At 45.1% G+C, this 226,531-nt stretch overlaps 3 protein-coding genes and 1 pseudogene across 4 annotated transcripts; 1 reads left to right on the top strand and 3 right to left on the bottom strand.

Moving 5' to 3' along the window:
* Nucleotides 1–8,613: 8,613 nt before the first annotated feature.
* On the bottom strand, nt 8,614–45,829 carry EARS2 (glutamyl-tRNA synthetase 2, mitochondrial). Its single transcript, XM_030212127.1, has 9 exons — nt 45,703–45,829; nt 42,976–43,131; nt 34,295–34,484; nt 31,105–31,577; nt 27,945–28,053; nt 22,382–22,535; nt 17,122–17,252; nt 16,905–17,037; nt 8,614–9,550 (listed from the first exon to the last, which is right to left on the bottom strand). Exons 1-9 carry the CDS (start codon nt 45,773–45,775, stop codon nt 9,467–9,469), a joined length of 1,503 nt encoding a protein of 500 aa, XP_030067987.1. The 5' UTR covers nt 45,776–45,829; the 3' UTR covers nt 8,614–9,466.
* On the bottom strand, nt 30,177–30,293 carry LOC115477010 (annotated as a pseudogene).
* Nucleotides 45,830–46,199: 370 nt separating the features above from the next.
* Nucleotides 46,200–138,114, top strand: COG7 (component of oligomeric golgi complex 7). Of its 2 annotated transcripts, XR_003943024.1 has the most exons (19): nt 46,200–46,450; nt 58,806–58,954; nt 66,498–66,614; nt 70,520–70,688; nt 70,899–70,981; nt 72,024–72,146; nt 76,539–76,737; nt 77,454–77,581; nt 77,687–77,841; nt 78,095–78,211; nt 78,469–78,534; nt 86,100–86,286; nt 100,740–100,880; nt 103,448–103,531; nt 113,753–113,867; nt 114,992–115,135; nt 116,584–117,159; nt 123,007–123,012; nt 138,104–138,114. XR_003943024.1 is itself a non-coding variant. In XM_030211087.1 (17 exons), the coding sequence occupies exons 1-17, from the start codon at nt 46,285–46,287 to the stop codon at nt 116,748–116,750; spliced, it is 2,310 nt and encodes a 769-aa protein (XP_030066947.1). In that variant the 5' UTR covers nt 46,200–46,284; the 3' UTR covers nt 116,751–118,795. The 2 variants fall into 2 exon arrangements, 1 of the variants encoding a protein (XP_030066947.1); XM_030211087.1 differs by lacking the exons at nt 123,007–123,012; nt 138,104–138,114 and having other exon boundaries at nt 116,584–118,795.
* A 14,160-nt stretch (nt 138,115–152,274) lies between these two features.
* On the bottom strand, nt 152,275–206,389 carry SCNN1B (sodium channel epithelial 1 beta subunit). Its single transcript, XM_030212902.1, is given in 14 exon segments — nt 152,275–154,020; nt 157,514–157,589; nt 160,894–160,955; nt 169,340–169,397; nt 173,439–173,514; nt 174,211–174,328; nt 176,026–176,133; nt 180,485–180,648; nt 181,509–181,612; nt 185,848–186,038; nt 190,451–190,542; nt 190,545–190,759; nt 190,870–191,191; nt 206,315–206,389. Coding segments are annotated over 13 exon segments (1,929 nt in total). The 5' UTR covers nt 191,187–191,191; nt 206,315–206,389; the 3' UTR covers nt 152,275–153,672.
* Nucleotides 206,390–226,531: the final 20,142 nt, after the last annotated feature.

The raw sequence follows: 226,531 nt of genomic DNA, 5'->3' as shown, positions 1-226,531 counted from the left end.
TAGTTTAGCCACAGAATAATTGCAGCAAATGTCTGCCAAGCCTACAGAATGAGAAGACTCAAACACTTAATTTTACATTTAAATCTTTTTATTACAGTATAAAAATAAACAGTTCAGTTATAAAGCAAAAATTGAACACACACACAAAAAAAACATTGTATTATCCTGAGCAAACTCATTCAGGTTCAATGTGCCTTGCATTTGAAAATACAGCAAGAGCTGTGAGACATAATAATAGAATTCAGTTGTAGCATGGGAGCATTTAAAAGTCTGTCCTTTAATGATGCCGCATCAGTGCACAATAGTGCTAGGCAGACTTATACGGTCTGTGCCCTGAAAAGGACAGGTACAAATCATGGTAAGGTATACACAAAAAGTAGCACATATGAGTTTATCTTGTTGGGCAGACTGGATGGACCGTGCAGGTCTTTTGCTGCCATCATCTACTATGTTACTTCAAAACTTTGTAAACAAACCAACTTCTACAGAGACTCAGGGCCAGATGCATTAAACTTAACGAGCCAGCAACGTGGTTTTTAAACTGGTTATAGCCACTTTAGAACACAAGTAGTAAACCGGGACATGCACAAAAGGGTTCACCAAACCATTTTCCTGTCAGTAGCAGCTAACGAAAACGGCATGCAAATGAGCTAATAACTATTATAATGTGAATGCGATGCACTACCGTTTCCAACCCCATGCACCGTGGAAAATCTAACGGGAAGTCTGCACCTCTCATTGGGGCTGCTGTGAGTGGGACCCATGCAGAGGACACCCATCGCAAAAGTAAGAAGAAAAAAACATCCAGGTGCTCATCAGGGACATCCTTTCAAGTGCCTAACACTTAGACATCCTTCACGCAAAAAAAAAGGAAGGATATCCCTGCGGAACACTTGTACATGTTTTTTTCTTCAGATTTTCTTATGACTACGGTGCCTGAACTGAAATGACCACCGTTGGAGAGAATCGGGGATCGGGACGTGCGAGGACGCCCAAATCAAAACTATTTGGACGTCCCTTTCGATTATGCCCCTCCAGATCTCTCTCAGCCAATCATAGCTGACACGTAGGGAGATCAATCAAAGGGAGCATATAGTCAGGCCAGATAACTGGGAAAGCAAAGGCACATAATTTGAAGGCAACCCTGGCTTTGATGGGAAGCCAATTTAGGGATCCTTTTACAAAGGCACGCTAGCAGTTTTAGGGCACATTAATCAACACACTCAAAACTCTAGTGAGGCCCACAGAAATATATGAGCAGATGCTAAAAACGCTAGCACGCCTTTGAAAAAGGACCTCATAATAAAGGAGTGGTGATGCCTTATTAAATCATCAGACGTTACATACAAGTCTTGCGACAGTTGTTTTGGGCAGAATGTAGTTCCTTTATGACCCTGTCCTTACATCCTGCATACACTGCATTACAATAATCAAATTGGGATAGTACTAGGATTTGGGCTACGTTTCTGAAAATTTCTTGATAGGGAGATGAGACCTGTGAATTTCATGTGATATGCTGTTAACTTGAAATCTTTGAACCATTGAAGGACTCTGCCACATACTGCTATGTTGTCAAGTATTCTCACTGACATATCAAAGGCACTGGACATGTATATTCATTTATTCATTCTTGTATCCCACTATTATCCAAAAACAAGTTTTGGTTCAGTGAGGCTTACAATTTACAGTTATGTGATGTTACAGTGGTTTATTACATTTACAAAGTGGTTTGGAACATCAACAGAGAAGGGTAGAGAGTGGGATTCCCCAGGGGTCTGTGCTGGGACTGCTGATTTTTAACATATTTATGAATGATCTATAGATGGGAATAACTAGTGAGGATAATTAAATTTGCTGACAACACAAAGTTATTAAAAGTTGTTAAATCGCAAGAGGATTGTGAAAAATTACAAGAGGACCTCAAAAGACAGAGACTGGGCGTCTAAATGGCAGATGACATTTAATGTGAGCAAGTGCAAAGTGATGCATGTGGGAAAGAGGAACCCAAATTATAGTTATGTAATGCAAGGTTCTACATTAGGAGTCACCGACTGGGAAAGGGATCTAGGCATCATCGTTGATGATACTTTGAAACCCTCTGCTCAGTGTGCAGCAGCGGCGGCAGCTAAGAAAGCAAATAGAATGTTTATTAACAAAGGAATGGAAAATAGAAATGAGGACTTCCATATCATCAAGCTGATCAATCCATAGACTGGTGGTGGGTTGTGTCCATCTACCAGCAGGTGGAGATAGAGAGCAAACTTTTGCCTCCCTATATGTGGTCATGTGCTGCCGGAAACTCCTCAGTATGTTCTCTATCTCAGCAGGTGGTGGTCACACATCAGCAGCAGCTCTGGCTAGGCCTCCAAGCCTAATTTTTAGGTTTTGTTGAGTGCCTGGGGTTGAGGGCTCTTTTGAGCAAGTGCAAACCTGGTGGTGCCAGGTCCCTCCTTTTCTCCCCCCTCCCGCTGGCTCCGTTCAAATTTTTTTTTTTTTTTTTTAACGGCCTTAAAGGCGTTTATTTCGACGTTTATTTAAGCGTCTATTGCAGCTACTCACTGAGACACCAGGTCGTTACGACTCGGAGCGGACAGCAGGTAATTTTACCTTTTTATAGCGGGCGGGGGTTCCCCGATTCTTCTCCTCGTGGCACATGGCGTCGGAGGGCGAGGGCGCAAAGGGTCGCTCCCCGGGTCGCTCGAGCGCTTCTAGAGGGGATGCGGGGGTCTTCAAGCCGGATTCGCCCTTGGTGGGTGACAGTTTCGCGACCGATGCATGTCCCGGTCCTTCCTCCGGCGTGGCGGTTTTTCCCGCCATAAACGCCCATCCCCCGCTCCTCGCCTCCGCCATCTTGGCCGGCCACGCGGCTCGGACGGCTTCTTCTTGGGCCGCCCTTGAGGTTGGAGACATTAATGCCATGAACGCCCTTAATTTGGGCGACGGCACAGAAGCGGCTAAAGTTAAGAGCCGTTCTTCCCGCGCGGCTCCTTCGCGGAGTTTCGCGCCGGACGCCATTTTGGATGCGCAGCATGTCTCTCCCCCGCTGTTGCGAGCGCCGGTTGAGAGAGCGCCTAGGGCTGTTGCCCAGGCTGCGGAAGTGCACAGTCTGGGGGGTTTCTCCCCCGAGTTTGTTTTGCTGCTGCATCGGGCCTTCCTCATGCACAACGCTGCCCCCGCTCCCTCCTCTGGTAAAGAGGTTGAGGTTCCCAGAGGTAAACGCCCTCGGGTTGATTCCCAGGCCTTGGATGAATTTGTCTCCTCCGATGTAGATGAGGGCAGCGTGTCTGAGGTCTCCCAACGGTCCTTTGCGGATTCCTTGGAGGAGACGGATCCCCGCTCGGATGGAGCGGATGACCCCTCTGCAGCGCGGCTTTTTCGCCCGGAGGATTTGCCCAACCTGTTGTTACAGGCCATGGACACTTTGAAGATATCCTCTCCGGAGGACGTCTTTCCCTCAGCCCCTGTTGGCTCTGCCATTATGCTGGGGACGAAGCGCCCGCCTAGAACCTTCCACGTGCATGATGCCATGCACACCTTAATTTCGGCTCAATGGGATGTCCCAGAAGCGAGCCTTAAAGTGGCTAGGGCTATGTCCCGCCTCTATCCTTTGGCTGTGAGTGAACGTGAGGCCTATCTGTGGCCTACCGTGGATTCTTTAATCACTGCGGTGACTAAGAAAACGGCATTGCCGGTGGAAGGTGGCACGGCCCTAAAGGACGCCCAAGACAGGAGATTGGAGGCGGCCTTAAGGTTGTCCTTTGAGGCGGCTGCTTTAAGTTTGCAGGCCTCAGTTTGCGGCTCCTATGTGGCCAGGGCGTGCCTGACTATGGTGCAGCGGGCTTCCCCCTCGGATCATTCCTTGAGGGATGATTGGCCAGCCCTGGAATCGGGCCTAGCCTATTTGGCAGACTTGCTGTATGATGTCTTGAGAGCCTCAGCTAAAGGCATGGCTCAGACTGTCTCTGCGCGGCGGTGGCTTTGGCTGAAACATTGGTCTGCTGACCACGCCTCAAAATCCCGCCTGGCTAGATTGCCTTTTAAAGGCAAGCTGCTCTTTGGGGTCGAGCTGGACAAAATCGTGACTGATCTCGGCACGTCTAAGGGCAAGAAGTTACCGGAGGTCAGGGCTCGGGCTAGTGCTCGTCCCGGTACCTCCAGAGGACGGTTTCAGGAAGCCCGTCGGTACCGCCCGGGCAGGTCGGGTGCTTCTGCCCCCTCTTCCTTTAAGAGGAATTTCTCCCCCAAGCAGCATTCCTTTCGCAGAGACCGCCGTCCCGGAGGTGCTCCCTCCGGTCCTCCCCCAGGGTCTCGTACCCAATGACGGGGTATTGGTCCACGCCCCAGTGCAGATTGGAGGACGGCTGTCCTCGTTTCTGGGCGAGTGGACCACAATAACTTCAGACGCTTGGGTGCTGGAAGTCATCAGAGACGGCTACAAGCTAGAGTTCTGCCGACCCTTAAGAGACGGGTTTGTACTCTCTCCCTGCAAGTCTCCGGTCAAAGCTGTGGCAGTGCAGCAGACTTTGGACAATCTGATCCGCCTGGGTGCGGTCGTTCCGGTGCCAGAAAGTCAGCTTGGCAAGGGGCGTTACTCCATTTACTTTGTGGTACCAAAGAAAGGAGGTTCTGTCCGGCCTATCCTCGACCTCAAAGGGGTCAATCGGGCCTTGAAAGTGCGGCACTTTCGCATGGAGACTCTCCGCTCTGTTATAGCGGCAGTGAAGGCAGGGGAGTACCTGGCATCCTTGGACATCAAGGAAGCGTACCTGCATATTCCCATCTGGCCTCCTCATCAACGCTTTCTGCGTTTTGCAGTCCTGGGCCGACACTTCCAGTTCAGAGCCCTCCCGTTCGGGTTGGCTACTGCTCCGCGGACCTTTTCCAAGGTAATGGTGGTCATAGCGGCCTTCCTGCGAAAGGAAGGAGTACAAGTCCATCCTTATCTGGACGACTGGTTGATCCGAGCCCCCTCTTATGCAGAGTGCGGCAAAGCTGTGGACCGGGTAGTTGCTCTTTTGAGCTCCCTGGGATGGATCATCAACTGGGAGAAGAGCCAGCTGCGCCCGACTCAGTCCCTGGAGTATCTGGGAGTTCGATTCGACACCCAAGTGGGCAGAGTGTTCCTGCCAGACAATCGGATTGTCAAGCTTCAGGCTCAGGTGGACCAGTTCCTAGTAGCCTCTCCTCTTCGGGCTTGGGACTATGTGCAGCTGTTGGGCTCTATGACGGCCACGATGGAAGTAGTGCCCTGGGCCAGGGCTCATATGAGACCACTACAACACTCTCTGCTGCAGCGCTGGACTCCGATGTCGGAGGATTATGCGGTGCGTCTTCCCTTGGATCCAGCAGTGCGCAAGGCGCTGAGCTGGTGGATGCAGACAGACAAGTTGTCTGTGGGAATGCCTCTGGTGTCCCCAGAGTGGATTGTCGTCACGACGGACGCCTCGTTATCGGGCTGGGGAGCCCACTGCTTGGGAAGGACAGCGCAGGGGCTCTGGTCTCCTGCAGAGGCAAAGTGGTCTATCAACCTCCTGGAACTCAGAGCCATTCGGTTGGCGCTTTTGGAGTTCATCCCGGTACTGGTGTTGAAGCCTGTACGGGTCCTGTCGGACAATGCCACGGCTGTGGCCTATGTCAACCGCCAGGGAGGTACCAAGAGCGCCCCTCTAGCCAAGGAAGCTATGAGTCTATGCCAGTGGGCGGAAGCGAACCTGGAACAGCTGTCAGCGGCCCACATTGCCGGAGTCATGAATGTCAAGGCGGACTTTCTCAGTCGCCATACCTTGGAGCCCGGAGAGTGGCAGCTATCTGCTCAGGCGTTCTTGGACATCACGAAGCGCTGGGGCCAGCCGAGCCTAGATCTGATGGCGTCATCGGCCAATTGCCAAGTGCCGCGCTTCTTCAGCAGAGGACGGGACCCTCGATCCCTGGGAGTAGATGCTCTTCTCCAACAATGGCCGACACAAGAGCTTCTCTATGCGTTCCCGCCCTGGCCCATGTTGGGCAGGGTACTAGACCGGGTGGCAAAGCATCCCGGCAGGATAATCCTGGTGGGTCCGGATTGGCCCAGGCGTCCCTGGTATGCGGACTTGATCAGGCTCTCAGTCGACGATCCTCTGCGGCTGCCAGTGGAGCAGGGCCTGTTACATCAGGGTCCCGTGGTGATGGAGGATCCCTCCCCCTTTGGTCTTACGGCCTGGCTATTGAGCGGCAGCGTCTGAGGAAGAAGGGCTTCTCAGACAAGGTCATCGCCACTATGCTGAGAGCGAGGAAACGCTCTACTTCTACTGCTTACGCCAGGGTTTGGCGTATCTTTGCAGCGTGGTGTGAAGCAGGCTCTCTTTCTCCTTTCACTGCTCCAATTTCTTCAGTGTTGGCGTTCCTGCAAGAAGGTCTGGACAAAGGCCTGTCGCTCAGTTCCCTTAAGGTCCAGGTAGCGGCTCTGGCTTGCTTCAGGGGCCGCCTGAAGGGTGCTTCCCTGGCTTCGCAGCCAGATGTGGTGCGCTTTCTCAAGGGGGTTAACCACCTGCGCCCTCCTCTGCACTCAGTGGTGCCTGCGTGGAATCTCAACCTGGTGCTAAGAGCATTGCAGAAGCCGCCGTTTGAACCCTTGTCAAGGGCATCTCTGAAAGACCTGACGTTGAAAGCAGTCTTTTTGGTGGCTATCACTTCAGCCAGAAAAGTTTCCGACCTCCAGGCGCTCTCATGTCGAGAGCCTTTTCTACAGTTCACTGAGGCAGGAGTGACTATTCGCACAGTGCCTTCCTTCCTGCCCAAGATTGTTTCTCGCTTCCATGTGAATCAGCAGCTATGTCTCCCTTCCTTTCGTAGGGAGGACTACCCAGAGGAGTACTCTGCTCTTAAATATCTGGATGTGAGACGAGTCATCATCAGATACTTGGAAGTGACCAATGATTTCCGGAAATCGGATCATCTGTTTGTCCTGTATACAGGTCCTCGTAGGGGTCTGCAGGCTGCTAAGCCTACAGTGGCAAGATGGGTCAAGGAAGCCATTGCAGCGGCTTATGTGGCCGCGGGGAAGGTGCCGCCTATCCAGCTGAAGGCTCACTCTACAAGAGCTCAGGCGGCCTCGATGGCAGAGGCCGGTTCCGTCTCCTTGGAAGAGATATGCAAGGCGGCAACTTGGGCTTCGGCCCATACATTCTCCAAGCATTACCGCTTGACTGTGGCTGCTCGGGCGGAGGCCCGGTTTGGAGCTTCAGTGTTGCGGTCAGGGATTTCTATGTCCCGCCCTGGGTGAGTACTGCTTCGGTACATCCCACCAGTCTATGGATTGATCAGCTTGATGATATGGAAGGTAAAATTATGTATAATCATACCTGATAATTTTCTTTCCATTAATCATAGCTGATCAATCCATAGCCCCTCCCAGATATCTGTATTGTTTTTATTCTGGTTGCATTTCAGGTTCAAGTTTAGTCTTCAGTTACTTCAGAAAGACTTCGTGTTCAAGTTTTTTCACTTGGATTCTTCAAGAGTTAAGACGAGTTTGTGTTACAGTGAGCTGCTGCATTCCTCTCCCCTCCGTTTTACGGGGCTGGATTGAGACTTAAAATTCTGCCGGCACTCCCTCCCGCTTCGTGCGGCTGTAGGGCAGTTTTGTACCCCTCCCGCTTCGGCGGTGTTAGGGTCAGTCAGCTCCTCCCGCGGTTGCGGTTGCAGGATAAGCCAGATCCCCCCGCATCGGCGGGTGTGGTGTCCCTCCCCCGCTCCGCGGGGATGAGCTGGACGGATTCCCCTCCCCCACTTGTGTGGGGATGAGCTGGGTTAATTCCCCTCCCCCGTTTCGGCGGTGGTGAGCTGGGCAGAGTGTCCCTTCGTGGGTGTAATTCTCGAAGTGCTGAGTCCTGCGGATGGAGCTTTGATATCGACATACTGAGGAGTTTCCGGGAGCACATGACCACATATAGGGAGGCAAAAGTTTGCTCTCTATCTCCACCTGCTGGTAGATGGACACAACCCACCACCAGTCTATGGATTGATCAGCTATGATTAATGGAAAGAAAATTATCAGGTATGATTATACATAATTTTACCGTTATAATGCCTTTGTATCGCTCCATGGTGCGACCGCACCTCGAATATTGTTTTCAATTCTGGTTACCGCATCTCAAAAAAGTTATAGTGGAATTATAAAAGGTACAGAGAAGGGCGATGAAAATGATAAAGGGGATGGGACGACTTCCCTATGAGGAAAGGCTAAAGCGGTTGGGGCTCTTCAGCTTGGAGAAAAGGCGGCTAAGGGGAGATATGATAGAGGTCTATAAAATAATGAGTGGAGTGGAACGGGTAGACGTGAACCGCTTGTTTATTCTTTCCAAAAATACCAGGACTAGGGGGCATGCAATGAAGCTAAAAAGTAGTAAATTTAAAACGAATCGGAGAAAATTTTTCTTCACCCAACGTGTAATTAAACTCTGGAATTCATTGCCAGAGAATGTAGAAAAAGCAGGTTAGCAGGGTTTAAAAAGGGTTTGGATGGCTTCCTAAAGGAAAAGTCTATAGACCATTATTAAAATGGACTTGGGGAAAATCCACTGCTTATAGCAGCATAAAATGTACTGTTTTGGGTTCTTGCCAGGTACTTGTGACTAGATTGGCCAGTATTGGAAGCAGGATACTGGCCTAGATGGACCATTGGTCTGACTCAGTATGGTTGTTCTTACGTTAATGAAAATTTAAATTCCAACTTTCTAAAAGCCCAGCCAGTGATATAAGGTCCAAGTTGAAAAGCATCAGTGAGAGAAGAGATCCTTGAAGTACACCCCTCGTAAGATTAGAAATATTCTCCCCCATTGTAAGCACCACAATGACATTAGAAATACTCTCCCCATTTGTAAGCAGTAGATTCGGTACCTTGTGTGGATGTAGGACACTCAGACACTGAACAAGCTGCAGCAGAGCTTAAGGTTTTATTAGCTTATAAAAAGAGCAAACATAGCTGACTGCTGTCAAATGCTTATGTGGATGTACCTTTCATAAATAAAACAGCAAGTTGCTTATGGGAAGCTACGTGGACCACTGTCCCAGAATGCGCAAAGCAATCTTATCTGTTCTTGTGGCTTGGAAATAAAAGCACTTCAGTACCACAGCTGGTGTGAAGTATTACGACTGCTTCAAGTCTTCTCAGCCTTTTCCTAGGGTGTTAAAGTGCCTCTTCCCTCCGTATTGCCTTTAAAAGGCAGGAACAATTCTAAACAAAAGCACAGAGCAGTAGCTACGACTCCAGCCTCCTTCATGGGCAGACTAGATGGACCATGCTGGTTTTTATCTGCTATATGTTGACAATCCAGGCAGCCACAGGAGGAAAGGACATACATTGGAGCACATTAACAAAATGATAAACAAGGAACTGTAACTTATAACATTTAGGTTATATCCACAAGGGTATTAACTGGGACTAGAAGGAGCAGCAGGACAGTTTCCCCCACGCACCACATCCTTCCTAGCTAGAGAGAGCTCTCTGGATCCGCCGACATGATTCCTCAGGACCCAGTAACACCATCATCTCAGCAACACTGGGGCCATTCTGTAAACAGAAGAAAAGAAAAAAAAAACCCCCAACTTATTTCACAAACAGGAAGGGTGACTAAGAGTTAATAACCCTATAAACAGCAGAGAACAAGACCTCCTCCCCCTGGAAGGCTGTGTTGCCTCTTTTCTTGTTAAGTGCAAAGAACAGCTACAGAGCTAAAAATGTTTAGACTGAGACATAGGGAGATTAGAAAGCAATGTTAAAAATTATATACAATGGAAACAACTTGTGTTGTACTAGTAACTTTTAATATTGCTTTGCAAATATTTTTAGGAAGAAGAAAAAACACCATTGCTGCCATTTTGTTACACTTTCCCAGAGGTCGATACTAATAACTTCTGAAAGGGGTGAGTATCAAAACTGACAGGAAGGAATGCTCTCTGAAGAGGGCAAGAACCTGGGTGTCACCCTCCCCCCCCCCCCCCCCCCAGGTCAGGGAAGGTGGTCCAGGTGGTATCAGACACCACAGCAGTGAGTTACGTCAACAAGCAAAGGGACAATGAGAGTGCAGTGCTGGTCCTTGAAGCCAGCTAGATTTGCAGTTGGGCTGCTGCAGCCTGCCTTCGGTGATTTTGGTGGTGCAGAAGGCAGACAGAGAATATGCAGATGGACTTCCTCAGCTGGAATGTCCTGGACGTGTGGGAGGGGGAATTGAGCTCCTCCGTCTTCCAGCTCTTGGTGGAGAGCACTGGGGCCTTAGCAGCTTTGATTCGATGGTGACATGCATTAGAGAATAGAGTAATGTCTAATGATGAGGGCTTAGTACTCGTGCCCGAACGTGCTGTGATGTAAAACAAGAGATGTACCGAAGTAATCTTTGCTTGGCAAAACAGTATAATGTTATCATACAGGTAGAAACTAATTTTGGCTGAATTTCTTTTCCTTCCAGATGTGAGAGGTGAAGTCTTGACCTCTCTTCGTTACTTCTTGTTTGAGTTTTTTATACTATGCGTTTGCAACACATCGTTTTTATATATTTATTGCCAAAACGTCTGTAGCTGTAACAAGCAGCACGTTCGCAACACATCGTTTTTATATATTTATTGCCAAAACGTCTGTAGCTGTAACAAGCAGCACGTTCGCAACAGAGATAACACACGGTGGCATGTTACTCTTCACTATTATGTCTATGCACTAATGAACCGTGTAAGTATTACTCTAGGCTGTGCTTATGATAATAACAGTATTGTAACCTACTTACTTAAGCCAAGTTCAAATTTCCTCAAGAATAAAAGATATTAAATCGCTGAAGGAGAAATTAGACCTTACCTGCTAATTTGCTTTCCTTTAATCCCTCCGGACCGGCCCAGGATTGGACTGATGGGTTGTGCACGCCTACCAGCAGGTGGAGACTGAGAAAAAAACTCTGACTCTAGCGAGCCAATAGGAGCCCTGGTCATGTGACCCTAGCCTCAGTATTTTCATAACAAAGCAGAAAGAACAAACAGTCTGTGCCTCAAGGAATTCAAGCAGCCAGAGAGCACTAGTAAGTACGTGCTCTTATTATAATGGCTCACCGAGTACCCTAACCAGAGCATCGGTATGGCCAGATTATCCTGGCTCACCACGTACTCTAACCAGAGCAGCGGTATGGCCTTATCACAATGGCTCACCGAAAACCCTAACAAGAGAATCGGTATGGCCTTATCACAGTGGCTCACCGAATACCCTAACCAGAGCATCGGTATGGCCCAATCATTGTGGCTCACCACGTACTCTAACCAGAGCAGCGGTATGGCCTGCATAGAAAATGCATCATCTTTTTTTTTTTTTTTTTTTTTTTTTAACTTGCAAACAAAACAGCTCTGCAACCAACAATTGAACATAGAAACTTAGACAGAAATATAGAACACGGGAGGGGCCTGGGCCGGTCCGGAGGGATTAAAGGAAAGCAAATTAGCAGGTAAGGTCTAATTTCTCCTTCCTTAGCATCCCTCCGGACCGGCCCAGGATTGGACTGATGGGACGTAACAAAGCAGTAGTCCTACGGGAGGGACCCCAGCAGACCCGCTGAAATCACTCGCGACGCAAAAATCGCCTCCTGCCGACACTGCACATCAAGCCTGTAATGCTTAGAAAACGAATGGAGAGAGGACCAAGTTGCTGCCTTACAAATCTCCGCTGGTGGAACCAATGAACACTCGGCCCAGGACGCCGCTTGCCCTCTAGTTGAATGAGCTTTAACAGAGTTCGGGACAGCTTTACCTGCCAAAAGGTAGGCTGACCCTATCATCTCCTTGATCCACCTAGATAATGTGGGCTTAGAAGCCGCCAGCCCCTTACGGTGACCGGCCAACAGTAGAAAAAGACGGTCCGTGCGTCGAAAATCTTCCGTAACTGCGAGATACCGCTTAAGCACTCTTTTAACATCCAGAGTATGTAACTGTCGCTGTTCCTGCGTCCCTGAGGCCGATCCCAAAACAGGAAGAAACACTGACTGGGACAGATGAAAACGGGATACCACTTTAGGCAAAAAGGAGGGAACCGGATGAATAACCACACGCTCCTTGGAAAACTGCAGAAAAGGAGATCTGCATGAAAAAGCTTGCAACTCTGAGACTCTCCGAGCCGATGCAATAGCCACCAAAAACACTGTCTTAAGCGTTAGATCCTTCAAAGAACATGCTTGCAAAGGTTCAAAAGGTGGTTTCGTGAGAGTCGAAAGAACCAGATTAAGATCCCAAGATGGAAAGACTGATCTTACCGGAGGACGAAGAAGGCTGACTCCCTTTAAAAAACGAGCCACTTCGGGAAGACAGGAGAAAGATTTACCTCGAATCCGACCTCTAAAGCAGGAAAGAGCTGCCGCTTGCACCTTAAGAGAAGAAAGAGACAGCCCTTTATCCAACCCTCGCTGTAGAAAATCCAACATCTGAGGCACAGATGCTCGAAACGGAAGGATGTCAGCCTCTGCACACCAGGCCTCAAAAATTCTCCAAGTACGAATATAGTTTAGCGAAGTGGAACGTCGACGAGACCTAAGCATGGTGGAAATCACCGGTCCTGAAAAACCCCGTTTAGCTAAACGGGCTCGTTCAAGAGCCAAGCCGTAAGACAAAATCGACCCGGATCTGGATGTGGAACTGGCCCTTGAACCAGCAAAGTCCTGTGAACTGGGAGCCGAAGAGGAGGCGCCACCAATAGCCGCTGTAGATCCGCGTACCAAGGACGCCGCGGCCAATCCGGTGCTACCAAAACTACCGGTCTTCCGTGATCTTCGATCATCTGTAGGAGACGGCCTATTAGCGGCCACGGAGGGAACGCGTAAAGAAGGTCGGAGGGCCACTGTTGCAAGAGAGCGTCTACCCCTGCCGCTCTTACATCCTTTCGACGACTGAAGAAACGAGGGACTTTCGTGTTGAGATTGGATGCAAACAGATCTAGAACTGGAGTGCCCCAGCGCTCCACTATCAACCGAAACGCCTGATCGCTGAGCGACCACTCCCCGGGATCGAGAGTGTGGCGACTGAGAAAGTCGGCTTGAACGTTTTCCACTCCGGCCACATGCGATGCTGAAATGGCCGAGAGGTGAATCTCCGCCCAGGCGAGGAGACTCTCCGCCTCCCGACACAATAGACGACATTTCGTTCCCCCCTGACGGTTGACATAGGCCACTGCCGAGGCATTGTCCGACAGAACTCTGACCGCTTTGCCTATTAGTAGAGGCCTGAAGTGCTGCAGGGCCAACCGGATCGCTCTGGTCTCCAACAAATTGATTGATTGAACTGCTTCCAGTTGAGACCAAAGACCCTGGGCCCACTGCCCCAGGCAATGCGCTCCCCAGCCTCGGAGACTGGCATCTGTTGTTAACGGTATCCAGCGAGGAGATTCCAAAGGCATGCCTACTGTGAGATTCTTCATCCGCAGCCACCAAAACAGCGAGCTGCGCTCTCTGTTGCGGAGAGGCAGACGCTTCCATAGTGACTCCCTCTGAGCGGACCAACGCGATAGAAGAGACCACTGAAGAGGCCTCATATGGAGTCTGGCCCAGGGTACTACTTCTATGGTGGCTGCCATGGATCCGAGAATCTGAAGATAATCTCGAGCACACGGACGCTGCTGTTGAAGAAAGGCCCGAATCTGAGACTGCAGTTTTTGAATCCTGGCCTGCGGTAGAAACACTCGGCCTTGTGTCGTGTCGAACGTGACGCCCAAATACTCCAGAGATTGAGAAGGAACCAACCGACTCTTTGACACATTTACTACCCAACCTAGAGACTGCAAGAACTGCATCACTCGTTCTGTGACACGACAACTCTCGTGATAAGACTTTGCTCTGATTAACCAGTCGTCTAGATATGGATGAACCAGAATCCCTTCCTTCCTGAGGGCCGCAGCCACCACGACCATAACTTTGGTGAAAGTGCGGGGAGCCGTCGCCAAACCGAAGGGCAGAGCACGAAACTGGTAATGCTGCCCTAGAATTGCAAAGCGCAAGAACTTGTGGTGAGCCGGACGAATGGGAATATGCAAATAAGCCTCTGTGAGATCCAAGGCTGTCAAATACTCTCCCTGGTGCACTGCGACTATGACTGATCGCAGGGTCTCCATCCGAAAACTTGTGACTCTGAGAGCGCGATTGACCGGCTTGAGGTCCAAGATAGGGCGAAAAGAGTCTTCCTTCTTGGGAACTACAAAATAAATGGAATACCGGCCTTGCCTGTACTCGGAAGGAGGGACTGGACAGATAGCGTGAAGATCTAACAGCCTCTGTAGAGTCTCCCGAACCGCCCTCACCTTGAGAGGAGAACGACAGGGAGACTCCAGAAAGGCGTCTGCAATAGGCCTTGCGAACTCTAAGGCATAACCGTCTCGTATAACTTCCAAGACCCACTGATCTGAAGTTATGTGGGCCCACCTCTGATAGAACTGAGAAAGACGAGCTCCGACAGGCACCAGAGGAGAGGCCCTCGCCCCTTCATTGGGAAGGACGGGTCTGTGATCTAAAACCTGGAGAGGAGAAACTCGCTCCTCTGCGAGTACCCCGAAAGGACTGTGTCCTATTGTAGAACCGAGATTTATGAGGTTGAAAACCCCGACCAGTCTGAAATCTACGGAAACCTCTACCTGGACCTCTACCAGAGAAGGAACCTCGACCGGACAGGCGGGGTCTATCTTGCGGCAATCGAGGAACTTTAGCATCTCCTAAGGAATTAACCAACTTATCCAATTCTTCCCCAAACAAAAAGGACCCCTTAAATGGAAACTTGCTCAATTTGGATTTGGAGGCCGCATCCGCCGACCAAACTTTCAACCACAGCGACCGGCGAGCAGCGACTCCCAACGCCAAAGACTTAGAAGATGCTCGCAACAAATCATATAAGGCATCCGCCAGAAACGCCGCTCCCGTTTCAATCCTAGCCACCTCTAGATCAATAGCTTGAAGATCATCCGAAGTCCTGTCCAGAACTCTCTCTGCCCACCTAAAACAGGCCCTAGCCACTAAGGACCCACAAATGGCAGCCTGTACTGCCAAGGAAGAAACATCAAAACTATTCTTGAGCAGAGAATCCAGGCGTCTGTCCTGAACATCCCTAAGAGCTGTTCCGCCATCTACGGGGACTGTATTCCGCTTATTCACCGCCGACACCACGGCATCCACGACCGGCACCTTAAGCAAAGACTTATCCACTTCAGGGACCGGATAGAGACGAGACATAGATCTGGACTGCCGGAAAACCGCATCTGGGGACTCCCATTGCGCTTTAATAACATCCCAAATATCCTGGTGCATAGGAAAAGTCTTGGTAGCAGACCTAGAGCCTTTAATCAAGAAATCGACCTTACGGACTGCCGAAGCTGGCTGTAAATCTTCAAAGTTCAAAGTAGAAGACACCATAGAAATTAGCTCCTGCAAATCATCCTTATGGAAAACTCTGGCTACAGCAGGATCTTCTCCCTGAGCAAAAGAAGTAGCCTCAGGATCTGGAGAAGAAGATTCCTCCCAGATATGTTCCGCCAGATCTTCCTCTTCTTCTAAGAAGGGCATTTCCTGCTCATGAACTGACTCCAAATGCTCCCGCCAATCTCCCTCCCTAGATCTCTTAGAGGGAGGGGGAGCAGCCATACTCAAAGGCCCTAGCTCAGCTGAAGAATCCCCTTTCTGCAGCAAAAAAGCTTGATACATCTGGAGCACAAACTCAGGAGGAAACCCCCCTGCCTGAGTAGGCCCAGCCTGCATCAGTGCTCCTGCAGAAAAAACATCCAACGGAGGTACCGAAAGCCCTGCAGGCTGCGAGGGAGAAGGAGAGGGCGAATTCAAAATGGCCGCCGTTCGCGCCAAAACCGGCGTTCCGGAGTCCGGGGGCGCGCCTGACCCTTCTGCAACCACGGGATCAGAGCGCGCCGGTGAAGAGACCGAACCAGCTGACTGAACCGCTGCCGGCAAAACCGGACCCGACGCTCCCGCTAGCGCTGTACAATACTTACAAGCGCCTGAAGATGAAACCCCCCGACGCTGACAAACGGAGCAGCGCTTAAGTTTTTCCGACATCGCTGACGCGCGCGTGCCCGCGCGTGCGCGCGCGTACCCAATTCGCGCCGAAACTATACTTTTTTTTTTTTTTCCTAAACAGCGCTTCAATTAACAACACAATTCCCCCGAAAACAAATAGAAAAGGGAGCCAGGCCAGGCAAAGAAAAAACTGTGCTCTTTATGGTTCTCTGCTGTGGAAACGCTAATCAGCCACACCACACACACTTGACAGTAACAGAGCTGCCTGCTCGTTTAATCAAAGGGGACTGAAGAGATCTGTGGCAGAGAAACCAATTTAGCCTCTTTTTACTTCTGGCTGCCTCTCCCCAAAGGTAAAATGCCCTTGCTAATCAAAGGGCTACCCTTCCCTTTGAAATTGAATTAGATAATAAGGGAGGAGGGGAGGAACAAGGGGGGAGGGACCCGGGACACCCGAGTTTTCACCCCTGAGGCTGAAAGTCAACCAAACTGAAAAGAACACCTAACAAGCCTCAAAGAATTCCTGTGGCACAGAATAAAGGCAGACTAAAGCCAACAATAAAGAAAAAGCTGAAAGACAATATAGAGAGACTAATGGGCTCACTCCTACCTGCTGGGAGACTGAGAAATACTGAGGCTAGGGTCACATGACCAGGGCTCCTATTGGCTCGCTAGAGTCAGAGTTTTTTTCTCAGTCTCCACCTGCTGGTAGGCGTGCACAACCCATCAGTCCAATCCTGGGCCGGTCCGGAGGGATGCTAAGGAATAAGGCAATTTCAAGTAAAAAAAAAAAGAAAACTAGAGAATTTGGTAGAGAGATATCAGATTAGAAAAACTGCTGCCTCTGTCTATGAAGAGAGGCAGTACCCAGTGTGAAACTGTGCTCAATGTTACCTGCAGGCCACTCAATGCAAGACGCAAAACCTTCATGATGCCGCTGTATTTGGTTTCCTTCACCTGATCTTGCAAAGCTCTGAGTTCCTTATTTAATGCGTCCACGGTTAGCACAGACTCTGGTCGGAGCAACCTGTATAAGAAATCACGAGGGCAACATCATTACTGCTGCAACACACTGTGTGCAAAAGCCAGGTCATCGCCAAGTGGCACTTACCCCAATACCAGCGATCCGATAGCTTCGAACTCCACAGAGATGGCCCGCAACTGCTCCAGCGCCACCGAGGGTCTCACCCACAAGAAAGAATAGGATGGAGACACCAAATCCTTCAAAAAGCTTATGTGACCCTGAAAAACAAAGTCAACTTACAACAAGTTCTGAAAGTGAGATTTAAAACAGATTTCCCAACAACCAGCAATGTTTTCCCATGTGCTTCTAAGTCAGGAACTGAAAAGTGGATACAGGATAGAACAATGCCACATCACAGAGCGAGACTGCCACGTGGCTCTGAAAATCCACATCACAGAGCGAGACTGCCACGTGGCTCTGTAAATCCACACCACAGAGCGAGACTGCCACCTAGCTGTGCAAATCCACACCACAGAGCGAGACTGCCACCATGCTCTGCAAATGCACACCACAGAGCGAGACTGCCACCTGGCTCTGCAAATCCACACCACAGAGCGAGACTGCCACCTGGTTCTGAAAATCCACACCACAGAGCGAGACTGCCACCTGACTCTGAAAATCCACACCACAGAGCGAGAGTGCCACCTGGCTCTGAAAATCCACATCACAGAGCAAGACTGCCACCTAGCTGTGCAAATCCACACCACAGAGCGAGACTGCCACCATGCTCTGCAAATGCACACCACAGAGCGAGACTGCCACCTAGCTGTGCAAATCCACACCACAGAGCGAGACTGCCACCATGCTCTGCAAATGCACACCACAGAGCGAGACTGCCACCTGGCTCTGCAAATCCACACCACAGAGCGAGACTGCCACCTGGCTCTGCAAATCCACACCACAGAGCGAGACTGCCACCTGGTTCTGAAAATCCACACCACAGAGCGAGACTGCCACCTGACTCTGAAAATCCACACCACAGAGCGAGAGTGCCACCTGGCTCTGAAAATCCACATCACAGAGCGAGAGTGGCACCTGGCTCTGCAATGCAAACAAGTTGTACTAACTCATAGTCAATTGCTGGATCTCATCAACAGTGATGCTTTTTATATGAATACTAGCCGTTGAGCCCATTAAAACAGGCTATTGGGTCACCGCTGCCGGTAACCCCCCCCCCCCCCCCCGAGTTGCCGCCAATGCCGGCCCATCTCTTCGCTATTCAACTTACATCTCTGGAGCAGGCAGATCAGCTGAGCTCCCGTCGGCCTTCCTTCTCTGCCTGTGTCCCGCCCTCGTGTTACGTAAGGTTGGCGAGGGCGGAACACAGGCAGGGAAGGAAGGCCAACGGCAGCTCAGCTGATCTGCCTGCTCTGGAGATGTAAGTTGAATAGCGAAGAGATGGGCTGGGTGGAGGGGTGGTGGCGGCGACCTCGGGGGGGGGAGGAGGGGGAGCGGTGGCGACCTCGGCGGTTCCCTCCCCTTCGCGCAGTTTCCCTCTCTGTCCTGCCCCCCCCGTCATCACGTCTTGACGCGGGGGCGGGACAGAGAGGGAAGTCTACTGCGCATTTGCGAGTGAGTACGGTCACTCGCCGTTTATATGTTTGATAGGCAGCTGTACAATAGCAGCTGCATTGCGATTCTGTGATTTTACCACCTGCGACACAACGTAGTTGTCTTCAAAAGCTTGTACACACCCATGCGGCAAACCTGACACCACTGTGTTCTTTCATCTGCATGTGAACATAGGCCAGATGTTTCCAGTGCCATCATATGGTCTCTCTTTAACCACCTCGACACTGTTTTAAAAACTGTCCATCTCATACAAGCTATTCAAAGATAACCATTTTAGGAATACAGGAATTGTTTTTACAGACATGGCCAATCCACAGAAGTCAAGCTGTTCCTAGCATTACCTCGGTGCTTGTCATACTACATGTGAGAAATAAAGGAGTGGTATAGAATAAAAGTGATCTAGCTTCTAGACGTGGCATAAATGAACCACCAAACAGCAGACTGGCAGCTCTGCCATCATACACACACCATGCTCACTGCTTTCAAAATCAATGTTCATTGAGTTAGATAAGAGGATGCCAAGAAAGAAACAGAGAAAATGAAATGAAGGCAGATAAAGACCAGCCTGCCCATTCACATCTGTAAGTGTTACAATCCCCTTCTCCCTGAGAGGAAAAGCACCGAAAGGATGCACAAAACAGTCAAACAGCTACTGAATTTCTCACAGAGCGTGCAACAACAGTGCACTATCATCTATGCAAAGAAGCTCACGGACAGTTGTGTGTACACCAATGCTCCCTCTAAGGAGCGGCCTCGTGCAAGCAAATTGTTTGCCGTGTAAGCGACAAGTTTTAAAAACTGATAATTTCTGAGCGCCAGTATTAGCGATGCATTTCGGTATATAGCACAAAAAAACATCACACATGATTATTTACTGCACATTTAATGTAACAGAAGTGATGTAACACTTGTTTTTAATTAAAAAGTTTATTTCTACTCATAAAATATTCAAACAGATTTTACTTTGCTCTGTTGGAACCGATGCTGCCAAGGAGGAGTGATGACAGCTTTAAAAGTTAACAACACTACTACTTATTTCTATAACACTACTAGACGTACGCAGCGCTGTACACTTGAACATGAAGAGACAGTTCCTGCTCGACAGAGCTTACAATCTAATTAGGACAAACAGGACAAACAAGAGATAAGGGAATATTAAAGTGAGGATGATAAAATAAGGGTTCTGAACAAGTGAATAAGGGTTAGGAGTTAAAAGCAGCATCAAAAAGGTGGGCTTTTAGCTTAGATTTGAAGACGGCCAGAGATGGAGCTTGACGTACCGGCTCAGGAAGTCTATTCTAGGCATATGGTGCAGCAAGATAAAAGGAACGGAGTCTGGAGTTAGCGGTGGAGGAGAATGGTGCAGATAAGAGAGATTTACCCAGTGAACAGAGTTCCCGGGGAGGAACGTAGGGAGAGATGAGAGTGGAGAGGTACTGAGGAGCTGCACTTAAAGGTTAATAAGAGGAGTTTGAACTGTATGCGGAAACAGATAGGAAGCCAGTGAAGTGACTTGAGGAGAGGGCAAATATGAGCATTACGACACTGGCGGAATATTAGTCGTGCAGCAGAATTTTGAACAGATTGAAGAGGAGAGAGATGGCTAAGTGGGAGACCTGTGAGAAGCAAGTTCCAGTAGTCTAAGCGAGAGGTGATAAGAGCGTGGATGAGGGTTCTGGTAGTGTGCTCAAAAAGGAAAGGGTGAATTTTGGTGATTATAGAGAAAGAAACGACAGGTTGTATCAGTCTGCTGAATATGTGCAGAGAAGGAGAGGGAGGAGTTGAAGATGACCCCAAGGTTACGAGCTGATGAGACACCACTGCTGAAAGAATGAAACAGGATGTTCCACATAGTGCAAGCTAACACTGTTCATGAAATTATGCAATACAGGATGCACACATCCATAGACAAATGCCTTAAAAACAAAGATTATTCATTTAATTTCTTTAATAGTTATTTATCAATCACATTCCTGACAACCAATAATAAGGCCTACCCAAAGTGGTATATATATAATGTCATTAAAACCACAGGAAAACCCCCCACAAACACCAGACTACGACATAAGGCTTCATAGTCACATCAACCATCCTCAGACCCACCACATCCAAACACTACCCTCCAAGAAACACCCCCCCCTCCCCAACTCTCCATCCCCACCTATTTTTACGGACCAACAAGTGTAGGTTATTGCCAGTCTTCTATCCATTGGTGATTTTCGTTTCTTCTCTCTAACAAACTCTGGTAGGCTGTTCTACAACAAAAGGCCTCGTTCAAATAGAAGCTTCCGTAACTATAGGAATGTAAAGCAATGATGCCTGGGAAGGCTGCGACATTCGAGCAGGCACATACTGGGTCCAGTGCTTGCCTGGAAGAAGACATGCGCGTACCCAGAAGCTGGCAGTGGTCGATACCTTAGGAGATGCAGATGCGGACCGCAGTCCCGAGGAACGTCATGGGATCCGACAGGAAGGTTTGTCCAGGTGTTCTGACTTTCGAGGTGCATGGGGGGGGGGGGGGGGGGGAAGGAAAACATGAAGGACCAAGACATTTGTGAGTAACTGTGTAAACGAAGTGAGCAACGCTCCTATTATGTATGAGCGATTGCTCACCTTAGAAGGAACACTGGTGTACACTAGGTTCACAGACTGTCGGTGTGTACCTTTGGTTTCGCTTGCAGATGACTAAGGTGGAAGATGACAGGTGGCAGTTTTTAAAGTCAAAAGCAATACCATGAAAAAGTAAACGTCAAAAAGAAGTGGAGCCAGGACACAAACCTGCTTGGTTCCATTGGAGACAAGGAAGCTGTGGCGAAACGGGGTTTTCAAGCCTGTGAATTGTACTATTTTCATGCAGTGTATTTCTCTTGTTTGGCCAGCAGGTGATGTTTCTTCTGTGTTCAAGGCTGTTTCAGAGAAGACCATTTCTTTTTAGCTCAAGCCCTGAGGAAAAAAGTATCATGTCCTTCTATCGGCCAGATTCCTTCAAAAGTTAATGTTCTAGGCTCTGATTGGCCCTGGAACTCTTTTTAAAAATCAGCATATTGGCCACCCTCCTGCATGCCATCCTGTCCAGATGATTTATTACTCTTTTAATTTGTCAATCTAGCTCAGTATATATTCTTGGTCCACTGAGATCTTTTAGTTCCTCCGTGTCATCACCCTTGAAAACCATTTCTGGTACAGGTAGAAATCTTACATCTTCTTCCATGAAGACCAAAGCAAGGAATTAATTCAAATCTCTCCGCTATGGTGGTGTTCTCCCCGAGTGCTCTTTTGCTCCTTCATGATCTAATGGTCCCACAGATTCCTTCACAGGATTCCTTGCAAGTTGTACTAGCATGCAAATGATAGATTCTGTACATAAACTCTCCAGACCATACAAGTCATTTCTTCAGATACCATCCAACACTGTGACTGAAGATCAGAGCATACCTCTCACAGAATGGAAAATAAATCAGTATGCATTTTCAGTCATAAGAACATAAGAATAGCTATACTGGGTCAGACCAATGGTCCATCTAGCCTAGTATCCTGCTTCTAGCAGTGGCCAATCTACATCACGAGTACCTGGCAGAAACCCATGCAACCAATCCCATGGCAAGCAGTGGCTCCCCCCATGTCTATCTTAATAACAGACTATGGACTTGTCCTCCAGGAACTTGTCCAAACCTTTTTTCTTTAACCCAGATACGCTAACCGCTGTTACCATATCCTCCAGCAACAAGCTCCAGAGCTCAACTATTCTTTGAGTGAAAATGAGCAAGCCCCTTACCTTACGCAACATGAGGACTTTCTCGATATACCCCGTCTCCAGAACCTCATGTTGCAGCAGCTGGTTTCCATGAACATTCTCCACCTCTGACCGAAGCTCTCTCACAAGCTGGGGCTGCAAACTCTCCGACTCAATGTGGCGGTTCAGGTGACACCTGCATGATGAAAGTAGACACCCTTGGCAATACAGTCAAAGCTGTCTATCTTAAGGGATCCAAGGGTTAGGACTGGGACAGACAACAGATGATTGCAATATATGGAATTCACAGTAAGCAGAGAAGAGTCAGCCCTTTAAAAATTTTATTTTGGATTTAGGAGCCAGCAGCTAAGAGATCTCTCAACCTCCCAGTTGTCCCCACCAAGGTTCAAGAACAAGGTGAAGGAAAAGATGACGTGTTGTTCAGATGTTAGCCCTTAAGTTTTGGGGTTCCCCCTCCAAGGTCAGCTTCAGCTCTTTTCAGATCTGATTTTACTGAGGCTGGCTTCCTGTTTTGTATCTATGAGAGCTTACTAAATCAGGCGACTGCTCTTTCTCCAACCCCAATCTCACTCTCTTTCTCAATACCCCACCCAAACCCATTCTTATTTCCACCAGTTTCCTCATAATTCTCATTCCATAGTGTATGGGTCACCTATTCATTCACCCCCAACAAGCCAGTTCCCCACCCTTGACTTCACTAGTTGTCCCCTTCTCTCAACCTTCCAGTTGGAGCAGTGGGCTGAGAACCAGGAAAGCCAGGGTTTAAATCCCGCTGCTGCTCATTTTTATCTAGGGCAAGTCACTTAACCCTCCATCACCCCAAGTACAAATTAAGATTGTAAACCCTAGTGCATGTGAATGTAACACACCTTGAAATACTAATGAAAAAATCATGACATAATTTTAATCCCCCCCCCGCCACCTCCTCTCACTCATGTCAGTCAGCCACCCTTTCGTTTCAGCTCGCTTGGCAGCCACTGTAGCCACTGAACATCTGCCATGCTGGTTCTGCAGTGTCAAAGGGGTTCTGCAGGAGTTCAGGCACCACAAGGCTCAGACTCACCGAGAGCCATGCACAGCTTTTGCTAGGTGCAGTGATAGCCAAGGACAATTCCAGGTGCCGTAGTGAAATATTCAGGCACCCTGGCAACTGGGATATGAAGTGTGATTAGTGGCATATCTCCAAAACTGGTCCTGTGGCCTGATCCTGTTCAGAAACTTTGTTAGGGAAAGATCAGACAGGAAAATGTCTTTTTGTGGTGATGCACCATCTGTAAGATAATGGACATGCATGAAGAAACAGATGGAATGAGAATTTAATTTTCTTACGTACCTCTAATACAAATGTATAACAAGTGTCTTACAAACATAAAATCCAAGTATATAAGTATGGTGACATTACTACTACTACTACTATTTAGCATTTCTATAGCGCTACAAGGCATACGCAGCGCTGCACAAACATAGAAGAAAGACAGTCCCTGCTCTAAGAGCTTACAGTCTAATAGACAAAAAATAAATAAAGTAAGCAAATCAAATCAATTAATGTGAACGGGAAGGAAGAGAGGAGGGTAGGTGGAGGCGAGTGGTTACGAGTCAAAAGCAATGTTAAAGAGGTGGGCTTTCAGTCTAGATTTAAAGGTGGCCAAGGATGGGGCAAGACGTAGGGGCTCAGGAAGTTTATTCCAGGCGTAGGGTGCAGCGAGACAGAAGGCGCGAAGTCTGGAGTTGGCAGTAGTGGAGAAGGGAACAGATAAGAAGGATTTATCCATGGAGCGGAGTGCACAGGAAGGGGTGTAGGGAAGGACGAGTGTGGAGAGATACTGGGGAGCAGCAGAGTGAATACATTTATAGGTTAGTAGAAGAAGTTTGAACAGGATGCGAAAACGGATAGGGAGCCAGTGAAGGGTCTTGAGGAGAGGGGTAGTATGAGTAAAGCGACCCTGGCGGAAGATGAGACGGGCAGCAGAGTTTTGAACCGACTGGAGAGGGGAGAGGTGACTAAGTGGGAGGCCAGCAAGAAGCAGATTGCAGTAGTCTAAACGAGAGGTGACAAGGGTATGGATGAGGGTTTTGGTAGAGTGCTCGGAAAGAAAGGGGCGGATTTTACGGATGTTGTAAAGAAAGAAACGACAGGTCTTGGCGGTCTGCTGGATATGAGCAGAGAAGGAGAGAGAAGAGTCAAAGATGACCCCAAGGTTTCGAGCTGAGGAGACAGGGAGAATGAGAGAGCCATCAACAGAAATAGAAAACGGGGGGAGCGGGGAGGTGGGTTTGGGGGGGAAAATGAGAAGCTCGATTTTGGTCATATTTAATTTCAGGTGGCGTTGAGACATCCAGGCAGCAATGTCAGACAAGCACGCTGAAACTTTGGTTTGGATGCAAGGTGAGATATCAGGGGTAGAAAGGTAGATTTGGGAGTCATCAGCATAGAGATGGTAGGAAAAGCCATGGGATGAGATTAATGAACCAAGGGAAGAAGTGTAGATAGAAAAGAGGAGGGGACCAAGAACAGAACCCTGAGGTATGCCGACAGGCAGAGGGATAGAAGTAGAAGAGGATCCACCAGAGTGAACACTAAAGGTGCGGAGGGAGAGGTAGGAAGAGAACCAGGAAAGGACAGAGCCCTGGAATCCAAGTGAGGACAGGGTATCGAGAAGTATGCTGTGATCGACAGTGTGAAAAGCAGCAGAAAGATCAAGAAGAATGAGGATGGAATATTGACCTCTGGATTTAGCCAGTAATAGGTCATTGGAGACTTTAGTAAGCGCAGTTTCGGTTGAGTGGAGAGGGCGAAAACCAGATTGTAGTGGGTCAAGAATAGCATGTGAGGAGAGAAAATCAAGGCAGCGGCGGTGAACAGCACGCTCAAGTAATTTGGAGAGAAAAGGAAGGAGGGAGATGGGTTGGTAATTAGAGGGACAAGTAGGGTCAAGTGAAGGCTTCTTAAGGAGAGGTGTGACCACAGCATGTTTAAAGGCAGCAGGGACAGTTGCAGTGGAAAGTGAGAGGTTGAGAATGTGACAGATAAAAGGAATAAGAGTAGGAGAGATGGCATTAAGAAGGTGGGTGGGAATGGGATCAGAGGAACAGGTGGTACATTTTGAGGAAGAAAGGAGAAGTGTAGTTTCCTCAATAGTAACTTCAGGAAAGGAGGAAAGGGAATGAGGGGAAGGAGAGAGAGGGGAACGGACTAGTGGAGGGAGAGCTGGTGAGGTAGAGAAAGCAAGGTTTATCTTTTGAACCTTGTTGTGAAAGAATTCAGCAAGGGTCTGAGGAGATTCTTGGCAGCTAAGTTTCAATGCAAAAAAAAAAACCAAACAAACAAGCAAACGCAGAATGAGGAGTGGCCTAGTGGTTAGGGTGGTGGACTTTGGTCCTGAGGAACTGAGGAACTGAGTTGGATTCCCACTTCAGGCACAGGCAGCTCCTTGTGACTCTGGGCAAGTCACTTAACACTCCATTGCCCCATGTAAGCCGCATTGAGCCTGCCATGAGTGGGAAAGCGCAGGGTACAAATGTAACAAAAATAAAATAGATACTATTGGAGATTCTACATGGAATGTTGCTACTATTGGAGATTCTACATGGAATGTTGCTACTATTGGAGATTCTACATGGAATGTTGCTATTCCACTAGCAACATTCCATGTAGAAGTCGGCCCTTGCAGATCACCAATGTGGCCGCGCAGGCTTCTGTTTCTGTGAGTCTGACGTCCTGCACGTACGAAGCAGAAGCCTGCGCGGCCACACTGGTGATCTGCAAGGGCTGACTTCTACATGGAATGTTGCTAGTGGAATAGCAACATTCCATGTAGAATCTCAAATAGTAGCAACAGTGGAGGAGTGGCCTAGTGGTTAGGGTGGTGGACTTTGGTCCTGGGGAACTGAGGAACCCGAGTTCGATTCCCACTTCAGGCACAGGCAGCTCCTTGTGACTCTGGGCAAGTCACTTAACCCTCCATTGCCCCATTGTAACCCGCATTGAGCCTGCCATAAGTGGGAAAGTGCAGGGTACAAATGTAACAAAAATAAATGATGCAGTTTGGGCACAGAAGCCTGAGATAGTTGTACACCTTGAGGGGAGAGCTCCTGATGTCACAACAACACACACCCTGAGTTGATCATATGCATCACAGTGTATGACAAGAGTGGTTAATATGAAATGAGAGAATTTATACTGGGAACACAGGTGGCCAGATTACAGCAGAATTGACCTGCAAATGGGTCAGTCTCACAGGCTGCACATTCTGTTAAGACAGACAAAGATGTTGAAATGTTAGCAGAAATTAAGGAAGACGACAAATTTGATTTCAGTTACCAGACAATCAAGGAAAAAGCTACATCAAAATCTGAAAATCAGTTTTCTGGATTTCAGTTACCCCAATATCGACCGGATGTCAGGAAATGGGCAATTTGGCAAACTAAAGCAAATCACCTGGACTGGATGGTATACTCCCCAGAGTAGATGGAAATAAAAAATAAAATTGCACAGCTCACTTATACCTATTGGAAACTCAGTGGTTCTCAGTCTCCACCTGCTGGTAGGAGTGCATAACCCACCTGTGACCATCTAGAGCAGGCTTGTCCAATGTACGGCTCTCGGGCCAGAACCAAGCCCACCAAGTACCTTTTATCTGGCCCTTAGAAGCTTGGCAATTCTTGTGATACTTACAGTGGGATTCCTGCTTCCCCACCATTACTTGACTCTCTCTAAGCAGGAGTTGTGCAGTGCCAGAAGTTCAGGTTGAACTCACATGTTTCAAGTCTTGCAAGACTTGAAACCGCAATGTGGCTCAAGCTTGCAGACAGCCATGGTCGGAAATCAGGAATCTTGCTGTTTCTTCTTCAACCAAAGCCAAGTGAGGGAAAAAACTGGGTGACAGCTGGCATGGGGGTGAGAGACTGAGTGAAGGCTGGGGGTTGCATGAACGAGAGAGACTTGAAGAAGGCTGGGGTGGTTGCATGAGTGAGAGACTGGGTGAAAGCTAGGGATGATGCACATACCACTACTTGACGAAACATGCAGCAAAATACAACAATGCGTGTTTTGGCCCTCTACATGTTACAAAATATAAAATGTGGCCCCCAACAGAAAAAGGTTAGACAAGCCTGATCTAGAAGGATGACACGGAATATCCAGAGAAAAATCTGGGAAAAGCCTCTAATCAATACTTCTCAGGCACAGAAAAGAAGATACACAGAAAAGAAACCTATATATTAGAGAAGAGACTAATGGGCTCGCTTCCTACCTGCTGGGAGACTGAGAAAATACTGAGGCTAAGGTCACATGACCAGTGCTCTTATTGGCTCTCTAGAGTCAGAGTTTTTTTCTCAGTCTCCACCTGCTGATAGGCGAGCACAACTCATCAGTCCAATCCTGGGCCGGTCCGGAGGGATGCTAAGGAATATCCTTTTAGAGATGTGGTGTCCTCAACAAAGGATCTACAATGATCTTTATAACACACTGTCACCAGCTTTTCCCTGTCAGTAATCTGTCTCCTTTTCCTTGCACACACTCCCCTGGATCTGCCTTTGGCAGCCTTGCGGCTCCCAGACATGATCAAATTCACATCCCTCTCACCTGTTAAATTCTGGCAGTTTCTGTAGATCTAACAGAGCCGAGTGTGTAGTTACTCTGTTGATATCAAACTCTGCCACAATCTCTTCCAGCACTCTGCCCATCTGATTTTCTAGAAAAGATCCAAATATTACTTCCTCAGAAGGGGACAGGGTCAAAGCCAGCTTTCTACAGCTCCCAGCACTGGAGCCAGAGATGCACTGCATGAAGACATTTGTAACGAGAGAGAACATTATCAGTCACATCTGAAGAAGGATCTATGTGACCTCAAGCACTCATTCTCACCTTCTTGCTGGTCCTTAAAAGACTTAATTTTTTGGTACAGGGTCCAGAAAATTAGAACAAATTACCACAATATTTGCGAGAACAAATGATGCTTCAACAATTTAAAACATATTTAAAAAAAAAACACAACAAAAAACTTTCCTTTCTCAAAATGCCTATGGGTAAGACCCCCCCCCCCCCTCCTAAGGGTGAGTCCTAGACAGCAGCAACTCCCCCTCCATTTTTTGTGCTCCCCCAGTTTTCCTATTAATATTGTGCTCCCCAGTATCTCTCCACACTCGTCCTTCCCTACACCCCTTCCCGTGCACTCCGCTCCATGGATAAATCCTTCTTATCTGTTCCCTTCTCCACTACTGCCAACTCCAGACTTCGCGCCTTCTGTCTCGCTGCACCCTACGCCTGGAATAAACTTCCTGAGCCCCTATGTCTTGCCCCATCCTTGGCCACCTTTAAATCTAGACTGAAGCCCACCTCTTTAACATTGCTTTTGACTCATAACCACTTGTACCACCTGCCTCCACCTACCCTCCTCTCCTCCTTCCTGTACACAATAATTGATTTGATTACTTTATTTTTTTGTCTATTAGATTGTAAGCTCTTTGAGCAGGGACTGTCTTTCTTCTATGTTTGTGCAGCGCTGCGTACGCCTTGTAGCGCTATAGAAATGCTAAATAGTAGTAGTAGTAGTAGCTCCACCCCTCCTCTCCTCCTATGTCACTCTACACACCCCTTCTCTTTCCTTCTAGTATGTAAGCCACCTAGATGTACTTGTAATTGGTGGGGAAGGAAACCCCCAAAATCAAAGCAGCCACTCCAGTTCCCCTTGTCTTAAAAACATACAAATGGAAAATAATATTTTTCTGAAGGCAAAAGTTATTAACATCCAGATCAACAGTGGAATGAGGAAAAGTCTTGGAATAGAAATGTAACAGTGGCAGAGGGTAAAAAGCTTACAGAGGTCTTCATCAGAAGATTTCTAACAATCCTGCACTATGAAGTATTTCAGGCAGCAAGATAGGACCCGTCTCCCCTCTAATCACCAAAACCCAGCTTCCTTTTTACCCATCTCACCAAAACTCATTATCCCCTATCTTTATTTATTAAGATTTATTTACCACCTTTTTGAAGGAATTCACTCAAGGTGGTGTACAGTAAGAATAAACCAAGCATAAGCAACAGACAATTACAGCAGTAAAAATATTCAAATAATACAAAGTGTGGCATAGTATACTACTTACAATGTCAATATAATACGTAATAGAACATTTTAATAGAGAGCGTAGGGTATAAGCAAAGATGGAACTTACAGATAGGTAAGAGAGTAAAAGGAGTTAGAAAATAAGGTGACTAATTTAAAGAAAGTTGCACATGAGATCAGAGGTCTTGCAACCTCCAGTCCAACAGGGAAAATGTGGGATACAAATGCAATAAATACATACATAAATATTGCGTATGGGAATAGTAGCAGTAGAAGTAAGGGCCCGCATGCAATCCTGTGTCATGCCATATAATATTTGAAAGACAAAAACACATAATTTAAAAATAATCTTGGCTTTAATGGGCAGCCAGTGCAGCTTGCATAATAACTGAGTTGCTCTATCAAAACGCGATACCCTGAGGACAAGCCTAGCTGCTGTATTTTGGGCCATTTGCAGCCATTTTAGGACACCCTCCTTACATCCAGCATAGATGGAATTGCAGTAATTGAACTGAGTTAAAACCATCTAAACTAGCGATGTCAGGCGAAAAATATAATCCGATTCTCCTCAGGTTCCAAAGAGATCTAAAGGATTTTTTTCACTACTGAGGAAACATGAGGCTTGAATGTAAGGAGACTGTCAATTAATACACCCAGTACCCTAAGCGTAGTGTCTACGGGGTATGACACGGTGTCAATGGTAAAATTATTATACACGGTACAGTCGAAGAAATTTAGCAGAGAGGCTGGAAGCTCCGCAAGAATAACATTTGCATTATCAAAGCAAGGGAAAACGGCAACCTGTGTGGCAATCAGAAAGTCACCCACAAGATATAAACTATAGAAATGATCCCTGAAAGTATAGTCTTAGAAGAAGTTGACAATATCATTGCTTATAAAACTTCCAAGTATCTCACACCTCTGACCTTAGCAGGGCCCAATGTCATTGAAGTTAACTATAGCTAATGCATACGGTAGGCCCCAGGTTTCTAGAGACTGATTATCTCTTAGCTAATAGAGACTGGTGCATAGATCACAATATTGTTGCATATAGATGGCAATTCACATCAAAAAGTCTAGGAACCTGACAAAGGGTTGTAAACAGCAGGGCCGACCTGCAGCTTGGAGTAGTGTAGGTATCCTGTCTATCCACCCAACATGCCTGCTGGCCATTAAGCTTCACTTCCTATTTCCTGCTTTTCAAATAAAATCAAAACCAGTGTAGTAAATTCTCAACCCTGACTGCTGTAACCTATTCACCAATATTTGTTGGCCAATACACTCAAAAAGGCTAAAGAAACACTGACACGTATCAACAGAAAGGCCACATCAAGACAAATCTCTCTCCGTAACCAGGAATCTAGAACCCGGCCTCCACTTCTGCTTCTCCCTTGACCTCTTCCCACTGCCAAATCTTAACCCCCCTCCTCTCCGCCCTCCACCAGATATGTTTTACCCTATCAAAGTCTTCCCAATCTCCATCTCTACCCCCCCACCCTCCCCAGAGCCTGGAACTCCACACGTCCTATCCTGACAAAACCTCCATATACTGTTACTTATCTTGTTCAAACTAGAACCTGGCCTCCTCTCCTCCTCCAAAAGAGCCTGAGCCCACATCTATCTTACTCTGCCAAATAACAATTCACTACTCTCCCCCCCTCCAGCATCTTTTCTCATTACCTTTGAATCCTGAGCCACAGTTTGTAATTATATCCAGCAAAGCCTCAGGTAGGTAACCTCTCTCAGCAAAATGTTCGAGAAAGATATCTCCCTGCCGCTTGGAGAGTTTGCTGCCATCCTTGTTGAGAAGTAAAGGGAGGTGTGCAAACTGAGGTGGGGTCCAGTCGAGAGCCTTGTAGAGCAGAAGGTGTTTGGATGTGGAGCTCAGCCACTCTGCGCCACGAAGCACATGGCTCACACGCATCTTGTGATCATCAACAACGCAGGCCAGGTGGTAGGTAGGGAAACCGTCGCTCTTCATTATTACAGGGTCACCCTCCACACTTGCTACCTCGTGCCGATGGCAGCCGTATATCAAATCCTGAAAAGGCTCCACACCCTGTTCCAACTGGAAGCGGATCACGAACGGCGACTTCTGTACCAGCTTCTCTTCCGTCTGCTGCGGCGTCAAATGTCGGCACCTGTTGTCGTACCTTTGAATAGCAGGGAAGAAGTCGTATCACACCTCAATGTAAGATTCAGCAATAAGAAAGCAGCAAAGGGGAAGAAGCTTCTTTGATTTTGTCCAAACCAAACCTTCATGGAAAATACTAATGATCTGTGCTGGTAATGCTAGATATGATAAGTGAAACAAAAAATGTTTTAATAGGAAGAAGGAACCTATGTTCTGGCAGATTCAGTTCAACATTTCCAGGTAACTTTTGAACTGGTCCAACAGAAGGGTAGCACCAAGGAATGCAGCACTAAAAAAATGTTACTGAGAACTCGGCCAAATCTCATCTTCTTTTAAATGGCTGAGCGTTGGGGAAGTGTCTTAAGAACTGTTACACAGACCAAAGGTCCATCTACCCAGCAGTGGCCAATCCAAGTACCTGGCAGGATCCCAAAAGTAGTACCATGCCATGATGTTTACCCCGAGGGATAAGCAATGGTTTTCCCCGTGTCTAAATAATTAATGGTTTATGGATGTTTCTTCCAGGAATTTGTCCAAATCTTTTTGAATCCAGCTACTCTAACAGTTGTCACCACGTTTTCAAAAGAGAAAAACATCTGAAAAACAGCACAAAACCCCAAGTTGCGATTTTCAAAACTCAAGATTTGACAAGGATTTCTCCACAGTTTGCCTAAATCGCAGGGGATAGGCCAAAATTTGGATATTTTCCCAGGATAATAGAACAAGATAAAAACACATAGGGCAAATGTTAGGAAGGTGCCATAAGTCATCAGATGACCAGTGAAGAGATTAAGGCATTATCCCCTTAATCACCCAGTAGTCAGTGAACCCCTCTCCCCCCACCCCAAAGATGCGACAGTGACAGTACATACCAGGCTCTGTGACAGCTTCCGAAACTTGGTCCTAGGAGTAGCCAGGTCCAAACCCAACAAAATACCACCTGTACCTATAGATAGAAGACACCTGCAGACCTGAGGACTTTTGCAGTACGGTACAGGGTGTTGGGGGAGGGGTAGGATTTGTACCTGGGTCCCTTTATGAAAACTGACCACTGCCCCTCTGCTCTGCTGCAATGTCTGTGTGGTCAGTTTACTACATCCCAATGGCTTCTTTTTGTGCATTTTTCTCTTAAGAAAGGGAAATGAGACTTGATATACCGCCTTTCTGAGGTTTTTGCAACTACATTCAAAGCGGTTTACATATATTCAGGTACTTATTTTGTACCAGGGGTGATGGAGGGTTAAGTGACTTGCCCAGGGTCACAAGGAGCAGCAGTGGGACTTGAACTCAGTTTCCCAGGATCAAAGTCCGCTACACTAACCACTAGGCTACTCCTCCACTCCAAGACTTTTTTTTTCTTTAATGGTACCTAAAGAAATACGTACTAAGCACAGAAACGTCAGGACCTTAGCCATTTTTGAAAGAAAAAGAAAACGATGTTTTTCCAGTATGAAAATTGCTATGTTCAGGATGAAAATTTTAAACGTTTTCACCACGTCTACAATTGGACCTAGACACCATATTGAAAAGCCCGTCTATGTAACTCTACGCTGTGTTCCCCAATCTTTGTACTTTTTGGAACAGTAAAACAATCAATTCACGTTTACCATTCCATTCCACTCAGGATTTCATAGAAATTCATCTTATCTCCCTCAGCCGTCTGTCCCTCCAAGCTGAACAGATTCAATCTCTCTAGTCTTTCCTCATATGAAAGTCGGGCAAGACCTAGGTGTCATTATAGACAATACGCTGAAATATTCTGTCCAGTGTGCTGTGGCAGCCAAAAAAGTAAACAGGATGCTAGGAATTATTAGGAGACGGATGCAAAATAAGACCAAAAATATTATAATGCGCTGTATTGCCCCATGAGTATTGTGTTCAATTCTGGTCGCCATATCACAAAAAAAATATAGTGGAATTAAAAAAAGGTTCAAAGAAGAGCGACCAAAATGATTGAGGGGATGAAACCCATATGAGGAAAGGCTATTAAGGTTGGAAAAGAGATGGCTAAGGGGGGATATGATTGAGGTCTACAAAATCCTGAGTGCTGTGGAGCGGGTGGAGGTGAATCAATTTTTCACTTATTCAAAATGTACAAAGACCAGGGCACACTGCATGGAAATACTTTTAAATCAAATCAAATTAGGTCTTATGTACCACTAAAATCCTTTTTTCAGGGTTTAGTGCGGTTTACATCAATAGTTTACATGAGTTAGAGCATTGATTGCCTTGACTACATTAGAGCAACACAAGACAGAGCGAGGCTAGGAGCAGTCAGGGGAAATATTTTTTCACTCAAAAGAATTGTTAAACTCTGGAACTTGTTGCTGGAGTTTACAGTAACGGCAGTTAGCATATCTGGGTTTGGACAAGTTCCTGGAGGAAAAGTTCATAGTCTGCTATTGAGACAGACATGGGGAAGCAACTGCTGGCCCCCCAGGATTGGTAGCATGGAATTTTGCCACTCTTTGGGTTTCTGCTAGGTACTTATGACATGGATTGGCCAGTGCTGGAAGCAGGATACTGGGATAGATGGACCGTTGGTCTGACCCAGTATGACTATTCTTATGTTCTCATGTATTCCATCCCCTTAATCATTTCGGTTGCCCTTCTTTGTCCTCATTAGAAAGGTCTGAGTTGTGTATTCTTGGGGAATGGTGGGAATGGTGGCAATGGGGAGAGGGAAGTCTTTTCTGATGAATTACTGGCAGTAAGGAGATGTCTGACCCTTCTCACCGTGGGGTTTGCTTGTTGCAAAGCGCCTCCTTTCTCAGTAGTTCCAGTCGCTGGGGGGTACAGAAGCAGCGGTAAGCAGCCCCACTTTTCAGAAGCTTCTCTGTAGCTCTGTGGTATAGATCAAGGCGCTGGGACTGCTGATAGGGTCCTACTGGACCACCACGACGTGGACTTTCATCTGGTTCAATACCTGCAGCGGAAGCAAATCACAAAGCATCAGTGCGGACTATAGGGATCATTTTTAAAATGTATTTCTTATTAACATTTGAACAAAACACAATGGAATGAACAACAGACATAAGATGATATAGCACCTTTACGTACAAAAACTTCATGTAAATGCAACTCGATACCGTAGTTCAACGATGAACTGAAAAAACTAAAAACACAATCCAGGAAACTCGAAAGAGCATGGAAAAAAAAATAAAAGATGAAAACACACTCAACATATAGAAATATAAACACTCAAGAAAATATAAATACGCAATAAAACAGTCAAAAAGATCATACTATAAAACCAAAATAGGGACAGACTACAAAGAAACGAAGAAATTATATCAACTCGTGAACAAACTCCTAGACACCAACCTGGTCACTTCATCGAATACAGACTTTCCGTCTGCAGAAAAACTTGCCACTTATTTCAAGGAAAAAATTTTAAATCTACGCAACATGCTACCTCACGATAACCCAGACATAGAAAATTTCCTCAACGAACTGGACCCAACTGCTGGAGAATACCCGGCGGAACCGAACCTGGTCAAACTTCACCCTCCTTATCATCGATGCAGTGGCACAGGCAATCAGTAAGTTCTCCAACACTCATTGCAAACTAGACACCTGCCCTAGCTACCTAATGAAATCCGCCCCTGACTGCTTCATCGCAGACCTCACATCCCACCTAAACTACATGCTTCAACAAGGCCTCTTCCTAAAGTAAAATGGCAACATTTTACTCACCCCGATATCAAAGGACACCACGAAAAAAGCAAATGAAATCACAAACTACCACCCAGTAGAATCCATCCCGCTGTCAGTCAAACTGATGGAAAGCATGGTAACCAAACAACTCACAGACTACGTACACAAATTCTCAATATTACATGAATCTCAGTCAGGATTTCGCCCACTACACAGCACAGAAACAGTCCTACTCACTCTCCTAGCCTAGTTCAAACAGGAAATAGCAACAGGCAAAACCATCCTCCTCCTCCAGGTCAATATGTCTAGTGCGTTCAACATGGTAAATCACAATATACTATTAAGATTATTAGATAAGCTCGGGATTGGTGGTAACATACTTAGCTGGATCAAAGGCTTCCTAACCACAAGAACATATCAAGTAAAATCAAACTCAACCATATCATCACCGTGGAAGGCAGACTGTGGAGTCACCGCTATCACCAATTCTCTTTAACCTAATGATGACCCCACTAGCCAAGTTCTTATCCAACCAAGGCCTAAACCCTTTCATATATGCAGACGACGTCACAATATACATTCTTTACAAATCTAATCTGACAGAAATCACCAATGAAATCACAAACAGCTTGAACATCATGGACTCCTGGGCAAATGCTTTTCAACTAAAACTCAACAAAGAAAAAACACACTGCCTTGTTGTCTCATCCCAACACAACTCGGATTACCCCACAATTATCAACACCCCAGATCACACCCTCCCTATCACAGACAGCCTGAAGGTCCTCGGCGTCATAATAGACTGCAACCTAACACTAGAGAAACAAGTGACATCCACAACCAAGAAAATGTTTTACTCAATGTGGAAAACAATCCATGACCTCCTAAACTTCAGGAAATCACTAAAAACCAACCTCTTCAAAAAGGCCTATCCCACCAATCCAACGTAAATCCACACACCCAACACAGCACAACCAATGATCGTACTGGACGATTTACAATCTTCATTCCCTTCAATCCTAATTCACACCTACCTTATTTGACCACAATATAACGTTTTATTTGTTATCAACCGAATTGGCAAACGCTTCTACGGTACTATGTAAGCCACATTGAGCCTGCAAATAGGTGGGAAAATGTGGGGTACAAATGTAATAAAAAAATAAAAAAAAAAGAAACTCAAATGAGTGAAACAATTCTTCCCAAAGGACACATTTCGCAACCTGATACAATCAATGTTACTAAGTCACATAGATTACTGCAATGGAATCTATGCTGGATGTAAAGAACAAACATTAAAGAAACTTCAGACCGCTCAGAACACGGCAGCCAGACTCATCTTCGGAAAAACCCGATTTGTTAGCGCAAAACCCCTCCGCGAAAAACTACATTGTCTCCCAATCAAAGAACGCATTACTTTCAAAATCTGCACAATGGTTCACAAAATCATCTACAGTGAAGCCCCGGGATACATGACAGACTTGATTGACCTACCAACTAGAAATACTTCATCACGAACTTACCTAAACCTGCACTACCCAAGCTGCAAAGGACTCATATACAAATCAACTTACGCATCCAGTTTTTCCTACATAAGTATGCAACTGTGGAACGTACTCCCAAAAGCCGTGAAACCCACGTACGGCCACCTACACTTCCAGAGAACACTAAAAACTTATTTGTTCAAAAAGGCATACCCTACCAACCCAACATAAATGCCTGACCGCTACAACACACCAAAACCAAAATACGGTATGGACACAACACAACTCTTCCGTGTATGACACCCTATGTGGTTATCCCACATGAACTTTACCTTATCTCAAGTGGCAATACCACATAACTTTATCTTATCCCTACATCACTCTGTATTTGTCTACCCTGGAGTCTGCAAACGCATCCCCGGCACTATGTAAGCCACATTGAGCCTGCAAATAGGTGGGGAAATGTGGGCTATAAATGTAACAAAAATAAATAAATCTAACACAGAAGCTAACTTTGCTATGTGTAAAAGTGAAATAAAATTACATAAATCAAAATAGAATATGAGACAAACACCTCAGCTAACTTTAACAGTACTAATAGAATTATTATAGCAAACCACAACTGGCCCCCACGTCTTATCAAACTTAGGTAACCATCCTCTTCTGCCGTAATAAATGGGGATCATTTTATAACAGAGCACCTAGAAAAATTTCCAAAAATGCACTCATGTATTTACTTACAAAACTTAATATCCTGTATGTTTCAAATGTTCACGTAAGTGGCTTATAGTAAACGAACACAAAGGAGAGCCAAGAAATTCACGAACACAAGCAAAGCAAAAACAAAACAAATCAGATATTAGAAGTCCAAGCACAATGGTGTACAGCTTCTTTATTGCCTGTAAAGTACTGCAATTGTATGGTCGAAGGACTCAATGTGGCAGTCTTTCTGCTAGCATGCCTTCGTCAGGAGCCTTCATAATAAAAAAAACATACTTATGAATAACAATACATACAGACAAATATCACAGAATACACAAAATATATAAATCCGGGGGGCGTGTCAAGATGGCGCCGTGAGCGGTTGTGTCTGAAGCAGTCTCCTGCCTTCCTTGCTGAAATAATATATATTCCTCGATTTGAATTAGATATGCCGCACACAAAACGTAAAGGGACGGTCCGGGGAGTTCCCCTACCTTCCGGGACATCCACTCCGGCGAGGATAGGTTTGGAGCGCTTCTTTCCCGCGGTTTCCCGAGTCAGCGGAGCGGAGTCCTTAGCGGGGGGAGCCGGTGAAGCGGTTCTCCCGCTGGACATAGAAACATCTTTATCCCCGCTATGCTCTACAACTCCTCCTTGCCCAGCAACGCTTGCCAGTCGAACGGGGTTTCCTCTTGTGCCCGGAAAGGGTGAGTTCGAGGAGCCCATAGGGGAGCTTGACTTGACGGGGAGATCTGAAGCTGCTGGAGAGACGGAGGTGAATCTAAGTCGGATCTGGCAGAAGCTATTAGAAATTGAAAGAACCCTGAAACAATCCTCTGATGAGGTAAAAACTCTTAATTTATCGATACAGGAAGTGAAGAACTCTATGGAAGTGGTTAATAAAGATGTTTCAAAGAAAATTGAGGCCTTACAGGCAGATTCCAAGCAAATGGAAGAATTTAAAGTGGCAGTGATTAAAGATAGTATTGAGACTAGAAGAAAAATAGAGCAAATGGAAAACTACAATAGGAGATTAAATCTCCGACTACTAAATTTTCCTAGAATGATGGGAGTCTCTCCAAACGATATGTTTTGCAGATTTTTGAAAGAAAATCTGAATTTTCCCCAAGAAACATTTCCTCCTTTGAATAAAATTTATTATATTTCAAGAACAATGAATAAAGTAGTAGGAGAAGACTCAGTGGATTTACAAAATGTCACAGCCATTTTGGAACAATCAACTATAAGTGCGAGTGAAAGAGGAACGTTGATAGTTTCCTTTGTTTTTCAACAGGACTTAAACGCAGTAATGAGACTTTACTTTAAAACAACTAACCGCATGTTTATAGGCCAGAAAATCTGGCTTTATCCTGACGTGACAAAAATCACTCAGGAAAAAAGGAAAAAGTTTTTGTTAATGAGATCAAAAATATTAGAAATGGGTGGTTCCTTCCTTCTTGTGTACCCTTGTAAATGTGTTTTCAGGATAAATTAAACCAAATATGTATATTATATGCCAGATCAGCTTCAGAACTTCTTAGACAATAAACAAGCTTAGAGTTAAAAAGATAAGAAGAAAGGGAATAACGATGTCATTATTTTCTTGTTTAAATTTGAAAATGGGTAAAATACTTCACTAATTCCTACCCCCCATTATTATATTGTGGTCTAAGGAAGCCAATAGTATATAAATATTTGAACAAAATTTTTCTTTTTTCCTAAGTTTGTAAGTTTATTACAATGGTGGCTGTATTACACTTTGCAGTTTGTATTTTCTGTGTAAGTATATATAAAAATAATAAAAATTATAAATCATAAAATATATAAATCCTCCTGTGCTTCATGAGGAAGACCTTCTCCCATGCTCTGTCAAAAGATACTCCAGCGCCTGTGATGGATTTAGTCTGCTCCTCTTCTCAAAATTGATCACCCAAACCCTACCGCAGAGGATGAACAATTTTGTCGCCGCCACGCTGTTGCCAAGATATGGGTGAATGCTGATTCCCTGCCAACGAAGAAAGGACGCCACCATCACAACCTTGGTAAACACTCTTGGAACTGTAGGACAAGTCCTGAAGTGGAAATGACGACCCAATACAGCAAAACGTAGAAACCTTTGATGCAGCGGCCATATGCATATATGCAAGTACACCTCCTTGAGGTCGAGGGCAGTGAGAAATTCTCCCACTTGAACTGAGGCTATTACTGCTCTTAGTGTCTCCACTGAAAGCGGGACACTCGGAGGCACAATTTGGACCTTTGAGATCTAAGACCGGATGAAAGGTGCCTTCAAAAGTACATAAGTATTGACATACTGGGACAGACTGAAGGTTCATCAAGCCCAACATCCTGTTTCCAACAGTGGCCAATCCAGGTCACAAGTACCTGGCAAGATCCCAAAACGGTACAATACATTTTATGCTGCTTATCCTGGAAATAAACAGTGGATTTTCCCCAAGTCACAAGGAGCTGCAGTGGGAATTGAACCCAGTTCCCGAGGATCAAAATCCGCTGCACTAACCCCTAGGCTGAATACGGGATGTCTGACCATATTGCCGACAACCAGACTGGTACTGTCTGCCGTCTTGAAAATGAGATTGAGAGCCCTCTGGCGACACACAACCAGAGGCTTTCAGCTTATCCTCCAGCAACCACTGTCACTTAGTTTCCCCCAGTTCTTTCACCTTTCGTGGAGATCTCCAAAAGGGCAGTTTAACTAGCTGTGACTGATGCTGCATCTGCTGCCCAGTGCTGCAACCAGAGTCCCTGACATGCTGTGACACCCAAAAACATACTGCGGGCTGTAACATGTCATAAATAGTACATGCCAAGTAGAGCAACCCCGCTTCCAGCTGGGTGTTATGGCAGCCATCTTGTATTGCAAACTGCCGATGCCACTTCAGGCATGCTCTTGCCATGAACAAGTTGCACACTGTCACTTGCAGGTGCAAAGAGGCCACTTCAAAGGTCTTTTAGGGCAATGCCCTCCTCCACCGGCAAGGCGGTCTTCTTAGTCACCGCAGTAACAAGGGAGTCAACCCTGGGAACCTGCAATTTATCTTTCTCCTCTGGAACTAATGGGTAGAGATGAGCCGTGGCTCTTTCCACTCAGCCCGGTGTCCGGCGAGACCCATTCTGTGGTAATCAGGTCCTGAATGTCTGGATGTATTGGGGAGGCCTTAGAAGGACCTATAACGCCCCCTCATGATCGAAGATGGAACTCTAGACGCCAAAACAGAAGGCTCCTCAATGGGAAACATTGCCAGTGCCTCAGAAATAAGAGTACTGAGCTCCCTCTTTATGAAACAATTTCAGTACTTTCAGATCATTTCTCTTCTCTAACGGCTCCTTCAACAATAGCTCCTCTGAATACACCAAGGCCACATTACATAAGGAGAGAGAAACAGAGAGAACCTCATCTGCCCACTTCTGGAGGTCTAAACGAGATCTCTTAGGAGTCAGAGGGGCGAGAAACTGAAGCACGTTGCAGCAACTCAGACTGTCTCTGCATCAGCAAATAGGCTGGTGTAAGATCAATTTATCAATTTTTGGAGAAAATAAAGATCCCAATGCAGCTGAATGCTCTGTCAGGCTCTGAGGCTGTAAAATGGTGGCTGTGCTCAGTGCGTGATCAGCCACAGGCGGCTCCCGACTGCCAGCTGGCTCCAACAAAATGGTGCCCGTTCCTGCGCTCTCCTGCATCAAACTGTCAGACAGCCAGAAGACCCCGGCCTACTTGGATGCTGGCTGAACCCGAAGATGTGCTGCTGCCGACCGTTTCCTCCGTGTTCTGCGGAATTCCTGCCTTGCATGTACTGCAACATCCTGACGTCAACTGTCAGGTCCCACAGTGGGAATGCCAATAACTACTGTCAAGACTCTTGAGGCTTATTAACTTAGTCTCAATATCCTGGAGTATAACCTTGGCACACCAGAACACACCTGAAGTCTCTATTATTTTTCTGAAGTCTCTTTTATTGAATAAATCACAGATAATTAACTCACAGTCAGATGTTCAGAAGTGCTGCCCCAGGACACAGAGACTCCGTAATTCTGAGAGCTGTTTCAGTGGTTGGAGGTGAGAAATAGTTGAGCAGATAGAAGTATCTCAGAGCTTGGTGACTGGAATGTGCGATATCTCATCAAGGAGGAGATATTTTCAAGGTAAAAAACCAAGTTAATTCCAGGGAGTTGGAAGCAGGACAAGTGCTGGTCTGAAGCAAGATGGTGAATGTCTCATGGCCAGAGGGACAGGCAGGTCAAGAAGGCTCACAAGCCCAGGGAGGAGGAGGCAAAGGCTAATCGGGACAGAGCCTGCCATAAGGTGACAAGGGAGGTCCAAGAGGATGGCCCTCGATTGGAGGGAAAGGTCATACCTGGCTGACCTCTCAGGACAGAGATAGTAAGAATGACCAGGAAATGATAGCAGGTAGACAAAGGAGCCAAGCTTGGCTGAGAAAGAGAGGAGGTTTAGGCAGCAGTGCAACCAATGGTAACAGTTCTTCTACAGCCAGGCAAGTGTGGCTCCATTTACCTGCAAACTACATTACACACAATTAATTGCTCACGTATCTTTGCAGTGAGAACTGCAGCCATGAAAGTCCTTAGAAATGAGAATGACAGTAAAGGCATTAAACACATTTTAGGATCACTGGCACTGGGAAGAGTTGAGATTCAGAACTTTTAAAATCACAGAGACACCGATCTATTACCACATCCTCCGCTACAGCAGGCAACTGCCAGCACGTCAGAGGCTTCAGCTGCTACAGATGCAGCAGCTCAGCTGCTGATGGGGGTGAATTGAGGAGATCATATTTCCTCTACCTTGGCTGAGCTGCATTAGTTGCCTATTGAGAAGAGAATCTGATTTAGAGTTTTACATGGGATAGAACCAGATTAGTTTTTTTTTTTTGTTAAAGAAATTTAAATCCTATGTGCTCTGTCAGTCTCTCTCAATATTCTTACAAACTGGAACAACCAAACCAGAAAACAGCTTGGATTAGTAGAATTAGGGTGGATATTAAGCTTTAAGGTTGCTAGACAGTAGAGTCATCTACCAGGGGAGATCTGGTCAGCAAATTCTCTCTTTTAATATAGTTTAATGCTACACCTCGTGTATTTTAAGATGGATTATCTGGTACAAGGAGGGTCTCAGAGGAAATTGCTGGAATACATTTGACATAGGGGATGGTATTTGCAGTTCAAGTTAATAATGTTTGTGTGATAAGCATGGATGCCTGAAAGTTCATTGGTTGTGCGTTTGGTTTTAGTATGGGATGTGATTTTCTTGTTTTGCTGAGGGGAAAGGAAAGGATAGTTGGGAACGTAGGATTTTATTTGTTTGTTTTAGGATTGTATATTTTTAAAACTGTAAGCCATTTTGATCTTTTTTTGAAGGAAGACACTACATTAAAAAATTTAAACTGTTCCAAATCTTCAGAATCATTGGGTGAAATGAACACAGTGACAAAGGAGAACTCGGGCCTTTCAACAGAAAAGACACAGATGCTGCTTCGTGAAGTGGTCCCTACTCTGTTTTTACACATTAATGATGAACGTTTCCCAATTACTTACCAGCCCATTCCAACATGTCCTCTAAGCTCTCACCAGCCCCCGGCACAACACGGCTCTGGTCTGTGTCTTCCAGTCTCAGGATAAAACTCCCTTTGTGCTGCCTGGCAAAAATGTAATTATACAATGCAGTGCGGAGGCCTCCCAAATGCAAAAAACCTGAAGAGAAAAGAAGAAAACATCACAAAGGTTACGAGAAGCAGAACAGGGATTCAATGAGTAGAACAGCACAAGAGAGGGGAGGACGGCATATTCTCCCAGTACAGCTGCAGCATGAAAAGCAATCACAAGAGTTCAGGCAATCCTAGACAAGGTTACTGTTAGAAATGGGATGATCCCAGATGCACATCCTTGCTCGAGTATTTATGATTATACATACCAATGAAAATAAACTGTTCACCTTCGTATGCTGTTCAAGATCTCTGAAAAGTGAGTTTATTTAAACTTGAAAATAATTGAGTATTTAAACTTAAACGTGAAAGCTTGGCTCTTCAACCAGGCCTTTAATAAGAATTTTTAAATTACTGCTGGCACCAATATAAGATACCTAACCATAGCATGCTCGATGAGACACATTAGGGATTGGCTAACAGGACATGGGGAGTTTTCAAACACACAAGTAGAACAGGCCCTCTCACCTACAGTACATTTGGGATGGTGGCTGCACGCGTCAGGCAGAGGAGTCAAACTCAAATTAGGACATAATCCATTCGTCCTGTCAGCAAGAGCAACGTGGAAGTGGCTGTGCAAAAGACATTGGTTTAGATGGACTGCAACACCCTTCTTGCCACTGTTTAATAACCCAGATTTTCCAGAAGGCACAACTTCAGTGATGTTTGCTAGATGGCGGAAGAAAGGAATTCAGTATTTGTACCAACTGCTGACCGATGAAGGTAAAGTGCGGCCATTCCGGGAATTACAAGCAGAATTTAACTTGCCAGGGACAGATCAGTTTGCGCATCTGCAGATACAACATTACCTAACCGAGCTGGGCTGGACCAACTTGAGCGAGGATGTACAGGACATTTTAAACACAGCACTGACATTGGGGGCTCAAAACAAAGTGCCCCTGCGATTTCATCACAGGTATCTCCAGGATTCCACGGAGGACATTGATTACAGAGGCAGAGCACAGAAATGGGCGATTGACCTGAAGGCAGAAGTCTCAGAAGAGATGTTGCAGAACTTTTTAACCTTGGCATTGCGCACCTCTGTATATTCTAGACACTGGGAGATACAATACAAATTTGCATTACGACTTCACATCCCACCAGCTAGGGCGTTCAAGGCAGGGTATGGTGGCACAGGCACATGCCCTCATTGTGCCCAGGCGCTAGCAGGACTGGGGCATATGTTCTGGTCTTGCCCTCAAGTAGTGCGATTTTGGTCCCAGATTTTAACGGCCATCAAACAATACTGGAGATGCAATACAATACAGAGGCAGCCATTACTGCTTTTTGGAAAACACTGCTACACGGGGCTTGTCCCTCCAGGACTCAACTCCTTCCTGCACAGGGCGGTGTTGATCGGCAAGAAGACAATTCTGCTAAACTGGAGAGAGAACGAGGGCCCTACGTTTGGGGCTTGGAGGGCAAATATGATTGAACTGCTAAAACTAGAACGTTGTGGAATTACAGATATCTCCTCTGTGGAGGGTAAAAAGCTGGAAACCACCTGGGCGAAATTTTGGGATACCTTACAACCAGCTGCAAAAAGTAAAATTTTAAATTGAGAGACTGTGTGGGTAGATGAGAGACCTTGAATACCTGTAGACTGATAGTAGACTATTGAAGGGGGGGGGGGGAGGGGGAGTTGGGGGGGGGAGTTTAAGGGGGGGGGGAGGATGGGAAGGGATAGAGGAGAGCGATAGGTAGACATGTTGTAGTGCATCGTTGTAATAGTGTTGATTTAGGTGTTAATCTTTCAAAGATCAATGCATACCTGTACACTGTTTATTGAAATATGTACAATAAAAATGATTGAAACATAAATTACTGCTGGCACTTAGGAAGGCGAGGGGCTGCCGGAGGACAGGTCATGCTTGCACTCGAAAAGAGGAGAGAGAGGGAGGCGCGGGGGTCTGGAACTCGGAGGGGAGGGGGGTCCTGGAGCTCAGAAGGGAGGGAGTGGAGGGGGGGGGCCTGGAATTCGGAGGGGGGGGTGAAGGGGGGGGGGGCTGGAACTCTGAAACAGAGGGAGGGAGGGAGGGAAGGGGTCGTGGCACCTTGCTAGCGCCCGTTTCATTTCTGTCGGAAACGGCCCTCTTTTCCTAGCAATATATATACTTTGGAAGAAAAATGGGAGAGAAAATATGGAGACATTTAAATACCTGGGCAGAATAAATGCCCAGGAGGCGAGTCTGTTTCATTTGCTTATTTCCGATCTGAGGAAGAAGGGCAACCTTCGAAAGCTAATCAAGAAATGTATTAAGTTATGTCCAATAAAAAAGGTATCATCTTATTTTCTTTTCCATGTTTTATTTTGTTTGATTTCTATTGATAACCTTTCAATTGAAGGGGGCATAAGATGAAGGTGGAAGGGACCAGGCTAAGAAGTTGAGGAAATACTTCTGCACAGAAAAGGTGGTGCATTTTGGATTTTGTTGACATCTTTTTCAGAAGTAGCTTCAGTAGAGTTCTTGGCCTGGACCAGTACAGAGGATTTGTAAGGAAAGGACATCGCAGTTTAGATCCACTGTGACCCCCCCCCCCGGTCGGGTTCCCGCAGTACCTGTTGGACTCGGAGCAAAGCGGACTCGAACTTCAGGCGCCGAACAAAAATGACGGACCCGGAGCCTCTGCATGATCGCCACCTGCCTCCCGTATGGCTCCGCGCGCGCTGTCCCGGACCAGGGACCTATGACGCCGACCAATCCGCTTCTTCGCGTCTCTTAGCCCCACCTCCCGGAAGAAACACTCGTTAAAAGGGGCAGTGCCGCTTTTACTACCTTTTATTTATTTATTTATTTTTTTCAGGGACGTGTCGTGACTTTACACCGATCATATTTGTTTTTCTTCTGAGAAGTGGGGTCACCATAAGGCACTGGAACAGCTTTTGAGTTTTTACATATGGGAATTTGTAGTCATCTTTTTGCCTGTTGTTTTGGGTGAAGGAAAATGGCGGCAAGCTCCGCCTACTGGCTTCAACCCCAGTCTAATGCCGCCGCTTATCCAATCCAACTTCCTTGAGCTCCCGGAAGCGGAAAGAGTTGCGGGTGATGACGTGTTCTGTTTACAGTTGGTCCGACTCCTGGGTTCTTATTGTGCAGGACGGTCCGTGGCTTGATGTAAGGCCCGGGCGGGTCGGAGCCTGATGGATTTCTCTAAGTTCCTGGACGATGACTTCGATGTCAAGAGTTGGGTGAACGGCGCTTTTCCAATGCTTCAGAAGGAAACTCCGGGGAAAGTGGACGGATACGCGGCTACTCTAGTGATGAAGCTGCAGCTTTTCATTCAGGAGGTGAATAATGCTGTGGAGGGTAAGTGAAGGCCCTGGGGCAGGTCTTGTCTCTTCACCTCAGGGTCCCAGGGGTCTCTTAGACTAGAGCAGAGATTGCTCCCTCCAGTTCTTGGCCTTTGATGTCGGGGTCCCTGGGGTCTCCCCATTTCTCAGGACTCTTAGACTAGAGCAGAGATTGCTTTCTCCAGTTCTTGGCCTTTGATGTCGGGGTCCCTGGGGTCTCCCCATTTCTCAGGACTCTTAGACTAGAGCAGAGATTGCTCCCTCCAGTTCTTGGCCTTTCGTGTCGGGGTCCCTGGGGTCTCCCCATTTCTCAGGACTCTTAGACTACAGCAGAGATTGCTTCCTCCAGTTCTTGGCCTTTCGTGTCGGGGTCCCTGGGGTCTCCCCATTTCTCAGGACTCTTAGACTAGAGCAGAGATTGCTTTCTCCAGTTCTTGGCCTTTGATGTCGGGGTCCCTGGGGTCTCCCCATTTCTCAGGACTCTTAGACTAGAGCAGAGATTGCTCCCTCCAGTTCTTGGCCTTTCGTGTCGGGGTCCCTGGGGTCTCCCCATTTCTCAGGACTCTTAGACTACAGCAGAGATTGCTTCCTCCAGTTCTTGGCCTTTCGTGTCGGGGTCCCTGGGGTCTCCCCATTTCTCAGGACTCTTAGACTAGAGCAGAGATTGCTTCCTCCAGTTCTTGGCCTTTGATGTCGGGGTCCCTGGGGTCTCCCCATTTCTCAGGACTCTTAGACTAGAGCAGAGATTGCTTTCTCCAGTTCTTGGCCTTTAATGTCGGGGTCCCTGGGGTCTCCCCATTTCTCAGGACTCTTAGACTAGAGCAGAGATTGCTCCCTCCAGTTCTTGGCCTTTGATGTCGGGGTCCCTGGGGTCTCCCCATTTCTCAGGACTCTTAGACTAGAGCAGAGATTGCTCCCTCCAGTTCTTGGCCTTTGATGTCGGGGTCCCTGGGGTCTCCCCATTTCTCAGGACTCTTAGACTAGAGCAGAGATTGCTCCCTCCAGTTCTTGGCCTTTCGTGTCGGGGTCCCTGGGGTCTCCCCATTTCTCAGGACTCTTAGACTACAGCAGAGATTGCTTCCTCCAGTTCTTGGCCTTTCGTGTCGGGGTCCCTGGGGTCTCCCCATTTCTCAGGACTCTTAGACTACAGCAGAGATTGCTCCCTCCAGTTCTTGGCCTTTGATGTCGGGGTCCCTGGGGTCTCCCCATTTCTCAGGACTCTTAGACTAGAGCAGAGATTGCTTTCTCCAGTTCTTGGCCTTTGATGTCGGGGTCCCTGGGGTCTCCCCATTTCTCAGGACTCTTAGACTAGAGCAGAGATTGCTTTCTCCAGTTCTTGGCCTTTAATGTCGGGGTCCCTGGGGTCTCCCCATTTCTCAGGACTCTTAGACTAGAGCAGAGATTGCTTCCTCCAGTTCTTGGCCTTTGATGTCGGGGTCCCTGGGGTCTCCCCATTTCTCAGGACTCTTAGACTAGAGCAGAGATTGCTTCCTCCAGTTCTTGGCCTTTGATGTCGGGGTCCCTGGGGTCTCCCCATTTCTCAGGACTCTTAGACTACAGCAGAGATTGCTCCCTCCAGTTCTTGGCCTTTCGTGTCGGGGTCCCTGGGGTCTCCCCATTTCTCAGGACTCTTAGACTAGAGCAGAGATTGCTTCCTCCAGTTCTTGGCCTTTCGTGTCGGGGTCCCTGGGGTCTCCCCATTTCTCAGGACTCTTAGACTAGAGCAGAGATTGCTCCCTCCAGTTCTTGGCCTTTCGTGTCGGGGTCCCTGGGGTCTCCCCATTTCTCAGGACTCTTAGACTAGAGGACAGATTGCTCCCTCCAGTTCTTGGCCTTTGATGTCGGGGTCCCTGGGGTCTCCCCATTTCTCAGGACTCTTAGACTAGAGCAGAGATTGCTTCCTCCAGTTCTTGGCCTTTCGTGTCGGGGTCCCTGGGGTCTCCCCATTTCTCAGGACTCTTAGACTAGAGCAGAGATTGCTCCCTCCAGTTCTTGGCCTTTGATGTCGGGGTCCCTGGGGTCTCCCCATTTCTCAGGACTCTTAGACTAGAGCAGAGATTGCTCCCTCCAGTTCTTGGCCTTTCGTGTCGGGGTCCCTGGGGTCTCCCCATTTCTCAGGACTCTTAGACTAGAGCAGAGATTGCTTCCTCCAGTTCTTGGCCTTTCGTGTCGGGGTCCCTGGGGTCTCCCCATTTCTCAGGACTCTTAGACTAGAGCAGAGATTGCTTCCTCCAGTTCTTGGCCTTTCGTGTCGGGGTCCCTGGGGTCTCCCCATTTCTCAGGACTCTTAGACTAGAGGACAGATTGCTCCCTCCAGTTCTTGGCCTTTGATGTCGGGGTCCCTGGGGTCTCCCCATTTCTCAGGACTCTTAGACTAGAGCAGAGATTGCTTCCTCCAGTTCTTGGCCTTTCGTGTCGGGGTCCCTGGGGTCTCCCCATTTCTCAGGACTCTTAGACTAGAGCAGAGATTGCTCCCTCCAGTTCTTGGCCTTTCGTGTCGGGGTCCCTGGGGTCTCCCCATTTCTCAGGACTCTTAGACTAGAGCAGAGATTGCTCCCTCCAGTTCTTGGCCTTTCGTGTCGGGGTCCCTGGGGTCTCCCCATTTCTCAGGACTCTTAGACTAGAGCAGAGATTGCTCCCTCCAGTTCTTGGCCTTTCGTGTCGGGGTCCCTGGGGTCTCCCCATTTCTCAGGACTCTTAGACTAGAGCAGAGATTGCTCCCTCCAGTTCTTGGCCTATTTCTGTAGGACTCTTAGCCTCCTCAAAGTCAGGTCGCACCATGGAGCCATACAGACGCATTATAATGTTTTGGCTCTTATTTTGCATCCCTTTCCTAATAGTTAGTACATAAGTAATGCCACACTGGGAAAAGACCAAGGGTCCATCGAGCCCAGCATCCTATCCACGACAGCGGCCAATCCAGGCCAAAGGCACCTGGCAAGCTTCCCAAACGTACAAACATTCTATACATGTTATTCCTGGAATTGTGGATTTTTCCCAAGTCCATTTAGTAGCGGTTTATGGACTTGTCCTTTAGGAAACCGTCTAACCCCTTTTTAAACTCTGCTAAGCTAACCACCTTCACCACGTTCTCCAGCAACAAATTCCAGAGTTTAATTATGCGTTGTGTGAAGAAAATTTTTCTCCGATTTCTTTTAAATTTACTACACTGTAGTTTCATCGCATGCCCCCTAGTCCTAGTATTTTTGGAAAGCATGAACAGACACTTCACATCCACCTGTTCCACTCCACTCATTATTTTATATACCTCTATCATGTCTCCCCAGTGTATTTTCCTGAGTTTCTTTGCTACGTTGTACATAGCCAACCTACTCCTCCCTCCTCTAGCTTGAGCATACTGTCTTCTTATGCTGTGGTAAACCACTTGTTCTGGGCATATTGTCAGCTGCCTATTTCCTGCCTGTGTTCTGCATTAATTGATCATAATTCAATTGGCTACTGCCACCTACTGAAAAGCCCCTAGCCTCCTTAGTCTTTCTTCATAGGGAAGTCGTCCCATCCCCGCTATCATTTTAGTCGGCCTTCGCTGCACCTTTTCCAGTTCTTCTATATGTTTCTTGAGATGAGATGCGGCGACCAGAATTGAACACAGTACTCAAGATGTGGTCGCACCATGGAGCGATACAATGGCAACTAGATTTAATGTTCTTAATAACTTCCCCTCAGAGGGCTGAGGGGAGACATGATAGAGGTATATAAAATAACGAGTGGAGTGGAACAGGTGGATGTGAAGCGTCTGTTCACGCTTTCCAAAAATACTAGGACTAGAGGGCATGCGATGAAACTACAGTGTAGTAAATTTAAAACAAATCGGAGTAGAGAGGTGTGGTAGCCGTGTTAGTCTACTCTTAAAGGTTATCAATAGAAATCAAACAAAATAAAACATGGAAAAGAAAATAAGATGATACCTTTTTTATTGGACATAACTTAAAACATTTCTTGATTAGCTTTCGAAGGTTGCCCTTCTTCGTCAGATTTCCGATCTGACGAAGAAGGACAACCTTCGAAAGCTAATCAAGAAATGTATTAACTTTTGTCCAATAAAAAAGGTATCACCATATTTTCTTTTCCATGTTTGATTTCTATTGATAAACAAATCGGAGAAATTGTTTCTTCACCCAACGCATAATTAAACTCTGGAATTTGTTGCCAGAGGACGTTGTGAAGGCGGTTAGCTTGACAGAGTTTAAAAAGGGGTTAGACGGTTTCCTAAAGGACAAGTCCATAAACCACTACTAAATGGACTTGGGAAAAATCAACAATTCCAGGAATAACATATATAGAATGTTTGTACATTTGGGAAGCTTGCCAGGTGCCCTTGGCCTGGATTGGCCGCTGGGACAGGATGCTGGGCTCGTGGACCCTTGGTCTTTTCCCAGTGTGGCATTACTTATGTACTTATATGTACTATACTAGCCGTTGAGCCCGTTAAAACGGGCTAGTATGGGGTTTTGGCAAGGCCCCCTCCCCTCGGCGCTGCCCCCCCCCCCCCCTGGAGTCACCGCCACCACCCCTGCACCCGGCCCGGGCCCTCTCTTCGGTATTGAACTTACATCGGTGAAACGCAGGCAGCACGCAGATCAGCTGAGCTCCCGTCGGCCTTCCTTCTCTGCCTGTGTCCCGCCCTCGTGTGACGTAACGTCAGCGAGGGCGGGACACAGGCAGGGAAGAAAGGGCAAAGGGAGCTCAGCTGTTCTGCGTGCTGCATTTCGCTGATGTAAGTTCAATACCGAAGAGAGGGCTCGAGCCGGGTGGAGGGGGGGCGGCGGCGGTGACCTCGGGGGGGGGGGGGAGCAGTAGCGACGTCGGCAACTTCGTGCAGTTTCCCTCTCTGTCCCACCCCCATCATCACGTATTGACGTGGGGGCGGGACAGAGAGGGAAGTCACTCGCCATTTATATGTTTGATACTACACAACCCACCCCACAAAAAGTAACCCCAAAACAGCAATCATTTGGAGTTGAGGTTTAATTGCTTCTTTTTGAAGTTCAAGATGTGTTACAAACAGGTACAGAACTTATTTCCCTACAGTCTAGGTTATATGTGAGACAGTGGAGAGTAAAGTGACTTTCTGATGGTTACAAGAACAATCAGTAGTAGAAGCAGGATTTGAACCCCGACTTCCCAAATTTTCAGCCTGCTCCTCATATCTAACAACCCAATTTCAAACCTTGAAAATAGGTAGACCCAAAATACTATCTATCCAAGAAAAGTTTGAAAACCCACCTTCTCACACATACAGAATGATCACCTACTGTACCCCAGATTTAGAAGATCACACAAGGCCCAAATTTATTACTCAAATGGAATGTGGCAAAAATCATGGAAAATGTTCTCTAAATGTATAGAAAGTTCACTTGCAAGTCTGGGCCTCTTTGTCAGCATGTCTGCAGTGTAGCACTGCAGTTCTAGTGTTTAACAGGCTTTGAGGCACCTTTGGGTGATGTTACAGGGGCAGAGCTCACTGATCCTTGCATGTAGAAAGTGTAGCATGCAATGAAATTAATAAAAAGGCTTTTTGGACTAAGCAAGAACAAATGAATATTTCAGTTCCATAAAGAGAAGGAAGACATTTTTGATACAGTGACCATATGCTTCTTAACATAGTAAATGACGGCAGATAAAGACCTGAACGGTCCATCCAGTCTGCCCAACAAGACAAACTCATTTTACATGGTATGTGATACTTTATATGTATGCCTGAGTTTGATTTGTCCCTGCCTTTCTCAGGGCTCAGACCGTAAAAGTCTGCCCAGCACTGTTCCTGTACTAAATGTTCTGAAGGTAACGTTGAAGCCCATTTAAAATTTACACTCAAGCCCGTCCATATCTATTCAGTCACGATCAGGGTGTAGACCGTAGAAGTCTGCGCAGCACTGGTTTTGCTTCCCAGTTACCGGCATTGCCACCCAATCTCCACTAAGATTCTGTGGACCATTTCTTCTAAAAACAGGATTCCTTTGTGTTTATCCCACGCATGTTTGAATTCCATTACTGTTTTCATCTCCACCACCGCCCACAGCAGGGCATTCCATGTATCCACCACCCTCTCCGTGAAAAAATACTTCCTGACATTACTCCTGAGTCTGCCCCCATTCAACCTCAATTCATGTCCTCTAGTTCTACCACCTTCCTGTCTCCGGAAAAGTTTTTTTTGCGGATTAATACCTTTCCATATCATCAAGCTGATCAATCCATAGACTGGTGGGTTGTGTCCATCTACCAGCAGGTGGAGATAGAGAGCAAACTTTTGCCTCCCTATATGTGGTCATGTGCTGCCGGAAACTCCCCAGTATGTTCTCTATCTCAGCAGGTGGTGGTCACACACAGCAGCAGCTCTGGCTAGGCCTCCAAGCCTAATTCTTAGGTTTTGTTGAGTGCCTGGGGTTGAGGGCTCTTTTGAGCAAGTGCAAACCTGGTGGTGCCAGGTCCCTCCTTTTCTCCCCCCTCCCGCTGGCTCCGTTAAAAAAAAAAAAAAAATTTTGAACGTCCTTAAAGGCGTTTATTTCGATGTTTATTTAAACGTTCATTGCAGCTACTCACTGGGACACCAGGTCGTTACAGCTCGGAGCGGAAAGCAGGTAATTTTTACCTTTTTATAGCGGGCAGGGGGTTCCCCGATTTATCTCCACGTGGCATATGGCGTCGGAGGGCGAGGGCGTAAAGAGTCGCTCCCCGGATCGCTTGGGCGCTTCTAGAGGGGATGCGGGGGTCTTAAAGTCTGATTCGCCCTTGTTGGGTGACAGTTTTGTGACCGATGAGTGTCCCGGTCCTTCCTCCGGTGTGGCGGTTTTTCCCGCCATAAACGCCCATCCCCCGCTCCTCGCCTCCGCCATCTTGGCCGGCCACGCGGCTCGGACGGCTTCTTCTTGGGCCGCCCTTGAGGTAGGAGACATTAATGCCATGAACGCCCTTAATTTGGGCGACGGCACAAAGGCGGCTAAAATTAAGCGCCGTTTTTCCCGCGCGGCTCCTTCGCGGAGTGTCGCGCCGGACGCCATCTTGGATGCGCAGCATGTCTCTCCCCCGCTCTTGCAAGCGCCGGTTGAGGGTGCGTCTAGGGCTGTTGCCCAGGCTGCGGAAGTGCACAGTCTGGGGGGTTTCTCCCCCGAGTTTATTTTGCTGCTGCATCAGGCCTTCCTTATGCAGAACGCTGCCCCTGCTCCCTCGTCAGGTAAAGAGGTTGAGGCCCCCGGAGGTAAACGCCCTCGGGTTGATTCCCAGGCCTTGGAGGACTTTGTCTCCTCCGATGTAGATGAGGGCAGCGTATCTGAGTTCTCCCAACGGTCCTTTGCGGATTCCTTGGAGGAGACGGATCCCCGCTCGGATGGAGCGGATGACCCCTCTGCAGCGCGACTTTTTAGCTCAGAGGATTTGCCCAACCTGTTTGTGCAGGCCATGGGCATTTTGAAGATTTCCTCTCCGGAGGACGTCTCTCCCTCAGCCCCTGTTGGCTCTGCCATTATGCTGGGGACGAAACGCCCGCCTAGAACCTTCCACGTGCATGATGCCATGCACACCTTTATTTCGGCTCAATGGGATGTCCCGGAAGCGAGCCTTAAAGTGGCTAGGGCTATGTCCCGCCTCTATCCTTTGCCTGTAAGTGAACGTGAGGCCTTTCTGTGGCCTACCGTGGATTCTTTAATCACTGCGGTGACTAAGAAAACGGCGTTGCCGGTGGAAGGTGGCACGGCCCTAAAGGACGCCCAAGACAGAAGATTGGAGGCGGCCTTAAGGTCGTCCTTTGAGGCGGCTGCTTTAAGTTTGCAGGCCTCAGTTTGCGGCTCCTATGTGGCCAGGGCGTGCCTGACTATGGTGCAGCGGGCTTTCCCCTCGGATCATTCCTTGAGGGCTGATTGGCCGGCCCTGGAATCGGGCTTAGCCTATTTGGCAGACTTGCTGTATGATGTCTTGAGAGCCTCAGCTAAAGGCATGGCTCAGACAATCTCTGTGCGGCGGTGGCTTTGGCTGAAGCATTGGTCTGCTGACCACGCCTCTAAATCCCGCCTGGATAGATTGCCTTTTAAAGGCAAGCTGCTCTTTGGGGTCGAGCTGGACAAAATCGTGACCGATCTCGGCACGTCTAAGGGCAAGAAGTTACCAGAGGTCAGGGCTCGGGCTAGTACTCGCCCTGGTACCTCCAGAGGACGGTTTCAGGAAGCCCGTCAGTACCGCCCGGGCAGGTCGGGCTCCTCTGCCCCCTCTCCCTTCAAGAGGAACTTCTCCCCCAAGCAGCATTCCTTTCGCAGAGACCGCCGTCCCGGAGGTGCTCCCTCCGGTTCTCCCCCAGGGTCTCGTACCCAATGACGGGGCCTTGGTCCACGCCTCAGTGCAGATTGGAGGACGGCTGTCCTCGTTTATGGGCGAGTGGACCACAATAACTTCAGACGCTTGGGTGCTGGAAGTCATCAGAGACGGCTACAAGCTAGAGTTCTGCCGACCCTTAAAAGACGGGTTTGTACTCTCTCCCTGCAAGTCTCCGGTCAAGCTGTGGCAGTGCAGCAGACCTTGGACAATCTGATCCGCCTGGGGGCGGTCGTTCCGGTGCCAGAAAATCAGCTTGGCAAGGGACGTTACTCCATTTACTTTGTGATACCAAAGAAAGGAGGTTCTGTACGGCCTATCCTCGACCTCAAAGGGGTCAATTGGGCCTTGAAAGTTCGGCACTTTCGCATGGAGACCCTCCGCTCTGTTATAGCGGCAGTGAAGGCAGGAGAGTTCCTGGCATCCTTGGACATCAAGGAAGCGTACTTGCATATTCCCATCTGGCCTCCTCATCAACGCTTTCTGCGTTTTGCAGTACTGGGCCGACACTTCCAGTTCAGAGCCCTCCCGTTCGGGTTGGCTACTGCTCCGCGGACCTTCTCCAAAGTAATGGTGGTCATCGCGGCCTTCCTGAGGAAGGAAGGAGTTCAAGTCCATCCTTATCTGGACGACTGGTTGATCCAAGCCCCCTCTTATGCAGAGTGCGGCAAAGCTGTGAACCGGGTGGTTGCTCTTTTGAGCTCCCTGGGGTGGATCATCAACTGGGAGTAAAGCCAGCTGCGCCCGACTCAGTCCCTGGAGTATCTGGGAGTTCGATTCGACACCCAAGTGGGCAGAGTGTTCCTGCCAGACAATCGGATTGTCAAGCTTCAGGCTCAGGTGGACTAGTTCCTAGTAGCCTCTCCTATTCGGGCTTGGGACTACGTGCAGCTGTTGGGCTCTATGACGGCCACGATGGAAGTAGTGCCCTGGGCCAGGGCTCATATGAGACCACTACAACAATCTCTGCTGCTGCGCTGGACTCCGATGTCAGAGGATTATGCTGTGCGCCTTCCCTTGGACCCAGCAGTGCACAAGGCGCTGAGCTGGTGGACGCAGACAGACAAGTTGTCTGCAGGAATGCCTCTGGTGACCCCGGAGTGGATTGTCGTCACGACAGACGCCTCTTTGATGGGCTGGGGAGCCCACTGCTTGGGAAGGACAGCGCAGGGGCTCTGGTCTCCTGCAGAGGCAAGTGGTCTATCAACCTCCTGGAACTCAGAGCCATTCGGTTGGTGTTGTTGGAGTTCATCCCGGTACTGGTGTTGAAGCCAGTACGGGTCCTGTCGGACAATGCCACGGCTGTGGCCTATGTCAACCGCCAGGGAGGTACCAAGAGCGCCCCTCTAGCCAAGGAGGCTATGAATCTATGCCAGTGGGCGGAAGCGAACATGGAGCAGCTTTCAGCGGCCCACATTGCCGGAGTCATGAATGTCAAGGCGGACTTTCTCAGTCGCCATACCTTGGAGCCCGGAGAGTGGCAGCTATCTGCTCAGGCGTTCTTGGACATCACGAAGCGCTGGGGCCAGCCGAGCCTAGATCTGATGGCGTCATCGGCCAATTGCCAAGTGCCAAGTGCCGCGCTTTTTCAGCAGAGGACGGGACCCTCGATCCCTGGGAGTAGATGCTCTTCTCCAACAGTGGCCGACACAAGAGCTTCTCTATGTGTTCCCGCCCTGGCCCATGTTGGGCAGGGTGCTAGACCGGGTGGCAAAGCATCCCGGCAGGGTAATCCTGGTGGGTCCGGATTGGCCCAGACGTCCCTGGTATGCGGACTTGATCAGGCTCTCAGTCGGCGATCCTCTGCGGCTGCCAGTGGAGCAGGGCCTGTTGCATCAGGGTCCCGTGGTGATGGAGGATCCCTCCCCCTTTGGTCTTACGGCCTGGCTATTGAGCGGCAGCGTCTGAGAAAGAAGGGCTTCTCAGACAAGGTCATCGCCACTATGCTGAGAGCGAGGAAGCGCTCTACTTCTACTGCTTACGCCAGGGTTTGGCGTATCTTTGCAGCGTGGTGTGAAGCAGGCTCACTTTCTCCCTTCACTGCTCCAATTTCTTCAGTGTTGGCGTTCCTGCAAGAAGGTCTGGACAAAGGCCTGTCGCTCAGTTCCCTGAAAGTTCAGGTAGCGGCTCTGGCTTGCTTCAGGGGCCGCCTGAAGGGTGCTTCCCTGGCTTCGCAGCCAGATGTGGTGCGCTTTCTCAAGTGAGTTAATCACCTGCGCCCTCCTCTGCACTCAGTGGTGCCTGCGTGCAATCTCAACCTGGTGCTAAGAGCATTGCAGAAGCCGCCTTTTGAACCCTTGTCGAGGGCATCTCTGAAAGACCTGACGTTGAAAGCAGTCTTTTTGGTGGCTATCACTTCAGGCAGAAGAGTTTCCGAGCTCCAGGCACTCTCATGTCGAGAGCTTTTTCTGCAGTTCACTGAGGCAGGAGTGACTATTCGCACAGTGCCTTCCTTCCTGCCCAAGACTGTTTTTCGCTTCCATGTGATTCAGCAGCTCTGTCTCCCTTCCTTTCGTAGGGAGGTCTACCCAGAGGAATACTCTGCTCTCAGTTTCTGGATGTGAGACGAGTCATCATCAGATACTTGGAAGTGACCAATGATTTCCGGAAATCGGATCATCTGTTTGTCCTGTTTACAGGTCCTCGTAAGGGTCTGCAGGCTTCTAAGCCTACAGTGGCAAGATGGGCAAGGAAGCCATTGCAGCGGCTTAGGGTCCGTCTCCTTGGAAGAGATTTGCAAGGAGGCAACTTGGGCTTCGGCCCATACCTTTGCCAGGCATTACCGCTTGACTGTGGCTGCTCGGGCGGAGGCCCGGTTTGGAGCTTCAGTGTTGCGGTCAGGGATTTCTATGTCCCGCCCTGGGTGAGTACTGCTTCGGTACATCCCACCAGTCTATGGATTGATCAGCTTGATGATATGGAAGGTAAAATTATGTATCATACCTGATAATTTTCTTTCCATTAATCATAGCTGATCAATCCATAGCCCCTCCCAGATATCTGTACTGTTTATATTCTGGTTGAATTTTAGGTTCAAGTTTAGCCTTCAGTTACTTCAGGAGGACTTCGTGTTCAAGTTCTTCTTTCACTTGGATTCTTCAAGAGTTGAGACGAGTTTGTGTTACAGTGAGCTGCTTCATTCCTCTCCCCTCCGTTTTACGGGGCTGGATTGAGATTTAAATTCTGCCGGCACTCCCTCCCGCTTCGTGCGGCTGTAGGGCAGCTTTGTACCCCTCCCGCTTCGGCGGTGTTAGGGTCAGTCAGCTCCTCCCGCGGTTGCGGTTGCAGGATAAGCCAGATTCCCCCGCATCGGCGGGTGTGGTGTCCCTCCCCCGCTCCGCGGGGATGAGCTGGACGGATTCCCCTCCCCCACTTGTGTGGGGATGAGCTGGGTTAATTCCCCTCCCCCGTTTCGGCGGTGGTGAGCTGGGCAGAGTGTCCCTTCGTGGGTGTAATTCTCTAAGTGCTGAGTCCTGCGGATGGAGCTTTGATATCGACATACTGAGGAGTTTCCGGCAGCACATGACCACATATAGGGAGGCAAAAGTTTGCTCTCTATCTCCACCTGCTGGTAGATGGACACAACCCACCAGTCTATGGATTGATCAGCTATGATTAATGGAAAGAAAATTATCAGGTATGATACATAATTTTACCTTCAAATAGTTGAACATCTGTATCATGTCACCCCTGTTTCTCCTTTCCTTCAAGGTATACATGTTCAGGTCAGCAAGTCTCTCCTCGTACAGTTTGCATCGCAAATCTCATACCATTTTCGTAGCGTTTCTTTGCACTGCTTCCAGTCTTTTTAAATCTTTAGCAAGATACGGCCTCCAAAACTGAACACAATACTCCACGTGGCAATGACTTGTAGAGGGGCATCAACACCTCCTTTCTTCTGCTTGTTATACCTCTCTCTATGCAGCCTAGCATCCTTGGGACATTAACTTATTTATGCTTTCTTTCTGTACGATAAGGGTAAAACAAATTCCTTAGGTTGGGGTTAGCTGCAGAATAAGTAGTAGCTCAGCCTGTTTTTCTTGCAGAAACAAGTCACCAGGCGCTGCAGAACATGCCTCGGGTCCTGCGTGATATCGAAGCCCTGAAGCAGGAAGCATCTTTTCTCAAAGAGCAAATGATACTTGTGAAGGAAGACATTAAAAAGTTTGAGCAAGACACAGCTCAGTCTATGCAGGTATTCCTTTGATAATTTAATGCGATTAATCACAGTCTTATGCTTGATAATACAGAAATCTGTAAAATATGTGTTACATTATAGTTGTTGCTAAAGTCAGAAATACTTACGTGTTTGGTTGATCTGATTAGAATTTCTTGCTTATAATGGCAGATTCTCTGTTAGAGGGGCAGCCTTCTATACCAGTTTTTCTTGAGAAATCCATCTTTTTTACAGATTAACTGGCTGTGCTGCAGCTCTGTCTGTACATTTTAGACTTAGCAGCTCTGTCTCTGAATCTCCCCCACAAATTCAAACTTAGTGGGTGTGACCTGATTCTCTGTTAGAGGGGCAGCCTTCTATACCAGTTTTTCTTGAGAAATCCATCTTTTTTACAGATTAACTGGCTGTGCTGCAGCTCTGTCTGTACATTTTAGACTTAGCAGCTCTGTCTCTGAATCTCCCCCACAAATTCAAACTTAGTGGGTGTGACCTGATTCTCTGTTAGAGGGGCAGCCTTCTATACCAGTTTTTCTTGAGAAATCCATCTTTTTTACAGATTAACTGGCTGTGCTGCAGCTCTGTCTGTACATTTTAGACTTAGATCCCTCCCACCCACCCCTAGGGTGATAGTTCTTATATACCCTCCCAAGCAACCTAATCTGCCTGCAGATAACTGCTCTGTCTCTGTGTTCAGGCTCTTCACCTCCTTTCCTCCCACATTTTTCAAACATAGTGGGTGTGACTTGTTCTTACTGGGCAGTGCCTACCTGCCTGCTGCCTACCATTCCAATTTTAAGCCTCTAATCCAGCTCTGCCGTTCTATCTATCGCTTAACACCTCAGTCACTACATATATACCCATAACACCTCAGTTACTACTTATGGCCCCTTTACACATTCTCTTCCTTGCCCTGTCCCTTCCTAATCTTTTTCCCCTCCCCCTACCGCTGTCTACCACTGGAACTCACTGCCCACCCATGTCCTCTCCCATCTTGATCACTACTGCAATACCCTACTCACCCCCGTCCCTCACCACCTCACCATCTCTCCTGTCCCCCTCCTCCTTCCTAGCTCTCAACCTTCAACACTTCCTTCCTGCCATTAACCCATCCCCATTCCTCCTAAGCGCATCCCGTCTTCGTCGCCTTCGTCGCCCTACCTCCCCCACCCTCCTCCGCACTCTCTTGCTCCTCCTCCTGCTATCCGCAGGAGACATCAATCCCAATCCAGGTCCCCCACACCTGTCTTCGTCCTATCCATGCAAACGTTTCCGGGATGTCTCCAATCTCATATCTATTCCCCTCCTCCCCCCCTCTTCCCTCCCCTTCTCATGTGCACTGTGGAATGCCCACTCGGTCTGCAACAAACTTCCCTTCACCCACGATCTCTTCATCTCTCATTCCCTTCACCTGCTTGCCCTAACTGAAACCTGGCTCTCCCCTGACGACTCTGCCTCAGTTGCGGCTCTATGCCATGGAGGCTATCTCTTCTCCCATACTCCCCGCCTAGTTGGCCGTGGAGGAGGCGTCGGGTTACTACTCTCGCCCTCCTGTAGCTTCCAACCCCTCCTCCTACCACAGTCTCACTGCTTCTCATCCTTTGAAGTCCACTCCATCCGTCTATTCTACCCGTTGCCACTCAGAGTGGCAGTCATTTACCGCCCCCCTGATAAATCCCTCCCTTCCTTCCTCACCGACTTCGATGCCTGGCTTTCTGTTTTTCTTGAACCCTCATCTCCATCCCTCATTCTCGGAGACTTCAACATACACGTTGATGACCTGTCCAACTCTCACGCTTCTCAGTTCCTCACTCTAACATCCTCCTTCAACCTCCAGCTTTGTTCCACCACCCCTACTCACCGTGATGGCCATTGCCTTGACCTCGTCCTCTCCTCTTCCGGCTCACCCTCCAATTTCCACACCTCAGCTCTTCCTGTCTCTGATCATCACCTGATCACCTTCACACTTCTTCACCCTCCCCCTCAGCCCCGCCCAACATTAACCACTACTTCCAGGAATCTCCAGATTATTGACCCTCCCACCTTATCATCTAGTATTTCTAATCTCCTCCCCTCCATCATGTCCTCCGAGTCTGTTGACGAGGCTGTCTCCGCTTACAATGCCACTCTCTCCTCTGCTCTGGACACCCTTGCACCATCCACCTCCCGTCCCACAAGGCGTACTAATCCCCAGCCCTGGCTGACCCCTTGCATCCGTTACCTTCGCTCCTGCGCCCGATCTGCTGAACGCCTCTGGAGGAAATCTCGCACCCATTCAGATTTCCTTCACTACAAATTCATGCTATCCTCCTTCCAGTCCTCACTATTCCTTGCCAAACAGGACTATTACACCCAATTGACTAATTCTCTCAGCTCTAACCCTCGTCGTCTCTTCGCCACCCTTAACTCCCTCCTCAAAGTGCCCTCCGCTCCCACCCCCCCGTCACTCTCTCCTCAATCACTGGCTGACTACTTCCGCGACAAGGTGCAAAAGATCAACCTTGAGTTCACTACCAAGCCACCTCCTCCTCTTCACCTTTCAACCCTCTCCCTCAACCAACCAACCCAGACCTCCTTCTCCTCCTTTCCTGATATCTCCGAGGAGGAAACCGCCCGCCTTCTTTCCTCCTCAAAATGCACCACTTGTTCCTCTGATCCCATCCCCACCAACTTACTTAACACCATCTCTCCTACTATCACCCCCTCCATCTGTCATATCCTCAACCTCTCTCTCTCCACTGCAACTGTCCCCGACACCTTCAAGCATGCTGTAGTCACGCCACTCCTCAAAAAACCATCACTAGACCCTACCTGTCCCTCCAACTACCGCCCCATCTCCCTCCTACCCTTCCTCTCCAAGACACTTGAGCGCGCAGTCCACAGCCGCTGCCTTGATTTTCTCTCCTCTCATGCCATCCTTGATCCGCTTCAATCCGGTTTTCGCCCTCTTCACTCGACAGAAACAGCACTTTCTAAAGTCTGTAATGACCTGTTCCTTGCCAAATCCAGAGGCCACTACTCTATCCTCATCCTCCTGGATCTATCCGCCGCTTTTGACACTGTCAATCATGACTTACTTCTTGCCACACTGTCCTCATTTGGGTTCCAGGGCTCTGTCCTCTCCTGGTTCTCCTCCTATCTCTCCCACCGCACCTTCAAAGTTCACTCTCATGGATCTTCCTCCACCCCCATCCCCTTATCTGTTGGTGTTCCCCAGGGATCGGTCCTTGGACCCCTTCTCTTCTCAATCTACACCTCTTCCCTGGGCTCCCTGATCTCATCTCATGGTTTCCAGTATCATCTCTATGCTGATGACACCCAACTGTATCTCTCCACACCAGACATCACCGCGGAGACCCAGGCAAAGGTATCGGCCTGCTTATCCGACATTGCTGCCTGGATGTCCAACCGCCACCTGAAACTGAACATGTCCAAGACCGAGCTTATCGTCTTTCCACCAAAACCCACTTCTCCTCTTCCTCCACTTTCTATCTCAGTTGATAACACCCTCATCCTCCCCGTCTCATCTGCCCGCAACCTCGGAGTCATCTTTGACTCCTCTCTTTCCTTCTCTGCGCATATCCAGCAGATAGCCAAGACCTGTCGCTTCTTCCTCTTTAACATCAGCAAAATTCGCCCTTTCCTCTCTGAACACACCACCCGAACTCTCGTCCACGCTCTCATTACCTCTCGCCTGGACTACTGCAACTTACTCCTCACCGGCCTCCCACTTAGCCATCTATCCCCCCTTCAGTCTGTTCAGAACTCTGCTGCACGTCTCATATTCCGCCAGAACCGATATACTCATGTCACCCCTCTCCTCGGGTCACTTCACTGGCTTCCGATCAGATACCGCATTCAATTCAAGCTTCTCCTTCTTACCTACAAATGCACTCAGTCTGCTGCCCCTCACTACCTCTCTACCCTCATCTCCCCTTACGTTCCCGCCCGTAACCTCCGTTCACAGGATAAATCCCTCCTCTCAGTACCCTTCTCCACCACCGCCAACTCCAGGCTCCGCTCATTCTGCCTCGCCTCACCCTATGCTTGGAACAACCTTCCTGAACCCTTACGCCAAGCCCCCTCCCTGCCCGTCTTCAAGTCTTTGCTTAAAGCCCACCTCTTCAATGCTGCGTTCGGCACCTAACCCTTACCGTTCAGTGAATCCAGACTGCCCCAATTTGACTGCCCCTATCGGACCGACCGTTCACTTGTCTATTAGATTGTAAGCTCTTTGAGCAGGGACTGTCTCTCTTTGTTAAATTGTACAGCGCTGCGTAACCCTAGTAGCGCTCTAGAAATGTTAAGTAGTAGTAGTAGTAGTAATTACGGCTTATGGTGCTTTTCAATATTGTGGACGTGACCTTTGGGTTTTGTTTTTATCAGGGGCTGTTCATGACATGAACTTTTAGTGCATGAGCAGATTTTCTGTTTTCTTAGTGTCAGCAGTAGACGAATCCAGAGACTTGTGGTTTGTGGAGATAGAGATCGCTGAACTGCAGTGTCTTATAGGACAGGATGCTCCTTGGCCAGTCAGTATTCTCTATCTCCAGCAGGAGGTTGGATGGTCTCTCAGAGGCTCCTGGCCTCATCTGTTATCTGCTCCTATTCTGGGTTTCCCGGTTTAGTAGAGCTGTGAGGTATGTGGCTGAGCAGTGCTGACTTTAGAGGGTACACCTAGTCACCTCAGGTCCCTGCCCCACCCTTCTGTCCTCTTCTGCCCTGCTCTTTTCTCCTTCCATCATGCCATGTGTTGGGGCCTTCTAATTCAGACCTCCAACTGGCTTCAAGAGTGTTACTGGTACCCTAGTATCAGGGCTGTATTGGGAGAGGATGGCGTTCTCTCTGGCTGCTCTGGGACACAAACGGGGCCTACTGTCTGTGCCTAGGGGTGAGTCTCTTTTTCCTTTCTTGCCTTTGCTGGGTGCTTCCTGTGGTTTTAGTCCATTTTGTGGCATGACTGTGTGAAGGTGTGCTTGCTGCTTCTGCAGTTGGGCAGGAGGTGTTGCGACGGTCCTTTTTCTAGTGGGAGATGTAGGCGCCCAGCGGTCTCCCGAGGCAGCAGCAGTACGGGCCTTGCTGGTCGTTTCCACATGCAGAACTTGCGTCTGTTGGTGCTAGCATGGCTTCGGCAGACATTTTGTTAGTGTGCGAGCCATGTTTTCCCACCCCTCTCTCTCTCTCTGTGCTGGGTTTCCCCATGCAGCTCTGGGACCTTTTTGCGAGGGGAGGGGGCTCATCTGCAACGGGGGTTTCTCCTATGTCTTAAGCAACGGAGTTCTGTTTCGCGTAAAAACAAAAATACCAGTGAGACAGCACAGTCCATTAAGGCACAGATGCGACTTCATGTCGGGTTTCTGCTGCTTCCTGGCTCCCAGAAGGGATAGGGGAGGTCTGGTTCAGTTGAGTGAACTTTGAGCCTCTTTTGTCTCTTCATTCTACAGGGGCCTGTGTGGTAGTTTGGGTCTGCACAGCTGCAGGGGACCTGGGGACAGGTTTTCTCGTTATGAGGCTGCCAACTGCTTTTGCCATGGGGCATGATGTTATTTCAAGGTAGTTGCCTCGGTGCTTTTCTCTTGCCCCTTCTCAGCAGCAGTTTGGGTTTTTCTAGGATTAGGGCACACAGCATTTTCGCAGCTCAGGAGGTCCATGTTTTCCATGTTGTGCCCTTTCTTCTGTTCCCTTCCATGCGTGGACACAGCGGTGTTGGCCCAAGGTGGGCTTCATTGGTGTCGGCAGTCCTCGGGTACTTCAGGGGAGTTAGACCTTTTTTCTTTTGGTCCCTGTTTCTTTGGGGGAGCTTGGAGTCCCCTTACCTTTTTGGCTGGTACAGTTAAAAAAAAAAAAAGCTCACAAAGAGGACAGCACACTTTGGATGCTCCACTTTCTTCTGTCGTGAAACTTTCTGTTGTCCCTAGAACGCTATTTCTGGTATCTATAGGTTGCAAGATGTTTAGTATGGAGTCCAACTTTTAGCTGTATGGTTCTGGACGCAGTTTTCCATCTGCACTGGGGCACTATGTCCCTCTGTCCATGGTATACATACCCTGGCAGTATAGGGCTTTTGCATGGAGGAGTTGCCTGTTCCTTGATTCAGTAAACTGGGGAGCTGAGTTTTTGTTTTCTGCTGCAGCTCAGTGTGGATCTGGGCCAGTCTCTTAACCCTCCATTGCCCTGGATGCACATCAGTACCTGTATAACTTAGGTACATCACTGTGATTATAGCTAGAGCATGGTGATTCTGGAGGGTGGCTTGCCTTTCTCTGCAGTTCCAGACTGGTTGTGGAAGATTCTTCTATGTGGGGTTGCTCATCTCTGTCCTGGGGTCATGATGTCTTCCCTTTCCTTTCTGGATGGCCTTGGCTTGCCATCAGTGGGGCACTGTGGTACTGTCAGCCACATTTTCTGCCAGCCAGCTATACTGCACAGACTCACCAACCGCTTATTGTCACTTTCAGCCAGCTGATAGCGCTAACTTGGAACCCACTTCAGCTGTCCATTGCCTAGGTCTCCTTTAGCAAGCTTCCTCTTCAGGGATAACTTTGGTTCACAGTGGGTCTAGAGAGGTTATTTAAAGACCTCTGGTCTTCCAGCCTCTGAGGTGGCAAGAGAACAAGACTTGTTCCTGATGGCTCTTTTTTTCAGTTTCATCTTGGCTGTTATAAGGCCAAGTGTGACAGGCCAGGCACATCCAAATTGTTCCTTCAAGAGCTGTAACAAATGACTGAGCTACTGGGGCAAATTTAAGGTTTCACATAGGTTGGCCTATTAGAAACATGAAGGCAGATATTGGCTATCAAGTCTGCCCATGCATACCACTCACTCTCCCTTCTTCTCCCTTAGAGATCCTATGTACTTGTCCCAAGCTTTCTTGACTTCAGATACAGCTTTTGTCTCCACTACCTCCACCAGGAGGCCGTTCCACAATTTCACTACCCTTTCCGTGAAGAAGTATTTCCTCAGGTTACTTGTCTGTCCCCTTTCACCTTCATCCTGTGCCCCCCTCATTTCATAGCTTCCTTTCAATCGAAAAAGACTCGCTTCCTGTCTCTATCGTATTGTTAAAAATGTTTACCCTGCTTACAAAAGATCACATATAAAGAACATACAAATATGAAAACACACTCTTAAAATTGTCTGCTCCCATTGGCGTTAATGCATGGTTTCCCTGCTACTTTAAAAAATTAATCTCCTAATGTAAAAAAAAACCTTAAAAAATAAATGAGTTTCCTAGTAAAATAACACATTTATAGTTAAAGTGAAAAAGAAGATTTGGAATTGCTGTTAATAAGTGGGATGAGTCCTGTCTGGATCACACCACTTTTGAGCTCAGCATCCTACTGTGGTCAACTTAAATTGCTACCCATCAGATCCAAAAGATCAGATGAGAACATGTGTTATTTCCCTTAACTAATTAGTTCCTGCCTTTACTGCAGTATTCCTCCTGATTGGTTGGTTCCTGCCTTTCCTCTGCAGTGTTGCTCCTGATTGGTCGGTTGGCTCCTACTTTTTCTCTGCTCATCTCTCTCCCTGTTTTTCCTGAACAAAGTCTGTTCTTTTGCAGGTTCTTGTGGAGATGGATCAAGTGAAATCCCGGATGCAGATAGCTGCAGACTCACTTCAGGAAGCTGATAAGTGGAGCACACTCAGCGCAGACATTGAGGAAACCTTCAAAACACAAGTGAGTTTAAACCTAGATACGTAAGGCGAATCAAGGTGGAATTATTGTGTTACTGTGTTCTTTGCACTAGGCATGCAAATTTCTCATGCATATTTATTGGAGGCCTCTTGAGAACCTGACTGGTTGGGTCTGTCCAAGGACTGGGTTGAGAATCCCTGCTCTTATAAATCTGGGGTAACCCCTTCTAGCCTCTTGGCCCAAATTTGGAGTCTGTGCTTAAGCGGACTGGGACTCTTATGGTGACCTTTGCATCTGAAAGGGAGAAATTGTTAATATTGAGATCTTTTTTTAAATTGAAGACTAAGGCGTTCTGTATGCAGTCCATTCAATTTTGCCCAGATGTGACTAGGGTCACACAGGAACGTAGGAAACTTTTTTTGTAATTGAAGTCCAGATTTATTGCCCTGGGAGCTTCTTTTTTTTTTTTCTGTTTTCCTTGTAGATGCTTGATTCATCTCAAGAATAATAAATATATTTATTGTGATCCTACCCACATTGAGCCTGCAAACAGGTGGGAAAATGTGGGATACAAATGCAATAAAATAAATTACCTACCAACAAAGTACAATCCTCTAGCAAAATACATCGGCCCTTAAAAATTTCCACTCCCAAATGCTCCTGTACTCTGCAAACTGCCCCACCCACAAAAACGACCCCCAAAACTTTTCCAAAACCCTGCAATCTCACCCTTTTACCACTATGCTGCAAAGTACCACCATCTCTGAAATCTACCCCTTACAACTGCCCCACCACCCCACTGACATTTAGAGCTTGTTAATGCTGGAGAAATTTGAATTGGAACAGGTGACAATTAAGATTTAGGGAATAAATAGGAATTTAGCTTGAATATTAGCATGGATTTGCTTGATTTTTCTTTTCGTTTTGGCCCTCTTGGTCTGTCTTCCTTTTTTTTTCGGTATTCTTTGATGTAATACTTTGCTTGATACATATGGATATATAACAATTATGGAAATGCAAATAAAAAAAAGAAAAAGTTAGTGCTTCAGTTCAGGAAACAACTGGCATACCATACACAGGAATAATCTTTTTAATGTTATTCCTGAAGGTATGATTATCCAGTTTGGTACTGTAAGTTGTTCGTTTACTCTTATGTTGTGATGGACTACTGTATTGATTTTATAGTTTAATTATGGTTTTATGTATGTTTATTTGTACACTGCGTAGGATTGATGATAGTATGGTTTATAAATAAATGAATATTCATTTCATCACATCTGCATATTTGTGTGTCCTGCATATGCGTAGCATGTATTTTGTCTGGGGGGGGGGGCTCCTGGGTCTAGTGCTGCAGTTGGAGAGGTATTTGTTGTTGTTTTTTTTTTTTGGGGGGGGGGGGTCAGGGCAGTTGAAAGGTCCAGTTTTTAGATGGGGACAGTTTGCAGTGTTTTGGGAAGGGACATTTTGGTGTGAGGGCTAGGGCAGTTGTGTGGGGGTAGTTTTTAGGGGTGAGTATGATTAGAGGAGGTGTTTTTTTTTTTTTTTTCTTTTTTGGGATGTGGAGCAGTTTGAGGATAATTTTGGGGAGTGGAGCAGTTAGTAGGATCACAGTCCAGTAATGAGAGGCTTCTTTTCATGGTCGGGGCAATTTGTGAGGTAGTAATACAGCTGAGGGTAATTTCAAGGGTGAGGCAGTTCTGCAGGGTACTTTTGGGTGATGTCACCTGCGTCGCGCGGTGCGACTCAATGTGGCTTACAGAGTTGGCTATGACATAATCATTCCATGATTTCAGTTACAATTAGTAATGTTCAAAGATTAGGTAAGGGAAGAGAGAAGGAAGGTGTTAGGCAGGGTAGAAGATGGATTGTAATAACTGTGTGGATTGGTGAGGTAGTTTTGTAAGGCTATGGGTTCTCTTTGTAGGCCTTGTGGAAGAGATGTATCTTCAGAGATTTGCGGAAGTTAGTTATTTCGTCAATAGCGTTCAGGGCTGTAGGTAATGCATTCCACAACTGCGTGCTCATGTAAGAGAAGGTGGTGGCGTGTATCAGCTTGTATTTTAGTCCTTTCCAGCTGGGGAAGTGCAGATTGAGAAATTGGCGGGATGATATTATGGCGTTTCTGGGAGGCAAATCCACAAGGTTTAACATGTAGATTGGGGCGTCTGCGTGAATGATTTTGTGTACTATCGTGCAGATCTTGAACGCAATGCGTTCCTTGAGAGGGAGCCAGTGAAGTTTCTCTCTTAGGGGTTTTGCACTTTCATATTTAGTTTTTCCAAATATGAGTCTGGCGGCGGTATTCTGGGCTGTTTGGAGTTTTTTGATAGTCTGTTCTTTGCAGCCAGTGTACAGTGCGTTACAGTAGTCCAGATGACTTATTACCATTGACTGTACCAGGGTACGGAAGATATATCTCGGGAAGAAAGGTTTTACTCTTTTGAGTTTCCACATGGAGTGGAACATCTTTTTCGTTGTGTTTTTCACGTGAGTATCGAGTGTGAGGTTTCAGTCGATGGTAACTATTTGTTTTTTTGTTTTTTTTGTTACATTTGTACCCCGCGCTTTCCCACTCATGACAGGCTCAATGTGGCTTACATGGGGCAGTGGTGGGTTAAGTGACTTGCCCAGAGTCACAAGGAGCTGCCTGTGCCTGAAGTGGGAATTGAACTCAGTTCCCCAGGACCAAAGTCTACCACCCTAACCACTAGGCCACTCCTCCACTCCAAGAATTTTTAGATTTTGTGTGACGGGGAGAGAACAGTATGGTGTGGTTATTGTGGAGTAGTTGTTTTTGTTGTGTTGTGAGGTGAAGACAAGACATTGAGTTTTCTCTGCGTTGAGTTTTAGCTGGAATGCATCTGCCCAAGAGTGCATGATTTGGAGGCTTTGGTTGATCTCGTTGGTGATTTCGTTTAGATCATGTTTGAATGGGATGTAAATCTTGACGTCGTCTGCATATATGTAGGGATTAAGGTTTTGATTGGCTAGAAGTTTGGCTAAAGGTATCATCATTAGGTTGAAGAGAGTTGGTGATAGGGGGGATCCTTGGGGAACTCTACATTCAGGTGTCCATGGGGGTGATATGTCCGCATTCGTTGTTACTTGGTAAGATCTTGTGGTCAGGAATCCTTTGAACCATTTGAGAACTGTACCTCCTACTCCAAAGTATTCTAGTATATGTAATAGTATTCCATGATTAACCTTGTCAAAGGCGCTGGACATGTCGAATTGTAGGAGGAGTATGTTGTTACCAGTTGCAATTGCTTGTTTGAATGAGTTCATTGCAGATACTAATACCGTTTCGGTGCTGTGATTTGACCGAAATCCTGATTGAGACTCATGCAGAATTGAGTGTTTAGGTAATCAGAGAGTTGTTTCGTCACTATGCCCCCCATGAGTTTGGTTATGAGTGGAATAGTTGCTACTGGGCGATAGTTGGTTAGGTAAGTTTATGGGGGGGTGTTGGGGTGGGATCAGTTTGAGTAGGGGGTATGTTTTCGGAATGAGGGTAGTTTGGGGGTTTGGAAGAGTAGAGGATGTGCAGAGGCAGTGTGAAAGGAGGAATTCCCTAACTGCTATCTTTTACTGTAACTTTCTATGCTGCAGAAGTTGTAATTTCTCTCATAGAAATGCATTGGGGTTTTTTTTTTTTTGGGGGGGGGGGGCTTGTTTCTGTGGAAACCTCATTCTTATTTGGCTGATTTTTGAACTTGTGTCTTCTTTTTACTGGCTTTAGCCAAATGTAAAGTTCATCCCAGTCTAAGTTATTTTGCCCCTGGACAGACAGATATTCTCAATCCCTTTTTATATAATTCTTTACAAATTCCAAGCCCTTAATTAACTGGAAATAAATACCTTGGACTAAAGGCCTAATTCTTATATGTATAAAGGAGGACAGCGGTGCCTTTCTCATGCTGCTGTGTGGATTTTCCTGTCTTTTGCAGAATGTTGCTGTGATATCTGCGAAGCTAATGAGTATGCAGAGCAGCTTGGCTATGTTGGTTGATACTCCAGACTACACCGAGAAATGTGTGCACCTAGAAGCTTTGAAGAACAGGTTGGAGGCCCTGGCCAGTCCGCAGATTGTAGCCACCTTCAACACACAGTCTGTGGGTGAGGCTTGTTGATATGATACCGAGATGAGCGACTCTCTTGTACGTGTTGGTGCTATGAAATCTTGACTTGTGGCACATTGATGTCTCGCAGCAGTGAAGTTTGGGTAGTGACCACAAGGTGGCAGGCTTGAGTTGCAGAGCTCCTCTACTAGTCCTTGGTATCCTTGTGCTGTTCCAGGCTATTTCATGTAATGTGTTTGTGTTTCAGATCAGGCCAAAGTGTTTGTGAAAGTGTTCACAGAAATGGAGCGTGTGCCACAGCTGCTGGCCTACTATTACAAATGTCACAAGGTATTTCTTCCTACACTCAGGGGCTTCTTTAGTGGACAGTTTCACCCCTTCCATGTTAACTAGTCAAAAGGCTGGATTACGTCTTCATTTAGTGACATGTAGCTGAGTGAAGAAACCTTTCAGCATTAAAACCTGAAACAGAGACCTCAGACTCTGTGGCATGAAAAGTTTGTTTTAAGGTTTGTCCACTAACCAGATCTCATCTGCAGCCCGTTTGTGATTTCTCTTCTGTATCTTCTTTTGCATTCTCTTTCATGTCCCTTTCTGAGTGTCTGTACCATCTGTGCATGTCTGTCTGTCTCTGGCCCCTTTCAGTACGTGTGTCCATTATAGATGTATGTGTACATGCGTGTATGATTCTTTGTGTGCATATGCTAGGTTGATATCCTGTATTTTGTGTGTGCTTGAGTGTCTTTGGTACCCTGTATTTGTTTTGTGTGTTCTGCATTTGTGTTTTTGAATCTTGTATTTGCATCTCTAGCACTGTATTTGTGTGTGCATTCTCTGGTTCTCTCTGTGTGTAAGCATCTTGTATTTGCATATTTGGCTGTGTGTGTGTGTGCATGCATGCCTGTCTCACATCCTCTATCTGCGTGTATGTGCCCTCATCTTGCATTTTATCTACATGTTGCACCTATGGTCTAGCAGCAAGTGTTTTTCTTTTTCTAGGTTGTGAATGATCTCGTGTGCTTTTGTTCAGTTGTTGCTGTCATGACTGAAATCATTATCTTATCTCATCTCATAATGTGAAATGTTTGCAACACCTGCTTGATAGAATGATGTATCTCTTGTGGAAGAAAAGTCCTGCTCCTCAGGTGTTTACTTACTTCTTATAACTTAGTCAGTCAGTCAGTGTAGGGTTCTTGGAAATCGGAGCAGGAAGGAAACCGTTTTAATTTTGTGACACATTTCATGCTCTGCTCACATTCCTGCAATGAAGGTATTGCGTGAACTGAAGGAAAAAGCCAAGAACTTCTTAGTGACTGATCTTGCTGCTCTATTATGATCCCTTATTTTCCTTCTCATTTGGTTCTGTTTGCAGGTGCAGCTGGTCAGTGTGTGGCAGGAGCTGTGTCAAAGTGACTTGACGTTAGATCGACAGTTGACCGAATTCTACGACACTTTGCTTGGTTCTTGGCATTTGCAGCTCCAGTGGACGACACAGGTACATGTCTTTAATGCAGGAAGAATTAACTCTCAGCTAACGCCAGTAAACGCCTTTGAACAATGGAATCCAACTTTCAGCATGTCATTCAGAAAACTGCATTGGATAAGCAAAGTGATGGTGCTCTGTGTCTGTTTCCAATGAAGGTTATTTTTCAGTGGCTTCCTTTAAAAGTAGCAACTCTTTATCTGATTTCATACTTGGTCCGGTGACTCATCAACCTGAAAGTAACGAAGATAACCATCACCCTGTAAAAGGAATTTGAACAATTGTTCTGGTTTTTATTGCCAAAAAATTACTCTGAGAACAAGAACTCAGATATGTTTTTCTTTTCGCGTAATGATTAATTGTAAATTGCTGTGGCAAGGTTTGGGTGATTTATCTTCCACCGCTATAAAATTTAGTGGTGAGAACCAGGAGAGACAGTAAAAGGGAAAAGGAGGAGGGGGGCCAAGGGAACCTGGGGGGAGAGAGATGATGGTAGGGAGACAGCATGAGGAATGTGATAAGTGAAGAGAAAGAGTTAGGGGAGCTGAAAAGTTTGGTTTTGAGTTTTACTTTTCTTTTCTATTTTGGTACAGTATCTTTTGCCTGAGGCTTTAAAAAGTGTAGCATTCCATAGTGTCCCTCCAGACTGGCACAGATGGGTTATGCACTCTGACCAGCAGATGGATCGGAGGCTGAGAACCACAGACTTCTTGGAATACCTATAACGTCCTGCCAGGTGACCTCTCCTCCTCCAGGGCGGCACAGAAGCTGCTAGAAGGGAGGTGGGATGTCTCTACTACTACTACTGCTATTTAGCATTTCTATAGCGCTGCAAGGCGTATGCAGCACTTCACAAACATAGAAGAAAGACAGTCCCTGCTCAAAGAGCTTACAATCTAATAGACAAAAAAAAAAAAAAAAGCAAATCAAATCAATTAATGTGTACAGGAAGGAGGAGAGGAGGGTAGGTGGAGGCAAGTGGTTACGAGTCAAAAGCAATGTTAAATAGGTGGGCTTTCAGTCTAGATTTAAAGGTGGCCAAGGATGGGGCAAGACATAGGGGCTCAGGAAGTTTATTCCAGGCGTAGGGTGCAGCGAGACAGAAGGCGCGAAGTCTGCAGTTGGCAGTAGTGGAGAAGGGAACAGATAAGAAGGATTTATCCATGGAGCGGAGTGCACGGGAAGGGGTGTAGGGAAAGACGAGTGTGGAGAGATACTGGGGAGCAGCAGAGTGAGTACATTTATAGGTTAGTAGAAGAAGTTTGAACAGGATGCGAAAACGGATAGGGAGCCAGTGAAGAGTCTTGAGGAGAGGGGTAGTATGAGTAAAGCGACCCTGGCGGAAGACGAGACGGGCAGCAGAGTTTTGAACCGACTGGAGAGGGGAGAGGTGACTAAGTGGGAGGCCAGCAAGAAGCAGATTGCAGTAGTCTAAACGAGAGGTGACAAGGGTGTGGATGAGGATTTTGGTAGAGTGCTCGAAAAGAAAGGGGCGGATTTTACGGATGTTGTAAAGAAAGAAACGACAGGTCTTGGCAATCTGCTGGATATGAGCAGAGAAGGAGAGAGAAGAGTCAAAGATGACCCCAAGGTTTCGAGCTGAGGAGACAGGGAGAATAGTAACATACATAGTAGATGACGGCAGAAAAAGACCTGCACGGTCCATCCTGTCTGCCCAACAAGATAACTCATATTTGCTGCTTTTTGTGTATACCCTACTTTGATTTCTACCTGTGCTCTTCAGGGCACAGACCGTATAAGTCTGCCCAGCACTATCCCCGCCTCCCAACCACCGGCTCTGGCACAGACCGTACAAGTCTGTCCAGCACTATCCCCACCTCCCAACCACCGGCTCTGGCACAGACCGTATTAAGTCTGCCCAGCACTATCCTCACCTCCCAACCACCAGTCCCGCTTCCCACCACCGGCTCTGGCACAGACCGTATAAGTCTGCCCAGCACTATCCTCACCTCCCAACCACCAGTCCCGCTTCCCACCACCGGCTCTGGCACAGACCGTATAAGTCTGCCCAGCACTATCCCCGCCTCCCAACCACCAGCCCCGCCTCCCGATCTTGACTAAGCTCCTGAGGATCCATTCCTTCAGCACAGGATTCCTTTATGCTTATCCCACGCATGTTTGAATTCTGTTACCGTTTTCATTTCCACCACCTCCCGCGGGAGGGCATTCCAAGCATCCACCGCTCTCTCCGTGAAAAAATACTTCCTGACATTTTTCTTGAGTCTGCCCCCCTTCAATCTCATTTCATGTCCTCTCGTTCTACCATCTTCCCATCTCCGGAAAAGAACGTAAGCACTGCCACACTAGGTTAGACCAAAGGTCCATCAAGCTCAGTATTCTGTTTCCAGCAGTGGCCAATACAGGCCATAAGTACCTGGCAAGATTCCAAAACAGATGTTATGCTGCTTATCCCAGAAATAAGCATTTTCCCCAAGTCTACTGTAGTAATGGCTTATGGACTTTTCTTTTAGGAACTTAGCCAAATCCTTTTTAAACCCTATGCTAACTGCATATGGTAACAGGAGGATCCACAGATTCAGACACGCTGGAAGCAGAGGATGGGAAGGTCATGCTGATGGAGAAAAACTCGCTACAACCCATCATTCCAGAAGGGAGGTTTGTAAGGGATAGGGGACACTACTTCAGTATCCGAAGATGGTATTTTGGAGTGGGGGTGTTGCTTGGAAGAACCAGTGGCGTAGCCAAGGGTGGGCCCGGGTGGGCCCGGGTGGGCCCAGGCCCGCCCCGCCCAATAGCAGCACACCTATGAAGTGGCTGGCAGGGATCCCCAAGCCCTACCACCCAAAAATTCCCATGAGAGAGCCATCAACAGAAATAGAAAAAGGGGGGAGTGGGGAGGTGGGTTTGAGTCCCTGTAGGTCTCCTCTATATACCTCTTTGCCTCAGCTCCTCTAAATTTGCTGCTCTAACAACTAGAGGTTAGACTTGTTCTTTGTACCAAGTGCACACATTTGACATCACCAACTGGGAGATAATCGTGCATGTGACATTCAGTGTAAAAGACCCAATAGTACTCATCTCGCAGCTGGACTGCTGTCTGCATATTAGTATTGATCAATTATTTAGTTATTTAAAGTTGCTAAGGGCATAAAGATACCTAAAGTATTATAAAAGTCCTTAAGATTGTTTGATACTTTGCTGGTCACCATTTCTTTTGGAAACCTGATGTTTCAGGCTTAATGTACTTGTACGGAGAATCGACTGTAGTGTACACATCATTAAAGTGACTTGACTTGACTTGACATAGCACACAAACGATTCAGCTGCATCCCATCAAGTCAGAACTGAACTTTTCTAACTTGGTCCATTTCAACAGGAAGTCAAACTGATGGCCATGCCAGGGAAAGGAAGATTGATCAGAGACTGAAACTGTCTGGGGATCAACACTCTCCCAAATCTCTTTGAAGTTGGGATTAAGATGAATGGACATGAAACACACTGGTTGAGATGGATTTTCAGCCTCATCCAAGTGTAACGTTTCTAATAATTCCTAGCATCCTGTTTGCTTTTTTGGCCACCGCCGCACATTGAGCAGAAGATTTCAGCGTACTTTCTACAATGACGCCTAAATCTTTTTCTTGAGTGCCGACTCCTAAGGTGGACCCTAGCATCACTTAGCATTTGTCCACATTAAATTCCATCAGTCCTTTGGATGCCCGGTCTTCAAGTTTCCTGAGGTCTTCCTATGATCTTTCACAACCTGCATGTGTTTTTTAAACTTTGAATAGTTTTGTGCCATCTGCAGATTTAATCACTTCTGATTTCTATATTATTTATAAATATGTTAAATAGCACTGGTCCCAGTACAGATCATACATAAGTACATAAGGTACCCCAGGATACCTACAATGAATATTCATGAGAGACATTTGCATGCACTTCCTCCACTGCATGCAAATCTCTCATGAATATTGATTGAGGGTATCCTGAAAATCTGACAGGTTTGGGAGCCACCGGGCTATATGGTAATTCTGCCTTGAACTTAGTGGTAACCCTTTGTAGGATTTCACACTAGTGTGACTATTTTCATTCTGATGACAGAGAAATTCAAATTACATACCTGTAGTGGAAGTTCTCCATAGAATCAGGTGAAATCAGATATGCAATCCCACTTGCCTGCCAGAGAGTTGAAACATAAGCTGTGTATAAAACCGAAGAACTGTGACAGAACACATGCTCGAAGGTCTTTCTCAGCTTTGACGTACCAAGGTCCATTTCACTGTCATCAGACGAGCAAACTCCCCACTAGTGTGTTTTAGTCATCCTGCTTTCAACAGGGAATCCTCGTTACAGGGAAGCGACTTCACCTTTTCTTGCTTTTGATGGGAAATTTTTGTTTTGTTGCGTTATTTCCTTTTGTAGGTTTTTAAGAACCCACATGAAGTAGTGACAGTTCTGTTGATCCAGACACTTGCTGCCATGGTACCATCTGTCTTGGTGTGCCTGACCAGCAGCGTGGAGAAAGCCAGCCAAGAGAGCAAGCTGAATACATTACTAGATTTGTACCAGACCACCATGCATTTTGCAAAGGGATTGGAAGCTGCAATCCTTCCTCACTTAAGTAAGACTTTTTTTTATTTAAAAGCTTTCTAAGACCCCCAAAGCAATGTACAAAATTTTAAAATAGTAGCAACAGACACTATCGGACTAACAGATTTAAAACAGCGTGAAACATACTCCAGACTTAATAGAAATTAGAGGGTAAACCCAAATATTGCTCAGTTTTCTGACTCTCTACAATAAAGGGAAGAGCCAGGTTTTTGCTTTATTTTTGGAAACTGAGGTAATTTTGCTGAAGCCTAATGTGTACTAGAGGTTGTTTTTCATTTCTCACTGTTCTCAGATTATGTCTCAGTTTCTTTCCCCTCCTACACAAATGAGATGCTTCAGTACCCCATTGCAGAAAATGGGTAAGGACCTATTAAAGGCCAAATTGATCAGTGCGACTCGGTGAGGATGCACAAGCTTCACTATGTTGCTGGCCTTCCCCAGATATAGTGACATCTTGAGGAACAACATGAGATGAGAAGGGATTGTAAAGCTGAGCAGGAAATGTGGATGAGCTGTATTGACAAAAGATATGGGCTTTGTTGAGGAGTTTCATTTCTTGGGCAATCTCTTGACCTCTAAATCCTGACCCCTCCTCCTCCCCCAATCAGACCACGGTTCTTCATGCTCTAAATCTGCTTTTCAGGCTTTGTCTGCATTTATTTAGTGCTTTGCTTGGCAATTGGGATACGTGCTCAGGGTATACGTGCTCGATGTCTGTATCTGCAGGAGAGTATAACCTGGTGAAAGTGACGGAACTGGTGGAAGCCGTGTACGGTCCGTATAAACCATACCAGCTGCAGTACGGTGAACTGGAGGAGTCGCATCTGCTGATCCACATTAGTGCAGTGCCTTTGGTAAGTTCTGACTTCAGCTGGTGTCAGCTTGAAGAGGTGGATACTTTCCTTGATGTTGAGGGGTCTTGGCAGCATTGGGCTATGATGACTTCTTCTATTTTTCAGGAACATGGGGAAGTGTTAGACTGTGTTCAAGAGCTGAGCCAATCAGTTGGCAAGCTCTTTAGTTTATGTTCGGGAGCTATGGAGCGATGCATTAAACTGACAGAGGGCCTCGGAGCATGTGGTCTTTTGAAGGCGCTTACATCAGTCTTCACAAAGTGAGTACATGTGTAGACACAGCAGCTAGACCAGGACAATTGTCTCTCATTAGCTTTTGTATATGTAAATCCATAGACTGGACCTTTTGTATGCTCAGCTTTTGTTTCTATTCGCTGTATATGTGTGTGATGTGTACCATGTTTTCATGCATGTATTCAGTATGGAGGTTTATTTGTATGGTATGTACAGTTTATGTACTGTCTCATTTGGAGACTTTTTTTTTTTAGCTGTTTTGTTTCTCTGCATTTGAAGGTATGTGGCAGATTTCACTAACACTCTGCAGTCAATACGGAGAAAGTGCAGTCTGGACAGCATCTTACCAGATTCCCACTTCCAGGAGGACTGGCAGGCCTTTCAGAGCTCCGTCAGGTAACTGGAACGAGCATGTGTCCTTTGTGCAAACCAGCCTGACTTGTTCAGCCCAACACTGCAGCAAAGATTATTCTTTTCAAGCCAGTTTTATTGAAAGAGACTTAAGTGGAGCAGTTGGAGAGGATAGTGTTAGTGTGTGAAACATTCAGTTTATGTTCCGTGAGGAGGTATGGACAGATACACACAATAAGTTTCTGATTTCCTCTGAGGTACCTGTACTCCTGCAGAAATGACACTGACCTGTTATTTTTCAGGATAATTGCTACATGTGGGGAGCTGCTACACCAGTTTGGAGACCTTGAACAGCAGCTTGGAAATAGGTAATATCAGTGTTAAAATGAAAGCATTTTCTTGATTATTTATTTATTTATTTATTTATTTCTAGCATTTGTATCCCACATTTTCCCACCTATTTGCAGGCTCAATGTGGCTTACATTTTCCATAATGGCGATCACCAATTCCGGAAGAGAAATACATATTTAAGTTGAAGGAGACAGAGAGGATTAGGTATACAGTTATAAAAAGTGCATTTTCATAATCAGAAATAAAAGGTGTTGGATTAACTTCAGTCGTGATAGATTAACTTGGACAATCAACAATGTTAAACTCCAATCTTGTCAATTAGTATGGACAATCGGGAAGTACAGAATTATGTTTAGTGAAGGCTCGGTGTAAAAATTTGATTAACTGGTATTTAGGATGGATTATTGTAGTATATTTTGTTGAATAGGTTAGTTTTTCAATAATTTACGGAAATTATTTATGTCGTGTGTTGTTTTTATTGATTTAGGTAGTTCATTCCATATTTTTTCCATAATGCCTTCTGTTATATTACTATCATGTATTCTATTACCATGCAACCCAAAATCCATCTGTAATACCAAATATCTATTCTCTTCTTACTTCCACTATCCTTGATGTATTGTAAGCCACTTTGAGCCTGCAAAGAGGTGGGAAAATGTGGGATACAAATGCAAGAAATAAATAAAATAAATACATTTGTGTACGTATATAGTGGAGGAGTGGCCTAGTGGTTAGGGTGGTGGACTTTGGTCCTGGGGAACTGAGGGACTGAGTTCGATTCCCACTTCAGTCACAGGCAGCTCCTTGTGACTCTGGGCAAGTCACTTAACCCTCCATTGCCCCATGTAAGCCGCATTGAGCCTGCCATGAGTGGGAAAGCGCGGGGTACAAATGTAACAAAAATAAATATAGGAGAAACTGGATGCATATGTTAATTTATATTTCACTCCTTTGCAGTTGGGGTAGTGAAGGTTCAGGAACATTCGTGATGATTTAGTAGAGTTCCTGTTTGGTAGGTCTATAAGGTCTGACATATAACCTGGAACTTCACCGTGTATGATCTTATGAACCAGAGTGCAGACCTTGAACGTAATGCGCTTTCTTAGTGGAAGCCAGTGTAGTTTTTCTCTTAAGGGTCTGGCGTTTTCATATTTCGTTTTGCCAAATTTGAGTCTGGCTGCCGTGTTTTGTGCAGTTTGGAGTTTCTTTATAATTTGTTCTTTGCAACCGGCATAAATTGCATTGCAGTAATCTAGTTGGCTTAATACAATTGATTGTATCAGTCTGCAGAATATTTCCCTTGGGGAGAAAAGGTATTATTCTTTTGAGTTTCCACATTTTCTTTGTTACGTTTTTCGCATGGTTTTCTAGTGTAAGATTTCGGTCAATTGTGACTCCTAGGATTTTCAGACGTTAAGGGTAAAATTTGGGGTACTTATAATGGTGGGTTTGTACTTGTTGTGTTGTGATGAGAGGATGAGACATTGAGGCATATTTTCAAAGCACTTAGCCTTCCAAAGTTCCATAGAAACCTATGGAACTTTGGAAGGCTAAGTGCTTTGAAAATATGCCTCATTGTGTTTTATCTGGATTAAGTCTCAGTTGGAAAGCATCAGCCATGAGTTCATAATTTGGAAGCTGTAATTAATTTCTTTAGTGATTTCTGTCCGGTCATGTTTAAACGGAATATAAATTGTGACATCATCTGCATAAATAAAAGGATTGAGACCTTGGTTGGATAACGTTTTGGCTAAAGGTGTCATCATTAAGTTGAAGAGGGTCGGTGAGAGCGGTGATCCTTGAGGTACTCCGCATTCTGGTCTCCAAGGCGGTGATATAATCAAATTTGATATCACTTGGTATGTTCTTGCTGTTAGGAAGCCCTTGATCCAGTTAAGTACGTTTCCTTCAATTCCGAAATATTCTAAGATATTTAGTAGTATTTTATGGTTTACCATGTCGAACACACTGGACATGTCGAATTGCAATGGAAGTTATGGGCAGGCTTGTGCTGAAGTGTCTGTGGGGGCTTGGGGAAAAGAGATTCCAGCATGGTCATCTTCACAGATGGTCATCTTAGGATGCAAGAGCAACCTTAACCTTGAAAAGGAAAGAACCCCGAAAGTGCCCTTTATTTGCTGGCAGAATAATACTACAGATTTCAGAAAACCCAACCAAGAAAAAGTCCAGTAGGAGTACAGAATAAAAAGTTATAGGATACAGAGAGCAGTTAAAAGGAACTTTTTATTGAATATAAGGAGACAGGAATAACTAGATCAATGTAGTTTAACAAACAGCTAATAATGACAAAGCTAAGCACAAAAACTGGCACCAGGAGGGTGAAGGGGGCAGGAAGGGTCGTTAGACTGACTGAAGCTGAAGGAGGATTACAGCAGCAGCACACAGAAATTCAGTGGACCCTTGCAGATAAAGGAGAGAGATTGGTCGGTACCATTATGCTAAATGCTCTGTACGCAAAGAGGCTGCCAAAAACTGGAATAAAGAGGAATATTGCCAAAGAAAAACTACAGAGAACAACCAATACTAATTTAAGATCCCTAATTTTAAAGATTAAAAAAAAATAGTGTGTAAGACAGGGATTCCAAAACTAGGGCTTGTGATGGGTGTCACGCACTCTGGGCCCAATGCTCAAAAGCAAACTCAGGTGCTAGAGACCATTACCACTGTACAAGTACCCACATATACCTGCACAGGATGTTCAGAGGTCCAGAGCACGGGAACAAACGAGCACGCACATAAATAGTGCAGGTAACATGCTAATATAGTTAAGATCGTGTTAATGAGGTCATTTTGTATTCCTCGCCAATGCTTAGAAAAGAGCACCCAAAACAAAAGTGCCTAACCGCTGTAAAAAAAATAACGCCATGTTGGAAGAGAGGATTTCTCATGATTCTTTCTGCAAAATCTGCCGCTTTTGATTTGCTTTTGGAAGCAGAAGGAAGCTTGTGCAAACTCTAAAGGGCTGGTTGTGAAATGAATATGCACAGCAGACCCAAAAGTGAAAAGCCCACATTGGTGTTCGTTTCCTACATTTAAATATAAGCGTCAAAGCAAAAAAAAATTTAAAACTCTTATATAAAAGGCCACAGAAAACAGATGCCAAGGTGGGTTTGATGTTTTGGTTTTGCCAGATGAATACGCACAGGAGCAGAGCTTACCGTGGAACTCCTCTGCGCATGAGGATCTTGGGGACCAGAAGCTTTTGGTGGGGGATGAGGCCTGGCAGAAGGAGCTTTCACAAAAGGCTCTTTGTTCAGCAGGACTATATATACTTTTTTAGAAAAGGCTCCTCATTCAACAGGCCTGTTTGTAAAATAAGCTGGAATTTGTGAATGTCGTAATTTGGACATTTTCATTTCCAACTTACATTCCCTAGATAAATTGGTGCTTCATATCTAATTGTCAAATTTTGACCAACTAGATTTGCAACAGTTTAGCTGAAAACCTAGTTGTCTGAGTTCAGTGAAATATTTGGCTAAAGATAATTTGACTAGAAATAACCTGTTACTTGTCCTGTTACTGAAGAGGGGTTAATGGTTTATTTGCAAGCATGTTTCTTGGGATGTGGAAATCCAGTGTCACGGTGCCTGTATGTTCATTCACATTTCAAGAGAATTTTTATTAAAGGGAAAAGAGTGGTTATTATTAAATTTCTTTATTAAATTTTAAAGTTTACAAGATAGACACTTATAAATCGGTAACCCAGCAGTAAAATTACAGAGATTGCATTATTCCTGATATACAAAAGAAAATATTCCCAACTTCACTTGATTTGCATTCTCAAGAAATATTTTAAAACAATAAGAAAATATAATTTGCTTTCTTAGACCACAATCGTAAGTGGGGGAAGGAGAAAACTATTTAAGGAGAAATAAGGCATTGTTACAAATGTAAATGGCCTGGCTCAAAAAGCCCCTATTTATTATACTATTACTTAATACACCACAAACTCTATCTGGTCAATTTCTTGCTATCTATAAATGCTTTAAGCTGGTCTGGCTCAAAAAAGATGTATTTATTTCCCAGATATTTAATACAGCATTTGCATGGATAAGATAACATAAATGTAGCGCCCATTGTTTTAATCTCCTCTCTATAAACTAGAAAAGCTTTCCTACGATCTTGTGTAGACCTTATCACATCTGGAAAAATCCAGATTTTTTGTCCGCAAAAAGTTCTATTTGAATTCTTAAAATAGAGTCTAAGTAGCGCCTTCGCATCTTGCTCGAAGACGAATGATACCAAAAGCGTCCTTCGGGTAGGCACTTCTGATAAAGACTCTTCCAGGAAGGCTGATATGTCTTGCAAATTCAATTCAGGAGGCTGATTATTTACTGTTGGATTCACCTTGGGTTGTTTGGATTCAGGCAAATAATAAATGTTATTAATCGGTGGAATGGCAGATTGAGGATAAGCAAGAACTTCTAAAAGGTATTTTTTTAGGAAATCAATCGGAGCAATTCCACTTGTAACAGGAAAATTCAATATCCGTAGGTTTAAACGTCTATTATAATTCTCAAGGTGTTCCAACTTTAAAGAAACCTTCAACTTATCTTTTACCAAGGTGTCTATTACTACATTAAGGGAGGAGATTGTAGCTTTCTGAGTAGATAGTTCAACTTTTACATTTTCGAGGTTTAACGATAAAGAATCAAATTTTTTTACCAACAAAGCTGTATCCTGGGATGTTTTTGTCACCGCAACCGTTAATTGTTGTATAGCTGACCAGATAGATTGTAGAGTCACCGCCTGGGGAGTTACTAACTCCCTGTTCTTATCATCTGCTTCCCGCGGCAAAACGCCACTGTCTGAAGGCCTCTGGTCTCCGACTTCCGGTTCCATCGTACCTTCCACGCCTGGCTGAAGAATGGCAGGACAAGGCGGTGGATTAAGCTCCGGTGGGGATAATGATGTCTCGATCCCTAGTGGAGACGTCGCTCCTTCGACTAGTCCAAACACGGGATCCCTCTCACCGGTGGAAAAGAGTGGTTATATTTGGAGGATTGATTATTGGGGATGGGCAAGTGGTTTCAAACAAATGTCATTTGTGGATAAGAGTTCATGCTTGCACGTAATATCAGGAACGTGTACAGTCTTTTAAGAAAAGATCATTCTTTCTATGGAAGCCCAAATCTCTTCCCTTGCACAGAAATAGTTTTTTTCTGATGAGGAAACTTTGCTGCATCCGAAACTACTTTGAGAAAGATCAATTGAAACTCCTGGTACAGGCAACTGTTACTTTCACAATTGGGTTACTCTAGTCCTGGTTATTTGGGCTGTATTAAGGGTTTAACTGAAACAGCTACAGACTGTACAGAACACAGCAGTAGTTTAAATATGACAGAATTTCTTTATTTTATGTTAAACTTCATTGGTTGCCCATTCAGGCTATTTTTTTTTTAAATTAGATATTACATGGACTGACGCCAAAGTATTTATTCGCCCTTTTCCAATTTGCTGTCTCCTTAAGAGACGGAAGGCTAAAGTGTTCAACTGTTTGTTTCTTTCCTTCACCAAGAGGAAGGAAAAGACTAAAAATAGTTGAAATGACACTGGTATTTCAAGCCGCCAGTCGTTGGAAAGAGTTTGTCAGGACATTTCAGTTATCTTTTGCTTGTCATTTAGGAACAATGTTAAGACTTTACCCTTTCAGAAATTTGTACTACAAAAAGATTTTTTAACCAGAATTTTAGCATTAATTGTCATATTCTTATCTGTCCTCTCAGAGAATTGTTCTGGCTCTACTGTTTTCCACTTTGAACCGCAAGATGTAAGACCAGATGTTAACAAAAAAAAGCGAGCATTAAACAAAAAGTCTGGGTGCCGCATCCCTATTGATTATTGCATTGCCTTTACAATTGTCATGATCACCACATTGGAGTGTTGTTAATTCTACAAGTAGGAGAAGATTCTTATGGAGAACTGGATTACAAAATGAATAAACCCCTTTGAATATGGACCCTGCATATTTTTAACCAGGCAGGAGAGTCTCCTTCTGAGCTGGTTGGCTGCCGATTTATTCAACAGCACTTAATCGTGTAGTGTCGCTGAATGTCTGCTCTAACTGACCGTGTGCAAACACAGTAGGCTGGGGGTGGAGTTTGGGTGAAGTTACTATTTAGCTTGTTCGTGGCGTTATTTAGATCATTAACCAGCAAAGTAAGCAGATAGGACAGCAAAAAGGCTGCTGAGTTAACTGGGCACCTGGTGCCCTTTTAACTTCCAGGTTGCCACATAGTCTGGATATCCAATACTGGAAGCTGGATGTGCTCCGGCATTGGATAACCAGGGCTAATTCAGCCTGCAGCTGTGAGCAGCTTACAAGCCACGTTGCAGGCTGAGTGTCAGGAGTGCAAATTCTTATGGAGATCTTACAAGCGTCCATGGTCTTTGACTGGCATCTGGTTCATAAATGGGTGGAATGGATGGGTTGGTTTGATCTTTTTCCCTTGTCCTGTTCTTCTTGTCTGCCTTAGTATGTTAAGTTAATTGCTGTAACATAGTAATTTAGTAGATGACGGCAGAAAAAGACCTGCACGGTCCATCCAGTCTGCCCAACAAGATAACTCATATGTGCTACTTTTTGTGCATACCTTACCTTGATTTGTACCTGTCCTTTTCAGGGCACAGACCATGTAAGTCTGCCCAGCACTATCCCCGCCTCCCAACCACCAGCCCCGCCTCCCACCACCGGCTCTGGCACTGACCGTGTAAGTCTGCCCAGCACTATCCCTGCCTCCCACCACTGGCTCTGGCACAGACCGTATAAGTCTGCCCAGCACTATCCCTGCCTCCCAACCTCCAGTCCCGCCTCCCACCACCGGCTCTGGCACAGACCGTATAAGTCTGCCCAGCACTATCCCTGCCTCCCACCACTGGCTCTGGCACAGACCGTATAAGTCTGCCCAGCACTATCCCTGCCTCCCAACCTCCAGTCCCGCCTCCCACCACTGGCTCTTGCACAGACCGTATAAGTCTGCCCAGCACTATCCCTGCCTCCCACCACTGGCTCTGGCACAGACCGTATAAGTCTGCCCAGCACTATCCCTGCCTCCCAACCTCCAGTCCCGCCTCCCACCACTGGCTCTGGCACAGACCGTATAAGTCTGCCCAGCACCATCCCCGCCTCTCAACCTCCAGTCCCGCCTCCCACCACCGGCTCTGGCACAGACCGTATAAGTCTGCCCAGCACTATCCCTGCCTCCCACCACTGGCTCTGGCACAGACCGTATAAGTCTGCCCAGCACTATCCCTGCCTCCCACCACTGGCTCTGGCACAGACCGTATAAGTCTGCCCAGCACCATCCCCGCCTCCCGCCACCAGCTCTGCCACCCAATCTCGGCTAAGCTCCTTAGGATCCATTCCTTCTGTGAATAGTGGAGGCAGAACTAGAGATCTCCATTATGGATAATTGTAGTTCAGTGTTGTATAACTACTGTATGCGTTATTTGACTCTTCATGGGCATTATAGCAGAAACTTAAAAATTCTTACTATATGAAGGCAAGCACTTTGATGCTGCGGACTTTATTCACGGTTGGTATGATGTGTTTCTGTGAAGGATTTTGGCCACAGCTGGGAAGTACCTGTCAGATTCTTACAGCCCTCGAAGTTTGTCTGGTGTTCAAGAAACGAGTGTCCTGGATAAGAAGAATGTGGCCAAGAACCCTTGGCAGGAATATAATTACCTTCTGAAGGAGAACCCAGTGGAAAATGCCAGCCTGATGGAAATCCTTTATACTTTAAAGGTAAGCAGTGAGATCACTCAGACATGACATTGAGCGCAACACCTTGTTTTGAAGACTCCTGAATATCAGGACTCATTTTTATAGTTAACATTTCTTGATGAAGAAAGTGAAAAATAACCATTACTGGCCATCAAACATTGTGTTATATCTCCCCCCTCCATCGCCTGTCACCTCCTGTGCTGTGTCTGGAAGACTCTGCAATCTGAACTTAAAGTGATGGTTTTTGCCTTCCTGATCTTTGTCATCAACCAGTGCAGAGTCAGTGCTCCCTGAACCATGGTGCTGCCTTTACTTGCCATCTTTCTCAGATGAAGTAGTAACATTTCCTGCTGTTTCTCAAGATCTTTCTACTCCAGTTCCCTGAAACCTGATTTGGAACATCACTGACCTGTATCGAGCACTCTCACTTTTCCATGGGGGAGTGGTTTATCTATTGTAATTCAAAAGAGTTTCCAGTAAACAGATCTGTTTGCCATCCTTCTCCTAGCCAAAGTACACACTTGGCACTTTCTTATTTGTGTGTTTTCAGATTACAGTCTTTTGGGTGTTGGTATATAAAAATCATCATCAACACAAGCGTTCTCATTAATGGCAAATGTTTTTCGAGAATGATCAAGCCAGTATGTCCTCAAGCATTGCTAAATGCCTGAAAACAGTATACAGAGTACTTGTGCTGCCAGCCACGGTTGGTCAAGCAGTGTGTGCCATTGGGTTATGTCCGTACTGACAGTGGCAGTAAAATGAGAGAAGACGAAACTATCAGTTTGGAGCTGTCTGCTGAGGAACTTTTCAGGTTAGATCTCAGAGCAGTAAAACCCTAGGACCCAGGCTTTTGACACACCCTTTTCTTTTCTTTTACAGGAGGTTTCATCCTCCTACATTGCTCTGCATCTGAAATATTTTGTGTCCCAATGGTATTTGGCAGTGGGGCATTAACTCGTGTACTCTATTTTCTGTAGCATCTCTGTCTCAGTCTCAACCATGTTGAGTAATGGTGAAATTATATGGAAATACTTTCAAAACAAACAAGAGAAAATATTTTTTCACTCAACGAATAATTAAGCTTTGGAACTTGTTACTGGAGGATGTGTTAACAGCAGTTAGCGTTTCTGGGTTTAAAGAAAAGTTTGGACAAGTTTCTGGAGGAATTGTCCATAGTCTGCTATTGAGATACTGCTAAGACTAAATTGCTCTATATGTCGAAATGATAAAATTTCCAACATATGATTTATAAGAATATTTCATGAATTATATTTCTCTAGTTTGGCCAGCAGGTGGTGCATGTTTATGTTTCAAGCTGTCACAGAAAAAGTGACTGTTCTTTCTTTAGTTTAGCACAGAGAGGAAGTACCTGCAGTCAGTGTTGCCAGGTGGGCGGTTTTACCGCCCAATTGGGGGCGGTTTTCCGCGACCCGCCGCGGGAAATTTTTGCCCGCGGCGGGTTGCGGTTTTTTTGGGCGGCTTTTTGGGTTTCTGTGCGGTTTTTCGGGCGGCTTTTTGCCTTTTTCGGCCGCGGGGGGCGGGGTTAGTGACGTTTTGGGCGGGCCGATGACGTGGGAGGCGGGGCCGATGACGTGGGAGGCGGGGCCGATGATGGGGGAGGCGGGGCCGATGACGGGGGAGGCGGGGCCGGTGACGGGGGAGGCGGGGCCGGCGGGGGCGGGGCCGGTGACGGCGGGGGTGATGACGCGGGGGTGGGGGTGTCAGGGGCGGGGTTTGTGTTTGGGCGGGTTTTGGGCTGGATTGGGCTAGAAAAAAATTTTCCACCTGGCAACCCTGCCTGCAGTATACTTTTAAAATGTGCAGCTCTGGACTGTGGCCCAGGAGTTCAAATCCAGTCTGGAAATACTACTACTACTTATCATTTCTATAGCGCTACTAGACGTACGCAGCGCTGTACACTTGAACATGAAGAGACAGTCCTGGATTTTTCTCCAGTCTCAGCCATGGAGAGGAGAGAGAAAGATCTGTTCACTGAGACCCTGTGAGCAGCTATATTTCCTGTACACCCCATTCACTATCCAGGTAGTGACTAAATGTTTTTAGATAGTTTTAATATTGATCCATATTCAGTTACCTGTTACTGTGTGCTGTTTTTGTTCCATCTGTTTTTATAGTTCAATGTTAATATTTTTATGACAATAAACATTTTTTTTTTTTTAGTTTATTGACTCTGCTTGTCTGGACTGACTAAGAATCCTGGTGGTTTGTGTGTTGGGTCTGTGGGTGCTTTCAAGGAACTATGGGACCCCTGAGAGTATGGTCCCTGTGACCTAGAAATCACCGGGGAATACCTTGAGAGTGGGAGACTCACCAGAAGCTAGTGGGACTCAGTCGGTGGGGTGGAGGGGTGCTAGTGTACAGCACAAGCGGCAGGTGGACCTGAGCTGTGCTGGGGATAGACCCTCTGAGTGGTTACAGGGTTAGCCCAGACTAGATTGTTGGTCCAACAGAAATCCACCAAGGCAGAGAACTCTGAAATCTCACAGGATATAGTAACAGAAGTTGGAAATTGACCACGGATTCCAGAAACAAGAAGGGCAGCCTTGATACTTAAAGATTTATTGATAAAAGACGCGACATAGTACTGTGTTTCGGCCTATGGCTTGTTTCAGTATAAAAATACAAAGGAAAGATCAACAAATGATACAGGGGGGACCAAGAGTCACCTTGTGGTGTCAGAGATGGTGCTGCTCATGTTTTTTTCTGGCACTCTCCGCCACTCATGTGGCAGGAGTGGACAGTGTGCAGTAGGATTTTCTCAGCAGAACTGTTGTGGATCCTGGAGAATGGAGCGTAGGACAAAGCACCTTCAACCTTGTAGTGAGTTGATGGTGTCTACATGTCATGGATATGATAGTCACCTTTCAGAATCCCAAAGTTCCGTGGTTTTTCAGCCAGCAGCGGAATTGCTGGTCAGAAGGGATAGATGCATTCCTGCAGGTTTGACCTTGTTCTGACCTACTGTATGGATTTCTGTCTTGGCCTCTCTGCAGTGGATCAAGTTTCATGGAGGCCCAGTGGTGTTGGGACCAGATTGACCATGGCAGCCATGGTATGGAGATTTAATGCAGGTCAAGATAGATGGCCCGCTCCATCTGACGCAAGGCCCGATTCTACACTGGTCTTCTCCTCTACTCCAGCAAGTGCCTCCAATGCACCCAGTTAGCTGAAATCAAACATCTCTTTCCATATCATCAAGCTGATCAATCCATAGACTGGTGGGTTGTGTCCATCTACCAGCAGGTGGAGATAGAGAGCAAACTTTTGCCTCCCTATATGTGGTCATGTGCTGCCGGAAACTCCTCAGTATGTTCTCTATCTCAGCAGGTGGTGGTCACACACAGCAGCAGCTCTGGCTAGGCCTCCAAGCCTAATTTTTAGGTTTTGTTGAGGCCTGGGGTTGAGGGCTCTTTTGAGCAAGTGCAAACCTGGTGGTGCCAGGTCCCTCCTTTTCTCCCCCCTCCCGCTGGCTCCGTTAAAAAAAAAAAAAAAAAAATTTTAAACGTCTTTAAAGGCGTTTAATTCGACGTTTCTTTAAACGTTCATTGCAGCTACTCACTGGGACACCAGTTCGTTACAGCTCGGAGCGGCAAGCAGGTAATTTTACCTTTTTATAGCGGGCAGGGGGTTCCCCGATTCTTCTCCTCGTGGCATATGGCGTCGGAGGGCGAGGGACGCAAAGGGTCGCTCCCCGGATCGCTGGAGCGCTTCTAGAGGGGATGCGGGGGTTTTACAACCTGATTCGCCCTTGATGGGTGACAGTTTAGTGACCGATGAATGTCCCGGTCGTTCCTCCGGTGTGGCGGTTTTTTCCCGCCATAAACGCCCATCCCCCGCTCCTCGCCTCCGCCATCTTGGCCGGCCACGCGGCTCGGACGGCTTCTTCGTGGGCCGCCCTTGAGGTTGGAGACATTAATGCCATGAACGCCCTTAATTTGGGCGACGGCACAAGCGGCTAAAGTTAAGCGCCGTTCTTCCCGCGCGGCTCCTTCGCGGAGTTTCGCGCCGGACGCCATTTTTGATGCGCAGCATGTCTCTCCCCCGCTATTGCGAGCGCCGGTTGAGAGTGCGTCTAGGGCTGTTGCCCAGGCTGCGGAAGTGCACAGTCTGGGGGGTTTCTCCCCCGAGTTTGTTTTGCTGCTGCATCAGGCTTTCCTCATGCAAACCGCTGCCCCTGCTCCCTCTTCTGATAAAGAGGTTGAGGTTCCCAGAGGTAAAGCCCTCGGGTTGATTTCCAGGCCTTGGAGGACTTTGTCTCCTCCGATGTAGATGAGGGCAGCGTGTCTGAGGTCTCCCAATGGTCCTTTGCGGATTCCTTGGAGGAGATAGATCCCCGCTCGGATGGAGCGGATGACCCCTCTGCAGCGCGGCTTTTTAGCCCAGAGGATTTGCCCAACCTGTTTTTACAGGCCATGGACACTTTGAAGATTTCCTCTCCGGAGGACGTCTCTCCCTCAGCCCCTGTTGGCTCTGCCATTATGCTGGGGACGAAGCGCCCGCCTAGATCCTTCCACGTGCATGATGCCATGCACACCTTAATTGCGGCTCAATGGGATGTCCCGGAAACGAGCCTTAAAGTGGCTAGGGCTATGTCCCGCCTCTATCCTTTGGCTGTGAGTGAACGTGAGGCCTATCTGTGGCCTACCGTGGATTCTTTAATCACTGCGGTGACTAAGAAAACGGCGTTGCCGGTGGAAGGTGGCACGGCCCTAAAGGACGCCCAAGGCAGAAGATTGGAGGCGGCCTTAAGGTCGTCCTTTGAGGCAGCTGCTTTAAGTTTGCAGGCCTCAGTTTGCGGCTCCTATGTGGCCAGGGCGTGCCTGCCTATGGTGCAGCGGGCTTCCCCCTCGGATCTTTCCTTGAGGGCTGATGGGCCGGCCCTGGAATCGGGCTTAGCCTATTTGGCAGACTTGCTGTATGTTGTCTTGAGAGCCTCAGCTAAAGGCATGGCTCAGACAGTCTCTGCGCGGCGGTGGCTTTGGCTGAAACATTGGTCTGCTGACCACGCCTCTAAATCCCGCCTGGCTAGATTGCCTTTTAAAGGCAACCTGCTCTTTGGGGTCGAGCTGGACAAAATCGTGACCGATCTCGGCACGTCTAAGGGCAAGAAATTACCAGAGGTCAGGGCTCGGGCTAGTACTCGTCCCGGTACCTCCAGAGGACGGTTGCATGGAAGCCCGTCGGTACCGCCCGGGCAAGTCGGGTTCCTCTGCCCCCTCTTCCTTCAAGAGGAATTTCTCCCCCAAGCAGCATTCCTTTCGCAGAGACCGCCGTCCTGGAGGTGCTCCCTCCGGTCCTCCCCCAGGGTCTCGTACCCAATGACGGGGCCTTGGTCCACGCCCCAGTGCAGATTGGAGGACGGCTGTCCTCGTTTCTGGGCGAGTGGACCACTATAACTTCAGACGCGTGGGTGCTGGAAGTCATCAGAGACGGCTACAAGCTAGAGTTCTGCCAACCCTTAAGAGACGGGTTTGTACTCTCTCCCTGCAAGTCTCCGGTCAAGCTGTGGCAGTGCAGCAGACCTTGGACAACCTGATCCGCCTGGGTGCGGTCGTTCCGGTGCCAAAAAATCAGATTGGCAAGGGACGTTACTCCATTTACTTTGTGGTTCCAAAGAAAGGAGGTTCTGTCCGGCCTATCCTCGACCTCAAAGGGGTCAATCGGGCCTGGAAAGTGAGGCACTTTCGCATGGAGACTCTCCGCTCTGTTATAGCGGCAGTGAAGGCAGGAGAGTTCTTGGCTTCCTTGGCCATCAAGGAAGCGTACCTGCATATTCCCATCTGGCCTCCTCTCCAACGCTTTCTGCGTTTTACAGTCCTGAGACGACACTTCCAGTTCAGAGCCCTCCCTTTCGGGTTGGCTACTGCTCCGCGGACCTTTTCCAAAGTAATGGGGGTCATAGCGGCCTTCCTGCTAAAGGAAGGAGTACAAGTCCATCCTTATCTGGACGACTGGTTGATCCGAGCCCCCTCTTATGCAGAGTGCGGCAAAGCTATGGACCGGGTAGTTGCTCTTGTGAGCTCCCTGGGATGGATCATCAACTGGAAGAAGAGCCAGCTGCGCCCGACTCAGTCCCTGGAGTATCTGGGAGTTCGATTCGACACCCAAGTGGGCAGAGTGTTCCTGCCAGACAATCGGATTGTCAAGCTTCAGGCTCAGGTGGACTAGTTCCTAGTAGCCTCTCCTATTCGGGCTTGGGACTACGTGCAGCTGTTGGGCTCTATGACGGCCACGATGGAAGTAGTGCCCTGGGCCAGGGCTCATATGAGACCACTACAGCTATCTCTGCTGCTGCGCTGGACTCCGATGTCGGAGGATTATGCTGTGCGCCTTCCCGTGGACCCAGCAGTGCGCAAGGCGCTGAGCTGGTGGACGCAGACAGACAAGTTGTCTGCAGGATTGCCTCTGGTGACCCCGGAGTGGATTGTCGTCACGACAGACGCCTCTTTGATGGGCTGGGGAGCCCACTGCTTGGGAAGGACAGCGCAGGGGCTCTAGTCTCCTGCAGAGGCAAGTGGTCTATCAACCTCCTGGAACTCAGAGCCATTCGGTTGGTGTTATTGGAGTTCATCCCGGTACTGGTGTTGTAGCCTGTACGGGTCCTGTCGGACAATGCCACGGCTGTGGCCTATATCAACCGCCAGGGAGGTACCAAGGGCGCCCCTCTAGCCAAGGAGGCTATGAGTCTTTGCCAGTGGGCGGAAGCGAACCTGGAGCAGCTTTCAGCGGCCCACATTGCCGGAGTCATGAATGTCAAGGCGGACTTTCTCAGTCGCCATACCTTGGAGCCCGGAGAGTGGCAACTATCTGCTCAGGCGTTCTTGGACATCACGAAGCGCTGGGGCCAGCCGAGCCTAGATCTGATGGCGTCATCGGCCAATTGCCAAGTGCCGCGCTTTTTCAGCAGAGGACGGGACCCTCGATCCCTGGGAGTAGATGCTCTTCTCCAACAGTGGCCGACACAAGAGCTCCTCTATGTGTTCCCGCCCTGGCCCATGTTGGGCAGGGTGCTAGACCGGGTGGCAAAGCATCCCGGCAGGGTAATCCTGGTGGGTCCGGATTGGCCCAGACGTCCCTGGTATGCGGACTTGATCAGGCTCTCAGTCGACGATCCTCTGCGGCTGTCAGTGGAGCAGGGCCTGTTACATCAGGGTCCCGTGGTGATGGAGGATCCCTCTCCCTTTGGTCTTACGGCCTGGCTATTGAGCGGCAGCGTCTGAGGAAGAAGGGCTTCTCAGACAAGGTCATCGCCACTATGCTGAGAGCGAGGAAGCGCTCTACTTCTACTGCTTACGCCAGGGTTTGGCGTATCTTTGCAGCATGGTGTGAAGCAGGCTCACTTTCTCCCTTCACTGCTCCAATTTCTTCAGTGTTGGCGTTCCTGCAAGACGGTCTGGAGAAAGGCCTGTCGCTCAGTTCCCTTAAAGTCCAGGTAGCGGCTCTGGCTTGCTTCAGGGGCCGCTTGAAGGGTGCTTCCCTGGCTTCGCAGCCAGATGTGGTGCGCTTTCTCAAGGGAGTTAATCATCTGCGCCCTCCTCGGCACTCAGTGGTGCCTGCGTGGAATCTCAACCTGGTGCTAAGAGCATTGCAGAAGCCGCCTTTTGAACCCTTGTCGAGGGCATCTCTGAAAGACCTGACGTTGAAAGCAGTCTTTTTGGTGGCTATCACTTCAGCCAGAAGAGTTTCCGAGCTCCAGGCGCTCTCATGTCGAGAGCCTTTTCTGCAGTTCACTGAGGCAGGAGTGACTATTCGCACAGTGCCTTTCTTCCTGCCCAAGATTGTTTCTCGCTTCCATGTGAATCAGCAGCTCTGTCTCCCTTCCTTTCGTAGGGAGGACTACCCAGAGGAGTACTCTGCTCTTAAATATCTGGATGTGAGACGAGTCATCTTCAGATACTTGGAAGTGACCAATGATTTCCGGAAATCGGATCATCTGTTTGTCCTGTTTGCAGGTCCTCGTAAGGGTCTGCAGGCTGCTAAGCCTACAGTGGCAAGATGGGTCAAGAAAGCCATTGCAGCGGCTTATGTGGCCGCGGGGAAGGTGCCGCCTATCCAGCTGAAGGCTCACTCCACAAGAGCTCAGGCGGCCTCGATGGCAGAGGCCGGTTCCGTCTCCTTGGAAGAGATATGCAAGGCGGCAACTTGGGCTTCGGCCCATACATTCTCCAAGCATTACCGCTTGACTGTGGCTGCTCGGGCGGAGGCCCGGTTTGGAGCTTCAGTGTTGCGGTCAGGGATTTCTATGTCCCGCCCTGGGTGAGTACTGCTTCGGTACATCCCACCAGTCTATGGATTGATCAGCTTGATGATATGGAAGGTAAAATTATGTATAATCATACCTGATAATTTTCTTTCCATTAATCATAGCTGATCAATCCATAGCCCCTCCCAGATATCTGTACTGTTTTTATTCTGGTTGCATTTCAGGTTCAAGTTCAGTCTTCAGTTACTTCAGAAAGACTTCGTGTTCAAGTTTTTTCACTTGGATTCTTCAAGAGTTAAGACGAGTTTGTGTTACAGTGAGCTGCTGCATTCCTCTCCCCTCCGTTTTACGGGGCTGGATTGAGACTTAAAATTCTGCCGGCACTCCCTCCCGCTTCGTGCGGCTGTAGGGCAGTTTTGTACCCCTCCCGCTTCGGCGGTGTTAGGGTCAGTCAGCTCCTCCCGCGGTTGCGGTTGCAGGATAAGCCAGATCCCCCCGCATCGGCGGGTGTGGTGTCCCTCCCCCGCTCCGCGGGGATGAGCTGGACGGATTCCCCTCCCCCACTTGTGTGGGGATGAGCTGGGTTAATTCCCCTCCCCCGTTTCGGCGGTGGTGAGCTGGGCAGAGTGTCCCTTCGTGGGTGTAATTCTCTAAGTGCTGAGTCCTGCGGATGGAGCTTTGATATCGACATACTGAGGAGTTTCCGGCAGCACATGACCACATATAGGGAGGCAAAAGTTTGCTCTCTATCTCCACCTGCTGGTAGATGGACACAACCCACCAGTCTATGGATTGATCAGCTATGATTAATGGAAAGAAAATTATCAGGTATGATTATACATAATTTTACCATTTGTTTCATCATTTTGATCATGTTACCCCTACCTCCTTTGCCTAGAACATTTGCCTTGGTTTTTTTTATTTTATTTTTATTAACATTTCTATTTTTAACACGGCATTACATCACTTGTACGGAAAAGATTGGCTGCTTTAAAGATGTACATTTAAGTAACAAAAAAAGAAAAAAGAAGAATTTTTCTTTTGTTAACCATTCTCAAGTCCACAATTTGAGTCCAAGATTCCTTATCAAACATGAGCTAATTCCTTATTATTTTACAAGAGCTGATAATGGTTGAATAAATCAATCCCCAATATTTCTTTTACATGTTGTAAAAGCTGCAAGCTGAGAAGGTTCATAGTAAACACATTTATCTGATTGGTATTTGATCACGCATTTACAAGGATATCTTAGGAAAAAAGTAGCTCCTATCTGAAGCACTTCAGTTTTCATTTGAAGGAATTGTTGCTGTCTTTTCTGGGTATCTCTTGATACATCCGGAAATATCTGGGACATAAATAAACCCAGTTCCCCAGGTCTTTAACCCACTGCACTAACCATTAGGCTATTCCTCCACTCCATCAAGATGAATGGCAGTGTGCTGCTGCGGCTAGGAAAGCGAATAGAATGTTGGGTATTATTAGGAAGGGTATGGAAAACAGGTTTGAGGATGTTATAATGCCGTTGTATCGCTCCATGGTGCGACCGCACCTTGAGTATTGTGTTCAATTCTGGTCGCCGCATCTCAAGAAAGATATAGTAGAATTGGAAAAGGTGCAGCGAAGGTTGACTAAAATGATAGCGGGGATGGGACGACTTCCCTATGAAGAAAGACTAAGGAGGCTAGGGCTATTCAGCTTGGAGAAAAGACGGCTGAGGGGAGACATGATAGAGGTATATAAAATAATGAGTGGAGTGGAACAGGTGGATGTGAAGCGTCTGTTCACACTTTCCAAAAATACTAGGACTAGGGGGCAAGCGATGAAACTACAGTGTAGTAAATTTAAAACAAATCAGAGAAAATGTTTCTTCACCCAACGCGTAATTAAACTCTGGAATTCGTTGCCGGAGAACGTGGTGAAGGCAGTTAGCTTAGCAGAGTTTAAAAAGGGGTTGGACGGTTTCCTAAAGGACAAGTCCATAAACCGCTACTAAACGGACTTGGAAAAATCCAAAATCCCAGGAATAACATGTATAGAATGTTTGTACGTTTGGGAAGCTTGCCAGGTGCCCTTGGCCTGGATTGGCCGCTGTCGTGGACAAGATGCTGGGCTCGATGGACCCTTGGTCTTTTCCCAGTATGGCATTACTTATGTACTTAATGGAGAGGAGGCAGTGAGCTCTGGAATTCATTGCAAAGCATGTGGTAAAAGCAGGTAATATAGCTGGATTTTAAAAAGTGTTTGGACAAGTTCCTGGAGGAAAAGTCCAGAAACCATCACTGAAGTGGACTTGGGGAAATTCCTCGGGTTAAGGAACATGGAAACTTCCATTTACATATGAGCATGGAGTAGATATAGCACCATTCTTGGAAGAGGGTGTTTGTGAACAACTTGAAAATTTGAAGGCGAACAAAGCCATGGGACCGAACGGGATCCATCCCAGGATATTGAGGGAGCACAGAGAGGTTCTGGCGGGTCCTCTTAAAGGTTTCTTTAATAAATCCTTGGCGATGGGAGAGGTTCCAAGGGATTGAAGAACAGATGTGGTCCCTCTTCACAAAAGTGGTGACAGAAGAAGCTGGAAACTAGAGGCTGGTAAACCTCACTTTGTTTATTGGATAAGTAATGGAAATGATGCTGAAGAAAATAGTGAATTTTCCTGGAATCCAATACGTTACAAGATCCAAGACAGCACGGTTTTACCAAAGGTAAATTGTGCCAACATAGTAACATAGTAGATGATGGCAGAAAAAGACCTGCACGGTCCATCTAGTCTGCCCAACAAGATAAACTCACATGTGCTACTTCTTATGTATACCTTACCTTCATTTGTATCTGCCATTTTCAGGATACAGACCGTAGAAGTCTTGCCCAGAACTAGCCCCATTTTCAGGACACAGACCGTAGAAGTCTTGCCCAGAACTAGTCCCACCACCCAAACACCAGCCCCGCCTCCCAATCTCGGCTAAGCTTCTGAGGATCCATTCCTTCTGCACAGGATTCCTTTATGTTTATCCCACGCATGCTTGAATTCCGCTACCGTTTTCATCTCCACCACCTCCCGCGGGAGGGCATTCCAAGTATCTACCACTCTCTCCGTGAAAAAATACTTCCTGACATTTTTCTTGAGTCTGCCCCCCTTCACTGCCAAACAAATCTGATTGAATTCTTTGACTGGGTGACCAGAGAATTGGATCGAGGACGTACACGAGATGTAACCTTCTTAGATTTCAGCAAAGCCTTTGACACAGTTCCTCGTAGGAAGCTCTTGAATAAACTTGACAGGCTGAAGTAAGGATCCAAAGTGGTGAACTGGATTAGGATCTGGTTGACAGATAGATGTCATAGGGTGGTGGTTAATGGAGGGAAAGGTGAGTAGTGGAGTGCCTCAAGGATCAGTACTGGGGCCAATTCTGTTCAATATCTTTGTGAGTGACATTGCTGAAGGGTTAGAAGGTAAGGGGTGCCTTTTTGCGGATGATACCGAGATTTGTAATAAAGTGGATACCCCTGGAGGGAGTGGAAAACATGAAAAAGGATCTGCAAAAGTTAGAAGAATATTCTAATGTTTGGCAATTAAAATTGAATGTAAAGAAGTGCAGAGTGGTGCACTTAGGAGAAATCCAAGGGAGCCATATGTGCTAGGAGGTGAGAGGCTGATAGATAGGGAGAGGGACCTTAGGATGATAGGATCTGAAGGCAATGAAACAGTGTGACATGGTGGTGGCCATAGCCAGAAGAATGCTAGGCTGCATAGAGAGAGATGTAACCAGCAGAAGAAAAGAGGTGTTATGCCTCTGTACTAGTCATTGTTGAGGCCCCACTTGGAGTATTGTGTTCAGATTTGGAGGCTGTATCTTGTTAAGGATGTAGAAAGACTTGAAGTGGTCCAGAGGAAGGCGACAAAAATGGTATGGGGCTTGCACCAAAAGACATTTGAGAAGATTGTAAGCTCTTTTGAGCAGGGTCTGTCCTTCTTTGTTAAACTGTACAGCGCTGCATAACCCTAGTAGCGCTCTAGAAATGTTAAGTAGTAGTAGACGAGGCTAGAAGACCTCTAGGTATACCCTAGAGGAGAGGAGGGACAGTGGTCAAAGCTTCATTTTTCGGTATCACATACGTGCTGTCAGTTTTTATTTTCCTCTTGCAGTAATTCATTCTCGTTTACTGGCCCTAGTAATTAATCACCTAGACTACTGCAACTCACTGTATGCCGAACTTCCACTTCAATCCTTAAAGAGACTTCAACTAGTGCAATCTACCACAGTTCGCCTTCTTCACTGTGCCAAACCTTTCGATCATTTAACTCCCTTGCTTTATCAAGAACATTGGTTACCTCTGTCGGTGCAGATCCAGTTTAGGATTCTAGTACTGTTGTTCAAATCACACCTCCCCATAACTGCGGACTTTCTCTCCTGTCTCTTGATACCTACACCCCTCCCGTGCACTGCATTCTACCAACGCTGGATTATTACAACTGCCCCCCCTCTCTTATCCGACTATAAGTACATAAGTAATGCCACACTGGGAAAAGACCAAAGGTCCATCGAGCCCAGCATCCTGTCCACGACAGCGGCCAATCCAGGCCAAGGGCACCTGGTGAGCTTTGCAAACGTACAAACATTCTATACATGTTATTCCTGGAATTGTGGACTATAATCAACCCGAACCTCTGTGATTAGCTATATTGGTCCAAAACTTTGGAACACAGTACCTTCTCTCCTTTGCTCAGAACCTTCCTACCGTGCTTTTAAATTTGCTTTGAAGACTCGCCTTTTCACTCTTGTTTACTCTCCCTGAACTGTGTTCCCTCTTGTAGCTTTTCCTTTGTATACTTCTTTGAAGCCATCTCCATGACGTATGGCAATGTATCAAGCCTTTGTAAATAAATAAATAAATAAATAAATATGATAGATGGTTAAATACTTGAAAGGTATTAATATATAAACAAATATTTCCAGACAAGAGAAAACTTTTAATACGAGGATATGAATTGTGGTTGCGGGTGGTAGACTTAGGAGTAATGTCAGGAAATTCTTTTTCACGGAGAGGGTGGTTGATGTCTGCAGTACTCTCCCAAGGGAGGTAGTGGAGAAAAATTACCATGATAGAATTCAGAAAGGCATGGGATGAATACAGAGGATCTCTAATTAGAAAATGAATGGTATTAAAAAAAAATGGCTGCTTGTGTTTTAGATGGTACACAGACTCTGGCTGTGAAGAACTAAGGCTGGTACCGGGCAAGATTGTCCCATATATGACAATCTGGTTTAGAATGAGTTAGAGAGGGCTTCAACATAAGAATAGCCATACAGGGTCAGACCAGTGGTCTATCTAGCCCAGTATCCTGCTTCCAGCAGTGTTCAATTCAGGTCACAAGTACCTGGCAGAATCCCAAATAGTAGCAACATTCCATGCTACCAATTCCAGGACAAGCAGTGGCTTCTCCCGTGTCCAGTAATTTGGAACATGAGGACAGTGCTGGGCAGACTTTTACAGTCTGTGGGCTTCGACAGCAACTTTGGTAGTTGGAAACTAAGGACAAGGCCAGATGGACTTCAATAGTCTGTCCCAGAAATACCAAAGAAATAGTGGAGGAGTAGCCTAATGGTTAGTGCCGTGGGCTTTGATCCTGGCAACCTGGGTTCAATTCCCACTGCAACTCCTTGTGAGTGACCTTGTGCAAGTCACTTAACCCTCCATTGCCCCAGGTACAAAATCTTAGATTGTGAGCCCTCTAGGGACAGAGAAGAAACCTGCATATAATATGTACATTGCTGTGAACGTGTAGTAGCACTATGGAAATGATTATTGGTAGTATTTTATATTGCATTCATTGTTGGTTTAAGTGTGACTGTTGGGCAGACTCGATGGACCGTTCAGGTCTTTATCTGCCGTCATTTACTATGTTACTTTTTTGGGATCCTGTCAGGTACTTGTGTCCTGGATTGGCCTCTGTTGGGAACGGGATACTAGGCTCGATGGACCTTTGCTCTGACTAAGTAGGTCAGCTGTTGTATATTTATGGGAAACATCGAAGACCTGTTCAAATGTTTCATTGCATCATTCTCTTGCTTTTAGAATTTAAAAGCTTTTGTTTCAGTGTTGCTGAGCTGTAAAAGAAGTTTTTGTTGTGTGTAAAGGGTCGAAAGGTGGCTCCATTTGTTTCTTTTTCTATCTTGGTTGGCGCTCTTGTGCAGCAAATTTCTGATGAGTCCCTTGTCTTTTTTTTTTTTTTCCATGTTAGGAGAAAGGCACAAGTGGTAACAGCCTGTTGGCTACATCCCGCTCTGCACTTACACGCCTGAACCAGACAGCTCATCACTTGGCATTTGACTCTGTTTTCCTGCGTATCAAGCAGCAGCTACTGCAGGTCTCCAAAATGGAGGTACGTTGTAATTGTTAAATTTCTGTCCAAAATAATCTTTGTCTGTCTATGAAGTCTCACTAGATGTTTTCTAACCGTGGTCTAGTTCTCGGGGTACACCCATGAAATGAGTTTTCAGGATATCCACAATGAATATGCATGAGAGAGATTTGCATGCACTGACTTCTTGGTATGAAAATTTGTCTCGTGTGCATTCTTTGTGGATATCTTGAAAACCCGACAGGCCGGGTGTGTCTGGGGGACTGGGCTGAGAACTAGTGGTCTAGTGCTTTCCTCACCTCTTCTAACAGTTCTTTCAGCTGATTCCCCCCCCCCCCCCCCACCCTTCAGTTTTACTAACATCCTATTCCACCTTCATGGTGTTAAACACCTCTGACTGTGACTGCTACAGGTAAGTGGCTGTTTACTGAGTCTGAGCATTGGCCACTCACCTCTTCTAACAGTTCTTTCAGCTGATTCCCCCCCCCCCCCACCCTTCAGTTTTACTAACATCCTATCCCACCTTCATGGTGTTAAACACCTCTGACCGTGACTGCTACAGGTAAGTGGCTCTTTACTGAGTCTGAGCACTGGCCACTCACCTCTTCTAACAGTTCTTTCAGCTGATTCCTCCCCCCCCCCCCCCACCCTTCAGTTTTACTAATATCCTATCCCACCTTCATGGTGTTAAACACCTCTGACTGTGACTGCTACAGGTAAGTGGCTGTTTACTGAGTCTGAGCATTGGCCACTCACCTCTTCTAACAGTTCTTTCAGCTGATTCCCCCCCCCCCCCACCCTTCAGTTTTACTAACATCCTATCCCACCTTCATGGTGTTAAACACCTCTGACCGTGACTGCTACAGGTAAGTGGCTCTTTACTGAGTCTGAGCACTGGCCACTCACCTCTTCTAACAGTTCTTTCAGCTGATTCCCCCCCCCCCCCACCCTTCAGTTTTACTAACATCCTATCCCACCTTCATGGTGTTAAACACCTCTGACCGTGACTGCTACAGGTAAGTGGCTCTTTACTGAGTCTGAGCACTGGCCACTCACCTCTTCTAACAGTTCTTTCAGCTGATTTCCCCCCCCCCCCCCCCCCCACCACCCACCCTTCAGTTTTACTAACATCCTATCCCACCTTCATGGTGTTAAACACCTCTGACCGTGACTGCTACAGGTAAGTGGCTCTTTACTGAGTCTGAGCACTGGCCACTCACCTCTTCTAACAGTTCTTTCAGCTGATTCCCCCCCCCCCCACCCTTCAGTTTTACTAATATCCTATTCCACCTTCATGGTGTTAAACACCTCTGACCGTGACTGCTACAGGTAAGTGGCTCTTTACTGAGTCTGAGCACTGGCCACTCACCTCTTCTAACAGTTCTTTCAGCTGATTCCCCCCCCCCCCACCCTTCAGTTTTACTAATATCCTATTCCACCTTCATGGTGTTAAACACCTCTGACCGTGACTGCTACAGGTAAGTGGCTCTTTACTGAGTCTGAGCACTGGCCACTCACCTCTTCTAACAGTTCTTTCAGCTGATTTCCCCCCCCCCCCCCCCCACCACCCACCCTTCAGTTTTACTAACATCCTATCCCACCTTCATGGTGTTAAACACCTCTGACCGTGACTGCTACAGGTAAGTGGCTCTTTACTGAGTCTGAGCACTGGCCACTCACCTCTTCTAACAGTTCTTTCAGCTGATTTCCCCCCCCCCCCCCCCACCCTTCAGTTTTACTAACATCCTATCCCACCTTCATGGTGTTAAACACCTCTGACCGTGACTGCTACAGGTAAGTGGCTGTTTACTGTGTCTGAGCATTGGCCACTCACCTCTTCTAACAGTTCTTTCAGCTGATTCCTCCCCCCCCCCCCCCCCCCCACCCTTCAGTTTTACTAACATCCTATCCCACCTTCATGGTGTTAAACACCTCTGACCATGACTGCTACAGGTAAGTGGCTCTTTACTGAGTCTGAGCACTGGCCACTCACCTCTTCTAACAGTTCTTTCAGCTGATTCCTCCCCCCCCCCCCACCACCCACCCTTCAGTTTTACTAACATCCTATCCCACCTTCATGGTGTTAAACACCTCTGACCGTGACTGCTACAGGTAAGTGGCTCTTTACTGAGTCTGAGCACTGGCCACTCACCTCTTCTAACAGTTCTTTCAGCTGATTCCTCCCCCCCCCCCCCACCCTTCAGTTTTACTAACATCCTATCCCACCTTCATGGTGTTAAACACCTCTGACCATGACTGCTACAGGTAAGTGGCTCTTTACTGAGTCTGAGCACTGGCCTGCCTCCCAGTGGCTGTAATGAGGTTGGAAGTCCATCTCCTGCTTATGCCTCTTTGCTGCATGCTAGACTCTTCCTCAGTACATTCGGTGTAGGGATAGTCTTGCTGCATGACTGCGTCAGGAGCGACCTGCGACCAAGCAGGGAAGACGATGGATGGGGAGGGATTTTTTTTTTTTTTGTATCCTGTGTGGCTGCACTGCTCAGGCAGCCCTCGACTGCACGCAGGTTTGTCAGGTGCTAATTTTTTACCGTGGGTGAGGTGCTCACTTTGGTGCTGTTTCTCCATAGATCTGGAGCTTGACGGGGATGGGTGAGACGCTGACTGGAGATCTGCCTACCTTCAGTCTGACTCCGCTCGAATACATCAGTAATGTAAGAGAATTTTTTTTTTTTTAATTTATTGGGTACTTACTATACCACCTTAACTGACCAAGCAGGACAAAGCGGTTTACAGACTAAAAATAACACATAGAAAGGAACTAGAAATTTCAAATAGTAAAGGCAAATATTCAGACCAAGAGAGGATAGATTTCTTTTTGGGCTGTGTAAGTGTGAGGAGGTGTTGCTGATTTTGAATGTTAGCTTGAAGTATAAGGGGAAGAGGAGTTCAGAGGTTGCATGCTGTTATTGAGTAATCTGGGAGTGAGAGACTGGTTCCCTTCACCAGTTCTGCCCATTGTGACCCTTCATCAGAGGGCTGCTCAACATATCAAATGTTTAAAGCACTACCCAAGTGCTGAATTTTCCCAGTGGACAAACAGTATATATAGCCCTCATGAATTGGAGGGGTGGGGGGGGGTATCATTTGGAGAGCCTGGGCCTAGCTTCTGCAGTGTGCTGCCCCTTAATATTGTATGGAAGGGCAATGATTTGAGATTTTGGAAGGTTATTTGAGAATTACTGTTTACTTCTGTCTTTGCTTGATGGTTTTTATCTTTTTTTTTTTTTTTTAAGACACTTTAATCACTTTTCTTTGTTTTTTAGAGCAGAGGGAAAAAGAACGGGAAAAATACTTTACTTGCGTTCTATTTTTATGTTTATGTTCTGTTTTTTTTTGGATATTTGTTTAACTTCAATTTTGTTTTACTCCAGTTTGAGCCTTTAAAGGGGCAGCCACCAAATTTGATAGATAAGGAAAAAGTGTAAACAAAGCTGGCACAGCAAACATGGATATGTGGGTCCTCGTGCAATGATATCATCACATGGGTCCACCTCACTTCTTTTATCTTCCTTGGAGTCCGGTGGTCACATTTTTCCAGGCGTTTGTGAGAGTATATTTTTGTTACAGCTAAGCTATGTTTTTCATATTGGGACCATTTCATTTTCACCTCCTTGACCTCTTAGAAAAACCTTAGATAGTTATTTGTTTTATTTATGACATTTATATCCCGCATTAGCCCGAGTAGAACTCTGGTTCAGTGTGGCTTACATAAAAATTATGTGACACCCTTACAACATAAGCCCATCAGCTGAAAAGAGGAATATGTGCAACCAGTGCCAGTCCCTGTCTACTCCAAATAATGCCAACACCCCATATAATCACATGAGCCCTTCCAAAAGCCTGAGAAAGCAAATGGGTCTTAGGCGCTACTCTGAAATGAGACCTGAATAACTTGTTTCTAGATAAAGTGTTCCAGAGAGCAAGGGGGGGGGGGGGGGGGGGGCGACATAACAGAAGATGGAGTGTTTGGTGGTGTGTAATTGAATTGGATCAGGAGAAGGTAAATATAGCTGATTCACATACTGGGAATGGGAATGAAAATTGTGAATGATAAGAAAAAAAGTTTGAAAGAGATTGGAACTCCAGAATGCATCATGTTATGATCCAAAAGAGAGGGAACGAAGTACAAACTAAAGTCCAAACAAAAAAAACAGCACCACGGGCCTTTAAAAATGGAACACAGTTCTTTAATGAATGAGCCTTGACAAAAAGACCCGACACGGGCCGTGTTTCGGTGACTAGCACCTGCGTCAGGGGTCTACATAGAATACAAAACACAGAAATAATATATTTTTAAAATTTTTTTTAACATATAATGAATAAAACCAAAGATTAATATTTAGACTCATCAAGCATACATATATAAGCCTATATAAACACCTAAAGCATTTAATATTTTAACATTGCATTTAATATTTTAACATTCTCATATATTATGTTTATAATATTATCAGTGTAATGTTTGAAATTTATTGTACATTTTTAAATGTTTTAAAAAAATTTATTTTTGACCTTTCTGTTAGTTTAAGCTTTTATGAATATGAAATTTAGTTATAGCCAGTATTATATAATATGACCTTTTTATAAAATATATTATAAATAATTAAAATAAGCGTTTTAAACATATAATATTAATATATGAAAAATTTTTTGTCCAAAAGTAAGGAATAATATATTGTAGAGGAATATATTCGAGTTATTCCCCAAGTTTTCCACGTCATCACTGTGGTGAGTTACCATTTTTGTTTTGATTAATTATCCATTTATTTTCAAATTACTATATAATAATATATGAGAATGTTAAAATATTAAATGCTTTAGGTGTTTATATAGGCTTATATATGTATGCTTGATGAGTCTAAATATTAATCTTTGGTTTTATTCATTATATGTTAAAAAAATTTTAAAAAATATATTATTTCTGTGTTTTGTATTCTATGTAGACCCCTGACGCAGGTGCTAGTCACCGAAACACGGCCCGTGTCGGGTCTTTTTGTCAAGGCTCATTCATTAAAGAACTGTGTTCCATTTTTAAAGGCCCGTGGTGCTGTTTTTTTTGTTATGATCCAAAAGAAGAACATTGAATTGAACTCTGAAGGAGAACCAAAAGCTAATGAAGAAAGATTAACAGAAGTGTGACATGGTCATATCGAGAGGCCTTGAAAAGTAGTTTGACAACAGTGTTCTGGAAAAGCTGCAGGCGATACACGATGACGCCTTGATATCACAGTATGATGCACTGCAGTAATCACTTTGATTAAGGAATAATTGCAGAGACCAGTGTCTTCAGGTCCTTCAAGTCAAATAAGATCTGACTGTATGAATTTTGGACAAAAAAATACTGCCTTGCAATTGTAATATAAGAACAAAAGAATAGCCGTACTGGGTCAGACCAATGAGCCATCTAGCCAGTATCATGCTTCCAACAGTGGCCAATCCAATTGATTTTTTTTGTTAACTTCCATGGAAAAAATATGCTATTTCTAAGCTCCACCTGTTTTTTGTTTTTTTGGAGGGGGGGGGGGGAATAGGGTTTTTGTGGATGCAGATTTTGTTTACGGTTAATTCATAGCTGCCATACTGTGTCGGACCAAAGATACATGAGGGTCATATATGTAACATGTCACATATGTGAGCATTGTCCATCAGGTGTGTCCCAATTGAAAAAAGGTTCAGAGCCGCTGGTCTACAGGCTGGATGTGTTTTATTTATTTATTTGCTGCATTTGTATCCCTCATTTTCCCACCTTTTTGCAGGCTCAATGTGGCTTACATTATGCCGTAATGGCGATCGCCTATACCGGAATGAGAAATACAGAGTATTATTGCATTTCAAGTACAGCAAATATAAATTAGAAATGAATAGATATACAATTCATTTCAGGTATTTGAGAAGAGGATAATGTAAACATTCAATAATGACAGTGAGATTAAAGTAAACAAATACAAAAAAGAGTACAATGTTGACTTGTTCTGGTAAAGTTGTTTCACAACACAACTAACAAAGCATTTAATAGCTCCTGTGTTTTCTGGTTGTTAATTCGGTGCAGGACAGATGTAGGAGAGTGCCAGCTTGAAAACCTTTGCTGAGTTGGCTGAGAAGTTTGGCCTTCTCAGAGGTGAACTTAGTGCTTCCAGCTACGGCTGTACCAAATATTCATATCGGATTCAGCCAAATAGCGGTTTAAATTCAAGTACGCACACCGAGTATAGTCTGCGTTTATTTGTTTAGCTTGTGTCTTTTATTGGTAGGTCAAGGTGTGTTATATTCAGGTACAGTAGTATTCTGTGAGTATTGCGTGCAATTCTGTTCACCACATCTCAATAAAAAAAGGTAGATATAGCAGAACTGGAAAAGGTACAGAGAAGGGCGACCAAAATGATTAAGGGGACGGAACAACTCTCCTATGAGGAAAGGCTGAAGAGGTTAGGGCTCTTGGAGACGAGACGGCTGAGGGGAGGTATGATTGAGGTCTACAAAATCCTGAACGGAGTGGAACTGTTAAAGGTAAATTAATTGTTTTACTCTTTCAAAATGTGTAAAGACCAGGGGACACTCCATGAAGTTAATAGTAGCACATTTAAAACAAATAGGAGAAAATATTTTTTCACTCAATATATAGTTAAGCTCTGGAGCTTGTTTGCGGAGGATGTGGTGGCTGGTTTTAAAAAAGGTTTGGACAAATTCCTGGAGGTGAAGTCATAAAGCCTTATTAAGATAGACCTGGGGAAAGCTTGGTTGTCTCCAGGATCGGTAGCCTGGACTCTTGCTACTTCTGGGGACTGTACAAGGATTTGCCCACTGGTGGAAACAGGATACTTTACTGGGCTAGATGGACCTTTGGTCTAACTTATTTGACAACTCTTATGTTCTTACCACCTGTTTATTGAAAGGTTTGATGATTGACGATGTGGAGCATGAGTGGAATGAGCCAATAATATTTGACAGTTGCTCCTAGTCTGAGTCCCTTTCTTGCCTGTTTTTATAACAGTTTTTACTTGATTTCTGTTGATTGCAAGTACAGGCACTGAACCTTTGTTTCTAAGTTTTTGGCTGCTGGTGTTGGCATTGAGGTAAAGGAATAGCCTAGTGTTCAGAGCAGCAGGTTGAGAACTGGGGAAGTCAAGGTTCAAATCCCAGTAACACTGTTATGACCTCGGGGAAGTTGCTTAAGTCTCCATTGTGTTTGGTACAAATTTAGGTTGTAGCTGTCGGTGGGGGGGGGGGGGGGGGGTGTCAAGAAAATACCTTATGTAACTGAATTAATCTCTTATTGAGTTACTAGTGAAAAGCTCTGAGCTAAATTTAAAAAAAATGGTGGAAATATTACTTTGCTCCCTGTTTTTAGGCATAGATTAAAACTGAGATTGTACCAATTCACTCTGCAGCTATGCTTGCTAAGTATTTGTTGGATTTTGTTCTTTAGGTCAAAAAGAGGTTAATAATTCAACTGTCGCCTGTGGTAGGTCAAACCGCAGAGCAACACTAGAAGATCTGGCCTCTGACAGAAACGATAGTAACATAGTAAATGTTGGCAGATAAAGACCCAGACGGTCCATTCTGTTTGCCCACCAACATGGCCAGAGTTGAATCTGGTGCTTTGCCAGGTTCCACTTCACGATTAAATGCTAGTATACTTAATCTTTCCATTATGTAGCTTTCCACTATTCTAGAACCAGTGGGATAGTTCTGTCCATCAACCAACAGGTGGAGATACTGAGCTGAGACATATGTCTCTTGCCATCCCTCTGTCTCCTCCTGACTTCTAGCTTTCTCTTCTGTCTCTGCTAGTAGAAGAGTAGAGCGAGGCTAAGGTGAATGTTGCTGGAGCCTTTCCAGCAGACTCTGCCCATTTTCATTGCAGTCATGGCCTTTCTGTCCGCTGGCGAGGCTTGAGGTCCCTTCTAGCAGTTGCTGCTGCTCTTCCCAGCTACTGCTGCTGCTGTACATCTTTTTTGTATACCTCTGCTGGCAGGGTCAGGTCCCACTGGCAGCTGCTGCATCTCTTTCCCATAGCACGACTTTCTTGAAATTTCTTAAAATTCTCTGCTGGCAGGAAATGGAGTCCTCACCTGGGAGTTCTCTTTATTTGAACACATCAGTTTGCGCAAATGCAAACATACCTATGCATCCAGACAGTCAGGTGGCCCTCCAGAATTGATGCTATCACTTCTGTGAAACACACTTTAAAAAAAAAATAAGGCAGTGTGCTGGTTGTGTTTGTCCATTGTGGAAAAATAAGGGAGATAAGGTTAGTGGAACTCGGGGTCACTCAGAACTTGATATTCCATACAAGTCACCTCTTAACCCAGGGACTCTGTTTTGGTGGCTGATCCTATCAGATTTCTCCAGGGGCTTGTCTGTACAGATTATGCAACTCCAGATTGTCCAACCCAGGCTGGAGAGCTCACGTAGAGGGCTTTACACCCAAGCCCTATGGGCCTATTCTGGAGATCTTGCTCAGATAAAATTCCTGGAGCTAAGGGCAGACTGGAATGTTCTAAAGGCTTTTTGGAAATTGGTTATAAAGATGAGATTTGATATACCGCCTTTCTCTGGTTACAATCAAAGCAGTTTACTGCCCAGAGTCAGGAAGATCTGGAGTGGGAATGGAACCCATTTCCGCTGGTTCTCAGGCCACTGCACTAACCATTAAGCTACTCCATTCATCCTAATCCAGACAAACAGTCCAGATACTATGTTCTGTGTGAACAAGCAGGCTGGAAATAGAAAGCCAGCAAAGTGTGTTGTCTGATTTTACGCAGATTATTGTGGTTGAATTACAAAAGATTATTTACGTCATTAAATATTATTACATGTTGTTTTGATGTTTGGCCAAAACGTTTGGTGAAGTGTTGTTGCTGAGCCTTTGATTCCTTGGTTGCTTATTATTGTTCAAGCATCACTAACACAAGGTAAACTGACTGTTTTTTAGGAGAGTGGTAGTAACTCACATTTAAAAAAAAAAATCAGGTCTTGATGAAGAATGTTTAAAGCAGGGGTTCTCTAACTGATCCAGTATGACCACATTTTATCACTTTAAAATTTGTGACCCCTGATGATGATGATGAAGAAAACTAAGTAGAAAATATCTTCTCCCCCCCCCCCCCACCCTTCCCCCATGTATTCAAAACATGAAGTCAGCAATCTCAGTCTGCACAGGACTCTGTCTCATTGTATACGCATAGATCCCAGTACTCTAGTCTTAGAGGAAGGGGTCGGAGCCTGTGAACGTTCACTGACTGTCATTACTGGGTATTGTTCCCAGCAGTGGTCCAAAGAAGGGGTGCAGTCCTGTTACTGTGATACAAGCAAAGCACAGCGAAGGCGACACCAAAAAATCAGGAGCTAGATGATTCGTTCAGCTATTCGTTCAGCCAGTGTTAAAGTCTTACAGTTGTGCGATGATGACGACGACTCCAGTGTAAACTCTAACAACTTTCTTTTGCTTATTCTGCCTGTGGCAGTTAACCAATGAGATTTCAAATTTATCGCTCCTTTGTCATGTGCCAATAGGCTTCCATATTCCGTGCGTACGCTTATACGGAGTCTTTCCTGCAGAGGAGCGGTCTTAAACCATGGATATAAGCGAATCTTGCACTTATCAGTGGTGCGCTAAACTGAAGTTTGTCCCCATAGAAATTGATGGTGCCAAAAAACGGGACTGAAGTACGGCATGCAGTTAAAAGAGCATGCGCTTATCCGACGTGCACTTAAATGGAGTACACTGTATTGACACATTGTTGTGTTTTTCTATTCGTGTTGCCTCTGGTATATGGAAACAGAGAAACTGACAGCAGATAATCATCTACTGTCTTCCTCACCCTTAGACTTCTAATATGCTTGTCTCACACTTTCTTGAATTCAGATTCAGTCTTTGTCTCCACCACCTTCACCAGGAGGCCATTTCACGAATTCACCACTCTTTCCATGAAGAAATAAGAACATAAGAATAGCCATACTGGTCCATCTAATCCAGTATGCTGCTTCCAACAGTGGCCAATTCAGGTCACAAGTACCTGGCAGAAACCCAAATAGTGGCAACATTCCATGTCACCAATCCCAGGACAAGCAGTGGCTTCCCCATGTTTTTCTCAATAGCAGACTCGACTTTTCCTCCAGGAATTTGTCCATACCTTTTATAAAACCAGATAGGCTAACCACTGTTACTATATCCTCTGGCAAAGAGTTCTAGAGATTAACTATTCATTGAGTCTTTGTACTTTTTGAAAGAGTAAAAAATTGATTCACTTCTACTTGTTCTACACCACTTAGGATTTTGTAGACCTCAGTCATATCTCCCCTCATCTGTCTCTTTTCCAAGCTGAAGAGCCTTAACTTATTTAGCTTTTCCTTATATGAGAAGAGTTCCATCTCCTTTATCATTTCAGTCTCTCTTCTTTGAACCATTTCTAATTCTGCTATATCTTTTTTGAGATACAGCGACCAGAACTGAACACAGTACTCAAGGTGAGGCCACACCATGGAGAAATACAGAGGCATTATAGTATTCTCTGTCTTACTTACCATCCCTTTCCTAATAATTCCTAGCATCCTGTTTGCTTTTTTCGCTGCCACCTCACACTTGGCAGAAGATTTCAGCGTATTGTCTACAATGACACCTATATCCTATTCTTGAGTTCTAAGGTGGACCCTACTAGCATCAGGTAACTATGATTTGGATTAGTCTTCCCAATGTGCATCACTTTGCATTTGTCCACATTAAATTTCATCTGCCATTTAGATGCCCAGTTTTCCAGTTTCCTAAGGTCTTCCTGCAAGTTTTCACAATCTGCATGTGTTTTAATAATCTTGAATAGTTTTGTGTCATCTGCAAGTTTAATCACCTCGCTCGTCGTCCCAATTTCCAGATCATTCATAAATATGTTAAATAGCATCGGTCCCAGTACAGATCACTGTGGCCCTCCACTTAACCCTACCCTCTGCTTTCTGTCCAATAACCAATTCATTATAATAGAACATTTCCTCCTATCCCATGACTTTAATTTTCTCAGGAGTCTCTGGTTGTTCCTGAGTCTGTCCCCTTTCACCTTTATCCTGTGCCCCTTCATTCCAAAGCTTCCTTTCAGTTAAGAGACTTGCTTCTTGTGCATTTGTCATGGAGATATTTAAATGTCTGTGTTGGATCTCCCCTCTCCTGCCTTTCTTCCAGAGTATACATATTGAGACCTTTAAGTCTGTCCCTAAAAGCTGTATGCTTAAGATACTGATCATTTTAGTATTCGCCCTCTGGACCGACTCCATCCTGTATATATCCCTGTGTAGCTAAGCATCCTTCTAGCTTTGCCATCTCTTTTTCTACCTCTTTTTTTTCTTTTTTACCACCATCAGATCATCACATACGATCACACCCAAGTCCTGGTTTTCTTTCATGCACAGAAATACTTAATACCCTAAACCAGTGGGTTTCTGCCAAGTACTTGTGTCCTGCCTTAGCCACTGTTTGGAAACAGGATACTGGGCTAGATGGACCATTGGTCTGACCCAGTACGGCTACTCTTATGTTCTTAGTGTTTCCCAGGTCAGTCCTGGAGTTACCCCCTTGTCAGTCATGTTTTCAGGATATCCACAATGAATATGCATGACCTTGATTTGCATACACTGGCTCCATTATATACAAATCTTTCATGCATATTCATTGTGGATATCCTGAAAGCCTGACTGACAAGGGGGTACTCCAGGATTGACTTGAGAAGCACTACCTTAAATTGTACCGCTTCCCCAGGTAACCTAAATGCATGTTTAATTCTGGACCATTATTCAAGCTTTGCTAGACCCTCCTCATTTAATTTAGTCAAACACTTAGTTATATGTTTTGAAAAAAGCCTTTAATAAAAATATGGGGAAAAAATAATAACAAACAGAAAAGGTGTCTATCCTATTGCAAACCTTACCAGAGAGCCCTTCAGCAATATTGCTTACACAAATGTTAGAGAACCAGTCCGAGAACCACTGGTAACATCCTTTTCTTAGAGTGAGCTCTTGTTTGTCTGTTTTGCCACATCCTGTGTGGTGCCTGGAAGAAACCTTTATGGAGTCAGATCCTTAGTCTTTACAACTGACCAGCCAGGTATAAAAGTAAATAAATACTAAACCATTTTGACTATTGATTTTAAATGTTTGTTAAGTCTTCATTTTCATGCTTTGATTGCCACTTTGAAGAACTGACGGTAAAACAGTGAAGAACAGTGTTTCCTGTTGGTGTGTTGAAGTCTGACGTTGCAGGATTTTGGCAAGACCAGAAGTGAGGGGACATGTCTTTTGTTGGGGTGCAGGATATATCTGTGATGGGTGCCGGGGTGGGAGATGTACTTGAGACAAGGCATGAGGCTATGTTTGTCAGGAGAGCAGCATCTCTAAACCTAGGCTTAGAGAGGGGTTTGAGGTATATTGAGCTTTTTCCAGTAAAGTGTATTGTAAAGTTGTGGGGGCATCTCAGAAATTGGTTGGGGACATGTGTAATGTGAGATGATTTGCACAGAGACTGTGGGATAAAGGGGGTCTCTCTGAGACATATGTGAAGGGTTGGCGTCTGAGATGGTTTGCAGTGAGGGGCATGTCTCTGGGAGAATGTCTTGATTTTAGATTAGATTTGATTTAGTTGCCTTTCCAAATTCAGTCTCAAGGCAGGTTACATGTAAGTGCATGAAGTAATTTCTTGTGCATGCCCAAGATCAGAAAGGTCATTGAACCGTCTCTGGTTTTCATCTTGCTGCCATAACCACTGAGCTGCTCCTCCAATCCACTGTCTGTCATGGGGATCTCTGAGGAGGGAAGCAGCGGGTGGTGGAGGGAGTTTCCTGTCTTCCTTGGACAGTGGCATGTTGCTGATATTGTGTGTTCTGTTGCAGATTGGGCAGTACATCATGTCTCTTCCTCTTCACCTGGAACCGTTTGTTACACAAGAGGACTCAAATTTAGAGCTGGCTTTACATGCAGGAAAGCTTCCTTACCCTCCTGAGCAAGGTGAGAGGTCATCCAATTACTGAGAGGAGATGGCACACAGAGCTTTGGGAGAGAGGGGTGGCAGGAAGGTGACAGAGAAGGGATGGAGACTGTATGAAGGGTGGAGTGCAGGGCTTGGATGGGCAGTGCTGGGAAGGATCAGTAAGGTTGGAGGAGGTACAGTTCCAGTTCGAGGGGGAGAGGACACATTGCACAGCTGGTCACTTTACGTTGGTGCTGACTTTACTTGTGCAATTCTTTTTCATTACCATTCTTGCTGTCTCTCTTTACTTACTTTCACAAATATTAACTAACTAGTGGAACCATGCCCGTTTCCTCAACGATGAAACGGGCCCTAGGAAGGCTGTCATGTAAGCTTTTTTTTTTCTCTCTCCCCTGCCCTCCCCTCCATGTCCAGCAATTCTTCCCTCCATGTCCAGCGATTCTCCTGTTCCCTGCCCTCCCATCCGTGTCCCGCGATTCTGTCCTCTACTGTCCTCCCATCCCATCCGATCCATGTCCATAAATTCTCCTCTGCCCTGCCCTCCCCTCCCCTTCCTCCCTCCCTCCCCTCGATGTCCCGCGATTCTCTCCTCCCCTCGATTTGAACCTGAACGTTTTCTGGCTGGCTGGTGCTGGCTTCCGTTCTGTTCGTAACATCCCTTCTGACTACAGCTCGCCTCCAGCGTTCCCTTCCCTCTCAGTTCCGCCCTCTGACGTCATTACGTCTTGACGCGAGGGCGGGACAGTGAGGGGGAATGGAACGCTGGAGGCTGGCTGACGTCAGGAGATGTTACGAACCCAGGCAGCCAGCCAGACATGGGAACGTTGGAGGTGCAAATTATTATATAGGATGGGCCAGTGCCCAGCAGCTATAATGTGTGTGATGAGGAGGTTCTGTAAAGTGGGGTGGAAGGGAAGAAGGTGTCAGTTCTCAGGTGCAGAACGGTGCAATGTTTCCAGGAGAAGTTCGAATGTTCAATAATTTAGTTTAATCAAAATTTGAAATCAGGTACTTCTGTTCCTCTATTAATTTGCAGCCCCCGCACACCCCTTTCAGTCAATACTTACATCTTTTTCATGTGATGTGTATAATCCCACTCTGTGCTGCACACACCCTTCTGTTGTGTTGGAACATCTTGCAGGTGATGAATTACCAGAACTGGATAACATGGCTGATTATTGGTTGGGTTCCATTGCTAGAGCGACCATGCAGACATACTGTGAAGTTATCCTGCAGATACCAGAGCTTTCACTGCACTCAACTAAGCAGCTCATTACCGATATAGGTGGGTTGCTCATTCTCCACTCTTACTTATAAATAACAAGTAGTGAGCACTATATTGCAACTATTTCTCTCTTGTATTCTTACAATAATTAGCTTGCTTTTAGGGTTATGTGTTGCTATAAGAGTTCTAAGATCAAACCCTTGGTGAACCATTCATTTCTGTGGTTTTCTAGGCTCTCACGCTTAAGGCCATGCCTGTTGTAATCTATTAGTGTTCTAGGCTCTCACGCTTAAGGCCATGCCTGTTGTAATCTATTAGTGTTCTAGGCTCTCACGCTTAAGGCCATGCCTGTTGTAATCTATTAGTGTTCTAGGCTCTCACGCTTAAGGCCATGCCTGTTGTAATCTATTAGTGTTCTAGGCTGTCACGCTTAAGGCCAAGCCTGTTGTAATCTAATAGTGTTCTAGGCTTTGCATTTCTGTGTTGCTTTAGGCTCTCGTATTCAAGGCCATGGCTAATCTGCTACTAACTGTTGCCTTCTTGTGTTGTCACTCTACTGGGGCTCGCATTATGGTAGCCACCTCCTTTTATTGCTCTAGATTCGTGTTCTCCAAGCTCTTCTAAACTGGGACACTTGGGACACCCTCCAGCTTGTGAAGGGAAATTCTATAGTCTGGGTGCCTGTATTTATTCACCCCCTGGACATGTAAATATGTAGAGCACGAGCACCTATACACTTTTCAAGCAGGGCTCCTCACCGCTGTTGTACAACTTGCATATCATGTAAATGCAAGGGGGGGGGGGCTCCCACTCTTTGTGTCACTTACAAATATGGTAAGTTCTGTGAGTCCCTGCTGCAGTTAAGTGGCTGCAGTTATGTGTAACCTTGCATTTCAATGTTAGATGCACTGATCCCGAGTTTTGCTAAACTTTTATAACAGAATCTGGGCACCCAAGTGCTGTCCTACAAAAGGCTCCCACTTCACATCTTCAGGGCACCTAAGTGGAAAGTCTCAGCTGTGGAATTGCCCCTTAGTCACATCCTGAGAGCCTCGCCCTGCCGTTCATTTTCTGCACTTGTATTTATTAGCCTTCTGATGTATTTTAGTGAATCCTAGTCCTGAATTGCTCTGTCTCTGGAACAGGGAACAGGATCAGCCTGTGTCTTGGTTGGAGATGGCAGAGGTAAGGGTCCCCTGAAGCAGCCCTTGGTGAAGCATGGCCATGTTGGGCATCTGTTTTTAAACAACCTGAAGCAAGCGTAGTGAATAAACAGAATTTTCTCCTTTTTCATCAGCCTACTGTTGTTTTCTTCCACCATGGCAGAAATAAAACCAGTGATTTCTAGATCATGAGGACACAGTTTCCACAAGCCTGGTACAGCTGCTGCCCAGCATTAGACACTGATCCTATCAGATTTTTACTGGAATTTCTTAGCTTTGATAAGAATGTGACAGTATAATATTATTATATTTACTAATTTGAATGAATATTTTTAAATCTTATAGATTATCTAATAAATGTAATGGACGCGTTGGGACTTCAGCCCTTGAGGATGCTTCAAAACATTGTAAATCTTCTAAAAGTGAAGCCAGAAGAGTTCAGACAGACGGCCAAAACCTTTCCCCGGAGGCTGACGAGCAGCATCGCAGCCATGAGAAACATTGACTACTAATTCTAAGGTATCCCAGCACCACTGTGTTCATCAGAAACTTGAATATTAATCCCAGCACAATTGGGACTGGCTTCTGCTGGTCCATGGCGAGTCCTCATAGCACCTTGGCCCCAGCCCTCCTGATGAGCAGAACCTGGGTCCACTACACTGCCACCGACCTACCAGGCTGGCCGTCTTGAGTCTTACATGCCTAGATCCCAGCCCCACTGCAGTCATGAGACATTTCGACCAGTAAGCCAGAATTAAAAACCGTACAACCCCTGATGTCCAAATATGAAGGAGAGACCACTGCGACCCCCCTCCCCAACACACACACACCTCCTGCTGCTGCCTCCTCACCTCATGGTTCTCTCAGTATGTTTTCTAATTCTGTTTTCCTTCATTTGATTGAAAAACAAATCTCTTTAACGTACCAGTGTGAATATTTAGTAGTAAAATGTTGGCCTCTAGAACTTTATTGATGGTCCTGTGAAAGCTTTGAGGGTAACTGTAACAAACCACATAAATCTGCGTAGTGTTAAATACATAAGCGAGACCATTTTTCCAAGCAACTTTATGGATTTAGTTTGAAAATTACCCCAGCAAAACTGCCTGCATACAGTGACATGGGTTTTGTGTATGGATAGTTTCACCATAAAATTAGGTACATACTTTTTTCAAATTGGAGCATGAGTGTAAATTAACACTAGGGCCAGACCTCTCCTCTCAGAGCCTCATTCCCAAATGTGAGTAAAATTGCATGAGTACCGGGGTTATGGGCTCATTTTGGGAGAGAAGATTTAGCAAAGGACATTTTTGTGGGTAAAGCACTGCTTTATGTGCAGAAATGCCTTTTACAATTAGCCTCTCATCACCATCCTGTGAGAATAATTTAGAGAGGCAGACTGTTGTCTTTTGCATCCTTCTCCAAGTGTCGGCTATTACAGCAGTGCTTCCCAAACTGTGGCTTGTGACCCCAAAAACAGAAGTATAAATCGGCTTGCTTAGGCTCGGTGCATCTAAATCAGTTGGGGGCGTGGTGATCCTTCTTCACATGTGAAGGTCACATTGTGAATACAGCACCAACAGTTGAGGCCATGCATCCTTAGAAAGCGTGCAGCGCACGGCTCACGGAATTCTTTCTGACCCCTCTGCATGTGCATCTCTATCGTTTGTTTTGCTGTATTTATTGATGTCTGTTTCTCTTTCTGTTTTCTGTGTGTTTTTCTGTGGGGGCTGCAACGTCTGTGCGTGTTCATATGTACGCATGTGTGATGCATATTTGTATGTGTCTGCATGCTTATATGCATGTCTCTGGGTGGGTGCACTGGGGTGTGTGTATTTATAGCTGTGTGTCTGGCTGTGAGAGGAGGTAAGGGAATGGATGTTTGAAAGCTGTGATTCCCAAATTGCTGTACTGTGAATAAGTGTTTCTATGCTGCAGCTGTTGGAACTGCTTTTCCCATTTGGGAAGTAGTTTCATTTCTCTTCCAGCTTATACCACATGCAGAAGCTCCCCCCACTCCAAAATGCTGGATGCCACAGGCAAAAAAGTCCAGATATTCAGCAGCAGTATCTGGATAGAGCCAGCAGCTCACCACTCTATCTGGACAGTGGTGACATTCAGCTGCCACTGGACCTCTCTTTCAGTAGCGTTAAAACATAACACAAGAATTGCCATACTGGGTGAGGTGAAAGATCCATTTCTCGCAGGATCCCAGAAAGTATAAAGAGTTCATGATATTTACCACAGGGATAAGCAGTTTCTTTCCCAGGTCTGTCTTAATAGCAGTGTATAGACTTTTCTTCCCGGAATTTGTACAGACCTTTTTTTTTAATTCAGAGTTTTACTTATTCACTCCATTCTTGATTTTCTAGACCTTCACTTATCTCCCGTTAGCTGTCTTTTCAAAATGAAGAGCCCCAACCTCCCTATCCTTTCCTCATATAACATTTGTTCTATCTCTTAAATCATTTTGCCTGCCCTGGTCTGTTCCTTTCCTAATTCCATGTTATCTTTTTTGAGATGTGGTGACCAGAATTACACTACACAAGGTGCAGTTGCATCATGGAGCAACACAGAAGTATCATGATTTTTTTTGTTTGTTTTATTCTCTCTTCCTTTCCTAATAATTCCTAACATTTTGTTTGCTTTTTTGGCCACCATTGCACACTGAGCAGAAGATTTCAGTGGGTTGTCTATGATGACACCTAAACACTTTTCCTGGGTGGTGACTCCTAATCTGGAACCCATCATCATGTAGATGGAAAATAACTCCCCACCTTGCTCCATGAAATGGTCATTTATTTCATCTAGGAACTTTACCTCTCTACCGTGTTCTGATAACATTATTAAAATGCTGCCAATTTGGCTGCCCTCATTTCCACTAATATTTCATCTTCTGTCTGTTCATTGTGGCCAGTTGGATGGTAATATACCCTAACACCATTCTCTTTCTCTTCACACAAAGAATTTCTGTTCATAAAGATTCCATATTGCAATTTGTTTCCAACACAGTATTTTTCTGTTTGGCTCTGTCCTCTTTTAACATATAGTGCCACCCCTTCTCCAATTTGTTCCACTCTATTATTGTGATATAATTTGTATTCTGGTATCAACAGTGTCCCATTAGTTATCTTCCTTTCATCAAATCAATTCAGATGCCTATTATATTTACCTCTTCATTTAGTGCTTTGTGCTCTAATTCTCCCATCTTGTGTTTTAGTCTTAAGAACAATAAGAATAGCCACACTGGGTCAGACCAATGGTCCATCTAGCCCAGTATCCTGCTTCCAACTGTGACCAATCCAGGTCCCAAATACCTGGCAGAAACGCAAATAGTTACAACATTCCATTCTACCGATCCCAGGGCAAGCAGTGACTTCACCCACGTCTATCTCAATAGCAGACTATGGACTTTTCCTCCAGGAACTTGTCCAAACCATTTTTAAACCCAGATATGCTGACCGCTGTTATCACATCCTCTGGCAGCAAGTTGCAGAGCTTAACTGTTCTTTGAATGAAAAAATATTTCCTCCGTATTTCCATGTAATTTCATTGAGTGGCCCCTAGTCTTCTAGCCTTTGTATACAGACATTTCAAAATTGTGTTTTTGTTTATTTATTTATTATTAGGATTTATTTACTGCCTTTTTGAAGGAATTCACTCAAGGCGGTGTACAGTAAGAATAGATCAAACATGAGCAGGAGGCAATTAGAGCAGTAAAAATATTCAAACAACAAGTATGGCATGGTATACTACTTGCAATGACTACACAATACATAATAGAACATTATAATTGGTAGTGAGGGGTAAGGCAAAGTTGTAACATATAGATGAGTAAGAAAGTAGGAAGAATTAGAAAGTAAGGTCATTGATTTGAAGAAAGTTGCACATGAGGTCAGAGAGATGGTTAAATATCATCTCAGCTAGGGTAGGAATGGATAAACATGTCCCGCTGCAGTATGTGCAGCCCGAGTCAATCCTTGTGTGTGTGAGTGATACTAACAAGTTAGTTACTTCTTCCGTTAAAGGCTTGGTTGAAGAGCCAAGCTTTCACCTGCTTCCTGAAGCAGAGGTAGTCTTGTGTTAAGTGGAGCCTTTCAGGCTACTCTGGAGAAGGCTCACTTGTGGGTATCACATCATGTAATGTCTTTTGGAGAGGGTGTAGTTAGTGAAAATCCTTGGGAGGATTTGTATCTACAAACTGCTTTGCAGTTGACAGGGATAATTTGCAATCTTTACTCTGTCTGCTCTTCCTGTAAAAGTACCTGGCTTATTTTTCTCTTTGTTGTAACTTGTTAAGATGCCTTTACTTCACTCTTTTGATGGTGTCCTGTAAAGATATCCCACTCTGAGCCATGCGCTTCTAAGCGACTGTTCGCTTTCTCCCAATTTCTAGTCTAAAAGCTGTTCTGTTCTCCTTTTTAAACATCCATGCCAGCAGTCTGTTTTTCCCCCAGTTAAGATGAAACCTGTGTTTAAGAATAGGATCCTCCCTCTTCTGAATAATGCTTAGTTCCTAAATAAATGTTGAAAGATTTCAAATGTTTACCTAAGAGCTTAAATTTGACTTCCTGAATCTTCCTTTCACATTTTCCCTTGTCTTTGGTATCCACATGTACCAAGACATGTCCTTAGTCCTGTCTACAATCTTATCTCAGTGATGCATGAGGTCCATCACCTTTGCATCAAGCAAGCAAGTGACCAAGCATTCCTCATGCCCACTAGCCACCCAGCTGTAATTACTCTCCTAACCTCTCCCTCCTAGGTAGAAGCCCTTGGAGAACCATCTTTGGTATGAGAGGATATTGCATCTCCTGGAGGGCTTGTCCTTGCAAAAGGATCTTTCTGCTTCACCAAGGTGATGCTCTTACAGGTCACCTGTCTTCCAAGGCAACACAGAGGTTGCCAGACCTAGAAGTAAGACTATTATGTCCCTGAAGCTCTCCTCTACATACCTCTCTGTCTACCTCAGCTTCTTCAAGTCTGCTTGTCAAGCTTCCAGAGATCAGACTCATTCTCTGAGATCCTGGAGCTCTTTGTACCAAGTGCACATATACTACATCACCAGCTGGTAATCATACTTTTGTGGCACTTGATTTAAAAGACTGGGTAGCGTCCATCTCGCTGCTGAACTGCTGTCTCCGTCTTTATATTGGTGAGTTGTTGAATTATTAAGGCCTAAACTGACATAAAGGGGCTTGAGATTATTTTGTATATTTTATGCTTTTATCTTTTGTTTGATTCTCAATGAACTGTAAATATTGTATTGAACATGATCATTGTGAATCACTTGCTGACAAAAAATACCCTGTGTAACAAATTTCCCTTGTCCTCTTAATTGCGATCATTTTTATTCTTTTACTCTTTTTTTTTTTTTTTTTTTTTTTTTTCCCTTTCATGGTAATTTTTTAAACTTTTTATAATGAAAATGTAAACCGCTTTGGTTGGGCCTCAGAAAGGCAATCTATCATGTCTGCAATAAACATGATTGCCTCTAAATTAAGGAATGCCTGGGGGGTGTGAGAGTTGGGGAAGGTGGGTGAGAAAGAAGACTAATCTGAGGCAAAAGAACTGAAGACCATCTAATTCCCGCCCGTAACCTCCGTTCACAGGATAAATCCCTCCTCTCAGTACCCTTCTCCACCACCGCCAACTCCAGGCTCCGCTCATTCTGCCTCGCCTCACCCTATGCTTGGAACAACCTTCCTGAGCCCTTACGCCAAGCCCCCTCCCTGCCCGTCTTCAAGTCTTTGCTTAAAGCCCACCTCTTCAATGCTGCGTTCGGCACCTAACCCTTACCGTTCAGTGAATCCAGACTGCCCCAATTTGACTGCCCCTATCGGACCGACCGTTCACTTGTCTATTAGATTGTAAGCTCTTTGAGCAGGGACTGTCTCTCTTTGTTAAATTGTACAGCGCTGCGTAACCCTAGTAGCGCTCTAGAAATGTTAAGTAGTAGTAGTAGTAATTGATCCCATTACATAATGTTTAATGTTTTAAGACTGTAACAACTAAGGATAAACTAAAACAAAAAAAATATTAAACTCTTTAAACAAACTAATAACAAGATTTTTGCTTTTTTTTTTTTTTAATTTTTATTAAATTAGAACAGATTTTACCAGTACCCACACAAATTCTCTTCTTTCGTAAGGTTTAAGTCACCAAATTTACTCAGAGGCTTCCTTTACTTTTAGCGCTTAGAAGCGCTGCTACCTGGATGCTTTGAAGTGTCAGGCCCCAGAGCTCACCACTTCCCTTTCAGTGACCAGAGCTGCCTTTCGTTATTTCTGCTTCTTTTCCATTGACTGGATCCTATCCACAGGCCTCTCCTGTTAGTTACACTAGAATTGGGCAGGACAGGCTCGCTCACTCAGGACTTCTATATCAGATTTAATACTCATCTATTCTCAAGGGGATAGAGATGCCTATTGATTTCGGAGTTACTACTACTACTACTTAACATTTCTAGAGCGCTACTAGGGTTACACAGTGCTGTACAAATTAATGAATAAGGACGGTCCCTGCTCAGAAGAGCTTCCAATCTAAAGGACGAAATGTCAAGTTGGGGTAGTTGAGATTTCCTGAGAAGAGGTGTAGTGATTAGATGCCGAAGGCGACATTGAAGAGGTGGGCTTTGAGCAATGATTTGAAGATGGGTAGGGAGGGGGCCCGGCGTATGGGCTCAGGGAGTTTGTTCCAAGCATGGGGTGAGGCGAGGCAGAAAGGGCGAAGCCTAGAGTTGGCAGTGGTGGAGAAGGGTACTGAAAGGAGGGATTTGTCTTGAGAGCGGAGGTTACGGGTAGGGACGTAAGGGGAGATGAGGGTAGAGAGGTAAGGAGGGGCTGCAGATCGAGTGCATTTGTAGGTGAGTAGGAGAAGCTTGAACTGTATGCGGTATCTGATCGGAAGCCAGTGAAGTGACTTGAGGAGAGGGGTGATATGAGTATATCGGTTAAGGCGGAAGATAAGACGTGCGGCAGAGTTCTGAATGGACTGAAGGGGGGATAGATGGCTAAGTGGGAGGCCGGTGAGGAGTAGGTTGCAGTAGTCAAGGCGAGAGGTAATGAGAGAGTGGATGAGAGTTTGGGTGGTGTGCTCGGAGAGGAAGGGGCAAATTTTACTAATGTTATAGAGGAAGAAGCGACAGGTCTTGGCTATCTGCTGGATATGCACAGAGAAGGAGAGGGAGGAGTTGAAGATGACACCGAGGTTGCGGGCAGATGAGACGGGGACGATGAGGGTGTTATCAACTGAGATAGAGAGTGAAGGGAGAGGAGAAGTGGGTTTGGGTGGGAAACAATAAGTTCAGTCTTGGCCATGTTCAGTTTCAGGTGGCAGTTGGACATCCAGGCAGCAATGTCGGATAAGCAGGCCGATACCTTGGCCTGGGTTTCCGCAGTGATTTCTGGTGTGGAGAGATAAAGCTGGGTGTCGTCAGCATAAAGATGATAGTGGAAACCATGAGAAGAGATCAGGGAGCCTAAGGAAGAGGTGTAGATTGAAAAAAGAAGGGGCCCAAGGACAGATCCCTGAGGAACTGCAACAGAGAACGGGATAGGGGAGGAGGACGAACCATGAGAGTGTACTCTGAAGGTACGATGGGAGAGATAAGAGGAGAACAAGGAGAGGACAGAGCCCTGGAACCCAAAGGAGGACAGTGTGTCAAGAAGTAGGTTGTGATTGACAGTGTCAAAAGCGGCGGATAGGTCGAGGAGGTTGAGGATGGAGTAGTGACCTTTGGATTTGGCGAGGAACAGGTCATTGCAGACCTTAGTGCCGTTTCTGTCGAGTGTAGGGGGCGAAAGCCGGATTGAAGCGGATCAAGGATGGCATGAGTGTAGAGGAAATCAATGCAGCGGCTGTGAATGGCGTGTTCAAGTATTTTGGAGAGGAAGGGTAGGAGGGAAATGGGGCGGTAGTTGGAGGGACAGGTAGGGTCAAGTGATGTTTTTTTGAGGAGTGGTGTGACCACAGCATGCTTGAAGGTGTCCGGGACTGTTGCAGTGGAGAGAGAGAGGTTGAGGATATGACAGATGGTGGGGGTGATAGTAGGAGTGATGGTGTTAAGTAAGTTGGTGGGGATGGGGTCTGAGGAACAGGTGGTGGATTTCGAGGAGGAGAGGAGATGGGCGGTTTCCTCCTCGGTGATAGCAGGAAAAGAGGAGAAGTAGGCCTGGGTAGGTTGGTTGAGAGAATGGGTTATAGGATGAAGAGGAGGAGAAGGTTTGGTGGTGAATTGGAGTTCCTTTCTAGGTTTCCTGAGTTAATTCGTATTGTACGCCACCTTACTTTGTTAACTGAAAGGTGACATATGAAAAACTAAGTAAACATAAACATCAGTTTATATTGTCCCTAGACAATATAAATATACAATGCACTGAAATAATCAAGTCTTACGGGGCTTTCTTGAACATAGATAATCCTCCATCAATCCATCTCCCTGGTTAATATGTTTCACGGCTTAGAAAACCTCATTTTCCTGGGAGAAGACCATAAACCACAGGATGGCTTGTAGATTGGCTTCTGGGTGTTCAGAGTACTTTTATAATAGCCTGGCCAACTTGTGCAGCAGGTACGTACATAAGATGCACCAGTTTTCTAAAAGAAAATAAGTGCCATGTGCATATGTCACTTTTGAAAATAACCCCGTGGAAAGTACCTGCACGAATTTACACCTGTTGCCCCAATGTCTTATTCGAAGGACATCTCATCATTACAGAACAGTGGTGCGCAACCCACATCGGCAAGAAAGCTATGAGATAATTAAATTCAAAAACTCAGTGAATGAAGGGGAAGCAAGCCTGGGTGTTGAATTAAATGTTCATCTTTTAAGAAACAAGGTTGATAATAGCAAGATCTTGGGTGTGCTAGGGAAGATGTGGAGTGGGAGAAATGGGTGAGAAGTTAGGCATGTGGATAACTTACACATTTCTCAACCCTTGTCTGGAGGCTGTTGATCAATGGCTTTTATTTATTTATTTAGATTTTGCTCACACCTTTTCCAGTAGTAGCTCAAGGTGAGTTACATTCAGGTACTCTGGATATTTGTCTGTCCCAGGAGGGCTCACAATCTAAGTTTGTACCTGAGGCAATGGAGGGTCAAGTGACTTTGCCCATGATCACAAGGAGCAGCAGTGGGATTTTAACTGGACACCTCTGGATTGCAAGACCGGTGCTCTAACCACTAGGCCACTCCTCCACCCCAAAGAATCTTGTTACTCTTTGGGGTTCTACATGGAATGTTGCTACACTTTGAAATTCTGAATTGGAATCTTGTTATTCTTTAGAATTCTAGAATCTTTATTTATTTAGATTTTGCTCCCACCTTTTCAGTAGTAGCTCAAGGTGAGTTACATTCAGGTACACTGGATATTTCTCTGTCCCAGGAGGGCTCACAATCTAAGTTTGTACCTGAGGCAATGGAGGGTTAAGTGACTTGCCCAAGATCACAAGGAGCAGCAGTGGGATTTTAACTGGACACCTCTGGATTGCAAGACCGGTGCTCTAACCACTAGGCCACTCCTCCACCCCAAAGAATCTTGTTACTCTTTGGGGTTCTACATGGAATGTTGCTACACTTTGAAATTCTGAATTGGAATCTTGTTATTCTTTAGAATTCTAGAATCTTTATTTATTTAGATTTTGCTCCCACCTTTTCAGTAGTAGCTCAAGGTGAGTTACATTCAGGTACTCTGGATATTTCTCTCACAATCTAAGTTTGTACCTGAGGCAATGGAGGGTTAAGTGACTTCCCCATGATCACAAGGGGCAGCAGTGGGATTTGAACCGGCCTCCTCTGGATTACAAGACCAGTGCTGTAACCACTAGGCCACTCCTCGTCTTCAGTTTTAGTTTTGTTTATTTATTTAATTATTCACTTACAGATTTTGACCATCTCAGATTACTCCTAGAGCTTTGGTTTTGACAGTTTCACTGAAAATGAAAGTTCAAGAAAAGTTCAGTTTAGTTTTTCACTTTAAATGATATAAAATAGGTTATTTTTGTTTTTTGCTTCAGAGGAATACGTTCCTTCCCCTGGGCAGCTTCTGATCCTGTGTTTTCTGAGTACCCTTCCTCTGTAATAAGGAGGAATTATTGCTTGTTTCATCTTTGTTCCTTTTTTTTTGGTTTCTAAGGATGTGGCCTTGCTTTTTCTTTTTTTACCGCTTGCTAGAGAAGGCAGTGCTTATATCTTCAAGCATCATTAACAACCAGTAATCAGCATGAGCGTGAGCCGGGAGCAAAGAGGAGGTTAGGGGTAGCTCCTTCCGCTTGATTCAGGGATTGTGAGGTTGATTGCGCTGCTGGGATGGGCAACCAACTGACAAGTGAAATGAAAATATTTCCTAAGAACAGAGGTAGAGAGGAATCGCACAGACACTTTAAGGAGGAGCTGGCATGGTGTGAAGTACTTTATTGTTTGTGTATTAGATCAGCAGTGGATTAAAGTAAAAGAAGCTGCAGTAAATGGCTTTATAATCTTTGTTTTATTTATTTATAACTTTCATAAACCACCTTCCTAAAACACTAGGCACACCCGAAGCAGTGTACAAATTTAGAAACATAAAACCACTAATGACATTCAAATAGCACAATCAGCCACCCACTGAAATATCAAATACATCTGTGCTTGGAAATTAAATAAAGGAAAGAGGAAAAGGAGAGTTAATAATATGGGTCAGACTAAAAACCAATCAAACCCAATATCCTGTCTTCAACAGGGGCCAAGCTGAGTCACTTGGAAGTACTCGTTGGCTCTTAATGGGAAGCTCATTCCCAGAAGAGTTGGGACTAATAATTACCTATCCAACCCTTTTTAAAACCTAGCTATACTATTTACATTGATTAAATCCTCCTCCAACTGTGATCTGCAACACAGTGGACATGTCAAGACAATAGGAGAAGCAATTTAGGAGAAGCTCAAGGAGTACTTAGTTGTTTAGCAGCTAAGTATAAACATTAGACAATACACGCAGACTTGGAGATAAGTTAAATATTGTTCCTTATCTACTCCAGACCATTCCCGATGAGTGGATACTATGCTGTCCTACTAGTAGAGGGTGACTACAGATTAGTGACCTTATTAAATAGCTGTGCAATCCCTACCTCCTCAATTTTTCTCAGTCTCCCAGCAGAGGTAGGTGGTTCAGTGCAACCCTCCTTGTTTGTTTTTGTGGGTGCGACTGTTTGCTTGGCCTCATTTATTTAAAAAGAAAAGAGGAACAGTGGTGGTTTTAATCCTCAAGAAACAGCAAAAAAACCCCCAAAAACCCAGAACAAAAAGAAAAGGGAAAGTCAAGAGGAGCAGACCTTGGTCCCTGCACTCGGATGAGAGAGGTTCTGGGAGGTATTCTATTTACTTTGTGGCGCCCAAGAAAAGAGGGGTCCTTTCGTCTGATTGTGGATTTCAAGCTGGTGAATCAAGCATTATGTATTCTGCCGTTTTAGATGAAGACTTTCCAATCTGTTCTCACAGCGGTGCAGAAAGGAGAGTTTCTCACATCCTTGGTCCTGTTGGAGGTGTATTTGTACATTCTGACCCTTCCAGATCACCAGTGATTTCTTTGTTTTTCTGTTCTCGGGGGCCATTACCAGTTCAGGGCCCTGCCCTTTGGATCTTCTCCAAAGTGATGGGGGGGTCATGGTGGCCTTCCTCTGGCAGGAAGGCAATCTGGATCACCCTTACCTGAATGACTGGTTTGATTAGTGGAGGAGAGTCGGGCAACAACATCCATGGTGGTCATCTACTTCAGCACCTCAGTTGGGTTGTCAATTTGAGTAAGAGTTCTCTTTCTCTCCTAGTCAATCCCTGGAGTTCTTGGGTGTATGCTTCTACACTCCAGGTCGGGAAGGTTTTGTTTTTTGTTTTTTTCTCCCCGGATCTATGGATTCTGAAGATCTAGTCTGAAGTCTTAACGCCTCCTCGACAGCCAGTCTCTCTTGGCCTGGGAGATCCTTCAGGTGGTTGGATCCATGGCAGCCATCATAGAGATTTTCTTGTGGGTGAGGGCCACATGAGACCTCTGCAGGCGGTTCTGTTGGTGAGATGGACACCTCAGTCAGATCCTCTTGTTTCATTTTTCTGTGGAACCTAGTGCAGTGCAGTCTCCAGTGGTGACTGGATTGGCACCATCTGAGCTGGGTATGCCTCCAGACCCTTCGGAATGTATTCTGGTAATGCTAGCCTGTTGGGCTGGGTGCCCATTATCAGGGTCGAGTAACGCAGGGGTGCTGGTCGGCAGAGGAGTCTCGATGGTCCGTCAACTGGCTGAAGACAGGCAATCTGGCTGGTTCTGCTGGAGTTTCAGGAGCTTCCTGTTCCAGCCGGGGCAGAGGGAGCTGCAGCGAAGTTAGCGAAGTCAGCTGACAGGCGTGCGCCGCAGCACCCCCCCCCCCCCCCCAGCGGTGTGCACCCGGGGGGGGGGGTCATTTTGCCAGGGGGGGGGCGCATCGGCGCTCTGCCCCGGGTGTCATGCCGGCTAGGATCGCCACTGCCTCGGTGTGCATCTAAAACACACGCCGATGCCAGCACAAGGCCCCCTTTTGCCTCAGCTTGGTAAAAAGGACCCATAGAGAGTACTGTGTACAGTTCTAGAGGTCACACCTTCAAAAAGATATCAACAGGATGGAGTTGCTCCAGAGGGCAGCTACTAAAATCGTCAGTGGTCTTGGTGATAAAGTGTATGGGAACAGATTTAAAGATCTGAATATATTGGAGGAGTGGCCTAGCGGTTAGCGCACCAGTCTTGTAATCCAGAGGTGGCCGGGTCAAATCCCACTGCTGCTCCTTGTGATCTTGGGCAAGTCACTTAACCCTCCATCGCCTCAGGTACAAACTTAGATTGTGAACCCTCCTGGGTCAGAGAAATATCCAGAGTACCTGAATGTAACTCACCTTGAGCTACTAATGAAAAAGGTGTCAGCAAAATCTAAATAAATAATAAATAGAGTCTGGTAGAAAGGTGGGAAAGAGGAGATATAATAGAGAAATGTAACTACCTTTCTGGCATGTCTCTTTCAATTGAAAGGAAGCTCTGGAGCAAGGGGACATAGGATGAAGGTGAAAGTGGGTAGGCTCATAAGTAGCCTGAGGACATACTTCTTCATGGAAAGGGTGGTGAATTTGTGGAACGGCCTCCCAGTGGAAGTGGTGAAGATGAAAACAGAATCTGAATTCAAGAGAGCTTGGGACAAGTACACAGGATCTCTAAGGGAGTGGTAGGGAGAGTCTTGGCATGGATGGGCAGACTGGATAGAACATATGGCCTTTATTTTCTATATGTCTTTATTTCTATATTTGTTCAATAGAGTAATTAGTGGATTGTGATTGGAGATCTGGAGAGTTTTCTTTTTTTTAATTATAATGTGCTTTGAATGAGGATTCTCCTTTGAAAGGAGGAATATGCGAATCAACATTCGGCTGTTGGCAGTGAGCATTTTGTTCACCACTGATGGCGTTATTCCTTGGGACCTCTGTGGGCTTCGACTTTGAATAGCCGGTTATTTTTAAGCTGGTTAAGTCAATATTGAGCACTGAAGCGGCCATGGCTCAGTCACATTTGTGTGCTAAACCTGGAGGTTAAGGGCTGAATATGAGTCCTTAAATACTCAAGTGCTGACTCCATCCCCGGAACTCCCTTCTCATAGCCAGCTTTGTGTTTGGTGCTAACCGCAACATTCAACAGGTCTTACCTGGTGAAGTGATGGCAAAAATTTAGCCCGACCAAGCGATTTAACTGCTCAGCGGTCGGCTCAATTGCTTTTATTTATGCTTTCTTGTGTCCCACTGTTATCCAAAAACAAGTTTCAGGTCAAAGTGGCTTACAAATTACATTCTGGTTTACAGTTGCGGTATTGGTTTACATTTTACAGTTTGGTTGAGACTTATGGTGATGCTTACTGTCACAGTTTACCTTTTGATCGTGGCTGATAAGGATAGTTTATGAGTAGTAATTGGACTGGACAGCGATAGCTAGTTTATATGTTGTTGAATTTTTTTTTTTAAGAGGTAGGTTTTCAGTTCTTTTCTGAATTGAAGATATTTTGTGATGCTTGCGATCTTTGATATCGAGTTCCACCCGTTAGAGCCCAGGTAGTTAAATCTATCCATGTAGATAGATTTGTATGTTGTGTTTCTACAGTTGGGTAGGTGAAGAAGTAGCTAACTTCTGGTTTCAAGGCTTGCGTTTCTTGGGGCTAGTTTACCAAGTCAATCATGTATGCTGGAGACAACCCAAATAATATTTTGAACATCAGACCCATAATTGTAAACTTAACATTTCTTGATGTAATGATGAAAGGCTTTGAAGTAGAAATGGCTGTGCTTTTAGACTGACATATGCCTCCGTTGTTCTACTCGTTGCTGGATGCAGCTCTTGCTGTTGGTGGAGGCTCCTTAGCCTGGCACAGGTATCAAGGTACCAGCAGCAAGGTGTGTTTCAGAAACACATGGCAGTGTTCTCTGTCCTAATCGAACTGTGGTTAAATATTAACAGGCTGAATTTTGGTACATTGCAAGGGAATAATAAAGCAAACATTGGGAAACATGACATTTATTTGTAGAGTACCTTTTGGTGACACAGTTAAAACATTCTTGTTGAACTTTATTAGCTTGTTAAATGTACTAATAAAACCAGCAATTCTAACAAGAAGCTTGATGTACCATGTTCTGCAGAGGCACAGATGGGATGGACAGTGGTAAACTTCACCTTTGCTTCTTTCTTTAAAGGTGTATGGAAAGATGTTGGTGTATTTCTGCAATTTGCTGTCTGTGGCCCTAAAACGTTTCTTTAGCAGTCTAAGGGATCCTTTGTGTAGCACACATTTATTACAGCTTAAAAGGGCTTCCTGCAGGATCTGCTGAGGCGTCCTGCAGTAAAATCTCAAGGTTCATGCAAACCACACTCTAGCAACAGATCCAGAATTTTTCTAGTAGGGGGTGAAGAGTGCACGTGACAGCATGAATCAGGTAATGCGGCCATATTATCATGTACTAACTGATTAGCATGGGATTAACATATGAGCCCTGGTAAAGGCTCATGCACTAATTTTTAATGACTGCCTGGCCCTTAATTGAGAGAGTGGAAAATTGACCATGTGCTGGCTGCGGTAAAAATGGCCTTAGCATGTGGGAAACCTACCCCCCCATAAGGGTGTGGTAAGGTCATTTTTAACCACAACTTAATGAAAAGACCCCTGAGTGTCTTTAAAGCATTAATTCAGGCAGCAGTGGGCAATTATCACTATTATAAAACCAGAACAAAGTATTGAACATTGTTCAAGATAAGGTTAATAAACTGCAGATGTGCCTCTGAGTTTCACTATGGAAATTGCAGTAGGAGCTGCAGGCAGAATTCAGGTCCAGTTACAGATCTTTGCAAAGATGTGAATGTTGGAGATGGGGTAAGATGTCTTAGTACTGAAGTTGAAAGGGGAGCTGCTACTGGCACACTGAGAAGATACTGTATTTTTCCCCAGACACTGGACTGCTAGAGCAGTTCTCAGACAGATCCATATATACCCAACAGAGTTGATCCAGTCCTAAGTTTCTTCCAGTGCTTACATGAACTTGTAGTCTGGCTTTTCCTAGAAAAAGCAATTGAGAAATCAGAAGTCTTTGCCAGCACTGAGTCAATCATGTTGAACAAATCTGGTGTCAGCTGACAAACCTACAGTGCTATAGGATTTTGTGGCAGCCCTGCAGATCTAGTCCAAATGAAAGAAGCAGCAGAAGACTGTGCACTGTCATTCTCCAGCTGTACCGGTTCTGCAAGTATGTTCAAAACTCACGGGCTGGCCGGCTCCTGCTTCACTGGTATACTTTCTGTATAGTGATCTTCTGCATTGTAAGATTTATGTACAGGAACTGCCCACCTGTGAATTTTGAACCTACTTAGGGCTGGGCCACGATAGATGAGGAGGGATGGGAATGGTAATTTGCTAGGAGAGGCAGTGGAAACATAGGGAAGGGAGGGGAATGGGACTTGATGTACTGTATATACAGGCGCTTATTTTGTACCTGGGGCAATGGAGGGTTAAGTGAGTTGCCCAGAGTCACAAGGAGCTGCAGTGGGACTTGAACCCAGTTCCCCAGGATCAAAGTCCGCTAGACTACTCCTCACTCTTGGGAATTCCAGAATCTTGCTATTCTTTGGGGTTCTGTTAATGGGATTTGATCTACTGCCTTTCTGTGGTTTTTGCAACTACATTCAAAGTAGGTTTACATAGTATATTACAGGTACTTATTTGTACCTGGGTTAATGGAGTGTTAAGTAACTTGCCCAGAGTCACAAGGAGCTGCAGTGGGAACTGAACCCAGTTGCCCAGGATCCTCCACTGCACTAACCACTAGGCTGCTCCTCCACTAGCAATATTCCATGTAGAATCTCAAATAGGGAAAGGGAAATGGGACTTGATATACCACCTTTCTGTGGGATTTACATAGTATATTCAGGTACTTATTTTGTACCAGGGGCAATAGAGGGTTAAGTGACTTGGCCAGAGTCACAAGGAGCTGCAGTGGGAATCAAATCCAGTTCCCCAGGATCAAAGTCTGTTGCACTAACCACCAGGATACAGTTGGGGGTGGGAAGGTTGGAAAGAAGAAGGGAAAGGTAGGAGGCAGAGACTAGGGATGGGTGTGGTTAATATGCAGTTAAATAGATGCTGGGACAGATTTTGGAGGAGGATGGATGACCCTACTCTCCCCACATATCCTAGCAAAAATTAATTCCCTGATCACTATTCCCAACAGGAGTCCTCCATCTACAGTCCTGCCAGTGGGGAGGGCTGGGGATGCCGTTTTACTGTCATATTTTCAATAGTGACAGGCAAGTTCTGCAGGTCTCTAGGGAACCTGCCTCTCCCTAGCATATTCAGTTAAGCGGTAGGCACTAACTGCAAATATTCAGTGGGCGATAACCAGTTATCTCCCGTTGAATATTTGCGGTTAGCTGCAAAAGTGCTATATAACTGGTCAGCAGCCATTTCTACTACTGCTACTACTACTTAACATTTCTAGAGCGCTACTAGGGTTACGCAGCGCTGTACAATTTAACAAAGAGAGACAGTCCCTGCTCAAAGAGCTTACAATCTAATAGACAAGTGAACGGTCGGTCCGATAGGGGCAGTCAAATTGGGGCAGTCTGGATTCACTGAACGGTAAGGGTTAGGTGCCGAACGCAGCATTGAAGAGGTGGGCTTTAAGCAAAGACTTGAAGACGGGCAGGGAGGGGGCTTGGCGTAAGGGCTCAGGAAGGTTGTTCCAAGCATAGGGTGAGGCGAGGCAGAATGAGCGGAGCCTGGAGTTGGCGGTGGTGGAGAAGGGTACTGAGAGGAGGGATTTATCCTGTGAACGGAGGTTACGGACGGGAACGTAAGGGGAGATGAGGGTAGAAAGATAATGAGGGGCAGCAGACTGAGTGCATTTGTAGGTAAGAAGGAGAAGCTGACCAGTTAAATAGCACTGAATATTGGGGGAAGTGGGTAAGTTTCCAATATTTGGGTAGACATGAGGGGATCAACAAGGGCAGTTGGGTCCTAGGTGGACTTTGTGTCTCTATTCTTACTTTTTGTCCTGGTTTCCAGTAAGCATAACATACATATCCCAGAAAAAAAACTTAATGGGTGCATTAGTCACATCAGCATGGATATTTCAACCATGCAGTCCTGAGTTCTTCACCTTTCAAAGTGCTGATATATGAACTACATGGCATGAGATGAGTGAAAAGATGTTAGTCCTGTTGCATAAGGAACACTTGGAATATGGAGGAGAAAGGTGACAGGCAGAAAGAGCAAGCCAGGAGCAAAAGCAAGGTTAAAGCTTGGGGGAGTTTGGGGGGGGGGGGGGGATATGGGCAAGAGTGTGCTCTTCCCAATATGGAGGGCGATGTTCTGTGCAGGATGAAAGAACAGAGGGCAGAGATTTCCAGACTGGGTGGTGATGGAAGAACTCCCAAACTGGGTTGGAAGAGAAGAGAATATCTAGTGGGGTGAGAATGAGAGTCACTTGGGGATGAGTGAGTGCTCAGAGACTAGTTGAGAAAGTAGAGACTTGGAGCTTAGGTAAGAACAGGGATTCAGAATTGTAGGTGATAGAGTGAAGAAGGCTTGGATAGATGGGGAGGTTAGGTAAGGGACTCAGAGTATGGGTGGAAGAAACATGGAAACATGATGGCAGATAAAGGCCAAATGGCCCATCCAGTCTGCCCATCCTCTGTAGCCCCTAATTATTCCTTTTCCTATGCAACCCCACATCCTTATCCCATGCCTTTTAAAATTCTGACACAGTCCTTGACTCCACAACATCCACTGGGAGGCCATTCCATGCTTCTACCACCTTTTCCGAGAGTGTAGGACCCTGGGATAGAGAGGAAGAATGGGAACTTGGAGACTAAGATGGGATTTGGGGAAATAGCATGGACACAGTGCTTGGAGGGTGGTATGAATGGGGTGTTAAGTGGACTGGGAAGAGATGAGGGTAGGAGAAGGGGGCTGAAGGATGTGGAGGGTTCCAGATGTTTATTCTGTTTACTACAAATCCTTTCAAGTTTATTAAAAATTTTCTAACCTAACAGTAAAAACCACATAGGCGGCTTACAATCTAAAATGCAAGGATTAGACTAAACAGAGTAGTATACACAACACACATGAAGATAAAGAGAGCTACAATTTTTGGAAGGACAGAGGGCAATAAGTAAGAATACATAAGGGTAGTAAGTCAAGATCTCAGGGTCCTGCCACAAACTCTGCTCGATCAAAATGAATGAAGGGCATCTTGAGAGTGGTGTAGAAAATTTAGGGGTAGGCATCCTTGAAGAAGAAAGATTTAAACTCTGCTTTGAATTGCACCAGGGTGTTGAGTTGTTTAAGGATGTTGGGGCAAAGAGTTCAAAAGTGAAGGGCCTTGAACTGAAAAACTGCCTACTATGCTCATGTATGACCTCTTGGTATGATGGCCAGAGCTGTTTACAAAACATATGACAATAAAGATCTCCAGTGATAAAAAAAAAAAAAACATGGACAGAACTGGTAGAAGTATGAAAGTACCAATATTACTAAGTAGCATCCCAGTCCCTTCCCTTTAATCCCAAAACCATTGAGCCTAGGCTCTATTGAAGGCAGACAAGAAAATATGCCTTCAGACCTCCTTTGAATTTCTTATGGGAAGATTCTGCCCAAATTAAAGATAGCAATGAATTCCAAATTGTAGGAGTAAGGTAGAAAATTAAGTGAATACTCAAGTAGAGTCAAGCCAAGCACAAAAAAACCAAGAGGATCACCCCAAGATTTCCCCATGAGATTGTAGAGTTCTAGTGGGCGTGTAAGGAATAATTAATGATGACATATAAAGTAGACCAGCGTAAAACACTTTGAGTGACATTTTCAATCTAAACTCTGCATCCAATTTTGGACATTTTGCTGAAAACGTTTAAAAATCAAGTGGCAAATATAGCAAATGGCCATTTCCTAGATGTCTTGTGCTTAGTGCACTTTTCTTTTGTTACCATTATCGGGAAAAAAAAAGTCCAAAAGAAACATGCCCCAAAAAAACAAGCCATTTGGATGTATGGGGGAGGCCCAGCAGAGCAATGAGGTACCCTAGGGGACACTGCAGTGGAATTCACATAAAAGGTCCCAGGTACACATCTCACCATTACCCTTTTATATTTAGATTGCAAGCTCTTTTGAGCAGGGACTGTCTCTTTGTATCAGGTGTTCAGCGCTGTGTGCGTCTGGTAGCGCTATACAAATGCTAATAATAATAATAATATTGTATGGTGAGCCCTCCAAACTCCATCAAAAACCTACTGTACCCAGCTGTACACCACTACAGTATTCCTTATGGTGGCAGGTGTCACCTATATGTGGGTATAGTAGGTTTTTTGTGGGTTTTGGAAGGCTCACACTTTCCACCACAAGTGTACCAGTTAGAGTGGATTATGGGCTTGGGTCCCTTTCTCTATAGTGCACTGCACAGACCACTAGGCTACTCCAGGGACCTGCTTGCTGTTCTAATAGGACTGGCCATAACATCTGAGGCTGTCATGGAGGCTGGTATGTGCTGTTTCTTTCACATCTTTGGGGGGTCAGTGACAACAGGGGGATTAAGGGAGGTCACCTCATCATTTAGGTCACCTTTTTGTGACTCAGTTGTAATTGAAACAAGTCTAGATCAAAATGTCTTAAATTTTAGCCCTGGACGTTTTTGCTTTGCTCAATTATGGCAGAAAAAGGTCCAAGTTTTGGGAATGCCCAAATATGCCCCCTTGTGATTTGGGTGCAGCTTTTTGGACGTTTTTCTGTTTTGAAAATTAGCCCCTTTATGAGCTAGTAAAAGGAATTTGTAATGAGCTCTGCATGCTACAGGTTACCAATGATAGCGAGATACAAGAGGTGACACATGATTGAATGTAGAAGCATTACACAGCAATCAGCTGTCTTTTATACAAATTGCAGATGACGCAAATCAGCAGCTCTAATCCCACAAGCAACATTGTTGCAATAATCTAATCTTGAGAAAACAAGTGTATTAATGAAGGTGTATTGTGACTGTGTATCCAGATAAGGCTTCAAGGAACAAATACAACAGAGAGCAGAAAAAGAAAATTATACTATTTTTGAGATTTGGGCTTCAAAATTCAACTGAGAGTGCAAAAGAAACCCAAGTGTAGAAGAGTATCTATAAGTGGAACAGACATTCCTGTGAAAGAAGGCTTTAGAGCAGAGCTTCCCAAACTGTGAGTTATGACCCCAAAAGGGGTCACAAAACCCACACTTGGGATCATAACAGGTGGGTTCTCCATAGGTACATCATTATTCTGCCCCTCCAGGGGGTAGCATAGTTTTATTTGGCAGTGATTATGGGGTCACAACTTCAAAAAGATTGACAAGCATTGTGTTAGAAGAATGGGAAGGCCTCCCAGTGATCCAAATTGCTAAGGATTTGGAAGATTTAACTGAAGGTGATTATCAAATATCTAAGTAGCTATTGCCTCCAAACAGAGTTGAGAGAACCAAGGTCAGGAGAATATGGGTAAGCTTAAGAATCAAGGACAATTATATGTGTAGCAGAATCAACTAACTGATCCACAGCTCTAGGCAAAGGAGCTAGAAAGATATTAAAAAGCTCTGGTGAAAGAATCAAGCCCTATGGTATCCCACAAGGTAACCTATGTGAAAGTGAAATAGTATTCAGACTAGTGAGACTTTGAAAGAATGACCTTGAAGGAATGAGGTTGAACCAATTTAAGACCTGGAAAGTGAGAACAATTTCTGTCAAATGATTTAGAAGAAGAGACCTGGTCCACCACATCGAAAGCAGCCGAGAGGTCCAGCGAGACAACCAGAACTATACATCTTGAGTCCAGAAAACCGTGGACTTTATACAGTAGTAACGTAATGCCACCCTCTGTTATGTGACATGGATGGAAGCTGGACGGCCACGGATGCAAAACATTTGACTTGTCAACAAACTTAGTAAGCTGATGAAAGACCATTTTCTCTGTCAATTTAGAACAAAAACATAAATTAGAAACTCAGTGATAGTTGGAGTGAATAGAAGAATCCAAACTGGTTTCTTCAAAACTGGCCTTACTATTGTCTTTTTCAAAATATCAGGAAAATAAATAGCCCTGAATTAGCCTCTTATTAATTGCTAGATATGGGAAAAGTCCCAATCTAGATTCCTGGATCCAGTGAGAAGACAATGGGACCAGGAGGCATGTTGTTGATGTCAAAGAATCAAGAGCTTTTTCCACCTGTTTCTCAGATATCAGGTTAAAATGAGACCAAGACAATGGTACAGTTGAATTAAATGGTAGAGATGATGAGCATGGACGACCAAGGGATGGAATAGGAGAGATTGAAGACAAACCTCCTGGAGCATCTGCCTCCCCATGAATAGGAGATAAGATTGTAGGACAAGATAGAGTAAAAGAATTCTGGAAATCTGAAATAAGTAGCAAGTGAGGCCTCTGATATGGTTGGAAGTACCTGCTATCACTGCACTGTGGCTGAGTCTAGCGATAACAGCTGAGAGAGTTTTTAGGGACAAACATTGGTCTTTACTGAGGTTGATTGTTTCCTTGGCCTAGGTGTTGAAAAGGTTTTCTCTTGTACACGGGATGATCATCCTTTCTCAGGCTGCTCACTTATAATGAAGCCATCCGTCTACTGCTGATGGCCTAGTGGTTAGGGTGGTGGACTTTGGTCCTGGGGAACTGAGGAACTGAGTTCGATTCCCGGCACAGGCAGCTCCTTGTGACTCTGGGCAAGTCACTTAACCCTCCATTGCCCCATGTAAGCCGCATTGAGCCTGCCATGAGAGGGAAAGCGCAGGGTACAAATGTAACAAAAATAAAAGAGATACTATTGGAGATTCTACATGGAATGTTCCTACTATTGGAGATTCTACATGGAATGTTGCTATTCCACTAGCAACATTCCATGTAGAAGGTCGCGCAGGCTTCTGTTTCTGTGAGTCTGACGTCCTACACGTACGTGCAGGACGTCAGACTCACAGAAGCAGAAGCCTGCGTGGCCACATTGGTGATCTGCAAGGGCCGACTTCTACATGGAATGTTACTAGTGGAATAGCAACATTCCATGTAGAATCTCAAATAGTAGCAACAGTGGAGGAGTGGTCTAGTGGCCTAGTGGTTAGGGTGGTGGACTTTGGTCCTGGGGAACTGAGGAACTGAGTTCGATTCCCACTTCAGGCACAGGCAGCTCCTTGTGACTCTGGGCAAGTCACTTAACCCTCCATTGCCCCATGTAAGCCGCATTGAGCCTGCCATGAGTGGGAAAGCGCAGGGTACAAATGTAACAAAAATAAAATAGATACTATTGGAGATTCTACATGGAATGTTGCTACTATTGGAGATTCTACATGGAATGTTGCTATTCCACTAGCAACATTCCATGTAGAAGGTCGCGCAGGCTTCTGTTTCTGTGAGTCTGACGTCCTACACGTACGTGCAGGACGTCAGACTCACAGAAGCAGAAGCCTGCGTGGCCACATTGGTGATCTGCAAGGGCCGACTTCTACATGGAATGTTACTAGTGGAATAGCAACATTCCATGTAGAATCTCAAATAGTAGCAACAGTGGAGGAGTGGTCTAGTGGCCTAGTGGTTAGGGTGGTGGACTTTGGTCCTGGGGAACTGAGGAACTGAGTTCGATTCCCACTTCAGGCACAGGCAGCTCCTTGTGACTCTGGGCAAGTCACTTAACCCTCCATTGCCCCATGTAAGCCGCATTGAGCCTGCCATGAGTGGGAAAGCGCAGGGTACAAATGTAACAAAAATAAAAGAGATACTATTGGAGATTCTACATGGAATGTTGCTACTATTGGAGATTCTACATGGAATGTTGCTATTCCACTAGCAACATTCCATGTAGAAGGCTGCGCAGGCTTCTGTTTCTGTGAGTGTGCAGGACGTCAGACTCACAGAAGCAGAAGCCTGCGCGGCCACATTGGTGATGTGCAAGGGCCGACTTCTACATGGAATGTTGCTAGTGGAATAGCAACATTCCATGTAGAATCTCAAATAGTAGCAACAGTGGAGGAGTGGCCTAGTGGTTAGGGTGGTGGACTTTGGTCCTGGGGAACTGAGTTCAATTCCCACTTCAGGCACAGGCAGCTCCTTGTGACTCTGGGCAAGTCACTTAACCCTCCATTGCCCCATGTAAGCCGCATTGAGCCTGCCATGAGTGGGAAAGCGCAGGGTACAAATGTAACAAAAATAAAAGAGATACTATTGGAGATTCTACATGGAATGTTGCTACTATTGGAGATTCTACATGGAATGTTGCTATTCCACTAGCAACATTCCATGTAGAAGGCTGCGCAGGCTTCTGTTTCTGTGAGTGTGCAGGACGTCAGACTCACAGAAGCAGAAGCCTGCGCGGCCACATTGGTGATGTGCAAGGGCCGACTTCTACATGGAATGTTGCTAGTGGAATAGCAACATTCCATGTAGAATCTCAAATAGTAGCAACAGTGGAGGAGTGGCCTAGTGGTTAGGGTGGTGGACTTTGGTCCTGAGGAACTGAGTTCAATTCCCACTTCAGGCACAGGCAGCTCCTTGTGACTCTGGGCAAGTCACTTAACCCTCCATTGCCCCATGTAAGCCGCATTGAGCCTGCCATGAGTGGGAAAGCGCAGGGTACAAATGTAACAAAAATAAAATAGATACTATTGGAGATTCTACATGGAATGTTGCTACTATTGGAGATTCTACATGGAATGTTGCTATTCCACTAGCAACATTCCATGTAGAAGGCTGCGCAGGCTTCTGTTTCTGTGAGTGTGCAGGACGTCAGACTCACAGAAGCAGAAGCCTGCGCGGCCACATTGGTGATGTGCAAGGGCCGACTTCTACATGGAATGTTGCTAGTGGAATAGCAACATTCCATGTAGAATCTCAAATAGTAGCAACAGTGGAGGAGTGGCCTAGTGGTTAGGGTGGTGGACTTTGGTCCTGGGGAACTGAGTTCAATTCCCACTTCAGGCACAGGCAGCTCCTTGTGACTCTGGGCAAGTCACTTAACCCTCCATTGCCCCATGTAAGCCGCATTGAGCCTGCCATGAGTGGGAAAGCGCAGGGTACAAATGTAACAAAAATAAAATAGATACTATTGGAGATTCTACATGGAATGTTGCTACTATTGGAGATTCTACATGGAATGTTGCTATTCCACTAGCAACATTCCATGTAGAAGGCTGCGCAGGCTTCTGTTTCTGTGAGTGTGCAGGACGTCAGACTCACAGAAGCAGAAGCCTGCGCGGCCACATTGGTGATGTGCAAGGGCCGACTTCTACATGGAATGTTGCTAGTGGAATAGCAACATTCCATGTAGAATCTCAAATAGTAGCAACAGTGGAGGAGTGGCCTAGTGGTTAGGGTGGTGGACTTTGGTCCTGAGGAACTGAGTTCAATTCCCACTTCAGGCACAGGCAGCTCCTTGTGACTCTGGGCAAGTCACTTAACCCTCCATTGCCCCATGTAAGCCGCATTGAGCCTGCCATGAGTGGGAAAGCGCAGGGTACAAATGTAACAAAAATAAAATAGATACTATTGGAGATTCTACATGGAATGTTGCTACTATTGGAGATTCTACATGGAATGTTGCTATTCCACTAGCAACATTCCATGTAGAAGGCTGCGCAGGCTTCTGTTTCTGTGAGTGTGCAGGACGTCAGACTCACAGAAGCAGAAGCCTGCGCGGCCACATTGGTGATGTGCAAGGGCCGACTTCTACATGGAATGTTGCTAGTGGAATAGCAACATTCCATGTAGAATCTCAAATAGTAGCAACAGTGGAGGAGTGGCCTAGTGGTTAGGGTGGTGGACTTTGGTCCTGAGGAATTGAGTTCGATTCCCACTTCAGGCACAGGCAGCTCCTTGTGACTCTGGGCAAGTCACTTAACCCTCCATTGCCCCATGTAAGCCGCATTGAGCCTGCCATGAGTGGGAAAGCGCAGGGTACAAATGTAACAAAAATAAAATAGATACTATTGGAGATTCTACATGGAATGTTGCTACTATTGGAGATTCTACATGGAATGTTGCTATTCCACTAGCAACATTCCATGTAGAAGGCTGCGCAGGCTTCTGTTTCTGTGAGTGTGCAGGACGTCAGACTCACAGAAGCAGAAGCCTGCGCGGCCACATTGGTGATGTGCAAGGGCCGACTTCTACATGGAATGTTGCTAGTGGAATAGCAACATTCCATGTAGAATCTCAAATAGTAGCAACAGTGGAGGAGTGGCCTAGTGGTTAGGGTGGTGGACTTTGGTCCTGGGGAACTGAGTTCAATTCCCACTTCAGGCACAGGCAGCTCCTTGTGACTCTGGGCAAGTCACTTAACCCTCCATTGCCCCATGTAAGCCGCATTGAGCCTGCCATGAGTGGGAAAGCGCAGGGTACAAATGTAACAAAAATAAAATAGATACTATTGGAGATTCTACATGGAATGTTGCTACTATTGGAGATTCTACATGGAATGTTGCTATTCCACTAGCAACATTCCATGTAGAAGGCTGCGCAGGCTTCTGTTTCTGTGAGTGTGCAGGACGTCAGACTCACAGAAGCAGAAGCCTGCGCGGCCACATTGGTGATGTGCAAGGGCCGACTTCTACATGGAATGTTGCTAGTGGAATAGCAACATTCCATGTAGAATCTCAAATAGTAGCAACAGTGGAGGAGTGGCCTAGTGGTTAGGGTGGTGGACTTTGGTCCTGGGGAACTGAGTTCAATTCCCACTTCAGGCACAGGCAGCTCCTTGTGACTCTGGGCAAGTCACTTAACCCTCCATTGCCCCATGTAAGCCGCATTGAGCCTGCCATGAGTGGGAAAGCGCAGGGTACAAATGTAACAAAAATAAAATAGATACTATTGGAGATTCTACATGGAATGTTGCTACTATTGGAGATTCTACATGGAATGTTGCTATTCCACTAGCAACATTCCATGTAGAAGGCTGCGCAGGCTTCTGTTTCTGTGAGTGTGCAGGACGTCAGACTCACAGAAGCAGAAGCCTGCGCGGCCACATTGGTGATGTGCAAGGGCCGACTTCTACATGGAATGTTGCTAGTGGAATAGCAACATTCCATGTAGAATCTCAAATAGTAGCAACAGTGGAGGAGTGGCCTAGTGGTTAGGGTGGTGGACTTTGGTCCTGAGGAATTGAGTTCGATTCCCACTTCAGGCACAGGCAGCTCCTTGTGACTCTGGGCAAGTCACTTAACCCTCCATTGCCCCATGTAAGCCGCATTGAGCCTGCCATGAGTGGGAAAGCGCAGGGTACAAATGTAACAAAAATAAAATAGATACTATTGGAGATTCTACATGGAATGTTGCTACTATTGGAGATTCTACATGGAATGTTGCTATTCCACTAGCAACATTCCATGTAGAAGGCTGCGCAGGCTTCTGTTTCTGTGAGTGTGCAGGACGTCAGACTCACAGAAGCAGAAGCCTGCGCGGCCACATTGGTGATGTGCAAGGGCCGACTTCTACATGGAATGTTGCTAGTGGAATAGCAACATTCCATGTAGAATCTCAAATAGTAGCAACAGTGGAGGAGTGGCCTAGTGGTTAGGGTGGTGGACTTTGGTCCTGAGGAACTGAGTTCAATTCCCACTTCAGGCACAGGCAGCTCCTTGTGACTCTGGGCAAGTCACTTAACCCTCCATTGCCCCATGTAAGCCGCATTGAGCCTGCCATGAGTGGGAAAGCGCAGGGTACAAATGTAACAAAAATAAAATAGATACTATTGGAGATTCTACATGGAATGTTGCTACTATTGGAGATTCTACATGGAATGTTGCTATTCCACTAGCAACATTCCATGTAGAAGGCTGCGCAGGCTTCTGTTTCTGTGAGTGTGCAGGACGTCAGACTCACAGAAGCAGAAGCCTGCGCGGCCACATTGGTGATGTGCAAGGGCCGACTTCTACATGGAATGTTGCTAGTGGAATAGCAACATTCCATGTAGAATCTCAAATAGTAGCAACAGTGGAGGAGTGGCCTAGTGGTTAGGGTGGTGGACTTTGGTCCTGAGGAACTGAGTTCAATTCCCACTTCAGGCACAGGCAGCTCCTTGTGACTCTGGGCAAGTCACTTAACCCTCCATTGCCCCATGTAAGCCGCATTGAGCCTGCCATGAGTGGGAAAGCGCAGGGTACAAATGTAACAAAAATAAAATAGATACTATTGGAGATTCTACATGGAATGTTGCTACTATTGGAGATTCTACATGGAATGTTGCTATTCCACTAGCAACATTCCATGTAGAAGGCTGCGCAGGCTTCTGTTTCTGTGAGTGTGCAGGACGTCAGACTCACAGAAGCAGAAGCCTGCGCGGCCACATTGGTGATGTGCAAGGGCCGACTTCTACATGGAATGTTGCTAGTGGAATAGCAACATTCCATGTAGAATCTCAAATAGTAGCAACAGTGGAGGAGTGGCCTAGTGGTTAGGGTGGTGGACTTTGGTCCTGGGGAACTGAGTTCAATTCCCACTTCAGGCACAGGCAGCTCCTTGTGACTCTGGGCAAGTCACTTAACCCTCCATTGCCCCATGTAAGCCGCATTGAGCCTGCCATGAGTGGGAAAGCGCAGGGTACAAATGTAACAAAAATAAAATAGATACTATTGGAGATTCTACATGGAATGTTGCTACTATTGGAGATTCTACATGGAATGTTGCTATTCCACTAGCAACATTCCATGTAGAAGGCTGCGCAGGCTTCTGTTTCTGTGAGTGTGCAGGACGTCAGACTCACAGAAGCAGAAGCCTGCGCGGCCACATTGGTGATGTGCAAGGGCCGACTTCTACATGGAATGTTGCTAGTGGAATAGCAACATTCCATGTAGAATCTCAAATAGTAGCAACAGTGGAGGAGTGGCCTAGTGGTTAGGGTGGTGGACTTTGGTCCTGGGGAACTGAGTTCAATTCCCACTTCAGGCACAGGCAGCTCCTTGTGACTCTGGGCAAGTCACTTAACCCTCCATTGCCCCATGTAAGCCGCATTGAGCCTGCCATGAGTGGGAAAGCGCAGGGTACAAATGTAACAAAAATAAAATAGATACTATTGGAGATTCTACATGGAATGTTGCTACTATTGGAGATTCTACATGGAATGTTGCTATTCCACTAGCAACATTCCATGTAGAAGGCTGCGCAGGCTTCTGTTTCTGTGAGTGTGCAGGACGTCAGACTCACAGAAGCAGAAGCCTGCGCGGCCACATTGGTGATGTGCAAGGGCCGACTTCTACATGGAATGTTGCTAGTGGAATAGCAACATTCCATGTAGAATCTCAAATAGTAGCAACAGTGGAGGAGTGGCCTAGTGGTTAGGGTGGTGGACTTTGGTCCTGGGGAACTGAGTTCAATTCCCACTTCAGGCACAGGCAGCTCCTTGTGACTCTGGGCAAGTCACTTAACCCTCCATTGCCCCATGTAAGCCGCATTGAGCCTGCCATGAGTGGGAAAGCGCAGGGTACAAATGTAACAAAAATAAAATAGATACTATTGGAGATTCTACATGGAATGTTGCTACTATTGGAGATTCTACATGGAATGTTGCTATTCCACTAGCAACATTCCATGTAGAAGGCTGCGCAGGCTTCTGTTTCTGTGAGTGTGCAGGACGTCAGACTCACAGAAGCAGAAGCCTGCGCGGCCACATTGGTGATGTGCAAGGGCCGACTTCTACATGGAATGTTGCTAGTGGAATAGCAACATTCCATGTAGAATCTCAAATAGTAGCAACAGTGGAGGAGTGGCCTAGTGGTTAGGGTGGTGGACTTTGGTCCTGGGGAACTGAGTTCAATTCCCACTTCAGGCACAGGCAGCTCCTTGTGACTCTGGGCAAGTCACTTAACCCTCCATTGCCCCATGTAAGCCGCATTGAGCCTGCCATGAGTGGGAAAGCGCAGGGTACAAATGTAACAAAAATAAAATAGATACTATTGGAGATTCTACATGGAATGTTGCTACTATTGGAGATTCTACATGGAATGTTGCTATTCCACTAGCAACATTCCATGTAGAAGGCTGCGCAGGCTTCTGTTTCTGTGAGTGTGCAGGACGTCAGACTCACAGAAGCAGAAGCCTGCGCGGCCACATTGGTGATGTGCAAGGGCCGACTTCTACATGGAATGTTGCTAGTGGAATAGCAACATTCCATGTAGAATCTCAAATAGTAGCAACAGTGGAGGAGTGGCCTAGTGGTTAGGGTGGTGGACTTTGGTCCTGGGGAACTGAGTTCAATTCCCACTTCAGGCACAGGCAGCTCCTTGTGACTCTGGGCAAGTCACTTAACCCTCCATTGCCCCATGTAAGCCGCATTGAGCCTGCCATGAGTGGGAAAGCGCAGGGTACAAATGTAACAAAAATAAAATAGATACTATTGGAGATTCTACATGGAATGTTGCTACTATTGGAGATTCTACATGGAATGTTGCTATTCCACTAGCAACATTCCATGTAGAAGGCTGCGCAGGCTTCTGTTTCTGTGAGTGTGCAGGACGTCAGACTCACAGAAGCAGAAGCCTGCGCGGCCACATTGGTGATGTGCAAGGGCCGACTTCTACATGGAATGTTGCTAGTGGAATAGCAACATTCCATGTAGAATCTCAAATAGTAGCAACAGTGGAGGAGTGGCCTAGTGGTTAGGGTGGTGGACTTTGGTCCTGAGGAATTGAGTTCGATTCCCACTTCAGGCACAGGCAGCTCCTTGTGACTCTGGGCAAGTCACTTAACCCTCCATTGCCCCATGTAAGCCGCATTGAGCCTGCCATGAGTGGGAAAGCGCAGGGTACAAATGTAACAAAAATAAAATAGATACTATTGGAGATTCTACATGGAATGTTGCTACTATTGGAGATTCTACATGGAATGTTGCTATTCCACTAGCAACATTCCATGTAGAAGGCTGCGCAGGCTTCTGTTTCTGTGAGTGTGCAGGACGTCAGACTCACAGAAGCAGAAGCCTGCGCGGCCACATTGGTGATGTGCAAGGGCCGACTTCTACATGGAATGTTGCTAGTGGAATAGCAACATTCCATGTAGAATCTCAAATAGTAGCAACAGTGGAGGAGTGGCCTAGTGGTTAGGGTGGTGGACTTTGGTCCTGGGGAACTGAGTTCAATTCCCACTTCAGGCACAGGCAGCTCCTTGTGACTCTGGGCAAGTCACTTAACCCTCCATTGCCCCATGTAAGCCGCATTGAGCCTGCCATGAGTGGGAAAGCGCAGGGTACAAATGTAACAAAAATAAAATAGATACTATTGGAGATTCTACATGGAATGTTGCTACTATTGGAGATTCTACATGGAATGTTGCTATTCCACTAGCAACATTCCATGTAGAAGGCTGCGCAGGCTTCTGTTTCTGTGAGTGTGCAGGACGTCAGACTCACAGAAGCAGAAGCCTGCGCGGCCACATTGGTGATGTGCAAGGGCCGACTTCTACATGGAATGTTGCTAGTGGAATAGCAACATTCCATGTAGAATCTCAAATAGTAGCAACAGTGGAGGAGTGGCCTAGTGGTTAGGGTGGTGGACTTTGGTCCTGGGGAACTGAGTTCAATTCCCACTTCAGGCACAGGCAGCTCCTTGTGACTCTGGGCAAGTCACTTAACCCTCCATTGCCCCATGTAAGCCGCATTGAGCCTGCCATGAGTGGGAAAGCGCAGGGTACAAATGTAACAAAAATAAAATAGATACTATTGGAGATTCTACATGGAATGTTGCTACTATTGGAGATTCTACATGGAATGTTGCTATTCCACTAGCAACATTCCATGTAGAAGGCTGCGCAGGCTTCTGTTTCTGTGAGTGTGCAGGACGTCAGACTCACAGAAGCAGAAGCCTGCGCGGCCACATTGGTGATGTGCAAGGGCCGACTTCTACATGGAATGTTGCTAGTGGAATAGCAACATTCCATGTAGAATCTCAAATAGTAGCAACAGTGGAGGAGTGGCCTAGTGGTTAGGGTGGTGGACTTTGGTCCTGAGGAATTGAGTTCGATTCCCACTTCAGGCACAGGCAGCTCCTTGTGACTCTGGGCAAGTCACTTAACCCTCCATTGCCCCATGTAAGCCGCATTGAGCCTGCCATGAGTGGGAAAGCGCAGGGTACAAATGTAACAAAAATAAAATAGATACTATTGGAGATTCTACATGGAATGTTGCTACTATTGGAGATTCTACACAGAATGTTGCTACTATTGGAGATTCTACATGGAATGTTGCTATTCCACTAGCAACATTCCATGTAGAAGGCTGCGCAGGCTTCTGTTTCTGTGAGTCTGACGTCGTCAGACTCACAGAAGCAGAAGCCTGCGCAGCCACATTGGTGATCTACAAGGGCCGACTTCTACATGGAATGTTGCTAGTGAAATAGCAACATTCCATGTAGAATCTCAAATAGTAACAACAGTGGAGGAGTGGCCTAGTGGTTAGGGTGGTGGACTTTGGTCCTGAGGAACTGAGTTCGATTCCCACTTCAGGCACAGGCAGCTCCTTGTGACTCTGGGCAAGTCACTTAACCCTCCATTGCCCCATGTAAGCCGCATTGAGCCTGCCATGAGTGGGAAAGCGCAGGGTACAAATGTAACAAAAATAAAATAGATACTATTGGAGATTCTACATGGAATGTTGCTACTATTGGAGATTCTACACAGAATGTTGCTACTATTGGAGATTCTACATGGAATGTTGCTATTCCACTAGCAACATTCCATGTAGAAGGCTGCGCAGGCTTCTGTTTCTGTGAGTCTGACGTCGTCAGACTCACAGAAGCAGAAGCCTGCGCAGCCACATTGGTGATCTACAAGGGCCGACTTCTACATGGAATGTTGCTAGTGAAATAGCAACATTCCATGTAGAATCTCAAATAGTAACAACAGTGGAGGAGTGGCCTAGTGGTTAGGGTGGTGGACTTTGGTCCTGAGGAACTGAGTTCGATTCCCACTTCAGGCACAGGCAGCTCCTTGTGACTCTGGGCAAGTCACTTAACCCTCCATTGCCCCATGTAAGCCGCATTGAGCCTGCCATGAGTGGGAAAGCGCAGGGTACAAATGTAACAAAAATAAAATAGATACTATTGGAGATTCTACACGGAATGTTGCTACTATTGGAGATTCTACATGGAATGTTGCTATTCCAACATTCCATGTAGAAGGCTGCGCAGGCTTCTGTTTCTGTGAGTCTGACGTCGTCAGACTCACAGAAGCAGAAGCCTGCGCAGCCACATTGGTGATCTACAAGGGCCGACTTCTACATGGAATGTTGCTAGTGAAATAGGAACATTCCATGTAGAATCTCAAATAGTAGCAACAGTGGAGGAGTGGCCTAGTGGTTAGGGTGGTGGACTTTGGTCCTGGGGAACTGAGGAACTGAGTTTGATTCCCACTTCAGGCACAGGCAGCTCCTTGTGACTCTTGGCAAGTCACTTAACCCTCCATTGCCCCATGTAAGCCGCATTGAGCCTGCCATGAGTGGGAAAGTGTGGGGTACAAATGTAACAAAAATAAAATAGATACTATTGGAGATTCTACATGGAATGTTGTTACTATTGGAGATTCTACATGGAATGTTGCTATTCCAACATTCCATGTAGAAGGCTGCGCAGGCTTCTGTTTCTGTGAGTCTGACGTTGTCAGACTCACAGAAGCAGAAGCCTGCGCAACCACATTGGTGATCTACAAGGGCCGACTTCTACATGGAATGTTGCTAGTGAAATAGCAACATTCCATGTAGAATCTCAAATAGTAACAACAGTGGAGGAGTGGCCTAGTGGTTAGGGTGGTGGACTTTGGTCCTGAGGAACTGAGTTCGATTCCCACTTCAGGCACAGGCAGCTCCTTGTGACTCTGGGCAAGTCACTTAACCCTCCATTACCCCATGTAAGCCGCATTGAGCCTGCCATGAGTGGGAAAGCGCGGGGTACAAATGTAACAAAAAAAAAAAGGGATAAAAGCACAAATTGCTTCCCAGCTTTGAATGATTGTTGAGACGACCCAAGAACTCATTCATCTCAGGTAAGAGCAATTCCACTGCAGGTTTTAGCTTTAGAAAGTACTTTCTTTTCCGTTACATTTATTTACTTTTCATACCATTTTTTACATGGCAATTCAATGGTGTACACAAAAAATATAAATTACAATTAATATACTCAGTATCTTCTCTGATAAAAGAGAAACAAAAAAACCTCCCTGTACAGTCAACGTAAGATTAATACAACACAATACAAAAATAACAGTAAAAGAATAGCAACCTATTCCAATCAAATATTGCTAAACTCCCCAAAATTGAGAGAACCATTGCCTTTTTTCCTGACATGCAAATAATTGTTACTGTTTCTCAGTTCTTGACAGACTTCAAAAAAAAAAAAAAGAAAATGCACCAGAATATGTTTGAGGTCAATTAACCTCAGACGATGGAGACAAGCAAAGCAATATCTTTTGAGATATAGTCCCACATCCAGTAATCCAAATGTTGTGGCTCACCCATGTATAAGGTCAGAAACATAATACACAAGACTTCAAATTTTGATCTAACCTCAACTGGCAATCTCCCCTGTGTTACGAACGTACATTAAGCATCTCTGACTGATACACATTTTTATCCACAGTATCTTAGAGTCTTTGGTCCTTCCTTGGTGGATCCTGAAGTGGCCGATTCCACCACTACTGAGGGGCAGAATAACTGGACTTTGGTAAAACCAGCATCCTACATTTTGGGTTCAATTTCCTGGCCACTGGGAGACATGATACTGGAATTCTGTCATATTCTTGGTTGCAGTTCCTGGAGTCGCTAGTAGATGGAGATTACCATGGTCTCATGAGGAAGAGGATGAAGACATACATATGAAAGTCTAACTCTGAGGCAGCTGTTGAAAATAGCTGAGCTACTTGAGAGATGAGATGCTCCTGGGCATTTGTGGGGGAAGGATTAGAAGGTAGGTCTGTAGATGTCTCGTGTAGAGAATGAAACGGGGACAAAGTTTGTCCCTGTCCTGTCTCTGTGGGCTCTGTCCCCGCCCCATACCCGCAAGCTCTGTCCCCATCCCCACCCCCGTGGTTACTGCGGGTCCCAATCGCCACCCCCGTGGTTACTGCGGGTCCCCATCCCTGTGTCATTCTCTAGTCTCGTGCTCCACAGACTATGCAGGTGATGGTCCTCATGACTAAGATTTCGAGACAGAGTGCAGGCCCTTACTAGAAAGAGAGGTGACCTAATTCTCTAGGCCATGCTCCAACTGGTCTGAGAAAGCCAGGCTTTGCAGGGACTGATCGTTAGCTCATGCGAAAACCAGTTCTGGGAAGTCCTTCAATCTTGGGATGCTGAGAAAAGGGCACCACATGTTCTGAAAAGGTGATTCCTTGTCTTATATTCATTCCAGGATTAGCTAGATAGATTCCTCTGGGCACACTGGAGACATGTCCCTGATGTCGTCAGTGATGCAGTAAATGGGACCAGAGATGCTTCATCTGACTCTGGAACTAGCTTGTCTGACCTATGAGCAGCGTTAAAGCCCTTTGGTTAATATGAGTATTAAACATGCAGCCCTAGTCTGCACTGATGACATGCCCGTGCTCCGCCCTTGCAGTTGGGTTCTGGATAAATTACATGCACTAGTTGCAAAATAGTACCTAACACTTACACTTAACCCTCTGCTCAATGTGTGGCTGCGGCTAAGAAAGCAAATGGAATGTTAGGTATTATAAGAAAGGAATGGAAAACAAAAATGAGGACCTTGAATATTGTGTTCAGTTCTGGTCACTGCATCTCAAGAAAGATATAGTAGAATTAGAAAAGGTGCAGAGAAGGGTGATGAAAATGATAAAGGGGATGGGATGACTTCCCTATGAGGAAAGGCTAAAGCGGCTAGGGCTCTTCAGCTTAGAGAAAAGACGGCTGAGGGGAGATATGATAGAGGTCTATAAAAGAATGAGTGGAGTGAATCGCTTGTTTACTCTTTCCAAAAATACTAAGACTAGGAGGCAAGCAATGAAGCTACAAAGTAGTAAATTTAAAACAAACCGGAGAAAATATTTCTTCACTCAATGTGTAATTAAACTCTGGAATTTGTTGCTAAAGAATGTAGTAAAAGCAGTTAGCTTAAGGGGGTTTAAAAAAAGGTTTGGATGGCTTCCTAAAGGAAAAGTCCATGGACTTGGGGAAAATCCACTGCTTATTTCTAGGATAAGCAGCATAAAATGTATTGTACTGTTTTGGGATCTTGCCAGGTACTTGTAACCTGGATTGGCCACTGTTGGAAACAGGATGCTAAGCTTGATGGACTTCCAGTCTGCCCCAGTATGGCAACATTTATGTACTTATGTGTAACCTTCAATTACTGGCACCAGTCATGAGCGTAACGTTGGTGTCAGTGTCCTGTGACATATGCATGTCATTGGCATCTATGTATCAGCTTACAGAATTGCCTTTCAAATGGATAACTGAGTATGTGTGTGTGTGTGGGGGGGGGGGGGGGGGTGTTCCCCAGCACTGTGACTAGCATTTAAAAAAAACAGCTTTTCACAGTAATTGCGTATTGACCTGACTTTTTTTTTTCTATGTTTAACTCAAAGGCATTTTCCTGTAGCCTATTTTGCATGAGATGAGCTGATCTGTCCATCCATCATAAAATCAGAGCAGGAGGAATGCACAAATCTCAAAAATATTATATCAGGAGTAACCTTTTACCCAAGGGCTACATTGGATTGCAGGGAACAATGAGCATCTGGGTTCTGAGCAGTAGAGGCAGAGATCTTGTAGACTTTTCTTTCCTTGACAACTCTCATCTAAGTGGCTTCTTACTGTGGACACGGCTCCAGTAGTTGTATTATTTGGTAACAAACAAACCAGACACGATTGGGATAGAGAAGGTTGTACTATAATCCTCACTAGTGCTTGATGTTGTTTTCAGTCATTAAGATTGTAAGTCTAAGGACTTGTAGCTGTTTTCATTTTTAGCTGGCTATCACAACAATCCTTTCCTGCTACATATCTCTGTGACTGGCTGAGCTGAATTGGCAACTCTTCTTAAGGTTGTCCCAGTTCAAATGTGGCTTATACTGGTGGATCTGAAGGTGTTGCCATCTGTTGTACAGTGAATTGATCTGCAGTCATTTGCCACTTTAAAGCAGTAGGTACTGTCTGGCTATGTCAGCAGGAAGGTCTTGAAATTAGGAGGCAGACATTGAGTCTACCTTCCATTCCCAGACACAGTCATGTAGCAGCACATCAAGACCAGAGAGCTGCAGTACTCTGCTGCCTGTGTCGTGCCTGTTCTGTAGTGAGGCAGTACTGTGAATGTGTGTGAAAGGGCAATGTGGTGTGAGTGAAAAGAGGCTGCATTTTTGAAGCCCATGATGCACCTGTTCTGTCGTAGGGCAGCGTGTTATTCTGTTTTCTAGTGTGGAATTTGTACTGCTGCTGCCTGTGCTATACCAGTCCCTTCTTTTTCATCACACTGTCTTCCTGGAATTCACCCTCCTTACCCAGCCGGTTTTCAAATGCGGATTGAAGGCTTGGCTCTTTTGCCAAGTCTTTCACCCATCCTAGGTTCTTCTTGTGAGGTTGGTCATGGTTGCCTTACTGTTCCCCCTCCCTCTCTTGTTTCTCTTGCCTGCGCACAGTCTGCCCATTACCCTGGCCAATATAGTTTGAAGGGTGCTTTGCTTTTGCTCTCTGTCTACCATTGTAGTTCTTTTCCTTTTTCTTATGATTTTGTAATTTTTGATTTATGTAAACTGCCGAGACATGCAAGTTAGCCTTGGCGGTATAGTAAATTTCTAATAAACTATAAACTCTACCTGTTCTTTGCTGGAGCTATGAATGTGTGTGTGTGAGGGATGGTTGCGCAGCTGCTGCTTGGACTGTGGAGCAGTGTCTGCTAATTACAGATTATTGCTTTTAATTGTCCTCTTCCTCACTCAACTCCATGACATCGATGGGATGGACTCGTAGGGAGTCGTAGTTTGGCGGTGGGGTGCCTGGAATCGGAGGGAGATGTTCTTCACTTTCATTCCTGTAGAACCCAGGATTAGTGTGTGCGTCAACTAACTCAGACACTGTCGGAGGCGCATCGGCATAGCGAGCAGCTCTTCTCTTATGTTCACGCTGTTTATGCCATGCTATGATCTTAATGATGGTGATCCAGAAGCAGTCCACAATGATTTCGAGAAACTCAATGATGCACAAGATGGAGCCACCCATCCAGAAGCCAAACTGACCTCCAAGATTTGATATCAGCCAAGCGATCTGTGGAAGGAAGCAGACAATGGTGTTACACAGCTGTGCTGGCCAGAAGGAAAATTCACAGCATTTGCTCTCTCTTTCTTGGGGAGGTTGAGAAAGAGATTTGCCATTTCCTCCTGCTGCATCGAGCTTCCAACACAATTGAAATAGAAAATAATGAAAATTTAGATCCTGGGTTTGAATGCAGCACTATTAACCTCTACCCAGGAAATCTAGACTGCCCCAACTTGACATTTCGTTCTTTAGATTGTAAGCTCCTTTGAGCAGGGACCGTCCTTCTTTGTGTATTTTGTACAGCGCTGCGTAACCCTAGTAGCGCTCTAGAAATGTTAAGTAGTAGTAGTAGTAGTACCCAGGAGTGAGACTTGGGTTCTTTGTGTGCTGAGCCCACTCATCCAGCCTCTTTCAGTATATTTCTAGCCTACTTGTCAGCACACACAGTTGTAAAATAGTTTAATTTTGAAAGTCCCTCAGATCAAATGAGCAGAAATGAGCTCAAAGAAAATGTACAGAGAAGGACCATTCAGTCTTGCTATTAGCCCTCAGGTCCTCCTCATCCTGTCTTTCCTTCAGGTCTCCTCCTTAGGTTTATTTTAGGGCTGCAAGTTGATTGCAGTTAACACATTTTCATTTCCATAACCAGATTCACACATCCACAAACCATCTAAATTTGCACTGTGTAAGTTTTCAGCTGAATATTCATCTTAATTTAGTTATACTTGTAAATTTCAGCCTGTCATTCTTTTACATAGGTTTGAGTAATTTATAAGCCTACGGCTGAAATTAGTGCTAGGTTCCTAACTTCCCCCTCTTCCCCCCCCTTTTTTTTTTCAAAGCCACACTAGTGGCTGTTGGTGTGGTAAAGCCAGTGCCCTGGTTCGCCTCTTCCCTGCCCCACAGTCTATATGCTGTGGTTTCCCTTTGCTTTGCTGTTTCACTTATATATACTGTCATCTACCAACATTTGCTTATTTCCGATCTGACGAAGAAGGGCAACCTTCGAAAGCGAATCAATAAATGTATTAAGTTATGTCCAATAAAAGAGGTATCATCTTATTTTGTTTCCATATTTTATTTTGTTTTTATTGATTATCATAAGGGATAAAATACATGAAATGTAGTTTTATCTACCAAACTTCTGTCTGAAGGTTCATTCTAAGAATTGGCCACCCTCTCAGTGAATAAAATATTATCACTCCCCTTTTGAAGCCTACGAGATGTAAATATTAGTTTATTCTCTTTTACAGATTACATGTATAACTCCTCCAGGCTCGGTATATAAATAATAGGGTGCAATGGTCCATTTTGGGAGCCGTTACTCTTTCAGCTGCCTGCACCCCTTTAATGTTCTTTGAAACTACACACAACACTTCATTTGGAGTCTCAGCAGAGAACTGCATAGATACAAAATCACTTCCATGTTTCAGGCAGTGATTACATTCTTTGAGGCTCATGTACAACTCACAGAAGTCTGATATCACAGATGCATTTCTTATGGTGCTTCATGGAGAAATGGGCCTTGTGGCAACTCCCATGCAAAAAATAGGTTCTTCGGATATTGCTATATTTTGTTTTTTTGCAAATTGACTTAACTATATCTCTCTGAGGTGTAATTATTTCACTAATTTGCATGATCTATCAGGTTATTAGCAATTTTGCATATGTTTTTGTGACTGAGTGTACATTAAAATATAGTAAATTAAGATGACACTCATTTTTCAGCAATGAATTACATTTGTGAATGGAGGAGTAGCGTGATGGCTACTGGAGATACAGAAGGGGATAAGGGGATGCTCGATGGGGAAGGGGGAAAAGGGAAATAGTGGATAGGGGAGATGCTGGATCACTAGGGGAGGAAGCAAGGGAGGAATAAAGATTGAGAAGGGGATAAAGGGATGCTCAATGGGTTGGGGGGGAGGAAAATGGAAATAGGAGACAGGGGGAGAGGGGAAATGCTGGGGGAGGGACAGTGGAAAAAAACAAATGATAGTGACACTCTACTACTACTACTACTACTATTTAGTGTTTCTATAGTGCTACAAGGCGTACGCACCGCTGCACAAACATAGAAGAAAGACAGTCCCTGCTCAAAGAGCTTACAATCTAATAGACAAAAAAGTAAATAAAGTAAGCAAATCAAATCAATTAATGTGAACGGGAAGGAAGAGAGGAGGGTAGGTGGAGGCGAGTGGTTACAAGTGGTTACGAGTCAAAGCAATGTTAAAGAGGTGGGCTTTCAGTCTAGATTTAAAGGTGGCCAATGAAGGGGCAAGACGTAGGGGCTCAGGAAGTTTATTCCAGGCATAGGGTGCAGCGAGACAGAAGGCGCGAAGTCTGGAGTTGGCAGTAGTGGAGAAGGGAACAGATAAGAAGGATTTATCCATGGAGCGGAGTGCAAGGGAAGGGGTGTAGGGAAGGACGAGTGTGGAGAGATACTGGGGAGCAGCAGAGTACTACTACAGTACTCTAGGGGAAGAGTGGTTCTGTAATGGTGGTTACTAGAAGATCAAAGAGATGTGGGAGTGAATACAAGGGAAGGATGAGTCGAGCTCAGTTGGGGGAGTGTTCTGGGAGGAGGACTGAGATTGGGATGTGTGCACTAGGTCAAGAAGTGTAGGAGGAAGATTGGTGCTGGAAGGTGAGTATAGCTGGATTGCAATTCTCTCGTGGCCATCAGAGTGGGGGCCTCAAGGACTACTGAAGAGACAACGTTATGCAAGAATGTAAGATGACCAACTTGCTGTAGTTCCAATTAATTTCTTTTAATCAAAGCTAGAAATGCATGTGGTAAAAGCAGAACTAGATTAGCTTGTTCGGTTGACTTAGGGTGAGTTCACAACCTCGGGGGTTTATTTGGGGAGGGGGGGGGGAGAGTGCTATGGCTGGTATTTCTGTGCACACATTGCAGGTAATTCTAGAAAGGTTGGCTTAAGTTAAGTGCTAAGACGCTGGACTCTACAGTGCAAATTCTTTAAAATAAAATACTAGACGGAGTTGGAATTTTAGCACCTCACGTGATTTCTGAGTGGGCCTATATTCTACCAGGGCTACTGAAAAACAAAGCTGGGCCTGGGGCAAACAATCTTCAGGGCCCTGCCGCTGCCCCCCCCCCCCCCCCACTGCTGCCATTGCTCCTCCCCACTGCCATTGCTCTCCCCCACTACTCCCCCCTTACACCCCTCTCCCGCAGCAGCAAATAAGAGAGAGTGCTCTGCCAGCTACAAGTCTTTCTTCCTGTGCTTCCCGCCTCCTGTGAAGTAACTTCCTGTTTCTGCCTGGGCAGGATGCAGCAGGAAGAAGAACCTGTGGCTGGCACAGCCGTCTCTTTTGATTGCTGGCACTGGGCCCTCCTTGGAGGCCGGGCCCGGAGAATCTTACCCCCTCTGCCCCCCCCCCCCCCACAATGGCCCTGTATCCTACAGGAAGTACATGAAGAAAACAGTCTTTACCACATTCATGAATCAACTGAGGAGCTCCAGAGCACTTCAGTACTTACATTTGTAGCTGCAGATTCTGCAACAGTCCGGAAGTTAAATTCTTGGAAATAGATATTTATTTTCATGACCCCATTTCTGTAGAATATAAAGAATACAGTGATGGACTATTTTGTATATATTGTGCAGACATGGGTGCGTGCAGTCCAGTTGTGTACATGGTCTCTGTGTCCATCCCCTCACCCCCCCACCCTCCGGCATGCTGTAATATACTGCAGTGTACGCACAGATACAGAAATTATCCCAATTGTACTGGGTACCATGAGTAGCAGATGGCACCTTGTGTACTAATGAGAGTAAATACTGTGGGTACTTTTCAGTAAGCAAGTACTGCTACTATACTCTCCCCGAGACACCTTTTTACAACCTGGCTAAAAGCACATGTACAGTCAAACCCAGGCAAATAGGTACCAGCTCTGTGGGTACAGTGGGTTCTCGAGGCTCCCAGTACTGAACAGATGTCATAAGAATAAATATTGAAAAGGGTTTAAGTGGGCAGGACAGGCTTCTAGCCACGGAAACCCTGCTCAGTGGGCTGTCCCCAGACAGTCAGTGAAAATCCCCTTGGACCACTGTGGGGTTACTGCCATAGAGGTCCATGGGTGGAATCAGGCACCAGCTTAATGCAGTACTAGTGTCTGCACAGCTAACCAGGCAGATAGGACCACGTAAAAGGCACCCACTTACCTATGCAGGCATTGCAATGAATATAGGCTGACACCCGCATAATGCTCTGGAAATTAAATATCCAGGTTAGATTTGGCCCATGGACTGAATAGCAGGGGAGGATGTCCAGGGAGGATCAATATTTTGTTAAGCTAAGCCCCCTAATCATTTTGAAATGTTGGTTCCTCTGCTCATTCAAGCTTTCAGCTGGACAGAGGAGGCAGTTTTCATACTGGGCAGTTCACCTGGTAAACCTGGTAAATGCTTTTGAAAATTATTCTTCCTTATTTCTCAGAGATAGCCAGACCTCTCTCACTGAGCTGCTACCCTAGCTGACTACAGTGACGGCACACTCAAAGGATGTTGACTATAACATCTTGAAAAGAGCCTTGTGAGGAGCCAGTGCTGTGAGGCCCTGGTGTCACCCGAGACTTTATTCTACAGTCTGGTGCGTCAGGGATACGATTAAAGTTGTTGTCTCAATCTTGCTTAGGGGAGGAACAGCCGCTCATCTGAGTAGACAGGAATAGTCTACCTCTAAGAGAGAGTGGCTGGCAGTGGGAGCGTCTGCTGCTATTTGCTGGGTAGATGTTTCATGCTGATAGAGTAGCTGATCAAGTCCATTTAAGTGGCTCAATTCAATGAGATGTGCTGGTACTTAGCAATACAAGTGTAGCAGGAAGAATATTCTGGGTCCCTGCTCCAGACGTGTTCTGAAGAATAACCCAATCACCTTTCAGTTCCAGCTTTTAGAGGGAATTTTAAAGGATTAAGTTAAGGAAGGAGCCATCTCCCTCCCTCAAATGGTGTCCAACAAGGAGCATGTACAAGGGCTGGGGGGGGGGGGGGCACAGAGCCTAAGTTCCTTGTCCTAGGGTCTAAGGGTAAGGAAGGGGAGGAATTAAGCACAGTGGCTGCCAGCTGTACTCTCAGCTGTCCCTGGAGGTCAGGCAGGTCAGTCTGACTGACAGCTGCTCCTCTGAGGCACTTGAGCCTTAAGACAGAAGGTCTGGTCACAGAGAGGCTGGAGACACAGTGCGAAGCTATTGACAACAGAGAGTCCCAGTCAGGAAAGGGACTTAAGTTGGAGTGGTGGAGCCATGAGTGCAGGGGATAATACAACCACCCAGGGACTTATCCTTAACCTGTTCATCAAGGAAGAAAACTTGACAGTACTCAAAGGATGATGCAGAAACTCATATTCCATAAAGGGGGACCCGCTGTGAGTCAGTCAATTAGAAAAGCAGAAGTGCAAACTTAGCCATCAGTACCCTAATGGATTAAGTATTGCCTCTGGGGTAGCCCTCAGCTCCAACCAACAAGGGGTCCCCTACACAATGGGGCCACACACACACACACTTGCATAGTTCAGGTGATACAGAGGGCGGGGCAGGAGCACATGAGCACAGACGTTTTGTCAAGAACCCCATCACCTGTAGCGAGGACCTGTTCCCCTGACATCCTCACTTCACGTCAAGGGTAGCAAGTTTTGATACCCACAACAGGTCCAGGACAATCAGGAATACAAAACCCCAGGAAGCAGCAATGACCCTTGCGACAATGAGGATCTGAGGGTGGAAAGCTGCAAAAATGACCCCTCCCCCTGGTTATATTGTGCTCCCAAATTGATCAACACCAATAATTGTTCTTACCAAGCAGTAATTGACGTTAATTTGCAGCCTAAGTTCTCTCATGTGCAAATGCAAAGGAGGGACATCGGGGTGTCAGGGTTTGCTCTGACTATTCTTGAGTGCTTGTTAGAGAATCGTTGCATTTATGCCCCCAACTGCCACATTGAGGTGTGACCAGTTGCGCCAGGCATCGATATGACATAAGGGATCACACCTAAAGTTTGGCGGGTAACTGCAGACTTACATTTTGCTGCACAACTCTTGTCGTTATAAAATACTGGCTTACTGCCCAGTTTTTGGATGTCTTACTTTTTGTGACCCTCTATTTACCTCTTACTGCCAGATCCAGTGTATAACATAGTAACATAGTGGATGACGGCAGAAAAAGACCTGCACGGTCCATCCAGTCTGCACAACAAGATAACTCATATTTGCTGCTTTTTGTGTATACCCTACTTTGATTTGTACCTGTGCTCTTCAGGGCACAGACCGTATAAGTCTGCTCAGCACTATCCCCGCCTCCCAACCACCAGCCCCGCCTCCCAACCACCGGCTCTGGCACAGACCGTACAAGTCTGCCCAGCACTATCCTCACCTCCCAACCACCGGCTCTGGCACAGACCGTACAAGTCTGCCCAGCACTATCCCTGCCTCCCAACCACCAGCCCCGCCTCCCGATCTCGACTAAGCTCCTGAGGATCCATTCCTTCGGCACAGGATTCCTTTATGCTTATCCCACGCATGTTTGAATTCCGTTACCGTTTTCATTTCCACCACCTCCTGCGGGAGGGCATTCCAAGCATCCACTACTCTCTCCGTGAAAAAATACTTCTTGACATTTTTCTTGAGTCTGCCCCCCTTCAATCTCATTTCATGTCCTCTCGTTCCACCACCTTCCCTTCTCCGGAAAAGGTTCGTTTGCGGATTAATACCTTTCAAATATTTGAACATCTGTATCATATCACCCCTGTTTCTCCTTCCCTCCAGAGTATACATGTTTAGTTCAGCAAGTGTACATGTGTATATGTGATGTACATATAGCACCGGCCACTCTCAGGCATACGGGTCTAGGTTTCATTGCTCACCTTTTCACTGTTATGTTTGTGCTTGAATCTCTCTCAGAGGATAAGACGTGGTAAATCCATTCCTAGGGGGTGAAAATGGACACAGTGTAAATATGCAGAAAGTAGGTTGTGTAGCTTTACTGCCAGTAATGTAAGGCTGTGTGTGTGTGCATACGTGACCCCGTGTCCGTGTGCGCAGTAGATCCATATATAAATTCAAGTGTTGTACTTTTCACTTATGACTGGGTGAGGCCAGAAGTGAACAACAGGGGAGTGGGGTTGATCCCGTACCCCACAGCTCACACCATGGAAAAACGATCTGCCAGAGGAATTTCATTCTTAGTGCTACGAAAGTGATTATCCTGGAAACACAGCTCTGATTGGAAACGAAAAGAATGAGACATTGTCTTGTCTTTAAGCATCGGGGGTTTTGTCTGTATTCTCTCTCTCTGTCTCTCTCAATCTCTCTCTCTCTCTGTCTCTCTCAATCTCAATCTTTCTCTCTCTCTCTCTCTCACTCTCTCTCTCTCTGTCTCTCTCAATCTCTCTCTCTCTCTCTCTCTCTCTCTGTCTCTCTCTCTCTCTCTCTCTGTGGCTGTACAGCTGGCTTCCCTTCTGTCTTTATGCAATGCTGTTTCTCCAGCACATTCAAACCCAAGCTGTTCATGGCTCCTGCACTTCCTTGTCGCATTGCCACTCCCACCAAGGACATCAGCCAGCAGCTGAATGAACTCTGTAATTACTGCCTTTCTTTTAATAATTGTAGGAGTTGCACAAGACAAGCAGGTAGATTTCTGTTCAGAACAATTTGCCCCAGACCAGACTCAGCTGCAATGGATGAAAATTGTGCATTTTAGGAATGAGCTGTCAGAGGAGTACACTGGGACCACTGTCACCCATGGCTTGGAGGACGGACAGAACTGATTGAGTGAGCACTGAATATATTACCCCCCCCCCCCCATCACAAGTACCTGGCAGAAACCCAGTTAGCAGCAATCTTCCTTGTCCCAGGATTAGCAGCATGAAATGTTGCTACTGTTTGGGTTTCTGCCAGGTAATTGTGACCTGGGTTGGCCACTGTTGGAAGCAGGATACTGGGCTAGACGGACCATTGGTCTGACCCAATATGGCTATTCTTATGTTCTTATCACATCCACTCCGTACAATCTGATCAGCTATTCCTGAGAGAAATGCACCTGCCCAAGAAGAGCTTGAAAAAACATTACAGAAATAACAGGGAGACCCAAAATGAAGCACTGCCCCCCTCCACTGCAGTAAATATTGTGTGAGACACAGTAAAAATTCTCTTCCAGAATCCCAGTCATTAAAAAAAAAAAAATTATGAAGACGTTATAAGGAAAAAGAGTGAAGCAGAGAGATGGAGAATTGGGTGGGGGGGGGGGGGGGGGGGGCAACAATATGGTTTAAACAGTTTCATTTAATGTGAATGATGTAAGAACATTTACTTGATTCTGAACAATGCCAATATATGTTGATTAATAAGGGAATGTTGTGTTGAATAAAAGGTTGGGTAACAGACCCTAATAAAACAATGTTATAGATTTACGTTAAGAGCAATAAAGTTTAATTGCAAGAAATAAGCTGTTGAAAATGTTGATATCATGCTAAAGAATAATGACTATTAACTACTGTTATATGTTGGATATAGTTTGGATCCTGAGGGCAAGTGGTTTCCAACTGGGGGGAGAATGTGACCCATGGGTTGTTTAAGAACATGATAGAGTGAGTCCCGGGTAGCAGGTCATTGGTGAAGTGACTGGAGGACCCAGGAGGAGGTTCAGAGGGAAACCCTAGGGAAAAGATCCTGGTTTTGCTTCTTGATATAGTAACAGATGAAAGTTATGTGTTACTGGTCGTTCCCCTGCCAGATGACCCATTGCAAGGGAAGTTCTGTAGCACTGTAACCAGTGGATAGATTACCTGGACAGTAAGCTGTTATATTGCATCAACCAATTAAAGAGTCTGAACTCGGCGGATTGGGGAATCTGGCCGTAACCGGGGCTTGGGTGGCATAGCAGTCTACCCCTGGCTGATAGTGAGACCTTCAGGGTGGTAGCCTGAATGCAGTTATTGGAAGCTTGGCCTGGATGGTATTCAAGTACATCAGGATTATGAAATCCGCTCTGGGATCTAACTGAGCCGCAGGACAGGCATGAGGGTTGTGTATATGTATTAGCACAGAATTGTATTATTGCTGACGATCACCTGGAAAGCAATATGCAGTGGAAGCCATCAGTTAACAAATGTTCATTTTCTTTTAATCCTCTGAGTGTCGTGTGGTTCCTGAGTGGATGAATTGACGGGGCCAGAGTAAGTGATAAATCACGCAGTGCCTCTCAAGCCCCTTATAAGCTGGGATAGCAGGACCGGGTTACATGTGCACACTGCATGTATTTAGAATGTTAATGGCCGTGTGTGTATGTACTGTGTACACATTAGAACATTAGATGCCTGGTGTGCATACACGCCAGTGGAATAGCCAGACGGCAACTTCTGGGAGGACCTTAGCCCAGGGTGGGTGGGCTTACAATTCTCTCTCCCTCCACACTCCCCTGGTTTCTGCCCTCAGCTCCTCAAAATAAAAAGACCTGAGCCCTGCCAGTCAAAGACCTCTCCTGCTTGAGTCACTCCTGCTGGCTCTCCCATGCATGCTCGGTTAGACCTGGCATTAGCGGCGAAGTGCGGCTGCAGAATAAGCACTGGTGCAGGAGAGGTCTTTGACTGGCAGGGCTTGGCATCACCACCAACCTGGAAGCAGAGGGGTCCTGAGCTGAAGTGAGGAAGCCCAGGCCCCCCGTGGCTACACCATTAGTGCACACTGTACACATTTAGAATAAGTACATAAGTATTGCCATACTAGGACAGACCGAAGGTCCATCAAGCCCAGCATTCTGTTTCCAACAGTGGCCAATCCAGGTTACAAGTACCTGGCAAGATCCCAAAACAGTACATTTTATGCTGCTTAGCCTAGAAATGAGCAGCAGATTTTCCCCAAGTCCATTTTAATAATGGCTTATGGACTTTTCTTTTAGGAAGATAACCAAACCTTTTTTAAACCCTGCTAATCTAACTGCTTTTACTACATTCTCTGGCAACGAATTCCAGAATTTAATTAAAGGTTGAATAAAGAAATATTTTCTCAGATTCGTTTTAAATTTACTACTTTGTAGCTTCATTGCGTGCCCCCTAGACCTAGTATTTTTGTAAAGAGTAAACAAGTGATCCACTTCTACCCGTTCTACTCCACTCATTATTTTATAGATGGGAGTAACTAGTGAGGTAATTAAATTTGCTGATGACACAAAGTTATTCAAAGTCATTAACTCGCGACAGGATTGTGAAAAATTACAGAAGGACCTTATGAGACTGGGAGACTGGGCGGCTAAATGGCAGATGACGTTTAATGTGAGCAAGTGCAAGGTGATGCATGTGGGAAAAAAGAACCCGAATTATAGCTATGTCATGCAAGTTTCCACGTCAGGAGTTACGGACCAAGAAAGAGATCTGGGTGTCGTCGTCGATAATACACTGAAACCTTCTGCTCAGTGTGCTGCTGCGGCTCGGAAAGCGAATAGAATTTGGGTATTATTAGGAAAGGTATGGAAAACAGGTGTGAGGATGTTATAATGCCGTTATATCGCTCCATGGTGCGACCGCACCTTGAGTATTGTGTTCAATTCTGGTCGCCGCATCTCAAGAAAGATATAGTGGAATTGGAAAAGGTGCAGCGAAGGGCGACTAAAATGATAACGGGGATGGGACGACTTCCCTATAAAGAAAGACTAAGGAGGCTAGTGCTTTTCAGCTTGGAGAAGAGACGGCTGAGGGGAGACATGATAGAGGTATATATAATATTGAGTGGAGTGGAACAGGTGGATATGAAGCGTCTGTTCACGCTTTCCAAAAATACTAGGACTAGGGGTTATGCGATGAAACTACAGTGTAGTAAATTTAAAACAAATAGGAGAAAATACTTCTTCACCCAACGCGTAATTAAACTCTGGAATTTGTTGCCTGAGAACGTAGTGAAGGCGGTTAGCTTGGCAGAGTTTAAAAAGGGGTTGGACGGTTTCTTAAAGGACAAGTTCATAGACTGCTACTAAATGGACTTGGGAAAAATCCACAATTTCAGGAATAACTTGTATAAAATGTTTGTACGTTTGGGTAGCTTGCCAGGTGCCCTTGACCTGGATTGGCCGCTGTCATGGACAGGATGCTGGGCTCGATGGACCTTTGGTCTTTTCCCAGTGTGGCATTACTTATGTACTTATATCTGCCCTCAGCCGTCTTTTCTCCTAGCCAGTTTAGCCTTTCCTCATAGGGAAGTTGTCCTACCCCCTTTTATCATTTTCGTCACCCTTCTCTGTACCTTTTCTAATTCCAATATATCTTATTTGAGATGCGGTGACCAGAATTGCATACAATACTATTTTTGTTTTCCATTATTTTCCTAATACCACCTAACATTCTATTTGCTTTTCTAGCTGCACACTGAGCAGAGGATTTCAATGTATCATCAATGATGAATGGTAGCGGCTGGGTGTTTGTACACGCTGTACAGTGTTGGTGTACACTGTTCATGTTTAAAATGTTAATGGCTGGGTGTGTGTGCACTGCATGTGTAACTTTTGAAATTGAGAATGCCTCTTGTTTATGAAACCAAATTTGTGCAATGCTATGCTTATGGGTATGTTTATTTGTATTTGATACTGCTTAAACTAGTGTGCAATTCCAAATTTAGAAAATGAAAAACAGGGAGAGAAAAAAAACACCAATTAATTACAGGACAGGTTTCATCCACACTCAGCAGAACAGTATCAGCTATGATTCAGGTGAGTGAAAATTCAGTTTCCTGCACAGAGCTGACTCCAGCAGGTTAAACCTTTGATTTCTACCTTGAAGACCTGGAACATTGTATCAAAGACAAAAGTGAGGTCTTCAGGTTACAACACATTCATTTTCACAGATGAGGAAAAGGGTTATTCACTGTCCTTCTCAGGAGGAATGGTGACAAATCAGATCAGTGCATACCCTCAAAGACTGTTTAAGGGTTTTATGATTATTTTAATAATATTTTAGACAGGTTTGCAATAGAGTTCAAACTAAGTTTTAGTGCTGAAAAACGTGTGTGTGTTATAATACCATCTCTACTATAATAAAAGGCACCGTCAACGTTCTGAAGCTGACTCCGTGGCTTCAAGTGAAGGGTTCGTAAGGATCGTTAGGTTCGTCGCTCTGTCACCATCTCGCTCGGCCCCGACATCGCGCCTCTGATAGGTCTGCCGCCCTCAACATCATTGCGTTTTGATGTCCTCGATGTCATCACGTTTCGACGCCGAAGGCGGCGGACCTATCAGAGGCGCGAGGGTGGGGCCGACAGAGATAGTCAAAGAGCGACGAACCTGACGAAAATTACGAACCCTTCACTTGAAGCCACGGAGTCAGCTTCACAACATTGCAGGTGGGTGGCTGGAGGGGAGGGGAGAGGAGAGAAAGAAAGGGGGCAACTACCCTGGAACTGGGAGGGAGGGAGAGAGGGGGGGGGCAACGATCCTGGAACTGGGTGGGAGGGTGGCCGGCCCCTGCAACTTGGAGGGTGGGCGGCTGGACCCAGGAACTTGGAGGGGGGGACAGGCGCACCCAGAAACTGGGATGGATGGAGGGAGGGAGGGGGGGTGACCCTGAAACTGGGAGGGAGGGGGAGAGGGGGGGGGAAGACCCTGGAACTGAGTGGGTGGCAGGGAGGGAGCACGGACCCTGAAACTTGGAGGGGGTACGGACCCTGAAACTGGGAGGGAGGGGGCCCCTGGCACACACTCTCATTCTCACACACACACACTCACTCTCGCACACAGTCTCACTCTCTCTGTCACACACACTCACACATTCACTCTTTCTGTATCACACACTCACTCTCACACACACTCTGTAAAACACACACACTCCGAGGAAAACCTTGCTAGCGCCCATTTCATTTGTGTCAGAAATGGGCCTTTTTTCCTAGTTTTTTTATATTATTCTCTTCTGTTTTTGTTTCTTTAACACAGAGCAATATTACTGAAAATGTATTGACTATCCTGACATGAAACCATATTCTTTAAGGAGATTGAAATGTGAGGTAGTGTGAGTTTCTTCTGTGATAACATCTGAATTTCCTATTACAGTAGGTAACACTTCTAGAGCTCTTGCAGTGGCCGTGATTCTGTTTTCAGCATGTGAAAGGGACCGAAGCCCTTGAAAATGTGCCTGATAGTTCAGCATGAGAAGGGATTTAGGTCTCCTTGGCTGTACTGAAGTGTTTGTGCTTCGTATGCAGCTCAGTCTATCAGGGTGACTTTAACCCGTTCACACCCATGAGCTACACTCTCTCATTTTAAGATCTTGATACAGTCACCAATGAATCTTTTGTGAAAATAAGTGTGAACTAACTCTCAGGAGGGACAGGCTAAGGTTGGGTTGGGCTGTGCTGCTTCTTCACTCAGCCTCCATCCACAGTATTTCCAGCTGTTCCTCCTATTCTCATTTAAGAGCTTTGAATAATTACTTTTCTACACTCTCGGTGTGGAGAGGCTGTCTGCTTGCAGTCGGCTTAGACCAGACTGAGGCAGATCTGGCTTTCATTCTTTCATGTAACCTGCTCTGCCCTGCCCTGCCCTCCTCATCACAACCTCTTACTCTCCTGCATTCTCAGTCTTTTTCATCTCTGAGATGTAGCTCTCTGTGTGAAAAGAACTCAACCTTAGTATCAGCTTATCCACATCTTGCTGTCATGTTCATGCTTTAGGGACAGTCTGAAAATGACAGAGCACTCAGGGATGCTCCTGGGACCTCATGACTTCCCCTATTCTCTTCCCCTTTCTCCTTGGACCTCATGACATCCCTTCTCTCCTCTCTTTTCTCCTTGGATCTCATGACATCCTTTCTCTCCTCCCCTTGCTCATGGGGCCTCATGACATCTCCTCTCTCCTCTCCTTTTTTCCTGGGACCTCATGACATCCCCTTTCTCTTTCCCTTTCTCCTGGGACCTCATGACCTCCTTTCTCCTGGGACCTCATGACATCCCTTCTCTCCTCCCCTTGCTCATGGGGCCTCATGACATCTCCTCTCTCCTCTCCTTTTTCCTGGGACCTCATGACATCCCCTTTCTCTTTCCCTTTCTCCTGGGACCTCATGACCTCCTTTCTCCTGGGACCTCATGACATCCCTTCTCTCCTCCCCTTGCTCACGGGGCCTCATGACATCCCCTCTCTCCTCTCCTTTTTCCTGGGACCTCATTGCATCCCCTTTCTCTTTCCCTTTCTCCTGGGACCTCATGACCTCCTTTCTCCTGGGACCTCATGACACCCCTTCTCTCCTCCCCTTGCTCATGGGGCCTCATGACATCCCCTCTCTACTCTCCTTTCTCCTGGCACCTCATGACATCCCTTCTCTCCTCCCCTTTCTCCTGGGACCTCATGACATCCCCTTTCACTTTCCCCTTTCTCCTGGGACCTCATGACATTCCTTCTAAGTACATAAGTAATGCCACACTGGGAAAAGACCAAGGGTCCATCGAGCCCAGCTTCCTGTCCACAACAGTGGCCAATCCAGGCCAAGGGCACCTGGCAAGCTTCCCAAACGTACAAACATTCTATACATGTTATTCCTGGAATTGTGGATTTTTCCCAAGTCCATTTAGTAGTGGTTTATGGACTTGTCCTTTAGGAAACTGTCTAACCCCTTTTTAAACTCTGCTAAGCTAACTGCTTTCACCACATTCTCTGGCAACGAATTCCAGAGTTTAATTATGCGTTGGGTGAAGAAACTTTGTCTCCGATTTGTTTTAAATTTACTACACTGTAGTTTCATCGCATGCCCCCTAGTCCTAGTATTTTTGGAAAGCGTGAACAGACACTTTACATCCACCTGTTCCACTCCACTCATTATTTTATATACCTCTATCATGTCTCCCCTCAGCCGTCTCTTCTCCAAGCTGAAAAGCCCTAGCCTCCTTAGTCTTTCTTCATAGGGAAGTCGTCCCATCCCCGCTATCATTTTAGTCGCCCTTCGCTGCACCTTTTCCAATTCCACTATATCTTTCTTGAGATGCGGCGACCAGAATTGAACACAATACTCAAGGTGCGGTCGCACCATGGAGCGATACAACGGCATTATAACATCCTCACACCTGTTTGGTTATGCATGTTACATAGTTTTTATGAGTTTGCGCTTGGCTAGTTCAGTTCTTGTTCAAGATCTGGTACCATCGCACGTTGGCTTGTTCAGTTTTGTTTACGTGGGGTCATCAGGGAAGGATTGTTTGAAGAATTGGGCTTTCATGTGTTTTCTGAATACCTAGATGTTCATGCCTTTGAGGGCCTTTGGCCTATGGTAAGAATACAACTCTTCTAAGACTGGACTAAGAAAACATTCTTCCTCGTGCATCTGCATGGAAAGGTCACCTTACCTCTGAGGATTCTGATGGCCAGTCTGCCATAGAGATAGTCATCTTATATTGCGTGCTACTGCAAGAGACAAGACATGTGAGCTTGCATTGGTAAAATCATCAAGGAAGTGATCATTTCATGTTCTGCTACATCATGGAAACAAGAAAAATACTCTTACTACTACTACTTATTATATTTCCATAGCGCTACTAGACGTACGCAGCGCTGTACACTGGACATGAAGAGACAGTTCCTGCTCGACAGAGCTTACAATCTAATTAGGACAAACAGGACAAATAAGGGATAAGGGAGTTACTAAGGTGGGAATGATAAAACTTGGGTACTGAACAAGTGAGTAAGGGTTAGGATTTGAAGACGGCCAGAGATGGAGCTTGATGTACCAGCTCGGGGAGTCTATTCCAGGCATATGATGCAGCAAGATAAAAGGAACAGAGTCTGGAGTTAGCGGTGGAGGAGAAGGGTGCAGACAAGAGAGATTTACCCAGTGAACAGAGTTCCCAGGGAGGAGTGTAGGGAGAGATAAGAGTGGAGAGGTACTGAGGAGCTGCAGAGTGAATGCACTTGTAAGTCAATAAGAGGAATTTGAACTGTATGCAGAAATGGATAGGGAGCCAATGAAGTGACTTGAGGAGAGGGCTAATATGAGCATAGCGAAGCTGGTGGAATATAAATCATGTAGCAGAATTTTGAAGGGATTGAAGGGAAGAGAGATGACTTAGTGGGAGACCTGTGAGAAGCAAGTTGCAATAGTCTAAGCGAAGGGTGATAAGAGTGTGGATAAGGGTTCTGGTACTGTGCTCAGAAAGGAAGGGATAATGATATTATGGAGCAAGAAATGACAGGTTTTAGCAGTCTGTTGAAAATGTGCAGACAAGGAGAGAGAAGAGTCGAAAATGACCCCAAGGTTACGAGCTGATGAGACAGGGAGGATGAGAGTGTTATCCATAGAGATAGAGAATGAGGAAGAGGAGAGGTTGGTTTAGGGGGAAAGATAAGAAGCTCAGTCTTGGTCATGTTTAGTTTCAGATGGCAGTGAGACAAATAAAGACCACATGGCCTATCCCGTCTGCCCATCCATGCTATCTACTCTCCCTATCACTCCCTTAGAGATTGCCCTGGGATTGGTAGCATGGAATGGTGCTACTGTTTGGGTTTCTGCTAGGAACTTGTGACCTGGATTGGCCATCGTTGGAAACAGGATACTGGGTTAGATGGACCATTGGTCTGACCCAGTATTGCTATTCTTAACTAATTCAGATACTGTTTTCATCTTCACCGCTTCTACTGGGAGTTGTTCCATGAATCCACCACCCTTTCCATGAAGAAGGTTTATTTCCTCAGGTTATTTCTGAGTCTATCCCCTTTCACCTTCACCCAATGCTCCCTTGTTCCAGAGCTTCCTTTCAGTTGAAAAAGACTTGCCTCCTGTGCATTTATGCATTTATATCTCCATCATATATCCCTGCTCCAGCCATTCTTCCAAAGTATACATATTGAGATCTTTAAGTCTGTCCCCATACGCTTTATGATGAAGACCACTGACCATTTTAGTAGGCGCCTTCTGGACCGACTCCATCTCTCTGAAGGTTCAGTCTCCAGAATTGTACACAAAATTCTAAACGAGGACTCATCAGAGTCTTTTGCAGCCCAAATGCACGACCCTGCAGTTTTTAGCCTTAAATCTTAGCTGTCAAATTCTGGACCATTCTTCAAACTTCTTCATGTTATCCACACCATCAGAGGTGTCTACACTATTGCAGATTTTGGTATCATCCGCAAAGAAGCAAAAGTTACCAGACAGCCCTTCAGAAATATCACTTACAAAAATATTCCAACTCAAGGACCGAACCTTGTGGCAGACCACTGGCACCATGCTTTTCCTCAGAATGAGCTCCATTTAACACTACTCTCTGTCACCTTCCATTCAACTACCTCCCAATCCAGTGCGGAACCATGTCAAAGGTGACACAGTCAGTGTGGGCAAATCAGTTCGAGTGTGTGCAAGGCCGTTGATGACTGCAGGGACTGAGAAGAATTGCACGGAGCAGCTTAAAACATTGAACTGTAAGGCACGAACGCCCCATGAAAGCATCAGCCAGTGGGATGATTATTGACCGAAAGGGAGTTAAAAGTGCGGCTGAAGATGATCTATCTACAGAAATATTCTTTTTAATGAAAACACTTTGCATGATTTTAGAAAAATATCTTGTAAATCTGTTTTTATAGTGAGGCTATTTAAGGAGGTAAAATTGCAGTTTTGTATGTAGTGACTACAATATTTATCGTTCGCAGGTCTTTTTGTGTTCTGTTCATGTGTAGCCTAAAGGTTAAACCAGATAAAGAAAAAGTAGGGAGCATCCAAAAACAGAAAAATAACAAAAAACACACCTAAGGAAGAAAATAAAAACACACCCAAGGAAGAAAATAAAAAACACACCTAAGGAAGAAAATAAAATAACAAAAAACACACCCAAGGAAGAAAATAAAAGAAGAAAATAAAATAACAAAAAACACACCCAAGGAAGAAAAGAAAATAACAAAAAACACACCCAAGGAAGAAAACCCTCATCTTAATATACCAAGAGATTTTTTGACCTATGAGCATTTTGTCAATTTTGATTTACGTTATGATCATTTAATATATTTTTGAGTTTTTAATAAAAATTCACATTGAGTTTCCTCTCGTAGATGTGTTTTTTTTCTTTTCTCTGTTTTTTTTGGGTGTTCCTTACTTTTTCTTATCTGGTTTTTCCCATGGGAAATTTGTTCTTCTTTCTTTTTGTTGTTATCAGCCTAGAGGATAAAGGCATAAGGGTTACCTGCTGGGTTAGAACTATGGTCTATCAAGCCCAGCATCCTGTCTCTGACTGTGGCCAATCTGGATTGCTTGGAGGAACCTGGAAGATCTACATCTGGAAATGAAGAACAGAGAGGCAGGGACAGGAGGCAATGTCTGTGGCTTCCATCTTCTTGAACCTCTACAAATCTTCTTTAAACCCAGGCTGGATATGATGTCACCTTCAGCTGTAACCTGTGCAGGTATTCTCAACTGATTATAATCCAGGGCTCCTCTCCCGTGATCCCATGGGTGCAGTAAGGACCACTAAATCTGGCAGAATTTCCCATTGAAAACCTTTGAGAGTACCAGGCCAAACCCCCTGCACTGGTTGGGAGGTTCTTTTCAAAGGGATCCAATTATCCATATAGAATCCCTTCAAAAATGTCCCTTATTTTAATAATTCAAAATAGTTTACATATGAACTAATGTAAATTTTATATGGGTTTTTGCCAATGTGCCAATCCCAGGCTTACATAGTAATGTGGTATCATAGAGGCAGATGCTCAGAAGCATTCACAAGTTTGCTACCAGTAAATATATCATTCTTATCCACAGAAGTCGAGATACAGGCAAAATGTATTACTATAAATTGATCAGCCTTTATATAGATTGGGATCTTGCCAGGTACTTGTGAGCAGGATTAGCCACAGGATACTAGGCTTGATGGACCCTCGGCCTGTGCCAGTATGGCAGTGCTTGTGTTCTTAAGACCATATCTTCTTCAGTGATCCAAGGTATACAAATAGCTTGGCTAAAAATCACATAAAGATATCTGGACAAGCTATGGAGCAGTCGTCCTGCTGAAAATCACCCCAGTAGTAGATGATGGCAGGTAAAGACTGAAACAGTGCTTCCAGTCTGCCCAGTAACATGTTCAGGGTTGTAGCTGCTGCTCCCTCAGGTTACCCCAGTGCTTATTTGCCATCCTCTTGCCACTAAGAGAAACCCTTGTACTTATTCCACATCATTTGGGATTGAATTTCATGTATAGAATGTTTGTACGTTTGGGAAGCTGCCAGGTGCCCATGACCTGGATTGGCCGCTGTCGGGGATAGGATGCTGGGCTTGATGGGCCTTTGGTCTTTTCCCAGTATGGCATTACTTATGTACTTAGTTAGGTTTTGCTGCCACCAGCCTTTTCTGGCAGGATTATTAAATATTTCCTGATGTCTGAGTCTCCTTCCTTGTAGCTTCATGTCATACACTTAACTGAATTGTAACCCCTCCCCCCATATAATATATTCGTGTCAAACACTTACTTGCATGGCTGTTTGCAGCTCAGAATGCAGAGCTCTCTGAAGTCCACGGAGTCCGACACCTTGAAGTAACAGGGCACTGCGGGAACACAAGAAAATAGTTATTATCCCTCTTGCATAGAGAGCATGACCATCACAAATGGCTGGATCTTTGATCTGCTGCATTATGCAATACCGTTCATTCAAGCAATTCATACACAGCTAGTAATATCCCCACCGTACAGACCTGGATAGCTATAAATATATACTATGACATGAACCAGCCACAGGTCCATCGGGATCACCAGAAGAATCTGCAGTAGCCTTTGTTCCTTATTATTAGAAACAAGTCCCTCAGTGCAGTACAAAACCAGTGTTAAAACACTTTCAGAGGTTCTTAATTCCTTGAAGCTTCTCGTACAGGCAAATGCACACACACAAAAATGCTGCTGCGTTATTACTCTGTGTGTGTGTGTATATTTGTAGTTGTCCTGGTTTGTAAGTCTGGGATATTACTGCTTGTGAATGTGTGATTTATCTTGATCTATGGTTGGGTTATTAGTGTGTGTGTGTGTGTGTGTGTGTGTGTGTGTGTGTGTGTGTGTGTGTGGTGTGTGTGTGTGTGTGGTGTGTGTGTGTGTGTGTGTGTGTGTGGTGTGTGTGTGTGTGTGGTGTATGTGTGTGTGTGGTGTGTGTGTGTGTGTGTGGTGTGTGTGTGGTGTGTGTGTGTGTGTGTGTGTTCTTATCTTGGTTTATGTCTGCATTATTAAAGTGTCAGTGTGTGAGTACTTCTTACCCCAATCTGGATTCTTGTGATTGTTGCAGTACTGGGAATTTTCCAATACTGGGTAGAGATATGAAGAACAGCCACACATTTCAACCATCTGAGTCTGGAAACAGGAGCGAAGACAGGACTAGAAAATCAAAGCAAAAACTAATGTTATCCTTCGCATATCATCACAAAACATTGTGGCGCAGTATCTCCAAATGATTATGAACCTGTTACGTGACACCCGACATCACCAGCACCATTTCCGCTCCCCACACTTTGGCTTCCTGTGCTTGGCATTTCAGGGGTTTCATCTTTAAAAATGTAGGGCCCGATATTCAGCTGACGGTGATCAGTGTTTTGCTGACCGCTGCTGGTGTTAAGCCCAGCAATTCAATGCTGGACATGTCTGGACACTGGCATTTCTAGAGGCAGTTAATGCAGAGCCAGTTGTAAAGTGTGATAACTCAGCACTTGACCAGCCGTGTGTTGTCGCATAAAAATAGGACCGATTTTTATTCAGTGCTATTTATGAAGTTAACCTGGCTGGTTAAGTGTTGGATGTTGCCGACTCCGCACTGGAATGCCCCCAAAATAGCCGGTTAAGTGCCACTGAAAATTGGCGATTAGCTGCAAATGGATGATTGAACTGACCAGGAGCCATTTTTGGCTGGTTCAATCGCTTTGAAAGTCGAGTCCATAGGATGTAAAATGGAGCTTTATTCATTTTATATTTTTCTTTTTTCCCGTGGATCACTTAAACCATGTTTGTCTCAATTTTAGACTAAGTTCCCACTGTCCCTCACATCTATAAATAGACATTACATGTGTTTGATGGAGGCATTTGAATATCGAAACCTAATTCTGCCCATGGTGGTCAGTGTTTAAAAAACTGCTGCCGGCAAGTAAGGGTCATGCACTTGATAATATCGTCTTTCTATGGTACAACATGGGCAGACACACGCGTGTGGAAAGTTCAGTATTCTGACTGTACGCTTTTTTAATGGTGCCTGAGGTGGGAGTACACAGAGGTGGAACACGGGTGGTGTGTAAGCGATAATTTACGCACGTTTCAGAAGCAAGGTACAAGCACTTACACCAGCTCTGTGGAAGGCACAATACTTTAATTGCATGCATGTATTTTACCCGTTATGCTCGCATTGTATAAAGTATTGACCCACTTTCCTTTACAGAACAGGCACCACAGACAGGGGCGTAGCCAGACTTCGGCGGGAAGGGGGTCCAGAGCCCAGGTGAGGGGGCACATTTTAGCCCCCCCTGGCCCCTCCGACCCCCCCACCATTGCCGACCCCCGCCGCCGCCGTCATCTACCTTTGCTGGCGAGGGAACCCAATCCCCGCCAGCTGAGGTCCTCTTGCTTGTTCTGCACGTCAGAAACAGAACAAAGCCTTGCACGGGAAGCAAGAGGACCTCAGCTGGCGGGGTTTGGGTTCCCTCGCCAGCAAAGGTAGGCGACGGCGGCGGCAGGGGGGGTCCAGAACCAAATCTACGGGGGCCCAGACCCCCGTGGTCCCACGTAGCTATGCCCCTGCCACAGAGGTGGCCTTAGGTATCGACATATTGACACAGTCTTACAGAATTCCCTCCACAAGTTGTTATCCTGGAAGAAGATGAGGGGCTGCAGGTGTTTCAGGTAACCTACATGATATTAGTTTTATGTGTAGGCCAGTATAGCTTTAAAGTGGTAAGTACAAGCCAGGGGTGGATGAACAGTGATCTGGGTCCTCGGGCACTGCCCTGTTGTCCCAATGGTCAGTCCACTCTGAAATGTGGCTCTCGTGTGTCTTGTGTTATAAGCTTTGGCCCTGTTCCTCCCAGTACCTGGATCGAGTATGTGCTGTTATAGAGCCAGTACAGATTCTTCCAGGGAACATCAGAGCCATCGAGTGTACAGCTGCTGTAAGGATCACCCAAATGCTGAATTTCATCCTAGAGTTAAAAAAATTTACATCATTCAGAATGAAATGCTACGATTTAATTTGCCATAAAATAATGTGATTCAGTAAGAGAATAAAAAAGCAAAAGGGACAGAGCACTGAGCTTACTGCTTGGGCGGGGAAGAGCGTGTGGTGACAGCCTGCACTGTGCTATGTGTTTGCCATCACGAGGGACCTGCACCAGCCTGGATTGGGTGCCTAACCCTGACTCCACCCTTGTCTTGCCTCCCTTGACTCCAGCAACTGATATCAATAGTCTAGTGGCCGACCAGTGCGGCATGTTTGCTGTTTCAGCTAGTTAAGGAGTCTATCTTGACAGTTTTGCTGGTCTATTGAGCTCTAAAGGATGATGACTCCTCACTTCAGGGTTTTTTAACAATTCACGTAGAACATCTGGGAACTACAACCACAAAAAACAACAACAACAAAAAAAAAAACAACCCACAGGTCTTTGACACATGCAAAATGCGGAAACCTCTGCCAGGTCCAGAGTAATGTAGAAGGAGAGGAGTGAGTGTCTAGAGACATTGCCTCTCTTCCCCAACCCAACCACCCTGCCTCTCATATGAAAACACGACCTCTAGTGGTTGTCTCATGCTAGTACCACTCGGGGTGCCATTTTGAAGGACAGTACCTGAAAGGTAGAAGCAACTGGGGAATTGCTTCTGGCCAAGAACCACTAGAGAATATGGTATGACCATGGGTTGGGAGTAGGCCTTTGGGAGGTTGGAGGGCATCATCGGTAGGGTGTCTGGATCAAGGGAGGGGTGCAGTAACAGCACAGTGGCCACTGTCAGGTGCAGCCTGGGAGCATCAAGCCATGACTTGGTGGCCCAATACTCTTGGGCTACTGGATTAGCACTGCTTGTGGAGTAGCTTGCAGATAGTGTTAGTCCTTTGCTAGAGATGCTACAGGTTGGTTACTCCTATGACAAATCAAGGTGTGGTAAAAACATGTCTTATCACACCATGATAACGTCCCCCCTTAGACAGATATTATTACTCGAAGAAGTTTTTCCTGGCTGAAAGAAAGCGGGCAAGATGGGATATTGAGGAAAAGACAGACTGAACGGAGAAAGAGATACTGGATGTGATGAGAGAATGAGGTGTCCCCATAGGGGATTCCCCCCTGAAAACATGAGGCTTTTTGATACTGCATATTCTTGGTCTTTGGTTCTTGGTGTGTGAAAGGTTGGCCACCCCTGATTTAGGGCATGATGCCGATTAGACTGTGAGACTGAGGTACTGTTACAGGCAGTGGTTCTCAAGCATGTCCTCTCTGGGCTGCCAGGATTTCCGCAATGAATATGCATGAGATGTATCTGCATACAATGGAACCTCCAGGACTGGGTATTTTGCAGAGACTCTCAGGCTCTCAGTGACCTCTTGGCTTCGCCGCATTAGGACACAAACTGCCGACCCTCATTGCTCCTGTAGTAACTCAAGGACACATCATCCACAGGTCCTCCTATTGGAATTTTACTTCATTAAGAAATTGTTTTAACAAACTAAGGGTATTAAAATTACTGTTAAAGTTGTTCTACTTTAGATTAATATCAAGTGCGTTTGATCTGGTGGGATCATGAGATTTTGTTGAACCTGTTACTATGGTATAGATGGTGTAGTCAAAAAATGGTTTCAGGATTTCCTAAAAAAATTCTTATTAGGTAAAAATGAATCATGTTAGATCTTTCTCATGGTTGCCAGGTCATCAATATTGTTTAATATACTATTGCCCCCCTTTAGACATTAAATTGTCCAGGATAGGCTTCTGCCCTCTTTATATATATATATATATATATATATATAAGTACATAAGCACTGCCACGCTGGGAAAAGACCAAAGGTCAATCAAGCCCAGCACTCCGTCTCTGACAGTGGCCAATCCAGGCCCCAAGAACCTGGCAAAAACCCAGAATTTAATAACGATCAATGGACTTTTCCTTCAGGAATCTGTCCAGACCCCCTTTAAACTCAGCAAGGCCAGCTGCCGTCACTACCTTCTCCGGCAATGAGTTCCAGAGTCTAACTACGCACTGAGTAAAGAGAAACTTTCTCCAATTTGTTTTAAACCTACCACATTCTAATTTCATCTTGTGTCCCCTGGTTCTATTATTGTTAGAAAGCGTAAACAAACGCTTCACATCTGTCCGCTCTGTCCCGCTCATTATTTTGTAGACCTTTATCATATCACCCCTCAGCCGCCTTTTCTCCAGGCTAAAGAGTCCTAGCCTTCTTAACCTCTCCTCATAAGGTAGTCGTCCCATCCCTTTTATAATTTTCGTCGCCCTTCTCTGCACCTTCTCCAATTCCTTTATATCTTTTTTGAGATGAGGCGACCAGAACTGAACACAATACTCCAGGTGCGGTCGCACCATGGAGCGATATAACGGCATTATAACATCCTCATTTTTGTTTTCCATCCCTTTTCTAATAATACTCAACATTCTGTTCGCCTTCTTAGCCGCCGTAGCACATTGAGCGGAAGATTTCAACGTCCTATCCACGATGACACCCAGATCCCTTTCTCAGTCCGTAACTACTAAAGCGGAACCTTGCATGACATAGCCGTAATTCGGGTTCCTCCTTCCCACGTGCATCACTTTGCACTTGTCAACTTTGAACTTCATCTGCCATTTGGACGCCCAATCCCCCAGTCTCACGAGGTCCTCTTGTAATCTTTCACACTCCTCCCGTGACGAGACGACCCTGGATAACTTTGTGTCATACAGCGGGCGTAGTGTGTATGCAGTACTGCCATTACTTAGAAAGAGAAGGAACAGCTTGTTATTTTTTATTTTGCTTTTTTGGTGTGTCAACGATTCAAGTACTTGATACATCCTTGAAAGACTCCTGAAGAAGGCGCTTCGGTGCCAAAACACGACTGTGTTGAGTCAACCTGTTTATAATAAATATATTTTTTATCTAATTATACGTCTCCTCCATTGTTTGGAAAGAGCCTACTTTCCCCCACTCCTCTGCCACTGATAAATGTGCCAGTTAGGAACCTTGGTGACTCTTCTAAATATTTTTTAGTTCTCTGCTATCCGAGTTTAAGCAAAGCTAGGTATAAAACAGTATTTTCATCATTGTTTACCTATCAAGATGCAGATAGTAACATAGTAACATAGTAGATGATGGCAGAAAATGATCTGCACGGTCCATCCAGTCTGCCCAACAAGATAACTCATATTTGCTGCTTTTTGTGTATACCCTACTTTGATTTGTACCTGTGCTCGTCAGGGCACAGATCGTATAAGTCTGTCCAGCACTATCCCCGCCTCCCAACCACCAGCCCCGTCTCCCAACCACCGGCTCTGGCACAGACCGTATAAGTCTGCCCAGCACTATCTCCGCCTCTCAACCACCAGCCCCGCCTCCCACCACCGGCTGTGGCACAGACCGTATAAGTCTGCCCAGCACTATCCCTGCCTCCCAACCACCAGCCCCGCCTCCCACCACCGGCTGTGGCACAGACCGTATAAGTCTGCCCAGCACTATCCCCGCCTCCCAACCACCAGCCCCGCCTCCCGATCTCGACTAAGCTCCTGAGGATCCATTCCTTCTGCACAGGATTCCTTTATGATTATCCCACGCATGTTTGAATTCCGTTACCGTTTTAATTTCCACCACCTCCCGCGGGAGGGCATTCCAAGCATCCACTACTCTCTCCGTGAAAAAATACTTCCTGACATTTTTCTTGAGTCTGCCCCCCTTCAATCTCATTTCATGTCCTCTCGTTCTACCACCTTCATATCTCCGGAAAAGGTTTGTTTGCGGATTAATACCTTTCAAATATTTGAACGTCTGTATCATATCACCCCCGTTTCTTCTTTCCTCCAGGGTATACATGTTCACGTCAGCAAGTCTCTCCTCATACGTCTTGTTACGCAAATCCCATACCATCCTCGTAGCTTTTCTTTGCACCGCTTCAATTCTTTTTACATCCTTAGCAAGATACGGCCTCCAAAACTGAACACAATACTCCAGGTGGGGCCTCACCAACGACTTATACAGATGGTATAATTCTTTACCACCTTTCTTTACTTTGAGCTGTTTAACTGATTATACGCAATTTTCTAAGTCTTTGAAGACTTTCTTATTTCAGAAATTTGCTCTTGTTAATTGATGAGAAGTGAATGGTAAATTCTGGTGACTGCTTAAACATGTTTCCTTTGTAATTTATCCTGAGAATGCTCAGTTCTTGATGTAAACCGCTATGAACTCTTGAGGTACAGATGGATGATAAATGTCATATGTAATGTAATGTAATTAATCCAGTTCAAGCCAGTTCTTACTGGCTGGCTGTCCTCTCATCACCTTACCTCGTTGCTGAGACTTACCAGCATGACTGCAAAAGATGTTTCTGCTCCGGACAGGGCATAGGTCCCCAGGTCTTTCAGGAAGGGGTAACTATTTTGGTTGTGAAGCATAATAATGGACGAAGCTGTAGATTGGAGGTATGGGATGTATTCGTCCTGGTTGATATCGAGCACTAACTTCAGACCTAAACAAGCAATAGGAAAGGCAAAACTCATTAGCGCTGCACAGACATTTTCTGCCGAAGGTTATTACTTAATTTTTAATTACAGTGTTTAAAGTGATGACCTCTCCATCTCTGTCATGGTTTTAACTGATCCCCCAGTGCCATCACTGATTTCTGGAGCTGTGGATGTGTCTCGACAGAATGGAAACGAATCCCATCAGGTCGAGGCTCTGCTCTTTTCTACTCATACTATAACTCTAACACTCTACCATTTAGAGAGGCAAAGTGACTACTTGTCACCAGCTCAGGGAAAGGAACAATTCCTGCGTAAAGATACTGGACTATATTCAAAAAGAATCATTTGTTTGCTGGTGGCCAGAGAATGTATAATTCCACTATCCTTGAATTTTCAGTCGCTGCATGAATAATATCCCTCAACTGGCCTGGCACTATTGGAGAAGGCGCAGTCCAATTATCCAGACAGGGCCGGTTTTCAGCCAGTATTTGGAAAAGTTATCCATTTAGGTTAAGCCTGCTGAAGAGCAGCCATCACACACTGGATTTTCACAGTTCTCTGCGCAAAATTGCATGCCGAGAAATGCATGGAACTCAATTGCCTAAAAAGCCAATTAGCACCAATAATTAGGTGCTTTCAATTATTGGTGCTAATTAGCAACATTTTGGATTTGCTGAATACCGAGGATCTGCCAGGATTTACAGCAGGTTTCAGTTGGTATAAGTCAACCATTCCCAACCCAGTCCTTACAACACAGCTAGTCCCATCGGGAGTTTCGGTCTTCAGATAGGTTGTTTGTGTTGTACGGCGGTCCAAAGAAGGGAGCTGCAGCTTCTAAGGCAACAGTGTGGAATATAATTCTCACCAAATTCTACTCCAGGATTGATAGAAAACAGCACATCATCGTTCTGTCCCCAGTTGAAGATGTAACAGTTGCCATAGATGGGGTGATAAAGTCGTGTGAAGTTTCTGTAAAATAAATACAAAGTTAAGGGAATAGAAATTCTGACGTAGACAGCTAGGAGTGAAACAGCCACCTAATGGTTAGTGCAGTGGGCCGAGATCCTGGGGAACTGGGTTCAAATCCCACTGCGGCTTCTTGTGACCTTGGGCAAGTCACTTAACCCTCCGTTGCTGCAGGTATAAATAAAACACCTTAGACTGTGAGCCTACTAGGGACAGAAAAAGTACCTGCACGTAATATGAACAACACTGTGTACATGTAGTAGACTCCCTCCTGATGTTATCTACTGATGAGTTGGGGAGGGTCACTTTCTCATGTAGGGATTAGAATGTGATAGGGACAAGTTATCACAGGGGGAGGGACCATAACACCATATGACCCAGCTTCCTGTGGCTAGAGAGAGGAGGGGTTGAAATTGAAAGGGTACATGGTGCTCACAGAGGTAGTGGCAGGTTCTTGCAGTGGGGAAGGCTGTGGTTTTCTGTCCACCTAATGTGTGTGTGTGTGGGGGGGGCTGCATATGTTCTGAAGGAGGTGAGCAGAATACCACAGCCTCTCAATTCAGAGGTGTGCCTGGTAGAGAAAGGGGAAAAGGGGTTGGACATCAGAATTCCACAGGTGTCATGTTCTTATGGGGATAGGATGCAAAATGCTACAAGTCTTCAGCTGTTGTGAGTATTAGAAATCTACAACACTGGGGCTTGATTAAATGAGCAACTTTGTGCGGAAGAGAGAGAAAATGAATTCCACTGGTCACCACAGAAGTCATTTTCAACTGCAGTTGAAATCATTTTCACACACCTTTTCTGACTTCTTTTTCCTTGGTAGCCATCCTTAATTTTTCCTGACTCCTGGTACTCAATTTTACCTGTTTGTATGTTCCACCTCCACTTACTTTCTGTGCTGTCTATTAAGATGCTTTATCATGTACTGTGTTGAGTTTGTCAGTAGCATAATATGGACTGTTATTTCAATATTTTACTGCTGTAATTGTTCACTGCCTCCCCCCCCCCCCTCCCGTTTACAAAGCTGCGAAGCAATGCCGACATAGCTCTTCAAAGTGAATGGGCTGTGTCAGCATTAGTGTACCGGCAGCCATTAGAGCAGCTTTGTAAACAGGGGGGGGGGGGGGGCATGTTTGACTTATTCTTGTCGTACACTACCTTGGGTGAATTTCTTCAAAAAGGTAGTAAATAAATTCTAATAAATAAAAGAAATACATTTACTGTAGATTTGATTTTATGCTTGTGATTTTATTCAAAGTTGATGATAGAGGTGGGTATTATTTCTTCTGTTCACTTTCTTTGTCAGATAAAGGTGGAAGAAGAATTGGAACCGTAAATAAAACATTCTCAGAATTATAGCCCCACGATGGTTTGCTGTCATATTTATAAGTTCAAAAAGTGATACGATCTGCTGTGATTTTACTGGATTCAGCACCAGTCATTTAATGAGAAATGGAGGCCAACCGAATTTCGGTTTCGGTGTCGAAACTAGCCTGAAATCCACATTGGGCCTCCTGCCTGTGTCAGCTCCAGTCTCAAAATGGTTGCTGCAACCTCCAGAGGCAGAGGCAATCTGATGATACTGATGCTGGAAATTGCGACAGACATTTTGATTCTGGACACAGGATGGGTAGGAGCAACTGGGGGTCACTCTTGCCCTGATTAGCCACTAACCCACAAGGGTGGTAAGGGAGGCCCGGGGGCAATGGTGGCAGTGGCCTACAGGTGGGCATGGAAGGCGGACTTCGTATGTTTGGTGGGGAGGGAGGGAGGGAGGGAGGAAGGAAGTGGGACCTCCTGTGGTTTGAGGCCTGGACCTGTTTCAGCTTCGATTTCAGCCAAAACTAAGTGGAGAATTTCGGCTGTAGATTCAGTTTTGGTCAAAACCAAAAAATGTGGTTTCAGTCGCCCTCCAATAGTAATATAGTAAGTAATGGCAGATAAAGACCTGAATGGTCCATCCAGTCTGCTCAACAGATTTAAATCAACAATGAATGTGATATTAATACACGTGATCATGGTCTTTCTGGGACATAGACCATAGAGGTCCGTGAGAATTATTGTTAAATAACTATCCCCTTTGTTACCCTTTGATTTTCTTTAAACTTGCAGGGATAAAATGCAGACGAAAAAAGGGGACAAATGGAGGCTCTCAGTTGGCCAACTACACACCCTAATTTGTCACCATTAGGTAGAACTATTGAGGCATTTTATAAGGATTTTAATACATTACTACAATAGCAGAATTTAAAGTGGGTTTCACACATCATTGTGCCAGAAGACTACTGATAGGAATACATCACTACAATGCTGGAGTTTCCGTCTGAGGCACCTGTTTGATATATTTCTACAAGCCAGGTCCTGTGACTGAGACATAAGTACTCTCCAGTGGATGATTTAAAATTGTATGCAGAACAAATTAGACAATACGTTTTATACTATTTTTGTACAATTGATGGCCATTGTTTGCACATGGAAAAAAACCTTCAAAAATTTTGGAATAATAATTATTTCAGTGATGAGCAAAATATTAGTTTCCACAGTCGGTTGGACTGGGTAGGATTCATGATTTTATAGTAGAGGAGTGTGGTAGCCGTGTTAGTCCACTCTTAAGGTTATCAATAGAAATCAAACAAAATAAACATGGAAAGAAAATAAGATGATACCTTTTTTATTGGACATAACTTAATACATTTCTTTGTTTGATTTCTATTTGTGCTTTAGGGTCAAAATGGTTTACAAAGCAGTGGAGTTGTTTGATCATGTGATTTTTTCCTTCTTTCTGCAGGTTTGTTTTGGTTTATTGAATGTTTGAATTGTGGTGAATTTGTTTCTAGTCTTACAGAAGTGCAGTTAAAACCTCTCTTGCCAGAAGCACATTTATCTACCACTGGTTTATTATGGACCCGCTTTGTGGAACATGTTGCCCCAACGGCTGAGAGATATCACTGCGATTACCTTGTTAGTCCACTTAGATATATGGAATAAATGATCAAGTTGCAGGTAGTAACCTTTTTATATTAAAATAAGCATAGAGCGTTTCACACACAAATATCTGTACAGGTACTTTCTCTGTCCCTAGAGGGCTCACGATCTAAGTAATAATAGTACCTGGGGCAATGGAGGGTTAAATGACTTGCCCAGGGTCACAAGGAGCTGCGGTGGGAATTGAACCCAGTTCCCCAGGATCTCATTAGGCTACTCTTGCAGTAGACTAAGGATGTGTCTTTCACAAGCTTTGAAGGGTTATATCTCTTCATCAGGTAGTGAAGGGACAATGCAGTTACCAGGGGTTGTCTGCATCTGTCAGTACAGCCCAGTGAAGTGGGGAGGGAAGGGGATATGATTAGACAGTGGGTGAGAAAGCCAGTGTCAGCCTAAGGGTTTATCATTCTAATTTCAAACACTTCTCGTGTGCTCCTGAACTTTCTTTAAGTATCTTTATTGTGAGTGACCTTCCTTTGAGAAATGAACTGACTTTCTGTTTTTTCCTGTACTTTGTCTTGAGGATTGATACGTGTCTTTGATGCATCATCCCTTGTCATATTTAAGCACTGGATCAAATACACTATGAATGCGATTGTTACATTTATTATGGAAAGATTACAACAAGATGGGTTTTGAACAGGTGACTAAGGGGGGTTAAGAGATAAAAGTAGCCTCAAAAGGTGGGCTTTCTGCAGAGCATGACGTACTGACTCAGGAAGTCTACTCCAGGCATTTGGCACAGCCACGGAAAACCCCTTTGTGTGCTGCTTTGCTAGATAACGCTTGCTTTAGACTAGCTAGAACCAGTCTAAAGCAAACCTTAACTGCATGGTAAGCTTTGGCATCGGGCCCTAAATGAGATCTCACCAGAGACTATTACAGAGGCATTATGATCTTTTCCTGCTGGCCATTTCTCTCCTTATGCACTCAAGCATCCTTCAGGGTTTTGCTGTCTCCGTGTTAACCTGTTTGGCCACTTAAAATTACCTCAGATACAATCACTTCTGACATTTCCCTGCCTCAGCTCTCATCTCTGCTGGAACATTCAGTATTGTCACACTTGTAATGTATTTCCTCCTATGTTGTTATTAAATAGGCAGAACCTATGTGCCCTGTTATAACATTAAACACATGGATAGAAGGCTTTGCACAGGTTCATAGTTTGAGCTCCGCTGATTTAAGGACAGACATCATAGGTGCATAAACATGGGGAAGGCGTGAGAAATTCTGGTTTACAAGTTACTGACCTGTAACTGCAGGGCTGTACCCCAAAGAGGCAGGTGAGGATCATATCTTTCGCAGTGTAGCCCATCTCAATCTTTTCTTCCTCAGGAATCTCAGAGAAGATATTGAAGAATTGCAACACATACCACTCACTGACAGCCTGCACTGCGCTGGAGAAATTCCGGTAAGTGCATTCCGTGCCATTATTGGTGCACTGGAGAAAAAGAATGAGAGACAATTAGTAACATTTCTCAGGAATATGTTTGCTTCTCTTCCACTGTTATAGAAAAATATCACCATGGGAAGAACCAGTGGCATAACCAAAGCCATATTTTTCGGTGAGTCAACAGTTAGTGTGCGTAGGCACTAGGTACTCCACTTCCTCTGCCCCTCCTTTACTCTTCCTCCTTCTCCCCCCAAATTAAAATGACCTTAACTGGTGAGGATTCCCAATCCCCGCCAGCTGAGGAAATCTAGAGATGCTCGTGACTCGCTGATAACAGTATTGGAACATCCTCAATTCTGCGGCATCACCTTAGCATGCGTGGAAACTGAGCAAGAAACTGATCACGCTCTCAAGGCTGACATCAGCAGCTTGACCTGATGCAACTGACTGCCGTGATTCAATGGACTCTGGTCAGCTTTACATAAGAACGTAAGAATAGCCATACTGGGCCAGACCAATGGTCCATCTAGCCCAGTATCCTGTGTCCAACAGTGGCAAATCAAGGTCAGAAACTCAATTACTAGCAACATGCCATGCTACCAATCCCAGGGCAAGCAGTGGCTTCCCCCATGTCTTCCAGGAACTTTTACAAACCTTTTTTAAACCCAGATACGCTAACCAATGTTATGCTACAGTCTCTAACCTCTTAAGGTAATCCTGAGTATTGTTAAAGGAGACTACCAACTTCTTATATGGCAAAAGGAATGTTTATCTGGTGGAACATTTATGTCAAACACCAAGAAGTGGGAAATAGAAGAAAAACAATGAGATAGTCAAACAACTTTAATTCAATGCATACTACGGAGTTCAATCTGTTTCCACTACGTATTTCATTAGTAGAATTATCAAGTGATTGCCAGAACTGCTTGCAGAGTGCATTTACTTTATGCATGGTCTTTTTCAAGACCTCTATACATTAGTTGTTGTGGCTGCTCAATTCTACCGGCAGAAGAAACATCAGCAGACTGTTTGTGCCGAAATGAGTCAAGTCTTCTGGACTTTGTGCGTTTAGCTACCACAATGAACCCTTTTTATGCACTGAATTGAAGTTGTTTGACTATCCCATTGTTTGTTGAGCCTTCTTCCATTTCCCACATCTTGGTGTTGGCTTTCTACGTCATGGGTTTTCTGTGTTCTGTTACTGTGTGGTTCTGGAACATTTATGTCGGCCATTTTAGAAAACAAACGTTGAAACAGGATACTGGGCTAGATGGACCATTGGTCTGACCCAGTATGGCTATTCTTGTTATGTTTATTTTTCCTGAAGTTGTCACAGAGCCCGGGATCCCTTGTCAGTTTTGCTTTTTTGGGGGTGAGGGTGGTGGGGACATCAACCACTGCGGGATTAAGGAAGTAACTTCTCTTAAGCCTTCCAGTGATGCACTGATCAATAGACTTCCCAGGTAGCAGATCTAAATCCTAATATCCCTCTTTTTGGAAATAGATATTCATTCCCCTTCTGAAATGGGGAATAAATATTTAAGGGTCACTACTGAAAGCGATTTAAGTGGGCAGGAGAGGGTCAGCAGGCCAGCTAATGATATTCAGAGTCATTGTGAAAACCGGGCAGAAGAGAGATGTTACGGGGGTGTGACATTATTTAGTGCTGGCAACCACATAACTAAAGACCGGGTAAGATGGCACAAAAATCTTAGCTATGCAGGTGCTGTCACTGAAATTAGGATGAGGGATGGGCAATGATCCTTCGCAAAAAATCTGCATGCCAAAATTTGGTTGAATCAGAGTGGATCTGAATCAAAAAGGACACAGCAGGTCCAGAAGTAATTCCACTAAATCCTCATTAAATTATCACCTGACGTGACACAGATTAAGAAAAGCTGTGTGGCTTGTTGTGTACATAAGTACATAAGCACTGCCACGCTGGGAAAAGACCAAAGGTCCATCAAGTCCAGCACTCCGTCTCCGGACAGCGGCCCAATTCCAGGCCCCAAGAACCTGGCAAAAACCCAGAATTAATAACGATCAATGGACTTTTCCTTCAGGAATCTGTCCAGACCCCCTTTAAACTCAGCAAGGCCAGCTGCCGTCACTACCTTCTGTAATTTCAAAGACAAGTTTGAAGTTGTGCTGAGCATTTTCTTGCATTTAGCTCTGAGATTGTGATCTGTTGAACACACCCAACATTGTACAATACCCCTGAAGGTCCATGAGTGGGAAAAATGTGGACCACGTTAGGTGATAATTTAATAAAGATTTATAGTGGAATCACTTCTGGACCTGCTGTGTGTTGTGCCAAGGGTGTAGTCCACTTATAGTCGTTTCTGCGAAAGCACCACATGTGCTCTTGGTAGACTCATGTGGTGCTTTTGCAATAAAGATTTTATGTGGACTACACTCTTGGCATCCAGATTTTTTAAAATGAAGGATCACTGTCCATCTCCTCTCTTTTCTCCTCTTGGTTTGATGCATAGAGTTTTTGTTTCTGGCCCTTTCTGGTACTGAATATTAGCCAACACCTGCAAAGCTTCCGGGTACCACCTGTACCTTGCATTGTTCTCCCTTCCCTCCCAACATCCCCAACAGGACCCTAGCGTTCTATATGACTCTGTCCCAAGCTCCCCTCAACACAACCCGATTCCTCCTCTCAATCTCCCCAAGCAACAAAGTATTCCCTCAACAGGATCCAATCCCCCCAACCAGACAACCACAGATGCCCTCCCATATCCCAGTAGGCCCCACCCCTGGGCCTACCTGACCATCCATGGTGGTCCAGTGGGGTGACCAGGGCAGGAGCAATCCCTATTGGCTCCAGTTGCAAAATGGCTACCACAACCCCTAGTGACAAACTCCTAGGGGCTGACCTAGCATTGAATAACCAGGTTTAGTTTGGCTGGTGGAGGAGAGTGTTTTAAATATCAACCGGTATAAGACAACAGTTGCTTACCAGCAGGCTACTGATATTCCACAGCATTAAATTAAAGATTCAAATATGGCCAAGAGACAGATTTTAGTTTTGACTAGTTCATATACTGCCTTATGCATATTTAACAAAAGGCTCTGTGGCCAGCAAGTCTTTTGTTAAATGTCTTGCAAATTTACCACATCCCAATTTGGACATCCTTTTTCTGATTCAGATAACCTATATAAAATTCAGGTTCATGTGTGAAGCTGCATCTAATGCAGATCTCTGGAAGTTCCTGTAGATCTCACAGCACAGGAGACAATGTCCTCCACTGTATCTAATGCAGATCTCTGGGAGTTCCTGCAGGATCTGATAGCACAGGAGACAATGTCCTCCACTGCATCTAATGCAGATCTCTGGCAGTTCCTGCAGGATCTCATAGCACAGGAGACAATGTCCTCCACTGCATCTAATGCAGATCTCTGGCAGTTCCTGCAGGATCTCATAGCACAGGAGACACTGTCCTCCACTGTATCTAATGCAGATCTCTGGGAGTTCCTGCAGGATCTCACAGTACAGGAGACAATGTCCTCCATTGTATCAAATGCAGATCTCTGGGAGTTCCTGCAGGATCTGATAGCACAGGAGACAATGTCCTCCACTGCATCTAATGCAGATCTCTGGCAGTTCCTGCAGGATCTCACAGTACAGGAGACACTGTCCTCCACTGCATCTAATGCATATCTCTGGCAGTTCCTGCAGGATCTCATAGCACAGGAGACAATGTCCTCCATTGTATGAAATGCAGATCTCTGGGAGTTCCTGCAGGATCTGATAGCACAGGAGACAATGTCCTCCACTGCATCTAATGCAGATCTCTGGCAGTTCCTGCAGGATCTCATAGCACAGGAGACAATGTCCTCCACTGCATCTAATGCAGATCTCTGGCAGTTCCTGCAGGATCTCATAGCACAGGAGACACTGTCCTCCACTGTATCTAATGCAGATCTCTGGGAGTTCCTGCAGGATCTCACAGTACAGGAGACAATGTCCTCCATTGTATCAAATGCAGATCTCTGGGAGTTCCTGCAGGATCTGATAGCACAGGAGACAATGTCCTCCACTGCATCTAATGCAGATCTCTGGCAGTTCCTGCAGGATCTCACAGTACAGGAGACACTGTCCTCCACTGCATCTAATGCATATCTCTGGCAGTTCCTGCAGGATCTCATAGCACAGGAGACAATGTCCTCCATTGTATCAAATGCAGATCTCTGGGAGTTCCTGCAGGATCTCATAGCACAGGAGACAATGTCCTCCATTGTATGAAATGCAGATCTCTGGGAGTTCCTGCAGGATCTCATAGCACAGGAGACAATGTCCTCCATTGTATCAAATGCAGATCTCTGGGAGTTCCTGCAGGATCTCATATGATGATACAGTACAGAACCTAAGAGTACAGTCAAATGTAAAATAACAGCAGCATATGATTAAAGTTACATTTGTTTCTGAATAAATGTGAATAAATGTAGCTTACCATCTGCATTGCTACTTTGAATCTCTGCGAATAGGCTCTTGTATTCTGTGGCCTGGACCTGGTTGAGTTAATTGTTGGTGTATCTTCAAAATGTTAACAACCACTGGATTATCTGGGTCAGTCTCATCAATGATAAGTAATGGGATGTAGTTCCATAAACGCGGATCCAGGGTGTGTGATCCGTTTCCCGTAGTGTTGGATGGAACAACTGGTCCTGCCATAGAAGGATGGCTAGTGACCTGGATTCTCTTCAGGGCAGTGGAGACCAAGTCATCCAGCTCCTGCAGCAAGTGCTTCACCTTTGAATATCTAAAGAAAGAGAAGAAAAACTCAGTAAGTCCTGCTACCTGGAGGCTGCCATCCCAGGACCCTGCCTTTTGGACTCAGAGTGCTGTGGTTACAGGAACCGCAACACTTACTTGAAAGGATTTGCATTGCAGACAGTGACTGCTGGGAATTCGTTTGTTCTAAATCCAGTAGACAGAGATACACTGATTCCATATGATAGGTAGGTCTGTATGAGGAGTCCCCACTGCCAGAGAACCAGCCCTGTGAACACCAGGGTCAGGATAAACCACATGATTTTCTTTTTTGGCCCCTCTGCGATGATGCGTTTTGGTCCATGTGTGTTGGTATTATCACAGTACCAGATCCAGAGCTCCTTGTAGGTATAGCCAGGACCCTTCTGCAAACGATGCAAAGCCCGGGTAGAATATCTCTTCAGCTTTTTTATCATGTTGCCTGACAAACAGAAAACTAAATGTCAGCAGTGAAACACAGAACCTGCTTATCTGATAGCTTCAAGTTTCAAGTTTATTGCATGCTTGATATGACGCCCTGGGATGTACCATCGGGGCAGTTTATAATATATTAAAATCAAAAGTGAGAGAGAATGAAAGGAGTTACAAGGAAAGCAAAACAGTAAAAGAAGAAAAGGAAAGGTAGAAGAAAAGAAAAGAGAGAGGGATGTATTCAAGTGGAAAATTATTTATTTATTAGGATTTATTTACCGCCTTTTTGAAGGAATTCACTCAAGGCGGTGTACAGTAAGAATAGATCAAACATGAGCAATAGGCAATTACAGCAGTAAAAATATTCAACTAACAATACAAAGTATGGCATAGTATACTACTTACAAAGTCAACGCAATACTTAATAGAACATTATAATTGATAGTGAAGGGGAAAGCAAAGATGTAACATATAGATAGGTAAGAGAATAAGAAGAGTTAGAAAGTAAGGCGACTGATTTAAAGAAAGTTGCACGAGGTCAGAGAGATGGTTAAATATTATCTCAGCTAGGTTAGGATTGGATAAACATCTCCATGGACAAACAACTGGTGGCCAGTGCCTATCCCAAAGAGAGCAAAGGAGGCCTCCCTAGATCAGGTGGCTTAAGGTCGATATTAAGCAGAAAAAGCTCTCAAAATAAGAATGTTTATAATGTTGATTTAAAAAGGGAATGAGAAGGTTCTAACCTGAGAGATAAGGGTAAGGAATTCCACAAGGTAGGGGCTGTAACACTGAAGATTCGTAGGCAAATGGTGTCGTGTCTTATAGACTGTAGGGAGGGAATTGTTAAGTGGCCTTGTTGTGATGATCGGAGACTGTGTGAGGAGTATAAGGAGTTAAGAACTGTGACAAATATGATGGTTGTCTGGAATTGAGAATTAAGATTTTGTATGTGATTTGATGGGTTACCAGGAGCCAATGTTCATGATGCAAAAGAAGGGGTCACACGATCATATTTACAAGAATTAGTAAGGTTTTGATGGCCGTGTTTTGTACTATCTGTAAGTGTCATATATCTGATGAACAGATACCCTGCAAAAGTGCATTGCAATAGTCTAGCTTGCTAATAACAAAGGCATGTGTCAAAACTCACAGTACTCTTGTGAGAAAAGATTTCTGACACAGTAGAGTGTGCGCAGTTTAAAGAAGCAGGAGCTAATGAGTGCAGAAATCTGTGGCCGAAGATTTAGGTGTTGGTCCAAAATAACACCCAATAGCTTTTTAGTAGGATGAAGTACAACTGTGGACCCAGAGATAACAATGGGAGTTATTGGTTTAGGGTTGCTTTTCCATAAGAAAAGTACACCTTGAGTTTTATCAGGATTCAGCTTTAGCCTGTGGGAAAATAACCAATTAGAAATTAGATCAAGTTTAGTGTTCAATACAGAGATATCTTGAGTAGAATTATGATCTAGAGTAGTGAGAATCTGTATATCATTCACATAGATGTAAGGTCTACTGATTGAATAAGAGCAAGCAATGGTGACATAAATATATTGAAAAGTGTGGGAGCAAGTATATCCCCTTGCAATACCCCACATGGAAGAGAATATATACGTCTGAGAATGAGAATCTTGTCATATCACTGTATTTGTTCTATTGCAGAGATATGAAGAAAACCATTTATGGACCAGACCTGTAATTCCTATTTCTTGTAGGCGTTTGAGCAAAAGATCATGATCAATGAGATTGAACGCAGCTGTTAGGTCTACTTTGTTCTGTGCCAAGTGGTATTTTGATGCTTTCCAAAGACAGTTTGGTTTGGATATAGTGAATTGGTTTTTCTAAGAAATTATTCAATTGGTCTTGGACCATGGATTCTATAAGTTTAGATATAAACGGAAGGCTTGAAATTGGTTGAAAATTGGAGGGGTGCTCTCTTTTGAAGGCCAGATCTTTGGCTTTTGGATGAATTGACACATGTTTCCAAGTAGTGGGGAAGTAGCCAGATTCTAGGCTAGTGGTAATCATTGAAAGAATCAGAATGAGAATTTTTTGATAAAATGTGATGGTATGGGATCTTGTGGGGCTGTAGTTTTCCTGATGCTAGTAAGAGCTTCCATAATGGATGAAGACGGAAAATCAAAGGCAGAAAATCTACTAGTAAGTGAAGTAGAAGAGGAGTCAGCTCTGCCAGTTGCTGGGATAGGGCTATGTGTCGAAAAGGCAAGAGAAGAATGTAGTGAAAGAATTGTTGAAGAAAAATAAGATGAAGAGAATTCACAGACAGTGTGAATATACTGGGCAGAGAAGTTCCTGATGGATTTGTTAAAGCCTTGCTGAATTAGGAGCTCTAGTTTTGTTTAGAAAAGTCATCATTTTTGCCTTTTGGATACATTTTTTGTAGACTGTTGCAGCCATTTTGTAAGCATTTATTGTGATAGGAGTTGGATTTTTCCTCCACTGGTGTTCGTGGTATCTTAACTGACGCTGCAGAAGTTGTAGAGAATAGGTGTACCAGAGTTCTGTATCTCAATGAGGCTTAAGTGTTTGAAACAGTATGTATAGGTGGCAAAGAGGGGCATTTTCGAAAGGGATGTCCAAGTTGCGATTTGGACGTCCTTGCAAAACGGTGAAATCCAGGGGCGGGGAAACCCATATTTTCAAAACAAGATGGACGTCCATCTTTCATTTCGATAATACCATCAGGGACGTCCAAATCCTTAAATTTGGACGTCCCTAGACATGGACGTTTCTGATTTCCGGTGATTTTTGAAACCAAAGACGTCCATGTCAAAAACAGCCAAATGCAAGCCATTTGGTCGTGGGAGGAGCCAGCATTTCTAGTGCACTGGTCCCCCTGATATGCTAGGACAACAAACGGGCACCCTAGGGGGCACTGCAGTGGACTTCATAAATTGCTCCCAGATACATAGCTCCCTTACCTTGTGTGCTGAGCCCCCCAAACCTCCCCCCCAAACCCACAACTGTACACCACTACCATAGCCCTTAGGGGTGAAGGGGGGCACCTAGATGTGGGTACAGTGGGTTTTTGGTGGGTTTTGGAGGGCTCGCTGTTTCCTCCACAAATGTAACAGGTAGGGGGGGATGGGCCCATCTGAAGTGCACTGCAGTACCCACTAAAACTGCTCCAGGGACCTGCATGCGCTGTCATGTACCTGAGTATGACATCTGAGGCTGGCACGACATATTTTGAAAGATGTTTTTTGAGGGTGGGAAGGGGTTAGTGACCACTGGGGGACTAACGGGAGGTCATCCCCGATTCTCTCTGTTGGTCATCTGGTCATTTTGGGCAACTTTTTGTGCCCTAGCCATAATAAAAACAGGTCCGGGTGAAAACGTCCAAGTGTTCGTCAGGGACGTCCTTGTTTTTTTCAATTATGGGTCAAGGACGTCCAAGTGTTAAGCACACTCAAGTCCCACCTTTGCTACGCCTCCGACATGTGCCCTTAAACTTTGGCTGTCATTGCGACGGAGTGCAGTTAGAGACGTCCTAAATTGGGTTTCAATTATACCAATTTGGACGTCCCCGAGAGGACGTCCATCCTCCGATTTATGTCGAAAGATGGACGTCCTTCTCTTTCGAAAATGAGCCCCAAAGTGTTGTAAGCATCAGTGAGTGATGAATTCCACAGTAATGACTGTTTATCTAGGGATTTTACAGTAAAATTTGTCAAATCTAGAGAGAAGGAATGTTCAAATTTCTCAGGTGTAAGAAAGTCTAAATCCCTAGTTTTGATTTGAATTGAGTACTATTCCTTAAATGACCGAGTTGAATACTAATTGTAACTAAAAAGTGGGAAGAATTAGATGTAGCTTATTAGGTACAGGCATGACATTCATGCTTTGGCCCTATGTCTGGTGGAATTCATTGGTTCTGAAAATGCCACAGAAGTAAACTGATCAAACCTTGAATCCTGAACAAAATCAGCTTTCCAACAAACACCCTTCAGTTCACTCTCCTCCTTCCATGCCATCTGTTCCATAACTCCACCCCTTGCTTTACCACCATTCTTCATATTTTAACATTCCTTGCTCTCTACGGGATGAGCCTGGAACCTGCAGCTCAGTCTTGGCTTTCTGCATGCAAAACATTTTGAACATGCAAATTCTTCTCTCAGGCAAAATAAGGATTTTGATATCCTATACACCCTGTCATTTCTCTCCTGATCTCATAATCACTTTCTCTATTTTGCAATCCTGCTGCCTCTTTTTGATTCTATATTTATGCCACACATTGCAAGCTTGACCTCGCTCACATCCATAATACACCCTGAATCCACTACATCCATGAGTTCTGTGCTATAAAATATACACCTAGGTCTTCATTTCTGGGCTCACATCCTTCAACTGTCGCCCTATGACTTTGGAATACATTTTGGCCTCTTTTTGGTTAAGATAAGCAAATTCTGAGTCATGAGCTGAGGGTGATCACTTTTCGGTCTTGTGGCTTTGCACTGTACCTGTGGTTTGGGAGTTGTAGCTCAGCTGTTCTTCCCTTCTGCTATCTTGCTGTTATTTCCCCTCTTTCTATTTCATTGGTTTGTTCTGTCCCCCCACAATCCCCCCCCCCCCTCGATTTTTATTGTATTGTGAACTGCTTTGATATTATGTAAGGGGTGTATCAAGTTCATGAAACTAAACTGTCTCTATTATGTATGTACTGCATATGAATCATACTTTATTATTGAAAAGGTGGTGTCTAATAATTTATTCTTTTTTACAAGTTCTGGGAGGAGTGAACATGATTCTTCAGTTTAATCATCAAATTCTCTAAGAAGGAGTTAGAGTTAATTGAAAAGGATGCAGAGCTGAAGGTGAGTCAAAGATGCTTAACACCCTTGCACCATTCTTGATAAAACCTTGCTCAGAATCTAAACGAAATCTTTCGTTTACAGGACATGACCTCAACTAAGCTCTTCTGAGCAGGGACCGTCCTTAGTTATTAATTTGTACAGCGCTGCGTAACCCTAGTAGCGCTCTAGAAATGTTAAGTAGTAGTAGTAGTAGTATCCAAGAACACAGTGTTTAGCACAAGGACAGAGAGAGGTTTTGAGGTATGAAGTCAAGTTAAAAAGAATGGGGTTGATATTCTAAAGGATTTATCTGGTTAACTTTGAATTTAACAACATAAATCCTTTTTTTTTTTTTTTTTAATGTGGGCCACCCTAATAATTTTTGACCAGATTACTCAATATCGAGCCCAAAAATGTTTATTTAGATGGAGGGAGGGATCAGAGGTGTCCCAGGCTGGTGCCTCAGCTTAGCCAGTATCTGGTTAAATGTATCTGTTTAGGTTTATTCCACATAAAGGGTCAGGTTCTGGGGTTTGTAGAATAGTGCATAGGGCCTGGGAATGCGTCTACATTTAGGCCACTGAAAACCTGGTGTAAATATCTGCACCTAAATGTAGGCGCATTCCACCGAATTCTATAGCCACGTGCTTAAATTTGAGTAACGACCCTGACATGCCCACATGCCTCTCATGGCCACGCCCCCTTTCCAGCTACACGTTAGAATTTACATGATGCGTACATAAATTCCAATTAGTGCTGATAATTGGTTGCTATTGGTCAATCATCACTGATTGGCAGTTACTCAATTAAGGTGTGCGTGTAAATTAGATGCTGTTTGTGGAGTGCCTCAGGGGTCTCCTCTTTCGCCCTTGATGTTCAATATTTTGATGCAACCCATAGCGAATTATTTGGGCTCACTTCAGTTGCAGTTTTAAATTTATGCAGATGACATTACAGTGTTGATACCTTTCACTCCAGGGTAATTTTCTTCAAGAAGCCAATTTGCTGCATTGTTTGAGGTGGTTGATGCCTGGGTACAACTCATTCAAGTTAAACAAAGAGAAAACTACATTTCTTTGGATTGGCCCATTGGCTTTTTTGTAAGATAATCCTACTGTTAAGACTGGTAATTTTGATTTAAAACGTGATTCAGTCTCAAGAATGTTAGGTGTTGAAGTTAGTCAACTTTCTCTTAATATTCTGGTTAATATTCAGCACGCACATTCCTCAATTTACACTATCCTAACTGTAAAGGATTAAAATATAAATCCACATACGCGACCAGTTTCTCATACATTTGCACGCATAAGTACATAAGTACATAAGTAATGCTATACTGGGAAAAGACCAAGGGTTCATCAAGCCCAGCATCTTGTCCACGACAGCGGCCAATCCAGGCCAAGGGCACCTGGCAAGCTTCCCAAACGTACAAACATTCTATACATGTTATTCCTGGGATTTTGGATTTTTCCAAGTCCGTTTTGTAGCGGTTTATGGACTTGTCCTTTAGGAAACCGTCCAACCCCTTTTTAAACTCTGCTAAGCTAATCGCCTTCACCACATTTTCCGGCAATGAATTCCAGAGTTTAATTACACGTTGGGTGAAGAAATATTTTCTCTGATTTGTTTTAAATTTACTACACTGTAGTTTAATCGCATGCCCCCTAGTCCTAGTACTTTTGGAAAGCGTGAACAGACGCTTCACATCCACCTATTCCACTCCACTCATTATTTTATATACCTCTATCATGTCTCCCCTCAGCCGTCTCTTCTCCAAGCTGAATAGCCCTAGCCACCTTAGTCTTTCTTCATAGGGAAGTCGTCCCATCCCCGCTATCATTTTAGTCGCCCTTCGCTGCACCTTTTCCAATTCTACTATATCTTTCTTGAGATGCGGCGACCAGAATTGAACACAATACTCAAGGTGCGGTCGCACCATGGAGCGATACAACGGCATTATAACATCCTCACACCTGTTTTCCATACCTTTCCTAATAATACCCAACATTCTATTCACTTTCCTAGCCGCAGCAGCACACTGAGCAGAAGGTTTCAGTGTGTTATCGACGACGACACCCAGATCCCTTTCTTGGTCCGTAACTCCTAACGTGGAACCTTGCATGGCGTAGCTATAATTCGGGTTCTTTTTTCCCACATGCATCACCTTGCACTTGCTCACATTAAACGTCATCTGCCATTTAGCCGCCTAGTCTCCCAATCTCGTAAGGTCCTCTTGTAATTTTTCACAATCCTGTCGCGAGTTAACGACTTTGAATAACTTTGTGTCATCAGCAAATTTAATTACCTCGCTAGTTACTCCCATCTCTAAATCATTTATAAATATATTAAAAAGCAGCGGTCCTAGCACAGACCCCTGAGGAACCCCACTAACTACCCTTCTCCATTGTGAATACTGCCCATTTAACCCCACTCTCTGTTTCCTATCCTTCAACCAGTTTTTAATCCACAATAGGACATTTCCTCCTATCCCATGACCCTCCAATTTCCTCTGTAGCCTTTCATGAGGTACCTTGTCAAACGCCTTTTGAAAATCCAGATACACAATATCAACTGGCTCCCCTTTGTCCACATGTTTGTTTACTCCTTCAAAGAATTGAAGTAAATTGGTCAGGCAAGATTTCCCCACACAAAAGCCGTGCTGACTCGGTCTCAGTAATCCATGTCCTCGGATGTGCTCTGTAATTTTGTTTTTAATAATAGCCTCTACCATTTTCCCCGGCACCGACGTCAGACTCACCGGTCTATAATTTCCCGGATCTCCCCTGGAGCCTTTTTTAAAAATGGGCGTTACATTGGCCACCCTCCAATCTTCCGGTACCACGCTCGATTTTAAGGATAAGTTGCATATCACTAGTAGTAGCTCCGCAAGCTCATTTTTCAGTTCTATCAGTACTCTAGGATGAATACCATCCGGTCCAGGAGATTTGCTACTCTTCAGTTTGCCAAACTGCCCCAGGTTTACCGTGAAGTCAGTAAGTTTCTCCGACTCGTCCGCTTGAAATACCATTTCCGACACCGGTATCCCACCCAAATCTTCCTCGGTGAAGACCGAAGCAAAGAATTCATCCAGTCTCTCTGCTACGTCTTTGTCTTCCTTGATCGCCCCTTTTACCCCTCGGTCATCCAGCGGCCCAACCAATTCTTTTGCCGGCTTCCTGCTTTTAATATACCGAAAAAAATTTTTACTATGTTTTTTTGCCTCTAATGCTATCTTTTTTTCGTAATCCCTCTTGGCCTCCTTTATCTGCGCCTTGCATTTGCTTTGACACTCCTTATGCTGCTTCTTGTTATTTTCAGACGGTTCCTTCTTCCATTTTCTGAAGGCGTTTCTTTTAGCCCTAATAGCTTCCTTCACCTCACTTTTCAACCAGGCCGGCTGTCTTTTGGAGTTCCGTCTTTCTTTTCTAATTCGCAGAATATGTATGGCATTACTTATGTACTTATGTACATTCACTGAAGAGAGTGTGTATGAACAACTTGAAAATCTAAAGGTGGACAAAGCCGTGTGACAGGATGGGATCCACCCCAGGATATTGAGGGAGCTCAGAGAGGTTCTGGCGGGTCCTCGTAAAGATTTGTTTAATAAATCCTTGGAGACGGGAGAGGCTCCGTGGGATTGGAGAACGGCGGACGTAGTCCCTCTTCACAAAAGTGGTGAGAGGGAAGAAGCTGGAAACTACAGGCTAGTAAGCCTCACTTCGGTTATTGGAAAAGTAATGGAAGCGATGCTGAAGGAAAGGATAGTGAATTTTCTGGAAGACAATAAGTTGCAAGATCCGAGACAACATGGTTTTACCAAATTTAAATCGTGCCAAACGAATCTCATTGAATTCTTTGACTGGGTGACTGGAGAATTGAATAAGGGCCGTGCTATAGACGTAATCTACTTAGATTTCAGCAAAGCTTTTGACACGGTTCCCCACAGGAGGCTCTTGAATAAACTTGACAGGCTGAAGATACGACCCGACGTGGTGAACTGGATTAGGAACTGGTTGACGGACAGATGCCAGAGGGTGGTGGTTAATGGAATTCGCTCAGAGGAGGGAAAGGTGAGTAGTGGGGTGCCTCAGGAATCGGTGCTGGGGCCGATTCTGTTCAGTATATTTGTGAGTGACATTGCCGAAGGGTTAGAAGGTAAAGTTTGCCTTTTTGCGCATGATACTAAGATTTGTAACAGAGTGGACACCCGGGAGGGAGTGGAAAACATGAAAAAGGATCTGAGGAAGCTAGAAGAATGGTCTAAGGTTTGGCAATTAAAATTCAATGCGAAGAAATGCAAAGTGATGCATTGGAGTAGAAATCCATGGGAGATGTATGTGTTAGGCGGTGAGAGTCTGATATGTACGGACGGGGAGAGGGATCATGGGGTAATAGTATCTGAGGATCTGAAGGCAACAAAACAGTGTGACAAGGCGGTGGCCATAGCTAGAAGGTTGCTAGGCTGCATAGAGAGAGGTGTGACCAGCAGAAGAAAAGAGGTTTTAATGCCCCTGTATAAGTCGTTGGTGAGGCCCCACCTGGAGTATTGTGTTCAGTTTTGGAGGCCGTATCTTGCTAAGGATGTAAAAAGAATTGAAGCGGTGCAAAGAAAAGCTATGAGAATGGTATGAGATTTGCGTTACAAGACATATGAGGAGAGACTTGTTGACCTGAACATGTATACCCTGGAGGAAAGGAGAAACAGGGGTGATATGATACAGACGTTCAAATATTTGAAAGGTATTAATCCGCAAACGAACCTTTTCCGTAGATGGGAAGGTGGTAGAACTAGAGGACATGAAATGAGATTGAAGGGGGGCAGACTCAAGAAAAATGTCAGGAAGTATTTTTTCACGGAGTAGTGGATGCTTGGAATGCCCTCCCGCGGGAGGTGTTGGAGATGAAAACGATAACGGAATTCAAACATGCGTGGGATAAACATAAAGGAATCCTTTTCAGAAGGAATGGATCCTCAGAAGCTTAACTGGTGGTGGGAGGCGGAGCTAGTGCTGGGCAGACTTCTATGGTCTGTGCCCTGAAAATGGCAGATACAAATCAAGGTAAGGTATACACAAAAAGTAACACATATGACTTTATCTTGTTGGGCAGACTGGATGGACCGTGCAGGTCTTTTTCTGCCGTTATCTATTATGTTACTCTCCGAGACAGCCTGTTGGACTTGATGGATCTTGGTCTGATTCAGCACAACTTTTCTTATGCTGTTATGTTATGAAGACTCAAACAGAAGAAACCTTACCTATGAGAAGAAGGGCAGCAAGTACTGTGAAAAGAGAACGTCAGATCCCTCCACAAAAACTAGAACCTGATACAAATATTGCACCTGGGGAACACACAAGGAACAACCCTTACCTAACACAGAAAAAAGGGCTACAATTACAAAATAGAAACATGCTGACAAGAAAATCCCGACAGCAGACTGTGAGCAATGGAACATTGAGGAAACCAACAGAAATACATTTCCACCTGAACTGAGCAAAATACATAGCTAAAAAAAAGGGGCACTGCCAAAGCTGATGTATTATAATCACTAAAACTCAAAATAAAATATTTTCTTGCACTTTTGTGTCTGATCAGTTGTTTCTGGTAGTGGAGGAGTAGCCTAGTGGTTAGTACAATGGACTTTGATCCTGGGGAACTGGGTTCAATTCCCACTGCAGCTCCTTGTGACTCTGGGCAAGTCACTTAACCCTCCATTGCCCCTGGTACAAAATAAGTACCTGAATATATGTAAACCGCTTTGAATGTAGTTGCAAAAACCTCAGAAAGGCAGTATATCAAGTCCCATTTCCCCCTTTCCCTTATGACATCACAATATCAGAAGTGAGCCAAGTATCGGGCAATCAAGCCATTGTGACATCACTGATGAGGTTGGCTCTTATTGGTGGAATGAGTGGAGGAGTAGCCTAGTGGTTAGTGCAGTGGACTTTGATCCTGGGGAACTGGGTTCAATTCCCACTGCAGCTCCTTGTGACTCTGGGCAAGTCACTTAACCCTCCATTGCCCCTGGTACAAAATAAGTACTTGAATATATGTAAACCATTACAATCTGGTTTTCGCCCTCTCCACTCAACCGAAACTGCGCTTACTAAAGTCTCCAATGACCTATTACTGGCTAAATCCAGAGGTCAATATTCCATCCTCATTCTTCTTGATCTTTCCGCTGCTTTTGACACTGTCGATCACAGCATACTTCTCGATACCCTGTCCTCACTTGGATTCCAGGGCTCTGTCCTTTCCTGGTTCTCTTCCTACCTCTCCCTCCGCACCTTTAGTGTTCACTCTGGTGGATCCTCTTCTACTTCTATCCCTCTGCCTGTTGGCGTACCTCAGGGTTCTGTTCTTGGTCCCCTCCTCTTTTCTATCTACACTTCTTCCCTTGATTCATTAATCTCATCCCATGGCTTTTCATACCATCTCTATGCTGATGACTCCCAAATCTACCTTTCTACCCCTGATATCTCACCTTGCATCCAAACCAAAGTTTCAGCGTGCTTGTCTGACATTGCTGCCTGGATGTCTCAATGCCACCTGAAATTAAATATGACCAAAACCGAGCTTCTCATTTTTCCCCCCAAACCCACCTCCCCGCTCCCCCCATTTTCTATTTCTGTTGATGGCTCTCTCATTCTCCCTGTCTCCTCAGCTCGAAACCTTGGGGTCATCTTTGACTCTTCTCTCTCCTTCTCTGCTCATATCCAGCAGACCGCCAAGACCTGTCGTTTCTTTCTTTACAACATCCGTAAAATCCGCCCCTTTCTTTCCGAGCACTCTACCAAAACCCTCATCCACACCCTTGTCACCTCTCGTTTAGACTACTGCAATCTGCTTCTTGCTGGCCTCCAACTTAGTCACCTCTCCCCTCTCCAGTCGGTTCAAAACTCTGCTGCCCGTCTCATCTTCCGCCAGGGTCGCTTTACTCATACTACTCCTCTCCTCAAGACCCTTCACTGGCTCCCTATCCGTTTTTGCATCCTGTTCAAACTTCTTCTACTAACCTATAAATGTATTCACTCCCCAGTAACTCTCCACACTCATCCTTCCTTACACCCTTTCCCGTGCACTCCGCTCCATGGATAAATCCTTCTTATCTGTTCCCTTCTCCACTACTGCCAACTCCAGACTTCGCGCCTTCTGTCTCGCTGCACCTTACACCTGGAATAAACTTCCTGAGCCCCTACGTCTTGCCCCATCCTTGGCCACCTTTAAATCTAGACTGAAAGCCCACCTCTTTAGCATTGCTTTTGACTCGTAACCACTTGTAACCACTCGCCTCCACCTACCCTCCTCTCTTCCTTCCCGTTCACATTAATTGATTTGATTTGCTTACTTTATTTATTTTTTGTCTATTAGATTGTAAGCTCTTTGAGCAGGGACTGTCTTTCTTCTATGTTTGTGCAGCGCTGCGTATGCCTTGTAGCGCTATAGAAATGCTAAATAGTAGTAGTAGTAGTAGAATGTAGTTGCAAAACCCCCAGAAAGGCAGTATATCAAGTCCCATTTCCCTTTTTTCCCACTGTGGTGTTCTATGAAGTCCTTTCCTAGGTTTTCATTTACAGTTTCTTTCTTTTTTTCCCTTTTCTCCTCTCTCTTGCCCTGATGCTCAAAACTCCCACTGTAAGCCAACAGTGCAGAAACTGTACTGCCGGATCAGCGCAGAAAATTAGCTCACCAATGCTCAAAGGAAATGGTATGCAAATCATATGCGCAATGTTAAAGCGAAAGCAAGGAGGGAGGATTTGCTTGGCACATGCGTAGAAGAGTTTCATGATAATCCCAGCTCCTGTACGCTTGCGCCAGGCAAACCTGAACGCGAAGCACACACTGGCTTCTGTTTTCTGCACCTTTAAATATAAGCTTTCAATTTTTATTTTATTTTTTTTACTTGGAAGGCTTATATTTAAATGCAAGAAATAGGCACCAATGTGTGCTTTCACTTTCAGGTTTGCTATTAAGACTCTCACACATTTTTTTCTCACTACTGGCACTTAAGGGGTTGCACGGGCTTCCTTCTGCTTTGAAATTAAACAAAAATTGGAATCGTGAGAACTCCTCTCTTCAAACACCCTAACACCTGCTCTGAGCTGGTAAGGGCCACTTTCTTATGTTCTCCGCATTGGGAGGGAATTGGGAATGACCTCATTAGCATCTGTCTGACTACATCTGCATGCAATTTGCACTGATTTTTGGTGCATGTGTTTCTCACACTAGAGCCTCTGAGCATTCTGCTCTCACTAATGTGGGAACTAGTCATGCATAAGAAAAGTTGTGCTGAATCAGACCAAGATCCATCAACTAGTTTATGGCTTCTACCACCCACCTTTGCCTCTGAGCCTCTGGGCTCTGACAATGATCTTTCATTTCATCATTCTCTTGTCTGCCTGTCTTCTGTCTCCTCTCCTTCTCTCACCCTGCAGTCTTCAATATCCCTCTTTTGGCTTCTCACCTAGCAGCCTGCTTCCTCAATCTCCTCTTTGCCTCCCACTATGTAGTTGCTCTTTTCCACCCTTCTCTAGCTCCTCATGAGCTTGTCTCTGCCTCATTTCCCTTCTTGTTACTTTTCCCTTATCTCTAGATCTTTTCTTCTGTGTCTTACCTCCTATGCAACCTCACCCACCCTTCCCCGCCCTAATTTCCACCCATTCATCCCCCTGTTTCATCCTTACAGCTTCTTTTTTCTACTGCCTCCCATTCCTCCCCCCCCCCTCTCCTCTTACTCTCCACACCCAACCACTGACTCCTTCCTATCTTCCTAATTTCAAGTCTTTGCTGAAACTTAGTCTCCATATTCTCCTCCTTCAAAGTCTTCACTCTCCCAACCTACCCACCAATACCCATCCTCATTTGATTCTCTGTTCTCCCTGTACCCAGCTCCCCAGGTTTCCTTCCTCAGCCTGCCTCTGTCTCTGCCCTTTTCCTAGCATTTGTTCTGCTTCCCTCCCCCTAGTACCTGACCTCCAGCCTACTTCCCTGGATGTATTCTTCCTGCATCTCCTCCTGCCCCTCAGGGATGTGTTCTCTCTCTCCATCAGCCTCAGGCCTTTCCTCTGCTCCCCCTCCCAGCATCTGCTACTACTACTAATCATTTCTATAGCGCTACTAGACGTACACAGCGCTGTACACTTGAGCATGAAGAGACAGTCCCTGCTCGACAGCGCTTACAATCTAATTAGGACAGACAAACAGGACACTTATCCCTGGTATCTGGTCCTTGTGGTAAAGGGGGAGGGGGTGGGGGCCTGTGGCTTCACTTTCCACTGCTCTGCCTTTCTTGATCTGCAGCCAGCACTGCATATGCATTGAAATCTTAAGGGTTGATGATCAATGGGACCTGTCACCCATAAGGTTCTGGTGCTGGCAGCAGAATAAGGCAGAGCACTTTAGCTAGTGTGTGTGTGGGGGGGGGGGGGGGGTCTCTGGATCCCTGCTAGCTAGGATAGGCTCTCTACCTTGGACTGGGGCAATTTGTAGGAACTGAGCTGAAAGTTGAAGATGCCCCTCTTGGCTCATCTATGACTCCCCCTTTTCTGAATCAACACTGACCCCTTGACCAAGCATGGTATTAGGGGTCATAATCTTACCTGAACCAGCAGTGACCCACTGACCCAGCAAGGTGGGGGGTGGGGCACAGAACAGAGCTATTCCTGCCTCATTCCATGTTGGGGCATCTTGCTTCTTAGAGCAATGTCTTTCAGATAAAACATTAAAGTTTGGTCTACTTTCTGAACATGAATAATTGGACAGAATGATTCAGATGACCTTAAGCCTAGAATTAAATCACAACTCCAGTATTCCAACAGAGGTGACTCCATGTGACCTACTCACATTCCCTTTGGGCTTCGCTACTGCCTCCCACCACCTCACAAGCGATGTATGAACAGAAAAAAAAAGAAGAAACGAGTGTAACCTCTCTTGCAAAGTGCCGAGCAGAGGCAGTAACAGAAAAAGAACCGAAGGAGCTCCTAAGCTTTTCATCACAAACAGCAGAAAAAGTCTCCTTTCAAGGCTTAGCGAAACATCAGAGCCAATGTATCATTTCACGCGCAATTAATCTCCGAATGCGACTCAGGCGGCGGGATAAAGGGGAGACAGGTTGTGTTTACAAAACATTTCAGGAAAGAATTGAAACGTTTGTGTGCAATTGAAACAAGCTTTGCATTTTGTAAGCAATAAAGGAGCTGAGGTCCGAGCTGGACTGCTCTGCTCCACCCCAGTCTCCCCAGCAAGACTTTTTAACATTCCCGTCCCGTTCCCCCATCACCAAAAAGCAGCTCCCAACCCCCTCCAGCCTCCCCTACCTTCTTTCTGCCGGCTGCCCTGTCTGTGAAGTGGAGACAGAGATCCTGAGTGTCCCCGGACGGGTGAGAGCGAAAGGGGAGGGAGCAGAGGAGTGAGGGAGGGAAGATGTGGCTGCTGGGGTGGTTGGTTGTGGATGTGGAGGGACAGGCAGGGTTTGTGGAGGAGGAGCTGCTGCTGATGGTAGGTAGGGGTGAAGGATCCGGGCAGCAGGTGAAAGATGTGAACTGGTGGCGAACGATACCTGAGGAGCAGCAGAAGTGATGGGAGGATTTACTCTGCTAATGATGATCGAGGGTTTTTAACTGGTGTTGCAATTGCAAGGGCTGAGAAGACAGGAAAAGACTGAACTGGGGGTGCTGGAGGATATGAGACTTCATGGACCTGATCCATAACTTTACTTAAAGTTATTTAGGCAAGACAGTCCCTTCCTCATAGTAACATAGTAGATGACGGCAGATAAAGACCTGTACGGTCCATCCAGTCTGCCCAACAAGAGAAACACATTGTCTCACACAGCTTAGTCTAGTCACTTGGAAGTCTATGTAACTCTTAATTACTCCCAAACTGTGGCTTATCATGCATGAGGTTTTTTCACACACAGAGCCTGAAATGGTACTGGGTATCCACCAGGGGTAAGGCTAGAGGCCACCAGCCAAGATCCTTAAGATGCACAAGGGGTGCGGAGGAGCTGAGAAACACCAGGCACCCAAGTAGAGGACATGACAAGCATCAGTGTAAATAAATAAATAAACAAACCAATTTAGAAGTCTGTATTCTGCCTTTCCATAGACATGTTCAATGCACAGCACAACCTGAACCCTAACACTGTGAATTGTGAACAGTAATAAAATAAAAAAAATATTATAATTTAAACAAAGAAACAAATGAAAAGAATGGGGGAGGGGTGGTGTAGCAGGTATTGTAGAGGTGATGTGAGTCACGGTGTGGATGCCATTATTTGGGAATTGTTATTTACTTTTTGGGATACAAATGTAATAAATAAATAAATAAATAGGAAAAGCAAAGTTTGGGGGTTTTGTCCGGTGCTTCCAGCACAGTCCATACGTGAGTCATTCCTCTGGTCACCCTCCCAGTCCCTTGGTCACCGAAGGGAGCAGACATCTTGCTGGACTTGGAACCCATGCCGAGTCCAGTGGGCTGGTCTTAATGTGTGACCTCTCTGAGGGTGAGTTTGCTACTGGTTCTGATGTATGGTTAAGGAGTGTCAGCTGCTGGACTGGCAGCATCAGTGACAGCTGTAGGAAGTGAGAAGATGGTGTCAGCAGCAGAGAATCAGTCCCTACATTGATACTGCAGATACTGGTTGGGTGTAAGAAGTCGTTGGCTGGAAGAGGAGGAGAATGGCTGTTTGGACTATAAGTGGATCCCAGGGGATTAGATGCATCAAGAGTCACCTGGCGTACGGGCTGATGCTCTGAACTCTCACCGTAAAGCCAACAGTGCAAAACCCATACCGCCAGAACAGCGCAGAAAACTAGCTTGCTAATGCTCAAAGGAAATGGTATTCAAATTATATGTGTGCTGTAAAAGTGAAAGCAAGGGGGAATGTGCTTGGTGCATGTGCAGTAGAGTTTCACAGTAAGCTCAGCTCTTGTGTGCATTCGTCAGGCAAAGCCGAAAGTGAAGCAGACATTAGCGACTGTTTTCTGCACCTTTAAATATAAGCTTTTAAAAACACTCTTTTTTTTTTAGTTGAAAAGCTTATATTTAAGCACAGGAAACAGGTGCCAGTGTCTGCTCTCACTTTCGGATGTGCTCTGTCTCGCACACATTTCGTCTCACTACCAATGCTTGGGGGCTTGCGCAGGTTTCCTTCTGTTTCCAAATTAAATAAAAACTGGCAGATTTTGAAGAGAGATTCATGAGAAATCCTCTCTTCAAACATCCTAATGCCTGCTCTGATGTGGCGTTAGGTTTTCAGCGGTAAGGGAGGCTTTGTTTTGTGCGCTGTTTGAGCATTGGGAGGGAATAGGAAATTAGCTCATTAACATCTGTTTGACTACATTTACATGCTAATTGCTCTAATCTTTGGCACACACGTTATCTCCCATGCTAGAGCCCTCTGAGCATTCTGCGCTAATGCCAGCGCTAATTGCGTCTTGCACCGGTGTTACATTTTGAGCATCAGCCCATTAAAATGTGAACAAGGGGAGCCTGCATTAGTTTCAGGCTCCTATCAATAAGCAACAAAGTCCTCTCCAAACTCCAAAGCCGTCTGGAGAATTCCCCTTAGTATGGGTTGGAGGATATGTGGACTGTTAAGTCTGAAATATCATTTGACAACTAGACGGATGTCTCAAGGTCTGAGACAAGAAAAGCTGCCCTTTTTATTCTTTTTATTTATAAGGTATCTGTGGATTCCTTCTCTTGTGTGCATCTCATTATCAGGACAGTGTATGGAAGGGTTTAGTGGCTGGTGATGCTGGAGAATTATCTGATTCCAGGGAAAAGGATAGGGAGAGTTCATAAAGCATGATTTTAATAATTGAAGCAATTGTATTTGAAGCAATCAGTGGATGCCGGCACTCTCAGGGGCCCTTTTACTAAGGTGTGCCAAAAAATGGACTGTGCTAGTGTAGGCTTGCGTTTTGGGCGCACGCAGATCCATTTTCAGCGCACCTGTAAAAAAAGACCTTTTTAAAAATTTTTGCTGAAAATGGATGTGCATCAAAATAAAAATTGGCAGGTGTCCATTTTGGATCTGAGACCTTACCACCAGCCATTGACTTAGCGGTAAGGTCTTACTCGTTAACCGTCTGGCAATCATCTATGTGCATATAATGACAATTACCACCTGGTTTCTGCTGTGCACCAGAAAATAAAAATTATTTTCCGGCGCATGTAGCGGATGTGTCTCAAAAATGAAATCACCGCAAGGGCCACACGGTAGACGGGCGATAACTCAATGCGAGTTGGGCATGCGTAGGCAGCTATACGGCTTAGTAAAAGGACCCCTCAGTCTCTAGTGCCATCAGAGCACCTGTTTACAAGAAAAGAAAAAAGAAGGTAGGGTATAGACCAAATGTCTGTCCAAACAGTAGCTCAATTGAAAAAGTAATTCCAAAAATACAGGTTTGTACAACAATTCGGTTCCAAATGACTCTACGTCATCCTGTGTTTCGACACTAATTGCGCCTTCCTCAGGAGTCAAATGAAATATCTTTGTACAAACAATAAACATACATATAAAATTAATATTGAATCATCAAATAAAACAAATAAATTGATAAATTTATAAGAATATAAATACATAAATTGTTGCATATAAGTGTGTGTATATATATGGATCATTAAGTGCACGAATCATAATAAAAACTATATAAACTTATTATATATAAAAACATGTAAGAACACATCATGTAACATACTATTAAACCCCACAAGATAATATAGGAATAAAACAAAACATACCAGCCACTGATGATAAAAACACATAAATTGGCTAGAGAATCCAAAGTACAGCATCTAATAAAAAATAAGAAGTAATCAAAAATACTGTAACTACAAAAGTAAACAATAATAATAATTATTATTATTATATAATAAGAACTCCAATAAAAAGCTGATACAGTAATGTCAAATGAAAAATATTACAGAGTGGAGTTAATATAACATGATTTGTGAAAGTACAGGGAGATGACAATCCTTAAAAGCATGAAAGAAAATACTGAAATGAAAAAAAGTAAAAAAAAAAAAAAAAGAAAAGAGAAAAAAAGATTAAAAAGTACGAGAAAAGCAAAAAAGCAAAAAGAAGAACATTGGTAATGTTATATGAATGTAGGCTTTCTGACCATAATGTTATTATTAATGTAGGTATATTGACAAACTTTCATCAAAAAGACATGTAGAAGACTAAGATTGTGGCAAAAACTGACATTCATACGTGATTTAAAAATTGTGAATTCTGTTGGCAATGGTATAGTATTCAACAATCAATACAATAAAATCTCAACAAAGCAGCACAATCGAGAACAAACATCATTTTAAAGAGTACCCTTACCAGGAAGCTCCCAATAGGAGGCAGCTTTCTGGGTGCCAGTGGGTGCTGAGTACTGCCAGTATTGAGCAAACTCCTTCTTTGTGTCCAGGAAGACATTGTGTTTGGCACTCCCAATCAATTTGAAGTGTTTGCATAAGAACATAAGAGTAGCCATACTGGGACAGACCAATAGTCCATCTAGCCCAGTATTCTGTTTCCAACAGTGGCCAAGCCAGGTCACAACTACCTGACAGACACCCAAATCCCAGGGCAAGCAACTGTTTCCCCATGTCAGTCTCAATAGCAGACTATGAACTTTTCTCCAGGAACTTGTCCAAACCTTTTTTAAACCCAGATATGCTAACCACTGTTACCACATCCTCCAGCAAAGAGTTTCAGAGCTTAACTATTCATTCAGTGAAAAAGTATTTCTCCTATTTGTTTTTAAAAGTATTTCCACGTAACTTCCTTGAGTGTCCCCTAGTCCTTGTTCTTTTAGAACGAGTAAACAATCGATTTACTTCTACTCGTTCTACACCACTCAGGATTTTGTAGACCTCAATCATATCTTCCCTCATCTGTCTCTTTTCCAAGCTGAAGAGCCCTAACCTCTTTAGCCTTTCCTCATACGAGAGGAGTTCCATCCCCTTATCGTTTTGGTCTCTATTCTTTGAACCTTTTCTAATTCCGCTATATCTTTTTTGAGATATGGCGACCAGAACTGAATGCAATATTCAAGGTGTGGTCGCACCATGGAGCGATACAGAGGCATTATAGTATTTTTGGTCTTATTCACCATCCCTTTCCTAATAATTCCTAGCATCCTGTTTGCTTTCTTGGCCACTGCCACACACTGAGCTAAAGATTTCAGCATATTATCTACAATGACATCTAGATCTTTTTCTTGGGTGCTGAGTCCCAAGGTGGTCCCTAGCATCAGGTCACTCTGATTTGGATTATTCTTTCCAATGTGCATCACCTTGCATTTGTCCACTTTAAATTTAATCTGCCATTTGGATGCCCAGTCTTCCAATTTCCTAAGGTCTTCCTGCAATATTTCACAGTCCACATGTGTTTTAACAACCTTGAATAGTTTTGTATCATCTGCAAATTTAATCACCTCACTTGTCATTCCGATTTCCATATGATTTATAAATATGTTAAATAGGATCGGTCCCAGTACTGATTCATGCGGCACTCCAGTGTTCACCCTCCTCCATTGACAGAAATGACCATTTAACCCCACCCTCTATTTTCTGTCCAATAACCAATTCCTAATCCACATCAGAACCTTGCCTCCTATCCCATGAGTGTTTAATTTTCTCAAGAATCTCTCATAAGGAACTTTATCAAAAGCTTTCTGAAAATCTAGATATACTACATCAACCAGCTCACCTTTATCCACATCTACAACAATACACAACATAACCTCCAACTGTAACACATCTTCTCGTTTAAGAAATGAACTAAGACATCTTCTCAAGAAACCCAATGACTATTCCATACGCACTGATAGTTATCTTGCCAACCACTGTAAAACATAGCATCATACAACCTTGTATATGTAATTGAATCAATGTAACAACTGTTAAATGTAAGCCACATTGAACCAAAACTTGTTTTTGGATAATTGTGGGATAGAAGTATGAATGAATGAATAAATAAATAAATAAATGTTGGAGAAGTAGCCTAGTGGCTAGTGCAGTGGACTTTGATCCTGGGGAACTGAGTTCAATTCCCACTGCAGCTCCTTGTGAATCTGGGCAAGTCACTTAACCCTGATTATATGTAAACCGCTTTGAATGTAGTTGCAAAAAAACCTCAGAAAGGTGGTATATCAAGTCCCATTTCCCTTTCCCTTCAAATAAATGAAGCAAATTGGTGAGGCAAGACTTCCCTTGGCTGAACCCAAGCTGACTCTATCCCATTAAACCATGTTTTTCTATGTGTTCTGTAATTTTATTCTTTATAATAGTTTCCACTATTTTGCCCAGCACTGACGTCAGGCTTACCGGTCTGTAATTTCCCAGATCAACCCTGGAACCCTTTTTAAAAATCAGTGTCACATTGGCTACCCTCCAATCTTCAGGTACTACTGATGATTTTAACGACAGGTTACATATTAGTAACAGCAGATCAGCAATTTCATGCTTGAGTTCTTTGAGTACCCTTGGATGTATACCATCCGGTCCAGGTGATTTAGTCTTTAATTTGTCAATTTGGCTCAGTACATCTTCCAGGTTGCACCTATGGGGCTAGTTTTGTTGACCCCTGGAAAGTGGGTGCTGTGTCTGTAGCCTATTTTCAAGATTCTCTCTGGTCAAATCATGGAACATTTCTCTGAACAGGGTCTTGAATGTTCTCACTTCAGTGGCTTTGATTATTTCAGATCTACATGTTGGTTAACAAACAGGAAGAAAAGTTAAGATTTCAGGATGAGAGGATTAAACAGCTGGGACAAGCTTCTGCTCAAGTAACATCTGCTAAAATAGAGTTGGTTTAAGATAAGAATTTGTTAATTTGAAGAGGGAGGGGTGATGTAATTATACTTTAATTTGTAGTATTGGATGGTTTGTCTGTAGTACATTGTGTCAAGATATTTTAATAAATTCAATCCATAAATGGAATAAATGAATTGAAATTCTGAGAATAATTTCAAGTGCTTAACTTCCCCAGTATTCCCTTATCCTCTCTGATGACTTTATTTCAGCATTATCTTCATAAAGTTCTGAAAATGCCAGAGGAAGGGCTACTCCCCCTCTCGACCTCAATAAAGTTTTACTGCATTTCAGTTCAGGTGGATGAAGCTGGGGGTTAATAACCAGGTTGTAGATAGCTGGAGCTTTCCAGGTTTTAAGAAAGATGTGAAGTGGGATATAGGCAGTGGTGTGCTGGATCCGGCTTGTCAGTTGTTAAGTTTTTAAGAATTTTGGGAGCCAGTTATTAAAGTAGGCCCCCGTGGCTACTTTAACAACTGGCTCCCAAAATTTGGGCTCAGGCCCCCTTCTGAACTCCCTTTTACTTTGCTGGTGGGGATTGCACAGCCCCATCAGCCAAATAAATGGACTGCTACTGCTTTCCGCCGCATGTTTCTGGCTCTAAGCATTGTGCACAAGATGTCCGGCATGTTGCTCAGAGCTAGAAACAAGCAGTGGGGAGTGCCAGCATTTCATTTATTTGGCTGGTGGGGCTCGACATTCCGCCAGCAAATGTATGCCTAACTTGCATGCATGGGGGGGGGGGGGGAGAGGAATGCATTGCCCCCCCAGTCTACCCCTGCCCCCCCCAAAAAAATTGCAGGGCTGGCTACGCCTGGAGAGAGCCAGTTATTAAACATTTACCAGCACATCACTGGGTACAATGAAGCACTGCTGTCTTGGTGACTTTCGTTTTCTCCGATCAGGATGCTATTTTTCATTGTTTTTTTCTCAGAATTGTAATGCTTTATTTGCAACAGCAAAGTCGGCACATTCAGGAATGAAGGCGGGTATTTCTGGCTGTGTGTGGAAAGTATTGGAACCTGTTTACAAGCCTCCTTTACTGTGAGATTTCCTTGCAAATGTTTACTTAAATTATCTGATATGAAGTATTTATTTTAAGCATCCTCTCAACTTTGGGTTTGGATTTGGACTTGAGATTTTAAGCGGTGGGAAGCTTCAGGTTTCTAGGGGGTTGAGAGGTGGCGTGATTGGAGTGTAGAGAGGGGCTTCTAGGCACCTTATGAGTTCTGGGAGTGGTGGGGTCTCGGGATTTTAGTCCTCTGAGATTAATTATGTCTATGTTTTATTATTTAAAGCCCTCCTTTATCCAAGACGGGTAACAGAATTACATACACAGTTTAAAATACAAACAACAAGCAGCAGACGTTGAACATGTAATGAGATCTTAAAGTCAATGAAGAATGGACAGTTCATGGCAGACCACGAGTCTGGCTTTGTTCCTGGTCCTTTATGTTTCCAGTTCGCTGAGCTTTTATTTGTTCCTTTCTGTTTTGTGGACTTGGACTGAAGGTACATTGCTAAGTGTTTCTCTTGTTTTATCTTTCGTTTTGTAAAATGATTATTTATTTCTACCCCACTCCAGACCCTCTCAGTGATTTGATATGTCCTATGTGGCCCTTTCTTTGAAACGTTTGGGAACCCCTATTATAGAGAGGTTCATAGTTCTCTATCGCTTTCCTTTCTCCATTTCCTCCATTTTGTTTTTACATCATTTCTCCTTTCTTTCCTGAAATACTTGTTATCCTTTCCCCTTCTTGCCTTGCTGAGTATTTAAAGTCACTGTCACAGAAGTATATTTTTTTATTCAAAAGATTTCTATACCACAAATCATTAAGTATTAAGTTGTTTACATCACACATAATCATCATAAATTACATATTAAACATGAGATAATTATAGAGTTAATAACAAACGACAATGAACATCACTTAAATCTCCTTCCTGCCTTTCATCCTCCTGAAACACATATCTTTTGAGCTTATTTCAAAATGCTCTCTCATCTCTTTCAGCTCTAATCTCCCCAATAATGAACTCCCTAATCATGAATCTACCACCTAATGTACATGGTTTCTAGTGACAAGCTTTCTAGCAAATGGCATAGAAGAGTCTCCAAAAGATCATCAGTTTGCAAACGTAAGTTCTCTAGTTGGCTGATAAGAATTCAACGTGATAAGCAATAAAGTCTACGCAACCCTACAAGCCTTAAATAACATAAACAATACCTTAAACTTCAATCAGTCATGGGCAACTGATGCGATGAAACCAAAATAGAACATTGCAGCAGAAAAAGACCATAAGCCTTATCCAGTCTATCCATCTACACCAACTGCTCACCTCTGCAATTCCTTCTTCTCCCTTAGAGATCCTCTGTGCTTGTTTAATGCCTTCTTGAATTCAGATACGGTCCTTGTCTCCACCACGTCTATTGGGAGACCGTTCCACTCCATCTAGTTCATAGCCTTTTGAATTATATACAGTACTCCAAATGAGTACTCAGTGGAGACTATACAGAGGCACGATCATCTCATTTTTCCTACTGGTCATTTCTTCACCTTATCTACTTGCTTAGCCACCATTCTCGTCTTTACACACATGCAGCTCTGGAAGTGCCAGGGTGCCATACTGTGTGCCGATTGCTTAGGGTATGTGGAGTGGGAAGATATGGGTGTTGGTGTGTAACCGAAGGACATGCACATGGTATTGAGATGCTGTTGCATGGGTGTGGTGCTGCTATTAGCTTGTTGTGGACCTCAGACTGGGGGCTGTTAGTTCCCTCTTCCTCTTTTTATAGTGGTCCTTAATCTGACTTACAGGCTGTTTGGTGACCTGAGTTGCTGCTGTGCCCCGATTATGACTAGACAGATCTGGAAGGGATGGATTAGGGCTTCGATTGCAACTCTAGTAGTTGGGAAACAAGGTCAGTGCCAGGTGGACTTCTACAGACTGTGCCACGATTATGGCTAGACAGATCTGGAAGGGATGGATTAGGGCTTCAACGGCACCTCTAGTAGTTGAGAAATATGACTAGTGCCAGGCAGGCTTCTACAGTATGTGCCCTGAAAATGGCAAGGACAAATCAAGGTCAATTATGCGTATGTTATATCACATCATACCATATGCTAAGAGTTTATTTTGTTGGGCAAACTGAATGGTCCATGCAGGTCTTTATCTGCCGTCATCTACTATGTTACTATGTAGTGTTTTGACATCCTTACACTGGACCAGTGCAAGCTGCAGTCTTGTTTTGCTCAGATGTTTTGAATTGGGTTTGTTTGTACTGAACATTGTGTGCTGTACACAGCAGCACTGCCACTGGCTACATTGAAAAGCATAACACTTGTTGTTTGTCATGACGCTTTAATAATTATGTTGCCTGATGGAAATGTGTCCCCAAAATAAAGAATGTAAAGCCAGCCTGTTTTCTCTTCATGCAACCTTTGTATGGAACAAGGTTTCTTTAGGGATCATTTTGCAAACAGTGGCTACGCACTGTCCAGCACAGGAGGCGTGTAAATGAGGTGAACAGCCGAGGGGCAGGTCCCAAGACTAGAAACTAGTTGAGGGACAGAAGACAGAGGGTAGTGGTAAATGGACATTGTGAGGAATGAAGAATGCACCGAACCTGTACGTCTTTCCTGAGGTTAGTTCTGTTCTACTTTTTTGTGAATGAAATTTCAAGGTTTATAGGGCAAGTTTGCATTTTGCGGATGATACTATAATCTTTAACAAATAGCTGATAGCTCTGAATTGCTGTGGCTGCTTAGCGCCCCCAATATTGACCAAACTCCTTCACCATGTCCCAAGGCCATAGCAAGCTATAATTTAATTGCACCCTGTGCAGGTTGCCCACCATGGAGCTCCTGACTTGCTACCAGTTCATCCATCCCTCTCCAGCAAGTCTTCCGGAAGGTCATCCTCAGAGCATCCATCTCCCTTCTGCAAGCTTCCTCCCAAACACCCTTCTCAAGCAAATCACTCTAGAGACCAACTGAATTTCAGTTTCAGAATCTGTTATGGTGCAGAAACCGAGCCCAAATCCTTTTTTCTGCCCAGTTTCAGCTGAAGGTTATTTTAATTTTTGGCCATGTTTTTGGTTTTGGCAGAAAATGACAATGTGTTTTCGGTAGAAGCTGAAAATTTGTGCTTTTTGTCCCATTTCTCTCCCTGCCTCTGAACAGGAGTTGTTCTCCTTCCAGACCTCCATTAGTGCCTACCTCCTACCGTAGGCTCCCCTGGGTCTTTTTTTACAATCCCTGGTGGTCTAGGGGTGTAGTTAAGGCAGGAGTGGTCTCTAGTTACTCCTGCCTATTCCGGCTCCGTCCTCAAAATGGCTGCCATGATTGGGACATTGCTCCTGCCCTGACTACAGTTGAAGTTATGGCTGAAACCAGGTGATGAATTTTGGCTGCAGTTTCCATTTTTGCCAAAAGCTTTCAGACAGTTTCGGTTGGCCTCAAATCCACTCCCTCCTGAGGACCATACCATCCTTGTAGTCCCACTGGGCCTACCTGAAAGATGCCCTGATATTCTAGGGTAGGGTGGGACAGCAGAGATCTCAAGTTGTTACTGCCTATGCAGCTCCAGGTTCAAAATGATGGCTGTGACCTCTAGTGGTAGTCTTGTGAGACTACCTCTAGAAACTGCGGCCACCATTTTATTTATTTATTTTAAAATGTATATTCCACAGTATCACAAAGGTTCTAGGTGGCTCACAATTCAACATACATAATATATTCCAAACTTCAAAATATACATGAAACAAATAACAAAACTACAATCCATACAACCCTTAAATAAGTAAACATTATAAAAACATCAACACATTGATTTCTGAAGTTGGATGGGAGCAGCTGAAGGAAGAACAGCAGTGGGCAAAACTGAAAGGAGGTATTTTAAAGACGATAAACCTTTATGTTAGAAAATTACATAAAAGTAAGAGGAAAAGAAGACCGTTCTTGTTCTCAAACGTAGTAGCTGAAAAGGTAAGGGAAAGAAGGTTGGCCTTCATACGTTACAAGATGACTCAGAAAGAGGAAGACAGGCAAAAATACCTGGAAAAGCTAAGGGAAGCTGGAAAAGTTGTCAGGAAAGCGAAGAGACAAATGGAAGAAAAGATAGCTGACACAGTAAAATTGGGGGACAAGACATTTTTCAGATATGTAAGTGATAGGAGGAAGTGCCAAAATAGCATTGTGAGGCTCAAAGCTGAGGGGGAGAAATATGTAAAAGCTGATAAGGATAAAGCTGAACTGCTTAACAAACAATTATTTATGTTCTGTGTTCATGGATGAAAGACCAGGGGAACGATCGCAGAAAACAAATGCAAATGGGGTTGGATGTATGGTAGACCAGGACCAATTCACAGAAGCTAGCTAAACTAAAAATAGACAAAGCGATGGGGCCTGATGGAATACATTCAAGGGTGCTCAAAGAACTCAGACAAGTTCTGGCAGCTGCGGTCTGACCTCTTCAATGCTTCCTTGGAGTCTGGAGTTCCCAGAGGACTGGAGAAGGGCGGATGTGGTCCCCCTGCACAAGAGCGGAAGTAAGGAGGAGGTTGGGAATTATAGACCTGTCTGTCTGACCTTGGTGGTGAGTAAACTAATGGAAATGCTTCTAAAGTGGAGGATTGTGAGGTTTCTCAAATCAAATGACTGCAGGACCCAAGGCAGATCATGTCAACTGAGTGACCAAACAGTTGGATATGGAGGAACGCTAGATGTGGTGTACTTGGATTTTAGCAAAGCTTTTGATATGGTTCCGCACAGGCGACTGATAAATAAATTGAGTGCCCTCGGTATGAGACTAAAGTGATTGACTGGGTCAAAAACTGGTTAAGTGGGAGGAGACAGAGGGTAGTGGTAAATGGAGCTTGCGCTGAGGAAAGGGATGTTATCAGTGGTGTGCTGCAGGGATTGGTCCTCGGGCTGGTTCTTTTTAACAAATTATGAGTGATATTACGGAAGGGCTGTCTGGTAAGGTTTGTCTCTTTGCGGATGATACCAAACCCTGTAATAGGGTGGACAACCTGGAGGATGTGGTTGGCATGAGGAAGAATCTAGCGAAGCTTGAACAATGGTCTGATAATTGGCAACTAAGATTTAATGCTAAGAAATGCAGGGTCATGTAACTGGGTTACAATAATCCAAGGGAACAGTACAGTTTAGGGGGTGAAGTGCTTCTGTGTTCGGAAGAAGAACGAGACTTGGGGGTGATTGTGTCTGATGACCTTACAGTGGCCAAACAGGTAGAAAGGGCAACGGTCAAAGCCAGAAGGATGCTTGGGTACATTAAGAGAAGGATGACCAGTAGGAAAAAAAAGTGATGGTGCCCTTGTATAAGTCTCTGGTGAAGTCCATTTAGAGTACTACATGCAATTCTGGAGGCCATACTTATGAAAAGATATAAACAGGATGGAGTCAGTCCAGAGGGCAGTTACAAAATTGGTAAGCGGTCTCCGTCATCAACATATAAGGACAGGCTTATGAACCTCAACATGTATATGCTGGAAGAGAGGCAGGAGAGACATTTAAATAACTCAGTGGCGTTAATATACAGGAGGTGAGTCTTTTCCAAATCGAGGAAAACTCTGGAATGAGAGGGCATAGGATAAAGTTAAGAGGAAATAGGCATAGGAGGAATCTAAAAAAATACTTTTTCACAGAAAGAGTGGTGGATGCATGAAATGGCCTCCCAGTGGAAGTCGTGGAGACTAGGGCTGTGTCGGAATTTAAGAAAGCGAGGGACAGCCACGTGGGATCCCTTAGGAAAGGAGGAGTTAGTGTTAACTGAGGAAGGGCAGACTGGATGGGCCTTTTGGCCCTTATTTGCCATCATGTTTCTATGTTTCTATGAAACTTGTGCAAATTCTCACTCGAGTACATCAATACTTTCATGACTAAAAAAAATCATTTAAACTCTGAATTCCTCTTAATTTCAAAGGAAGTGCATTCCAGAGCCCAGGACCTGCTATATACAAAATCATGTTCCTGTATTCTTCCAATCTGACAGTTTGATAGGAAGGGACATCTAATAGAAATTTATTTTCAGACCTTAAGAATCATCTAGGTTGATAAATACATAATTTGGTTGCTAACAAAGTTGAGACCTACTACTACTAATCATTTCTATAGTGCTACTAGACATACGCAGCGCTGTTCACATTATGTGCCGGAACTTTCTCTGTCCCTAGAGGGCTCACGATCTAAGACCCCTGTTTACAAAGCCAAGCTAGCAGCTGCCAAGTGGCAATGCCAACACAGCCCATTCAAAGTGAATGGGCTGTGTTGGCATTCATGCACTGCCAGTTGCTAACGCGGCTTTGTAAACAGGGGGGTAGGTTTTTCTATCTAGCCTGTAAACACCTTAAAAATCATACAGAGAATGTTAAATGTTCTCCTGTATGCAATTGGAAGCCAATGAAACTCTTTTAGAACAGGAGAAATATGATGATAACGATTCCTGCCAGTTTAGATTCTAGCAATGGCATTCTGTGCCACCTTACCCCAAGCAGCCATTGCAATAACCAAAGCAAGATGTAATAATGCTTTGAATGACCTTTCTAAAGTTATTAAAGGCCAATAAATCTTTTAATCTTCTTAGTAAACGTAACTTGAATCCAAAGGAGGCACAGGCAGCAATGACTGGGGACTGCTGCTGCACACCCTTTCCTAGACCACCAGGGCATCCTTCAGATAGGCATGGGTGAGCCTCTTCAAGAGAGGGGTGTTTGATATCTAGGGTACGGGGTCTACAGGAGGGGATTTCTTCCTAGAAGGAGCTTTCAAAAAGGGGATGGATGCACTTGGGGAGCATCAGGAGAGATGTTGGCCATCTTGGGTAGCATAAAGAGGGGAAAGGGTGATGCTGGCCAAGGAGGGAAGGCAATGGACAGGGTCCAGTTGCACATGCCTTGCTATGGCCTTGTCGTATTCTACTAGGAATGATTTGTGTTTTGTTTTAGCACCCTGAACCATTTTTAAATGTTAGCTGCTATGCTTTAACAGACAGGCCCCCACCCTCCCTCCCCCAGATGGGGTAGACAGAATGAGGAATGATCTCAGCAAGCTTGAAGAATGGTCTTTTACAGCTTACATTCAACACAAGAAGAGGCCGTCTTCTATTTGGCATGCAGAAATACTAGGGAGCAGTATACAGTCAGAGGATGAGATGAGTGGAAGAGTAGCCTAATGGTCAGTGTAGCGTGCTTTGATCCTGGCAACCTGGGTTCAATTCCCACTGCAGCTCCTTGTGACCTTGGGCAAGTCACTTAACCCTGCATTGCCCCAGGTACAAAAAACTTAGATTATGAGCCCTCTAGGGACAGAGAAGGTACCAGCATATAATATGTACAGCACTGACTATATCTAGTAGCACAATAGAAATGATTATGCACCAAACTGAACATCAGCTGCAGAGTTTCCTAAGTTATCCAGTTCCAGGAGGGAGACTTTGGCCAGAACTGATTTTGAACTTATACTGTAAAATTCTACCCAGTGAAATCAGTGCAGCATCAGGAATCCAGAGTGGCCTAAAATCTCCACGGCCTCTGCCTCTAGCTCATCATATTTTCAGAGTTTGAAGTGTTCAAGGCATATCCACTAGCCCAGAGTGTACTACAGTTGCATGAGCAGAGGAACAGGGAGATAATGTCTCTGTACTTACCTGAAGAACCATGATAAGTTCTGCAGGATATACATCTGAATGGTTCCACTGGGAGTGGAGCAGCATCGCAAGACATTTCTTCAAGGTGCTGGATGTCTAGTGTTGGTACCAAGTGCAGACCACTGGAACCAGGCCCAGACCCGATCACACACCACTACAACTTGGTGATGGAACGCTGCCAGGACATAAGGGGTGCAGGGGAGAAGGCTAAGGCAATCCAGGACAAATGTTTTGTTGGTTACAGCAGGTATTTATTTTTGCTTACAGATATAAGTTTTCATTACAGAAAAAATGGAAAATAAATGTATTCCATCTTAATTTGAAATTTAAATTTAAAAACCCCCCAATTCTATATGTTTCGAAAATAAATTGGAAACGCTGCAAAACTCAAACTCACCATAGAGAGAGGGAGCAGCCAAACAGAGCAAAACTATGACAACTAAGTACCTTAATACATCCAAACTAGCCCTATCGACTGAGCCAAAAAGAAAGGCACAGCAAATCCAAAGAAAATGTACCGAAAATCCATAGGCCCGACATGCGGCCAGCAGCAATCTGCACTTTACGGACCACCACTGGCAGCAGCATTGAAGTTCCAGGTTTTCAGAGCTGGCTAATGCATAGCCAGTTAAATGCAATATTCTGCACTTAATCGCATAAAGATAGGACTGAATTTTATCGGGTCGATATTCAAAGTGATTTAACCAGCAAGAAATGACTCACCTGTTTGAAATTAATTGCCAGTTTTCAGAGCCACTTAACTGGTTAGAGCTGCTGAAATAACCAGTTAGCACCGAACTGACAACTGAATCTTTTGGGAGTGTTCTGGGGTGGGTGTGGGGGGGGGGGGGGGGGAGGCAGAGTCGTCACTTGGTTGGTTAACTGTTCAGGTCTAGGTATATAGTTAATTATATACACAAGAGCTACCAAAATGGTGATGTATTACTATCTATCTATCTATCTATCTATCTATCTATCTATCTATCTATCTATCTATCTATCTATCTATCTATCTAGTGAACGATGGCAGATAAAGAAGGAATTGGGAAATGACCCATCCAGTTTGCTGGGTAAGCTGGTTAGGATTATAACTCCATTGCAGGTTTCTCCCTCCCCCCATGCCTTTGTTGAAGGTTGTAATTACTGTTCGGTGCAAATTACCCCCTCCAATCCCGTTCTTTGCACTATAACAACTTATATCACTGCAGTTTGGAGTTGACTTGCTGCTTCCCTTGTATCTATCTTATTGCCATTTCAGGAACCTCTGTGTTTATCCCATACCTTTCCATGAAGAAATATTTCCTCGGGCTGATATTCAAATGAAGTCATACATTTCCCTGGTGGCATGACAAAAAAGATACAGCAGAATCAGAAAAGGTAAAGAGAAGGATGACTAAGATGATTGGGGGGGGGGGGGGGGGGGTGGAAGAACAGTCCTGTGAGTAAAGTCTAAAAAGTTAAAACTCTGTAGCTTGGAGAAGAAATGACTGAAGGATAACGATGGAGTGGCATGAGTACATAAGTACATAAGTATTGCTATACTGGAACAGACCGAAGGTCCATCAAGCCCAGTGGCCAATCCAAGTCACAAGTACCTGGCAAGATCCCCAAACAGTACAATACATTTTATGCTGCGTATTCTAGAAATAAGCAGTGGATTTTCCCCAAGTCCATTTTAATAATGGCTTATGGACTTTTCTTTTAGGAAACTATCCAAACCTTTTTTAAACCCCACTAAGCTAACTGCTTTTACCATATTCTCTGGCAACAAATTCTAGAGTTTAATTACACGTTGAGTGAAGAAATATTTTCTCCAATTTGTTTTAAATTTACTACTTTGTAGCTTCATTCCATGCCCCCCTAGTCCTAGTATTTTTGGAAAGAGTAAACAAGTGATGCATGTCTACGTGTTCCACTCCACTCATTATTTTATAGACCTCTATCATATCTCCCCTGTCTTTTCTCCAAGCTGAAGAGCCCTAGCCATTTTAGCCTTTCCTCATAGGGAATTCGTCCCATCCCCTTTATCATTTTCTTTGCCCTTCTCTGTACCTTTTCTAATTCCACTATATCTTTATTGAGATGCAGTGACCAGAACTGCACACAATATTCGAGATACGGTCGCACCATGATGCGATACAAAGGCATTATAACGTTCTCTTTTTTTTTTTTCCATTCCTTTCCTACTAATACCTAACATTCTAGTTGCTTTCTTAGCCGCTGCCGAACACTGAGCAGAAGGTTTCAGTATATTATCAGTGATGATACATAGATCCCTTTCCTGGTCGGTGACTCCAAATGTGGAACCTTGTCTTATATAGCTATAGTTTGGGTTCCTCTTTCCCACATGCATCACTTTGCATTTGTTCACATTAAACATAATCTGCCATTTGGATGCCCAGTCTCCCAGTCTCGTAAGGTCCTCTTGTAATTTTTCACAATCCTCTTGCGATTTACCAACTTTGAATAAGTTTGTGTTGTCAGCAAATTTAATTACCTCACTAGTTACTCCCATCTCTAGGTCATTTATAAATATGTTAAAAAGCAGCGGTCCCAGCACAGACCCCTGGGGAACCCCACTACCTACCCTTCTCCACTGAGAATACTGACCATTTAACCCTACCCTCTGTTTTCTTTCTTTTAACCAGCTTTTAATCCACAATAGAATATTACCTCCTATCCCATGACTCTCTATTTTCCTCTGAGGTACTTTGACAAACGCCTTTTGAAAATCCAGATACACAATATCGACCAGCTGACCTTTATCCACATGTTTGTTCACCCCTTCAAAGAAATGTAATAGATTGGTGAGGCAAGATTTCCGTTCACTTTGTCTCATTAATCCATGCTTTTGAATATGCTCTGTAATTTTGGTCTTTATAGTAGTCTCTACCATTTTGCCCAGCATCGACATCAGGCTCACCGGTTTATAATTTCCTGAATCGCCACTGGATCCTTTTTTAAAAATTAACATTACATTGGCCACCCTACAGTCTTCCAGTAGCATGCTTGATTTTAGAGATAAATTATGGACTACTAACAATAGTTCTGCAAGTTCATTTTTCAACTCTGTCAGTACTCTGGGACGAATATCATCTGGTCCAGGCGATTTGCTATTCTTTAATTTGTCAAATTGCGCCATTGCATCTTCCAGGTTAATAGAGATTTCATTCAGTTTCTCTGACTCATCAGCTTTGAATATCTTTTCTGGCACTGGTATCTCTTTACTCTACACCAGTGCCTCTATGTTGAATGAATATATAACATACAGGTACTAGTACGGTGTCCTCATTTGGGTTTCAGGGCTCTGTTCTTTGTTGGTTTTCTTCTTATCTCTTCCATTGCACTTTTAATGTATGCTTTGGTGGATCCTCCTCCACTTCTATCCCACTATCAGTTGTACCTCAGGGCAGTGGCGTTCCTAGGGGGGCGGACACCCAGGGCGGCGCCCCGCCCCCCAGGTGCAGCGCCCCCCCCTGATGCAGCGCAGACCCCCCCCCGGCAAAAGAGCCCCCCAGGTGCATGCCGCTGGGGGGGGGGGTACCGCAGCACGTGCCTCCTGCGAGTTTACTAACTTTGCTCGTTCGCTGCAGCTCCCTCTGCCCCGGAACAGGAAGTAACCTGTTCCGGGGCAGAGGGAGCTGCAGCGAACGAGAGAAGTTAGCGAACTCTCGCAGCAGGCGCGCACCGCGGCACCCCTCAGCAGCGTGCACCCAGGGCGGACCGCCCCCACCGCCCCCCACTTGGTACGCCACTGCCTCAAGGATCTGTCTTGGGACCTCTTTTTTTCTCCATCTATACTTCTCCCCTTAGTGCTGTGATCTCCTCCCATGGTTTTCAGCAGGGAGATTTGATTGAGAACAGGAGATGGCATGACATCAAAATGTTAAAGCCACTTAGGGTAGTCTGGGTTTCCTCTTCCCCGCGTGGCCATCATCTAGTACACTCAAAACAAAGCAAACAAACCTGCTGCATCCACATTGTCATTTTTTATTGTTGGTAGCATTTTTATTTATTTATTTATTTATTTATTGCATTTGTACCCCACATTTTCCCACCTTTTTGCAGGCTCAATGTGGCTTACAGGATGTGAATTTGGTATGATCGTTACATAGAGTTGGGTACAGTTGGTAGTGAATTGTAGTAAAAGAGGAATTAATTAGAAGGTAATGGGTAAGGTCATGTCGAAGTGTTTTAGAGCGTTTGGGTGATGTACGGAGTAGTATGATTCATCAGGATTGTTTTGTAGGCTATGTTGAGGGGAAGTGTCTTCAAAGGTTTGTAGTTTGATTCATCAAGGATTATTTTTGTAGGCTTTGTTGAAGAGAAATGTCTTCAAAGTTTTGCGAAAGTTGGTTAAGTTGTCCGTGGTTTTCAGGGTCTTGGGTAGTGCGTTCCATAGCTGTGTGCTTTTGTACGCAAAGGTAGTAGCGTATGCCTGTTTGTATTTGGTTCCTTTACAGCTGGGGAAGTTCAAGTTGAGGAACTTACGGGCTGATCTTCTGGCATTTCTGGGTGGTAAGTCTATTAGGTTCAGCATGTAGATTGGGGCCTCTGCGTGAATGATTTTGTATACGGTCATGCAGATCTTGAACTCAATTCGTTCCTTGAGCGGGAGCCAGTGTAGTTTCTCTCTTAGGTGTTTTGCACTTTCGTATCTGGGTTTTCCAAAAATAAGACGGGCTGCGGTGTTCTGGGCTGTTTGGAGTTTCTTAATGGTCTGTTCTTTACATCTTACATACAGAGCATTGCAATAGTCCAGGTGACTTATCACTAGTGATTGTACCAGGGTGCGGAAGACATATCTAGGGAAAAAAGGTTTTATTCTTTTGAGTTTCCACATTGAGTAGAACATTTTTTTCGTTGTGTTCTTCACATGGGTATCGAGTGTGAGGTTTCGATCAATAGTGACTCCCAGAATTTTCAGATTTTCTGAGATAGGAAGTGTGCAGTAAGGTGTGGTTATGGTAGGATAGTTGCTTGTGTTGTATTGGGATGTGAGGACCAGACATTGAGTTTTTTCTGCGTTCAGTTTTAACTTGAATGAGTCC

This window comes from Microcaecilia unicolor, chromosome 8, assembly GCF_901765095.1.
Source record: "Microcaecilia unicolor chromosome 8, aMicUni1.1, whole genome shotgun sequence".
Classification (NCBI taxonomy): domain Eukaryota; kingdom Metazoa; phylum Chordata; class Amphibia; order Gymnophiona; family Siphonopidae; genus Microcaecilia; species Microcaecilia unicolor.
This window is presented reverse-complemented; position numbering and strand designations above follow the sequence as displayed.

Coding starts and splice junctions, on each gene's coding strand:
- COG7 (XM_030211087.1), top strand. CDS start 46,285: ATGGATTTCTCTAAGTTCCTGGACGATGACTTCGATGTCAAGAGTTGG. Junction 77,842..78,094: donor CTTACATCAGTCTTCACAAA/GTGAGTACATGT, acceptor CTGCATTTGAAG/GTATGTGGCAGATTTCACTA. Junction 86,287..100,739: donor AAATCCTTTATACTTTAAAG/GTAAGCAGTGAG, acceptor TTTCCATGTTAG/GAGAAAGGCACAAGTGGTAA.
- EARS2 (XM_030212127.1), bottom strand. CDS start 45,775: ATGCAGAGGCTCCGGGTCCGTCATTTTTGTTCGGCGCCTGAAGTTCGA. Junction 43,132..45,702: donor CTTTGCTCCGAGTCCAACAG/GTACTGCGGGAA, acceptor TTTTCTCTTCAG/GTTTTTTGCATTTGGGAGGC. Junction 34,485..42,975: donor GGACATGTTGGAATGGGCTG/GTAAGTAATTGG, acceptor CTTCCGCTGCAG/GTATTGAACCAGATGAAAGT.